General features: G+C 39.7%; 2 protein-coding genes across 7 annotated transcripts; both read left to right on the forward strand.

Annotated features, from left to right (window-relative positions):
* Positions 1-19,763: 19,763 nt before the first annotated feature.
* Positions 19,764-167,017, forward strand: PTPRR (protein tyrosine phosphatase receptor type R). 2 transcript variants are annotated; one of them, XM_064655665.1, is made up of 14 exons: positions 19,764-19,945; positions 34,242-34,546; positions 90,789-90,902; positions 94,127-94,282; positions 102,446-102,556; positions 106,822-107,084; positions 131,359-131,545; positions 140,245-140,329; positions 147,010-147,089; positions 149,147-149,284; positions 155,835-155,945; positions 157,094-157,251; positions 159,231-159,344; positions 165,802-167,017. In XM_064655665.1, the coding sequence occupies exons 1-14, from the start codon at positions 19,882-19,884 to the stop codon at positions 165,893-165,895; spliced, it is 1,980 nt and encodes a 659-aa protein (XP_064511735.1). In that variant the 5' UTR covers positions 19,764-19,881; the 3' UTR covers positions 165,896-167,017. The 2 variants fall into 2 exon arrangements, with proteins under 2 accessions (XP_064511735.1, XP_064511736.1); XM_064655666.1 differs by lacking the exon at positions 159,231-159,344 and having other exon boundaries at positions 19,798-19,945.
* A 662-nt stretch (positions 167,018-167,679) lies between these two features.
* On the forward strand, positions 167,680-230,907 carry PTPRB (protein tyrosine phosphatase receptor type B). 5 transcript variants are annotated; one of them, XM_064655662.1, is made up of 33 exons: positions 167,680-167,830; positions 169,110-169,499; positions 176,986-177,224; positions 182,501-182,774; positions 189,718-189,996; positions 192,127-192,390; positions 194,811-195,080; positions 196,859-197,119; positions 199,250-199,516; positions 200,834-201,097; positions 202,079-202,342; positions 203,297-203,560; positions 204,285-204,548; positions 205,358-205,627; positions 206,256-206,519; positions 207,362-207,625; positions 208,004-208,285; positions 209,459-209,737; positions 211,636-211,785; positions 213,009-213,252; positions 214,436-214,542; positions 215,051-215,150; positions 216,578-216,658; positions 216,761-216,778; positions 216,884-216,965; positions 217,414-217,504; positions 218,682-218,758; positions 219,567-219,701; positions 220,765-220,887; positions 221,095-221,258; positions 222,497-222,632; positions 225,394-225,514; positions 226,497-230,907. In XM_064655662.1, exons 1-33 carry the CDS (start codon positions 167,776-167,778, stop codon positions 226,517-226,519), a joined length of 6,366 nt encoding a protein of 2,121 aa, XP_064511732.1. In that variant the 5' UTR covers positions 167,680-167,775; the 3' UTR covers positions 226,520-230,907. The 5 variants fall into 5 exon arrangements, with proteins under 5 accessions (XP_064511732.1, XP_064511730.1, XP_064511731.1 ...); XM_064655661.1 differs by having other exon boundaries at positions 167,681-167,830; positions 216,575-216,658; XM_064655660.1 differs by lacking the exon at positions 226,497-230,907 and having other exon boundaries at positions 216,575-216,658; positions 225,394-226,486.
* Positions 230,908-245,421: the final 14,514 nt, after the last annotated feature.

The following is a 245,421-nucleotide window of genomic DNA, read 5'->3' on the forward strand; positions in this document are numbered from 1 at the left end:
TAAATATTTTTCAGCTCAGTTGTTCTCTCAGGCATTTGTGCATATGAACAATTTGCTTATGAACAAGGCATCTGTGCAGAGATGAGCCCATTTTTTCTTAACCATAGTTATTCACTATTGATTATTTATTATTTAGTCACATTTGAATAGCAACATATTCTGGAAATGGTATTTTTTCAGAAATGCTATATAAACAGGTCTTAACCAGTCCCCAAACCAAATCTCAAATATTTGTTGTGATAAACACTATAACTGAGGTCTTGCAGACTATCACAGTGAAAAGGCATGATGGTTACAGAAATGGAGAACTGAGGCATAAAACAGTGAAGTGACTCTTCTGAGGTACTGAATAGGTTAGTGACAGACTCCTGTATCCCTTCAGTTGGACACCTCAGCCTTGACTTTGAGGGATACTCTGTTCTTGTGGTAGTGTTAAAGTACTGAAATGCTTTAATGGCCATTTCCCTGGACAAATTATAGTGTGTGTACTTGTCCAAAACGGACTATTGACTTATACTGCTGGACTCACATGGGATAGATTCATTTCTAAGCTGAAATTTTTCACAACCAAAATGTTTTTTGAGTGGTAGAGTAGTAAAACTAGTTGCTAATACAGTGCATATCCTAAGGGGAAAACTTTAATTTACCCAAGACCTTCCTGCAACATACATAGAACTCTTCTTATTCTGCCCTATATGCTGAAATTTATTATAATTTTCCCATTTTGATTCCTGTATTTTCTGATTCTTGTTCTTCTATACCGCCCTGGTTGACACCAGAAGATTCATGTTATACCAAGTTTTCATTTAATTCAAAATTTGAGATTATCTCTCAATGGACTGATGACAACCAAAATAGGTGCTACTTATAGTCTAGAATTATGCATATGTGGGATTCAGGCTAAAAAGGATATGTCCCATCTGTGATTTTTTAATGCTTTCTCTATATAAACTGTTAACTTCTAAGACATCACAGTCAAGACTTATTAAATGACGTGAAAGAAACTGTTATTGTAACAGGTTTTTTAAAATATTTGTTTTAAAAGTTCTTATGTAAATATCTAGGCAAGTATTGGAATAAAACAACGTAAAATGAAGGCTAACTTTTGCTGACCTTAAACTGGATAAGAAGTTAAATTACCCCTTTGCATCAGACCCGCTGCATCAATGCAGTTTTCATGAGACAACAGCTGAAAGATATTTCAGAAGGGTTCTGCATGCTGTCACTTAGACATTAGGGCTAATCTTTTCAGACTATTGGCAAAATGAGTTGGCCGCAATCAGGTTGAGGTCTGAAATTTACATAATTCATTATACAGTTGTCTTATGGTTTGGATTTGGTTTTGAAGAGCAAGTAGGCACCACCAAAAAAAAAATTGATCTCTTTCATTTTGGGCTGCCAGGGGACCCTTAAAATCAAAATCTGGCTTTTCAAGTGATATGATTTGTATGGAATCTGGGGAGGGTTTACAATTTTCACATCAGTAATAGTTTGTTTCCATCAGAGAGGTTAGAAGCTGGCATTGTGAGGTTTTTTCTGTCTGCTGGTATGTTACAGTATTCACACCTGCCAGAAAATGTCAGAATGTTTATTCCAAGAATAAAAATGTGGGCACACGTCCGCCTCCCAAAATAAATAGTACAGCAGATATATTCCGTAGCGCCTCCAATACTCACAGGTTGGAGTTAGTCATTCTTCCTCTGAGAGGGTGGCCATCAATCATTGTCAAATGGAGCCTTGAATTTGGAGTCAAGAAGGGGGGTACTTAGATCAATGAATGAGGAGTACAAGGGAAAGAATATGCTTTTCCATATTTGTAAGAGGCAGCACTGTAAAGTCCCAAAATCATCTGGACTTGAAGAAGGAAAAATTGCAGTGTGGAGAGTCTGCTCGTATGCCAAGCAAATCATCTTTCAGTCTCAACCTTCTCCTCCCACAAGACTAAAGGGTGAATATTTTCATAATAAAAAGAAATAATTAAATTTTTTTTCCTGCCAATGGAACATACTCAGTAATCATCTGCATTGATTTACTGGAAAAAAGGAAATCTTTGTTCTATTGTGAAGTGGTACCACAATTTTTACATGGTAAATGCATAAGAAACACCAAAAGTGGTATTTAGAAACTAATTTAGTTTGTCAAACTTACTCTTTTCAAATAAGTTCAAATAAGTTCTAATAAACCACTTGACTTTTGAAATCTTCACTTTAAGATAAAAAAACTAAAATAGAACAAATCATGAAAGCTTTACAGGAAAAGGTAAGATTGTCTTATATTTAAAGTGCCAAAATAGGCACTGCTTAAATTTCTGTCTCAGTCACAGACTCCTTGGGTGACCCTGGATGAGTTGTTTAATCTCACTTTGTTTCCATACTTACAGAGAAAAATGCTGCCTTTGAACTTGTTGTTTTACAAGGCAAGTACTGAGGGATAGATAATGTGGTGTAGGATTCTCATCTGACATGGAGAATCCAACAGAGCTTCATTACTGAGGAACATGCTGGTTTCAGGCTCTCTCTATAGAGCAGTGGGATAAGAACCTGCTTTGACAGTTATTGTAGTCCAGCTATGGCCAGAAGGGTCATTTAGCAGAACCTCTTTTGATGCATTCATAGTAGAGGAAACTTTTGGTCACTTAGGGTGACCAAACTCCTTATTTGGCATTTGGTTTAGCTTGTTGGCCAAAAAATTATTTTTTTTTTCTCCCCATGCTAATATGACCTCCTCCAAAAGACTTGGTAACTTCCTTCTTCTTTGTGTTTCATGGGTCAAGCTCCACAGTTAGACTGTTTCCCAAGAACCACTCTAAGAAAAAACACCTGTTATGCATGATCTTTCTAAATACAGGAAGACAATAAAGCCTTAATGGCACTGCATCTGCAGTTCTCAAAAATTCAGTGCTCTCGGTTTTTAAGAAATGTATTTTATGAGATGTCTGAAGCAATGTTTTGGTCAAAGTTCTGCCAGTAACAACCTCTTGTCTTTCTGAACTGCACCTTAGATTACAAGTTGTAAACAAGCAGGAACCATTTGGCTGCTAAACAGCTACTTATTCACACAGCAACTAAGTCCTCAACTTTTCTAAAAAAAAAATAAATTTTTTTGAAACAGCAAGGTGTACAAGGGACTGAAATATTGTGACTACAGCATAATGGCAGAACAGATGGGAAGCTGTGGCAAGGAACAAAATTGCAATACTCACGCTATTTATGTATTTTATTAAGGACTGAAGAGAAGAAAAAAACCCATAAAATATTCTGTTTGCAAATGAGGGCCTGAGGAGGTGCACCCATGAAACGTCTATTATTTTACAGAAAGAACATATTTCAGCAAAAGACATGAAAGATAGCTAGTACCCTTCATCAGAGTATTGGAAAAATGGGTGAATTTGGATCAAATTCCTGATAGGGATGAAAACCAAAGGGATTTAGATCAAGACCCTCACAGATACACTGACATTCCAAGACCATCCTGTTTTCTATCTTACTTCCTTTTCTTCTGGTTTTCTGCTCCAGTCCTATGAACCTTGGTGAATCTTGACCCAAATCAATTTCCTGCACCCTCCAGCCCCCTGATTATGAGAAACCATGAAGGTCTCTAAGAACAAATAAGAGGAACATAACAAAGCAGAACTGCCCATTTCCTCTGAATGTGAGCCACAATCAGAAAATATATTGCCCCCTCACTCCTCCTTATGCCTATTTATTGAATGCCTTCCATTTCATTATAGTTTTATATAGACACAGTGATATCAGAGTGGGAAACCAGAAGTGGCTTCCTTGGAAAAAAAATCCCAGCACTTATTTGATTTTTAGCTTTCCTAAACGCAGGCGAGAATATATACCTGCATCACAGACCACAGAGTTTTGCGAGTCTCTGGCAAATGCTTGATGGCCTTCAAAATCTCTGAATTTAGTATTTATTTCTCAGCAATGAAGTGTGACCAAGGAGACACACAGTCTCAGACAGAATATCTTTAACTAGCTTAGGCTCTCAGACATGGATAAGAACAGCAGAGAATTGCTTGCTTGTAGCCTATCAATTAATGTCACTGTGAATATGTGATCTTAGAGACAAGCAACCTGCAGACAAAAACTAGAGGTGGTTGGCGAAGGCACCCATCAGTTCAAATCTGACAACTGTCTGCTTGTATATTTAAAGACAGTTGTATTAGTTTCATCCTAAGGAAGTTCAATGAAATCTTTGAATTTCTTTGAGAAATTTCACATGACAGGAATTTCAATTCACATAAGACTCCTGATGATACAGACTAGTTAAAAGGCTTTGATTTCTTTCTTTCTCCTAGTTGCTCCTAGCAAAAGAAAGAATCAATCTCCCTTAGTACTTGGCACTTTGTAGTGCAAAAGACCATCCATGAAATTTTCTGATATGGTGTCAAGAATTACGTGAAGTTTCTAGATAAAATGAGAGCAGATGACAAGCCGATGTACATAGTAATGACTCCTGAGTTTAACTGATATATACACTTGGCAGTCACATATGAGTTTGAAGTTTTTGTGGTTTTTTTTTTTTTTATTTTTAGTTTCAGTCATCTAACAGGGAAACAGCTTGATCTTTTAAAATTAATTTAGAATAGCTGTTAATGAAGACTAATTGCTTTGCATAATTTAAAATATGTAGAGAGAGCTCCCTTGATCTATGCGAGCTGTACTTGGTTCAGCTGTGGAGCAGAAGAAAAAAGATATCTCCAAGCCATTTCACCATCTTCCTAATTTGTAACTGGACTGGGAGCCAAGATGCCCCTGAAAAAGCTATAGCAATGCAGAAATATGCATCACTGCTCTTTTAGTTTGCCCTGTCATATAGTGTATTGGGTTTGTGTGGCTAGGTTTTTGGAGACGGTGGGGCTAAAGGGATGGCTTCTGTGAGAAGCTACTAGAAGCTTCCTCTGTGTCTAGCAGAACTGGCTTCAGAGATCCCCCTGCAGTCCGTGGAGAGAGGAGACCCACGCCAGAGCTGGCGGATGCACGAGAAGAGGGTTGCAAATCCATGGGAAACCCATGCTGGAGCAGGCTCCTGGCAGGGACCTGTGGACCCCCTGGAGAGAGAAGCCCACACTGGAGCAGGTTTCCTGTTAGGACTTGTGACCCTGTGGGGGACCCATGTTGCAGCAGCCTGTGCCTGAAGGACTACATCCCGTGCAGTCCTGCTGCAGTCCCCGCTGCAGCAGTTCATGGAGAACTGTTGCCCATGGGAAAGACTCATGTTGGAGAAGTTCCTGGAAAACTGTCTCCTGTGGGAGGGACCCCATGCTGGAGCAGGGGAAGGACTCCTCTCCCTGAGCAGAGGTAGAAACAACCTGTGATCAACTGACCAGAATTTCCATTCCCCATCTCCTTGCACTGCTGCAAGGGAGAAGGTAGAGCTTGGGAAGGAGCAAAGGGTAGGGGAAGTTGTTTCCAAGATTTATGTTACTTCTCATTATCCTGCTCTGATTTTGTTAGTAATAAATTCAATTAATATCCCCAATTCAATTCTGTTTTGCCTGTGACGGTATTTGGTGAATGATCTCTCCCAGACCTTAATGCAACCCATGAACCCTTTGTTATATTTTCTCTCCCCTGTCCAGCTGCAGAGGGGAGTGACAGAGTGGCTTTGGTGGGTGCTTGGTGTCCAGCCAGGGTCAACCCACTACATATAGCTTAGCTGTGCTTTAATGTTTTACTCATGAGGGAATGTGAGTATTCCCTCCACTCATTGCAGGATTCTCTGATCATTTACAGAAACCCTTTCAATGCTGAAGAAAGACTCATTACCTCATGAGAGCCAGAAGCCAGAATCTGCCCTGGAAGCTTTACTCTTCAGGAGGTGTGTTTGAGGGATGGGACAATGACTCTGGCAGAGGAGTCTGCAAGGCCAGATTATATGGGGCTTTGAGCAGCCTGCTCTAGTGAAAGGTGTCCCTGCCCTTGGCAGGGGGCTGGAACCAGATGATCTTTATGGTCTCTTCCAACCCAAACCATTCTATGATTCTATGAGTCTATGAGTGAGGGTGAAGCTCACATTGCTTGACACAGGCTATATCAGGCACCTCCTTAAAGGAGTGGGTCCCCAGCAGCATGAGCAAACCCAAGTCATGGTGACTGAGGTCTTGCCTTCTGTCATCCTGGTGGCACATTACCTGGTTACCCCTTCACTAAAACTGTGGTCAAGCATCACATTTCTTCAGGGAGCTTATCCAAGATAGAAAACTAATCTGATTTTTTTCCTCTGGATTAATTTTTTGACTGAGCCAGCTCACCACCTACCAGACACAAGGGAGAAAGAGCAGGAATGTACAGCTGGAGGTGGAGGTGGGACTTCCCACACCACTGATTTATATCAGCTTAAAATGCTGTTGAACTGCACTCTTGAGGATGATTCACAGCCTAGTTTCTCTACATAAAAAAATAAAGGAGTCACTGGAGAGCAGTAGGCTCTGCATGAGGGGATTTGAGCACCTAAGCTATCTGCTTCAAGTCAGCAGCCTGACCCCCCATGTTGAAACAGGCTGTTATGTAGTAATGATGTTCTGGACACACTTGGGTGACTGTTGTGTTGGATTTTTTTTCTGCAATGTTTATTGATTTAGCAAATGCAAAGAAAGGAGCGCCAAGTCTGGCAATTATTACTGACTCCATGTTACAGCCTGCTTGTGAATATACAATGTTCTGAAATAATTTTCTAAAGACCCTAGTTTAACACAGCCTGATTTAACGTAGTTATCCTTTTCACAGATGATTACTTCACTAGTAACTCCTCTGCCTTCCAGTCTGTTTTCTTGCTAATAGCATCATTTCTTATTGAAGTTAAAATACATTGATATAACCCAGTCCAGTACGTCTGGGAGCACTCATACTGGCAAATTTTAACCATGTAACTTTATGTGCTCAAGTAAAGAAAACCATCTCTTGCTGAGCTGCCGATGTACTCACTGGAAAAAGAGAAGCTCTTTCCAGAAGCATGTGATTTGTCCTTCCTTTCAGAACCACTGTGGGAGACCCAGTTGGTCTCTAGCAGTCATACAGGGAGCCTAAGAAAACTAACTTACAATTTAGACATAGGAAGTTAAGTGCCCAGTATTAAGCACTTGGAGAAAAGTGTCATCAGAAATATTTTCCTTATCTGCAGAGTGAAAAAATGTTAAGTACACGTGCAGCCAGGCAGTGTAAAGTGCTGCATTGATCATTTTGAGATCACTCCATTTTTAAAGCACATATCTTATAAGGTATGGTTAGGTAAAAGACTGAAAAACGGCAGGATTCTTCTATGGCCAGGAACTAGGACTAGTATTCAAATTTAAAAGAAGTTATTCTTGGTTTACGCTGAGGTTAGTGAATGGAAAATCAGACAGTACAAGTGAAGTAAGGCACTTGGAGAAACCTTCTGCTGAACTATGGATGTTTTTTAAATGAGATCAGTTTCTGAAAATACAAGTTGTTGCACCGTTTGGTTCAAGACCCATTATATTTGCAGCCAGAAAAAAGTGTTCACACATTTATTTTTGGAGAAGAGTGACATCTAGTGAGCGTCCTGACTGAAACTGAGCAATCTCTGGGATCTTAAAGACTGAGCCTTCTGCTTGGACTTACCTTGTTTTTCTGCTATTTGGACTTCACAATTCCTTGACTCTGAACTGCATGTGCTGCTCATCTCTGGCAAGGTCTAATGAATATAAATGGCAAAGTAGCTGTGAGAGAGAATGGAGAGGGAGGGGGATGACTTTGAAGAAGGGACTTAAGGATGATGAAAAAAATGTAGGTATGCACCCCGGTACAGATGTGTTGCAGCAAAGGAATTACGGTAGTAGCAGAGTTGCCTGGGTGACAAGCATCAAGTTGTCAAACAATGGCCAGGAGCTGCATCAGCCAGGAAACCACAAAGTCTAAGTGGTTCATTAGTTCAGCACTTTTCTGGTAGCTTTTCTGTGTCTGGACTCCTGGGAAGCTCCCAGCAGAATTCATGGCTGCCTTCTCCTACCAGAGGTCCCAGGGCAGGTAGCCATACTCACTTCCACTTGAAGCCGGAGGGACTTCCCCAGATACTAGTCTGAATTCATCCACGAGGTAAAGTCTGCACTCTTCTTCCCTTCTAGGATTCAGCCCAGGCCTGTGATAGTGCGTGGACACATCTGTGTAGGAGTAAAGATGTCAGAGCTTTGAAGTCAAATACTTTTGGAACTAAAACTTCCATGCGTTTTACATTGCAGCACTGTGAATAAGTGACAACAGGGATGATGCTCCAAGGACCCTTGGACAAGGGAAAGGGAGTCAAAGAGAACTAGAAATGTCACTGTGAAGGAACAAATCTCAAAGACTGCAGTGAATCACACTATGATCTTGGGGATTACAAATGGTTTTGATGTATGCACAAGCCAAACTTGAAATTTTCAGCACTTCATCAGCATCCACAGCTGGATATTTCATTAGCGTCGATCTTTTAAAAAAATGGAGAGGAGATCTTTCAGCTGGGTCATAAATGACCATTATATCCCATCCCATTTGATTATATAAATTACATACATTTTATCAGTACTATGAAGTATACTGGGCCAGATTCAGCAGTGTTTCTTAAAAGCAATTTATGTCTAACGAAACAGGTTTTATGTGACTATGCTACTTTAAAAAGGCATAATCCTTTTACATCCAGATTATCGTATCCCACTTTCATCAGCCAGCATTTGAAGAAACTCAAAAATGACAATGAGAAGGCCTAGACCGGTGCAAAACTAAAGGTAATTAAATCTTTACATTATGCTCTATGTAGTTCCTAAAGCTGGAGGATGAGAAGTTTGTTTTACATAAATGTTTTATTATAAGTTACTTGAATGGATGAAATTCCCACTGTAATGCAAATTTTTGATAATTTCCTGTATCATGGCATTTACATTGTTGTTTTTTTCTTTTCTTTCTTTTTTCTTTTCCTCACTGCAAATGCTGGAAGTGTGCACATATTTGAGGAAAATGTGTAAATATCTCAAATGTCAGGAATGGAATCAGAAGACTATCCTGTTGTGTTACAGCTCTTCTTGTTTTATCTCAGGGAAAAACATGTCCTTGTATGTGGACATCTCAAGGAATCTGCATCTTATTGGATAGGCACAACAGGACCAAAGCAAACTTGTCGAGGCAAACCTAATCTTGATGGTTCCCATCTTCCCAGTATTTGACTTTGCTATCATAACATTTCTGTAACACTGTGACGGAATCAAACATGCCTCCAGAATATTTTCTGACCTTTACAAAGCAGACACATTGAATTTTACAGAATATGGATGTCGAGTCCAGAAAAGGAGCTTGACTACTTAGAAGAGTACTACTGACGGTCATAACCACACTGTCCCCAGCACAGACACTGTCTCTCAAGCCTTGTTTGATCCCACTTGGAACAAGGGCTTTTCTGCAGAGATCTGAGCAAGAGATTGCTAATGAGAATGAGCTGTTAAACGTCAGTGGAAATATGACACAGCAGCCAGACTGTGTGGCAGCCAGGTTATGGGGGGCCAGCCACAGCCATGTGATACTGTTTGGATGACAGAGGGAGCAAAATTGATTTTCCCTGTTATACCACCACAATCTGACAAAAGCACTGCAGAAGGACTGAGATCAGCTATGGAGAAAATTTCTCTTACAGTGAGGGCTATGAAAACCTGACTGCTTTAAGAGTAAAGCTTCAGCCATGAAGAAATGTCATCAGTAGGCCTGTGCTTTGCTATTTCTTTCCTTGCTCCTAGGACATGTAGGCTTAATTCTTCAGAAACCATATTCTAGGTGAAGCAATGGATGGGAAACATTTAATGTTAAATGTTCAAGAGAGAGCTCTTTGACACTAATTTGGAATCCAATGCAGTTTCCTGTCAGTTTAGAAAGTCAGATGAGAGGTCTGACCTAGGACTACATCAAAAAAAAAAGAGCTAGAACAGTGAGACTGTATTTAGCCATTCTCAGCTGCTTTAAAAGAATGAAAGATTTAGCAATAGTCTAAACAATGAGGTAGTTGGCTTGGCTGTGTAAGTGTAAACATAATGTTTCAATTGAAACCTTTTATATCATATTATTTTTCCCTTTAATTTGCATTTTATAAATAACTGAAATTGTACAGATTCGCAATAGTCAACAACCAGCTGAAATCATTACATAGACCATGTTCTCTATGACCTGAGCCACTTGGAGCATTATAGGCTATTTTTGTTCTGAGGGTAGCAGCTGCTGAAGAGTGAGTGATGAACTTTGGCTGTGAGTTAGTAGATATTTTCTGGTAATAAAGTGTAGGAAAAATAACAACATTGACCCAAATATGGTCATTAGATGTTAAATCTTTCTGACCTTGTCAGAGTCTTTTTCTCAAATCGAAAAAGTACCTGTGATTATACAAGTGGTGACTGCAGAACACAAAATACGCATTTATGGGTTAAGGTTTGGGGGAAATACTTTCCACTAGGAAACGCTCTGGATAAATAAATTAATTCCTCACCCTTTGTTAGTTAAGGATGAGTTTCAGGGGTTAAAAGATAAAATCCACTATCTGTAAACTGCTAAACATATTTTTTGAAGACTCAAGACAAAAATTTACAATTCTTCAATTTTTAACACTATTTCCTTTTATGCTGCCAGTAGGAAAGTGTATAAAAAGCTTTGTGCTTTGTAGGAATCTAATTATATTTTGGAAGTGGTTTACATACCGATAAGATGTAAAAGTGAGTGTAAGTGAAAAAAACAACTGAAAAAGAGTTAGGTCACCATTGCATGCCACTGGAAAGAGCAAGGCCTATCTCAGAAGGCTGAAAAAACTTTATTTTCAGGAAAATAAACCTTATGACAGAGTTAAATATCAGAAAGTTTCTAGGCTTTAAAACAAACAAACAAAAGATTATTTTCTTCAGAAACAAAAGAAAAAGTAGTGATAGCATATGATGAGTGTAATAGTAGTAGATGTAGATAATCAGCCTGTAGCGAGTAAGAAGCCCGCACTTCTGTTCTGATGTGCTCCTTTTTTGAAGTTATAAAAAAACGAGATTATAAAACAAGTAGCCAAAGAAAGTATTTGTTCCCATTCTCAAGCCTACCACGATTTTCACTGTGTGTCTGTTGGCTAATATAAATGAAGAAATTGCCTAAATGCTGAAACAAAAAATGTTGCAAATAGACCAATTGGGAACACTGATTTTCTTATAAGGAATATTTCTTTAATATTATGACAAGACTGCATTGTCCCTTGAAAGACAAAGCATTGTAAAGCATTGCCAAGAAATTAGATTGATATCATAGAATGGTTTGGGTTGGAAGCAATCATAAAGATCAGCTAGTTACAACCCCGCTGCCATAGGCAGGGACACCTTTCACTAGACCAGGTTGCTCAAAGCCCCATCCAACCTGGTTTGAAACATTCCAGGGATGGAACAGCCACAACTTCTCTAGGCAACCTGTTTCAGTGCCTCACTTCACACACAGTGAAGAATTTCTTCGTAATATCTAATATAAATCTACTCTCATTCAGTTTGAAGCCATTCCACTTTTCCTATCGCTGCTTGCCCTTGTAAAAATTCTCTCTCCAGCTCTCTTGTAGCCCTCTTTAGATACTAAAAGGCTGCTCTAAGGTCTCCCTGGATCCTTCTCTTCTTAAGATTAAACTCAGCTCTCTCAGCCTGTCCTTATAGAAGAGCCATTCCAGTCCTCTGATCATCTTCACGGCCCTCCTCTGGACTTGCTCCAACAGGTCCATATTCTCCTGAGCTGGATGCAGTACTCCAGGTGGGGTCTCACAACGTGGAGTCTCACCAGAGCGTAGTTAAGGGGAAGAAACACCTCCCTCAACCTGCTGGCCATTCTTCTTTTGATGCAGCCCATGATACGGTTGGCTTTCTGGGCCTCATTGAGCTTCTTGTCAACCAGTACACTTAAGTCCTTCTCGTCAGGGTTGCTCTCAATCCATTCTCCACCTAGCCTGTATTTGTGCTTGGAATTGCCCCGGTCCAGGTGCAGTGCCATGCACTCCATCTTATTGAACTTCATGAGGCTCTCACAAGACCACCTCTCAAGCCTGCCAAGGTCCCTCTGGATGTCATCTCTTCTCTCCAGCATGTTGACCACATCACACAGCTTGGTGTTGTCGGTAAACTTGCTGAAGTTGCACTCAGTCTCACCGTCCATGTCACCAATTATGATGTTAAACAGCACTAGTTCTGATACCAAACCATTAGGAACGCCACTTGTCACTGGTCTCCATTTGCATACTGAGCCATTGACTACGACTCTTTGAGTGTGACCATCCAGCCAATTCCTTATCTACTGATATACCTAGTTTGAAGGTCCTACCAGGATATTGATTTAATATTTAAATTGAAATATTAAGGGGAACTGAGAACATTAGAAAGACTATATATATACCATCATGGCTGGGCTTCGCGAACGAAGATTTGGGAAGGGCTCTACCCACATTTGTCACAAGTGCACTGGTGGCTAAAAAGACCAATACGAGACAGGCATGTCCAATTGCAAAAGGCACAGCAGAAAGACTCCTTAGGAGATATATTGTGCAAGGCACGATTCTTTCTGCGTTGCCTTTTCTCCTCGAGGGTGATCCCGCGTGCTTTCTCAAAGGCATCAGCAGCGTTATAGATGGTGTGTCTCCAGACCTCCTGGTTGGAGGCCAGAGTAGACCAGTGTATATATATATATATATATAAAAGACTATTGAGATATATTTATATGGTTATTATTTTTGACAATGTTGTGATTTAGGAACGACACTCTCCAATTTAGAACTTACACTAAAAAGAAAACCACAAAAGCAGAGATTATGGGTGGAGATAAGAACAATGTACTGGAAACAGCAATGAGATAAAACTACTAGTAACAGCAACAATACTAATAATAAAAGCATACAAAGAGAGGGTGATTTATATGCAAAAATGCTCACCCAGCCAGGGACAATGAAAAACAACAGGGGACAGACCCTCCATTGCCATGCTTTCTGCTGACCACAAGCCATGCCCACCTTCTTCCCAAAAGAGAGAGTCCCTTAGTTCCAGCTCCCAGTGATGATGTGGGTGCTATAGAATAACAACCTAGACATGCCCACAAGGCTCCAGGCTTCACCTCCTCACAGCTACTGTGAAAAATTAACCCTGTCCTTGGCCAAAACAAGGACAACCAACCACCCAAATCACTTGCTTGTACAGAAACACACTTCAGAATTTGTGAGACTTAAAGTTTCTATCCATCGATCATCTATAACCCTACAGTTAGGTTGTCTGTGATACAATACATAGCTCTGATCAATCCTTAGCTGGAATTGCTGATCCACCTATAGGCTGTCTTTGTTACTTACGTTAAGAGAAGACTTGTTCCTACTTGGAAGAAGTAGATGTTCTGGACTCCATATGGTTAGACCACATGCAGAGATGTATCTTTGTTAAGCCTTTCCACGAAATGATAAATAAAAAGAATCAAAATGAAATAGCCATTTATTTTGTTTGTGTTTTTGTTTTAATTTTTCTTTTCCTTTTTTATCAATTAAAAAGTAATGGTTAATAAGTACAATCATTTTCCTTGTCTTTAATCATTGTGTTCCCTAGGTGTGGGCAAGGGAGCTCAAGTGACTGGGGGAGCAAGACTGGAGTCCCTCAAGTAGCATTAAGAGAAACAATTACTAAATGTTGGCCTCTCACTTTTATTTCTCCAGATTATAAGTTGTAGAAGGGAGCTTTGTTTATTTCTTTGTTTGGATAAAATTACTTTCTGCTCAGCAAATTGGAACATGTTTTTTTCAACCCACAAAGAATCTGGCATTCTTTTCCAAACTATGTTTACTTTACTGTCTACAGACCCTCATTCTTCTGTTGCCATCTCCTTCCATTTCCCTGACCACTTTCACCTAATAACGTGTTTTCCCCCATCCAATACTGTACTTCAGATTTTGTTTTTGCAGTCAGACTGAAGCAGAGTATTAATGCCTGTGCTGTCTCATGTAACTAATATTTTCCTTTTCACTCATACCTGTTTCAATATTTCTCTTTAAGCTTCTCTTTAAAACAGGAATAGGTAGAAGATGATGTTCCCTGTATTCCATCCTGCCACCTTATGACTCCCTGCTGCTAAGAACAGCATTTACAAGGCAGCCCTTCTACCTTTGCAATAAATCATACACTTCTGCTCTGATGGAATGGTCCACCAGCATTCCAGCCAGCAAGCAGAACAGAATAATATTCAGGGCAGACGAAATTTTGAGGGAATTTTGCTTCCAGGTGAAAACAAACAGCAGTCACCCCCTCCAGAAACTCTCAAGTACACACAGTGAAAATGTTAGTGCTTACAACTTTCTCAAATTTGGGACAACATTTTACAGTAATAACAACAGATGGATATATGGTGACATCAGAATGGTTCTTACATTTGATCAAAAACTTGGATATATTAGAGATAGTATCACTTTAATGGGTACCACTTGGCATTTACAGGTAGAGTCAAATTTATTGCAATAAAATTAGACAAAGTCTTTAAAGAAGACATGGAAAATTTAGTATCAATTTTTAAAAAATTAGAGGCCTTAGAAGAAGCCAGAGAAGAAAAGCACTCTCTAGTGGAGGATGGCAGGAAACCTTAGAGACTTAAAAATTCCAGATGTTCCAAAATTTTTTTTTGTGTTCTCTGACTTCTACCAAAAGAATAAATTCTGTTTTATTTCTGAGTCATAACACTTTCAGCTCTCAACAAAACTATGTACCCATTTCATGACCTTGACTAGTCACTGAAAAAGACTTTTTTTAGGGCACCAATGAACTTCAATAAGGTGGTCTGTGTGCGTAACTAACAGTGTGAGTAGAAGGGTGAAGATCTGATACTTTAAAACAACCATCAACCTTCAAAAAAAGTAGTTAGGGATAGATAGAATTTACCTGGAGATTTAATTGGGCCCAACCTGAGATGTCTACCTTCATCAGGTACCTTCCCCCTTAGCAAAGGCATGTATAACTTGACCTGACATGAAGAGATAACAGAGTCCTATCAATTATCTAAAGTTTCCAGATAGTGCAATTACATTAAGATCTTTACAATTATAGTATGTCATGTGTCTAATAAAAAATTAAACAAGTGATAACCTGAAGAAAAATAATTAGTGAAAAAATTCTTCTACCCACTGAATCTCAGAACAGTGTCAGGCTGAATATTAATTATACAAGATGTTTACTTGTCATTTGCTGAGGACAACTGCTATGACTCCCATCCCCTAATGTTCCATGAATGTCAATTACATATTGACAGATGACAGTTTCCTGTTCATGTTCTTGTCATCCAGTTGAAGGTGCTGATGTTTCTGATGCATTGAAACCTCATCTCTTAGTTGTAAATATATTTTAGAAATATTGTCTGAAAAGCCAATGGGCAGCCAAATCAGGGAAATAAAAAATCAGCAAAATTTTTTTGATTTAACTGAATGTTAAATCAATCTGAGAGAGATGACTGGCAGTTAGGTCTTGTTTACTTGGGCTAGGAGAAGAAAGACAACTTTCCACAAGATTGCATATTCAATTAACAAGATTTTGACTGATTTCGCTTTTATTCCCTACTTCAAGGAATGCTCCACTTCTTGAAATACAGCATCAAAGTAACCATCTGACACCAATACTGCAAACAGACAAATGCCCAAATTCCCTCATCTTATCTGAATCTGATTTTAACCTACAGCTGGCATCTATGGATGAGATTAGAGTTGTTTGAAGTTTGATTACTTATCTTTAAACAAATTTAGTTACTTTTGTGTTGAGAGGTTTGAATTTAGCTAGTTGCTGCATCATGTAGAAATGTGCTGTAGTAACCCTGGGTAACTTGCCTTCCATATTTAAATGCATATTAGTGTACACACAGGCATATTTCAGGGTTTTTTACTAGTATTTCCTGAGAAAGGCATATCATATCAAATAACTGACTATATAAATAAGTATAGTTGAAAGAGATATATTCCTAGCCTCGACTAAAGGCCTTTTAAGGATAATCTGAAATTTCTTTCTACACCTTTTTCTGACTATGTTGTAATTTGAAGTACCTGACTTTATAAATCTTGATGTCCCTCACAGAATATTGGAGGATGACATCTTTTCTGATCTCTGGTATGAATAGCATAAAAGAGAGAAGAACTTGAAATCAGAGAAAGTGGTTATATGGTACCGGGGCTGTATTAAATCGGAGCTGTCACTTGCTGTTCCACACACTTGCTTTGAATGGATCTGGACAGAGAGTCAAAACAGCACAGCTAAATCCATTTGCAAGTATTCATGTACTGGTTGGGTACTCAGTACTGGTTAGGACTACCCCAGCCCTTTACAGGTCTCATTCAGTACTTCAGCTGCTCACACTACAGATTAACAGGTGTCTGCCTTGGGTCTTTAACAGGCAGCTTTTGGTTGGATACCCCTGAATCCATTTGATTCTTTCCAAACACCCTCATGAAACAGGAGTGAATTGTTTTGATGTGAGCTACAGTCAACTTCTTCAGTAAAAAAAATTGAATTATATAAAACTTATAATGTGGTCTTTCCAAATTCTGAATAATGGTCTTGAAGTTTCAGATCTACACAAATAGCCAAAAATTAGTAGCTCAGAGATACAATAGCCTTGCATCCTCTCTTTCTCCCTCTTGCTATCAAGGGTTTTATTCTCTCAGCTGAGTCAGTGTCAGTTTTTCATGTCTATATTACAGATTATGCCAAAAATACACTGGAGAGTCTCAGACCACTTTAGAAGGCTGTAATCCTATATTGACAATACTCATTAAAGAATATGATGCATTTGCAATGGTGCAATAATGATTTTGCCCACTGGCAATCTCTAAGGGCAGATGCTACTCCCTGACACTTTTCCTGCAGCAGTTACCTTTCTGCACCGTGTAGAAAGAAGCCCTTTTCCCATTCTAGCAACATCATTTAGTGTGAGACCTAATCGTACATGCCATAAGCTTTCCTCTGCTGAGATTGCTGTATATTCACACATGCACTCACCAAAAAGTAGTTATTTTTCTGATTTGCATTCATCTCTCCAAAGAATGCTTTGATCTATGCATATAACCTCCTCTTTATTCCTCCTCCTCCTCCAACGTGTTTTCATTTATTACAAAACAGTGCTTCAGCTTCTTTGCTGAAGCTTGTTAAGGGAAACACATATGAGAATTCTTATTATTCACAGCAGACAAAAGTGTGATTCTTTCTCCTTCAGATTTATTTTCTGCTTACTACTCTATGTATCTCTGCTTCTTAAACTAAAGATCAGTTTTGAATTTGGCTTTAATTGTTTTAGGTTTCACTTAAAGCTACATTGACTTTCACTTTGTCAATGAAAGTCTAGTGCAAAATGATTCCCAGACAAGGAAGATGGTCTACTCAGTGCGACACGGCAGGGAAATAGTAAGGACTCTAACACTTAGACCAGTCTCTTTTAATTGGAACCAATATCAAGTGTGACTTCTCAGCAGCATGTTCAATCTGTCACATCAGAAGAGACTAAGATACTATGGAAAAAACATTGAAAAGAATTAGCAGTATTCCACACCATTTCCCTCACTTATAATTATTGATAATATTCAGTATTAGGCTGAAAACTAATTCAGCTCTAGACTTAATACACTCTCTTATAAGCCTCACAGTAATGATCTCCACTGTTAATATCATGTTACGTATGTGGAACATAAATAAATAAAAATCAGTAAAACTAGAGAATTCAAACTGATGCAACATGTGTTAGCTCACTTTCTGTGTAACAGCTTCCCAGTCCACAGTAATGCTTCCATTTTACATTGACAAGACTGCCTTTTAAAAAGGATGCATTGATATAAAATTCAGTAAATCATTTAGTCTTAGCTTCCCACTGAATTTAGCTTATGCATGAGTTGGAAGCCTAAATGTTTTCTTGGATGTGGGCTCAAAACAGTATCTCAAGACATTTACTCAGTGGAAAATAATTTCCTTAACAGGGTAGTGGTGAGTCATCCGGTTTTTGTGCCTTAGAGCTCTGCAAGTGAGGTGAGTAGATAATGCTACAGCACTCAATCATGTGAAACCACAGCTGCCTCATCTGTAACCACACGGGGAAAAATCAATACCATTAGCTTCAGTGAAGTTATCCTGTTGACATATTTGACCCTAAATCCTTACAAAGAACGCACAAGGGTGAGGACTTGTGGACAAAAACCAACAAAACTTTCAGAGGACTGAAAGTAAATTTTTCTTTAATCTTTTCCTAGAAGTTGGCTAACTTGTAATTTGTACTGCACAACTCACTGAGGGAAGCAAATATAGTCCCCTACTCGTTTTGCCTATACGTGTACCTCTGAGGCATGGGCACATAGGAACGGCAGTTGTAGGGGCACAAGTGGGGTGCACCACACAGATAAGACTTCTTTCTTTCACTCCTTTTAGCTTTTATTTCTACTAGTCAGAACTAACAGGATAAAACTGGAACAGGATGTGCTGTAATTTGTACATACCCGCAGCAAATTCTCACCACAGTAGAGGAAGCAGCAGAAATCTCACAACTTAGCAGGGCATCTGAGGCACAATACTTACAAAAGATATGACTGAGATGACAGGGCTCAAATACTATTCTTTCTTCAAAAAACCCCTTGATCATTTTAATTCCCCATTTCCGGCAGAGCTCAAGATCAAGTGCTGTCTTCCAACCCAAGCCTTTTTGCACTTACATTGCTGTCAACTGAATGATCTGACTGTCTATAAGTGTGTGAACAGTCGTGTGGGGGCTGGCAAAGGAAGCTCGTTTGCATATGTACAGTCACACATGCAGTTGCATCTAGATATCAGGGCGTGAGCAGCCCTTCCCATCTTTGTAAGAAGAAAATTTCTGCACGAAGGCTCATTTAAAGCCAGTTGGAGGCAAGCAAGCTCTGTTGATCACCGTTGTTATTTTCTACTTAGGACGCATCACTTCAGCTGCAGACCTGACTGTCCCCATACACTGCTTGCCACATCCAGCAATAGGCTCCCGAAGATGGATCACTTGCCGTGTGACACATCTGCAGCTGTCTCTCAAGGTTACCCTCCAGAAAATGACCTTGTTACAGAGCTGCTTCATGTTTGGCCTCTTTGCGTGGGTCTCTGATACTCATGTAATCAAATTCCAAAAGTGTCTCCTGAGCAGGTGTTGCATCAGCCTGGTCTGAATCACTGCCTGGAGTTCAGTGGTTTTTTCTTTATTTCTGTATCAGCTGTGATTTCCATCATGCAGTTTTAGCAAACTACTTATTTTACAACATGTGTTTCACAACACATTGAAGAGAACTGCCTGCACCCTAAACATAAACCCACACACCGTCAAAGTCCTCCCAGACATGCCCAAACTCCTGAGATCAGCCTCATCGGCGCTGTAATATCGGGGACACGCAATCCCCAGCGGTCCAGTGCAGCAGGAGCCCCGACTGCTACTTCAGCAGGAGCCCCGACTGCTACTTGAGCAGGAAGCTGGGGGAGAAATCATCCCACATCACCCATTCTCGCGTCCTGCCCGAACATGTGGCTGGAACTGGAGATCTCTTTTTGCCTCTCATAGTGGACCCTGCGGCTCCTCGCGGCCATTGCACTGCCCCATCTCCCTATCCCAGCCCCATCCTCATCCCGCTCTATCCCGCCCTATTCCACCGCCCGAGCTCGCCCGTCGCCTCACCCTGCGCCAGGCAGGAGGCAGGTGAAGGCAGCCGCCCGCGCGGCGCTGCGCATGCGCAGCGCTCTCCCAGGCATGCTCACTGCCGGGGGCGGGGGGAGTGGGACGCGGTGTCGCGGCGCTGCCCAGCTTGGCTCGGCTCAGCTCGGCTCGGCTCGGCTCGGCTCGGCTCGGCTCGGCTCGGCTCGGCTCGGCTCGGCTCGGCTCGGCTCGCACCATGCGGCGGCGGGCGGCCGCGTGCCTCCGGGCGCTCTGCCTCCTGCTCCACCTCTGCACCGCAGGTGAGCGGGGGCGGCCCCGGCCGGAGAGTGGGGCGGGCAAGACGGCGGCGGGCACCCGCTTGCTCTCGGCGGCGCACCTGTTGTGGCGGGAGGCGGGAGGTAGCGGCTGTCCCGGTCCGGCGGCGGCTGCCCCGGTCCGGACTCCTCCAGCGCCGGCGGCGGCGGGAGCGCCCGGCAGCACCGCGGACAGCGGCGGCCCCGGGCGAGCCCCGCGCTGAGCGCCCCGCGGAGCGGCCGCGCTTCGGCCCCGGATCGCGAGAACCTGGCCGGGGGCTGGGGCAGCGACAGAAAATCGGGACTCTCTACATCCCCTCTTCTTCTTCTGTTATTTATTCATTCATTTATTTATTAATTTTTAAATACTGGGGGGAAGGCGTTGCTCCTTGTATGTGCTCGTGGCAGCAGGGTTTTTAGAAAGGGAAATTTCAGCTGCGACAGCAGCAGGCATTTCGGCTGTAGCGGTGCTAATAAATCCTCTCTGTGCTTTGCTGGCAAAACGTGTGCCTCATTCAGAAATGCGGAGAACGATGAGAGCCCTCGTACGTACATGAAGTCCCACTGCCAGTTTCGTTCCAGTAGTCAGAGCTTACATTTCTGGCATAAATCTCATGCTTCTGCTAAGCCATGAGAAACTGCTCGTCGTTCAGAGCCTCCCTCTCTCCTGGACAGACTTCAGCATATATATTCTTAGGAGGGAAATAAAATCTGGGGTAACTGTATAATTGAATTAAGTTCTCAATTAAGTAAAGTTGAAAAATTTCTTCGTTTTATCATTTATGACAGGCTTAGCTACTTCTGAAGTAGAAAATTGCTTGTAAGTTCAATTAAGTTTAATTAGGAACCACAATTAAATGTGCAGGTACTGATTCTTTTGCTCCTTGTAATGTTGCTTTTAGGAGGGATTTTTAAGGTGCAACTTATTTGCATTATCTTACTGCAGAATCATTAAAAGAAATAATTGAACTTCATGTCTCTAATGTAGAAGAACTGCATAAACACATGAACATCTATGTTGTTCTCTTCCACCCTCTCCTTCCCCTCCTGAATTAAGCTTTATTATGAAAATAGTTGTTTATATGGATACATCAGCAAGCAGGCACTCCTTTTTGCTTTTTTTTCCCCCCTGTTGTCAGGAGAAGTGGTTTGTTTCAGTTATTGGTATTTTATTGCCTTGGAATATTAGGCTACACTTCATAAAATCTCAGGAGTCTCTTTCCTGTATATCTATAGTTAGGATGCTCATTCTGTTATACCTTATATTCATATATGCAAGAGATTATTGACTGAAAGATAGGGAGCATTTTGTGATCCGTTTTAATAAAAGCCTTAAGCTGCTATCGAATTGTTCTTTTACAACATGTATTAAATTGACCATATGTACCAAATTAGCATACAGCCTCTATTTGACATAATATGTCTTCTATTATCAGTGTATTCTCTATTAATAGTGAAATTTGCATTAGTTGTGTTGTTCTTCATTTTTCTATGCTGCTAATGGAAACTGCCATATTCTGCCAGTAAGCTGTTTACTTTCCTTACTAAGTTTTACTTGTTTCGTTGTTACTGGGAATGCTTGCAAAGAGACCTTGGTCTTTATTATGCAAATGTCTCTAATCATGAGAAGAAGAGATGAAAATAGATGTTTATATGGTGTTACTTTGTTCCCTGGGCAATCTTGGAAAATAATTATTTCACAGAAGACAAGGGAGAGGATGGACAGGAGTTGAATTCAACCTTTGCATATTGGGCACAGTTCCCACTGCACACAAGAGCTGTGCTTCCTCTAAGGCAGGCCTCCATACAACTTGCTCTTGTTGGAAGTCATTGAAGATGTCACAATAATGAAATGGCAAAGGAAGCTTAACATGCTAAGATTTCTCTGTTTCATCTGCTGCAAATAGAAAACTTAATCTTACACAGGCTACCACTATGGATGTCTTTTATGTATAGCCTAGACTTATGAATTATTGATGGTGATTTTGAAGCTTTGGTTCATGTGAAATCACCAAATGCATTCCACTCACTAGGTCACAAATGATATCCCAAATGTCAATTTTTGTGTAATGTGTTGGAAACTGCTTGGCTTTTTGTTCTGAGGCTGAAATTATATGAGGCATGTTTCTAGAGAATGGTAAAGACACTGTCAGCAGATATTAAGAAAATCTCCCTTGATATCAGTTGGTGATAGATTTTAGAGAAAACATAAGTCTACATTTACTTGAGCTAATGCTACAGGAAAAAGAATTAATGTATTTAAGTAGTGCTTTGTAGTGGAAAGGTAATCCAGGTCATACAGCAAATCTGGTTTCCTGTGGAAAGAGAATTCTACTACAGCTGTGTTTCGGTAGCCACATATATATTCTCACAAAAACTAGAAAATGTTCTTGTCAAAAACATGATCAGGAATTTTCATGTGCTTAAAAAGGTACTGTTTTACTAGGTTGACTTAGATTCTGATTCCAATATAGCATGACAGTCATGTAAACAGAAAATTATATCTGATTGTGCTGTTAGTATACGCATATATTGCCAGCTGAAATCAGACACTTGTGTGCGCATCTCTGAAAACAGAATTAGGCCCTTCCACTGAGTGCAGTAGGTGAAGTAATCAACCCATATAGAGATTGCTGTTGCAGGAAGACCTAAATTTGTAGTGACTGATTACAGGTCAGCATGAACCTTCAACTAACATTATGCATTGCATGACAGAGTGTACGACAGCAAAGGTTATTCTGTCTTTTAGTATGTATGATTTATTTCATGTTCTTGCAGTAAAAACCTAATATCTCCCAAAGTGACGAGGAAGCATTGTTTCCTTGTAAAAGAATGGCAGGTGGTAGCAAAAACACCAAGTGATGCATTAGATTAACTTGTAATTAGAAAGCCATTTGAGTCATCCAGATTACTCAATTAATTACCTGTTTCACCCCATTTTCCTTTTTAACAAGTTTCATTAATGGAATTAAAATATATGATGAATTAAATATCCAGTTGCAGGAAATTTGGGAGAAAAAGTAAATCTGTGATTCTGTGAAATAGGCTAGGAAAACTAACTAGACTAGAAAAAAACTTACGCAGTTAACAATCACCATATCAACCCACCACCTGCCTTACATTAAAAATCTCTCTTTAAGAAAGCATTTTTGCAGAATTTGCTTTTAAGATGAACAAATCCTGGTCCTGGAAAAGCAAAGAGTTAACAACTGAATATTGGGTCAGGTCATCTAAGCCATGGTTTCTTGTGCAAAGACCTTAAATTAGCTTGCTAAGAGCTTCTGTTACCTGATTATATTATTCTCTTCATCAGTGAAGAGATGCATTGCCAACCTTAAGTCAGCATAGACCAATACTTTCCCACTAGCCTTTTCAGAGAGGAAGCATGTAGATTCTTTTCTCAGCCTCTTGATTGATACATTCTTCTAGCCCCTCAGCAGAATCACATAAAATTCAGGGTAGGAAATAGTGGAATTTTATCTTCCTGGGGCAATGCTGTAATAACAGGAGGAATCCTTATATCAGAACTGAAATTTCTTTGACTACAAACTAACACTCCTTTGGGTGCAATTCGCTAGATGTAGAAATGTATGTTATGAATATGCTAGACTAATTCTCAGTTAATTGTTACCACAGTCCACAGAGTGTTCTGACTAAGTTCTGCTGAGTTCAGCTTTCCTGGTCAAACATGCACTGTGTGGTATTCTCATGGTTGGAAATTAAGTGCACTGCAGTTTATACTTAAGTGTTGGGGAGCCTATTTTCTATAAAAGCACAAGCTCTATCACAAAAATAAGAAACGCTGGAGACTGTACTTTAGTGGTGAGGTGAGATCTGCACAAAATGCATTTGCCATCAGATCCATTTCAGTAAGCTTGTACTAGTGAGTGAATAATTCTAGGTTCTAAATACATTTTGAGTGAAAGTGAAGGAGCTATTGATTTAAAAAATGTGTAAGGATTCTGCTTCATTACACTAACATACTGTAAATGAAGCTGGTACTTATAATTGCCTTCTTTAGAAAACACATTGCTGCCCATGAGTGGGTGTTTTTACTAGAATGGAATTTTCTGTCTTTTATTAGTGGACTCCTGGGTAATCAGAGGGTAGTCATCTGTCTCTTTAAATGTTCTGTTTTGGAGAAATAGTTTTATAATTCAGCATCCAACTTCATGTTTTTGAGGAAGTGTTTAGTTGGAAAAGAGATTCTTTTAATATTTTTATGTGTGGAAATTCTTACGATTCATAATTTGGAAAGGCATCATCTTCAATGAGAGGTTTATGTTCAGTACATCCATTAGGAAATGATCAAGATTTGTAGTCTTGGAATCTCTGACTAATTTCATTTGTTGTTTTATCAGAAGACTGAACCATCTTAGGCAGCAAAGGCTGGTTCCAGCTTCTCTGGGGAGTGAAGTAGGATTGTTGCTGAAAATCCATGAATTGGACTCTTGGGGGAGTATGTCTCTCTAGAAGGAGGCTAATGAGATAACAGTGTGTGGCCGTGTTTAGTGGTGGCCCCCCTCCACAAGGATGTTATGAGGCTTGATGTGGGAGATAGAAGGAGGGGTAGGACTCCTACTCCATAAAGCACAGTCATTGTCCCGTAGGATTTTCAGCATGGCTTTGGAATAAATACTTGAAGAAGTTAATCAGAAGCGCAGAAATCCTCAGTGGGATTTTCTACAGCAATATTACTGCTGAGAAAAGAGCCAAAACTGTAAGAAGTCAACTGAAGTTGACTCCCCTTCATACCAGCTATGGATTTCTGTGGAGATACTATGTAATTCATGGACATGCTATGCATGTAAATGCTATGCATTTACATCCATTTTATGCAGAGCAGAATTTATCCACAACCTTCATTTGAAAAATGACAGTAAACACAATATTAGCAAACTGATTCATTACTTTCTCACACTTTCTGGAAAGAAAGTCTGTACAGTACATTAGTGCCAGGGCATAAGTATGGCAGAATACTTCAGTGCCTTTGGGACTACTAGCTCATCTCTTAATTCATGTGAGTAGACCTAGTGAAATCAATGGTCTGTGGTATCTAGTTTCAGTATTGATATATCAGGCAACAGGCCTATGAAACGAGATGCAAAGTGTCTTTTTGAAAGAGATACAACTCATATGCTTAATCCAAATTCACTGTAGCTGTGGATATTTTTGGTTAGGGCATTATTTTTTTCCTACTGAAAAGGACAAATTCAGCAAAAATCAATTTACAGTTGTTTCTATTTTCAGCAGATTGCTTATTAGAAAGGGAAATAATCCTTGCAATCATCTCTCTCCCTCCCTCTCTCCCTCCCTCTCTCCCTCCTTTCTTCCATCTCTCCTTCTCTTGGGCATGTTCTCCCACTCTCATCATGTGTGCATGTGTGTGTGCACTTGCTTGCTCTCACAGATAACACACACACACACACACACACACGAGTTTTTTATACACCTGCACCTGCACATGCACATACAAAACATGCATTTTGTATGAATTGATTTTGTCTGATTTTTTTGGTCAAAAGTTCTGAACATGGTGTTTAGGGGCAAATAAAAATATTTTTCCAGATTTTTCATTTGTTCTGTCCTGTGCTTGCTTAGCTCTAGTGTCGTTTACTTGCTGTGAATTTTGACATGTCATGGGTACCTCTGCTGCAAAAGGCCTGTCCTTTTAATCAAAAAGGACCTAGCTAGGAAAGCACAGAACCCTTCCTATGAAGGACTGTGACTTCGTGGCCCTGTAATGAGGTGTTGCCATTGCTAGTAACAAAGCCCTGAGTTTGCAAGGCCTCATGATTGGGACTTGTCAGGCCTGCTCTGCCCAAACTTTCTTGCCTTTTTTACTTGTGTTAGCCCTGGCAGTGGTTTTTCTAATTAATCAAGCATTCATATCTGTTTTAATCTTGTTTATGTTTGTGTGGTAAAACTCTAGTCTAGTCTGCACAGGAGCAATAAGACAGGCTTGGTAAAACAGAGGCACTGAGAGTGGAGGCACAGGATGTGATGTAGAGGAGTGCAGGCACAGGATAAGAGATGGGGCACAGTCTTGGCACTGAAGACCCCATGCTGTAAAAAGCTCAGTAAAAGGTAAAAATGCAGTCCTGGAGTTTGAGAAAACTGGTTTTAGGTGTTAATGAAGATAACAAGAAGAGCAAAGACATAGTATCCAATATCCATATGTGGCACCACATTTTGTAAATTCGGATGTAACGTGAATCTGCAGAACATGTGAAGAAAGAGTAGATTTAAATGCATGTTAGAAAACAAATATATATTTATATAAGGCCCTAAGAGAAAGAAAGAAGAGAGGAGGAAGAAGAATCCATCAGCACGAACATCATACTCCTCCTGATGAAGGACTCCAGATGCTGACACCACCTCATAACATCCCCTGATTGACAACACCAGTGTGAAAAAATTGACCTGAGGACCCAGAGAAGCATGAAGTTATAGTAACACCAGGGAAAGGGATTTAAATTGTATCATTCCTATAATTGTGACTTTTTCTGTATTCCTTGTTTTTCTATAAAAATTAGATCTAGACTAACAATTCTTCTTGAATTAGATTGTTAAGATTTTCATTATGCTAACAATAAACTTTTGGCTTCACTTACCTGTATAAGGTGTGCTCATCTTTGTTCATGAACAAGGCTTTGAAAGCAACAGGGATGAGAAATTTGTCTGCTTGAAGGAGGCTGTGAGAAGCTATGCAGGAGTATGCCTGATTGTTAGGTCTAGCAGCCTGCTTTGGGTAGGGAATAGCTTAATTTGTGTTGCTCCAACAGGTTTTGTCTAAAGAGGAAGCTGTGGTGTGAAGGAAGGATCTGATCAGGCTTTGTGTTCTGGCACAAATCTCTGAATGATGGAAACAATCAAAGCCTGCAAATCCCTCTGTAATATGTGGGAAAGTAGTTTCCCAGGTGAATTTTTTTGTCAGTTCCAAAATTTTCAATGTGTTTCTTCATGCATGTGTTACCAAAGCAGCAAGTGGATTCATATTTTTTCCTTTTCAGGTTTCTCTGGTTTACCTCACAAAAACACTTTTGAAAGTATATTCTGTTGTCCAGCTAATGTTCAAGTCATATTTTAGCCACCGTTTAACTGCATTTTATTGTCAAGAATTTGTGGTGCACCATGCTAAAGTTGAACAGTGTTTGTGTTTAGCTAGAACTGCATAGCTTTATGCTAATGAGATTTAGGTTTGATTGATCTACTCCTTTCCTGATAGTAAGACATATTGCTAACTAGATGATACAGATGCAAGGCATACTATCTCCAGACAGCTTTTGTTTTAATTTTTGCTTTCAACATAATTTAAAACTTTTTTATTTCCCACCAGATATGTTGACTCCTTTTGATATGTTTACTGGTTTGTTTGGGATTTTTTTTTCTATTTTTTTTTTTCTTTTGACTTGGTAAGGTAGATGAAATAGGGATAAAAAATAGATTTTGTGTATTTTAAAGGCAAAGCCAAAGAGAGATCCTGTTGCCTGCACCAGAAGGGACAATCTTCATAGCCCCAAAGAGACAGAAGTCTTTTAAACCTACAGCAGTGTTCGTCCTATGTCTGGAGTTACCAGTAGTTAACATTTCTCTTAGTTTCATTGTCACTGTGACTCCTAAAGAGTTAGAGCCATGCTCTTAAAAGGCTAGCATGATATTAAGCATTTTAGCATTTAACCATTTGTTTTCTCCTTCCTGTGGGCCAGCACCTTCTTGGCCCTTATATAGATAAGAGAGAACTGCAAATTGCTCTGCAGGTTATGAGTCCATTTCTATCTCAATGGTCTAAGAAGAGGCAGACAATGAATATCCCAGCTGTAGGAACTTTGGCATTATTGGCGAGGTTTGATCAATGGTCATTAAGTACATAAGTACATTGACCTGCCTCTCACAGTGACTAGGGTGGCTGTCCAAGAAGTAATGAACCATGGTGCAACAGGTGATAAAGCTGAACTTGTCCAAAATCTGGGGCTGCCTTATAGGTTTGGAGAAAGTTTGTATGGGATCTTTCAAAGAGGATCTTTCAGAGCGGTGAGCAAACAGAAAGAAAAAGAGCATGGGGAGCTCAGGGTACAAAATTTAAAAGTTTACCAAAGTTTAGTGCAGCATCTGTTATTAAAGAGAGTTGAAATGGTTATTACGTGAGATGATTTACATGAAGAAAAGTTAGATTGTTTTCTAGAAACAAAGCTAGACACAAACCTGCTTCTCAGAGAAATTCTGATGTGAATTTGAAAGTAACCACTGATTATTGTTAATTTTGGAGCAAATAATGAAATAATATTTTCCACTGTATCACAGAATCACAGAATATGTAACACTTCTTGAACTCTGCCAGGCTTGGTGCTGTGACCGCTTCCCTGGGGAGCCTGTTCCAGTACTGTCATGGTTTGAAATAGTCCCAAAATCCAATTCCCTAGCTCCATCCCCCCTCCCACATCTCAACCTAATGTGCGATGGGCTTTTCCAGACAAAACACACCAGATTTAAAGTGGGGGAAAGGGAATATATTACAATGACTGTACAAATAAATACCATATCACATTATACACACGATTGCAACTATCTCTACCATGACATATAGTATTTACAATGGATCAGATCTCTTCTCCCCTCCAAATAAAAGTCCAGGAGGGAAAGAAGGACAGATCCCTTCCAGTCCTTAAGCAGCAGCTCCTCTTCTGTCCTCCATGCAGCAGTAACTGGGTTGTTGTAGCTGGATCTCTGTTCAACATACACAAGGGGGTCTCCAAGCCCCTCGGCTCTCCTTCGGTCCAAGCGAAGGCCTCACCTGTGGACTGCCAGCAGGGACAAGACTCGCATCACCACAGGCATATCACGAAATGCAGGGGCATCTTCGTGAAAGTCCCTTCCTCAGGGGATTCAAATTCTCGTTTGCAGAGCTCCGTGATCTGTCTCCAGGCAGCGGGGGGGGGGGGGGGGGCGAAGCCCTCCTCCACATTCCTTTGGCTGTCCTGGTCCAGCTTCAGGACACCTTTGAGCTTCTCAGCTCCTCTCTGTAAGTGCTGTAGCACTCCAAGGCTCTTTCAAGTAAGAGTCCATCATCTTCCTCCTTCCAGGAGGTCTCAAAGGAGTTTTGGGGGGTCTGGTACAGTCTTACCCAAAACTCTGTCTCTCAGCTGCTGGTTCTCTTTCTCCCGGCTCTGTCTTCCAGGAGTCTTTTCTCTGGTGCTGCATGTTGTTTCTGCTGCTCCTTCAGTTCAGGTCTTATCTTCTGGCTCTCTGCCACCTTCTCCGGTCAGTCCCGTGCTGCTGTACTGTGCCCATGGAGAAAACATCTCCCAGCATAACTACAGGCACCTAGCCCAGCTTTATGCTGTTCCAGGTCCCTGCAGCCCCCCAGCCGGGGCTGGGAGGGGGCCAGAGGCCCCAAGGGGCACAGAGCCCCTTCCTCGTGGCTCACAACATGGCCACCTCTCCTACAACAACCCAAACTACAACTCATCTCTTCCGGTCTGGTTGTGATATGTTTACATTTCTGCAGGAGCGCTCATTGGATAGAACTTCAAAACTTCCAAGGGTTTCCACCCCTTGGGGTCTACTACTTCTCTTAGCCTCTGGGGAAAACAAGGTCCAAACCACGACACAGTACCCAACCACCCTCTGGGTGAAGAACCTCTTGCTAATATCCAACCTAAACCTCACACAACTTCAGACCATTTCCTTGGTCCTATCACTGGTCACCACAGAGATCAGTGGCTGTCCATCCTCTTCCCCTCACAAGGAAGTTGTAGACTGCAATGAGATCTCCCTCAGTCTTCTCCAGGCTGAACAGACCAAGTGACCTCAGCCGCTCCTCATACGGCTTCCCCTCAAGGCCGTCACCATCCTCGTTGCCCTCCTTTGGACACTCTCCAATAGCTTAATATCTTTCTTATCTTGTGGTGCCCAAAACCGCACACAGTATTCAAGGTGAGGCCTCACCAGTGCAGAGCAAAGCAGGACAATCACCTCCCTTGACCGTCTTCAAGACAGCTATGCTTAACTGACAAAGAGGTGAGGTTTTTTGGTTAGAAGTAGTAGGATGGAATCACAGTCTGAACATATAATCTGTTCTCCTCAATGCTAAGGCAGAATAAACTACAATTCTTTGTAAATACACTTGAGGAGAGCAGATTTTTGGAGAAGGAATACAATTATTTTAGTTAAAAGGTAATAGCAGCACTGAATGAATATTTTAAGTGAATCATAAATAACTGCATCTTGAAGTAGAGTTCAAATAGGGTAGTGTGAGCAGAATGTTAGACATACTTTAGGATAAAGTTTGCTAAGCTTCGGAGGAGAAACCTCTAGGAATTTTTTTTTTTGAGCCTTGTCCTAGGCCAAATTTACTGAATTTTTGTGTATGTTGGGATATCTGAAGCTTCAAAGGCACCCAAATCACTTTTTTATTATCATACTCCAGTTCTTCGTAGCTTCTACCAGTTTCCCTATGAGCCACAGAGAAGCATTTTCTTTTTCTGTAGAAGTACAGAACTTGATACAGTAATCCCAGTCTTCTCTTACTTAATAGTTGGAGAGCGGCAATATTTAAAGGTGGTATGTAGCAGAAGTGCTGGTGTTTCTAACTACTTAATTCTCCAAGTGTCTGTTTGATGCCTACTGCTTGTTTTCAGAGCTAAAGCCACTAGAGTCAATCAAGAATGTATTACTCCTTCATCAGATTAAGAGGAAGTTTATATTCCCCTGTAGTATCAATGGTGGCCTGCTACGGTCCGAAGGGGGGATGGGGCTGTGGCACAGCATGGGTTCAGGAGACAAGGTAGGGTGCAAGTAGAATGCTTTATTGAGGCGTGCACCAGATTTTTTTATCAGTTCAGGTGGGGAAAGGGCCAGAACATGGGGTGGAGCATGAGACAGACAAACAGGGGAACAAATCGGGATAGGGGCACAGGCAAAAGGGGGAGGAACGTAGAAGGGGCGAATAGTAGCTGTCTCCTCTCTGCAGCTTCTTCAGCCAATCAGAGAAAGGAGCGGGGAAGCAGGGAGCAGGCAAACTCGTGGCAAGACCAGGCAAGTCCAGACTGTGCACTGTGTAATGTGAATACAATGAAACCACATAATAACAGTAAAGTCCATATAATAAAGTCCTGTCAATTGCTGTATGTCTTTCTCCACACCTGGAACCTCTCCCATCCTGAATCTTGCTCCTTCACAGTGGCCTACTTGTTAAGGTCACCTGAGGCTTCCATGGCAGTCCGAGAGCTGAAGTCTGGTTGTGGTTAGGACCTTATACACAGTCTACTAGGGTTAATGAAGTTTTACATATGGGGCACTGTAAATCATGTAACCTACTTATGATACTGGGGCTATGTGGACTTCCCAGACAACCAAATTCAGCATAATAATTTTCTTGAACATATTTGAACTTCCCTGCTGTCAGCCAATGAAAAAAATTTTCTGTGAGTATAAAGTGTTATGTTGTGTAGTTAGACTTGTTAATTTCTTATTTCTACAGGTTGAGCCATTACCAAAATACATTTTGTTGTCCATCTTGAAAATCTACTGCAATGGACCATGTGTGGCTGCAGGGACTCCTGTTACTGATGTGACATTTATCAATCTAATGGAAGGAAGTCTGCTGGGATTTAGTAGCAAATGGTGATTCTGTACTGAGAGTTCATAGGCAAGTGAGCTTTTCAGGGAGTTCCTTTAATTATTGTTTTATCAGAAATATTATTCAGTGAAGAATTTCGGTTGCTAGTCAATTATAATATTTTTCTGCTTTCAGTAAAAATAAGTGAAATAAGAGGGAAACTTGGAATATTAAAGTGAGTTGGATATAAAGAATTTCAGGAGAATCACAGGGGATTTGACTCCCTCAGAAGCAAAGGAACAGGAATGAAGGAAGCAAAGAGGACACACCAAATGTGTCTGTGGTTACATTCCTGTGTATAATCTATTATCAGTTTTGGAATACTGGTTTTCTGGGAAGGAGACGTAAAAATAAATCCAGAAAAGAGGAGACTGTGAGAAGTAGTTGACAATGAGAAGTGCTGACGCTTCCTTGTTTTCATTTCGCCACTGATGCAACTCTCTGAATTGCTAGTTAAGGCCAGCCCTTAGGATTTTATCAATGAAGCCAACACCTACAAAGCTTAATGAGATCTCATCAAGCTTAACAAGTTTTGAAATTCAGCCATCTTTAAGACTATACCCTGAAGTTTCTCTTTTTTTTTCTCCTGCTCTCAGACATCTTCCCAATCAAAACCTGACAACAGCTGTACACGTGACTTCAGTGGTCATCCAGGAAATTGTGTTTGTTTTAACCATTTAAAAGAGGAGTATTACTAATTTTCTGTTCATGTATGTTCTTAATTGCTTCACCGCCTACAGACATAGACCCACTTTTGCCAGAGAATGCATTTTCCAATGATGCATAGCAATCTCATAGCAAGATAAGGTATTGTCCTTGATTTCCCTAACTGAAATTTCATGAGGAAATTAGGTCAACAGAATGTAATTACCTGCACTGAAACCTCCTAAGGGCACTGAGTAGTGCAAATGAATGATTATTTTGATTTGCTTACAGAAGCAAAAAAATCAGAGAAAAAATTCAGTCCGAATAGCACAAAATGATTTCTTGTTCACCCTGAATTGAAATATGTTGTTGGTGCTAAGCTGTTCTTCATAGCTCATTATAAGAATTAAAATAACATAGATTTTATATTTTTTAACTAAAAATCAGCTCCCAAATTTAACATTGCCATTTACTCCAACAGCATCTGTAGAGGAAATTCCAGGCTGATCAGAGTGAGCTCTCTGGGTTCACTTCCCTCAGAACATAAAGTCCCTTTTGTACCACAGGGGTTTCTTAGGGTGCTCTTCCAGGAGGTGACTAATGAAGCTTTGGTTACTTTTTACCTGTGAGGGAGTGGATCCTTGCCTATTTTTCTGGTCAGATCCACTGTCTTTCAGAATGGGAACTGAACTGGGCTGTTGTAGCTATTCTGTTCAGCTTAAAGGCTCTGAAGATTCAATGTGTTTCATCCATGAAAAAAAATCCCAAACCACTAAAACCCAAAAACAAATAAAAATTTAGTCCTAGTTCTTTTTATAAAGGCATCATCAGGAAGTATTTGTCTATCAAAAGAAAATTTATTTTTTACTAATACATAGTTTGTTAAAATCATATAATCACAGAGTCATCAAATGGGTAAGGCTGGAAGGGTCCACGATGGGTCATCTGGGCCAACCTCCCTGTTCAAGCAGGGTCATCCCAGAGCACATGGCACAGGATTGTGTCCAGACGGTTCTTGAATATCTCCAGGGAGGGAGACTCCTCAACCTCTTTAGGCAATCTGTTCCAGTGCGTGGTCACCCACACTGTAAAGAAGTTCTTTCTATATTCAGGTGGAACTTCCTGTGCATCAGTTTCTGCCCATTGCCTCTTGTCCTATTGCCTTGCACCACCAAGAAGAGCCTGGGTCCATCCTCCTGACACACTCCCTTCAGATACTTACAGACATTGATGAGGGCCCCTCTCAGTGTTTCCTAGATGCTGAACAAGCCTAACTCTCTCAGCCTGTTCTTGTTAGAGAAATGCTTGAGTCCCCTGTCTCCAGTCCCGTAATCTAAGAGAGTTCTTTGTGCCCAACACCGAGTTATGCAAGGTATGGCTAAATCCACACACCTCTGTCTCGTCTTCAGAGAGCCAGATATTCCACTGGCTGGCCAGGTGATGCTTGAGTGAAGGTTGGGTCATAACAAGATTTGGCATAAGGGAGTAGAAGGCCTCCTGATATAAGCAGCCGAACAAGGAATGCAGAGTTATGATTATGGACTTCTCTGAACTTTCTCTTTCTTACATGTTTAAGTCAGATTTTTTAATCTGGTTCTTGGCCTTTTCTCTTTAAGTGCCCATATATAAAAGATGATCACTGCAATTCTCATCTTTGGTGTTATTGGGTGATTAGATACATCATAAAGTCAGCTGCATATATTTTCCTATTGGAGTTGATACCAATAAGGAGTTGAACTTGGCTCAGCATGTGCTCTGCTCTTTCACATAATTTTTGAAATGTAACCATGGCTAAAAGTATAAATAACATTTTAAAAAGCCCTGTGAAATTCAGCTTAAGAGTGGGATACAGTTCACATAGTACACTCTGTAGTGCTGTTAACCTGTTGTTATAGAAAATGCATTGTGGGAGTTTAATGGAATTCTTGTATTCTTTTCAAATTTCGCAGAACCCAAAGATCTCATTGAATTTCCAGTGCCATCCATCTACAGAATTGCTTAGTGAGACATTCTAAACTTATTCTTCTTCTTCTACAGGCTGCCTTTCTGAAGACAATGACCACTTTTTGGCAATTCATCAGCGAAAGAGTGGAAAACCTGTGTTTATTTATCACCATGTGCAGAGTGTGGAGAAAAGTCTGGATACAAACAGTTACAAAGATTCCAAGAAAAATTTCCATTCTTCTTCCCACACCAAAATAAGCAAGTTGCACCCTGCAATAATTGTTAAATCAGCCTTCCCCAGATCTGTTTATGACCCATCCCTCAATCTGTTAGCAATGACTGGTCAAGATTTGGAAGTGGAGAATCTCCCGATTCCTACAACGAATGTGATTATTGTGGTAAGTGACTTTTTCTGGGTTCTGGAGGAGGATTTTTTTGTGAATAAATATGCCTGTAGATAAATATAGACAGATTATAATTTTGGGTATCCAGATTTTGTATTCCACTGCCTGACTGATAATCTAAATCTAAATAATGACCACATGTCTTGAATTTCTTCCATACTAGTGGAATTTGCGTTCATAGAAGCTCACTCTGATCAACAAGCAATCTGAAGAATCAGTGCAGAATATAGCTTCTCTGTAGCTGAAGAACTTACCTTTGCCTCCAATGCTGTTAATCCTCTTGTCTTGCCTGATGTTTGCATCACTTTTACTGGACGGGCTTTATACTCATTCTGCATAGGGCACAAGTAAATGTACTTCAGGGAACAATACTACAATGGCAGGGAGACTTTAAAAGAGTCACAAAGAGACACAAAGTTTTTATTCACTTCTGTTTCTCTGGTAAATCCACCATTATGCTTACATAGTGGTTTGAAAAAAAGCTTATTTCTTGCTAAGAATAAGAACTGTGTTTTTGTTGGTTTAAGCCATATATCCTTCTTCTGGGACATATGGACTGGGGACCTTCCTCTGTCAGTTAACTCTGTATGTGATCTTTCATATTCTCAAAAATGTGATGGCAGTGCTCCCTCCTGGAAAGAAGGGCATGTCAGTTTAATGGTATACTGGTGCCACCCTGCTGCATCCTCACCCTTGAGGCCAGTGGAGCAGCCTACTGTCAGTAGAGCTGTCCTTTGTGGGGTGCACAGCACAGTCTGTATGTGTTCTGCATGGACACTGCTCTGCCTCATGCTGGTGCATAGTCAGCCATACTTGATTATGCAGATGAGATTGGGCTCATCTTTCTCATTCCTGGAGGGAAGAAGAGCCACTCATGGTGGCTCATGCACTCATTAGGATGAACTAATAAACATTGAACTGAACCTTGTAGATTGCTCTGTACAGAGGCAAATGCTAGATTAAAAGAGAATGGCCTTTACAAACAAAGGAAAAAGAGAGAGCATAGAAAACTAGGGCATTAAGTGTTTCAGAATCCCGTATGAGTTCCCCGTACTGTACTCTAGAGATTTGCCCTCATGAATGCACTAAATACAAGAAAGACTAGTGACAATGAAAAGAATAATGAGGGGAAAAAGAAAGTAGTAATTTTATTATTCTAATGATAAAGTTAGTATAAATATGTTAGTATATTTAAATGCTATAATATAAAGTATAAATATAAAGTATAATTATAAAGTACTATCGGGGAACTAGGCTCAAAAAGCTATGCTCTGGACTTGTTGCATCCCATATGAATGAGACCTCCTTATTTGAGTTTAAATAAGTTAGTCCATCCTTAGTGGACTAGATTCAGTTGTGTGAAAGTGTCCATATCAGAGCAAAATAAGGTACTGACGACTTTGCAAACTGCAAACAGATTCCCAGTACTGAATGGTACTGATCAGGATGAGAAGATGCCAAAGAAGCTGGATACATCTATGCCCTGAAGCTAGGCTAAGCCAGCAGGGCCAACTCCATAGTGAAGGTACCTGCTCTCTTCTTTCCATAGCAAGCATTATTTCAGCTCCTGTGAAGGTGAAACCTTTCTATTAGTGCAAGGAACTCAGAATATGCATGGCCATTCATTTTTTTCATTAAATGACATTCCTACCTATGACCTGTTATTTGAGTAGAGTTTTGCACACTTTTGGAGGCCTGCAGTTCTCAACTTACAGTGGAAGAATCATGCAAAATATTCTTGGGCTACACTGATTTTAGCTGACTGGCTCTGTGCCTGCATTAAAAGCTAAATGAGGCAGATTTCCAATTGGCACATAAAGTCACATAAAAAAAGGTCTATTAAATCTATATTAAATTCTCATTAAGTGACTTCAGTATGAAGCTTTGCTACTCCATTTCTAGGATGGAGCTGCTGCTCTAAAGCCTTCTGTTCTGGTTGAGAACCATATGTGCTTTAAGGGGAGTATAGCAGCATGAGCTAATCATGACATGAAAGCTGTTTATTGCTTAGGATCTTCAGCTATCTCTGGATGTACTAAAGGACAGTGGGTTTAGTTTGTTTTTAATGTCATCCTTTCAGAAAAAGTCTTTGGGGAAGCCTATGTTTAAAGCCAAAATGCTGAGACTCAGACAGTGATTGGACTATCTTACCATCAGAAATTCTGAAGGTGCCTTCCTTAAAAGGGCAGCTGTCCCACAGCATGATGGTTGCCATCATCCAAGCGCAGACATGCTCCTTCCACATTTCTGTATTTCAAAATTTTGTTTCTTCTTCTTGAATGTCACCTGAAGAAGATTGTGATGTTAATGTCATTGCCAAGAGAATCTGTTTTGTTTTGAATTGCTCATATATCGCTCCCTCTTTTTTTTTTAATTAGCACTTACTGCTTGTTGCTTTTTGGTTTTTATCATGTAGGGCAAGAGTCAACATTTGTTGTTTTGCCCTGGCTGACCCTATTTGTTCCAGCCTTTAGCAGTGTTGTTGGTTGCTCAACTTGAAAGGGCAATTACTAGTGTTATTGCTTCTTATAATCCAGTTACATGACAGGTGCACACTAGGATTTCGTATGAAAGCCAGCAACTTCTTTTTTTTTTTTTTTTTTAAATAAATCAATGCTCTGTTGGTTCTGCAAAGGGGAGGAAACTAAATTCAATCTAATTTCAGTGACTCAAGATCCATTTCTTCATGATAAAGGTGGAAAGGTAAGGTGAATGGATGCCTCATGTAGAACTATTACAAGATCACATTTTGTGCTAAGGACTAAACTATCTGACAAAAAAATGTTGCCAATGCACAGCAGAGTGCGTGAAGCCAAGAACTCTCCAGGTATTCTGTCAAAAAGGGGTGTTTTGTGACTAACAATAAAGAATGCATGTTAAGAAGTAATTTTACTGAAACTGGGGAAATTGTAGTGCTTGTTTGCCTAAGGGAGGAGGAAGAAGGATTTATTTTCTGGGAGTGAGTTTTATTTTAATAGAGGCTTTCCATCTCATTACCTAGTATTAAGTTCCTGTTGTTTGTTTCTGTGCGTGTGTTCAGTTCAACTAGTTTGTTGAGGGAAGTGAGCACAATTCAGAGCTCTTAGAAGCATTTTGACTGTTCTATAAATACCTTAGCGCTTACCCATATGTTCTGTTTAGCTGTCTCTCTACATGATGTAAGACCAACTCATCTGAAAATTGCTTGCTTAACATACAGAATTACATAATCGTTTTGTAATACTTGAGAGTTGTCTATTTGTAAGCTTTTATTTTGGATCTCAGAAACTATGTACTCACTGAACATATTAGAGAGTTATTAGTGCAATGAATAAGTTCTCCAAATGTTTATTTGCGTTTATGCCAAGTCTTTCCAATATCGAATGTGAGTACACCAAGGTGAAGACAGTTCATGGAAACTGGAAATACAGTGTGGATAACCATTTATGATAGAAAATGCTGTCTAACATTAAAAAACTGAAAGACATACGTACATATATGTAGTTAGGGCTGAACTTGGGAGAAAAGCAGAAGGACTTGTAGTAAAGGTTACAGCTCAGATTGGGTCTAAAGTCTCATGGAGATGTTAAAGCATCATCCCTTGTAACCTGTCTAAAATCTCTGTCAGGCACACAGGTGTATTGTACCAAGATTGGACCAAGCTACTCACATGCTTTTTTCACTTGTATCCTGTGAAATATTTCAGAAATGTGACGGTAATAAACTTGCTCAATATATCTAGATTTTCCCTTTCACACCTTACTCTTACTGTACGCCTTCTTGTATAAACGTGAAAATCTGTCTCATTTTCTGTTGCTCAGAAAGGTCACAGCACTGTACTGTAGCCTAAAATTCAGCGCATCTCTTCAGTTTTTTTTGATTTACATGAGTGTTACTGAACTGAATTGATTTAATTAGTTTCTTTCAGTAAATGTCAATAGGACATAAGATTCACGGAGAGCCACACAGAGCTTCTCTTTGCCTTTTCCATGTCATTTTATGTAAGGCTGAATGTCTGAGAGCTATAGCTTTCCCATACCATTGCATCTATTTTGTCACCAATGTTTGAACTATTTACCTTCTGAAGAGCACAAAGAAGAACTTCAGGTGCTAGTGCTTTGAGAGAGGATTCAGTGAAAGAGTAAAGCATGCAAACGTATGTATCTATAAGTAGATATTCATGTGTGAACTAGGTATTCAAGTTTCAGTATAGGTGGTGGAAATCTACTCTGTTGGTCATCTATTTAGCTATCTAGCATGTTTCTAAACACTTTCTGGATAACTAGGGAGTTAATATAGGTCAGACACCATATCCAGTAGGCAGACTAGACGTGATCATCCTATTCTGGAGATTAGTACTGACATGGGCCATTTCCACCTCAGTTTTCTGACAACCAGATAACAGTACCAGATGCATTTAATCTTCTTGTACAATCTACTAGTACAATGCCTGCTTCAGGATGAGTTCCCTAATTTCAAGAGACTGTAGTGGCAAGATTTCTATTGATGATAATAGGTGATTAAGCACCAACTGCACACTGACTACCTATTTATATATATTAAACATGCATGCAGACATGTATGTTTAGTGACATCTTAATCTGGAGCTGATCCCAGCTTAAACAACACATTTTATGTTGAAATAATGTGAAAATCCTTTCCAAATCTAGGCACAGTTCAAGTAGGTGGGCTGCTTCAAGGTGGCTTCGGGTGCGTGAAAACCACGTGGCTGTGAAACCACAGCAGAACAGCTTTTACACTTATGTCAGACTGATCCTGAAAGTACTGCTATATCCTCTTATATAACTTTCCTCATACTACAAACTCAGAAAAGATACATCTTTTGCTTGCTTGCTGACATGGCCTTCCATTCCCTGTATGCTGATGCATCAGGTTTAATTACCAGTGTCAAAGCCCAGAATTCATCTATATTATTTGTTCCTAAATTTTATTTCTTTATTCCCACAGTTCTTTTCTGCTGGAAATGTCTGTTTTTCTAATTCTTTGTTCTTTCTGTGAAACCATGGCTTCCATGTGGAATGTTGTCTCTAAGTTCATCTAGGTACACACAGAACATCCACTTGCTTCTTTCTTTAGAAGATCAGCAAAACAATAGGAACTACACTACAACATACACTTTCTTCTGAACATTGAAATTCCCTCTAGTGAATGGTTTTGTTGGACTGCCATAAGGAGAACTCTATGAATAGGGCTTGGTAGAAAGGTGGAGGCAACCAATCCTTCCAATCATTTTCAGTCCAAAAAATGTTTTACCTATAGCTATATCTTTTGTGGAGACATTCAATACAGTTTTCTTTTCACAAAAATGGAACAATGTCTGTGGAATTTCTTAAAATGAAAAATGCATATTTCTTCTCACTGGCAGTTTGACAATACAAGATACCCTCTTTTTCAAGGCTAAGTAACAGAGTTTTACTGAATGAGAGGAGTAGGAAGTGAGAGAGCTCTTGAGTCACAGCACCAAGCTGCATGTGATCTTTCTGTGTGCCAGAAGGTAAATGACCTTCTGAGAATCCCGAGAAGAGAAGATGCTCTGATAATGTTTTTTCACTTAACAACATGCTCCAGTTTTCCCCAGCTGTCCACTCCACTGACTGACTGTTTTTCCAGAATCTCTCACTATTCTTTTCTCTGATGCTGAATACCATGCCTTGATATAAGATGAAATCTCTTCCTTTCTTCAGTTTTCTTTGGTAGGAACTCTTCCATCTTTCAAATACTGTCAGCCTCTGCTGGCTCAGCATCCAGCCAGTTAAGTGTCCCAGTAAGGCCATGGTGAACATTCTGTAAAAGTGTGTTTAAATGTTACAGTTTCAGTCTGATAGATGTGCATAGAAGCCTGTGAGAAACACTGATAGCTGAGAGCGATTCATTAGACCAGAAATTTAAGACTGCTTTTAGGAGACCACAGACCAAAAGTCATTCTTCATTTGGAAGGGAAGAGGAATGGATAAGACTGGGGATTGTCTTACAAAAGAAGACGCACGTTTTCTGAAGCAAGTGATTTGTTGTTGCTCATGTACATTTTGCCTTGCCTCATGTGTTGCATGATATGTTATACTATGCTTAATTTGGAACTTATTCAAAATGGCAGTTTTATCAGCCCTGTACAGTAATGTCCTAATTTTAACTGGGATAGATGTAGACATATGCCTATGTAGTTCTATTTCTAGATGTAATTATACTATACTGCAATAATAAAAGTGACTAAGGACCTGCTATTTGAATACTGTGCCTGAACCTGGGGTCTCAGCCTCGAGTCTGTCAAATTCTGACTCCAAAAGCTATTTACCTTCTGGTGCATGGTAAGATCACACACAGCTTGGTGCTGGAACTCAGAAGGCTCTTTGCATCCCACTCCTCCCAGCCAGTAGAAGTACCCTAAGCTCACTCCCTCTGTAGGTCTTGTGAAGAGGTGGTCAAAGTACTTTTGAAAGTATATTAAGCTAAAACAATGGGTTGAGAATAAGGCAAAAAGTATGAGTGAACAAGTATTTATGAACAAGTAGTCCATAAATGACAGGTCAAACAGAGCTGGGGCAAACAGCCAAACTATCTATGAAACATAACAAAAAGTCAGATGTCCCATTTTGTCACTGAACATCTGTTATTGCCAGCCTAAGAGAGGGATTGGCACTGGGCCAGGCCACGGACATAAATAGAAGATCATGTCTCTGCAGTGACTTCTCAAGGGAACGTTCTGAGAAGTAAGATCTCAGAAACCGGTAAGGTGTCAAGCGTGTCTCTCTCCATTTCCAGGTCACATGTTTGACGGATGCTTGGAACAACAGAGGACAAGTGCCATGGTGATAGGGTTTAGTAAAGACAGTGAAGTTTTAAGATCTTATTGTAATTACAGTGCTGAATTGTTAACAAGCTCTAAATGTTAATCACATGTTTTAATAGTGGGCAGTATCAGTCAATACCGTGTGATTGTTATAATCACTGTTGTACCCCTTTACACTTTACATTGTGACCCCTCGTATCGGGTCTTCACAGTATTTGGCTTCTAGTCTCAAGTGCACCTTCTAGTAAGAGATTGATGCTCACCATTATATTACTCCATAAATAATTATACTTGACATAACATATCTGCAGCAAGCCTTGCAAATAGACGTAAGTAGCCTGCAGCTCTGTCATTCTGGATTTTGTTTGCACAAAGAAATCTAGAGTCTGCATTAGTTGGCCTCATTTGCTTTCTGCTTCCTTCTGTGCACTTCAGCAGGGATAATTGCATGCTGAACCATTATCATGGTATTGTGTTTGCTGTCAGTCTTTGTGGAAAGCAGGAATGGTTGCATTAGGTTGTAACATGCACTAAAACCTCCTTAAGGCACTTTTTTATCATCTGACTTGCGAAATGGTAAAAGAATGTTAGTGGGATATTCAGCAGTCCAGTGCTTTGATTGATTTTCTTACTTCTGGCAACTTCGGGGTTACTTTTGTAACATTCAGTGGGATGCCAGGCTTGCACAAAAGCTAGTCATACCTTTCACAAATTGCCCCGATCCTCCTCAGTTACAAAGTATTCGTTTTCCTGCATTTTTCATTGAAGGGGAGAGGTTTCTTGAAGCAATTTAGTTTTCTTCATAAGCTTGACTGTTTAAATGAAAACTGGATTTCAGGAACAGGCATGTTATATGTTTTTAAGCTAAGGCCTAAAGTTTCATTGACAGTTAACATTGTGGAGTTCATCTTTAAAGAAGGTGTCAGTTGTTCCATATTTCTTTAAGCTGTGTATTCATATAACTAGCCAGTCCCAGCAATAAATTAAATAATTTTGTGTAGCAGAACAGAATCTGCTCACATTTTTCCATTCTTCAAATATTTGAGTTTTGTCCTCCAGGAAAATCTTCATTAATTGATAGTTTATTTTTATTTTTTTTAAACAGAGATTTTCCATAAAATTAGATTTAATTTAGATACAGTTGCAGCCAAATCAAAGATCTTCACTGTTGCTTAAGCATTTTCAAGATTTCTTAGAGCTTTGGGGGAACTGAAATGAGAAAGAAAGGCTGTGTACCCAAATGTGGGAGACCTGGCTCAAAGCCTTTCTCTAAAGGAGGTACAGAAAACTGAATTTGAGGTTTTTCTCATTTCATATGATCTAGTCACTGAGCTCCACTTATCTCATACTCGCAGATGAAATGATTTGTTTGACCCAAACCACATTGTTTCAGCTAACTGAAAATTTTGAGAAGTATTGATCTGAAAATTTTGAGAAGTATTGATCTTGGGCTGATTCAGTACAAATTTCTTGTATGTGTTTTGAATGGGTCTCCAAAAGAGGGAGAAAACCCCCACAAACAAACAACATGAGGCCCCCCTGCTGTCTCCTTGTTTCTTATGTGGCCCCATTTATTTCTCTGATTGAAATAGACTTCTGTACTATTTCTGTGCCATGCTCTACTGAATTGCAGAAGAAAAGACACAGAAGCTCTTTGGCAGTGTCCAAACTGCCTTTTCGGTGTTTCAGCATTTGGTTTCAGAGGTAGCCTTGGATTCCTCACTGTTTGAAATTGCACCAACTCCGTTACTCTAAACAGTACAGACAGGCTTGTATTTCAGCAGAAGTTCAGGATATTGCTATACTTTCGTCAGTATTCTCTTTTCCTTTTACAAGTGAGCGGAAACCTATTACTGCTTAAATTTGACTAAGGAAGGGGAAAGTTTCCTGGCATGCAGAGTTACAGGCACCATCACTAGAATCACACATGCTTGATGTTCAAAATTATAAATGAACTAAATGGCCATACTGGGATCATGAGATCCACCAATAAAAATCAGTGACTACTTCCCACAATAAATCTATGCGTTGTGTTAATAATGTTTAGGAGTAAAGAATGAAGAAGCACTTTTTCGTCTTCTTAAAAATTCTTTTAGCACCCTCAGAGAGCTATCTCTGTGAAAACCCAAGTCCCCTGCAGTAGCATTTAAAAGGCAGATAAAGGGAACTCAGATAAAAAGACAGCAAGACAGCATGTGTTTCCTTATCAGTCAATGTTTTGTTGGATCTGGCAGTTCAGCCTCTGGAATAATCCTTTTGGTTCTTCACTTCTGACATTGTTGTTAGGAAAAGTGACAGCTTCTATAAAGTTCCTTAATAGATGGTTTGTAATGTGTTCCTGTATGTAACCCATTAAATAATAAGACTTATGAAAATTGCTTTTGAAAAAGAAAAATGTTTTTTATATCATCATGACATTCATATGCAATATATTTAAAACACAGTGAGATTTTTGAATCAGCCAAACAATATTAGGGAACAGAAGATGATCTTCTGAACACTCTTTAAAATACTTCATAGATCTAGTATTACTGCATTTTGGCATCCCTTTTGCAAAAAATAAATATTGAATTCTGAAATTAAATGCACAGGTTCAGAGGATATTGAAGTTTGAATGTGATAGCATAGCTCTCAAGTGAATGATGTTTTTTCAGTCATCTCAGTATCAAAATGGTTCATGGAAAGAGGAATGAGCCAGGGAGGTAAGCAGAGAGGTACAAATTCTTTGTTCTTGTTGCTAAAAGCATTTAAGTGATTTTTTACTGTCCTTCCTTTGAAGGTCAGACATGACTGACAATTTGTAATGGAGCTAATTCTTACTTGGCTCTATACCACAATAAACTGGTGGAAAATACTTTTAGTGGATACACTGCTTTAAATTGAGTGTATGGTAGAACCATCGTGAAAGAGTTGGGGATATATATCAAGACTGCTAATGTAATACTGTTTAATAGAGTAGGAAAGTGGTTGACTGCATATGTTATATCAATGTTTATTTAAACATGAACTGAAACAAATTTACATTTCAGCCTTTATTAGCTGTTGGAGAATAACAGTGGAATGTCTACTTTGTACAAATTTGGCTGAGATTACACATTCTCCTTGGGAATGGTCATTGTGTAATAAACTGTAGTATAGAAATCAATGATATAAATCAAGATTTTTATCATATGCTAAAGCAAGTTTTGCTTCATTTACAAAATGTTATTGATTAGATTGAATTTAATTTTTTTACTCATTTTTCCATTGGTGTTTTCAGAATAAGAAGTTATCTTTTTGCTGGTACAAGATTACTAGTAATCTTGGGGGTTTTTTTGAAAACACACTTAAATAAATAAGGATCACTTCTTTTACAGGCCTATGGTGTTCTGGCAACACTTACAGCTTTCTGCACTGTTTAGCCAAATTGCTGATGTGCTTTCTTTGTGCAACACATGATATCTTGTCTAATTAAGAACACAACTCCAGAGGCTAATCTTTACAAATGGATATGATATTTCAAATTCATGAAAAAATAATTTCATATTATAACAGTTTATTTTCAGGTACTGTAACATGTAATTTTGTAGTGGTACAGTCTTCAGAGCTGACAGGTCATTACAACAAAAATGTTTGGGGTTAGTTGAAGAATGACCTTAAGTACTCTTAGAGCCTTTTTATTCTTTAGGCAAAGTAAAGCTGAAACAATATAGAAATTATATTCCTTGTCTTGAGGTGATGACGAAAAATAGAGATGAAGCAGACCTTGTCCCTGTACCAGTTTGGCCTGGCTCTCTTGCCAAGTCCAAGCTGTCCCCTTCCCTCTCCTGCTCTTTCAAGTGAGGGAAAAAAAACAAACCACAGAAAAGCCGAAAGAAGCCCAAAGGAAAATGGGATTATATAAAAAATATATATTTACATATATTTACAATTATATATATAATTTGAATATATTGTACACACAATAGGGAGCTCCCGAGGGGAAAAAAGGGAAAAGGGAGGGGGAAACAGAGATAAAAAAACTAAAAAAACCCAAATATCCTCCAAATATACCCTGTTAATCGAGAGCTAACAAATAAACACAAAAACCCGAATTAAATACTTCCCTGAACGAGACAGCAGAACCGTGCGAAGCACCAACCAACTCCCCCCACGCCTCCTGAATGGAACGGAGATAACGGCAGGTCCAAGCAGGCAGGCCCTGGCCTATACAAGCAAAGACCATCTGCGGAGAGACCTGTCGCCTTCAGCCACCGTAAGAGAGAAGAGAGCGAACTCTCTTATCTCCGCCTTATTTATATGTTGTGTTGCGCTGAAGGATGATATGGAATACTTCCCTGGGTTTCTGACCCCTGTTGCTAAGGAAGGCCTAAAATATCCAAAAGCCAACCCACTACAATCCCCAAAAGCTTTCTCATAGGTTTTCTCTGAAATGTTGTTACAGGATATGTGGCTCTGCCTAAATAACCACAGTAAAAGTGTATACAGGCAATAGAGATTAACTTGAAAATTAATAGTACTTACTCCTTTTCTTCCACTATTTTCTGTTTAAACTGTAGCTATATTAGTTAAAGACCTCTCCCCTTTGTCCATTGCCTACTAACACAGAATCACAGAATATGCTGAGTTGGAAGGGATCCACAAGGATCATTGAGTCCAACTTCTGGCTCTGCACAGGACTCTCCCCAAAAGTCACACCATGTGCCTGAGAGTATCATTCGAACACTTCTTGAACTCTGTCAGGCTTGGTGGTGTGACCACTTCCCTGGGGAACCTGTTCTAGTGCCCTACCACCCTCTTGGTGAAGAACGTCTTGCTAATATCCGACCCAAACCTCTTCTGACACAACTTCAGGCCATTCCCTTGAGTTCTGTCGCTGGTCACCCTAGAGAAGAGATCAGTGGCTGCCCCTCCTCTTCCCCTCACAAGGAAGTTGTAGACTGCAGTGAGGTCCTCCCTCAGTCTCCTCTTCTCCAGGCTGAACAGACCAAGTGACCTCAGCCTCTTCTCATACGGCTTCCCCGTGAGGCCCTTCACCATCTTTGTTGCCCTCCTTTGGATGCTCTCTAATAGCTTAATGTCTTTCTTATATTGTGGCTCCCAAAACTGCACACAATATTACAGGTGAGGCTGCATCAGTGCAGAGCAGAGCGGGACAATCCCCTCCCTCAACTGGCTGACGATGCTTTACCTGATGCCCCCAGGACACGGTTGGCCCTCCTGGTTGCCAGGGCACTGCTGACTCATCTTCAACTTGCCCTCGACCAGGACCCCCAGGTCCCTTTCCATGGCACTGCTTTCCAGCATCTCATTCACCAGTCTGTACATAGATTCAGGTTTGCCCCATCCCAGGTGCAGAATCCAGCATTTCCCGTTGTTGAACTTCATATGGTTGGTAATTGCCCAGTCCTCTAACTTGTCGAGGTCTTTCTGCAGGGCCTCCCTGCCTTTGAGGGAGTCAACAGCTTCTCCCAATTTTGTGTCATCTGCAGACTTGCTTAATATCCCTTCCAGTCTTGTGTCCATGTGCTTGGGAAGTTGTTGAAGAGCACAGAGTCCAAGATGCAGCCTTGTGGAATGCCACTAGTGACAGGTCACCAGTCTCATGTCACCCCATTCACTACTACCCTCAGTGCTTGACCCGTGAGCCAATTGCTCACTCACCACATGATGTGTTTATCCAGCTGTGTGCTGGACATTTTGTCCAGAAAGATCCTGTGAGAGACAGTATTGAAAGCTTTACTGAAATGCACAAGATTACATCAACTGGCTTCTCTTAATCAGCTAGGTGGGTTACCTTGTCATAAAAGGAAATCGGGTTGGATAAGCAGGACTTTCCTCTCAGGAAGACATGTTGGCTGTGACCGATGGCTGCATTGTCTTTCAGATGTTTTTCAATACCTCCCAGAATAATTTTCTCCATGACTTTATCAGGCACTGAAGTGAGACTGACAGGCCAGTAGTTTCGGGGGTCTTCCTTCTTGCCCCTCTTGAAAATCAGGACAATGTTCGCCAGCTTCCAGTCAGCTAGGAGCTCTCTGGATTCCCAAGACCACTCAAAAATCATTGAGAGATTTAGACTTAATTTTAAGGGTTTCTGGATTGACCCTGGTAGAAATCCTCTGTTAAAGGATGGCTGCAGTGGGAGGGGGGAAGGTGGTTAATAGCTCTAGGAACACCTCTCTGACATGCTGTACACATTTGTGGTTGGAACAAGTGACTACTGACTGGAGTTGAGCAAACAAGGAAACATAAACTGCAAATTAAGAGGCCACCCAGATAGTGAAATAGCAAGAAGCCTATTGAATGCTGATCAAGATATTGATAAAAAATTACCAAACAAAACAATAGCAACTGATCCCTCTAGAAATAGCTAATAGGAAAATAATTAAATAAATACATGATTTGAAATTCTCAGACTAAATAAAAAATTTAATTGTATCTTTAATTTTTAAATATGCTTCCTAAGAATCTGCCTGAAAGTGGATATCATGACTAGGCTTCGTGAACAAAGATTTGGGAAGGGCTCTACCCACCGTTAATAAAATAACTGTAACGTGAGTCTTTTGGTAATGAATGAATTAAAAAACCATATGGATGCATTAAGTAGAATAATAAATGTACCATACACAAAAGTAGGACATCCATAAATCATTTATGATGTCCTTTCTCAACAACTCTTTCTTTGAGTCTTAATTGAAAACCAGGGTAGCTGGATATTAGAAAAACTAGATTTGTTAGTCAGATAACAGACAACTTTCATTAAAGCATTAATTAATTTCAGAAGGCTGAGGGCCTGATACATTAAAAATACTTGCAGAACAGTGCTACTTTACTTATGGGGTTTGGGTTTTTTTCTGTTTTAATTACTCTCTTCCTCTGGTCAATGAAAGTTATTTGTGTTCTACTTTAACTATCTCAGCAAGCATGATGGAATATTATTGTCTTTATAGAATTAAGTATTGAATTGCCCAAACAATTCCAAATGCTTCAAATGGCTGTATGGTACAATAACAAAAGTAAGATGGTCTATTCTTACAGTGACTGTGAGTGAGCCTGTTTCCTCTTTCAAAGGCAGAGATTTTGAGGACCTTTGTTAGGCAGTCCATTCTATGCACGGTCCTTCATGCCAGTAGAAACAGGGGAACACTACAGGAAAATACCTTTTTTTAGTGTGTTTTTTTTTCTTTCACTTCACTTGTATTTAAGCATATTAATTTAAAGTCTCTTTTTATCACCTTTAATAGTGGTCTAATCTTATTAAGAAGATGGCCAAAATAAATGTTTTGCATCACTCTTATAAAATGAGAGCACAGCATAAATGCTGAAATTAATGTGAGACCTGAGCTTACTCTGCCAGAGATGTACATGTCTATGCCAAAATGACCAGAGCTGTTTTAATAAAATACTTAAGGAAAAATTTTAACAAAAAACAGGATTTACAGTATTGGTTCTAAAAATATACAAGATTCAGTCTGACAATAATGTGATTCAGTATGAATAGCACATCTGTTTTGTGGTGATAAATATGCTAAGGAAAAGTAGAGACAGGCAGGTTATTGTTAAGGATCATGTTTATTTCTGTCCATATGTTAAGAGTAGAATGTTTCTATAATCAGTTTTTCATTCAAAGTGAGGGACTAAGGAATGTTGTAGATAATGAAAAAAACCCCTGATAATGTAATGTAACAATATAACATAGTAAGATCGTGATGTAGATGTACTGGGCACAGAGTTAGCTCACATCTTTCAGGGCTTGCTAGCCTAGGCCTAGTATAAATGCACAGACCTGTCTGACTAACAAAAAAATCCCTTGGAGTCCCAATGCCGGGAAATGCGTTGCAGAGCATGAGGAGCATCAATATCAGTGTTGAGTTACGGTATCCTGCTGACTGTGAGCTACTGCTGCCTAAGAGCAGCTTTGGTGTCTCCACATTCATGTGCCATTAAACTGAAATCCAGGGACTACTGAGCACTGACTGTATTTCTAGGCCAGGGGGTGTATTTCTAGGCCAGACTTGGATGTTCGTACCCACAGTCAAACCCTTTCTCTTGTTCTCATGTAATCATCTTTGTCAAGCAGAGTTTGGCAAGTTTGGCAAAGGCTGCTAGCTTTTCTTTGTCATAATGTTATTACAATCCTCTCCATCCAAAGCTCTACTGCAATTGATCTTTGCTCTCTTGGGCATGTTACTACTGTTGTAGTTTCTTTGGTTGTAATAGAAAGGCATTGACTGTAATCTTTGGCTCTGGTACATAGTAATTTCTTGGCTTGTCTACTTTAGCATAGAAGCTACATCTTTGCTTTTTAAAATCCCTTTTCTTTAATTGTGGACTTCTTTCAAAATTATTTTGAGGCTGATGCAATACAAAAATACCTTCACTTTGATATTACATCAGCTGCCAACCAACTCTCTAACAACTCATTAGTTATGGAGTGGATCACACATTCCTTGTAGCAACTGAGCAGTATGGGAGGCTGATCAAGAACTGCTGAAATGAATGAAGTCTTCTGAGGCAAAAAACTCAAGGCAGAAGTATATTGAAAATAAATTCAATTTTTAAATAATTTTGAGGTAAATTTTTAAGGTAAAAAAAATTTCACTGCGAGAAAATGGAACTATTTAAACTGGGAGGAAAGGAGGAAATGAGAGTCACGTATCACAGAAATCCCAAAGCTCAAGGCATAGAGCTACAATGAGCACTCAGGTTCCAGTGCCTCTTATCATGTCCTGGTAGAAGCCAACAGTCACGAGGGGAAAATTGGTTAAATCATCCAAGTCAAGTTATTTGGTGTCTTTTGTTTACATTGTAGGATAGACCTGAGAAAGGCTCATGCAGGGGGTGTTTTCAGTGCACTTGAGATTGGTCTTGTCTTCAATATGTGGGAGTTCCAAGGCCAAGTCTTTTTTAGACACAGAAATGTTTTGCTCTTCTTTCCAGATTAATTTTTATTTAATTATTTCAACTGAGTGGAATCTGCAGTGTCAGTGGAGACAGATTCGTCTGGAAGTCTAGTAATTCAATTTATCATGCGGCATATGGAAGACAAAGCAATAACTCTCCATTCTGAAGCATATACAGATCAGGGACCTGAGCTGGGGTCTCCCATAGCCAGTATAAAGCTCTAGCACAGATCTGTTGCTTATTCTGAAGTAAATCAATCTTCTACAGATTTTCAGCAGGTTGTCCCTTAGTGAGATTATCAGCAATATAATATTTCTCAGCTGTTTAAAACTCAAAATTTGACAAGAAGTTCTGAAGCAGGAGTGGGGAGCTATTAGCTGTTCATTTGCTAACAGTCTGTACAAAATCAGGAGGCAGTGTAATGGCACAAGTCTCAACACAGAGTTGTTTATACTGAGTTTATATTGAGTTCTTTGTACATCATAGATAGTAGGGAGATTCTGCACTCTTGCTAGAGAAGAAAAATTGAAGGAAATTCAGACGTGTTTTTGTACAGAGAGACAAGATCAAATGCAGTCCATGTGCTTTCTCTGGTAAAGTGGAAAGGCAGAAACTGGTTTTCAGAGGCAATACCAGACAAGTTACATAAACAGAAAGGAATGAATAAAACTTTAGTGTTGTGAATCTTGCACACTCTGTTACATTCTCTGTTTGGAAGGATCCCTTATTATCCATGGAAGCCTTTTAAAAATTCTCCATGTATATTCAGGAGTCATTTAGTTAAAATCATTGCCAACTAGACAATCATTTCAGCCAAACTTGCACTCCATTACTTCTGCATTGTTCATTCTTTCCTGAATGATATTTTCTACTGGGACTTAGAGCCTAATACTACTGATGTGAATTGATGTGAAGCTTACAAGAATAAGAGTCCTAACTGCTTTATGTTGCCCAGCATAAAACTTGTATTTTTCTCCAGTTAATCAGGCATGTAATGCATTCAAAAGCATTTCAGAACATTGCTGCATTTTTCATACATGCCTTTTTTTTTTTTCATCCTTTTCTGTTTTGGCTCAACATTTGGTGCGTCCCATGCAGTGTTCTTTACCCTTTTTTATCCTTCTCTTTTTTGATGGAGTTCTTGCCCCCAAAATACCTAGTCTGTAGTGCCTACTTAAGACGTTTGCCTCACTGTCCATTCAACCAGTCCCCAATGATTCTTTCTTTCATCTACTCCCTCTCTGACTCTGCTGTGTGGAAGTTATATCCTTTCCTCACCTAACCCTTGGGTTTTTTTTAAGATGCATTTGAGTTTCAGGCTGTGATTGATAGGGCAAATATCTAATCTTCTCCAAAATCCTTCATAGTAAATTCAAACTTGGAAAAATACTTTAAATAGCACATTCCTCTTTCTTGGTCATGTCCCTGTTGAGCTACTGGAAGTGCTCTTCTTTCCTCATTGGAGTGTTGCATTGGTCTTCTGCACACTTCTGCCTGTGAACTTGTCCCTCTACTGTTCTATCTTCCTTTTTGCATCTCTTCAGTGTGACCCTTTACCCCAAGCTATTACCAGGGTCTTGGCTTGCCTAATCACTTTGTACTTCTGGTTTTTTGTTTCACCTTTGTCTTCTGCTCCTTCCTTTATTCTTTTAGTCTCAAAGCACTTTGCTGGTCTCTTTTTCCTCTCCATTTTTACATGTTTTGTAGCCCACACTTCTCTTTGGTTCCATTGATAGTCTTCCCCTCTGCTGTGAATGCTCCTTTTTGCCCAGGGCTGCTCTGTTACCAGATCTCTGACAGCATCGTGGCTATGCAAAATCTTCTTGAACTGTAATGTGCACCTTCTCACCCATTGTGACAGTATGACAGGTGTTCTCAGCTCTGGTTTTAGTTGTTTGGTCTGATGGTGTTTTGTTTAAGGGTTTTTTTTGTTGATTGGTTTGTTTGTTTGTGGGTTCTGTTGTTGTTTTTTGGGGATATTTTTAAATTTATTGTTTTCATGGCAAGTAACTGCTGGTCTTCACTGTGAGTGAGCCTATTTGCTTATTTGCTTGTGTTAAGCTAAGAGAAAGCAACTTGAGAGTATTCTTGTTTTTGGTATAGGTTTGCCTTGCTTTTGTGTGCTCCGTGGGCTTCTGGATTGTAGGTGCTATGGGGATTATTGTGAAGCACTTACACCCAGGTACTTATAGACCTGAAATTAAATTATGATATAACTGATTTCTGAAAAATCCTATTCAAACTCATGACCAAAGTATACTTTGAAGTCCAAGGTTAAGTTTTGCTGGTTTTGATAAAGTATTACAGAAAAAAATATATTTTCTCTTTGAAAAGGCTAATGTTTACCACATGAATTTTGACTTAACAAAGCTAAATTAATGTCTGCTTAAAGACAATAAAAAATTTTCTCAGCTAAAGTAAATATTAATTTAAGATTAAGTTGTTGTAATGTGTGCATGTCAAAGGTCACTTAGCAATATAAAAGTATGCAGCAGTTCTTAAGTGTAGGCCTTTGAATATATTGAATTTCTACTCTGGAGTTTTGGAGGAAAATGTCTAGTGAAAATACATAGAAAATTATCAAATAACAATATTGTCCACCAGATGTCCCTGTACTCATAGGTGGTAATGAACAATAATCAGTCAACTGTCTAATTGCTTTTATTAAAGGCAATTTACACACACTGTATGCATTTCCCAAGTCTCCATTAACCACTGTGTAATAAGATCATGAATAAATGGCAATTATATTAACAGTATTTGAGCGCTATAGTTATGAAAATAAATTACAGGAATTACTTGCCATCTCAGTTTTGTGTGTTTTTTCTTCCCTTGGGAAACAGTCAATCTTTATCATGCATTGCATGGTAGAAGTGATAATAATTGGTCTCTTATATTTGTAATTTATATAAATTTATATGTGTAAATACATTAGTCATATAAATCTTACAAAGCAATATGTTCTCATCTACCTACCTATCTAGAAAAGACTCTAAGTAACTAGAACTGACAGAACTAGTGAGTTGAAGGATTGTGGCTTTTGTGGAGATTTCTTTTAACTTTGGTAACTATTGGAGCAGACTTTGGTCATGGCCCCTGTATTCATCAGGGTGTTTCGTTTCTGTCAGCTGCTCCCTTAGCTTGCTGTGCAGCGTCTTCCAGCCAAATGCTTGGCTATCAGCTCACCATGCATGTTTGGGGGCTACGGCAGGACTGTGAGGTATCTCTTCTCTAGTAGGGACTTAGGCTGCTGCCCTCCAGTTTGAAGATAACCATGTCCCTGACTATACCCACAGTGGGACCTGGGCAAATCTGCCAACATGTGTGCCCTTAAGCATCGTGGCTAATTCAAAGACATAACTTGAGGTTTAGTGATGCCACAACACAGTCAGGATACCTTTTCCTCCTTTTCCCTGGGATGACTAAGCTGCTAGAAGGGCATCTGAATCCCTGCTGGGAGCAATTCCCTGGCATGACTGAAAGATCTCACCCCTTTCATTCACACTGTCAGGTCTACATGGGGGCATATCCTTGGATAGAGAGACAGCAAACAGTGGTGGCAGGACCCATGTCCAAGTGTTCCTTTCATTTTCTGTGTTTCAAGTTAACTTAATTTTGTAACCGCAGTTGTGACCCTCCAGATGTTTCTATGTTTGGCAATGTATTACTTGATTACAGTGTTTAATTTTAATAATGGCTTTATAACCATCCTTCTGCTTTTCAGTTGTAGTTACAAAATTTTGCAAGATGCCTTGAAGATTTCTGTTGAATGTGTATAAATTTATTTATGGGTATTTCTGTTATCTTCTGCTTTTAAAAAAAAATAAATGGTACCTAAAAAATCCTTATTAAAACCAGATAAATTTTTATTGCCCATTAATAGTGCCTTCTGATAATGATGATACAGCAAATGATACTGTTTCTTTGCTTTTTGATGTGTTTGTGATTCTGTCTTTTAGTATATGCAAGTGACTTTCCTAATCAGTGAGCAGTTATGTAAGTTTTCATACTAAATACATAGATTGATTAATCAGTAGGAATTCTGTCTTAATAAGAGGACTGCCTTCTGGTGTCTGAGCAGTGTAAGCTTGATTAAGTAAAGGGAAATCAGTGGGAGCCAAAGGAGGCAGGAAGGGATTTGGATAGAATAAAATTTTTAAATAATTTGGAGAAAACAGGGTGCTTCTGAAAGCAGCAGACATCCTTATCTTGGTGGATATGCTGAATTTGCCTTTCCTAAATTAAGACATCCACTAACACTTCATATTTATTACTTGAAAATGTCTTATATTTATGTAGGTTTGTGTGTTTGTATTTCAAGATGGCATATTGCATGGAAATGTAAGTGTTTTATTTTGACTTTTTGGTTGCAAAGTTTTCTGTTTCCACCAGGCATTATTGTCTCTCACAAACAGCTATCAACCAAAATACTACTAATAAATGTTTACTGCTATAGCCCAGTAAACAAGGCATGAAAGGTTATTCCAAGCCTGAGTATTAGAAAATAATACTCAGATTTTCAAATCCTTAGACCAATGGGAGAATAATTTAATTTTAAAATCTTTTTTTTCCATCCCAAATATATCTGTTTTTTAAAGTATTTTCAGTTTGTGATATACTATGATATTAATGTAAAGAAGCTTTCAGGAATAAGGTTGGTGAAAGTGAAAGCTTTTACATGCATTTTAGCCCAGGAGGGCGAACTAAAGTTACTTCAGTCCACTAGGCTAGATATATAACTTAATCTTGTTATTTTATTTATAGTTTCCTGGATTACCTCTTACTCTTTAATCTCATGAAGTACTGTATTTATTAAACTGCTTGCATGTGTTCAGGAAAGACATTGGCTGAAAAAGAAATGGAGACAAGATTTCTTGCACAGCTTTTTTAACTTGAATGTAGGAATATATACCACCTACTGTAAAGGCAGTAATGAAGTCTGATTATGTAAGTACTTGTAATTTCTAGATAGGTTTTGTGCTTGAAATCAGAAGGAATGGTATAAAATAAGCAAGGATATAAGAGCCAAGTTGTGACTTAACTCTATTTTAGCAATATATTGTTAATGCTTCATTAAAAGGACTCTTGACTGTAGTTACTTGAAAATGCTCACTATGTCTTCTGCTTTTAATGACCTGAATTTCAGTTTACAGACCAATCTAGCACTGATTAATTCTACAGTGATGGTAGTCATGAAATATTACAATCTTGCGCTAAACTTCTATAAAATATATATCCTATGAACATGGATAGGTTTTGGTCAGCAATGGCCTTTTTTTAAATAAAATTGCTTCCTTAACGCTCCTTTTAGAGGAGTTAAAATCCTCTTACTGTGACTTCTATAAATTGTGTTTATTGACAGTAGCACCTGTCTTTATATGTATATACATTCACTTAACAGTATTTTATGTGCTATTTTTAAGTCAAAACATGGCTAGATGAAATGTGGAACAATTCAGCAGCTCTGAAGTATTATGTGTAAGATACCTGTAAAATGGAAAAAACTCTTAGATAATATTTATACTATTATTTCTTTAATACTTTTCTTTCATGCTTAGTGTACCTCCGTGACTGTATGCTTTTGTATTTCCTTGGTGTGGATTACAACGTGTAGGTGTATGAAAAATACCTGTTTGTAGGTGATTCTGTCCTAGGTTCTAGCCACATCTAGTTCATGTCTGTGGTGATCTGTTCAAATGCTTGGGCATCTATTTGCTTGTCTCTTACTGAAGGAAGGGAGCCAAAGGTCCCATCCTATGGGCACAAGCTCAGACTGAACATGCCTTAGATAAACAGCTACAGAGGACATGCTACTGTGTTCATTTCTGCTTTGATGATAAAAGAGAATACTCAAGTTCAGTGGTAGTTTCTGCCTGGACAGGACTGATATCTCAGTACATAGGAAAATGAAAGCTACAGCACAGCAGATGAATGAGGAATGTAGAAGGGACTGAACGAGCTCTGTCAGCTTATATGATGTCATTTTGAGTCTTATTAAAATTACCATGAGTATGTCACTGTGAAGTTCTCAGATTTCAGTAAGCATGGACAGCTACATTTTTGTTTTGAATAGCTGTCAGGGTTACATCTGTGATTCCAGAACACCTTTCTGATAGCTACAGTACTTGCTGTTAGTCAGTGTGATGCTGAGCTCTGCCTGAGACCTCCCTGACTGAAACTTCAGACCACTAGGGCTACCCAGAATGCAACTATACTTTGTACTTGTCTTGTCCTTCCTTTCTTCTCAGGAGGGCTTATAGCACTTATGACATGCTTTTTTTGAGGACAGACCTAACTCCTGATTTTCAGAGAACTAATCTGTTTACATTTGGCTTGGCTCCATCAATGGCAAACAATATTAAGTCTATTAAATGGCACCCTTGTATTTTAGTGCATTTGTACATAAGTTCTGCAAAACAGTGCTTGAAGGTTGTTTACACAATGAAAAAGGCATTTCTCCTAACTTAGCGCATTAGTTCTTTCTCTAAGCATTTGGATCAGAGTCCGGGATAGATGGAATACATTCACAAAGGCAAAGATCCAGGAAAAAAATTTTCTTCAGCAGAGTAGCATAAATGAACAAAATGTTCCTGGTTCTTTAATTACTTTTCTTTCTATAACTTGCCATATCACATAATAACGTTAAATAAAACAAAAGTGCATCTGTCTAATCTTGTAACACTCATTCAAGCTGAACTCCCCCATATTTCAGTTTTAGCCTTTTTCTTTTTGGTTGTGCTCCTCTTGCTGCAATAATAGAGTTGAAATACCTGTGATAGAAGTGGTAGCAGAGAAGGGGGCACGTGGGAGAACAGTAATTTACTTGGGTAACCATGGCTTTGTCAAGCAGCTTGTTTGATTCAGTTTAGGGAGGAGGCTAGGAGAAGATTGATCTCCAGAAAGGGTAGGAACTCTGCCCCAGAGCCTTCTGCCCTTGGAGCAGGGCAGCTTCCCAACACACCTTTTTCTGACCACAACTACAAATCTGTCAAGGTGCACTCATCTTTAAGAAACTACCACACTCTTAGATATTTAACCCAAACACCTCCATATTTTAAACCTCTATAAAGAGCATTCTCATGAATAGCAAATAAGAACACATTAGTGGTGCATATCACAAAGAACTAGCTCTTAATGAGCTAGACTGGGTATTGGAGGCAGTATGCTGTCATCACATGGTAGCCATAACCATGGTTAACTTGTAAGGTTCGGGAAGCTGTTTGGGTTTCTCCACACTGGACCTCAAAATGCTGTGACTCAGGAGGGGGCATGTGTGGACATTTGATGCACAGGAAGGGATCATGTGGTCATGAAACTTTTTTCTAATGGTTCTTCAGCCCAAGTGTGAATGGTGCCACCAAATGTCCTCTGAGACGCAAGATCATAAAACAGCTGGCAAAATAAGGTCTCTGTCATAAACAGTATCTCAAGTTTGGTGCATTATATATATGCTAAATGGTATATATTTACTAATAATCATGAACAAGACTAAAATTCATTCTTAATTCTCTGAAATGTATTAAACATTAAAAGATGGAATGAAATTCTGTTCAGGAACTTCAGCATAGAATGAGATGAGGTATTCAGTGGGAGGTGTTGCTTTATTGCTTGTAAATTAAAATGAGTACTTTTTGAATGTGTTTGGTTATTATTTTCTAAGAAAGACTTGCTAATTTTCAGTAGCTAAGTAAAATTACCAAGTACTGGTATGGTTAGATATTTACTGGATAAAAACCAGGGAACGGAAGACAGGACTTGCCTCCTTCTGTGCCTAAAGCAGTCTCTAAATTGCAGAGTCACAGTCACATTTGTTTTTATCTCTTCTCTCAAAAGTCAGGGCTTCTAATTGCTACACTGAAGTGGCTTCAAAAGTAGATGGAGAATTCTGGAAGTCCTAGAATAACCTCAGGCTTGTTAGATAACACTCATTCTTGGGAAATCTGCTTTGAAGCCTCCTTGTAAAAGGAAAATATTTGACCCATGTCTTTTTTTACTTTGAATTATATCCCTAATCCCTAAATTACTAGAAGGAGGGAATAAGGGTACAATAACTCCCATATTGTCTTGGATGTGAAAGTGGGCTAAGCAAAAGCAAGCAAGCGGAGTCCTGCCCCAGACCTCTCGTTATGAATCCTGATGTGGAATAGTAGTTAGCCCATGTCACTGTCCACAGCGATCTTGGTTTGGTCATCAGCTCTAGCACAGATTTTGTGCATGACCAGGCTGTCTATGCCTCGGTTGCCCCTCCATTTAGACAGGGTATTATTTGATTGTGCCACATACCAAGGTAGCTGCAAATATACATTCATTAACAGTTCATGAGTTTCTCGAATAGAATAGTAATGACTTGAGAACAGAAAAGGCCTTAAAAAATTAAAACTGTTATATGAATGTGTATATATGTATATAAAAAAGGGCTTCCCAAGTAAATTTTGTTATGCTCTGTCCACCACAGCTCACAGCAAGGAAGATGCACAATCACTGAGTCTCATGGAGAAAAAATATTGATTTAATTGCCTAGCTTTTTGGATTCTTTTAGTTTAAGTTTACAATGGGTTTATATGACATGATTGAGTTCAATAGCAAGAAACTTGATCCAGAAATATGGTAGGTGTTTCCTAGTTCTGTATTATCTGAAATCAGATAATTCTTTGCTCACAGCAAAAGTCATAGGCTGGCTTTTCACTGCAAACTTTTAGAAATTAATTCAGTTTACATTAGAGCAAAATCACACACAGTTTACATTAAAATCAGAGTTCTAGAAAACTCATTTCTTTTAATGCTAGGTACTGTTTAGCTCCTAAGAATGGAAATTTTATATGCAGGATACCTCCTTAAAGCTGTAACACTGAAAACAAAAATCTCAATACAGGCTTTTTGGTATTATGTCGCAGGTAACATATTCAGTACAGTAGTTTGAATCTGGCTTTACCTAATGAAGATGGATAATTTCTTATTAAAAAAGCCATGGCCTTAGTATAATCATAAAAATCTGACTTGACGAGGTCTAGTAGAAATGTATCTAGTAGAAACAAATTTACATTTGCTTCTATGACAGTGTAAAGAAATAATTTTCGTGAAACTATCAGTAAAACTGTGAATCTGTTTTGGGTTTTTTTGAGTGTAAGTCTTAATTTGCAGACAAGGTGCTGCATACAGATCTTGCAGGCAGGGCAAAAGAAGGGCATGAAATTACAGGCTTCCATCCCTTTTAACAGATTTTTCAGTTCTGCCAATCAAAACTTAAAATTCAGAATTAATGCATGGTGCTCAATGTGAAGCTGTTGAATGACAGACTGTTCAGCAAACAAGGCAGATCAGAGAGGTCAAAGTTTATTTTTTGTAGTCTTACACAGGCAAGGAAATCCTTCTCTTTCTTAGTACCTTGTTTTCAGAAAGCTTGTATCATCTCCAATATGTTTTCTTGGGAAAGAGAAAGCTATGAGAAAGGAATGATTGGTAAGACTCTATTTGTGTTTTTACGTGTCTTTCAGTATTTTGCGGAGGTTGGTGGTTATCACTGCAGGTAATGATCCTAAACTGGAGAAACTCTGTAAACAGTAGTGGTAGTAAATTGTAACAATTCTCTTGCAAAGGATATTAGTTCTAAAGGAAATGGGCCATGTTTTTAAACTCCTGTACATCTTTTCTTTTTTTTTTTTTTTCCTATTTAAAGGAAAAAACTTTCAAAATGTTTTTCTGGCATTTTTCGTGATAGTCTATAGAAAATTGTATAAATGCATTAAATCAAAATTCACTTTATCTTAGTTTTCAACATGCACCCCCCAATTTTACAATTTCTTCTTATTTTCTATTTTGCTGTTATGTATTTCACTACAATTAATTGTACCTATGCTTTTCTTCAGGGTTGTTTTTTATTAATCTTTTTTTTCATTTTGCATTCTGTAAGTCTTAAAAACTTGAAACAATTTGAATAAGTTAAATAAGCAATGGCAAAAAATAGCACACAGAGAAAAATAAGAAAACTGGAAAGGAAATGAAAATAAATAGCAAAGCTGGAAATAATTTCTTCTATTCCAGTAGATGACAAAAAACTTGGATTGAGGATGAAGGCTTAGAGAGGAAAAAAAATGTATCATATTTTTTGTTTTCCAAAACTAAGTCAGTGTAGAATTTCAACTGCAATAAGGTCAAGTTTGCCAATTTGTTTGTTGGGTGGGTTTTACTTATAAATTTCATATTAATAACATTCAAATATTACTTTCTTTGACAAAAAATAAGACCAGATTATTTTTTAGTGGGAACACTTTAAGGCAGAATATGTCAACCAGCCCTTCTGGGGCTGACAGCTTTTTTGCTCCTGTGGATTACAATCATTATTTGGAAAAGTTTAGTTGCTGTTGTCTTTGCAGTGAGAAGCATCTCCAAGCTGCCAAGTACCAAGTTGGAGTTCTGAGAGGTTACAAACACCAGTGTCAACAGTTTATTGATCACCAGCTCCATCCGCTAAATCAGTTGGGCAAAAGGAATTTCTAGGTTTTGTTTACATTGTTGTGCATTGTCCCTTATTTGAAGTGGTGATATTGTATGTGGATGAGTCATAGTTAAGGAATAAAAATTAAATCTGCATTAGGAAGACAATATTGTAATCTGTTTGAAATTTTGGAGTATTAGACTTTATATGCTTTCTTAAGTGGAAGAAAGAAGCAAGCTATGAGAAAAAACTCTTAAAATTCTAGTTCATCTTGCTGAGTCTGTTATGGAGAAACCAGCAAAGTTCTAGGTCTCCTGGAAGCTCCTGAAGGTTTCTACCTTTCACAAGAACTGTTAATTATGTCTGTCATGTTGTCAATTCTATATCCTTGCAGTAGCAATACGATGGTGATGAAGGGCAGTGCAAAGATGAGGTTTTACAGGTGACAGGGCAGCATTCTGGAATTACAATCAAAGACTAGTGTGCGGCTGCTGAGGAATGTGTGCTGGCAGATTGCATACTTGGGGAATTGCTCTTCAGGGTGTCTTCGCGGGAATGATTCAGGTCAATATCTCTTGAGCAAAAACTTTGTAGTGGAAAGACATTTTAACAAACACCATATATTTGTGTTTTTCAGATTAGCAGACCTTCTCATTAATGTTTTTGATTTTTTTTGTTAATGGCCTTGTGTCAATCCTGTCTCAAAATTTCTAATGGCATGGTAAGAACTTAAAAGTGGATTGGTTTAAATTAAAAAATATTTGTATCTTTCAGAGAAAAAAACTTCCTTCAGAAACAGAGGATGTCATCTTGTTATCTTGTTTAACTCCCGGCCTTGCCTTAGTAGCTGGATAAAAGAATTTGAATCAAAGCTAGTCTCCACACAATATGTTCTCTACTCTAGAGTTTCTCTAGCTTACAAATTATACCAAATGTATTTAATACTTTCAAAGCATTCTTTTTCTAATTTTAACTATATATGTGTGTGTCTCTGATTTACAGCATAGACACTTCAAGCTGGAATAGAATAATTAGAAAAGGTCAATATGTTTGAAAAACACATATCTAGCTGCATGGTGGAATAATAAAAGTACAATTTCCAGCATTCCAGGGAAAAGAGGTCATCATTCAAAGCAGTTCAGCCAATATGTAATATGTTCTTTCTCTTGTATGCATGCATATGTGTGCATGGTATTGTTCAGTGGTATCCTCTGTTTTGAAACCATTCTCCACAGCAGTTTCCCATGTATGTGGTTCGGCAGCACGTTTTCCTCAAAGCAGCATGAAGTGTCAAGTGTCCATGCACCAAATAGCACCTAATTGTCCTGTAGTTCCCCAGATACACATATATGTGTGTATAACTATACACTTTATATATATATATATATATATATCTCATATGTATATATTTTTATACAGTCAATGATATATATCACTCTTAGGTAGGGTTGTTATGGTACAAATCTCTAAAATGCTGCTTAATATACTTAATTTTCATAAAACAAGTCTGTCAAATCAGATTTCAAACACCTGTATTAGTTTTGGTAGAGAATTTTACAATCACAGTGGCCAATGAGTAGTGATTGTTTTAAAAACCTGTTGATTTTTATATGTTTCAAATCTACACTGCAGAATTGCACTGAAGTAAAAAACTGAGTTGTTTCTATGTTGCTCTTTGTTTATTATGTTAAAAACCATGGTGTATTCTTCCATGGATGCACACATGTAATTCCCATTACCATTACAGCAAGTATCACACAAGCACCGAGGAGATAGAAGAATTCCCCGAGGCCTTTATGTTATCCTTCATGCATTAAATCATGTGAAGTGGAACAAAGTAATCTGAAAATGTGAATGCTTTTGAACTAGGGCTATTGAACTGTGTTATCCTTGCTGCACTAATTCCACAGAATTGGCAGAAGCAGCAGAGCTGATCTAGAGAGAGCCCCCCACCCAAAAGCACAGAGATGTTTTTCTAGCCTTCTGTAAGGCAGTGAGGGACAAAAGACTTCTGGGATCTTGTAGATATGGTTCATAAATTGCAGAAAAACTTCAAACTATTTGGTGTAAGGAAGAAATTCTATAAAACATGTTTTTTAAAAGTATTTTCTCATTCAACAATGCCTTTTATCTGTGCATAGATAGTATACAGGTATTGATGGCTGAGGTCTCTAAATAGGTCATTAAGGATAACATTATTAGTGTTCTTCAGCCTTAAAACTGGTGGAAGCATGAACTTTTCATTCTGAATAAAGCATTATGTCTTTATAATGTTAAGAGTTTAAGTAATTGGGGGGGACAAAAGGGGGAGTCTGCTAAAGCAGTGTATTTTACAGAAACAGCCTTTTATAATGATAACATTATGTCAGAGAGTTTTGACCAAGTTTTCAGGTTGCTTTTTGAGAAAAACTAGGACAAAAACATAGCAAAAGATTTTGGCCAGTAGCTAAACTAGCTCTAAAGCTACTAGTGTCGGCATGCAGTTTCTATTCTCCAAGATGTTTCAAAATATTCTTTTAAATGTGTTGGCACTCAAAAATACCAGTTCTTAGCTGAAAATGCAGAGAAAACTAAAAATCCTAGTGAAAATGTTTCTTAGAAAACAATTAATTTCTTTGGATTTAAAAAAACCCCACATTTGGTTTATGGAAGACATGCTTAGAACTTTCCCAGCATATTCTGAATGAAATAAACAGCCTGGTCAGTAATTTAGTTCTGTTAATATATAATCTCAATTACTATACCTTTATCTGTTTAAATTTCATCTGTCTTTATGGCTGGATCATAAACTCTTATGCAGTGATCATAGCTTGCAAATATTTGTTCACTTATTCCTGGTTGTTGTCTGTCCTTCTTACCTGTAATAAAGCTAAATAAATAGCTACAGGCAATATATGCTTATCTCATTGGTAGGCTGCAAAATGATGAATCAGAGTGACTAATTATTTGGAAAACAGACTACTTCAGAGCAAAGAAAACCTCCCACCTCCTGTCATCCTAAAATCTTTAAATATATTTGGAGACTATTGGCTAGGAAGGCCAGACTGATCCAAATTAGTAGGATGTTAACATTTATTTGTAATGTAAAGAGACAGAGTAAAAGGTCACAGAAAAATTTCATTACTGTAAAACTACCAAAGATGTAGCTTCTCCCTGATATGGAACAAACTGTTCTGTAAAAGAAGTGCATTCACAAATCTCATTTTTATAGGATTTGTTTCATTATTCTCTGAATTCAGTGGGAAATGTCCTGATGGTATTGGTGGCGTACAGCTACTGTCCTGCAAGGTGTGCTGATCTCTTTCACCTTCAGGATTTTGTTCAGCAATTCATCACTCCATTGATGTTTGAGGAGGTGATATTCTCACTGGGTTGTCTCAGTATTGGGGTATTGAGGTAATACTGGGCTGTCATGAGAGGTTATGTGTAAGGTGTGAACTGGCATTGAGGCGGATACTGCAGGAAAGAAGATATGTGGCAGTGCTGGGTAGGAAGTGACAGAAGGAAGAAACAAAAACAAACAAACCAACCTCAAAAATTATCACTTCAGGAACACATAATTCTTGTTTGGCTTCTTCACTGAAGATGAGGTGATAGGAGTTTAAAATCACTTCTTTCTAGTCCTCTATCATTTCCTTCCCATGTTGCATTTCATCGTATGTTTTTTGCTGCCTCATTTCCTTTGTCTTTTCTACTCATTTCATCCCTAGATAGAGAATGAGGGAGGGGAAAGGGAATTGTGGCTATCACTACTAGTATTTCTTCTTGGCTTCAGATTTATTCATGTGACTCCTCTATACTGCTTTCCTAATGATTAATACTAAATTTCTAGACCTTCCACTTCACCACAGAGATTGACAGCTGACAATAAATGAGTGGAGGTAGTCAGTTCATCTATATCCTTCTTTTCCAAAAGTCATTCATTGGGTCCCTACTTTTTTCCCTCCAGAGTTTATGAGGAAACTTACTGCTTCCTTTGTTGACACCACAGAAGGGCATGTTTGAGAAATCCAGTCTTCAGTCTTCCCCATTTACCTCTGTGAAAAAGCTTCCACTATCATTCCAGATTGTGTCATGATGGGACTGTCTGTCCTTTCCATCAAATATTGTGTATCATTCTATTGAAAAGTGTCGACCTGCACACACCACCGTGTTTTCTGTATACCTTTTTCATAACGGTTCGGTAAGCACTTGTCAGATTAATTACTTCAGTGCTCCCATGTAAGTATGTGTGTATCCTAAAGCTATGTGAAAGCAGACAGTCAAGGAGGTCACATGAAGAATCACCTTGAAACAATTTCTGTGTTTTTCTCTAGTCTTCTTCCCACTCAGTTCTCCAGTGAACTGGGGAAAATATTTCTCAAAAATGGTTTAATTTTATATGAAGTCATAGAAAGGTACAGGAGTTATATTCCCTGCTGAGAAAAGAAAGCCCAAGTGGGAACATAACATTATTATTTGAGGGAACATAACATTATTATTTGAACCTGTCTATTTTAGCAGGAGAAAATATATTGCATACATTTAAAAAGTTCTCTTAGCCTCCCAGCACAAGCTGAGCTGTTCGCACTTGTTACTAAATATAGCATGACCACACAGAAACAGAAATGAAAAGAGCAAATAAACACTGAATCTCAATTCCATTAATTGTTAATTGTTAACTGAATAATGTATTACTTATGAGATTATATTGGACAGATATTCTTCTTCATTACTTGTTCTGTGATATTATTAGAGACGGGAAAAAATAATGGGAAAAAATCTGCCAATAAATGTGGTCTTCAGAGAAATAAAACCTTCTGAGTTGTTTCTTCTCATTATAAAACACGCTGGCCATAAGACTCTTAACAGGGGGTACATCTAGGAAAATAAATAAATGGTAATATTACATAAAAAAGGTTTTGCTCTTTAAAGGTTTTGTGGTTCTGTACTGGTTGTGTTAATGAAGTTCATTCGCTGTGGATGATATAACTGCATATGCAAATGCTTCCTGCATTAGTGAATGAATTCTCTTGAGACAGAGCAAGTTTTTGGTGAGAAACTGAATTCATGATGAGATATAGGTCAATATCTGCTGCCTGGCTATGGCAATCCGCCCACCAGCCTTCAGAGAATGTGGGTGGTAATGAGAAGGGTGCAGATATTAGCAGAGAATAAAGTAAATTAAATGAGCTCTACTTGTCAGCAAGTTATCAGTTATTCTAGTCTTGCAGACCTGATGTTTAAAAGAACAACAGGAACATTTCTGATGATGCTGGATAAAATGAAAAGCAGAGAAGCAAAAAAGTCATCAGCCTTTCTGCTTTGGCACTTTGACACATAATTCATACTATGCCTGAGTGTTTGTTAGACAGAAAGAAACTTACTTTAAGGGAGGATGCCTGTTTCCTGAGTTGCTTGGGGCCCTCTGGCTCCTCCAAAACTGACAGCTTCAAAAATCAGAGGAGAATACAAATGAACTAGTCTGAAATTGTCTGTAAGTTGCCAGTTAGTCTGCTGTCAGTAATGGGAATGCAGAAGGAAACATCAGGCACTCAGCTGTAATTATATCATGTTTGAGATGATGACGAGCAAAAAAAGACATGTTGATGAGAAACAGAGGTTGTGATTACCCTTCACAACATCTTCCAGCTCTGAGAGAGTGGCCTTAAACTGACTCTTCTTCAACGAATGATTTGCTTTATATTGTAAGTTTCTAAGTCTCATTCCTACTGAGAGTATAAAGGACTTAAGCCTTTCCAAGGACTTTCTAAATTTGCATAAGTCAAGAGTTGTAAGAAAACATTTTTAAGGCAAGGAATTTTTAACAGTGATCCCTTCCTAGCAGTGGCAGGATTGTTTCTACGTGAATACTTTGTTTCCTAAGGCTCTTTAGTAAAATAAATAATATGGATAAATGTTCTAACACACATTTCCATTGCTAGCAAAGAATAGTTACTTCACCAAGCTACAAAGAACTATGATGAGATGCTGCATAGAGATACTATTAGAATGATTATTAGAGTGCCTCTCTGCATATTTAATATGGGTGGTCAGTGCCTGCGGGATAACTGATCAGTTACCTCACACCCTCTTTAGTGTTGACTTGACTGGCTGCAACCCAACTGTCACAGTGTTTCAATTAGCCTTGATTCCCTTACCTAAAAGGGTGTGAAAAGCTAATTGGCACTAAGGTGCTTTTGTCTCCCAGTTGCAGGGAAAAATACAATTATGCAGCAGACAGGGGAGAAGGAATGCACAAGGCAAAGATGTTTCCTACTGTCATTAAAATATTAGGTAACTCTGGAAGAGTAGGGATCATCATAGCTAGAGATAAAGAGAAGGAATAGTTAAATTTCTCTCTGACGGGGACAGGGTTTTATGGTTCTATGGTTTTATGGTGTTTTATGGTGCTATGATACACTCAGGTATATTGGAAACTGTTTTTGACAGTAGCTGGAAATAATATAGTTATTTAAATGTCATATTAGAAGAATTGATATATCATTCTTCTTAAATACAAACATGTTGAAAAATTTATGAAGACTTCATGGAAAGCTTTCTTTCCTGATGCTTGTAAATAATTAATTAATAGGAATAATTTACCGCTTTATATTAGAAAGGGGTTAAAAAATCCACCATTCTACTATTGCCAGTAGAAAGTAAATGCTAGATTACTGCCTATGTTCATTTTACAGTCTTAGATCTTCTTATTCAGGATGATAGAACTATTTTTTTTATGAACTGCCACTACCATCTAGTGTCATGAAAAATGCTAAACAGAATTTTTATTGTGTGTACTGAATTAGGATCCCTGGGTAATTCAGGATAATTGCTACAACAGAAGACACGACCGTTCAGTGACAGTATTTGTTGTTACACATTTCTGGTTTTGTGACAGGAAAGAGGGAAATAACAAAAATAGTTTCAGGGCAGATCTTCTGGCTTGCAACTACACCATATGCCCACCACGCACAATATGTCTGATTATTCCAAAAAATGAAGTGTAGGTGGTAAAACATGATGAATGAATTACATGGCTGATATAGCACTACTGACTTCAGAGAAATTATACTAGCAACAAATCTAGCCCAGTGACCTAACAGGTACATCTATTTTCAGGTACCTACTTGTAGCTGTTTATCATTTCAATAAAGTTCAGTGTTATATCAGTGCAAGTGAGAAGTTCTTTTCCAATTCTAGATAACTTCCAAACTGATTCTGAAACTAATTGAAAAATCATTGCTCTGTTTTTTCTTCTCAGTTTATTAAGAAATTGAGCCTGTCTGGTATATATCCCTTTCATAATAGCGTTGTGGGGTTTTAATTGAATCTGCATTCTAGCAAGATGTTCTGAGTTTCTGCTTACTCTCTGAGAAGTAAAAGTGTCCTTTTATTCTCAGGGACACTGTTTTTATTAAGTCACTGTTAAGGGTATTAAATAAAAGTCTCTCACTATCCCTCTAAAATTTATATATAGATATGATTTTTATGTTATATATGACTCCACTGCACACATTCCGCCCCATTAAGCTGTGTGAAAACATGTAGCATAATATCATCTGCCAGTGGGCTGTTACTTATTCTGTGGTTCAAGATTAGAACCAATAGACTTTAGGAAGCTTATGCAAAAGTGATTTAAAACCTAGCATTACAGTTGTCAATAAACAATCCCACACTTCCCCAAGAAGTAGCCCACAGAAGTGTCAGATTGCAACAGGGCTTTGCATCTGAAAAAGAAGGATTGTCTAAATTTATTGGGACCAGACCACAGAGAAGAGCTGCATAGTGAAGAGCTTTGGCAGAAGTAAATAAATCAGTTACTCAAGGAGCTATGTTTGAACTTACCATACTTAACAAATCTTTCACAGCATTCTTTTAAAACACTGCCTGTTTTCTCTTTTATGCTGTTTATTAAATCAGCACTAATAGATTTGATTATGAAGATGTCTAGAACAAAGAAAAACAAGTGCCTTTGCTCACTGACCTAAAACTAGATTTTAGAGTCTAGATGAGGCAGAGAAGCGGTGAGGGGCACTGAGATGCTCTGTGCTTTAGCACAACCAAAGAACAAGAATTTCCCTCAAGTGCAAGTCAGCAAACTGATCAATGTCTCCTTGTCCATTTACACTGGCCAAATTATATGAACAGATTTAACAAATCTTGGAGGAAAGTGTTTTCTTTTTCTTTTTCTTTTTTTATTTTTAATCTCCTCTTTCAATCTCAATATAGCACAGTGGCAGATACTGTGTGGCAAGCCAGTGGCAAGGCCAGATTCTGCATCACATTATGACAGCAAGCAGACAACTCTGGAACTGTACCCTCAGATTTTCTAAGGTTCATTTTTCTTGAATAAGGGTGAAATCATCTCTGTTGTTTTCATTTTACATTTATTTCTGTTTAAGTCTTTCTCATTTTTTATATGGAGAAATTGAAAAATGTTGTATAGAGTTTATGGACCAGCTAGAGAAAAGAACAGGTTTTGGCATCTAAAATACATGCAGGAACATGGGCTTGTTAACTTAAGTAGATTAGGAAGAAAGTAAAAATTTTAGCAGTGCTTAATGATACCGATAATTACATTTTCCATGTCCTAGAAAGATATATGTAGTAGTAATGTTTCCCAAATAAATGGTAGAGTGTTTGGAAATCTCAGGAAGACAACTCTGCATGATTCAAAGTTCATTCACATTTGAGGAGAATTGTTCTTGACCTTGTAAGTCCAGAAAGTACATTTTTTAAAACAAAGTCAAAAATGATGAAATAATTGCAGGAAGTGGTTTTAATGAACAGACAGTCAAGGAAATCTTGGGAGTTTTAGCACAGTCACTGTTTTAAGGGACTTCTTTGGCAACCCCAGAATTTCTCAGGCTAATAATTAAAATGAGCCGGGCAATTAAAGATAATAGATAAAAGTAGTATGCAAATATAAAGGAACATTTCTTGCTGAGATAATGGGAATAATTAACTGTAAAAGACAAATAACAATTGAGAAGTCAATATATTCTAGCTTCAGGTTTTAATTAGAGACATTTTACTTCTATCCTCTGGTTTCACCAGAAGGGAGTGTTCAAGTTAGCAGCGCTATCTTGAAATGAAGTAGAATGTTTGTGGCAAAAATTAGTTTTAATATGCAGATATTTCCCTTTTTTTTTTCTGCGCAAGTTCAGTCCTTTTAATATAAAACTGATTTGTGTTCTAGAATTATTGCCTTTTCTGAGTTTCTGCATTAGATGCTTTCATTGTCTTCCCATGACAATTTTTTACCCAATCTGAGCTAATCAGCAATGTACTAGGATAGGAGCTGTACATGGAAGCATGGTTAATGTCCTAACCACCAGGCTAGACTGTGTTACTCTATCATTTACTGATGAATGTGCTTTTTATAAAATGGAAGAGTTTTGGAAAGAGAAATAAGGATTTCCTTTGCTGAGGGTGCTAACTGACTCTGTGGGTGTCACTTTCTCTTGGGGCAATTATCTCCCCAAGCCACAAGTGTGGCAGAGTAGTGGGCCTTACGTCTTGCACTTAACATGGAGACTTCTGACTGCTTCACTCTTTCTGGATAGGTGGAAACATTGACAAAATCTGGTTTTTCATTGTCTTTATTTTTTTTCTATGTGTGCCCAAATGTGAAATGCCAAACGGAAAATGCCAGCTAGCAGCAAATGATTTTCCTTTGGGTCTTCATTTCAATGGGAAGTCAAAATTTATAATTTTGCTTCATTTACGCAGTTTGTCAAATAGATGGAAACATTGAGTATTTCTGCAGCCCTACAGTCAACAAGGGCTAAAACAGAAATATTGACCTCCAAAAGGTACATCTCTTCCACCTGAGCAGGAAAAATAACTGCTGTCGTGGTATCAGTAACAGCAGGCAGCCATTATTTGGTGGCAGACAAGCAAACTGGGGGGACGTGGCAAGCAGTTTGTCATTTGTTACTTGTTATGTGTCAGAAAAGAGGGCAGCTCACAGGCCTGCTGAGCTCTGTCTTGCAGAACTTAAACACTCTGCCTTTATTGCAGGTCATTATTCACCATGACCATTAGAAAAAGAGGAAGATTCACTGGAAAACATTGAGGGTGGGCTTATGAGGACGGGGGTGATAGAGCATGCACTCAGAATTTCCTGCCTTCATTACTTGTTCTCTTTCTCCCACTGATAGCTGAATTTCTGTAATAAATGGCAGAACTGTGTATAATTAATGCTGTGTATAGTTTGTAAATCAGTTTGTAATGTACTTAGACATGCTTTTAGATGAAAGGTACTCACCGTTATCTCTGTGAATCACAGGCTTCTGTCAGGAAATACAGTAAGGCATATACTTTTTGCTACAAATCACTTTCCTCCCACACCTTGCAGTTTTACAGAAACAAGGCATCTCAGGAGTTTTATTTAATTTTTATATCATTAAATCAAATCTTTGCCTCTCACTCTTTTAATACTTTTCCTTGTCTTTCTTTTCCTCACCCTGCGTTGGTCATGTTAATTTAAATGGTGGAGGGTCTTTACAACTGCTAAAAAAAGAATATCTCAACTCTTCTCTCTGTCTGATTCATATTTTATGATTCAATGTACTGCTCAATGTATTAATTGTTAAAATAAAATAATGGCACCTATGAACATCATATCTGGTTCTTTTAAGAAGTTTGCTAGTAGTTCAGATATTCGTTATATGAGAAAGCCACTCAAAAAGTGATGATACAACAGTAAATCACATGAATATTTTAAAGCCTCCTTTAGTTAGGAGAAACATTGTAGCACATTGATTATATTTGGATTAATGTGGTTAATCACTTTGTGCGATTTACCATGTTTTTCCACATTGGAGTTTTGCACTGCGTTTGTGTATAAGTCTCAGGAATGGTCAGGAAGCACAACAGGCTTCTAGATCTGCCACCTACCTCCCTATTATATAGGGGTTTTGCAACATCCTTTAGATCCCACTGCAGATAGCTTAGGGGCATCCAAGTCCATCAGGTGCAGTCAGATCTTGAACACACTCTCCTGATGAGTTATTTGAACACATTTTGGTTATATGCCTAGGTTTGATTTATGCACTAATAATAACGCTTTTCGAGTCATTAATTTTGTACAGGAGATATTGATCACTGTTGTTTTCCAGGCTTTGCTAGATTTGAATGCTGAAATTAATGTTTTCTTGGCTGCTTTTATTTAGCCTTACTGAGGAAGAGCATAAATAGGACAAGTTCCTGTGTCACAGCTAATGAATTCATTGTCCAGCATTCTAATGCAAATGTGCCTTTGTGTCTTTTCATGAACCAGAGGTCCATCTTTGCAGCATGTGCAAGTTGGCTGTAAGTTCTGTTCCACCAGCCCAGGCAAGAGATCAGTGGTCTCTCTGCAGAACAGGGTCTGAGTAGACTGTGTAGAGCAGGAACATCACAACTGTACCATGCTACCCCAGCCCATAAGTTCTCTGGACTGCCGTTTGCCAGAGCCCTTCAGTGTCATATGCCATATTTTGAAACCTTTTCTCCAGAACTGCAATGTATCTGTTATTGGCCAGAATCTTTCAGTGAAAACATATGTATTGCTCAGTTGGTGCTTGTCCGGGCTAGGAAGATGGTTACATTTTTGGAATTTGAGTTGCTATTTAACATTGATTGCTTGGATGAGGGCTTCTGAATAATGAATATTGCTTACTTATTGCACCAAATTGGAAGCAAGTTATTTTTTTCAGACATGTATCTCTCAAACCTTGTTTTTCTCCCACCAAGATATTGACAGAGAGGAAAACATACTTGTTATGGAGATTAATTTGTTAGTATATGTTCTGTGCACCTTATACAGAGAGACAGCTGAGCAGTAGGAGTTAAGTGATGATAAGTCCGTAAAAAAAATACATGCTAATGGTAGAGTGCTGTTATTGCACACTGTCAAAACCAGGAGATTCTGTCATTACTTCTGTTTATGTGGAGCGAGATAATATATATTTTATCCAGCTCATTTTCTGATTTTTGCAAGGATGTTGATATAGTTATGAATGATTTTCAATGCACTTAAAACACAAGAGTGATCTCCCCCAGTAATCAAAGTAACATTACCCTGATAAATTCCTGTTGCAAAGTCTGCATTTATCATGATAGGCAAAGTACTCTGTAGCCCTCAGCCTGAATGAGGTCATTTAATGGTCTTATATCTTATTTTATGTCATTTAAAGTTTATTTATTCAGTACTGAATGGCTGACAAAATATCAGACTCTGATGCTGCAAAGACATTATGGTGTTGTGGACATAGGGTTGTTGTCATCTTTATGTCTCTGAAATAGTTTGCAGTTATGTGAAAATATGGATAACTAAATTTTACATGAAATTGTATACTTTTCCGAGGACTTTGAACATTCAAAGTCAATGCATGGGTAATTTTCAAATTATTCTAAATATACAGAAATGTACTTCTGAAAGATATCTCATGTCATTAGAGACTGTGAAGGATGTGGAAGGGAAGGATAGACAACATCAGAAGCTACAGCTCTGTTATCATCTCCCAGCCAAGATTTTCCACTCTATTTTGCCATTTGTCAATCTCTGCAATGGCCTGCTAATCAATTCTAACGATGTGGTGTTTGATTTATCAGTTGAATGACTGAAGTGACTGTTTTTTTGGATATCATGTTGTCATATGTTTGAATTAGTCTATTCCTAAGTTGATTTGGGGTTGGGATTTTTGTTGGTTGTTTTTTGGGGTTTTTTTTGCATGTGTGAAATAGTTTGGATACATTTCATAGACAGAAAAATAACAGCTGGTGAGGGGGTGAGGAAGAGTAAGATAAACTTACTAAAATAAGGGGATAGCTTTTATCATATGTAGAGAGTTCTTGTCTTCAAACAACATCCTGTATGACTCTTCATCCTTTGTCTAAAAGATCTATATGCCTAAAGGTATCCTTTCCAGAAGGAAAAAAAATTGATTGTGTCCTGCCTTGCAGTGTTAGTAAATCTGGTACAACAAAGTAGACTTAATCCTAGTGTAATGATTGAATTAGAACAAGCATTAGCATAGGCAATTGTCTTTGGCATCCTGGGTCTAGGTTCAATCTCATATTTCACAAATGATAGAGGGAAAGGACTGTGGTCAGAAATGATCAAGTAGAAAATCTGAAACTATGTACTTGCATGGCACATTTGTGGCCCTGCATCAGAAACACTGGGCAGGTGAGAAGGCACCCAGAAACAGTGGGTAAACTTTAATTCATATTTAGGCTCAGAAGCTTATCCCAGTCTGACAGCTTCTGCAGAGTACTGTGATCTCTAAAAAGTTCTAAAGGGAAAAAAAGGCATTTTTTTAATAACAATGTCTGAGGAGATAACCTTCCTGCAGCTCCCATATGCTGTCCTGCTACATTTCTAACAAATGAAGCAAGGTTTAGGGTTAAAGCCTGTATTACAGAAGCTGTTGGGGGCACTGCTATTGAGTTCAGTATCTGTGAACTCACGCTTACATAATTTGAGTAGTGCCTCCATGTGCTGTCACTGGGCAGCACTGAGAAGAGCCTGGAAGTATCTTCTTTGTTCCCTCCCATCAGATTTTTTTGTTTGCACATTGCCAAGATCCCTTCTGTACATTCTCTTCTCCAGGCTAAGCAATCCCTCCCACATGAAGTTTCAGCAACTGCTTTGGAGTCCTTGTCTTCACAGCGGTAAAGTATGTTTACTTTGGTGCTTGTGTGAGCAGCAGTGGGTCCCAGATCACAGCTCTCTGTCTATTTGAAGTTCATCAGGAATACCAAATGCTTGGATTCAACATCATAGTCCTAGTTCAGCAGAAGCCTAGAGCTTTTGCCTGAATCAAACCTCTGCCACTGCCAAAGGCATCTTCACTTCATCCCCAGGTCCAGCTTACTTCAGCCTCAACAGAAACCTGGAGCACTTGCTGATTTACAGTGTCTAGCCTCTGTAGCTTGTAAGGGCAAGAGCTAACCTAAGAAACTTAGTTTTCCTCATTTTGGTGATGTAGAAGGCAGTTTAGTCCTGTAGGCATAGACCTGGCTCCCAGACTTTCTGTGTTACTCGACCACAGGGTTGAAATGACAGCTTTTTCTGGCATAGATATTCACTGCAGTATTCAGGGTTATGCATTTATGGACTATTCCTAAAAGCTCTGGACCAGGAACTGTGAAGCACCCATTTGTTGCAGACAGGTGAAACAGGATCCAAAGTAAAACAGAGACACTGAAGCCCTGAGTAACCACTGAACACCTTGCCCTCTTCAGTGTATATCTATGTAGAATAGCAAAAAGTACATGGTGCTCCAGGGCCAAACTCACTTCTATGCACACTGCATCTTTACATTGTTCTGTAGGAAAGCATATTCTGAGATTTCTGCAGAGGAGAACAGTTTTTATGAAATAATTATATCCTGGGTCCACTGATCCTAAGCAGAAGTAGGAATTATCATTTAATGTGCGAAACTGTTAGGTTTATCCAGCAGAGACACAGCATAAAAAAATGTTTTGGTTACATTACTTTTGTACTTTAAAATTATTTATCCTTGACATGTAATTTAGAAAATAGGGTTTGATGACTGTTGGTAATTGCCTGTCTGTTTTGGGATAAGTATGTGTAGTGTGCAAAATTGATGTTACTAATTAAATAACAGAAACAGGAACCAACAGTTAATTGTAGTCTGTGCAGGTTGCCCCTCAGGTGTTTTGTATGCCTGGGTAAGTCTCAACTCATTAGTAGAAACAAAGTCAATAAGTGTTTACAGGACTGGAAGCATCTGGAGAGTTACAAAATCATTACATCCCATAGAAGCTGTGTGCATTTGAATGTGTGCGGTCATAATCATGGTCATGTTCCTGGTCACCAGCATGAGAGAGACATTAGTGAATTGAAAAGTGGTAGAAAATGACAGCCTGCATGTAGTCCTCTCTGTCGATTACCATGATAAAAGATATAATAACTGAATTTTACTGCCTCCCTGATGTGGCTATACAGCTTCCAGTCAGTTCAGAGTTTGAGTAGGGATTATATTCATGTTTTCCTGGAGGTATCTGTTCATTTGTTTATCAGATATGAACCCCGACTCTATTAATCACTCCTTTTTTAAAATATATTTCTTTGCAGGTGAACAATATATGCTTTTCCAAAATTTTAATTGTCTTGAGTTTAGTCGTATTAACTACATGATGTTCAGGTGGACTTCACCTGAATCACCAGGTGTGTCTGACCTACTCTAATGTTTATTCTGAGTTATCACTGAGCTTCTGCATTATCTTCACATTTTTGTATGACTTTGTGTGACTCATCAGACCTCTAATAAGCATGTTGACTGGCACAGAGTACAAAGTTGCTAGGAGCAGTTTCCTGAAAGAGGTCATTTGTTCCAGCATATTTGCAGGTTTACCCTCTGATTTGCTCTTTCGACATCCAGTACGATTACTTTTGGAACAGAATATATACATCAAATTACTATCACCAATGATTTCTTATCCCTCCAAAGGTCTCTAGAATCTCCTTTCTTTTCTCTATAATTATGAAAAATTTGCCATCTCAGTGTATATCCCTGTTGATATTTAAATAAAAAAAGCAAGTAAACTTAAGTCTACTGGCCCTAGGTATCCATTGATAGTTTTTCTTTCTTTAGCCGTTGCCAGCAGTTCATGTAGACTTCTTTTTTTTGATGCAGACTTTACAGTACATCGTGTAGACTTTACAATATTTACACAGTTGTCTAAAGCAATAAAAATGATCCTTCTTCACAGAAGCATAATTTATATTACTCTATTTCTAGTCTTTTCATGAGCTTTGCACTTTTCTACATGTGAAAGGCCTTTGGGTTTTCATAAACAGGGAATGTCTAGAAGTCAGCACTCTCTAGATTTGAAAGCAGGGCAACAGGTGTTCCTACAGGGCTGGACTATATTTGTTGCTCAAAAAATATTTCGCTGTCTCTCCTAAAGGGTTTTTTTACTTGTGGCCATAATCAGGGGAAACTTTACAAGGTGGACCTGTCATGGGCAAACTGTCTTTTCAAAATCTGAGGAATATGTCAGACAAGAGGCTAGGCTGGGGTAGCACTGCCACTGCCACAATAACTGTTGTCAGAATTCCAAGCAGCCTGAAACTGGGTTTTCACTGTAGATAGATATGCAGGCCCAGCTTGAGGTCATATTCATTATAAGGCTCTTTAGGAAACCCTGACTTACAACCTTTTTATGGAGAGGAAACTCATATCCAGAAAAACAAATTAAAGGCACTACAGAAGAGCAAATATCAGTAGTGGCATGAAATGATCCCTTTTATCAAGTTTATTTAAGGAAATTTGAATGTTTGAGTGTAGAATTCACACTAGGGAAGCAAACATTGATAATAGTAAGCCTGTATTCCCAATTTTCTTTCTGCTTTTCCAAGTTTCTAAGGCAGTCTGTTGTTGCTTCTTAGTACCTGCTTTGAACCAAGAATGGCACTGTGGCTTCTCTTTGCAACCAGATGTAATACTTCTTCAGTCTAAAGCAAACAATCACATGCTCTACTAATAATTAAAGCTCTACATGTTTTCAATTGTACTTGAAGTTTGAATACACAGGTATGCATAAATATCTTAAGGATATGGCCTTAAAAAGTCTCATATATCCAAAGATTCATCTTCCTTAAGAACATAGACTGTCAACTAGCAGGTTCTTTCTTATGCAAAAGATTTGTGAAAAACAGCTTTAAATAACAAAAATCATCACCTTTCTTATATAGGTATCAATTTTACTTTCTTCTGCTAAATCATCTAAAAAATATTAAAATTAAAAGGTTTGAATCACTGAATGAAGATTTGGATTTTTTACCTACATATATGGCAGAATGGCTGTTCAAGTAAAAGATTGAATCTATTTGGACTCCTACAAAATTGAAAGACATTATTATTTATTCATTGCATTTTGCAAAGTATTTTTTAAAATATATTTTTTCTCATTTGGGAGCTGCTCTATGATCTGTCTAATCTCTGTATTAGCTCTTAGGGCAGAAGACAGAGGAGAAGACACAGGATACCGAATTACAATGAAATTTAAGAACTTCACAGTTAGGTGTGAAATGAACAGCTTAGAATCCCCAATCATAGCCTAATTGTAAAAGACTGATGAATCATAAATATGTTTTCAAATTATATTAGGTAAAAAAAGACACCATTCATCTGACATGACAAAGTTCCCATCTCATTCGGATTATCCTGTGACAAGAGGGAGATGAAGAATTGAGGGCAAAGGGTTCTCAGCTATGACATTCAACTTCACTGATTTTATTTCTCTTGTTTCTTGAAGTATCAATTTGGGGAAAAATTAAAACTGAAAAAAAAATCACCTTTTGAAAACCATCTTACTACAACAACAAAGAATATTTAAGAATATTTACAAAGAATATTTAAGAATTCCTCTTACTGTTTCCTTTGCTTAAAGCACAGAGATTTCTTTATAAAATGTTAATTTTCATTATTTTTTACTATTTTGTTTTCCTCTTTTCCCTCCAGTCATTTAATTTGGCAACTCTGGAAGGTTTTCTGGGAATGTTATTTTTAATGTGAAAAAGATCATAGAAATGAGAAGCTAGAAGAGCCATTTACTTAATCTTTTGTTTCTTTGGTCATCCCAGCATGGGGTTATCCATTTATGGTACGTTATTTTTGTTCAGCATTGTTTCAATGTAGTGAACTGAACATTCCTCCACTAGACACAATCTAATGACGAAGCTGGTAAGGCAGGTTTGTTGGTTTTAGTTCTAACTAAAAGAGAAGAGGCAGTAGAGGAGTTAGTTGAGACTGAGGATGAGCCCTGCCAAACCTAATGACCTTGGCAATCAGGTACCACATTAGTAGTAACCTACCACATTTTTCATTGAGGTAACATGCTACTCTCCGTGCTTTGTAATGTAATGGTTTGTAGTATAATGGTTTCTGGAGTTCCAGAAATCCTGTGAACACATATATAGAGCAATTGTATTGCTCTTGCACAAACGGATCCAGCCTGGTCTGGTGAAGCTGAACTTGCAGCTATATGCAAAGCCATGATAGCAATGTTGTGGTAAGGGATGGGGCTGAACCCTGCGGTACATCTCTGGTGCTCTGTCATGCTATTCTGTTGGGTCATATAGTGGGTGGGATTACACCCTCATATTGAGTTGTATGATAGGGGCTCTGCTGTTCAGGACTGACAGGAGAGAGGGTGAATGTATATAATATATACATTTAGACTGCTGCACAACAATGTGGCATCTCTGTCTTTGGAAGAGTGAGAGATGGGACATCAGAGCAGTCCAAAATACATGATTTGTCAGCACTGTATGAAGAGAAGGGAAAACACAGCAGGGAAGTGGGAAGTGAGGGTAGTGCAGGAAATAAAGCTCTTTGAAGCTCTCCAGTAAATTCACAGAATCACACAGAATCTTAGAATATGCTGAGTTGGAAGGGACCACAAAGATCATTGAGTCCAACTCTTAGCCCTGCACAGCACCCTCCCGAAGAGTCACACCGTGTGCCTGAGAGTATTGTCAAAACACTTCTTGAACTCTTGTCAGCCTTGGTGCTGTACCACTTCCCTGGGGAGCCTGTTCCAGTGCCCAACCACCCTCTGGGTGAAGAACCTCTTATCCAACCTAAACCTCTCTTGACACAACTTCGGCCATTCCCTTGGGTTCTGCCACTGGTCATCACAGAGAAGAGATCAGTGGCTGCCCCTCCTCTTTCTCTCACAAGGAAGTTGTAACTGCAATGAGGTCTCCCCTCAGTCTCCTCTTCTCCAGGCTGAACAGACCAAGTGACCTCAGCTGCTCCTCATACGGCTTCCCCTTAAGGCCAAGAGTATATTATGTGTTTAGTCCGACACTGATGGGATCCACTGAGTTTGGTCCTGTGCACTGACCAGAGATTGTTCAGGCCTGGTGCATTTGTGTTCCACTGAATGCAGCCAGCGTCTCCCAGGTAGTCAGATGAATTTCAGTGGGATAGTGTCAGTGGATTTTCTTCCCAGAAACAGTTGCTGGTTAGGACCGTTTGCAAAATGTATCTCTGTCTTATCATAGCAAACAGGAACAAGATCTTGTAAATGATAGATCTCATTGAGATGTTTTCTCAAAATAAGCTAAAAGTCCATTGCTACAACTAGACATTAGGTATAAAAAATAGACAACAATAGCCAGTCTCAAATGAAATTCCTGTCTTTCTCTGCATGATACTGTGAAAAAAAAAGTATAACATATAAATATACAAATTTAAATCATGCTCCTCCAGTTTTCCTGAGGCTTTGTAGCTTTTGTTTTGTTTTGCTTTTGCACTTAAATTCTGATCTAGTTTAGGTAGACTCACCTCCACTGATAAGTTTAGGCTATAAATTTTATCCGTATACCAACTGAGATAGAAGCCATATGGCCTTTTTTTAAGAAGCATAGATGCTATTGTTGTCTCTTTCCTAGGAAATAAGGTAGATGTCCTGTTTGTTTGGGGTTTTTTTTATGAAGTCTATGAGTCCTTTTCCATTATTTGCAGGACTTTGGTTTTGATCTGACAGGTGTAACACATATTGCTCTGGATCGGAGCCATGCACTAGGTTTCAGCAAAGCTGAGGGTTTCTTCACAGGCATCTTTTCCTGCCCATGCAAAGCAGCAGCCACAGAACCACTGGGAACCTCACAGGTTTCCAGAGTGCAGGAAAGAGCAGGAAGTGTGCATAAAGGTACGCTTGTGGTGTTTGTAGAGAGGAGCAGTTCCTCTCAAACACAAATGGCACTGCTCATGGTCACTTGGGGAAATCTGAGAGATTATTACTTCTATGTTTAAAGAATATTGTTAAAAAAATAACTAAGAAAGAAAGAAAGAACAGAAGAAAAGGACATCTTACCCACCGAATTTGCTATTGCTATTTCTCACTGAAAGAATTATGAATTGTTTTGCTTTTGTGTATATGTGACAATGAGAGAACTGCATGCGAACAGTTTTTATATTCTCTTTTAAGAGTGATCAATTCTGAGACTAAAAGAAGAAAAAAAATTGTTTTTCTCATTCTAAACATCTGAGGTTGGCTTTGGCAGCTGTGTTGCCTGTCTAAAAAAGACAAAATAACACAGAATGGTCTTCTGATCCAAACATAAAAGACAGAAATTGAAGATTCATTAATTAGGCTCTGTCTCCCAGTCATTTTAGAGCAGTAACATCTCATAGTACAGGACAGCACAGCTTCTTCATCTTTGACTTCACAAGTGGAGTACTCTTTTAAAAAAAGTTGCCCAAATTAGCCTGAAAGCCATTTTAGAAAACTTGACAAGAGTTGAGTCAAAAAACTTGTCCTGTATTAGGACATTAAGGATTGTATTGGGACATTTAGGACAAAGTGTATATATTGCATTTTCAAAGCCAGAAACTTGTTGGTCAAAAATACAATATTGTTATTAGCATTTACAGGACTCATTGAGGTAAAACTCTCCTTAAATCTGTGAAGACTTGGTGTTAGTATTTTCCCTTAAGCTGTGACTTCTCTGTTCAGAAGAGGAAAATCCAGTCTGACCAGATGATGATGAGAAAGGGAATTTGTATCTTATAGACTCTAAATACATTCAGTATTAGCAGCTTCAGGAGGTCAAAGATCTGAGACGGTTGCCAAAATCATGAGATTGTCTTTTCACTGCTTTCTTGTTTCTGAACTTCTAGTAATGGTTTTCTAAAACTTTGAGACAAAGTGATGTGTTCAGACACATGAATCAATGATAGGATAAAACCCAAAGTAATGCAAGTTTTGTCTTAGAAAAAATTGAAGGTCCCTGAGGGTTTTGCTTAATTTTGCTTAGCTTTCTTTGAGGTTTGAAATGGTAAAAGAAATGTGAGGCAGAAATTACAAGGTTGCCTTGTATTGTCTGTTCTTGGTTCACGTTGATTTTGAGTGCTAAAGTAGGTAGGGGAAAGTCAGTAATACAAGTTTTATTCCAATAATTTGTGATTATGGTGATGATAATATCTATAAACAGACTTATTTGGGCTAAAAGGCTGAACACAAATAAAGATCCAAAACATACTGACAAATTGCATCACACTAAAGAGCCCTCGTTATTTGACATTTGCTTCCTAACAATGGGATCCTGATCTGTCAAGAGTTGAAGGCTAAGAATCGCTTCTTACTTTGAAAGTCTTGGTTGTGTTAGACAATTAATCCAGACTGCCCTGGGACATGAGCCTTATTCAGGAGTCGCACAAGAACAGCCATTTGTGTAAACGCCTCGATTCTAGTTGAATAGAATGTATTTTAAGACCTTTTTCTTTTTTTTTGCCCCCTCAGATGTATTTCAAATTTTATTCTTCCTGTGCCCAGGAACTGCAAAGAACTATGATTATGAGAAAAAAAGGGAAAGTATTTGCTTCTTTCTATAACATTCCCACTGTGTGTGTGTTCAGGCAGATTTTGTTCATCTGAAAATAAATGCCTGAGAAAGCAAGGATGTCAGCAGTACTGAAATCTTACTTGGATTTTCAAAGGAAAGAGAAAGATTATGAAGGAGAGTAAGTCAGTGGGAGTCTTTTGTCCACATCACTGCCTGGAAGATGTGGAAGTTGCTGTATTGTCTTAGGTTTCTACTTTGTTCTTCATTATTACATATATATATATATATATATATATGTCTCTGCTACAAACTAAATTTAGAATTCTGAAGATAAAAAGAAAAGGATGATTTTGGGATGGTTTTTTATAGCTGGAAGGCATTTTGATGTATTGAGGACCATTTTACAAAGTTTTAACAGGAATTTTAACTTCAGTAACTAAGAATTGTTTGCAACAAAAACAACTAGCTGAAATGAGGGGTTTACAAAGAGAGCAAGAAGAAGCAATACTGGTTTTCTAGCATTTAGAACTCTGATTCTACCTAGAGCTTTAATAATTGGACAGAATTAATGTCTGAAATGAGGGTTTTACAAAAAGAGCAAGAAGAAACAATACTGGTTTTCTGGCATTTAGAGCTTTACACTGGCTCTGCCTAGAGATTTAATAATTGGACAGAAGAAACAAGACATAATCTAAAGTGCTGTGCTGAACAGGCTCAATAGGATCTGTTTGCTCTGAGGATTACATCTGGCTTTGGGATGATGAAATAGGATGTGACTGGTACAATCATGATGTGCATAAAAGTTATGTCAGACATAATAGCACCATGCATTTCTTTTGTAATGGAAGGAATAAATTTTTTGCTAATCTTGAATAAGGACAGATAGGAAAATTTTATGGAGCTTATTATACATGACTCTCAAAGAACAAAAGGTTGAAATAGTATTCAGCTGAGCTTTTCCAGCTCTCCCTGTGTTTTCAACTCTGTATTGTCTTGTGCTTTTCCATCATCTTGTCCTTTTCAACTGTCTACCATAAGGGAGGAGGGCAGGGAGAGGTGGATGAATGAAGGAAAAAGCCTAGAAAACTATCAGAGCTTTGAAATTAACTTCAGCTGTTATTTTAAGAAAACGTATATACTTTGTGATTAAGTAAATCTGAGTCTGTGAAAAAATGCAGCTCCTAATTAAAAAAAAAAAAAAAAGACAGGAAGTAACTTTTGGGGGATGCTCTAGAAAATCTGCCATGAAGCCCAACAGAACCACTGCAGCCTCCTGCCCCTCTCCTTCCCCCTTCCAAAGGGCTCTGACCATACAGAGACCTTTCGGGACTGGTATTATTTAATGATGGCTGTCCCATGGACAATAAATAGCTTTTTCTTTGCCTCTCCTACAACCCTTCATCAATGACAAGCATGCATTCTGTGGGCGTTTAGGATATGAGATTCTGGAACCCTCAGACTCAGTAAAAGTCCTGTTAACTTTACTGGGCTCTGGATAAGGTTACTCCCCTATTGAGGCAGGGCTGTGGGATGATAGTCTCTTGCAATCCATAGTGCATTAGGTGTTTGGAACCTGTACATACTTTCTGACTTCCAAACATATGATAATGCATTAATGATACCATAGGAAAGAGGTAAAGGGAAATGAGTACAATGAGCATTGTGAGGGCTGTCTAACACATGGTCTCAGACTGTCACCCCACTAACTACCTTACACTGTGGTACAGCAATGCCCCACATGACTCAGAAGCCAGGATAATGAAACAGCCTACCTTCTGAGATTTCCTTCAGAAGAAAGAAGACTATTCTGTGTCTTCTCATTAGTTGTGATCAGTAAATCCACGTTACTTTGTGACACCACACTGAAAGAGCTGGCCCTTATTTTTGCTTGGAGATTGGAAGCCCAGAGGTTAATGCAAAACTGATGGAAATCAAAGTGCACCTCTCGAAGACAAGCATTAACAAACCTTATCCTTAATAGACTGAATGCATTCTCATACACTTCAATCATCAATGAAGGTCATAGAGTCTTTCTATAGCTGACTGACTCACTGCCCAAGTGCATGTAAAAGCTCAGTGAGGGAATTGAGGGAATCATGGCCAGGAGCCAGACCTCACAGATGGGACATTTCTCACTCTTGTGTTGATGCTTCCCACAGAATTGGTCAAATCAGCCCCAAATCAGCTGATCTTATCTAAGAAATTAGTTCTTCTCTCTGCAAAAAGAAGTGTAAATCTCTCACATAACTGAGGCAAACCAGTTTAGTCATATCACCCACCCACTTCCAGGGTAGTTTTGCCAGTCTGAGCAATGGATGCCAGTGGAGTGCTCTGGCATCACCTCAGCACCTGGTATGGCATCTTCATCCTCTGCAAGGCAGCACTCTCTAGGATTGTCCTCGGCTGGTACCTACACATGCAAACAGGACTTAAATGAAACCCAGTATCTAGCCCAGGACGATGGCCAGCTCTTAGACCTTGCGATAGCACACTGAGAAACTTCTCCTGTTGTTGTTGCACTAATGTTCATCTTCGTTTCTGATAGTGACAGGTATGGTAGTCAAGTGTATGACAAGGCTTGTAGTATGTCTTCTGAACAGTTTTCAGGGACATTAGTGACTTTCAACATCCATCTAAGCATCCGGTCCCATTCCTGCCTCGTGTTCAGTTTTTGGCCCCAGCAATTTCCTGTGGTGTAAAGGTCTGTGGATTAATCGCATGTGGGAAAGACTGCTTCTTTTTATAAATTTTCATTTTCTCGTGTTTTAATGAATATTCACTTGAAAATCAGTATGAGGGGAGACCACACAGCTGCCTTGACTAATTGGATTAACCCTATACTTCTCATTAGGGCTACTTCTGTCTTTAATTTATTTCAGAGAGTTCATAACGTGCATAAATATTTAAATGTATATGCTTTCATGAAAAATTGATCAAGAGCCAAAATTGTTCTTTAATGCTACATGAGAAATGCATAATTCCAGGAAACATTATGCTTACTTTAAACAAAGATTTTCTGTGTAAGATGTAAGGGTTTTTTTCTCTAGCAAAAATGTGACTAAAGTTGTACAATGTCACATCTTGAAAAGCAACAGACAAATATACCAAACCTCTCTAGACTAATCAGGACTGAAGCAATCAAAGTAACCTATTCCTATTGCTTTTTCCTAATGTTTATACAGAACCAGTTTAGAGCTCTCTTTTCTCATTACCCAAATACTCTTTGGACAAGCACACAGAATTTTGCAGTCCGCATGTGAAATCTGGGGTTCTTTGGCAGATTTGCATATTTTGCAGCTTCAGTGTCTCCTCATCAGAAATCAGGTGACTTAAAACAGAAGCATTTTCCAGGTCCAGAGCATTTCTTAGTGCTTTTCACTGGTTCTTGTAAACTCAAATGTATGCCTGTAATTTTTCTGCTATTTCAGGTGATTTTCACTCCACTTTATTCGGTAATTGCTTCCTGACCTTGGAAGTATTTAAGTGTCTCAAGATTTATATTTCTAGTCATACTGTGTTTTGACACAAATATATTATGTGTGTAAGTTTGAGTAGGTCACTGTAGACAACTGCTGATACATAGAAACATGAATCTTCTTTAATTTATCACTAGAATAATTGATTTTATACTCAGGAGAATTTTATCTTAGTTTACAGACGTAATTTAAAGTTTAATGTGGACCTCATAAAAGGGCAGGTCTTTCCTCTTGAAGAAAATCACATTGTAGAGGGAGAGGTAAACAGGAGAGGAGGCTGTGCACCTCAGATACCAGTTTGGTTTAGGGCAAAGTGCCTTTGGAGTGACACTTGGCAAAATGCATTGTTGTAATTGCATAATGCTGGCTAGGGACATACTGGCTCCTGTGGGATTCATGGACTATGTGAGACAGTAAAGTTGCTGTGACATGACTCACATAGTTTTATAAAAGCCAAAATCTTCTATGGATGTGTATTAGGCACCTGAGCCAGCCAAATGGGCTAACCTGATGCCCTATGTACCTGCAATCTCAAATCATTGAAGAGCAACAAGAAGGAAAATTTAATGTGTTTAGGGGGAAAAATAGAAAGAAAATTCAGGTATTTTCACAGTTTGCTGCCAGATTTATTGTAGTCCTTTTTTTGGTTGTACAGCTGAGACTGTCTGATGAGGGTGACAAGATGAAACACTGTGACACTAATTAACCATAGAGACTGTCACTGTGCAAGCAGCAGAGCAGGGTGCTCAGATAGAGGGACTCAGCTTGGCCGCAGTTCAGTATTTGCTTTAGCACAAAACACTCCCCCCCTCCAGTTTTATAGCATTTTTGTTAACTTTCTTAGAACATATATAAATAACTGGAGCACAGGCAGGTAAGACAACTCTTTTCTGAGCTTTCTCTTTTGCTTGGCTTAAGTAAATAGGGGTGTTTATTTTTGTTTTAGCACAAAATAGAACTGAACACCAATGGCCTTTAAATATGTAAAATTCCTAGCATGTATAATTTGTTGATTTGCTTCTCATCTTTTTTTGCGAAGCTATTGTGAAAGCCTATACTTTCACCTTTAATCTTCTTCATTCTTGATTATTTTTGCTCCTGTATATTCACGTAAGCTAGAGGTTTGAGAAAACATCTGTGGTGATAGGATCAGATGAGTTTAGAGGGGAGCAACAAATGCATAGAAAAGGAATGGTAGATTTGAAGCTCATTGCAGAAAGGATATAATTGATGATAAGTGAAATATAAGAAAGGGAGGCATCTCTGAATTTTTCTTAAGAAGCAAAACTTGACCTGGCAAATTATGATTTATTGTAATATCCTAAAAATATTGTTTCAGAAACTGTATTATACATTCATCCCTTTCATGTTAGCATTTTGGTGGGTTTTTTTTCTTTCCTTTGACATGAAAATCTTCATCAAAAAGCCCCTGTAGGATTTCAGTTGTGAATGATCTTTTGTGGTTCTGCGTGCTGTTTCCCTTTCTGGAACTCTGTCTTCTCAAGTTTTCCACTACAAGCAGAAAACTCCTTTACTTCAAACTACCTGTTTTACTTGGATCAGATAAACCTAGAAACCATCGCTACAGTTTCAATATCCAGGTCGGTAATTGCTCAGGAAAATGAGTCCTCCAGGGTGTCCTCCTGTGGGGTCAACAAGTCGCTACTGCCAACAGCAGCAGCAGATTCAAAACTGTAACCTCCTTGGGGAGGTAGCTGTGATCCATGATAAACACTACAGATGAAAAAAAGGTAAATAATTAGTGCTGTCTTACTGGGATGTTTCAGCCTTTTCTTTTCCAAAGAAAAAGGAGCAGCTAGAGGAACACAGTAAGACACAACCTGTGTATCTGTGTTAGTGCTTTATTTATTTAGATGGATAACTTTACAGGGGTTAGTTTCACATTTTATTACAGGTAGTGTGAGAACTCATAATGATTTCATTTGTGTAATTATACTCTGTAAATGGTTGGACAGGTTTGCATTCTAGGATATCATTCTCTTAGTGACAGTTTATAGTGTTGTCTAATGTATAGGTATTGTTACATTTATACTTCATCCATTAGCAGTTTTGTATCCTAATCTCCTACCTTTGTGGATTATAGTCAACACAGTATCAAGGCATGCCATCAGAATGGTGCAGTAATATTAATTAGAAATTTTCTACTGATCAGAATAGTTAAGACTTTTTTCCTTTCTCTTCTCTATCTTCTTTCTTTTCAGTTTTGTTTGTTTGTTTTTGTTTTCTTTTTTCTCGTTTTTTTCAACAAAAATTTTTATAGTCAAGAATTTGCAGAAAGGCAATTTTACACTGGACCCTCAGGTCCGACTTAAATTTCAGTCACCTTTCGGAGGGGCATGCCAGAGTTCAGAATATAATGTCCCCAAGTGTTGCCTTCATCCCAGATAGTGCCAGTATGATAACATTCTTGTAATTGAGGAGACTCATTGCTTATGCTGAATAGCAATTAATTAGCTGTGATCTTGTCAGAAGGAACTTGGGAAAAGACTAATCTTGCCCTGTTCCTATCATTTTCCATAAGAATCCAGAGCTGACCACAGGATAATGAACTTGATATGTCTCCAATCTGGTCCCCTCCTGCTTTATCCTTTTATAAATACAGTGCAAAAAAAAAAAAAAAGGGTAATAGAGAGCACAGAGCTCTTGTGATGTTCTGCTCACTCTTAAGCAGGTGCTCTCGGGATCTTATCAAGCATTTCTGTACATTCTCTTTCAATGATTCAGTTAGAAATCCCATTCCTAAAGTGACAGATTCTGGATTGCTAATTTTCCTATTGATAGGAAGAGGCATATGTATTCTCTTGTGCTGTCTGATGTAGAAGAAGGCAGCCTATGGTACTTTTACTTAATTTTTGCTATAATTGCCAAGGAACTAAGCTTCACACTGACACCAGCAAATTAGAAGCAGATCCCCTCAGTGGAGAGAAAGGCAAGGTTCTTATAAAAAATATGAGATGCTTCTTCCTCAGCCACTTCTTGGAGTTTTTTTGGATGAATAGTCACAAAAAAAAATCTTTATTGCTGCACAAGAAGCATCCTGAGATAAGGCTTAAGGACAAATTTCTTCCCACCCATTTAGAAGGTTTCCTAAAAGGGTCCTGAAATCTCTGGCTGCAAGGCCACTTGAGATTTCTCAGCAGGCTGGTGCCAGACTGACAGAATATTGGAGTCTTCAGGCTTCCCCCAGAACCATAGCTGTTACAGAGTGACACACACACACTGCAGCCTTTGGTGATTATTTTTTAAAGGGCACAGTGGACCAAATTCAGACCTGGTAGAAGGAAATGGGATTCTCCTAAAGGTATCGGAGTTTCACCATGTTTTATTGTCCCTGGATATGATGAACCATAATCCCAGCATACTAAATCTATAAGAATTTATTACCTCCTTAAAAGTTCTTTAAGATCTTCTATTTCCTCTGAAGCTAGATGTTTTTCTGGCTATTCATTTCTGTGTTTTTATCAGTGAGGTCTTAACACACTGTATAACAATAAATCAATTAATGTGTTCTGATCCCTGGCTCAAGTGTGTTTAAGTGAATATATTTTGATTTTATGCTTGCTGATTTTGCTCAGTAACACCAGAGCCACTGCAACTCAGAGTCACTGACTTAGGCAAGCAGTTTTGCACTCTTTTTGCCATCCTAATGGATCACTAGGGTCCCTCACGACAGCCTTTCTGTTTTAGCAGCTACTCCCTTTCTCATTTACTCAGGATCCTCAGACCAGGCTGTCTCAGTGTAGTGACAGCTTCAAAGCTGCAAACTAATTCTTGTCAGGTGTGCCATGGCTGGAGTGAGCCAGTCTGGGGTACAGAAGAAAAAGTGCTCACATCTCTTATATCTTCATATGTCTCCTCTCAAGACATCTCTCTATTTCAATGGTAAAGTTGAAGCAGTTTTGCAATCACTGAGGATGTCTGTCTAATGCAAGAAGAAGCAAAGAGAAGAAGATTTTGCATTTTGAAAATGCCAGGGTACAAAGGCTAATTTAAATTGAAGAATTCGATACTTTCAGCTTAATTGAAGCTCAGCTTTGTCGTAAGAGCAGATCTCAGCTGATTCATCAAAACCTGACAATGCCATTAGTGTAAAAAAATGAAAAAAAGGGGAGAAAAGTAGAAAAACACTCAGTTTTTCTGATGGAAAAATCAAATTTATAGTGGAAAATAAAAGCAAATATTTTATAGCTTTATATCATAGCTTATAAGTTCTGTTAAAGAACAAGTCATAATGTGTGATGCTGTTTTTCTTTGAGAAAAATGTTGCTTTTCTTTTTGAACCATAGCCATATTTCCAGTGTGATACCTGCCCCATGGATATTTAATTCTCTTTAGGCAGCTCAGTTTAGGAAGAGAGATGCTTGTATCCTCGAGCAGCAAGCTGCCCTATGGCTCTGAATAGGAAGTTTAAAATAATAAAAAAAATCTTTTTTATCTCAAGTTGACTGGTTCAGGCAGAACTTACCAACTTCCTGTCAGAAATTGCCAGAAGCATTGAAAGCCTTCCAGCCTTCTGTGGCCATCTGACATAGTCATCTTTTCTCTCTTCTCCACTGCAAAGAAAGGGACTCCAAAGTACCACATGGAAGTACTGATCACCAGGCATCATGTGAAGACTCTATATCTGGGTCTTCTTGGAAACAGGAGATTTGAACCTAAATTATTTCCTGGGTAAAATTACACTGACTTCACAAGAAGGATCTGAACTTGAGGAAACTTTTAAATTTCACTGTAATTCTAACACAGAAGGAAAATGCTTCAGTGATATAGTTTGCCTCTGCTGGGAATCATAGTGTCCTCTGACTCACAGGAGGAAGTTTTAGGAAATTCAAGCATGGGTAATGTATCCAGAATGTTTCTTTTTTGATCTCAGAAAGCACTAATCAAAATGAAAGTTGTATAATTTCACTATGTCTGACTCATTCTTCACCTTCAGGGAGAAATGCTAATATAGTATTCGAAGTGATTCTTCATTGTGCAAATCCAACATCTCATTCTTTAAAAGTGCATTGTGTTTAATGCTTGACTTTTGTTTTTAAGGTAATACTTGTGATATCTTAAACACTGTGACTTGTCCAAGGAATTTAGCCAAAAACCTCTGGAACCTATTTTGAATGTAGTTGAGGAAAGGTGGTACTTTGCTAATGAGCAGCATTTAAGGTACTTAAATTTATCTTTGGACTTACTGTATATTGTGATGCAAGTAGATTGCACAGATTATTGTTCTGGGAAAAAAAAAAAAAAGACAATTAGTGGAGAGTCCCAGAGATCAGTCTTCTTGAGAACTAAATGTCTTGAGCAAGGTGTTCATTTGAACTGGTTTTGTTTTTCAGACCTTGCAAATGGATGTAAACAAGCTGAATATCACATTGCTTCGGATATTTCGCCAAGGAGTGGCAGCAGCACTAGGACTGTTACCTCAGCAAGTTCATATCAACAGGCTCATTGTAAGTACCAAAGGACTGTGTATGATAAAATGCACCTGTTTATTTAAATTCTCTTATATTTATTTTCCTGTCAATGTGGAAAAGTGCAGTCAAATAGGACAGAAAGATACTATTTTTTTTTCCCATTTTTTTAAACTGCACTACAGAAAAATATCTCCATTACAAAATTATTTAAATTTTCTTTTGAAAAGAAACTATTCTCAGCTATAGTAAAAAAAAGTCAGATAAGTCTCTTTTGTATCCTATTCATAAGCGGATTGCACATCTCTTAGTTTTCATTCTAATGCAGTTCTATGTCATGTTCATTGAGACACTTAACCATGTTTTGCTTCTCAAAGGTTGAATATTGCTTAAAAAATACACGTGATTCTTTCTTTCAAAGGCATCTTCACAATTTGACCTCAGACTTTCCATTAGTAAATTAAATGTCTTCTAACAATATTAATATTCATGCTTTGTTATTCTGCTGTAATAAGCTATGCTCCGAAATGATCTTGTAGACTATGGTATCCTATTTGCAAAAGATAGCAATAAATTTGCTTCTAGCAACAAAGACTGTTTTAAACTGATTGTCATTTTATGGTTTTCTGTGTATGTATTCTTAACACTTGTCTTTTTATGAGTTTTACCATGAGGCAAGAGAACTCAACATCATGTGTGTATTGCTAGCCTTCAATTCACTTTGCAGAGGGAAGAAGAGTTATTTTATTTCGTATGCAGGTTGCATATTAGAGAAGAAAACTGACAAGTTCAGCATAAAAGTATTTCCTGCCCTGAAAACTTGATAGGATTGTATGCATCAAAAAGGATTATAAAACTACTTCAAATAATGTGTCTATGAGAAAGGATCTCGCAAAAAATACAGCAAAAAAGATCAATAGGAATGCAATTCAGCCCTTTTCATGTTCATCGGGATGTCACTCATTCATGACAAGTGATGCTAAATCTCCTTTGTCCCCATTGACCAGAATGCAAGGTCTAAAGACATATTTAAAGAAAAGCACAATTAAATGAAAAATGTTCTGGAGTCTGAGATCTTTCTGGAGTATTTCAACGTACTGAGTCACCTTGTAGCTTTCTTACTATGCTCTTTGGAAATTATGTAACTAAACAGAAGAAATATGTAGTTTATTTTCCTGCTGGCTCCATTGCTTTTTGCTTTCTTCTCTCATTTGTGATCTAAGGGAAGAGGTAATGTCATTTTGCACCTTCATATAGCCTGAAATACAGTAAGTACTATTATTTAAGTAGTCTTCTCCACACCTGTAAAGGTCTACTGTGAGCTAATGTTTCAGTGATATAAGAAAGCAAGCAAACTTTCGCCCTGTTTGCTCTAAAAATCACACAGAATTCAAAATTCACAAGGAAGAAAAATATATATTAGAAGACATTATTCCCACTTTTCATCCTTCTAACATGAAACAGTTCCTCTCATGAAGGGTGCTAGCAATCAAGCAGAGCACATCAAAATTCATCTCACCTCATTTGTGTGTAGTTTAAGCTACTCATCTAGGCTCCCTGTAAAAGCAATATAGAGAAAGGTAATGGGAGGAAGAGAGGCATTGAAATCCATCCAATTATTTTAGGATGGATTAAATAATTCTCTAGAGATGCCAATCTCTCTCCACTGACTTTGAAGGTAATTTAGACAACTGAAGTGAGGTAAGCTAACTCCCAGCCAAGTGAACAGCTCTCAGAAGTGATCAGGAGTTTGGAAGCCAGGATGTGGTTGGGCACAGGGAGAGCAGAGACCCTGCTAACCTCTTACATGTAGCAACACCTAGTGTGCCAGGAAGTATTAACTGGGTATTTCCAGTGTCTCCTTAACCTTTCCAGTAAATCCTTCTCCCATAAAGGCCCTTTAATGGGCAGAGGAACTCCTAAACAGAGGTTGCACAAAATACTGGGAATGCTGCATCCCTACCAAGCCTTGCCTGATGCCTGCCACCTGCACTCAGCACCCAGCACCAGTCACCTACCGCTGTCAGAGACTGAGTAGAACCACAGCTTCAAATCAGTTTCTTCAACCCCCACCAGTAGCCAGTGCCCTTACCAATCTTATTGAGCAGATGGACCAGCAGCACGTGTGAGAGCACAGATATTTAGGGCAAACATGTTTGAAAGAGTCCCTTTCTGTGCAGCTCTACTTCTCAATGCAAAGCTAGATATTTTAAGAATAGCGAAAGATGTCTTTTTCTTCACTTCAGTGGAGATAATGATGCGCATTCAAAGTGATGGGAAGGAGGCAGGGGAAATCAGTATTATCCCGGTTTGAACTGATCTCTCCCATCCCATAAGGATGAATAGAAAATAACCAGACCATGAGGTTCCTGCCTGCACAGGCACCAATGCAGATAGCAGCTCCATGCCTACCTCATGTGTGTGGAATCCCCCAGGACTGGAGTCTACGTAACAGTGTCAGCTATGCTGGCCATAGTCCTGGGGAACCAGGGTTCCCACAGCCTCTTTGGGCATCAATGCTGTCTGGAGCACTGGTCTCAGATGCTGTTCCAGTCTATTACAACAAGAGAAACTCTCTGGTAGTCTTTCCTCTTGCTCCCTTGCAACAGAGTGAAATATCACTGACATTTCTAATACAGAACCTCTTAGGCTGCCAGGACTGCATCAAAGACATCTGGGCAAGAGTTAATAGATGGGAGAGTGGACATTCTCAGCTTACCCATTAAGTGTAAAAAAAGCTTTCCTGGTCCTTTCATTTTGTTGTGCCATTTTTAACAGTTGCAGTGCAGTTGACTAAAAGGACTTTATACTTTGTTGTGGTATGTATCTGCAATGTGTTGAAAAGGGGTTAAAAAGCAATGTCCAAATATCACAGCATATCCTAAGTATTCCTGTTTCAGCTCAGCTCAGATCATCTATCTGTTAAAATCCGTGGTGACACATTGCCCTTGACCCCATCCCACGGCTTCTCCCATCATCATGTTACATAGACCTGTCTTGTTTAATGGTACTAGACCCAAGAAGAGTCTACCTTGTCAATAGTGATCGAGACAAAGCATATGTGCCCACATACAGTATTTGCATTTTCTTGCACAGTTACCTGGGATTTACAGAGACAAAAGGTATGGTCTCCTCACAAAGCAGGTTGCAGCCTTTGTATCTCATAGTTTTGTTTTTGGAATTATACTTGTAATTTACAGTCCAAAGAGATTATCTAATATCAGACCCTTCCTGTGGTTTTGCTTTTGTTTTTTTTTCCCTAGGGGAAGAAGAACTGTGTAGAACTGTTTGTGTCCCCACTGCACAGGAAGCCAGGAATTTCTGAGGCGCTCCCGTCTGAAGAAGTGCTGCGTTCCCTTAATATCAATATTTTGCATCAGAGTTTGTCTCAGTTTGGAATAACAGAGGTCTCCCCTGAGGTTGGTTATCAATTTTCTAACCTGCACTTTGACACAAATTAGGCAGTTATTACATCCCTGGTAGTTTTCAGGCTGAGATTCTCAAGCATGAAGTAGAAAATGGGTAGGCTAAGACAGCATCACTACTATAAGGCAATTATCATAGAATCATAGAATAGTTTGGGTTGGAAATGACTTTAAAGACCATCTAGTTCCAACCACTCTGCCATGGTCTGGGACACCTTTCATTAGACCAGATTGCTCAGAGCTCCATCCAACTAGCCCTGTTAAATTACTTTTGTGGTGCTTCATGAGGCTATTTACTCTTTAATGTCCTCCTCCCACAGCTCAGCTCCCATTGAAATCAGAGTTGAGATCCTAAGCATTCATCAATTGCCTAAAAGGAAGTGGGAATAAGGTTCAGTGGAAACTCCCATTTTGACAGAGGAGATGTCTATGTCCAAAAGAGTGGGGGAAAAAAATTAAATACTCTAATAAGCTGTGTTTCCCTGTATGGATAAAGAGTTCCTGGGCTTTTTGCATCCAGACCTATGTTTGAGCCACTGCTGAATCAGTACTGGCTGCTATGCCCACCTGTATTTCCACTGATTAGAAATTGTTTTGCTGATTTTAAGTATTCTAACTCTAAGAATCTAGAATACAAAACCAAGGCCAGTTCATGTTCTACTACAGCAACCTGCCACTATCAAAATTAGCAGATTCTCAACTGTTCTAATACAAAAAAAGCAAAGTAGTGCTGTCCAAATGTAAATCAAGTCTTTATATCACCCATCAGCAACCTGAGCTAAGCTTCCTTTAGAACAGAATTTCCTTTGTAATTGAAGCATATGAGTCTGACAGTTGGGATAGATGCAAGTATCTGTTCCAAGTGCTTCAGTTACAAATAACACTTCATGTAGACATGGGGCAAGAACATATATGAATAATAGATGAATGGAGAAATGTCATCAAGATATGAAGAGATGCTGGAAAAAAAAAGCAGCACTGAAGTCAAGATCTCACCTTGAGTTAGCTATAGTTCAATAAGATGGAGTGTTCAGATATTTGAATTTTCTCTGGAAAAAAATGTAGACAAGCAGATGGAGTCATTTAGAAAAGGATTATTAGAATCAAAGTTGTGCAGACTCTAGCTCCTTCTAATACTGTTGAAGAAACAAGAGATTCTTTTAATATTTCAATTGATAGCAGATTATACAGCTAAGGCACCAATCCTGAAAAATCATGCAGCTTTGCACTAACAGATATTCCTTTTAGATCTCAATAGTTTACATGTGTAAGACTTCACAGAAAATAACAACTAAAAGGCAGCGACATACAATCTTTACTTGGTCAGCTACTACTTACTTATTTACTCTTCTCACAACTTGCTCTAAGAACAAATTGCACCAATCAAAGTAACAGCAAACCAAAACAGGCAAAACTTTGAAGGAAGATACAGTTGTACAAAGTTTTACATAGCTTTGACGCATTCTTTTTCCCATTGTGTGTGTGTATTTCTGAGGTATCAATCCTAATTAAATCATGAGCTAATAAATTGTACACTCTGCCCCCAAAAGTCTGAGTGCTTCACAGCCAGTGTTGTATGTGCACTATCACTGTATCTGTGCAGAATGGAAGCAGTACCCTCATCTTTCTAAATGGGTGGCTGACACAGAGGTGTTAGGGCTGAAATTTTTCTCCTTTTTCAGCTATATATTCGGTATGAGCTACCTAAAGCTTGAAAGTCTGCTGGCTCTCTCTCTACAGTAAACAAAGAGATATGTTCAACAGGCAGTTCATCCCATTTCTGAGACACCTCTCCTGAGATTGCTTGGTTGACTCTTTTTAACAAGGTTTAACTTAAACTAGATCCCCAGCTGTAGAGGGTTAATGATGGGGGAGATTAGCCTGTCTGAGGAAATATTACCAAGATTGTGTAGGAAAACCCATGTGGGAAACTGACGTTCTCTGCTCCAAGTCTCAGCCCGTGCGATACCATAAACAGCAAAAGTTTCAGTGGATGTAGGTAGCTGGAACTACATTTCCATTCATTACAGAAATAATTTGGTGGTTCACATCTGCTGATACATTGATCACTCATTGATCTATTTTCAATTAAATTGCCTGCCTAAAAATTTATAACCCGGTTGCTTATTCTGCAGTAGCTGAAAGAGCACTTCCCCTATATGTTTTTGCTGTAGGAACCACTAGAGTACTTTGCTGCATGGTGTAGAATGAGATATGTACCTGTGGGAATGTGAAAATTTAAAGGAATCGTTGCCATTCCTTTCATATGTACTTGCTCTTCCAATGGCTTATTGTAGTTGTAGCATTTGCTCTTTTGTTATGGTTTAAAGTTTGTGTCTGAAGTGGGATTTAGGATTGTGTTCTGTTCCATGGTATGTACAGGTTCAGGAGCAGACTTCTCTGGAACAAAGTACCAAATAGGTGCTTGATGGTAGCACTAAATTCAATGACTCAGGCAGTCCATGGTGTGGGAATCCTGACATCCTAATGTCTTTAAATTTGCTCAGAGAAAAAAAGAAAATACTTCTGGATTTCAGAGCTTACTAGAATGGAAGAGAACTTGAAGTGGTTTTAAATTACAAAAGTAACTGAAGTTACAGTAAGTAAAATAAGGGTTACATCTTTTGAGAGTTAAGCTATCTGCCAGCTGGACATGTGTCACTGAAGGAGAAATTCCAGAGTTCATTCCAAAATTATGCAATCCCAAAACGTATCATTACAGCCTCCTTGCACAAAGCTTCTGTTGGTTGCCTTTGAAATGTGTAATATTAACTTATTAGAGAAGAAATCAAAGGAAGCAATCATGCACTTAAAGCATACAGAAACTGTAAGGACAAGTGATCAAAAGCAGTATCTTAGAAATTACAACAGCCTGGACTGACAGAGGCTCTGGGAACAAAACAGGGTCATGCTCCAATGATCAGGCAAGGCAGATGTAGTGTTACACCTGCACAGCTGCACCCAGAACACCCCAACAGGGACAGAAGCCCTGTAGCCTGCCAGCCTGGATATAAAATCACAGTACTTCATTACATATGTGCCTAAGGTAGAGTCTTGGGGAAGGCCTGTCATGGGAGACATGGTTAAGTGGCTATTATCCAGTGTCCTGTGAGCCTGAGCATTCCTGCATGTTTTCGCTGGGGGTGGAAATGATTTCTTGGTAGCCTTTCCTAACATGCCTTCACAGGAAAAAACAAAGTTATTGTGAACTTCCATGAACCCTTTTTGATCTTGCATTCGATCCCCAGCTCCCTGTAAGCTTTCCTCTGAGCTCAGACCTACAGCTTACTGTGGTCTCATTAGTGTTTCAGCCTGAGGAACTAATTGGGGTTAACTGACCCAATTTGCAAACTCACCTATTTTCCAGTGAAGATTTACCTTTCTTGGCAGGTCTTGATACCACAGCAAGAACTTTCAGTCACAGATTTCACAGTAATTACTACAGGTCAATGTCTCTCTTGTTATTATTAAAAGCTGGCTGCTCATTTTATTTGCTTATAGAAATACTCCACTGTTTTTCTATAGTAAACCCAGAAAGGCCAGAGTGGATTTTTAGTGTCTTTAAAAAAAAAAAAAGTTTAAAAACATGGTTTTTTCTAAACACATTTGTTCCAGTTCAGAGCAAAGCAGATACCTTTGTGTGCAGGCACTCTTCATAACTTCAGTAAGGTTACTGATTGAATGGCATTGTTAAGAATACGTTGATTTTTCCGCACCTCGAATTATGCTGAATTTAAACAGTTTAAGTTAACCTGGCTAAGTCTGACTGAAAGACTCACCCAACTGTGAAGATTCCTTAGGGAATGGAATCAAACTCCAGGGAATGATGCCTTCCTCCTGTATACCTGTTTGCTCTAGGACCTGATGCTGCCCGAGCTACTGGAATTGCCCTGCCACTCCACCTTCTCTGATATTCCCCCACCTTTACTAGCTGTAGATTTTTGCAAATTAGTTTGAGTATATCCTCCACCCTGTAGTGGTACATTCCCACTCCTCAAAAACTGTCTGAAAGTCTTGGTGGATTTCTGAGACAGGAAAGGTTTCCAGCTGAGGGAGAGAAATGTGGAGTAACATCAGTTAACTGAGACACAGCACATCTTCCTGCAGGAGGCTTATCGCCTGTGTTGTGGACAAGAATCCTCTCTTTTTTGTCTAGCATTTGGCCATCCTGCAAGCTTTTTTCCTGGGTGTCAGCAATTTGTAATGAGCGTGGCCATTGCTGTCCCTCTTATCAGTTTTTCCAGACAAAGGAACAAAATTCTGAATGACCAGCACTGATGTGTCAGAAGGCAATTCCTTATCATGGGCATGAGTTACTGGAGGTCACAGCTTCTTCAGTCATTAGGAAGAAGCTTAAGCAATGATTCTGCTGTCCACCAGTTAGATCCAGGGGGGAGATTTCCTTGATTAGGTGAAGGTACTACTAAAGTGTTTCAAAATGGAGTGTCAAGTAAGTTTAAATTGGGTTGTACATTTTTTACCTTTTCTACAGAATTTGTTAATATTCTTTGAATGTTATTGTTAGAAAGACAAATGAGGGAAAGACGTATCCTGAACACACATAGCATTAGACAAACATTGTAGAGATTCATTCTCTTAGACTCAATTATGTATACAAAGTCCATTATTAAATATTTTAAACTGTTGTGACACTAATGAATTAAAGTTTTTTTAAGTCTCTCACCCATTGAGACTAAAAATCCTATTAGCTCTTGTCATAGTTTGAGACCTCCAAAATCCAATTCCCGAGTCCAAGCCCCCCTCCCGCAACTCAACCCAGTGTGAGATGGGTTTTCCAGGCACAACACAAGACTCAATATGGGGGGAAAGGGCAGCAGCCTCTCTTCTTCCATGCAGCAGCAGCTGTAACTGGAGTTATCGTAGCTGGAATCTCTGTCCAATACACACAAGGGGGGGTCTCCTTTCCCCCTCTCAGCCCTTCGGTTCCAATTGAAGGTCTCGCCCGTGGACTGCCAGCAGGGACAAAACTCGCTTCACCACGGGCATATCACAAAGTGCAGGGGCATCTTCGTGAAAGTCCCTTCCTCAGGGGATTTACCTCTGAGTCAGAACGTTAGAGCAGCTTTCAGTTGAAAGTCTTTGCCTCAACCGTTCTACCAGAGCTCCTGTGCTCTGTCTCAAAACTGCCAGCTTGGCAGCAGCAGGGGGGGTTGGGGGGGGCAAGGTCACACCCTCTGCATTCCATCCGGCCATCCCGGTCCAGCTCTGGGACATCTCCGAGCTTCTTAGCTCTTCTCTCCGGTACTGCTGCACTCCAAGACTTCTCTCAAGCCAGAGTCCATCTCCCTCCTCCTAGGAAGAGTCTCAAAAGGGGGTTTGGGGGGTTGGTTCAGTTCTTACCCCAAAACTCTGTGTAGAGCTTAGTCCTGCTCTGTCTCTCTCTGCATTAGACATCTGTGTATCTTCTTGCTTGGCTGAAAGCCGCCTCTGCTGCTTTTCTTACCTCTTGGCTTTCAGCCACAGTCTCTCCGTTCACTGCTGTCTCTGCTGCCATTCCTGCTGCTGCTCACAGTGGAGAAACTTCCCCCAGCTCTTAGCTACAGATACCTGGCCCAGTCTAACACTGTTCCAAGTTTCTGCAGCCCCCCAGCCCCGGCTGGGGGGGGACCTAGCCCCCAGTGGGGCTCCGAACCCCTCTCTCTCCTCGTGGTCTCAGAACATAACCACTCTTCTCCAACTACAGCTACAACTCCAACATCCTTCTTTTCCAGTCTGGTTGTAATATGTTTATATTTTGTAGGAGCACTGATTGGCTCAACCCCAAGGGACACCACCCCCTCTGGGGTTACCATTTTTTTAACTCCAGGGGGAAAACTTTTTTTTTACCACCACAGCTTTTCATTTACTTCTTAGTGTATTTGTCCTTTCAGCATTTACTGACTTACAATTGGTCAGCATGGCCAATTCTCCTTCAGCTCCTGCTTTTTATCTGGATTTCCTCCTGAGAGATATGAAACACCGGAAAGCCATCAGGTAACTCACTCAGGGTCAAATACTGAGTTTATAGCTAATGGGCCACAGCTGCAGCTGCTGCTGTTGCCATTGGATTCCCATGGAGCTCAACAGGAGCAGTCCTGAATGCAGAGCAGCTGCAGATCTGGGCTCTGAGCCAGTATTGGGACCCAAGTCCTGTGCCATGAGTGCAGCAGAATAACCTTGTTGTGCTGAGGTAGCAGATTGCGTGGAGAGCTGCACCCTGCTACAGTGGCAGCAGTGTTTAAATATGTCTAGGAACAATTTTTGCAGAAATATTTGGCAAGATTTCCAGCTTCTCTTTGAAAGCCCTGGTTTTTAAGTTGCTCGTTAAACATCAGACTGACACTTATAAATCTTTTCAAACTGTCAATACCTGCAATACTTTAAAGCCCAGACCATGAAACACTGCATGATTATACACACACAAATATACTAATTTCACAAGGTTGGTTTCTGTAGTTGCTCGGAATGAGATGAAGGATTTCCATTCTGGTCCCCAGGGCTATGACTTCCAAAGAAAACTTTCCTTATTGTGCTTTCAGTTCTAAAGCAGTCAACTCCCAGTTACACATATGCATTCCTTTTAGCAGGCAAGTCTCTGTAAATTAGCCATGCTACCAAATTCCTCTCTAAATGTTTGCATTTTGTGGCAGTATGACCTGTGGATTGTCTTGTATCTGGATTGTCTTGAGCCTTTTCAAAGCAAGCAGGGCACAAACTCGTGAGAACCATGAAAACTATTTTGGGATCCACCATCCAGCAGACTTTTGTCAGCTTGTCCTCCCTTCCTCAAGCCATTATCTCCTGCTCCTCAGGAAGCTTTTCCACATTAATTTGTCATCATCACGACTTTCTGTGTTTCGGAGGCTGATGAAGATAAAGAGTTTGCTTGATATATTAACTGCCCAAAAGAGCAGGCTAATCAGTGGCTAAGCAGACATTGGAGCATGAAGAACCCATGTAAGTGCTAGAGGGTCCTTGCAGTTACTGAGCAGCCACTCACCTTTAAACAGAAGAACTCTTCTCTGTGAAAAACTGCCAGTTCTTACACAATGTCCCCAGAGAGGAAAAAAGGCCACCTTGGGATGGGAAGACAACTCACTAGTTAAACAAGAAGTTTGATTAAAGCCATTGGGGAATTTCAGTGAAGAGGAAACACCAAGACCTTGAATTTACAGTGGAAACCAGAATTTAAGAAGTTGTTTTTACTCAGTCTGAGAATTGTACTGAAAATACTTAATTAAGAAAAAAAAGCAAGCAGCTGAAAATTGGGAGCACGATGTCTACTGAACTGTGCTCACAGAAACACAAGGCAGCATATTTTAGTCTAAATAGTCTATTGCAGTTAGACTGAGGGTATATTTGAAAACATAGTGAAATTCTGGTAATTTAATAGTCCAGCCAAATCTCCACACTGGCAAAAATAAATGCTTTTACAATTATAATTATTTCATAATCCCCAGGAGTTCCCCAGGATTTCTGGAAATTTTAGTATGCCCAGCTGTTTCAGAAATGTACTATCAGCAAGAAACCAAAGATAATGAGATTAAGCATAATCAGAATTATAGATAGATAATGATATTATTTTCATAAAAATCAGTATTTTTTACATATGTGTGTGTGTAATCTAGAGGTGACAGTGTCAGGGCTTCCTGGCTCATGAAGGCAAAGCAGCCAGTCATCTGCCCTTTGCTCCTGTGTCAGGTGTAAACAGTGGGAAGGTGGCTTGTGAGTGCTGGGGCCATAGATAAGCATTGGGAAGAAAGAGGCAGGGCGAGTGCTTCCCAAAGCCCAGGTGGGAGCACTGATGTTTCACCTAATGACCAGGTAATTTCCAAGAAAGACAGTGGGTCTTGTGTGCTTACCTTCAACCAGCCTGTGACTCCTGCTGGAGGATTATCTCGGCAAGCAGGTAGAATCTTAGATCCTCTGTGAACTGTTGGGAGCCTTGCGTTGCACCCGCTCTGACAGATGGGGAGCAGGCAGGGTGCATGGCCAGGGTGAGTGTGCACATTGCTGCGTTCAAAGTGAGTGTCATATACGGTGGGATGTGAACTGTGACAAACCTGAGGGGGTGATTAATGCCCAACGAGAGCTATTTAATCTGCACATGCTACAGTGTAACTTATTTCTCTTTCTCTTTCTTTGCTTAAAAAAAAGAAAAATGTTTTGCAAGACCAGCATGAAGCAGACAAAATCTGGAGCAAAGAAGGATTTTATGCAGTTGTCATATTTCTCAGCATCTTTGTCATTCTAGTGACTTGTTTAATGGTAAGCTTCCTTTTTACTGTCTTTTTCCTGGGTTTTGCATCATGGTTTTCTCAGTCTGAAGGACAGGGTCACACATTCTTTACAGCAGAGGTGTTTTCTCAAAGCTATTAAAAACTCAGCTACAAGGTAAGAGTTGGTCTCTCTCGTAGTGCTGGGAAATCAAAGTTTAAAGGACCACATTTTTTGATGTATTTTAAGTCTAATTGAAGAATGTAACTAGAAGGAAGCTGAAGAAATAAATAACAGGCTCTTTAATCTGCAGAGTAACTGTACGAACAGGAGTGATGACTTCTCAAGCTTCTTACTAAAGGTCCCAAGATTCCTGAGGTCTTACCTGCCTATATTTCAGTTTTATAGGATAGTAAAAGCAACATCACATTGATACAAAATTATCAGCGCACAGTTGTTAGAGTATGTGTCAATATTTATGTATCAAATATACAAATTTTACACTGAAATGACTAGTAAGTACATGAAGGAGTAATCATATTTTTTAGCAACTTTGCCATTCACATTGTATGAGTTCAGTGGCCAGGTTTCTGAGCATTAGGCATACTTCTAATATGTTGACTATGGGATGTGCAGTGGTCACACAGAAGATGAACAACACTACACCACCACTGACATTCGTAGGGTAATTTTTGCATTTTTTGTAATGTTGTATCTTACATATTTTCCTTCTCTGAATTGTGTAATTCTTCTGTGGTGGATAAATAAAAGTGTTTACTGAATTCTCTGACAATTATCAGCATTTATAAACACATAGTATCTTGAAGTCTTTTGATATATTCAAACACACTTAATTTTCTTTAACTTCAATGGATTTCCCACTTACAACCTCAAGATGGAAAGAATGCTTAAACTGAAGGTATTAAAAAATGATCACATTTATAACAAAATGTTATGTCGTCTTTTAAAGTCTCGCTAAGATTTGAAAAGCGCTTATTTTACCACAGAAAATTGTTGCTTTATATAATTTTTACTTCCTTGTCATCTCCATCTCTCCATGCCATCTCACTCAAAAATAGAAGGGTAACTCCAAAAGTACTAACTTTTTACTTTGAAGAAGAGATATTTTGGTCATTACTGACTGTTTGACTGGAAGGGTATAGAAAATGCTGCCTGTCCTTGTCCTGGTGCTACACAGTATTTTCATTAATGATCCGGAATGCACAGACAGTATTGGGAATTGTTAGCATTGTGTAGGACAATATCAGAACTTCAAATATTATTAAGGTGCCGGAGGAAAGATGGGAAGGACAAAGAATGATGCTTGGCAGGGACAAGAGCTCTAATCATGTGCATCAATACAACATAGGAGATATGTGGCAAAGGAAATATGGTAGGAAATATGTTCTTTAGGAAAGGTTTCAGCAGTACCAGAGAACATACACTTAGGTAAATGAGTAACATAACAGTGTTGCAAAAATTACACTTCTTGCCCTGGGATGTATGAATGAGGATATGATCTCTTAAGATCTGAATTCAGCTTGGCTCTGGTAATAATTTGGTTGTAGTATTGTGTCTTATTCTCTGTGGTCTCTCTCCACCACACTTGTGAGAAATGTCAGGCAATTATAGGAGGAAAGAGATGCAAGAGTGATTAGAGACACAGAAGACATGAAATTATTTGGTTTATTTATTACAAGGAAAAGAAGAGCAAGCAGGAACATGACAGTTCCCAAACACAGAAAGATTTCAAAGGCTTTGATAAGGAACAATATAATACTTTCTCCATTGGGGACTGGAAAAGGAGCAGATTTTTCACAGGGTGATTTTGCTGACTCATTAAAGAGATTTTTATTATTGCATGTGTCACTAGACTCTGAATTGCGTTGCTTGGGGAAGCTTGGGAGTTTTCAGCCGTTAAGAAATCATCTGTCAGAAATAGTTTGGGTGTAGCTGATTTGAACTTAAGGCAGAGGTAAATACTAGTAGACTCCTTGAACTCCCTTCCAGATGGAATTACTGTGATGCTGTGGTCTTTTCTGCAAGCATTCACCCTTCTGTTGCCTCCCAAGTCCAACCTGTATCTTTTTTATGTGTGCTACTGTTTATATTGTGTAAATGGACAGTGTCTCAGATTTTGCTGGGACCTGCTGATACATGGGGTATGTGCAATCTGTAAAGCTAAGAAACAGCTCACATTGTTTTTCATCCCACTTAGTGTGTGTCAGAGTGGCAGATTATGAAAAGTAGTAATTCAGTATTTCAAATTCAGCCATTGCAATCTATCACACTGTAAGGCATTTGGCTCATCCTGAGTAGCTTTGGCTCTAGCAACCATATGAGACTGCCAAAATGCGGACTCTTTATTGGAGTTACAGGGTAGGCACCTATTTGTCCATTGGTGGTTATTTGTACTTTAAAGGGTCCAAAAGCAGAAAGCTTAGCCTGCATCTGTAGATGACTTGGAAAGGTCCTTTAAAGTGTGGAGTAGGAAGTACTTTAAGTGATGATAGCCCCATCACGCTTTCTGAGGAAAGTGTGTTAGCACTTAGATCAAATGTGGTTCTTTAGATTTTTTTCAACTTCTGTTACTCTCAAGCTGTCTTTTTTACCTAGGGTCTAATAATAGATTATTAAAAAGGATATGAAATAATACTTGTCCATATTTTGGAAGTCAAAACCACAATTCCTTGGGTCTCCAAGGAGTGAAACTATGTCAAAACATATCAGTGACAAGAAGGTATGGTGAGCATTGTCACAGCTGTGAATATCTGAGCTGTTTGTCTGCAGATTACTAGAAACAAATTAAACCAAAGCAATCAGTGGAGTAAAAGAGAGTTAAAATATTTCAAGCCTCCATTTTATCTTTATCAATACCTGTGCCCTTGCTTCACAGTAGGGCTGCTTTTTCTGCAAAATAATGGCAAAGAGATCTTATCCATGCAATTCTAAACTCTTCTGAATGAACAGATGGTTTACTTAGCTAAGTCTTGTTTAATGGGTGTATTGCTAATTACATTAGGTCAGATCCCAGCTAAACCTCTAATGCTAATCCTTGAACAAACAAACCCATCAGATATATCCAGTCTTCACTGGTAAGCTATGGATTGATAGATCTTTATGTGCAGTAGTGGGCCAACAGCTGTCAAAGAGCTTCTGACTTGCAGAGGAAAAAATGCTTTGGTCTAGACTTTGCCATTATTCAAGGATTCAAGTCAAATGCTTTACAGGAACAGAAAAAGCAGAGTAGAAAGTATAAGGATATCTGCAGACATCTTCAAAAAACTGTGTAAGTGCCTTCCACCTTCTTACGCAGTATTTATGATAGTAATTCTTGTAAGTATCATAGGTTGTAAGGCACACATCGAAAATGGCACGACTACAGCTCAGAAATAATTTTTGCAATTGTCCTCCAAAGAAATAAGATGCGTTAAACAGGTGTAACGTGGGTTCCTCTGGAGTGACATTACCAAGCATATGCTACCTGCCAGCCCTCTCCCAGCCAGTGTTCAGCAATGTCAGTGTGGAGTTTGATGGAAGAAGATCAGTACAACTTCTGAAAAGCTTTTAATGCAGATGTCTGACATCCATGGTCATAAGCAATAGGTGGACAGAGAATCCTGATATTACAGTATGTTCTGGGTAATTATAAAGCAGGTTTTTCTGAACAGATGCTTAAATAACTTCATAGGCCACTCATCGCTTCAGCTTTATTCCAGAATAGGAAGCGTTTCTCTGAGGATATTGGGGCATATCCTTATCCTGAGGAGTATTTCAGAGTAGTAGCAGCCTACCATTACAAAAGTGACCTAGTAAAGTTCAAGCATCAGCTCCATGCCAGATGAGTAAGTGCTTTCAAGAACATCTGCTTTAAAACAAATTGAGGCTGCTATAGTTAGTGATTTGCACCTTAATATGTCATGAGCATCTATTTTATTTTGTACCATTGCCTCTCTTGTGTTAAAATGCTCAAAAAATTTTCTACATTTACTCTATCATTACTTCCTTCTTCACAGTGTCTTTTGTGACTGATTTCCATTCTATGTTATTTGCCCCTTTAATAATACAACTGCTAGTATTACAAATAATTACTGACTCACAGTGAGAACTGTTAAAATCCCTGCTGCCTACATGTACACCCTGAAGTTTACATAATGGAAATATTTTTCTGGTTGTGGAAAATGCTGTGTAACACAATTTGTGACTTACCTCTAGGAATGCAAGCCACATATAGAAATCTTATCCAGCATTTGTGATACCTTTCTTGCCTTGTTTACTAGGCAACTGAAATTGGGCTATCCTCTTTATTTCTCTAGGTTCTGTACAGATTAAAGGAGAAGATCCAGTTGTCACTGAGACAAGAGAAGGAAAAGAAGCAGGAGATCCACCTGTCGCCCCTTCCCCTGCAGACGTCTCAATCCGAGTGTAAGACCACCAACAACATGGTCCAGCCTCAACAAGCTCCAAAGGTTGTCAGTGTTGTAGTGGACCCTCAAGGCCAGTGTGTTCCTGAGCTCAAACCTCCCCTGTGTGCCAGTCCTTCTCCTTTCAGAATGAAACCCGTGGGGCTCCAGGAAAGGTAGGATGGTGCCTGGCGCATTCAGGATTTATTCTGCTTTTTTAAACTTCCGCTTTGTGATTCATGTTTCCCTTCTGCCAGTCAATGGGAGACTTTGCCATATAGACATCTGAGAAGAGAGATTTTGGTGTGTTAATATCTATCTCATGGGTATTCTCCCTCTCCTTTCCTTTTCATATGACCAGAGGTTCAGGTCATGCAAAAAGGTGCAGTTTTGGGCTGAGATTAACTACATTAGTGGCTTTTCTTTTTGCTAATTAGTTTATTCCCCTTTCCAATGATTACTTCAATAATTTTTCATTTTACATTGATTTTTGCCTGTTTTGATCCTGGAGATCCTGGCAGATGGCTCAAGGGCTGGTAATGTATTCTCAGCAAAGGATGTTCTCATTGTCAGGGAGTGCCTAGCACATGGAAAACTTAGAAAGAAGAAATATTTACACTTAATGCATTTAGCAATCTCGTACAGCGTTTCCATTATCACCTTTAGGTAATTTTTCTTCTGAAGTCCAGCCTTCCATGATAGTCAAGATACAGTTCAAAGTCTACAGGCTTTACAAAAAAGAGGAAGAAGTGATTAATAATGAAATCAACCCTTGTGTGCAGTTCCTCATAAATACTTGGGCACCCAACCTTGCCACTCATTGTACCTTTCAAAAACTGGGCCAGTGCTCTTTTTATAAAACCAGTTATTCTTCCCACAGGAGGATGCACACTGACATCTGTCCCTCCTCTGTTCGAAACCTATATAATTTCTTGTTTGATGGCTTCAGGCCACTTTCATAAAGTATCAGTGCTCTGAATAACTAATGTAGCATGCAGCCACGCAACTGAACTCTTCTGCCCCGGCACAGACAATAAATGAAAGAACAGACACCATGTGGAGACCAAGAAGAGACTCATCTGTAAAGACTCTCAACTGAGCTGTAACCCTGATTCAGCTTGAACCATAGATGACAGAGATTTTATACATGGATTTATGACAGATAGAGCTCAGGGAGAGGGACTGAGTCTTCTATCAGCAAAAGATGCTGAAAGGCAGAGCTGTCATAAAATATCTAGTGATATCACTGCAGGGAAAAAAAAAGGAATGGAGGAAGCAAGTAAATACATTTTGATAGTTCTTCTCTTTTCACAAGACCCTAAAAATAAAGCTCACAAGAAGGAGGATCACCTAGCTCATTTATAATGCTTAGTACCTAACACAGCATATGTAGTAGTTCAGAGGGATTAGGGGAAAGGAATTTGTAGACGTAGTTTGTACTTAAGCACAAAGAAAGAAAGTAAAAACTATTGATCTAAGATATTAATTTCCACCCCCACAGATAGGAACTCTGCATTTAATACTCCTAAACCTAATTTCATCCTTTGGAAGAACAAAGTTCTGAGTCAGGTATGTCAAAATGGAGAGCTGAGATACAAACCTGATGTTTTGTCAAATAAACCAGGAATTTCAGGTAATTACTAAGGAAAAAGAAGTTGAAGGAATTGAGCACTTTAGTTTCTACTGTAAAAGAACACTAATCAACCACCATGGAAAAGTGAAAGTCATTGTGATAACATCCCATTGTGCAGTTCTTTTTGTCATTTTTAATGCAGTTAGATTTTATCAGCAGAAGTCCACTTCTAAGAAATGGTGATTTAAGTTTATTTCAAGCTCAGTGATACAAAGCTCTGGGGATGTGAGGGAGAGATCTTTAGGGAATAGTTTATCTTCAGCTCCTCTTACATAAGCAGCTATTATTGCATGTATTTCTCATTTATTTACTATAATCTGTATTATGAACAAATTTGTACATATTTTGACACTCAGAAGCACTGGAGGCAAAAATTAATAATGCACCAATGCATTTTGCCTCAGATGTCATCTGATGACCAGGTAAGTGGACAATTTAAAACTCCTCTCCACCTTTCTGCCCCAACAAAAACCTTGCACTAGACAACCTTGGCTATCCTCATTATACACTGCAAGCAGCAAGCCATGCACTAAACAGTCTAGTGACTGCTCTTTTTCTGTCAATATGGAGCGGGATCAACCCAGGAGGTCCCTTCCTGTCCAAAGCCACAGCTTGAGGGTACTCATTCGATAATTTTTGCTACCCTGATTTTGGTTTCTGCGGGGGGAAGAAGCTCTTGGCAGGCTAGAGTGGATATGCAGGCTCCTTGAAAAACTTAGCATGGAGATTCCTTTGGTCCCTGATTTGATTCCTTAAGTGTGATCCATAGTCATGAAATGCCCAGTATGATCCTGACCTGTATCTGTTTGAATAGAAATCAACGGTCCATGGTGCAAACCAGTGAGTGTGCCAACCACTGTACCTAGCCATCTAGGTGGAAGTTTGTGACAAACTTTCTGAAGCAGGAGACAGAAAAGTCAGATGATGCAACCTGATCTCATTGAAGATGTCCCTGCTCATTGCAGGGAGGTGTTGGACTAGACGACCTTAAAAAGTCCCTTTCAGGTCAAACTATTCTAAGATGCTATGATTCTATGCCTGTCTCTCAAGCTCTCCCTGCTCTGCACACTATGTGCTGCTTTGAGAGGCATACCCTTGACAGGATAAGGGATAATGATTTTTAACTGAAGGAGGGTAGATTTAGAGTAGATATAAGGAAGAAGTTTTTTACAATGAGGATGAAACTCTGGAACACTTTGCACAAAGAGATGCTAGATGCCCCATCCCTGGAAGCATTCAAGGTAAGGTTGGACAGGACACTGAGCAACCTGATCTAGTTGAAGCTGTCCCTGCCCACGGCAGAGAAGTGGGACTAGGTGACCTTTAAAGGTCCATTCCAACCCAAACTATTATATGATTCTATGATCTAAATGCAAAAATACAGTGGAACTGAATTTCACAAAGCACCACATTAGCCTCAGGCTCTCGGAACCTTTCCATTTTAATAGGAATAGCATTGGCCAGTACAGAGGCAAACAAATTGTTGATGGACAACTGTGCACGGATAAAAATGTTTCTGGGAGTTTGTCCAGCTTCTTAAAATGTATTGGGCTTCTGAATACTAGAGCCAAGTCCACTAACATATTTTTCTGCACATCTGGAAAGGCTCTTACTCAGCTATTTCTATAAAGCTCAGACGCCCAGCAGATTATGCAGCGTTTGCACTATCAAATGTGTGGAATGCCGCAGATGATTTGTATGCCACACAGACACGCCTTGCGGATGCGGCCGTGCGTGAGCGCGGGCGCGGAGAGGGTGACACCTAGAGCCGGCGGGCAGCGCTGCCCCGCATCCCCCGCTCCGGCAGCGCGCCGGCCAGCGCTTTTATCTTTGGCTGTAGCTCTTGGGGGACGGAAGGTGATCACGTAGTCAGGATAACTGCCCCAGTGGCCTCAGGAGACGATTCTGCTCCCGATTCTGCTCCACTCTCATGAGACTCCACCTGGAGTACTGCATTGAGCTCCAGGGCCCCCAACATAAGAAGGATGTGGACTTTTTGGAGCAAGAAGGGCCACAAAAATGATCAGAGGGCTGGAACAGTTCTTCTGTGAAGACAGACAGAGAGTTAGGGTTGTTCAGCCTGGAAAAGAGAAGGCTCCAGAGAGTCCTTATTGTGGCCTTTCAGTACTTAAATAGGGCTTATAAGAAAGATGGAAACAAAGTTTCTAGGAGGGCCTGTTGCAGTAGGACAAGGGGTAATGGCTTCAAACTGAAGGAAGGTAGATTTAGATTAGATATAAGTTGATTATAAGTTTCCTAGAGAGGTGTGGATGCCCCATCCCTGGAAACATTCTAGGTCAGGTTGAAGGAGGTTCTGAGCAACCTAACCTAACCGAAGCTGTTGCTACCCATGGCAAGGGAGTGGGACTAGATGACCTTTAAAGGTCTCTTCTAACCCAAACTATTCTCTGATTCTATGATTTTCCTAGATGCTGATCAGGGATGTGTGCCCATGTGCAGTTTGCAGTTGGGAAAGGGATGGAACGGTGGTGGCCAAGAGTGAAGGATGAACTGACAGGTGTGGAGGTGAGAGGACTGTCAGAACAAAGAGGCACTGCCCCCTTTCTATTACAATTAATGATTGATGCTGAGGCAGGCAAGTGAAGAGCTGTCTTCACAGCCTCCTGGCGTCCTTTGGATTGTTCAGTACAGAATGCTTTGAAGTTGCTCTCTTCTGGTGTTTTCACAACTGCTGCTCCTTTGCAGCAAAGGCCTTCTCCATTGTCAACCCACACCATTCTGTTACTGACCAAAGGAGCAGGAGAGTGAGTGTTCTCTTGTGGGTGTCTTCAGTGATGAACTGTCACAATATCATAGCGCCGATGCCTGAATTTAGAATGTAAATGATCCTTTTCTCTTCTGTGAGCACATCCATGAATATTGCATCAGTGTTTATTTTTCTACTTAGGCTTTTATAGGTTTATATGAATAATATATACTTTTTCCTTTAGCAGAGTAAGGCTTCCTTTTATTCTGTTTTATTCATCTTGATATGAATGGTTCCAGCCAAAACCAGAATGTGGTGAAATGGAATGTGGTATTTTAAATTTAATTCTGACATATCAAGCATTGAAGATTCTTAGTACAAGCAGTGAGTTGCTAAATGACAAGCATGGTGGATATAAATATAAATGTTACCACACCAACACAGTATTACAGCTGGATTTACATTTCCTCTGGCCCTTGCTGCTGTGAGTTTTAGTTCCAGTTTATTTATTCCAGTTCCAGTCATATTATTTATGACTATGAAAACTGTATTCCAACTAACTAGTGTGCAATATGGTGTTTTGTTCAAATTAGTTATTATGCAAAAATACATGAAAGAAAAGAAAATGTGGAAAATATCTCTTCTACTGTGTGTTGAAAACCACAAACAGTGCTTTGGAAATTTTTCTCAAGCATTGTATTCTATCCTAGCCACAAAGACCTAAAACTCTGGCTATTACATCTAAATAATTAGTGGAAAAAATCACAGCACTGTGTTTTCTTAATCTATTACATATTCATCAGAAAATTTTTCTATCTAAAAGGAGGAGCTCCTCATGGTCACATGTCAGGATGCCATAGGCATACAGGACTCTCCTTCAGAGCAGGTAGCATTTATATGGGCTTTGTGCTCATTTTTTTCTCTGCAAATAAATACAAGAGAGTGGAGACTATGATAGAAAGAAACTTGGCAAATAGAGCAAAAACCTGGCAGATAAGTGAAATAATAAAATATTTTTAAAATGTGAAAGAAAATAATTGTGCAATGGAGACATAGCTGTGACACAGGAAAACAGATGGTACTCTGGGAAGAGCCAGCAAGAGCAAAACTGGAGAGGGGGCTGCTCACTGGCCTCGTTCAACAGACACTGTGCAACCAAGTCTGCAGCCTCTGGAGAAAATCAGTAGACATCAGAATAGTAGGGGGAAAAATCATCTAAATCAGTCAAGTGTAGCTCCCTACAAACATAACAGATGAGTGAATTTTGGCTTGAACTCTGATTGTGAGATGTTACTTTTCCCCACAAAGCAGAGCAATACTGTAAAAACTCTATGCTTCAGTTAATAGACTGTACTCAGTGAGCTTTCTCTTACCGTCCTAAAGATCCTAAATTCTTTCTCAAGTTCTAAGAAGTATTCATTAGACATGCAGTGAGTACAGCTCACTGTAAGTATAATGAAGTAAAAGTGAAAATAATGTGCATTATAATGCTGCTAAATGCTCATCTCTGACCGCTTCCCTATAACATGACAAAAAGAGATATTCTGATGGAAAGGAAAGGCAATATATTTTTTATATCATTTAAAAAGGTAGATTCAGATAACCCATAGGAGTCTGTAGAACTCACTGCCAAAGGAAAAAGTTTGAAACATTAGCACAAGGTATACACACATCTAGTCCCAATAATGAGAGAAATTATTGTTCTCTGTCTGACTTCAGCATTCTTCCTCAGAAACATCTTGTATTTGATACCTTTACAAAGAAAATCTTGAATAGTTTGGGCTTCAAGTTTGTAGGTGGAAGAAAAATCACACTGTTAATATTGGTAACTATTCTCTTTTATTAGTCATTCTACATAGACATACGAATTATTAAACTATAGATCCAACCATTTATGCAATTTCTGTAAACATGCCAGGTTTTGTAGTTTATTGCACAAGCATGGGAACTTAATATATTTACAGGAAGGGGCCTTGAATTTCCTGGCTAAAATATACTAGCTTTGCATAGATTTGGAGGATAAATTTGCCCTATTGTGTGGTGCTGAATATGCTTTCTGCATTCCTAATTTAAATCCTAGGGATTGTTTTCAGGAAAATGTCATTGTAATTATTTGAACACAGCTATTTGCGAACACGAAAGTATGAGCTGGAGAACAGCTTTGTGGTGATTTCCTATCAGAAGGAATTTGCAGAGCACCAGGGACTGGTAAACTGAGTTTGAGGTGGGAGGCAGGAACTTTTGTGCTCTGGTGTGTCTCTGGCATCAACTCATTAGAGCACTTTCGACCTGGCATATAAACCTCCTCCAGCTGTACTCCTGACCACTGGATTGAGGATGACTGAGTGTTGTGTCCATCTGAAGAGGTGCAGTGAAGAGGAGAACCTTAACATGAGGTACAGCAAAAGTCCTACCTGCTACTATTCGTGTACATCATTTAAGAAGAGTGAGAGAATATAATTACAAAGCAAACAAACAAACAAAAAAACCACTTTCTCAAGGACTTAAAAATACATTTCTCTCATTTGGCACACTTCTCAGCTATATTACATCCTGGTCTGTAAGATCACAGAATCATAGAACCATAAAATGGTTTTGTCTGGAAGGGACCTTGAAGAAAATCTAGTTCCAGCCCCCCTGCCATGGGCAGGGACATCTTCCACTGGATCAGGTTGTTCAAAGTCCCATTCAGCCTGGCCTTGAGCACTTCCAGGGATGGGACATCCACTTATAAATTCAATACACCCAGAAACACTTACTGCCCTGAGGCTGCCTAGCAGAAATTAGTTTGTGTCCATACTGCCAAGCTCACTTTACCTTCAAAAGAGTGGGGAATGGATGCAGACTACAAAAATGGTTTGTGCACATGCTTGTTCCCAAATTGTGACAGTAAATTGCTTTCCAGTGCTCATGTTGTCATAGGCTAAAAACAAACTGGGGCTGCAAGTCTTGATACACAAGCACTGTCATTCAGTACTGGGATTGTTTCCTGGCACTGTGATTTTTTTTTTCAAGCTTTAACTTGCACTTGAAGAAGTGCACAGCTGGTGTAGCAGCTGACATGAGGGGAGCAGTCCTGATTGTGGGCAGTTGCTTATGGCCTTTTAGTAATTCTCTTTCCAGTGCAGGGTCTCCCTGCAGCCCTACATTGTGGTTTCCTTCTCCTCAGATCATCTCAACTACCTGGAAAGCCACACTCTGACTGCTGGCACCTGCACTCTGGGTGACAGGGTAAGGGCAAGGGCTGAAAATTTCACCTACTGAGGTGGGAGAAGCTACCTCTAAGTAACAGGGAACATGAGGTGGGATCCTACTTTGAGGGTCTCCTGCTCAGTGCCTGAGAGGTCTGTGTTAGCATGTGGATTCATCACTCAAGAGAGAATAATTCTGTGCCTCCAACTTGCATTTGTGAAACATTTCTGTTAGTGCACTGTCACTCTAAAAACTTTCTCCATGTGCCAGACCTTTGAGTCGCACAAATGTCTATTCTGTCCAACCCATTACAGATTTCTTTGCTTATCTGCAGTGTAGGAAGAGGGCAGGAATGTTCCCCTTTCTCTGGAAGGGAAGTGAACTCAGGCACCAGCCTAACAAAGACTCTATAAAAAACGTACTTTAACTATTTGACTCCTGGCTGGTTGGGAAGCTGTTTTGGTTGTGGTTAGAGGTCTTTGAAGCAAAACTCTGTGGGAGTTACAATCTAATTAAATAAATGCAAATATGTACCGTTGCCCAAACTTACACCCACAGTCCTTTTCCCTGTGTCTCTGGCACATCTTACAAATGACTTCAGATTAGTGTGGGTTAGATGGTATGTTTCCACTCCTGTTTCCATCTCGGCTTTAAATTGTCCCACGTCCCTTTTTTCTTCTCTTGCAAAGAACTAAAAGCTCTTCAAAGAATGTGACTTTCACTTCTGGGAGTGGATAATTCAGGCAAATTAGCCCATCTGTATTTAGAAAAAATTTTCTGCTGCAGCTTCATGGTCCTCTGCTCTCATGTACCAGGGAGTGCTGCATTTAGTGTGCAGTCCATGCCTACCCTTGGTTTTGCCTTTACTGTCCTCTGTTGTTTAGTCAGAAATTTTATAATTATTTTATTGTATTCCCAGGTCGTCTCTTATCTGGCATTTATTCTTGTTACTTCAGTTGCTACTGGTTTTAGCTTGTACACAGGAAACTGCAGTGCCAATCAGTGTTGTTCCCAAGGTGACAGGAAACCCTATTTGGTCGGATGTTGATTGTGCTTGTCTTTACGGCTCCACCCATCACACTTTCTTCCTTTTTGGCTTAAGTTAAGAAAAATTAATCAGTGACTGCCATCTGGTAGACAGCTTTGGTGGTTTTGCAGTGATTAGTCCAGCCAATCTTTTGAAAAGTCACATGTGGCACAAGAACCCAAGGGAAAATATCCATGTTAATATTTAAATGCTTCTTGAGGCTTAGATTTACAGGGACCATTGTTACCCTGAGCATATGAGTAATTTGAGTTGTGTGAATAATCCCCTTCTCTTTTTGAGCAGCAGGTTTGGGATTTTAAGTGTTGTTTGATCAGAGGGTTAAACTCTTATGCAGCTTTCCAGTGACTGATTTCCTCAGCACCTCTCTGCCTCCAATTCTTTTCTATGCTTGACCATCCAGACATGGTTTCTGTGGCTGCCTCACCAGCTGTCCTAATGTGCAGGCAGAGTTGGACATCTGGGAAAGTGAGGAGATGTGTGTTAGCTGGGTTCAAATGCTCTGAGCATCTTGTTTCAGCCTGTAGCAGGATGTGTCCATCTGTGACGTTTGCAACCAAGTATATCGCCTTTTCACAATGGTGGGTTGGAAATTCTGTGGTAAGGGCAAAGGGCAAGAGAGGAGCACCAGTTTCTTTATGACATTGGTTTCTAAGCAGGAAATATCTCATGAGCCCTTGACTAGTACCCACAAGTACTGGTTTCGGGAAAACAGTGTAGAAGGAGGCAACCATATCAGATATAAGGAGTTTTTATATTTAGAAGGAAGGTTGATTTTTTACATTTGGGGGTTTTATAGAAAAGTGTCCTTGAGTCTCCCCATTAATGTCTGAAAAAGTTTAATTCTTCAAGTTAAAACAAAAATACCTTTCTTCTTGTTTCAGAATGCATTTATCTCTCATCATGCCATTTCTTCTACAGGGCAACCTAAAGCTGATCTTAACTCAGTTCCCCTTAATTTAAAATATTATGAACAGACACAGAAAATAGTTAAAGAAAAGAAAAACATCAAAGTGGCTCCAAAACTGCAATGTAAGATATCCAGGTATTTTTTTGAGTTGCAAGAAGCCATATGCTGGAAGCACTTACATCCAGCTTACATTAGAGCCATCAGTTAATATTCCAGACCACAAATCTCTTCTTTGAGTGCAATCATAATTAATTTTATTTCTGTGTAGTGTCAGGAGAACACTTACAAATTATGACAGTTGACTAATTTTACTGCTTCATTTTTGAAGAATGCGGTTCTGGATATTCAGAAGAGATCTCTTACATAGTCAGAGCTAGTATGTACAGAAATCTTAACATTGTTAGATAGCAGAAATGTCCCTTGTTTGCAAATACACCTCTGCTCAAAGAATACTGCATGTAAATGTGTGGGCCAGAGTATTTCTCAGCTCTTGTGGGAAATTCTCTTCAGCATTTTTATTAATAAAGCACCTGAGAGCCTTGGTCACAGATCAGGATCCCTATGTGCGAGACTCCATAAGTTCACAAAAATGAAATGTTCTATCCAAAAGACCTACATTCTAAACATCAGACAAGATAGTAAATGTGTACAGACAATCAAACATGCCTCAGGAAATAGAGAAGCAATAGCATCATGGCAGAGATGAGGATGCCCAAAGTATACTATGAGAATGGTTTGGCCAAAGAATTACTGCCCAGAGGCAGTAGCTGATTCCATACGACATTGACATTTCAGCCAGGCTCTTGCTAGAGTTATTTGTCTGCTTTGATACCATCACATCCAAGCTGATGCTCCAGTTTAGTTTGACTTTGAACCTTAGCTAAGTATGGCCAAGACATTTCAGCAACTCTTTTTATGATTTTCATACTAAGACAAGTGGGACATTGGTTAAGTGACTGATCTAAGATAGTATTTCAAATCAGTGCCTATCTTCATAAAGTACCTGGGCTCTTGAACTCTCCATTCATTTCTCTAACCAGAGGAGTCTATAAGAAGCTACAAAACTGATATTTCTTTCTGCGACAGGGACTTCTCTTATGTTCCCTATCAAAGAATATACTTTGATGCTTAACAAACAGAGTGTATTGTTGTTATTAATTTATGGTACCTATAATTATCCTTGTTATGTTAATACTGTGATTTGATAACAAGAGCGAAACAGAACACAGCAACTTCAAATGACCGCTCAAATATGCGATAGGAATCAGAAGGGGAAGTTTTGTATATAATTCCCACACAGAAAAATGTCGTGAAGTACAATGTTTCTCTAGGGAACTCAGTCCTGATGGTTCAGAATGACCAATAGTAGCTCCCTGGAAAACTGTGCTGCCCGTGAAAGACAGGGTTGGTGCTGGGCAGGAGGCAGCTGAGTTTGCCCCTCTGCCAGGGCTGGCACTTCCACTTCCCACCATCCCCCAACAGCTGCATCTCCTGTTTTTGAAATGTCTCAAATCCTTCCTGAGTTGTAAAAAATTCTACCAGAGGACTGCTGCATATAGTCCAGAGGCTTTCAGTTCCTCTCCCTGGATTTGATAGTGGACCTAAAAGCATAATCTTACAACAAATTAAGGAAAACAATCAGAAGGGCAGAAAAATACACAATGGTTAATAAATACAATTTGCATGGGCTTGTTTCACTTTAAACTCTATTTAGCTTGTTTTTCCTCTGTGGATTTATAGAGATATCTGGGAAGAGAGTTTGACCCACAGACCACAATACTGAATAGGTTTGCAAAAGAAGGAGGCATTGTGAAAAGCAAAAAGCCAGTATTGTAAATAATCCCCAAGTTAACCCTCTGGCTACAGAGAATACATTTGCAATTTACTGATAAGATTAAAACAAAATAAATGTTTTCTGCTTCATCACAAGATTTTTTGCAAATGTAGATGGTTTAAATACTCCTCTAGTCCCCATGTAGAGTGTTCACTGTTGCCTGGCTCCCAGCTACAAAGCTTATCATCCTGGGTCAGTGCAGAGGTCATAAGGCTAAGTAAGATGTCTGTAGAAAAAAACATACAAGAGAGGACACCAGGCACATAGATGGGGAAGCACCCTTTGGTTCAGGACATTCCTAAACAACGGAGTGCCAGAAGATGGAGGATGTACTAAAAATGAGTAACAGTATTAATTAAGTAATAAGTAATTCCTGCTTGCTTTGTTCTTGCATTCTTTGCTAAAACCTCTTCTTACTGACCATTATTGAAAACAGGATACTGCTCCACCTTTGGCCTTACACGGTACAGCAAATTTATGTTCACATTTCTACATTACTGTCTTCAATGTATGTTAACCTGACCCATTAGCTGTATGGAGCCCTGTGTATTGAGAGGGTTTGTACCAAGATAGATGAGGTGGAGGTCAGATTAGGAGTGAGTTTGGTTTATCTTTCAGATATGACTTATCTCCTTTCTCTTTATTTCATAATGCAATGTGCATTTAGAGGAAACTACTTTTGTCAGAATCCTCACATTTCCCTCTCCTGTTCAAATTCATAGAAGTGAATTTAAATCAAGCTGTTTAAGTTTCTTAATGTCATTAATCTTTTGCTAATAGAAGACTATTAATCTGAAGCAATTGTCATTATTTCGCTCTGAAATTTTTTATCTGTACTGACTCATTGATGGTGTGTATGAGAAGGTAGATCCAGAAAGCCTTTGCTCTGGCCTTCATCTCTGGGCACAGGTACAGATGCATTTCCCTTCTCTAGAGCCCTGCCTATGCAGTCCCCTATAGGAATGTCTCTGATGAATACAGGCAGTGGCCGGGGCTGTAGACTTAAAAGGGATCTGTTAAGCTCTGTAGAAAAAATCTCGAGGTCACTTACCTGTCTTCCTCATCAGCCCTTCAGCTCTAGATGGGCCCTTTTAAACGTCTATCTAACCTCTGAAGTGCAAGATAAAGTACATCTTGGTATGCAGACATTTACAGCTGTCTTAAAAGCATTCAAGCATTGCTCTGTTTCAAATTGCAAGCCTAAGTGGATTTCCTAAACTTTATTTTCAAAGGGAATCCAGGCCCTTTTTACATTAATATACTTGTTTGAGCAAGCCTTCCCATAGAAAGCAAGGCTGGAAAGCCAGACTGTGAAAGTGGATCAAGAAAAAAAAGCTGGAAAGAGAGAAAGGTTTATAGACCTAGCTTAGGTGTCAGCTCTGGAGACTTTAGAAGCAGCTAAACAGCAGATCTAAATGCACATAGAGGGGTCCTGTCTTTAAGAACCTAAATCCCATCAACTCATAAAACAACTTAGGCACGTAAGTTACCCTGGAAATGGAACTATGTGTTCTGAAGTGTATGAGCTACAAGGATTTGGGGTCTGTACAGGCAGTCTTAGATGGTGTGACTGAGTGGAGCCATTCTGCCAGATCCCTTTGGAAATGTCCATAGATGGCGCAGCTCTGTTGAGCAACAATGTGAGTCTGGAGGTTTTACATTCTTCAGAAACTGCTGCTGTTTAGTAATTTCTTCAAAGTGCACTAACAATTCATTTGTCTGCTTAGAAATCTTCCGTGTGACACTTGCAGTAGTTTAAAGATAATGAAGACCAAGTCAAATAAACAAGAAATGTGCTTTTTTATCTTAAGGTTGACAGAGTGTAGTAAACGCCTCTTTTCCCAGATGTTCCTTCCTGTCTTTCCCAAATGGCAAACTCACCAGGAAAGAACTCATTGTACTGATTAGTCTTCAAGTCACAATAAAAAATAATTTTCTCTTATTGATACTGTCTGAAGATACTGCCCATTTACATTGCAAATATTCCTGCCCATGTCTTTTTCCAGGTCAGCTGGTTTTGTTTAAAGCCTCAAAAGGGTATTGAAGGATATTAATGTGTGAATAGATTATATATTTACTTGTTTGGATTTAAGGGTAGTAAATGATATTCCTTAAATGAGCAGCAGTTGCAGGAGGGAAGTGGAGTTTGTGCTTAAGAGATTAATTATTATGGAATACATGAAGCTAAATTGACTTACATATAAAAAAAAAAACCAACATTTTTTCTATCTAAAAGATGAAAAATCTAAGATCCATTATTAATTTGTATAACCATATGGCTGACCAGTTAAATAGCAAAGAAGTTCAGTTAAGCAGTCTTTAAAAACCACTTCCTAGAAGCTATTGATGTAAAGTTGCACCCCTCCATCCTCATTGATTAGATCAGTTCTCCTAGATAGGCTGTTCTCTGTATAATGCAGGCAAGCACCCTCTGGGCATGCCGTAGTGCTCACCAAAGAAGTGAGCCTTCTATGTGCTGGGAAAAGTAACCTGGCTTTGCACCTGGACAAGAGGTCTAAATTGACAATGATGGTGCATGGCTACAGCTCCTCCAAGGTGTCATGGAGGTACTTACGAACTGAAATCCTAGAGGGGCAACTCATACAAATATGACAAAAGTATTTTGCAGATTGGTTTTTTCTTTGTTTTTGAGGAAAATATACAGCAGACAGAATATGTGGGGTTTTTTAAACAGTTCTTCTTGGCTTACCTTAAATAAATGCTTTATCTGAGCTCCTTGAGTTGTGCATTTTTTTAATATGTGGAGCCCTAGCAGTCAATTCTTATTATTCTCCATTCTCTTTTCCATTTTCCTATTCTTTTAATCCCTTTTGTTTATATTCATTGTAACTTGGTTTGAATTAGCATGTACATTAATCAGAGAGAGAACAGGTCATCCAGGACATGAGGCCTCCAGTATGAAATAGAGCAATGCTGCAGTGCAAGGAGATAATAATAGCAATAAACAAAACTGCATTCAATTAAAGCTCTCCCATCTAAAGAAAATTAACCATAAATTAGTAAACATTTGTTCAGCTCTTTGAATAAACAGCTCAAATAAGCACAACAAATTGGCATCTTCATTTATTTTTACTTCTGAACATTTGCCTCAATTTTCAGTCACACTGGAGACACATATATGTGACTATGAATGAGAAACAGAGCTTTATGTTGCCATTCAAACTTTATTACCATTCAAATTTTATTGAAGAGAGAAGTTTGCGTGACAAAATGCAATTTGATTGTACAAGTAATCTACAGGAAAAGATGGGAGGTTGTATAAGCTTTGCATTTTTGAACAGTCAGTTCCCGTAGTTGAGCGGTGTAGCCTTATCGAGGGCAGAACAGCAGTGAATTGGCAGTACATTAGAAAGCCTGATTAAAAGAGGGAAAGTTGAAACTACACTCATGTCAGCTGTTTTCCTCTACAGGATATTGAGCCATTCCTGTCCTAACCAGATACTGATTGCTTAAAACTTAATCCAGAAGTACTTGTCAAAACTGTTTCCTCAGCTCGTTTTAACCTGCTGAGCTGTGAGGAGATCCTTAGAATTTTTTGCAGTTTAGTGCTAGAGGTATTGTCCTGCTCTCGCTCATGGCTGTGGGAACAAGATCAGACCCTCTGGAGAGAACATGAAGTGCCTCCAGTTTCCAGAAAAGCTATTTAAAACTTTATAGCTGAGGCTCCTGATTAGTTTCTGTGGACTCAGAGTGGGCTGGATTATGCTGCCAGGTGCTGCAAGGAGTTTTCTTGTAGCTGGGAGGCTGCAGAGGATTGGAAGTCTTGCCTCACAGCAGCCATATATCCCTCTTCTCCTTTCAGTAGGCACACAGCTTGCTGTCATCCCTTCTAAATGCCTTGCTCAGAATCAGAGGCATCCTCAGATTCAGAGTTTTTCATCAGTTTTTCAAGTGATAAATAACTGGAGAAAAATAAAAAATAAATAAATGGCGAAAAATAAAAATGCAGCACTGGAATATTATGAGGAGAGCTGTGTGGCAGAGCAAACATGAGCAGAAGTGGCAGATATTCTTTACAAGATGCACACTTCATCCTATTGCCTCTCTTACAGTCCTGAGCTTAAATATATTCAATCTGTCGCTTTCTGGTGATAGGTATTAGCTTCAGTGTTATGTCCCCGTTACCCCCTGTAAATGAAGTCCTTTATTTGGTGAGATGGGGCTGCCCATACCAGTGGCTACAGGATTTGTGTCAGGTGCAGATGACTGTGAGACAGAGTAGAAATAATACAAATATCAGTAATACTAACCATTTAATTGTTAAGCATGTTTGTGGAAAATTGGGCTAATATCTACCTATCTGTCCAGGATCTCCTCTTTGGAGACGAAAAATCAGAGCCAGAGAAAGGTTAATCTGTGAAAGGAATAAGGCTTTGGAAACTAGGCCAGGAGCCTATAAAGAGAGGTCTACTGTTCCCACACATGATAGGAGGTCAGTAGGTAATTTCTGGTGTTTTAACTAGCACTGGTATGTCAGGAGATAGCAGGAAAGGGGGGAAGATGAAGTTTTGACTACCTGCACATCCAAGTGCTGAAGGTAGAACTCAGGTCTTGAATTTTTTGTTTCATGCATCGTAAAGTTTTTGCAAAATGGCCAAACATGAGCTGAGCGGAATAGATCCTTCAAGGTAACAGTATAAATTTAGACTGGCCATAATGCAAAGTAAATCAGTCACTTTATATTCATAGTTACAGATTTTCTATCAAAATCAGTTTGTATTCCTCTGCAATTGTTTTTTTTAAGTAAATTATAGACATAAATAGTACTGAATCTTCAAGTCATTTAGAGATCAGTTTCCTTCATAGAAGACTACCTATGGCATTTGATTGCAAAATTACTTAAGAAATAATACAGATTTAGGGAACTTTGGGTTTTAGTCCTGCTTCTAACTCTAATTCTCCTTTGGTCTTGTTAATTGGTTTATTGCAACTTCTGATTTTTGAGTACTTCAGTCTGGGTGTGATATAGATTTGGTTTGTTGAAAAGTATTGATAACCTGAGGTCTCAGTGGCTTCCTAAAAACTGCAGCCCTTGTTCAAGTGAAAACCAGCAGCAACCCAGAATTGTCAGCAGGTGAAGCAGAGTATTTGAGAAGCTGAGTTTTCATCGTGGGTCTGCCCACAGCATCTGTATGACAGTGTATAAGGCACCTAGGAGTGTAAAAATGAAAAGTACAATATATGTAATAAGTACTGTTTGAAAATATTAGGATGACATTCACACAGTTACCTAATGATTTTTAATTATTTTCTCAAACTAATACTGATGATATAGAATGTCCTTTGTTGAAATCGAGTAAATAAGAGGATAATTATATTAATTGGTATTGTATATTATCAGAACTCGTGGAGTTTTCTATCAGAATATTGTTTAATATGTGCTACAGCACAACAGAAAACTGAAACTAATGAGCTCTAAATTTCTAAGAAAAGAATGTATACCTAAGAAGAAATGAATCTTTGCCACGGTCCGAAGGGGGGATGGGACTGTGGCACAACACGGGTTCAGGAGACAAGGTAGGGTGCAGGTAGAATGGTTTATTGAGGCGTGCGCAGGATTCTTTATCAGTTCAGGGGGGGAAAGGGCCAGAACATAGGGTGGGGCATGAGACAGACAAACAAGAGAGCAAATCAGGATAGGGGCACAGGTGAAAGAGGGAGGAACGGGGAGGAACCAGGGAAAGAAAGGGCAAATGGAGACTGTCTCCTCTCTGCAGCTTCTCCAGCCAATCCACAGGAAAGCAGGGAAGTGGACAAGCCTTAACATGCCCGGGAGATACAAATTCTGGGGAAGCATACAATGTGTATATACATAATAACTGTAAAGTCTGTATCATAAAGTCCTTTCAATCACTGTACATCTTTTTCCACTTCTGAAATTGTTCCCATTCTGATTCCTGGTCCTTCACAAATGTTTGTTTTTCAGATTGAGGTGATCAATAATGGGTCTTTATTGCATGCTTAGAAGGCTTGTTTGAGATAGTATGCTAATGGTCAGAAACAAATCAAGAGATCATGACACTCACTGATATAACCATACTCTCATTCATCTCCACTTTCCCAAGATGTCCAGTCATATCAGTAGCGCATAGTGGATATGTATTTCAGGATAGCAAGTACAGAGCAAGAATCATATATATACATTTTTGAAAAATACCTAAAGTGTTCTTAGAAGCAACTATTTAACAATACTGTGAACGTTACTTTAAAATTTATCATATTATATTTCACTTCAAATGAGAGCCATCTCTTAACCTTCTGAGGACTGTCTGTAATGGATATTATAGATCTTCATTTGTGAAGAAATGTCTCAGTTGTTTATTAGAAGATCCACATTAGTGTTTGCTTGAGGCTGGAAGGAAACAGCAGTATCTTCAGTCCTTTGCAAAGATTATTTTAACCTCTCTGTACTTCTGCTTTTCTACTTTTTCTTTTTTCAACACTGATTTTTTTGATGAAGTCAGAGTTTGCTATTTTTATTTATTTTATATCAACATTAATTCCTTTTCTCAGTTACTCTACTTTTCACACATCACCACAGCTTTACATGTCACATTATTTCATCTATGTGACCATGTTTTCTCTTAGCTATTTTGCTAAAAGCAGCAAGAAGGCCAAGACCAGTATTTTTTCTATTGTTTACAAATTTGCTTTCTTTTTCCTTTGAATCGCTCTACTGAAACATAAAACTAGATATGCAGCTAAAGTCTGGCACCAGTAAGGTAGTAAGTGCTGGAAAGCATGTGCCTAGTTGTGCTCTCCCAGTGCAATCACAGCAGTGCAAAACCCACCTGCATCCCGAGCGTTTGCGGCTGAGAAAGAGCAGCAAGGCGAGAGACTCAGGGCCCATGTCTAGGCCTAGTCTGTGAGCACCACAGAAACAAAATGCACAGGGGAATTGGGGGCTTTTTCTCTTTAGTAAAACCCAGGGAGAGTATCCCTGCAGAGTGTTCCTTGGTACAAGTGGGATCTGAGGACCCAAAGCAAACTCCCTCCCCAGCAGCCACAGCCAGCACCACTCTTCGTGTTAATTAATGGCTTTCTTCCCCCCACACGCCCGACATGGCTCCTCCCTCAGCTACGCAGCGGCTCGCCCGAGAGATGGAGGGCCAATGGTGCAGGAGGAAGCACCTCCCGTGTCCACAGTGCTGGGGTCAGAGGGCAATGGCTTTTGGAGGGCAGCAGCCACCACCGCTGCTTCCAAAACCACTAGAGAGAAGGAGAAACCAAGGTTCAGGAATCTGGGTGTAGTGTTTTTCAGGAGTGCTGAATAAACACGGGAATGTGTATTTAAAGAAACTACCTAGCTTAAACAAACAACTGGGAAAACAGGTCGGGCAACTGGATTTTCATAATCACCATCTATGGCTTAATTTTAGGGTCAGGGAAGACCCGGAAATGACCTCACTAATGATTAATAGGCTTTAGTAACCTGTTGGCCCTCTGAGGTGGACAGGTGGAGTTTCCTTTTGAGTGTGTTCAAACAAATACTGCATTTTTAATTTTTTTTTTATCATGGTCTGTAATAAAATCTGGTTCTATAAATGTATTATTTAAAATACTCCAGGGACTTCTCATCAGTAGACTTCTCTGTGTTATCCAATTGAAAAGAAGGCTGTGAGTATGTAGTAAAACCCCTCTCTGGGATTCTAGACAATACACAGACAAAAGTGGTTTCCTGACAGCACTTACGTACCCAATAAGGTGGCTGTCCCAGCTGCTGAAACTTCAGAAGGGTTACTCTCGTGATGATTTTAACATAATGTTGTTGCAAATGTTTACAATTCCTCAGACTCCTCACATGGTGCTCTTCCCCATCAAGACACAACGAGAGGATGCTGGGAGAGGTGTACTGTAACAAAGTCTTCTCTAATTTGGCCCGGACTATTAACATGGGGAACATAAAGAATATAAAGTTATTTAAATGTCAAAAAAGGTAGAAAATATTAATAAATAAGGGAAACCCCATGTGTATGGCTCTCTTACTCTAATTTGAAGTGGAAAAATACCTGTATGTAGTAGGAGATACACATGTACACATACACACACACACACATATATCTATATCTATCTCTCTCTATATATATATATGTCCAAGAAAAATGAATTGTCTGACTTGAAGTGTCACTGGTATGATTGTGAGTTCTTTATTCAAAACCTATTGTAGACAAGAGATACTTACTAAAAATGGGCTCCTTGTTGCTCTGTGTCCTGCCTTGTGCAATCCCTTCCAATAAGGTGGGAAAAGGTGACCTCACTACGTAAACTCTTTCCATCGAGGTAGTAAAAGAGAAGAGAATTTTTGCTTTCTATTCTTCAACAGAAAGTGAAGACTTTAACTGTTGGAGGAACACAGAGAATCCAAGGAGTCCAGAGGAGGATCTGAGACTATAAGCATCTTCTATTAGAACATACAAGCATATAGTGGGTTCAGGCCCTCCCTCATCTTTCAAGATAATGCAGTATGTCTTGTTTTCAGCCCTATTCCATAACATAAAGAATGCAATAAAGAAGTTTGCATAATTAATGCTAATATTGGTAATAGTATTGCTAATGTATGTAAACATTATTAAAAAAATTATTAACTGAAGCATATTTCAAAAGGGTTCTTTGAGATGCCCATATTTATGGAAGAATTACCTTTAGAACTATTTTCTATTATATATCCTCTTATGGACTTTCTAAAAGGATTGCTGTCTTTCAGGTAACTATTTCCTGCCCTATATTCAGATTTTATTCAATAAAAAATGTAGCTTTTAATGTATTAAATATGTACCTAAAAATTAGTTCTTCTTTCCAGAGTAAGTTATTTGATCCTCAACACCAGTATTCACCAATAATTCCCATAAATGGTAAAAGGTATAAACTCACAGTTATAATTAGATCAGGTATATTTTTTGTTGTTGTTAAAAAGGAAATAGCCTTTTTGCCAAGACTGTCAGTTATAACAATGTAAAAGCCAAAGAAAATATTAACATTTTCACTGTACTTTGTTACTGGACAATGAGAATATTTTTCCTCTATATTAGGAAATCCCAGTAGGCTCTCCCAGAAGTATGTCTGGGTCTAAATTGCTACCCATTTGTCAACCAAAGGTAGCCTAAACAGTTTCACAGGGATTCATTGCACAGCTCTTCTTTGGATTTCTGGATGGTTTTCAAAAGACTGGATTTGGGATATATACCCTCAGAGCCACCTGTTTGAGAGACTGCCTTTTTCCATGGAATAAATTGCTAGTCACAGTCAGAAGAGGTGCTTGTGCAGGAGAGTTTTTATGACAGAGAGGTCTAACAGGATGTTTTCCTTGAGAAATGGCCTGGAGCTGGGGACTGACTTCTCCCATAGGCAGGGGTAGTCCCCGGGGAAATGGGATGGGTATGTGAGCCAGCACCCTGCTGCAGGGTCCAGCTGAGAGCGGCCACCATAGCTGGCTCATGGTGTGCCCACCTCCCAGGCTGTCATGGCTCTGGATTTGGGCATCAGTGCTGGTACTGCCAGCCAGGGCTTCAATGCCATGCAGGGTGTGTAGCAAGTCACAGAGCAATACTGGTAGTTTGTGCATATATCAGTTACTCGCTATTTCTGCTAAGAATGCTACTTCACTTCTGCCTACCTTTTAGCAAAATAGCAGAATCATACCCCACACACTTCCTTGTGACAACAGAAATTGTCCCCATCTACCCCTGGAGGCAGCCAGCCACTTGCAGACACCTCAGCTACCTCTCGCCCCTTCCACCTCCACTTCCATCACTGACTCACTGTTACCATCTGTGGGCCTGGGCAGCAAAGCCTTTGCTGCCACCCACCCATTGCCTAAGCTGAAGTAAAGCTGAAGTAGGCTTGTGAACGCAATGGCACAATGTGAGATTCACTGATTCCACCAGGTGGCCTTGTCTCTTGGCCATTGTTGCTTTTTGCTGTGCTAAGTGACAGGTGAGTGACAGGTGACTGGAGTAATTTCTATTCATGCAGACTGACATGATATAAATCTTTTCATTTAAAAAAAATTAGTGCTGAAATGTATAAGAGGAAGAAAAGTGCATCAGAGTTGTGCCTGAACAAAAAAAATGTGTTATGCTCATACAGTTACATTGCTCAAATGTGCATGCAAACAAATACCTGTGGGCTAACAATGAATAATGAAAGACCAGTAAAATACAAGTATTAACACAAGCAACTTTTGATGTAGACCAGAGGTGGTGAATGGTGCTACATCCAGTTGGCAGCTGGTCACTAGTGGGGTTCCCCAGGGCTCAGTATTGAAGCCAGTCCTGTTTAATCATAGAATCATAGAATCATAGAATCATAGAATCATAGAATCAGCTGGGTTGGAAAGGACCTCTTAGATCATTAAGTCCAACCCTTGATCCACTACCACCGTGGTTACTAGACCATGGCACTAAGTGCCACATCCAGTCTCATCTTAAAAACCTCCAGGGATGGTGAATCCACCACTTCCCTGGGCAGCCCATTCCAATGCCTGATTACCCTCTCTGTAAAGAATTTCTTCCTAATATCCAACCTAAACCTCCCCTGGCGGAGCTTAAGACCATGTCCTCTTGTCTTACTGATAGCTGCCTGGGAGAAGAGACCAACCCCCACCTGGCTCCAACCTCCTTTCAGGTAGCTGTAGAGAGTGATGAGATCTCCCCTGAGCCTCCTCCAGGCTAAACAACCCCAGCTCCCAGTTATCTTTATTGATGATCTGGACGAGGGGATTGAGTGCAACTTCAGTGAGTTCACAGATGACACTAAGTTGGGCAGGAGTGTTGATCTGCTGGAGGGTAGGAGAGCTCTGCAGAGGGATCTGGACAGGCTAGATCGATGGACTGAGGCCAATGGTATGAGATTCAATAAGGCAAAGTGCTTGGTCCTGCACTTTTGTCACAACAATCCCAGGCAGTGCTACAGGCTGGGGCAGAGTGGCTGGAAAGGGGTCCAGCAGAAAAGTTCCTGGGGGTGCTGGTCAACAGCCAGCTGAACATGAGCCAACACTGTGCCCTGGTGGACAAGAAAGCCAATGGCATCCTGGCTTCTATGAAAAATAATGTGGCCAGCACAACCAGGGCAGCACTGGTGTACTTGGCACTGGTGAGGCTGCACCTCACCAGTCAACTGTTGTGTTGAGTTCTAGGCCTCTCACTTCAAGAAAGACATTGAGGTACTGAAGCCTGTCCAGAGGAGGGAAATGAAGCTGGTGAAGAGTCTGGAGCACACGTCCTGTGAGAGATGGCTGAGGGAACTGTGGGTCTTCAGCTTGCAGAAAAGGAGGCTCAGGGGAAACCTTATCACTCTCCACAACCACCTGAAAGGAGGTTGTAGCAAGGTGAGGGTCAGCCTCTTCTCCCAGGCAGTCAGCAACAGGCAAGAGGAAGTGGCCTCAAGTTGCACCAGAGGAGGCTCAGGTTGGACATAAGACAGAATTTCTTCACTGAAAGGGTTGTCAAGCACTGGAACAGGCTGCCCAGGGAAGTGGTGGAGTCATAGTCCCTGGAAGTATTCTAGAAACAGGTGAATGTGGCACTTAGTGCTATGGTTTAGTTGACATGGCAGTGTTTGATCAAAGGTTGGATCAATGACCTTGAAGGTCTTTTCCAACCTTAATGATTCCGTGATTCTATAGAGGAAAACATTCCCCCAGTATTAATAGCACTTGTCTCACAGGTACTATCTGATGATGTCTGTATCATATTTATAATAATATGTGGTATTACTGTAAAAGGGACAGTTATATCTTAACAATACTCCAGTATCCAGAGAGGTGTGCAGTCACACTCAGCCAGCAGAGTTCTGCAGATAAGAAATGCACCCAACCAAGCAAAGTTCTAACATAAAAACTGGAATTACTGGATAATAGATTATTCAGTGGTCAAAGTGTAGAGTTGTATTCTGATCTGGCAGGATGACTATTAGGAGAGACTTGAGACAATCTTATGTTTTGTTTGTATATATCTGAGCATGGTAGAGCAGCTAGAATCCAAAGAACTTTCCCATAGTATACATGAATGGAGAGGTATACATATGCAGAGGTAGGAATCAAAGTGGCATTGTCCTATCTCTATATGGGCATAGCTGCTTGGTAAATGTTACAGACTTTTACACTGAGCTGAGCGACTTTAGTCCAGTTCAGACAGCTGAGTCTGTCAGTCTTATAGTACTGATTTCTGCTTAGTAAACACAAAAATGTTGATTAATGCCTAGAGATTTGTGTCATCACAATTCACAGAGCATGGATCTATTGCAATCAGTATGCCTAAAGTTAAGAGTTGAGTAGATAACATTTGATTGATGGGTTGAAACTATGAAAAAAGACAGTTTTCTTAAACATTGTTTGGAGAAAGCCACAAAAAGAATAGGGCTCATGCCAAGTACACTGGAATGTGCTCTATTTGTATTTTCACAGCTCAGAGTTGTTGTTGAATCCAACTTTATTTTCCTGTAGAAATTGAAATGTTATGAATGTGATTGTCCTGCAGGAGACTTTTGGCATTTCCAAATAACCCCTCTAAGTCTGTGACCGTTCCTCCTCCTGGGACACAGCTTGTTTATTGCCTTGCCCTTCCCTCCTACCTAACATGACACATTTTCTGCTGTTTTGCTACTCACAATGTTTGCGCTGGCTTTCCACTTATTTCTGCTGATTTTATCAATTTTTCTCCCTCCATTCTATATATTTCAGTAGATTCTTAAACATACACCTGACATAACTGTGAATTTTGTTTCAGGTTGTTATATGTATCAGTTAGAAATACATTCCCTGTTTTTTTTCTGTGAAATGTTTCTTCCTTACTATCACTTTCACATTTGATGTTTGTAATGATAAGGTAGCATATAGGGAACAGCTCTGCTTCCAAGAATAATCCAAAGAGTTGCTCCCTAGTGCACTGTTCTTGCAGGTTGTTAGATTGAATAGGTAGAATGTATAGTCTTGGTTTTCTGGCCACTCAGTGCTACCAGTGAAGCCACTCTTGCAGTCTTTGCATACCCAAATCTGTCAGGGACCATACAGAAAGTCAGGGTGCATAAATAATTCAGGATCAGCTGCATGAAAATGGGACTTATGGTAACACAGATCTCGCATAACTGTGTTAATTATTTTCTAATGCAGACGAGGGTCCAATGTCTCACTGACTTTGGATATGAGCAGCTTGGGAAGTGTTGAACCTTTCATCACTGTGCCAACCCCACGAGAAAAAGTAGCGATGGAATACCTACAGTCAGCTGGCCGCGTCCTGACACGGCAGCAGCTTCGAGACGCAGTTGCATGTTCTCATTTACTTCAAACAGAATTCATGGTGAGTTTAACAACAAGCTTTAAATGAGAATTTTTGACATAACTGGAACAACAGAAACTGTGGGGAAAAAATAGTCGGGCAACACTTTAATGTCAAGGTACAACTAATTTCCACAGGGCAGATTAGACAGTTTCAAGGTGGTATTTATGTTTTATGTCAGTCATATCCACGGATAAAACAGATTCCTCTGGGTTTGAAATTCCATTCATAGATGGGACAAATGTATTAAAGCTACAGTACAAATGGCCAGCACTGTAACACTGTGACAGTTTCAAAGAGATCATGAAGGCTATGGTGACAGAAAACACAGTAATAATTGGAAATTTTGTTTATTCCCATGTAAACGTCATGTATGTTTGCAATTTGAGCACTAAATTTTTAGTCGCTATAAATTACTTTTTGGAGCAGACGAAGACACCCATAGTCCCTGTCCAAAAGGTACTTTTGTCTCAAGGTCCAAATATCTTTAACAAGCATGCCATACATCAACCTAATATACTCAAGACCAAAAAAACTGAAGTGCTTTACAAGTGTACTTCTCATTAAAAAGGGTAAGAATCTAAAATGAAGAATGTGGCTAGGTAGAAACAAGTCAGAGCAGAAAAACTCAGTCAGAGAAAGCACATTACAACATATTAGTTGGAGTTGAAGCTGGCCAGAAATGTGGGGGACAATAAAAAGAGTTTTTTCAAATACATTAATGGAGACAGTACAGAAATATCATCAGCCTGTTACAACATGAGGATGGTCACCTCACAAACAAGGATAGAGACAAGGCAGAGGCGTTTAACACTTTCTTTGCATCTGTCTTCAACATGAATGCTGGAGGACCATGACTGCGAGAATGATCAACTCCCAGTCGATCCTGAAATTATGCGGGATCTGCTGCCTCAGCTGGATCCCTACAGATCTATGGGGCCTGATGGAATTTATCCCAGAATTCTCAAAGAGCTGGCTAATGTCATGGCAAAACCTCTCTCGATGATTTTTGAGCAGTCTTGAGAATCCGGAGAGGTCCCAGATGGCAAACATTGTCCCAGTTTCAAACAGGGCAAGAAGGAGAACCCCAGAAACTACAGGCCTATCAGTTTCACTTCAGTGCCTGGTAAAGTTATAGAGAATAATATTATTCTGGAAGATATTGAAAGACAATGCAGTCATTGGTCACAGTCAGCACTGCTTCCTGAGAGGAAAGTCCTGCTTATCCAACCTGATTTCCTTCTATGACAAGGTAACCCACCTAGTTGATCAGGGGAAGCCAGGTGATGAAATCCTTTTGGATTTCACTAAAACTTTCAATACTGTCTCTCACAGGATCCTTCTGGACAAAATGTCCAGCACACAGCTGGATAAACACATCATGTGGTGGGTTAGCAATTGGCTCATGGGTCAAGCACAGAGGGTAGTAGTGAATGGGGTGACATGAGACTGGTGACCTGTCACTAGTGGGGTTCCACAGGGCTCCATCTTAGGCCCTGTGCTCTTCTACATCTTCATAAATTACTTGGACCCAGGAATGGAAGGGATGCAAATTTGCAGATGACACAAAACTAGGAAGAGCTGTTGACTCCCTCAAAGGCAGGGAGGCCCTGCAGAGAGACCTCAACAAGTTAGAGGACTGGGCAATCACCAACCATATAAGGTTCAACAAGGGAAAGTGCTGGATTCTGCACTTGGGATAGGGCAGCCCTTGCTCTTTGTACAGGCTGGGGAATGAGATGCTGGAAAGCAGTGCTGTGGAAAGGGCCCTGGGGGTCCTGGTGGACGGCAAGTTGAATATGAGTCAGCAGTGCCCTGGCAGCCAGGAGGGCCAACCATGCCCTGGGGGGCATCAGGCAAAGCATCACCAGGTGGTCAAGGGAGGGGATTGTCCCGCTCTGCTCTGCACTGGTGCAGCCTCACCTTGAACAATTGTGCAGTTTGGGGTACTGCAATATAAGAAAGATATTAAGCTGTTAGAGAGTGTCCAAAGGAGTGCAACGAAGATGGTGAAGGGCCTTGAGGGGAAGCCATATGAGGAGCAGCTGAGGCCACTTGGTCTGTTCAGCCTGGAGGAGGCTGAGGGGAGACCTCATTGCAGTCTACAACTTCCTTGTGAGGGGAAGAGGAGGGGCAGGTACTGATATCTTCTCTATAGTGACCAGTGACAGAACCCAAGGGAATGGGCTGAAGTTGTGTCAGGGGAAGTTTAGGTTGTGTCAGGGAAGTTAGAGGTTCTTCACCCACAGGGTGATTGGGCACTGGAACAGACTCCTCAGGGAAGTGATCACAGCACCAAGCCTGGCAGAGTTCAAGAAGCCTTTGTACGATACTCTCAGGGACATACAGGGGTAAGAGTTGGACTTGTGGGTCCCTTCCAACTGGGCCTGTTCTGTGATTCTGTGATTCTGAAAAAGACTGGTAATGCAAACCACTCAAATAAAAGAAGCTATCAGAAAAAAGGACACATCTTTTACAAGGGAATTAGAAAAGAGCATAAACTGATGCCAGTTGAATGTGAAAGCTGAGTAAGGCAGGCCAAAACAGATTTTGAATTAAAAGCATCATAACTTCATTTTTAAACAGATCAAAAGCACAAAACTTACCAAAGGGTACATGGATCAACTGATGACCAAAATGGCAGAAAAGTGATCTGGAGAAGTTGAAGCAGTAGGTGAGAAGTGACTGCATTATTTACATCTGTGTTGACTATAGAAGAACTTAGGGAACTTCCTATATCTGTGGCAAGAATAGGTTTAAGCAGATCACTGGGGGATCTGTTTGAGAATGAAGCATTAATGGAAGAGATTCTAGAACAAATCAATAAAATTAATGAAAATTACTCACTGGAGTAAACTAGTGGTCACTCAGGAACCCTAAAGGAGTTCGTATGTGCGTTTACTGATGTATTAACTGGCCAAGTGTAACCAATACTTATACTTCAGCAGATGAGGAATCAGAGGGCTAGAGGCAGCACTTTTTCAGAAGGGCTCCAAAAGAGATTCAGAGAACTGCGTGCCTAGAAATCCAATGTCTAAATCAGAGACACTGGAATGAATCAAAATAAAGAAAGAAGCCAAGAGATATACAAATAAATGCAAACGAGTGATGAATAATCAATACAGTGCAGCACCAGAAGGATTGGTTGCTTCTCAGTGCAAAAGGAGGTCACAAATGGAGTCCCAGAGGCATTTGTTCTGGAGCTGATACTGAGAAAGATGCTCGTAAGTCATCTGGCACATGGAATAAATAGTTAGATGGTGAAGTTTGATGATGACACTGGAAAATTAAAAATAGACTTCAAAAAAATTACAGAAAGATTTTATGATGGTGATGAGGCAGAGGAGATCCGAGGTTGATAAATAAAATGTTATGCATTTGGGAGAAAATAATTTTGTATATTTTGATGGGTTCTGAAATAGAAAACTAAGAATCTTGGGAAAATAACTACAGGATAATACAGAATCTTTATGAGACTGGAAAAAATCTATAATGCATTCACAACTGCAGGCTGCTCCAATCTCCCCATCTCAAAGCACATACCGAATATGGTGAACATAACTATAGAGTAGAGCAGCTTCTGTATCAGGAGATACTAAATTGACCAGGACCCAGGACTCTTCTGCCTAGGGAAGAGACTATGAGAGGCTCTAACAGAAGTCTGTAAAATCCTAATTGCAAGGAGAAGGTGAATGTTCATGGTTTTTCATGCCAAAAGAGCAGTATCAGATGACCAGTGCTATACAAAGAAAAGCTTGTCTTGTTCTAGTTCCCTTAGATGCCTTGCTACCCGTTGCTATCAGAGGATACCAGAGAGGAGGAACCTAACATGATCAGCTACCCAACCTAAGCCTAACTTTTTTTGATTTTTCAAGTATTACCTAGCAAGGTATGTAAGAGCTGGAAGACATATACAACCCCTTGAGCAGACTACAGGTCTAACAAAGACATACAAACAATGCACTTCTTATTAAACATACTAGAGCACATGATCCCTTGGCTTTCATTTTTTTTCCAATTTTTGCATGTAAGTCAATAGATGATGAATGCCATCTTACTCTAAAAATCACTTTTTGTTGTGAATAATATCATCTTACAAAGCACCCCTTTTATTAATCTTTTAAAAACCAGGGTTTATAATAGCAGTCATTTGCTTAAGAAAAATAAATCCCTCAATTCTTTTACCAAAAAGTGGTCAGACAGTGTACACAGAAAAAATTACAAGCATCCAAAATACTTTTATCACCAGTTATACCATAGGTTCTCTGCCATTCTGCTGCTTAGGCAGGAAAGTCAGAAGAAATAACTTCGTCATGCTTAAACCCCCCATGTTAGGAGACAGTTCGTACAGACAACTTGGCACCTTATAGAATCCTGTTTACCCGAATCCTCTCACACAGCATTTGTGCACAGCTTTGGGTAGATAGAGAGTCACATTTTATTTGTCTCTCAGTGGGGCACAACATGACTTTGGCTGTTCAGTGTTTCCACAGAATTTTATTGAAAAGATCATGACTTGCCTATTCCATTTTTAATCCATTTCTTGCAACATATTTCAAGATGAAGCTGTTGAACTGTATCTGTTTACTATTTTCCTTGCTATGTATAATAGCTTTAGTAGGAACTTGAGGCATGCAAAGAACGCCATATATAAGCCTCACCCATTCTGCTCACTCAGCTTGTTTTAACTAGCTAAAGAAATACAGTAAGACAGTCTTTTGGACATTAAAATTATTAGCTCCCATGAAAAACTTCCAAGTGTGAAAAAAGATGAAAAATGTTCAGAGTATCTCTGGAAAACTAAACATGAGCAGTTTCAGGTTATTTTGAGTTCTTTAATTAAAACCTAATTTTTTATTAACAATTAAGGGGACATTACTTATTTTTATTGTAAAATATTTAAATTACCTGCAAAATATTTTTCCGTAATATTAATTAAGCTATATTCTTGTTTTGTTTTTTTTTTAATAATGCTGACAAAAAATTGGGGTATTTTTAGCTGGGAGAATATACCTGATTTGCAAAGAGGAAGAAATATAAATTGCCCAGCATATACTTATGTAGTAGCCTGAGCTGCTACTATTCAAAAGACAGAATATCTGAAGTTGGTGACAAAAGATAAAATTTATTATTCCCAAAATACTGGAATGGCAGGAAATACAGTCCTGAATGGAAAAGTGCCAGACTGTTAAATATATAAAAATTAGTCCTCATAAAAATAGAGGTATCAGTATAATGACTACATGCCTCAATTTTCCTAAATTTTGCCAAATTTTCTTTCAGAGGCCCAAATAATATCTCTTCAAGTGTATGAACAGTTGTAGCATTGAAAGGCTAATGTGAGCCAGGATAGTTGTTATTAGAAGAGTATTGCTCAGAGAGGGAAAGTAACCCATGAACAGGATGCACACGCCTTTATAATTGCATGTGAGTGACTGAGTTCATGAATGTGTGCAGCTTATAAATTATTTGCAATTATTTAATTAAATATATGCGTTTAGTAAAACAATTCTATATATATAGCCTATACAGCTACAGATTTTGTATGCTAATTTTCACATGTTCATGTTATTTGCGGTCTGCTGGGCTTATTTGCTCCCCTGTTGATAAATAAAAATCCTGATTTATTTTTTTTTCTAGAATAATCTCTTGTTTCTCACAGCCAGTTTCTGAATAAGTGACTTGTCTGTGGCTGTGATCCACGAGGTATTGTCAGGTTTCTGTCTGTGCCCTTGGCCTAACAAGTGCTTACAACTGGGAGGAGCCCACTGATTAGAAATTGTTTACAGGACGTAAGTGATGAATATTATTAATGGACCTTCTTGGCCCAGAGAAATGTATTTCTGTTTTCAACTTGATGGCATCTGTCAGTAACTGGACAAATGATGAACTATTTAAAAATTTCAGCAGGCGTAGCAAGGGAGACAACCGGGCAGCTGGGAGAGCCTCGCTGACCACCATCGCTGGCTGGGCAGGCAGAGGACTCTCTCTTCCTCACACATCTTTTTCCAGTCTCTGTAGATGACAGACATAAATCACATTAAACACAGGCTTAGCATCTTGCTCTCTCTTGGTATATAGTTCAGCAGGGAAACCTTTCAGAATCACTGGTGGTCTTTATACTAACCCAGAACTGAGGCAGAGAAGCTCTAGGTCAGCCACTTGGAACAGTTTGAACCCCAAGGGCCAAGGCTAAGAGTCTCATGGAGATCACTGTTGGGAAGTGGTAAAAGTCAGAGATAAATATGAGGAGGGTGTGGGAGCTCATTTTGTAGTTCTGCAGAGGAGAAAGTGACATCAGAAGCAGGACAGAGGTGACATGGTGAATCTGAAAAATCCAGTATGAAGAACTGCTCAGAGACTTTTGTATCTTTAAGCAGCAAGGTATTTGTTTATTCAACGTTGGGAGCAGCAAGCCAGCTCACACTGGACAAACTTGCTCGACTTGGAAGTGCAAAACCAAGCCATTTTATACACTTTAGATACATGGTTACATCATTTAACATACATATTAATAAGTAGGTTAGTCTCTGGGCGGAGTCTTTCTAGACATGCCAGTCTTCTGCTCTGGGGGTCTTCTCCTCAAGCCTTCATCCCTCTGGTGGTCGCCATGGACGTCTTCCTCAATTTGACCAATTAGGTGACCTGAATTCTTCAAGCTTGCAAAATCCTGGCTCTGGGCCTTCTAGATCTTGTTCAAACGTCTAGTTTACCTAATTTATTACCGTGTGTGTACTACTCCTATTCTTTCTATGATAAGGCCTTTGGTCCAGTGAGCAGAACAGAACATGATATTAACCAGTGCTCCTAAAATGTTCTTCTAGCAAAACTGGTATTGGGGTTTCTTAGCAGGCCAAAATATCTCAGTTAACTCTTTTAGGCCTGGCTCCTGTTTCAATGGTTTGACTTAAGGTAATAGGGATGAAATTTATGCAGGCATGAAGTCTTACAAGTGAGAATATCCCACACATAGCAAAAGCATCATATAGATGGCAGTACAGGGAGCTGAAAAAGGACTGGGTGAAGTACCTGCTAGGAAGGAGTATCTTAGCAGCACCACTTTGGCTGGCCTGACACAGTAAGTCTTTCTTCTGAGGAGTCAGCTGAAGAGCAAAGAGGAGATTGAGGAAGAAGAGAGAGAATAAAGAAGATCCACAAAGCACATCCATATAAGGTGGAGAAGGTAGAAAAATAAGAATCAATACAGACTCACATAGTATCATGTTGGGAAGCCAAGTTGGGAAGCAGAAACAAATCACAGCATTTCATTATAAACCCTCTAAATTTTACTTAACTTTGCCATCTCTTTAAGCAGAAAAGTGAGAGGAGAGCTTTCCCTGTTTGGTGAACCTGTGTAAAGGTCTGCTGTTGGTGCATCCTTGGTTAGAGGCCTCATCCCAGTTCCTCTAAAAAAAACCCCTGCAGAAGTCAGTCATGCTAAGCAGGACCAGAGTTCGTGTCTGAAGGACAGTGGCCATGCATCTCATCTGTGCCAAAGTCCTGGGCAGGCCTGCACCTGTAGAATTAGAAACCACATGATTTTGAAGGAAAATATTTGAGTAAATTTTCCAGTGATTGAAGCTGAAAGATCCTCCTCATGTTCCTATGTGACTGTAAGAGGCAATTATTTAATATGCTGTTGTCTCTTAGGATAAATGTCCCAGGCTAGCATGAAATTTCCAAATCTCTAGTAATTGCTGTTCTTTTAAGTAGAAGTATTAATTTACTGAAGATCAAATTCCAGCTTACCCTAAGATAATTTAAATAATGGTGGTCAAAAAAAAACCTCAGTAAAAAGATGAAGATTTGAGTCAACTGAATAATTTTTAATGTGATTTTGCCAGATTGTTTTGGTTGGTAAAACATCCCCCACAATCAGGAAAAAAAACCCCTATATATTTCATCTTGCCATTTTAAAAGGGTTGTTTTTATTCAACTGTAAAAACACTGTTTTGGGACCTCAAAATCAAAATTATTCTTACCCTCCCTTAAAAGAAGTTAAACATTGTGTTCATATAAAATTGGGGGATTTCTACTTTTCATGCTGACAAACAACTTGAAAAACATTGATTTTAAGTTCACTGGGAGTTTATCATTTGTATATTTTTGGCACTTCAAGGAAACTGTCACATTAGTTACTTGCACATCTGCATATTTAAAGAAGACAGTGCAAATCAGTCACTAAAAGATCAAAATGAGAAGAAAAATAGATTTAGATTTTTATTAATTTTGAGTCATTGAATGCAAAAGACTAAGGCACTTCATTCTAGTTCTTGAAATAAAAGGCAAGTGAAGTCTTTGAATGATAATGTTAAGGACTTAGCACAACATTTAAAAAAACCGTTTGCCATATATTAATATTTAATTATTTTCAAAGTTCCTCCCCCGATTATGTAAAAAATTGCTCTTTTCTGACACAGTACTGCACTTTTGAACTCCACTTTTCTAGAACTACTGTGCATTTTAACCTTGCTCCTAATCCCGTAAAAACTTTTTTTTTAATAATTCATCAGAAGCGTTCCTTGGAAGTCACCCCTTCAATATGCAACTCCCTGTGTTTATTAAAGGAAGGGTGTTGACAGGCTTGAGGTGGGAACCACTTTTTTTCTTAATAACTTTGATGTCAAAAGACAGTTGTGTAAGAGCAGATGGCCTTCTGGTGATAATTTCCTGCATGGCTCCTTTGGAAACATCAATCTGATTTAATTTATTTTTTATAGGAAATACCAATGAATTTTGTGGATCCCAAAGAAATTGACATCCCGAGTCATGGAACTAAAAATCGCTATAAAACAATTTTGCCAAGTAAGTGAGTTAGCCCATGGTTTCCTATATGACGTTTAGTCCTGCTTTGGGAACATATTGCTGTGAAAATCCAGCTGTCTTTATATTTGCTTGTTGTGTACCCATTCATACTTGTATTTGTAATCTATGTAGAAAGAAAACAGAAGCCCAGTGCTGTAGGACTGGCAAATGCAGAACTCTCATTGGATGCCTTAGTAGGTACACATGTTGGCAGCATCCCAGCCACGTTCTGAAGTGCTTGATGATTTTCTCTGAAAGGCAACTCAGGCAGATGAGTAGAGAGAGATGTGCCATGCCTCGCAGTAGCTCATCCATCACAGCACAAATTGTCTTGCAGTCGCTGAATTCCCTCTGGTTGGAGGAAGCTACTTGGGACTAAAAAAACTCAGACTACAAAAAGCAAGTGCTACTTATCCTTTGTTCTAGTGGGCTTCCATCTTTTTAAATCCTCTGGTGGTTGGGGTTGTCTTCTTTGTGTGCTAATTGTCTTTGGGGAAATCTGTTTGCAGGAGTAAGAAAGCCACCCTCACACAATGCTGTCTCTTCGTTGCTGTAAACTTGTTACTGCCTTCTATACTTCTGTATTTTCATTGGCCCAAATTCATATAACAATTGCTTTGTTATACTTAGAGGTGATTGAAAGCTTTTCAGTGGAATAGTTTTCCTTCAAAATACATCTCTCTGAAATGCAGCTATTTTCATAGCATTTGTTGGCAGATAATAAGATATTCCATTTCTCTTTTATTAAGCATTTTGGTTTTGTGTTCTGTTTCAAAATAGGCTGCAGAAGTTTTAACATTGCACTAAATATAGACATGAATAGTTGAGTTTTTATAAATTTTGACATCACCAAAGTGAAAAAGTTCAGCGATTCAAATTTTGCAGAACACTCCCACAGAAAAATGTAAACACATCTCTTTGCTTATGTTTGGAATGAAGAATACTTTTAAAATGACAGCATATCCTATCAACTAGAAATTTGTTTTCTAATTGTCTCTAGATTGTCCTTGTGGGCCTATGTTACATGTTAGTAATTCAAATTCAAATGATGAAGTTTCTCTCACCAAGCCTGAACACACTGTAATTTGTTCACAGCATACAATGGCCTTGCAGTTAAATTAATGAAAACTGGTGGCCTTCAGCCTCTAGATTTGTCTCAGAAATGTGATATGTAGCTGGGAAAGAAACTTGTATAGAGTCCTTGCTTCTCTTCAGCCTCCAGTAAAATTTCCATTGTGTTCAAGGATAGTTCATCTGTTTAACCAACAGCTGTGTGCCTTTGAGTGCAGTCAAGAAATGTTAAAGGGAATAAAAAAAGAGAGTAACTTAATGCAAGTTATATACCTAACAGTCAGAAAATTCAGCATCCCTTAGAGTCTGGCCCAGTGTCAACAGGATGTACATGGAGGGTGAAATCCTGACCCCTTTGACGACAGCAGGACTTTTGCCATCAGCTGCAGTGGAGACAAGATATCACCAGGCCTCCCTCCACCTGACGGGCAGATTTTTGAAAGGAGTTCTCCCTTCCCTTAGCATCTCGTGTCCCAGCTGTCCCAACCACCATCAGGTTCACCTTCAGCAACACCTGGCAAATGCGATGAGTCCTATTTCACTGCAGTATGTATTTTGGACTGGGACACAACAGCTGGGCTGTGGTTAATGCTGATGAGCTTTGAGAACCAGCGTGCCTGTATGTCTTCACCTCCAGTTAACTGAGATGTGCTGCCAGCTTCATGGCACATTTTGAATGCAAGCATGCTGCTGGTGTGCACCACAGCTACTCACTGACAGGCCCTTTGTAACTGTCTTTGACAGAAGTCAAAAGGTCTGTTGTGCATTAGCACCAGACTTTTTCAAAGAAGATATTTTGAGAATTGTGGCACATGCTCATAATAAATATTAGCACGTCCCACACCCAGTCTGAGAGGGTTTGGAAATTATTTGAGTGATTAAATAGAACAGCTTTTCTGGTTTCCTGCTCAGATGATATCAACCTGCTGCTTCATACACCCGCATCAGCTTTTCCATTCCCAGCACTGGGTGCGTCTCTTGAATCAAGGCACCTGTGATGACAAGTGACGTTTGAGCTGATGGATTATCTCCTAAAAATGCCCAGTCCTGCCAGCTCCACCCTCTATGCTTTGGAGGATGTTCTCGTTTTCCAAGAGATAATTCTGTGACAGGGTGCAGATACTGCCCAGCCAGACACACTCATGTGAAATAAAACTAATGCCTATTGGAAAGTGTTCTATATAGAAAACTATAAACTGCAGGAAACATTACATTGCTGTGAAAGATGTTTCAGTTGCAGTATAAAATAGCCAACACTCTTATGCAAACACTAGGGTGCCGCTTTAAGTTTTCTAAATGTTATTTGCATTATAATAATATTCTAATTCAACTAATGGCAGGCCAGTGTGGGATCAGAGGCAAGTGGCTAAGCAGTTCCTTAAAATTCACTCTTTCTCCAACCTTCCTCCTGACTGTGACCCCCTCCATTGCTCCTGTTAAACTGTGCTCCATACCTTCTGCTGCATTCCCTCTACCACCAGTCTGTAGTATGTCTCTCTCCTTCTGACCAGGTTCCCAATCCTGCACACAGATTTCCCACTCTCTCACCTCTGGCAGAATACCAGCCCTGCTGCTCCTTCCTCATCCTCTTAGTCAACATCTTCACCTTTGCCTGCTTGTCTCCTGCAGCCCCCACTACATATTCCTGAAGCAGGACCTCAGCTTCAAAGACCTCTATGTTTTCTACTTCCTGTCTCACTTTTCTACATCAAACCAGAAGCAGAATTCCTGTGGTACTTTAGACTATATGTGGACTTTTGCTTACAAAGGAGCCAGTGGCTTAACACTATTCTGTGGGTATCTATGTGTGTATAATACCTGGTTACCATTCCCTATCCCTTTCTGAAGAATAACCTCATGTCAAAAGTCTTCATGAAAATGCCTTGGACAGAACAGCAGATTCACAGTAACACGAAGATAGAAAGGACTTAGGGGGTCAGACCACAAATTCCACAAGCTCTTGCTTGAAGTACTTATGCTAAAACTGGCTCTGGTACTCCAACTGAAGGCAAGGGGAAAGTTAAATTTAAATCATATGAACAAAGTAATTTATTATGAAAGCATATAGACAGACGCTAGAAAACTGTTTTTCTGATGCTGAGAATTTTCAAAATCCCTTGCACTCCCCAGTCCTGACTACAAACAGTCAGATTTGCTCCAGTTTTGCTCCATAATGAAGGCAATAGGGCCAACAGCAGACTTTCAGAGACTAAAGAAAAAAAATCATATATACAAATCAGAAGAGAAAAATAGTTGAATCTTAGTGGAATTCAACAAGGGTTCATCAATGGACTTTTACATATCCATGTGAGTCAACAAAATGTGTCCTAGTTGTGGTCACCAGTATCATAGCATGTATAATATTTGTAAATAGCTAGTATTATAATAATTGATCTATATTAGACTGGATATTAGGCAGACCATATTTTTAGTAGATAAAAAGATTCCCTTTGCATGGATGAAACTTTATTTTGTAATGCTGAAGCATGTTTTAAATGCAGAAGCACTCACCATGATAAATCCATTAAGTTTTCAGTTGAGAAATCCTGGATTATATTGGAATTACCAGGAAATAATTCAGACGGGATTAAAAAATGGCATAGTTTACAGGTGTTTTATACATGAGTTGTTTTGAACCAGTTGCATTATTTGCAAGTCTAATAGCCTGTTCCCTACCTGGCAGAGATTGGGAATGCAGTCTAGTATGATTCTTCAGTGTTCTGTATTACAATATTTGCCAGGTAATACCAGTACCCATTATTTATTTATACACTGCAAGCAAAACTAGGCAAAATAGAGAAGAATGAATTTCAGAATGGTTTAGTAGCTGAAAAATTTATGACCTTTTGGGCTGCAAGTGTGAGAGCAGTCTACCTCACAAAATTTTTGTCTTCCTTTCCTGCTAAAAAATCCAAAAACATCTTAAGGACAGCCTTTCTTACAGTATTTCTGTCTTGCTGTTGTTTAGGCAACTAGGATAGGACTAGGAGTAACAAAGGACTTACCTTGGAAATGCTACAAATGCAAACATACCCATGCCCTAATGAATTCAGTTCATAGTAGTTGAAATGGAAGAAGGAAAAATGACCACAGCACATTATACCCACCATGCAGTGAACACAGCCTTTGCAATGGGACAAAACCCCATGCCTTCATGACAAAGTGACATCATGGAGTGGATGATCCTCCAGTATCTGTGGCATTGCAGGAGGTTGTCCAGCCCTGATTGTTCCCTGCACTGGGCAGACTCATGGGAGCAAGCTACAGCCCCTTTAAGACCATCCTCTTGCTCCAATGTGGTAAGTTCAGGACAATATTGATTTGTTAAAGATGGAGTTAGAAAAAGCTTCTTCTACTCTTATGGGAGAACTACTCCAAACTTCCTAGATACATGGAAGAATACAGGAGTAATTTTACCTCTGTTAAAATTGTAGAAGATGTATTTTATTAGTAATATTAAGTGCTTAACACCTCTGCTGCATTTCAAGATGCTTTAAAAACATTGATGAATGCCATCTGTCTTTCTCCTGTAGCTTCAGACTCTCAGACTTTGCCATCCTTGGGGAAAAGATTATTACCTCTAAGGTGTTTGTCATTCAGGAGGAAGCTAATGACTTCCATTTATGTCTGATGATTGCTTAGTGGCTCTGGATCTTTAGCACTGCTCAGGTTTTCCTCATCTCAGAGCTCAGTTTACAGCACTTGCCTATTTCGTAACTGATCGTGACTGTTAATTTATAAAAGATTCCTGTTCGGAAGCAGTGTTTGTTTCGTTGATTGGAGTTGGAAGGAGGTCTCAGAAACTGTGAAACTGATTTAGCTGCTCCCTAGTAACAGAGGGATTTATCTCAAGACGTGGTAATTAAACTGGATGTTGAGGCTGCTTGGAAGAGGTTTTTTAAGGTAGAGGTCAAGTGACACCAGAATCAGAGGCATTGTGTGAGCTAGAGGAAGCGGGTGTTTTTTCAAGGCCACGTAGCCTGAGGCATTTGTGGAAATGGCTAATAACCACTCTGCTGAAAAGGAATGAGAAGTTTCCTGTCCTCATATTGTTAAGAGAAAAAAAAGCTCTAAGTGAAACAAGTTGGAAAAGCTAGTATGAAGAGATTTTAACACAAGCTAATTAGGGTTCACGTAGTGCTACTAACTGCAGAAGACAAGACTTCCATATACAGACTTTGAATTAGAAGTCATGCAGTCATTTGCATATTTTAAGAAACATGCTCCAAAACATCAGCCTGGGTTCTACAAAGGCTCCATTCCTGTCCAAGATGCTCCTGTGACCTCCAGTGGGAAATTTATGTTTGGGATCATCCCTCCTCTTCCTTTAATTTGCAAAGGTTTTATCTAGTTCTTAGGAACAGGATGAAAAGTCACAAAATAAATCCAAAAGCAACTCTGAAAATACCAATTTTTGCTACAGCATATGTACATCAATTATCTATTTCTTATGTAAACAGCAGGACCGCACAATAAATAGTGTTTTCTTACCACTTTCCAGCTCAGCGCCCGCATATGTATCTGTAAACACATAGCCTAGATTGCACTTAGTGAAGCAGCTATCCAGAGACTATTTCCAAACCAACAGGTATACTGTCAAAAACCCACTGATTCTAGTTAATTATTTAAGCAAATTGCCAGAAGAAAATATATTTTTTCAGCACAGACATATCTCCATATCATTTTGTTAATAGTAGAATATTTGTTCAGAAAAGGTGTGAAGAAAGTGAAATTGTGTCTCTAGACAGCCACAAAATAGGCTCACCTTCTCACTCCCCTTCTGCTTACCCCTTTCTTTTATATTGTGCACTTGAGAATTTACTGGCTTTAATTCCAAAATGGTATTACATGGGGGATCACATCATCAAAATGAGTAAGCAAAATCTTCCTTTGCAGGAGAGATTAAGTAACCTCCAGCTCTCTACTCAACAGAACTGGCCCCTACTCCATTCTAGATCATCCAAGACTGAAGGAAAGAATAGTGTGAAGAAAAATGTTCCTGTATTTTGGCATTGTGTCTCCAGTCCAGTGCACATGAATGATCACAAATTGTGTCAGATCCTCGAGGACACAAAACTGAAGGGAATGATGTGGATTACCTAGTCCAGGCCCTTACAGTGAACTTGAATTGGTATAAAAAACACATATCTGATTTCATCCCAGGCAGAGGGAACTTTTCTTAAGTCCAACTGTCCAATGTAGTCATTGAACACTACAGCTTCAGGCAAAGATACCAAAGTCAAGTCCAAAGGACTTGGTGTAATTGAACAATGACATGACAAAGGTTTCAGAGTCACAGTCTAGGCAGGTCAGCTTGATACTAGCATGGGCAGACTAGACCTTGCTGAGCATTGCCTGGACCTTATAGTGCTGCTTCAATGTGCAAAGCTTGCTGAGATGGTTCTCCACAGCGCAGCATCGTGCAGTATTGGGGTACCTTAGCTACATGTGATGATCCTTTGCAGAGGGAAGAGTTTGGTGCATAATGCTTTACTGCTTGGCAACCTCAAGTAATAGCAGATTCTTTTCTTCAGCAAGACTTTGATTCTCTGTAGAAGCCTTCTAACTATGGGTTTTCTTTTCACTTTCTATCTTCCTTGTGCTCTTAGATCCTCTAAGCAGAGTGTATTTGAAACCAAAAAATCCATCTGACTCCTTGAGTACCTACATAAATGCTAACTACATTAGGGTAAGTAAATGTACACTCTTCATGAACTTTTGAGACAATATTTTATTGCCATGTGAGTAGCTGACTTTTCCAGGTGCCACTCACTTTATTCCTACCCATCATCATTCATAATTCCAGGTCTGTCTACATAAGTGTGATAGAAATAGTTTCATGAGCCATTTGTAACAAAGATCACATAGCCATGAATGTACTAAAATGGTTGCAATAAAAAAAATTATCAAATAGTTTATAAAAAACATTAAGAAATACATGCATTACTATTTGTTTACTTTGCTATTTACTGTTTAATATTGTCTTACTGCCTTATAATAAAGAAAAGAGGGTTACCTTTTAACAGTAACAGATACCAATATTTTCAATATATCAATTGATATATTGAACTGAAATCAACAGTTAAGTAATTAAATAAATACTGTAATAAGTTTGTGAAAAGGAGCATAAACAGATATGTTAAATACACATGTGCCCACAACGCACAGTTGTTCACATTTTACTCTCTGTATTGGTCACATGACACAAAGCCTTCCCCAGCAGGAACCCTGTTGGAAAGCATTATTTCTAAGTGTCAGCTATGTTATAGTCCTTGATCTCACACACAGAGCTTTCTTGAATTCATGACACCATGTATGCTAAATAGACTACTAAGAAACTACTTCAGTCATGTTTTAGGAGTGTAGTCCTCTTACCTGCAAAATTAAATGTTTTGATTAGAGTTATTATCCAGATCCTCAGCTGGAATAAATGTAATACTGCAGCAGAAATTTGGCCCCAGAGCTCTACAGTGGTGTTGCTTATTTAAATAACAGTACATTAATATATACATACATCCTCCATACATCCCCCATGCCCCTTACCCTGCCTCACTTTCCATCCTGTACTTTCAGCATTCTGTAAGAAGGCATCATCATCTAAGCAGAGCAGTTCTCTTTGGAGAGCAGCTCTTCCATGAGCTGGTCATGTTTTGAGTCCTCTGAGGTCTCCCTTTTCCCCATATCACCACTCTTCAGGCCCACTTATGGTGATTTCTCCTGCTGCAAACACCAGTTGAACTGCCAGCAACTGTAGAAAAAATACAACCCAGCAATGAAATGAAATTTCCCACCCATGTATGAAAAATCATTAGGCTTGCTGGATCCTGACAGACCTGTCTTGGACAAAGTATGTTCGGGCAGGTTGGTGAGTAGAAGGACAGCTGAGGATCTATCCCATTGGTTTGTGCAATGAGTAACAGCTGTCAGGGAGAAAGGCACCCAAAAGGAAGACCCAAGGCTAGAGGCTCCCACACCATCTCCAGCTGTTCTCCATTCACTCGTTCCCTTCAGACTTTGCCAGGCTCTCCAGCATTACTGTTGGGATCCCTGTTATTGCAAACTCATAACTTCTCCTTTTCACCCTGAAAATAAGAATTCATTGTCTTGTTTTCCCCATTTCTTCTTGGCTTTCCCTCTCTTCTGCTTTCCCACTATTTGCCTGACCTTTCTTTGACCTCCTACACAGTTGTATGTGTCTTGGGACTCCCTATACTGATATGTTGTCCCTCCTATAAAGTCTCATATAAAGGCACTTCTCCCTTAGCAAAGATGCATAGCAGAGCCTGTGACTCCACAAGCATTCATGTATTTTAAATCTTTTTTTTCGGTCGTGAATCTTTGTAGAAACCAGTTTTATAGTTCTTGTTTTCTTTCCTGTATCTTGTTGACTATAAGTTATCTTGTGAACACTGCTGCAATATAAATCATAGGTTAAAGGGATGGATGATGGAAAGCCCCAACAACTTGGAGAATGGAGTAAGCCAAAAGAAACCAAGTAAGCAGGGAAATTTTAGAGGATTAATGTGTTCTCAAGACCATTGAAGTTCATCAAATCAGTAGTTTCCAGAGGAAAAATTGTTCTACTGAAAAATTTCTGATCTGCTCTACTGTTAGTCATAACTGCTTTCAGTTCAAATAACTTTTTTATTTCAGATTAATTTTTCTGCACTTTTAGAACATTCACCTGTAATATTGATTGACCACATGAATTTAAAGTAAATGCTTTTTTGTTTGTTTCTAAACCAGGGATATGGAGGTAAAGAGAAAGCTTTCATTGCAACTCAGGGACCCATGATTAATACTGTGAATGATTTCTGGCAGATGGTTTGGCAAGAAGACAGCCCTGTCATTGTTATGATCACAAAGCTGAAAGAAAAAAATGAGGTATGACAACTATCCAAACTGAGAAATTAATCCTACGGCTGCATACTGTATAAAGGACCTTAGCAGATATGGAAGGAAGCTAGCAGATAACCAGCTCTTAAAGGATCTGTTTATAGTCTATGGTGGGGTAACCAAATACACCAAGTGCAATCATGTAGGCACCATAAGAGATGTATTAAAAAAAAAAACACAAAAAGGAATTCTGTTTTCTATATCTGTGCTATTGGGTTTGTAAATTTATAAGAAACAACTCATTTACCTGTTGGTCACTTCTGTACTTCTTTTTACTTTCTTGTATATAAAGACTAGATGGTTAATATTATGATTAGAATTTTCCTGACGTGGTGGAAGTTTGCACTTTGCTATAATGGCAAGTTTTTAATCCATTCCAAATGTTACAAATCTTCTGGACCATCCCAGAAATACAGTTTGGGCTCCCAGAAGTCAACACTGTGGAGGAGCTTAGCCAGAATGGAAATACATGGCTCTTTACTTTAGTACCAATTAGAGGTGACAATTGCATTTTAATGGGTAATGGCCAACTAACTGCCTGGTATACATTCTGTGGCTTTTGCATCCATTCTGAACTACATCTTCTATAGCCTTAATGAATATTCAGGTAAATTTTTGTCAGGCTTTCCTTGTTTGTGACAGAGTCCGTATTTCTGACTACCAAGCATTAGGAACAAAAATCACTCTCCCATGCAGAGGGCCAACACAAAACTGTTTTGGAAGACTGAATGTTAAAGGAGTGGTTTACAGGGCTTGAGGACAAGAGCGAAATAGAAATAAAGGAGTTGGACTTTTTTCTTGAGTCTAAAATGCTAGACTTGGTAACAATTCCCAGCTCTAGGTAGGTGCCTCAATCAAGTCTCAGCACTTTACCAGGTAAGCACCAGGGCTGTGTTGACCCTGCTACACTCACACCCCTGCTCTTCAAACTCATGTGCATGTGAGGATAGAGCAACAGTGTTTATTCAAGCAAAGTTTCCAGTCTGAGTGATCAAGAGACCAAGAGTATAAGTGTGTTCCCAGAGCTGAAACTCACTGCCCCATTTAAATGTGGACTCAGTAGACATACTCTTCTCATACTCTTCAACCCTGTTCGTCACTGTGAGTTTGGACTTCTAACACAAGCTTAAAATCCAGGGGATTTCAAGAAACTGTATGTAAAAAGTAGGTTGGTCCTGTAAAATGTCCCAGGATGTATTTCCAAACCAGGTGCCATTTTGCACTAGACTGTTCAAACAACTGTCCAGAAGTCTACATTTAAGGTTAAACATGAAAGCATAGCAAACTTAGCCCAGCCTAATCAACCAAAAGAGTAAGTATTTCAGTGAGGAAATGCTGACTGTTTAAACACTCACATCTGACACTGTGTAAGAAGAATGACTTGAAAGAAGTGCCCAGTGGTTTTCATCATGTCAGGAAGCCCTGTGTTTACCTGAGTTACGCAGGCTCTAGGCACTGGTGTTTATCGACATTGTTGTGCCTGGCAGTGGTAATTTCCTCCTAATAGAAAGGGTGAGGAATCTCAAGGCGTTCCCAGGCTATATAGAGAGGCTGTGTTTGTGCAAGCTGTCCTGCCTTGTCTAGAAACCTAAGGACTCTCCCACTGTTAGCAGGTTCCTCCTGAAATTTTTCTTGCTATTGAAAAGAGAACAGCTTAGTTATTGGGCATGCTCAGCATATTATCTTCACTGTTAAAATATTGCTCTCTGTAAAGAAGGTAGGAACAGATGTTATTTAGCATGATAGCACTTGATATTTTTATTTCTTCTCCATGGTCTGCTTTATTTCCATTATTTTCAGGAAGGTAAATCTGCAGTATACACACATACAAATACCTTCATATCTGAAAGCATATTCATCCACATCCCCCTGAACAAATAAACCTCTATACCTGACTCTCATGTATAAACCATATTCCTCAGTTGGTAGAACACCAGTCAGCCTCCATTTGAGCTATAATGTACTGTAATATATGAATTAATGTATAATGAAGAAGCTCTCAAATGAGAGACACATGAGAAACCTTAATCTCAACAATAAATTTATTTATTTTATTTTACATAAGTAAAATTTTTAGACATTAGTGTCCTAGTTCAATATATCGATGTAACAAATTTGCATTAGCAATGGGAAGTGTGTGAAATGATGATGAATAAAGGTTTCTGTAGATTTACTTCCATATATCGGATGAAAAAATGGTTAAGATTTGCTGTGGTAACAGTTTTTGCAAGATGGATGAAGATAGAATATGAATGCTGAGCAAAATATTAATTTCAGCTGTACAAATTAAAAATGCAGCATTAAATGATTGGATTTTCTTTCTTTTTCATTCTGAAGTCTGATTGAAAAAAGAGGATTGATTTGTAAGGAAGGATAATGCTGAAAGAACTATGGGTGCTCTGATATTTTGATCAGAATTTGTAAAACCTATCCTCAAAACTACACAATGTCTGAACAAAACGAAGATCTACCTATGCAAGGAGAGTCCATAGAAAAGGAGCTGTAATTTTAGGGTTAATACTGGGAAAAACACATCTCATCTAGCAATCTAGGTATCCCCCCTGCTCACTGAAGAGCAGTAGTCACCTCCAGAGTGTGATCCATCCCACTCTTAAGAGGATGAGGTAAATCACTAACTGAAGGTGACCATCTCTAATTCCGTAGTAATATTTTAAGACACAATCTTACAAAGCTTTACTCACAAGGCAAATATAATCTTCATATATTACTGAGTTTATTCAAGACAACTCAGCTGGTTTTTGTAGTTATGCTATGTACTTCATAAATAATATGCATTTAGTCTGCCTTCAAAACTTACCAGCAACTTTACCTGTTAACCAGGAAACGTATTTTGGGAAGCATAAATAAAGAATACTGTGCAATTCTGCATTCTGCAAGTAGAAGGGACTAAGACTGACAGATGCATGTTTATTCAACTCAGATAATGTAATTTTTTTTTAGCAGTCAGTAATTATCTAGGACGATCTTGTTAACTCACTGTTTAAAGCTCATATATTTCATGTAACACTTTGTCCCTCAGTTTGTCTACAGGCATGCATACCTGAGTAGATTTGGAAATCTGGAAATCCTACCTTCTACCTTTAACACATAAGCCTCTTTGAAAATTACTTATTAGTTAAGTTGAGTATTGATACCATAGCTATATCTTAAGATTTAGAAGAACTTAAAAAGATTTGGTCCTAACTTTGAGGATTTTAGTATATGAAGGCAAATCCTGCAATCCCTCTTGAAGTATACCTCTCCTGCTTGAGTTAGTATGACAGTAAATAGAGGGCAGGAGTGAAAAAGGATTCCGGCATTGAAGCTTTGTTGTTATTATTTGTTACTCTTGTGTGTTGTCCTGGTTATTGGGACATTTAATGTGTAAACTTGTAGGCATAGCTATATGGAAAAATACACAAGAAGCAGAGTTGAAGTAAAGCAACTGCACGTTTAAGAATTGTTAAACTAATTTTGTTCAGGGTCCACATCCAGGGAATGTAAAGCAGGTAAATGTTGTGTCACATGAGAGAGCCTTCCTCCATCCAACAGAATTAGGGACCAGGATGCAATAGGAGCACTTCTGGCAGGTTAAAAATAGATTGTGGCAAATTGCAAGTGCCAGGCCCAAATCAAAGCAGGGCCAGATCCCACTCAGTTATGGAGATCCACTTCAGGAGTGGTCCCATGAAGCTTGGCACCCAGCAAGCATGGGATAGAGCATGCCAGGAAACAGGACAGGGAATGCAGGGAGCCTAAACCTGCAGCCCTGTTACAGAGGGAAGGACAAAGGCTGAAATCAATTAAAAGTTATGTGAGATAATGTTTCTTGTATAAACTTTATGGTTGTCAGGGAATTTTGGTTTATTTAAAAAAAAAAAGGTCAGGTACTAGATCGGAAATAAGTAATCATTTATTACAACAAAGTTAACAACTTTGAAAGATGGCAGGAAGATGAAAACTTCCACATGAAAGTAAGAAGATTCCCAAGGGTGCCTTGCTGGGTGGTTAGGATTTTTCCTTTTTTTTTAAACTAAAGTATCTTTCAAAAAATCCTACTCATAACTGTTATTTGTTTGCTGACTACAGAGGGGATTGTACACCCAACCCCAACTCACAAAATACGTGACCTATTTACCTAGTTAGAAAGTGCTGTATAAATCAATATGCTGAAAGGGAAACTGCAGTCTGAAAGTAGAGCAAGGAACAGAATCAGGACCAGTAGAAAGAGCAAAGAAAGACTGTGTGAGTATAAGAACAGGTGAATTCTTCCTTTTTTCTGATATATACGATATGCAATGAGTTTTTACTGATTGTGGACATGAGGCTGAACACCAGACTTCTCATCCACTGTGTCTAACTTTTGAACAGGTTTAAAATATACCTACTGGAGACCTTACAATTTTCTTTTATGTTCAACTATCAACGTGAGGCAGTTTACTTTTTTTGGACAATGGTCTTGAGATTTTGTAAATTATTTTCCTTATGTCTGATAACTTTATCCCTCCCATCTCCATCTTTATCCCATTTTTGCAATGAACTTTCAAAAACATGTTAATTCCCCCAAATACCTATCTTAGAAATGCCTGAACCAGTTTATCGAACCTCTGTTTTCAAAGCTATTTTGGAAAGCAGTAACAAACAGTATTTTTAAAAGATGCACAGCAACAGTGTTAAAAATAATCCATTGTATCTCACTAAATGTAGATGAACTGTTAAATGAAAGTTATTTTAATGAACAGCCACATTTCATTGTCCACCCAGCACAAGTTGCCAATTCCATTTCTGGGAAAGAGTCAAGAAAAACACTCTTCTGGAGTGCCTGAAGGCTTTGTAGTGAGCAGTCACTGCTCACATTTATCAAGAAGTCTCAGGAGTTTACTCAACTATTGTTGATTGTCAGGGTACAATTGTGTATTTAGACTTTTCTTTTTCCCATATTAGCACTGAAAACTACACTCCCAGGGAAGGGCACGAACTGCAGATCTGGCAGATGATAGTAGCTATACATGTCACATGGGTAGGCTGTGGAACTTGTGAACATTCTTTTTCATTCCAATTTCTGAGTATTTTATTGCCATTCTTGATCTCTTCGGGGAGACAGCAAATTTAGGATGTTCGAGTAATTCTGCAAAAGACAGGATTTGAACGAAACCAGTCAGAATGGTCAGCATTATTTCAGAAAATGTGGCTTTCACACACCTTACACTATTAAGGTAATGAGCATCTATTTTTAGAAAAATATTTATACAACAGAGGTGATTCAGTTCAATTCGCTATTGGGTTATCCAGTAGAGTAGTAGCTTAAATATTACACCTGGTGGTAAAGCCTTGCATTTCACTGATTGTTTTTCTGGATCATTTTTAGCAGGACTTACTGGGAGTTATGCTTTATGGAAATTAATTATATTAAAGGGATTGTTTAATTTTTATGCATAATGTAAACTGCTGTCTACATGTACGCTAATTGCTTCAGCAACAGTTTGTGAGGAAGTACAGACAAGTTCTTTCTGGGATTCTTAGTGTTCTCTTAGTGTTTTGTTTGGTTTGTTTGTTTTTGTGGGGTTTTTTACCTGTGCATTGGATATTAAAACAGAATGTTTTCTTTAATTGTTGGAGTGTTTTTCTTATTTAATGAACAAGTCAGACTGGCCAGCATTATTTCAGAAAATGTTACTTTCAAATATCTTACACTCTTAAGGAAATAAGCATCTATTTTTTAGAGAAGCATTTATACAACAGGGATATATGTTTTCACATAGCCTATAGAGATACTCTGATTGAAATGAAGTTGCAGTTGACTTGAAGATAAGCAAACTATTTCAGGGGAAAAATAAAGTGGTTCATATTCTAAATACTATTTCTTCATCTTCTTTTTAGTAGAGGCTTGTCAGATACATTGCTGAAACAGTATAACACTACTGATTCATTAAGAATTCTGTATACAGTTTTGTGTAGCTCTAGCAAGATTGATGGATTTTCTTAACATTCATTTCCAGAAAGTTCTATGGTAAACAACTCAGATTCTTCAAAATACTTGAACATGCATATTGAATCCCATTGAATTCAGTAAGATCTAAGGGCACATTTACATGCTTTCTTGTATCAGGGCCCAAGAGAGTAAAGAGGATAAGAAGTCCTATGAGGAGAGGAAAAATCCTGAATCTCTTACTGAGAAGGAAATCCCATTTGGAAAGAGAAAACTTTATAAATATAATTTTATGAACTAAAGTATATTCTAGGAAGTTTGAATGTGGAAAATAATTCCTTTAACTGAACTTCATTGAGGTTTTAAGAATAAAAACAGCTGTTCAAAGTGTTCAGTGATAGAGATCTATATTTGAAAAACTCAAATCCTGAAAACCAGGCCCACATCATTAAGAACCCTGCAATATCTTATTTAGGAATACTTCAGACACGAATCATACCTCAGTTGAATTCATCAGAACTTTCCAGAAAAATACATTCTGTGTAAAAATTAGATATGAATATGGCTCCAGGATCCAGTTTGTTGATGACATTGATGCTTGCTTTACAGAAATGTGTGCTTTATTGGCCAGAAAAAAGAGGAATCTATGGGAAGGTTGAAGTCCTTGTTAACAGTGTACAAGAATGCAAGAACTACACTGTCCGTCAGCTTACAATAAAGGTAACAATCTGCATCTGAGAGACATCATTCATAACACTTTATTTTTTTTAATGTTAAATGATGTTAAAATGTTGGTTTGTTTAAAGGGCATACATTTTTGCAGGAGGAGTAACTGAGCTAGGAAGCTCACAGCTGCAGGGTATTGTTGGGACCAAAGTACTGGAATACTTAGGTATTTCCACTTTGTATCGCTCTGGCAATAAAAAAGGCTTCAAAAAGAGTGCAAGTTTCATTCTCATAAATTACATTTGTTTTGGGGCCCTTTTAGCATTGCTAAGGCAATGTAAAGGGATTTTAGTTAATGAAAGAACTAGTATCTAGAAAAGATACACTGCTCATGTTGTGTCCTGAGTGCATCTATAACCCATTTGAGAAGCTAAAAATACAAATAGTATATAAGGAAATCTTCATGCTTTCATGATTCTGACTAAACATTAATTGTGCAAAATAAGGTAGATGCTCCTATTCTGGGTTACTCTCCATATTACACTTACCTGCTATCAGACTGATCTGCTGCTCCTGACATAGCATTACAATAAGTAATGGATTGGGAAAATTTATTTGGTGTTGCAGCCCCAGCACTGAGAAGTGAGCCGAAGTCATATCAACCAATACAAATTACCCAAGCCCCTTTGCTTGTTGAAGGAAGTGGTAGCAGCCTCTGTTGGAGAGAATAACTGGACACACGGATGTCTGATTAATCTAGAAGGGCAGTTCTTCTGCATCTTTATCTTAAGTACTCTTAATTTTAATATCAGACCCTTAAGATATGACCTTAAAAGGTAGAAATATATAATAATTTAGAAATTCAGAAGCTTAGATCAAGCTATTCTGTCCAGGTATTATTGCTGATATAACACAGTCCTCCAAATATTCCCAGTTGAAAATACAGTCGTGAAGTCAGTAGTTAGATGGACAAAGCAGAACTTACACAACTGTTAAAAAACAAGTTTTGAGGTGCACAAACCCTTCCCACAATTGGGTGCCTGGAAGCATATCTGTTCCCTGCAATTGCATCCTCCAAGTCTAACAAAAAAAAATTGTTAAATCCATCTTAACATTTTTACTGTCTTTTTACCATAACGTGAAAGAAACAGAAGGAATTATTCACTACCAATGTTCCTATACAATCTTCATGTTATTTTCAGCAAGGGAGTCAGTCCCAGAGTGTGAAACACTACTGGTACACATCCTGGCCGGACCACAAAACCCCTGACAGCGCTCAGCCTCTGCTGCAGCTCATGCTGGATGTAGAAGAGGACAGGGTGGAATCACCAGGCCGAGGGCCTGTCATTGTTCACTGCAGGTAATTAACTGCCCAAAGCAAGGCCACAGCAAATCACATCAAACAGTCCTCCTAAGCAAAGAATGTATTTGGGGAAGAGCAAAATTCCGCAGTTCCTCCTCATGCTAATTGACTTTTTCAGTTCATATCTGAGGACTTGAGTCTTGGAGAGAATTCCCCTGTTGCTAGCAAATCGCTTCTGAACTGTTCCCTGTTTCTGCTAGTGAACTCTGCTTTTGAAAGACCAGCTGGAAAAATTATTTTCCTTTTGTTTCTTATTTAGGATTTGCTTACTTTTTTGTGTTGTTGCATGATTACATACCTAATTCAGATGCAGTGCCCTGTGACAGGTTGGCTAAAATATTGCAAAGCAAGTCAATTTTAAAGAGCAAACATCACGTACAAATTTAGAGACCAAAACACATCAGTACTACAATTTGAGAACATTTTCACAAAGGTAATTGGTTGGATATTCAAAGGCAAAATGTTATTCAGTGCTCAAGAGCAGAGTGTAACTCACACAAATTGTAATGCACCAGAGAATGTCCTTCTCATAATTCTAATTTAATTCTATTTTATTGCTTTATATTGATTCATTGCCCTATGTTGCAATTTAAGTAGTAGGAAGTAGCACTGGATTTGTTATACTGGTGGAAAGAAGTAGAGGAAGCAAAATAGAAAGTAAAAATAAAATCAGTGTTTCCTTACTTGCTTTGTCTCCTAACTGTGATGATACATCTCTTACAGTTGGGATAGTACCTTTTTTTTCCTAAAAGTACATTAGAGCAGAACTAGTTAGCAGAACTAATCTTGAACAATTTCTTTTCAACTCCATATTTAGGAGATTTAGAGAAATGAAAGCCAGATTTGAACCACCCATCATTTTGAAATTTTCAAAGCTAGAATATGATGAATAAGCAGCTTTTCCAAATTTTATGTAGCTGTTTTTATCAGGAATTGTAGTTTCCCTGAACAATGCACATGTCCATGGATGGCTACTGAAAGTCCCATTTTTCTAGTAAGGATCTTCAGTAATGAAGGTCTTCAGGAGAATGGCATGTGTGATGTGACAGTAACGTCTGTAATCATGACCAGGAATTTATTAATGATTAAATACAGATATCATCTCAGTTGTGATTAAAATTCATAGTTCTTCAGTGACATCTCACCAATATATATATTCACTACACTATGGTCTACAAAACTGTCACACTCCATTTTCTAGTCAGTGTGACTCTAGTCACACTCCATTTTCTATCTGAGTGAGAGGGCTATGAAGATCTGGACGCCAACTCTGTGTTTTAACTATTTTCCTCACATTTTCATGCCATTCAGCATGACAGCGATGAGCTGCACTAAGTTCCACATTACTTAAGCAAGAAACAGAGTGGGGCAGAGATTCTCAAAAGTGTTGAAGGCTCAGGGATAAAAATAATTCCAAAATGCCTGTTTCCCAGGCATCAAAAAAACCTGGAGAGCTACAGCACCAAATCCTTCTGCCTCCTGCAGAATCACATGAGAGAGGGTTAACTTCATCAGCATGGGTCTAGGTCCTTTTTGCCTTCATGGTTAGAGATATGGTTAGTGGAACTCCTGTATACTTTGAGGGCTTTAAACATAAAGCCACACTGACTTTTGCCTTTAGCTGGGCTTTTCCACCATAATGATGTGCATATCTCCATCATTTGCTTGGACTGGGCCAGAGAATACTTGGACTTTTTGGTACTAATGAAGATTGTTTTTCTTACCATACACTTGTATGCAAACTGGAAAAATGTCTCACAATTACCCACAACTGGATTGCTGGAACAGTGCACACTTTCATTTCACTCAAAGAAAGTGAGCTGAGAAGCCAGCCTTGCTGGTCATGCACCCAGGAACTGTGGGTTCTAGAAATTCCATGTTTCATATTTTTAGTGTTTTCATATCTATTTAGTGTTTTGCACTTAACTCCTTGATCTGTGAATTCCATTCCCCTATCAAATATGCCTTCTTTTCAGTGCTGGTATAGGCAGAACTGGATGTTTTATTGCCACGGCCATTGGTTGTCAGCAGTTGAAGGAAGAGGGAGTTGTAGATGCATTGAGCATTGTCTGCCAGCTACGAGTGGATCGGTGAGTTCCAGAAGAACCATAAATCAGTGATCATTCTGAAATGATTCTGAAATCATCACTGAAATGATTTAGTAATGATCAATAATGATTCAGTAACGATTCTGAAAACCTTTTCACAGTTGGATGTTGCTTTGCATTCTGCTGTATGCATGATCTCACTAGGACACAAGAGATGTGGGGCAGTCTGGAGATAAAGGATTGTCTTCAAGCCTGGATTGACAGGGACATCCAGGCTCACTCAGTGTGTAGTTTCTTTGAGCACTGGAGAAAGGCAAATCTGGTGCTGTTGCTATTCCCTCAGCTGTGCTGGGAGTCCTCTTGAATTGAGCTGGCAGATTTCCTCAGCCTAAGAAAATAGCAAGGCATTTGTTGCACAGTTTTAAGTCAGTTCAATTCCCTGACTGAATTCACAACTTGGGAGAAGGAATAGTGTAAGGCACCATTGTTGCAGAGTGCTTTGTTTTGTGAAACCATGGCTGAAGAGAGATTTGTGTTGGAAAGGAGGATGTGGGTATTGTGCACAATGGAAACTGTTGGTTTGGTTGTATGTTTCTTTCTTATTCTGCCTAGGGAAACAGGTTTTTTTATAAAGTAAATAAACAGGATTGAACTAAGAACAGAGAATTCTCCTCTCCTACTCACCTTGCAAGTATCTTAACTGCTCCTGACATGCATTTCTTCTTTAAATGGAAAAAATCCATATGAGTGCAAATGCTGAAAAAGAGCTTAGGTCAAAGGGGCAATACAGAATTTTTGTGTTCTGAAGAGCCTTGAAAGGTACTGGAACCATGAATTGCAGAAGGACTGGAATCCATATAGTTGAATGTGTTTATGGATCACCTCCTCTGCCTTCCCCTCTCATGCGACTTCATCGTACTAGAGATCGTAATGCGATCTTTACAGGGCAACATGAGCCACTTGGAGTGTACAATTCTCCAAGGGAAGTTACTGACCTAAAAATCTCAGCAACAAAATGAGATGGAAATGGTGAGGGAAAAATGCTTAGTCTGTTTTAAATTATCAACTCCAAATTTCCAACATTCTTTTCTGATTATCTGTTCACCTTATTGAAAAAGGTTTGTAGTGTTCTCCTCTTTTTTAGTATTTCTATTATGAGATAACCTTTTTCTTATTGCTTTTACACTCCATTGTAGAGAAGTGGAAGCAAACTCTGGTTTCAGCTGCATCATTTTAATGTCATTATTTCAGACATAAAAAAATAAGCCAAATTTTCAGCATTATAACTGACAACACAATTTCACTGAGTGGATCTGACTAAAGAACTTTCTTATACATATTAGTATCCTAGATAAACTTAGAAAGAGAATGGAAATCTGACCCAAATATAACATTCATAACAGCAATCTCCGTGACACAAAGCTTGTTATAAAGCATTGGTTTTTTGCAGATTTCTGTATTTTTTCAAGTTTCAGATTATATAAATAGACTCCAGAGATCTTGCTTAAAATGCTTCATATTCTCAAGCATTGCCTGAGACGAAGAGTATGTCCCTATTGTAATTTTTAAAGACATTTTTCTGGGTAAAACTCAGTAACCAAAACCTCTTTTTTCTTTTTTTTTTTCCAATTGGCCGTATTGCAGAATGAATCTCACTCATGTGGCAGTCAGTTTACAGCAAGGATTACTAAGGCAAAGCTTAGTGGCCCCTAAACACTACAGTAGCCACTGCCAGCCCTAGCAGACTGCAGGTCCATAAAGTGACCAGGTATCACTGTTGCATGGACAAAGCTCAATGGGACCAGCCTCCCCTGATGTTCCAGTCCTGACATGGTGGTTATTGGCAGGCAGTGTATGAGACAGAGTCTTTACATCTGTCATGAAGCTGGCAAATGAACTAAAGCCCTCTAGACTTGGCTGCAAGAGCTGGCTGTGGCCATCCATAGCTGTGTTGCACTTTACGTACCAGCATGACCAACATTAGCAATAGAGTAGAGCAGGAGCAGTGCTGAGGTTGTCTTCCTCATTATGCTGGTGAGCAGCTAAGCTCCAATTTATTCTTTGTGCATCAGATTGCCCTCATAAAAAAGAAAAAAAGAAAGTTCAGCAGAAAAGGGTGGTTTTATCGGACCGCCTGGGATCCAGAAACCTGGCTAAGAGGTACACTGACTATTTCATCCATGATATCTGACCCCGATTAGGTTCCTGAACAGGCTGGCTCTTGCTCGGAGCTTCACCATCCAAATTCAGGTTACTGATGTAATGAGCATACTCAGGCATATCCACTTGTGTGATCTTTTTATCATGTAGTTCTATGCCCACGTTTCTACCAAAGAGAACCAAGCAATAGGAGAAAAGAGCTGTGCTTGCGGGACTCACAGTGATGCTGTAGTGACTTATCAAAACATTTCTATTGCCAGGATATTCAGTAAAAACCAAACAAGCATCCAGACAAATCGCATATAGTGGCAAAAAGTTATGTTGCAAAATAGTTTAATTAATTACCCTCCCTGGAAACAAAGTTTTAAATAAGGCTCCAATAGGGAATGAGACAGGACAGAACTGTTCCTAGGTAAGTATGTCCAGGTACCACTTTCTTCTTAGCTGTTCAGTGTAAGTTAAGGGATGAACAAATCTGACAGTAATGGTCAGTGCTGAGCTAACATGAGGAAATGGAACACCCACTCAAAATCTTGACCCAGGATGGAAATACAGCCATGCTCTATGTGAATTGTAGAAAGACAGACCCACAGGTCTGCTCGGCTTGCTTTTTTTCCCAGTTCATTTTTTATGTTTTGCAACAGAAACAGGAAATGTTTGATGTGAGGCATCTTTAAGACTTACTGTGACATCGAGAAACTTTGCACATTCTTAACCTTAAAGGCACATTCTTGGAATGACATCCGATAACTTTGTTCTTGGCTCCTCAGACAGGATGAAAAGAGTTTCCAGTGTGCGTCAATTCATTGTTGAAGTGCTTTGACCAATCGCTTCAGGTTAAAAAAAAATAATCCCAAACTCTATATCACATTCATTCTGGAGCAGACTGCATCCAGCTGCACTAGCAGCAAACCAGAGGGCAGGGTAAAGGACCCTTTAGGCACCCATTGCTACCCAAGCAAAGCTGGTCCTGGTCCCCGAGCCCTCAGGATACCAGGGGCTGTTTCTTTTGAGCACCAGTTCCCAAGAAACTGAAAGCCCAACAGCTCACAGAGGAGCTGGCAGTGCAGGTTGGCAAAAGGATGAAGGCTGCACACCCGGAGGTGCTGTAGCTGTTGGTATATCCCTTCTGGACACTAGGGACATGGGAGAGGAAACCTCCCTCCTTGAGCAGATTTCCTCCTGAAGTTCTCTTCCACACAGCTATTTGCACAAACTGATGTCTGGGGCTCACAGATAATTCCCTGCTATTAGATGTGAGCCTTGCACAAGAACAAAGGAGAGAAGAACTTGGGGATAGTGGTAGATGAAATGATGACATGAGCTGGCAATGTGCACTTCCAGCCCAGAAATTCAGCTCTGGGGTCCCCAGGACAAAAAAGGCATGGAACTTCTAGAGTGGATCCAGAGAAGGGCCATGAAAATGGTCAGAGGGATAGAACACCTCTCCTATGAAGGAAATCTGAGAGAGATGGGGCTGTTCAGCCTGGAGAAGAACAGGATCCAGGGACATATTTTTGCGGCCTTTCGGTATGAAAGGGGGCTTATAAGAAAGACAAAGAAAGCCTTTTTACCATGGTCTGTAGTGATAGGACGACTGGTAATGGTTTTAAATTAAAAGAGAGTAAATTTACATTGGGTATTAGGAAGAAATTCTTTACTGTGAGGGTGCCCAGAGAAGTTGTGGTTAGCATTCAAAGCTGGGTTGGATGGGCCTCTGAGCAACCTTCTGACTTAGTGGAAGGTGTCCCTGCCCATGGCTGGGGGTTTGGAACTAGGTGGTGTTTAAGGTCCCTTCCAACCCAAACAGTTCTGTGATGCTATGGTTCTATGAATCCCATGTATAACAGCACTGACAAGGCTAAGTTGTCTGAACCTCTGTATAAGACTCAAGTGTCCTTAAGCTGACAGAGGTGTGCTTTGGTTCAGAAGCATGATAACATTTCGGTTATGCTTGCTAACACAGAGCAAATGGGGTAGTGCTGGGCTCAGCCCAAGCCAGTCTTATACATGCCTTCTTGTCATGTACTTCAACAGAAGTAAGGAAGATGAAGGAGCAAGGATCACTACCTCAAACAGCCTAGTACAGTCAAACTTGTTTTAGCCTGCCCTTCCTGCTGAGTCCTTCTGCCTGGATATGTTTCCTTCCTCCACCCATTCCACACAGCTGATCTAACCTGGGAAGTGCACTCCCTTAGAGAACATCTTGCGGGAACATCGATGGGGGAGACAGAGAGGGAAGCTGACTGGAAAGGGGTTGTGTGGGCAGAGCAGGATGCAGCAGTGATGAGAAAGAAAGGAGACTAGGCAGCACAGAGGACCAGCAGAGACTTGCAGCACAGAGCAAAGCCCTCCCATCACCTTCCGTCTCTGGCTGGATCTCTGGGTAGGGGACAAGCAAAGAGGCAAGCAGCTGAAGGCAACAGGCAGCCAAGAGTTATGAATCTGTGTCTTTGTTGGCAAAGCTAAGAGTCTGCTGCATTTTTACAGAATCACAGAATATGCCAAGTTGGAAGGAACCCACAAGGATCATTGAGTCCAATCCCTAGCCCTGCACAGGACCATCCTGAAGAGTCACACCATGTGCCTGAGAGTATCATCCAAAGGCTTCTTGAACTCTGTCAGGCTTCATGCTGTGACTAGTTCGCTGGGGAGCCTGTTCCAGTGCCCAACCTGAGTGAAGAACCTCTTTCTAACATCCAACCTAAACTTCCCTTGACACCACTTCAGGCCATTGCCCAAGATCCTGTCACTGGTCACCACAGAGAAGAGATCAGTGGCTGCCTCTCCTCTTCCCCTCACAAGGAAGTGGTAGAGTGCAGTGAGGTCTCCCCTCAGTCTCCTCTTCTCCAGGCTGAACAGACCAAGTGACCTCAGCTGCTCCTCATGCGGCTTCCCATATTTGGTGCCAGATGAAACCATTTAAGGGCCTGTGATTTTGTTCCTAGGAATAGCATATCATAATAGACATGCAGTTCACTAAAAGATGTTTGACATTTGCCTGAGCTCATTGGGGGAACACAGACAGCTGGTCATTTGCTTAAAAAAGTAGATATTATTTTAATTATGATTTGCCTGCCACAGCCATTTACCCAGTAGCACTGAGGAAAATAAAAGGACGCTTTGTTGTAGATAAAGTTCTCTAATACTAAAGGATGATACTTTTTGAGGCAGTTTTACCATTTTTCAAGTAGCTTGGTATATCAGTACTGTATTTGTTGCTAGAGAGCTCATGGGAGTCTGTCCTTGTAAGATATCTGGCTTCAACAGTGCTCTGGATCCAAATATCTCACAAATTTGAATATTTCAATGAAGATATAACTAAAGCCAAACGCGATACATATCTTAATGTCTTCCTTCCCGCTAAGGCCATTTAATCTTTCATCATCACAAAGGTAGCTCATTGCTCCAGGGTACACTGAGGATGAACCGGGGGCTTGTTCTAGAAGCCGAGTAGGTAGCTTTGAATATCCTGGCAGGTGAGATAACACAAGTGGAATTAAGTAAACTTGAGGCTATGCTCCGTGAGAAGGGAGACCTGGAATATCTCAGTACTGACAGAATGAGGCTCAGTTTAATTTCAGAGTTAAATGGTACCACTTGTAGTAAATATCACACCTACCTCCAGTATGACATCCCCTTCCTACCACACTGCAACTGGCACTGACATATGGGACTTGATCCTCATACTTAGACCTGAAAAAGGATTGTTATCAGGTTAATGTATAAAATGTAGGCATTTAATCCAAGCTGGCTGTAACTAGACCTTTTTATGGTCAAGTTAAACTCTTTTGTATTGTTGGTGGTGAAATGATTCACTGCTGCAAAGTGTCTTAGGCTGCTGTTCGGACAGGATGCATCGTAGGCATTAGAAAGAGGACAGGAAGAGCTGTTCTCTGCACAGACTATCTGCAGGTCACCAAAGGTTACATTTTTAGTAAAGGACAAAAATGAAAGGCCAGATTCTGACTATTTCCTTGCTCCATCAGTAGTAATGCTGCATCCATGTATCTGGCCTTCCTTGCCCAACTGATTGAGAAAAATTCTCTTTGAATGTATTGAATTTGAAATGTATGTTTTATAATGTAGGTGCCAGATGTTTTCTTCTCTAGTTCTTACTCTGATGGAACTAGGAACTCTTCTTGCTGGGCATGTGTTGGATGGCGTAAGTTATGATGAAAGTACTTCTGCTTAGCCAAATCTCCCACTTACTTGAGCAAACTCTAAGCCAAAAATTGACAAAAGGGCTTGTATTATCTGGTGGTCATGGGGCTGTCAGAGGCTGGAAGTTGTTGCATGCTTAACAATAAGATTTCAGCCCAATGTGTTTCCTTTCCAGGGGTGGAATGGTTCAGACCAGTGAGCAGTATGAATTTGTGCACCATGCACTGAGTCTGTATGAAAGCAGACTTTCTGCAGAAGCTGTCCAGTGAAGCCAAGGAGTGTAAAACTGAATGTCAGTCTCTTGAGGTAATTTGTTTCATTACCTAGCAGCAGCTTCTTCAAGGAGTTTACTGAAGTGGGAAAGACAGCTTTGAGGCCAACTTCTGAAAGGATTGTGGACGGTTTGGCAAAAGTATGGAGATTGCTGGACCCTTACTATATATGAATGTATTGTGAGCTTCCCAAAAATGATTTATAAAGAAGGTTCTGTCCTGAAACTACACACGGATTTTGTGTATGTATCTAAAGGTGGGTTTAATTCTGTAATGCTGATATCTGCCATATGGAATGTATGTATGTGCTACTGCTGCAGTCAGATGGACATTGGGACTTCTACAGAAGATACGTTTAACAAGTGTATAAATGCTTTGACGTTTGCAAACTGTCTTGTGAATGGACTGTCAACTGTAATGTAAAGTGCTATTACTGATTATGTGGTGAGCTTGTTTCTTGGCCACATAATATTCTTGCTGCTAAAATCGCAAGTGTTCAATTATGGATTTAAAAAAAGATGAGATAATAAAAAAAGAATTAAACATCTTGTTTTTGAAAATATTCAAAAGCAGTTAATAATTTGTATGGAAATATATGTTCTTCATACTGTTAACTATTAAATGTGTATTTACTGTGGGTCTTACAGAGCACAATGTTTGTTCTTCAGTGTGTTTGTATTTACCCTATACTGTTGATTGTCTTAGAACATGCTTCTGCTACAGACCTGAATCCAGTGTATTTGTAAATTGTGTAAGTCATTCTGCTTTTAAAACAAACTTTGTAGGATATATTAAATGGTAAGGATTTTAAATATTTGTATGTCTTTTATTAATATGGAAATTTTAGCATATGTTGTTTATCTGCTCTATCTCTTTCAGTAAGAGATAGATGCCTTTAGTGATATGGACTGTTCCATGACAGGTTATACAAGAAAGAAAATGCTGCTATGACTGTTTCCTTTACTGTTCAGTATGAGTTTGTTTTTAAGAGATATGCAAAGTTGGCATTATGACTTACAGCACTGGGAGGTCTGTTTACAGGGTATATTGAGTTTTTAATGCAGTGATGTTGACTTTGCTTCATACTGCTAATAAATTAAACTTGATATAAAATATTAACTGAAGTCTCTATTCTTGCCTAGAGTAGTTAATGCCCCACACACTCTTGTACCCCCATAAACAAGTTCAACCCAGTACAATTTGGTTAGCCTCCACCATGGCTTCATACCACTTGGGAACCAATCCAGAGGACACATGCAATAGCAATATCCCACTGACATGGAGCAAGGTGCACCACCTGATGGGAAGGCAAACCCACCATCATTTGATTCCTCATGGGGAGTTTCTGTAAGACCTGATACAGATACCAGAAGTTTGCCTCCTCCTCTTCCCTTTCTCCCCCACCCTCCACTTGGCTTTTAGAACTTGTGGAGTTAGAAGTATCAATATTGAGATTTTGCTTGATTGTGTATAGTTACAAAAAATATGTGTTTGTTCCCAGGATATTACAGCAGATATTTACCCTGCAACATCCAGATGACCTGCAAACTTGTAATATTTCACAGGCAACAAATTACATGAAAGTATAATCCCCTTTCTTTTAGTCTAAGGAGATTCAATATAATCTCTAAGTTTCCCAGGTGTTTGAAAACGTCTCTCTCTGTTGCTTGTATTTTTCCAAAATAAACCAATTAGTACACTCTGAAGAATCGTATAAAAGGACAAAGTGCTGTAAAACTCCCAAAAACAATTGAATAGAAGGAAGTGCTCGTCACTGACTTTTTCCCCCTGTGAAGGCACATTTCCTTCCTAGCCTTCGCTTCACTTATCTGAGGTGGGTTTTTTTAAGAGAAGCATGGGGAGTTGCTAGAGGGAAAATGGATTCTTTATTTCACGTCCTGGTTTCTACCTGTCTTGCCTTGACATTCTCAGGTAAGTGTCTCTCCCTCCTTCCCCTCCTCTGTGTTGCTCCTTCTGCCACTGAGTAGAGCCCTCCAGCATAGCCGGTGACTTAAAAAAAATGAGTCACCTCTTCGCTGTGGTTCATACAAGAGGAATGGGGGGCAGGGCCAACATAGCCCGTTCTGTTTAGATTTCTTTCCAAAGGAAAACAAACTGTCTCCTTCTATGCTGGAGATATGTCTTCTTTTTTTAAGAAGATCTCCTGATAGACAATCCAGGAGATGAGTTTTGGGACAAACTCTTTAAAGGGGACATTCCTATTTATTTAGACTTCGTGCGACTTCAGAGACAGGAGCTTTCTGTGATGCTTAGTCAGAAAATACTGAGGTCTGTGAAAATAGGGGGTTGACAAATATCAACTGGGGGAAATAAATACATGTTTGGTTTAGCACTTTGTGACTAATGAGGCTGGAAATGTTTGAGTAACTGAGATTATAAACAGAGAAAAACCCAAACATGATATGGTAGGGAGGCTGCATTTGAAATAATCAGTTCCGTATTCTGTAACTTTGTGGAGTTTTTATGAATGCATTGTAGCTCTCTTCATTTGAGTATCTAGTGTTGATCTTTTAAGCATGGTGACACAGAGAGCTAATCTTGCATGGGTTGGAATGGTCACAAAACTAACAGCTAGAGACATTGGAGTAAATCCAGTAACATAGATGTACTTCCTATCAGTAAAGAAACTCCGTTCCTGTAATGACACAGGCACTGAGAAGCACACAGATTTGTTAATATGTTTTCTTATATGTTTCTTATATGTTTTCTTCAGAAACACTATGAATTTTACTAAAACAACTCCCAGGCAGTAAATTATATTTTAAAATGTCTGTGTTGTAAAACTGAAAAAGAGACTGAGAGCTTGTGTAGATCTCTGTATGCTTTCAAGCAAAGGAAATGAGATATTTAGAATTGGTGTTTGAAGTTAATAGTTCTTGGATATCTTTTATATCTGGTTTAATTTTTTCTTCATTTTTATATATAATGAAGGCCATAATGACCTTACCACAAGTTTCCTTTTTGCATTCTCATAATTTACATTACTAGCACTTGCATCATGTGGCTAGTGTGTTTGGTTTGTTTTTTTTTTAAATAGGTTCAACTTATAGAATGTTGCATGAAAAGTTCAACACATAGAAAATGGGAAGAGAGATTAAGTTGCTGATGTATTTTAAATCATCAAGAATTTGCTTTTTGTTAAATACCCATGTGTAATCTATTGTATTTTTCTGGAATTTTGCTTTTCCAGAAGGGTTTCTGATTATCCATGTCCAGAAACAGCAGTGTCTTTCAGAAAAGAGAGGAGTCATTATGGAAAAGTGCAATATGACAAACCTCAACCAGAAGTGGCGGTGGACAGCAGATGACAGGCTCCTCCATGTGAAATCTGCTCAGTGCCTGAGCATCTCTACTCGCTCTGCTCTGTCCTCTCGCAGCATCACTGTTGATTGTCCCCAGGCAGTCAGGTGGACTTGCCACGAGGACGGGCTCCTGAAGGTGGCAAACAGCTCTCTTTTTCTCACAAAGCAAGGTCAGAAGGTAATGGCCAAGCAGAGTAAAAAATACCTTCATACATGGATGCAGCTAGAAGCCAGTGAGACGGGAAAACCTGTTTATGTAAATCTGTGCTCAAAGCAAGGTGAGTTACTCCTTCAAGGAAGTATCCTGGAAGTTTTGGCAACAAAAATGTCTCTGTTATGCTAACTCAAATGTAAAAAATTCTGATGTTTTATTCATACAGAAAAATGCTTTTGATAGTTGAAAATCATTTAGAGAACTACGAAAGAACAACTGAAATGAGTGCTGTCTTTGTCACAACTGGTGGAGTTTTTAAGCCACTTTATATTTTCAGGATGTCTCTCCTTTTCTCTACTCACACTCTTTGGATCAAAGTGCTTATGTGTAAGCTCAGCTCACTATTATTGTGTCATTTCCTTTTTTCATTTCTAAACAGAATTGTGGGTACTAATTCCTAGTCCTTTTAAAAAATGTGGATGTATGAAAGTTCTTCTCCTCCCCATTCATTTTATCATACAAATCCAGATTCAATCTGTCAAGAGCAAGAAGACATCCAAAAATCAAACACATGCACAATTATTTGTCTGAGTAACCCAAATGCATGATTAGAACAGCCATGGCTTACACATTTGTATGTTTACTCAGTGTCATTTTGCCCTTAGATGGCATATATATGAGAACACTCAAAATACTGAAAATAATGAACTGAATCAAAAATCTCAGAAATTCTTGTAATAGCACCTTGAGATGCATGGGTCTGTGCACATTACAGACTCATATCTATATACCTGTGTAGTTACGAGTTTCCACGGCAAAATGGAAGGTAAAATGGTTCGAATACTGCTTAATAACACTTTCTTCAATGTTCTGTTGTCAGTCCTTCCTGGCAATCCTGTTGACATTCTTCTTGCACACTATTAAGCAGTTCTTCATAGTAAATAAGAACAACCTACAGACTTGAGCTTTTTATTGGGGAACACACAGTTTATTCTTGCCTTTACAAGATTAAAAAAAAAGTTTTATGACCCAATACTTTTCCATGTAGCCAAGTTTTCAGAATGTCTAAATCAAATCTTCGTTCTTTCTAACCTCCTAGTTGTTGTAAGGCAGGGTGTCACTATTTTCAGCAAATTTGCACTTGCAGAACTCTACTCAAAGGATCAGGACTATTCACCTGAGTGGAGGTCTGAAAGGACAACTTAGAGAATCAGGGAATGGAAAAGCGGCCAAGATGCCCTTCCAGTCCTCCCATACATGTTAGAGATTAAAAAGGCAAAATCATTTGAAGTCCCATGTGGCAAGTATGGCTTGCTTAGTCAGAGACACTGAACGGTTCAGATGAGGTATGCAGGCAGTGTTACTTCCTTTAGATAGCTGGATGAAGTGTGGCCTAACAAAGCTAAAGTAACCTTGCATCCTTTTCTTAATCATGCATCAGAGGAGAGGCAATTTAAGACCAATAAGCACTAAGACAATTGTCATGAGATATGAAAGCACCCTCTCATCTATTTACTGTGCTCCGTCATTAAATGAATTTACCTTAATTTTCCTAAAATTCTCTCCATAGACAGGCCTGTAAATCCTCTTTAAGTGTGTCACTTATCTCATTTTTGACAGCTCTGAGAAGCTCTACTGAGAAATCAACAGAACTTTATAATCCTCAATACCTACTAAGAATTTCATGAACGTAAGAAACTCATAAAGAGTGAAAACAGTGCACAGATATTAGTTTTTGAAATAATGATAAGTACTACAAGAACAAAATCTAATGCCCCCAGTTCTGGTCTTGGTATCCATGTGCATGTCAAAATTTTCAATGCTGAATGTGCAAAATTAGTCTTCCAAGAACATCTATCTGTTTTCAGTAAAAGCAGCAGTGGATTAGCCTAAAATAATATATTTGGTCTATATTTATCTAAGGTAGTAAAAACTGAACAAAATCTTTGGAGCTGAGATGGCTGTTTTTCTACTCATGACTAACACCATATTTTGATATAATTTACCCTCTGTTTTCATAGTACTCATAAAATTAATTATATTTTGGCATAGGAGTAACTCAGTGAATTGCATCCTAAACATCTTATCAGCCCAGATAGAGTACAAGCTCCAAACTCAACAACTGCAACTACCTTTTATTCTGGACCTTACTCAATGTCAAATATGATTTTTCTGAGCTTGGGGAAAGGCTGAGCTCAGATTTGGATTTCAAATCAACCATCTTAGATGTATCTGGATGTACACGTTTTGCAAGAGTCCTGACCTCAATGACCATTTGTGAAAATCAGGTTCAGTTTGGGGATGTATCCCATCTCTGTTCACTCAGAGATGATTTTAAATCTAACAGCAAACAGTCCTTCTCACACAACCCCATGTTTGAATCTGACCTCCAGCTGAAACAGCTAACATTAAGAAGGGCCATGAGATATCAAACTCCCTTGAGAAAGTAAGGCTTCATTTCCCATCAAATTCATGAGGAGATTCTGGGCAGAGAGAGAAGTAGTCTCAGGAGTGCTAAGGCCCACTTTTGGGTTCAGAGCTTCTTTAAGCCCAGAAACCAGGAGAAGGGACAGGAATGGAAACAGGGAGGAGGAAAAGATGGGGGAGGTGAAGAGGTAGAAGGCAGGATGATGAAGACTATTGCAGGTAAATAACCCTTGCAGAACAAATGCCTTCTCTTATCTGGAAAGCACCCAGAGCACCACTAATGCTGACACACACTGATGTCACTCCTGACTTGTGTAAGCAATTCTTACAAGCTTCTTTTGTTCCAGGTAGGTTAATTTCAATAAAATATCCAATTAAAGAACAGATGCAATGCTACGTGGCACCTCAAATATTGCCAACACACCTCAAAACCACTGCTGACCAAAAATTATTCACTAAGTGGAGAATGACTTCAAATAGGGAGACACAATGCCAAGCTGTATACTGCAGTTATGCAGAGATCTAGAGACTGTCACATGGGCTGTAGAACAGTCTGGATGCAAAAGGTGACATAAATTGTTTTGTAATATGATGCTCTTAATTGCATTTCTCTTCTATCATATCGTACATGGTAGGGACAGCCCTAGAGCTGTGGATATCAAGACATTCAAAACAGTAGTTGATTTTGTGGAGGAGAAAGGTTTTATTACTAACTGTTATGTGCCAAGGACTTAAGAACCAAAGTGGGATCTACAAAGATATAAAACATGTAGGACAAGGAATTAAAATAACAACTAGAGCATCTTTCTCTCCCTTGTTTTGTTTTCACTCTAAAATAGACAAAAATCAGATATTACATATGAGCCAAAGTCTGATGTGCGATCTGACGTTCACACTGTTCCTTCCTCCTTTTCCACCCTTGTTTCTTGCCCAGTATCTTCTCTTTCATGTGGACTTTTCTCTTTCCCTTACTCCTATTAAGTTTACCTACTTCATAATCAGAACTGCTGATGCTTCAGTGGCTGAGATGGAGCACAGAAGATACCAGAGCAATGTACACTCCAAGCACACTCCCAACCACTGGAGCAGCAGTAGCAACTGCAGAATGTGGAAAGGGAAGACACATCCATTTTCTTGGGACTCTTGGGAAGGTGGAAGAACACCAAAGAAGGGTGGCAGAATCACAGAAAAGGCAGCAACTCTTACCCGTTTTTAAGATCATGTAAATATCTTTAGACTTTAATTTTTCCACACCTTTAGTGTTTGTAGTGACTGCAATAATCCATCCATAGGTTCACTAGAGGTTGGATCTTTGTGTGTGTATCTTTTACAAATTTCTCCAGGATAAATTAGAACAATGATAATCAATATTTTCATTCCACCTTTGAGCTGACCCAAAACATTTTTCCTAAAAAAATTCATTCAAATCCATTTTGTCATTTGAGACGCTCCAGGATATTCCACCTGATCTCTGACTGCCAGCCCAGAAAGACATAGGTCTCCCATAGGTGTTATGAGAGCCCTGAGCAGAGGGCCTGAGGGCAGTTCATATTCCACTAGATTTAGGCAACTGAACCAAGCCCTAGGTATCTGCATAGAGGTAACTTTCTGAACTCTCTTCAGTAGACGTGTATGTAATCCATGGAGTTAATGCAGTCTAGATGCTCTTCAGTGACCAAAAATCCACTTCAGCGTGAGCTGGGACTATCCAGAGTGCCAGAAATAGGGTTGGTACAGCAGTGGTGTTATCATCAGAGATGTATCTGAGATGTTCTGCTACCACTGGTGCTGAAAGAGCCTCTAAGTGGCTACTTCAGCATTTCAAAAACAAGCAAGTAAAAGAGCAGCTCAGGATTAGACTGGAGTTTGGAGACATTTAACCTCTGACATGAGATACAAATATTGCTAACTTCTACAACATTCAAATAAAGAAGGTAAAAAATTTTCAAGCAGCACAGATTTTGCAGTTTTTGAAAGATCTGCACTGAATGGCAAAGAAAGGACATTAAGTAGATTTTGTTCTTCTGTCATATTCTTACATACAACAGAAATCTGAACTATTTTTAAATAGTCTTTATTTTTGCAGTCTATTTACAAGTAGTTAGCTAAAAAGATAAAGGGATCTTAAAGCAACCCCTTCTAGTTTCAAGTCTTGCTGTGAGTTATATGCAGTCTTATGAAGTATTTTGTTTCTTATGCACTAGATATATGATTAATTTATGTTTCACTTGCAGTTCAGCCTTAGTTTTCTGAAACTGTGGTTTAATAAGGTAAGTACATTGGTGAAAAAATCAAGCTATTTCAGAAAGGTACACTGTGCCAGCTTGGCTAAGTCTGAAGGCACCACTGTAGGGTTCTCAGTACTTGACAACTAATCAGTGCTCTTGCTAATCATACATGAAAAACATACGGACTTCCTTTTCTTGTAAGCAGCCTGCTGCTGTGCGGACGGATGCAGTTTGCAGCACACCCCATGGATGAAATATGCATTTATTCAGAATGTCATAATTTCTCCTGGGTGTGCTACTGATGATTACAATGTTATGTTCACACACTGTATATCATTCAGCCACTAGTGATCAACGTCAGTATCACTGCTGCTGTTCTGTTCCCATAGACAGTTTTATGACTGATTTCCAAAGAGACTTCTAGAACAATGCTAAACACTTCTGAAAAATCCCACCGTTGAGATTTCTGTGTACTTTACTAGTGTCCAGACAAGAGTGGAGTTTTTTCTGGTTAAAAAATTTGGAACTCAAATTGTGTAGAAATTTTCTTACATGGGCCTTATAATATGTAGGGGTTTTTTAAAGTGCCTGCTATTGAAGAAGGGCTATGAGGGTCCTTCTGCTAGGACCACACTAGTGTTTTACTTAGAAAGAGAATATAAATGTGGATTCTGACTTTCTTGAAGTGAGGGCAGATATGAACCCTGTTAGTCAATCCTGTAGGAGCTATGGGAAATGCTGTTACATACATCTGAAGTTCCAGCATGGCATAGTGCCATACACATCCATATGTTACAGGTAACAGATTGTAGTCAGTCTTTGCTGGGAAAGATTCTTTATCTGGAAACCCAGAAGAGCTCCAAGCTCTAACAAGAGGAGTTAGGTTGTACAGTGACCAGATGCTTGTTCCTGGTACCTCCTTGGGCTGGTGGAACTTTCCTGAGGACCAAGTGTTTCACTTCCAGGACAGTTGAGCTCTCCCCTTGTCTCCTGCACCAAGAATGCCAGTTATTCCTGGCTGCTGAGTCTCATTAATATTGCTGGCAGCACCAGCTTCCCTTTTATGGAGGAGCAGCTCTCCTAAAGCACAATTGCCCTGGAATGCAAAAGCCTTCCTGTTGGAATCAGAGCTATTTGCCTGTAAATTAAGCCAAGATTTTTTTCTTTAATGTTTTTTTAAGTTGGGTGTGTCAATCTATATTTAGGAACCCAATTGTGGCCCTTTTTCCTGAGCCATTGCTTACTGCTCAGGTACTTCTTCTTCGGCTGTCTTTCTATCAGTAGGTTCTACTCCCTGCTGAACTGAGAGATATCTGGGAGGCACAGAGGCACAGGCCTAATTCTTTCCAAGTCCTCGGGGCTAGGACTTCTAGTTGCCTACTGCAGACTTTCAGAGATCCACGACTAATAGGAGATTCCCAGAAACAGCAACTGACATGGAATTTAGACTGAGTCTGGGCTTTTGTCAGCTAATGGGTTTGTTGCAGCATCTGATGAGAGCTTGAGCACAATTAGACAAAAGGAGGGTAAACATTTAATCTGGGTATCAACCCATTCCAGCGAACCAACACTTTTCAAAAAGATCCAGAACCATGGTAAATGCACTGGTACACGTCAAGCACAGGAAACACTTGCATGAAAAGTGTCTCATACTATGGTTTACAATCTCAGTTTTCTTTCTCAGTGCAAATGAGAGTGCTGCAAATTTCTCTATATAAATGTGTTAGCATATATATTTACACATATACAAGAAAACTCATCATGTTGATTTCATGGACGCTCATCTACTGATCCTTTGGGTAAGAATTAAACACACACTGGCCTGCTAAGACATCATAATTTCACACCAAGTAATTGCATTTGGAAGCTTCTGCTGCAATTTAACCCAATTGTTTCTTTGTTTTTAGAGGATTTGTGAGCTAAAATTGTTATAAATGGCAGCCAGCCCAGTGGATCAGCAGCAAACAAGGTTCTGTCAGGCTGGAGACCCCAGTTCAAGGACTGACAAAGTGTCTTGGGCGTTGAGCCAATGCACACTCGCTGTGCTACAGCAATGGCAGGGCAGCTTTTTGTGAGATGAGGCCAGTGTGTAATTCCAATTGCTTAGTTGAAATGTGATGCTACCAGATGTAGAGGCCACCACAGCTTGAACCCTGCCCTCACAGCCACAAAGAAAGGATATTAAGTACATACCAATGGGGAGGAAGAGCCATGAAAATGTGGAGGAAAAATGTGTAGTAAAATCTTTCCTGAGCTTTAATTGCAGCTTTGGCTTTCTCTGAAGGGTACGTGACTAAAAAAGCAAATCCACCATCATATTTACAGATACTTCAGTTAAGTGATAGATTGTTATCTGAGCCTTGGAAAGGCAGCAATCAGGGAGTAGCATGGTCTCTGCATAGGCCTGATTTTCAAAAGCAAAAGGAATGTGGGCACAAGGAACTTATCTTGGGCAAATATCTCAAACAAAAAAAATAATTATCTCAAACAAATCATCTTGAAAGATTATCCTGACCAAAGCCATGTTTTAAACTTACACCAACAAAAGGCAGATGAGAATCTGGCCTGTGCACTTAGAAAGCAGGGGAGGGGGTTGACAACATAAAGCTGATCCTGTGTGCCATTTAATAGGTCCAAGCAAGTGAAAAAGCTGTGAGTGAAAAAATTGTGCTGTTAATGAAAAAGCACAACCTTTCTTCACTTCAGAATCACTGATGGACTACCCTTAAAATGAATGGTATGAATGTTCAGGGAAATTATTTTCTTTCTGTTTGGCACAGACTTTGGTATTGATGCAAAAATACATGTTTGCACTGAAAACAAACAAAACACCCTATAGAACTGACAGGTGCACTTAAACTACTTAGAAGTTGTATCAGCCACATTTATTGAATCTACTGAATTGTTTATAAAAATGTCGAGCTGATTTTAATTACTTTTCCTTGTTTGTCTTAGATCTCCAGGATGCAGACACTTCTGTATGGAGTAGTAGAACCACATCCCCCTCTTCAAATGCTGTTACTTCTAGGCCTGAAAATATGCTGAAGAGTAGCACAGAGATGTTCATCAGAAATGTGACTGAACAATTCAGTAAAAATCCCATTGAAAAGCTCTACTTTGACTTGAAATCTGCAGTAACAGAGAATACCTGGATTCCAACAACCACTCTTCAATACTACAGCACTACAGAAGAGGTAAGACAGAAGAATTACTGACTTTTATTAAGCCTCCTCCACTCTGTGCACCCTGATAGCTATTACAGGTGGATGTTTTGTGGACTTAAAAAACAAACAAACAACAACAACAACCACAAAAAACCCCAACAACAACAAAAAACACCCAAACAAACACAAACAAACAAACAAAACCGAAAAAAAAACCAGCTACAGGACTAAGCTTTGTTCATTTTTTTAGCGGGATGCTTTGTTTTGATGCTCATGCTGACAGTGCCCTTTGCTAGAAGCATAGCTACAGAAAAAATCTGTCTCTTCTGTTACAGCCCAATCCTGGTATGCGCAATGTATTGGGAAAATCTCTAAGCTCAAGGGATTTTATCAGGATATGTGTGGAGCATTGGAAAACTCATAGATGTGGCAGAAGCCATAGGAGCCTGGGTATCTGCTCTCAGTGACCCAGGCTCTGTCACTGGTTTGTTGCGTGACTTGAGGGTCTAGCTCTAATAACACACTAAGAATTACAGTATGCAATGACTTTATTTATGGATAATTGAGTCCTAAAATTACAGACATTGTTTACAGATCAAAGCAAGAGAAATCTGTATACTTTAACTTGCCTTAAAAGGAATCCTGGCCTTGGCCATGGCCAGCTTATCTACTGACCGACAGGCAGAGTGGAGACACACAGGTGCTTCTTGATCTCTGCTCTGCTGAACCACAAACCGCCCTGGCAGAGCAGGGGAATGGGGCTGCCAGCCCCAGCTATAGGAGGAGAAATGACAGGCATTCAATACCTCCAAATCAATTTCCAGTCTTCTTTTTCTGCAAGGATTAGTTCGGTAATCTGAGAGCAAACCTGGAATCACCATTGGCAAAATGTGCATGGGCAGTTAGAGCTAAAGCATGCAGGACATTATTGGTCACTGTATCACTATCATCACATAGTGGTTTAGAACTGAAAATCCCTAAATTCCCTGGGGCTTCTCTTCCAGGAGACCACACTACTCTCAATGTATTGGGTCAGGCAAACATGTTTCAGTTACTACTATGTGTTGCTGTGGGTAAGACTAAGAAATGTGTTTTGTATTTGGGAAGGCTGTGGGAGTGTCAGGGTCTGTAAACTCAATGGTTTATGGACCCTGACACTGCTGTTCTAGTGCTGATGGTGGGAAGGGGTTGAGCTGATGATGGAAGCACTGCACCCCATTTCACAGCTGATGTAAGCAGTCCTTGTAAAATATGATTATTCCAGAGGCAGGCTGAGCTTATTTCCTCATGCCTTCTGTCCACATAGCATACCTCCTGCACCAAATATTGGTTACTTCCAAATGGAAATGTCCTATAAAATCTGGTATTAGCCAGACTGCCTCCAGCATTCCTACTAAATAATACAACCAGAGCTAGAGGAATGGCACCATTTGAACTGCAGAAACTACTGCCTCCTGTGTTCCTACCCCACTTCACCTCCTGATGACATCATTTGCACTGAGCAATTGCTTAGGTCAAAACTTTCAAACTATAATTCTGATGATACGCATATCAATGAAAAAAAGAATAATAGCTTTCCCTTGGAGCCTCTAGCTGGCTCTGGACATTTGAATCTAGATATACCAATCAGATATACCGATCTAGATATACCAACACACAAAATCTATGGCCTCCATCTCTGTTTCCCAGTCTTTAGAATGGAATCAAAAATATTTTTTGTCAAACTAGCAGGAACGTTTAGAGGATTAACTGGATTTAACACGATACTTCAAAAACACGTAGACTGAGTGCTGAGTATTGTGGTGAGGAAGACAATACCTTCTATGAACTGCATTTGCCCAAGCTGGGTCCTCTTGTTTGTAAAAGTAAAGCCTTGATATTATTTGGCTGTGCACATACCCATTTGGGGGGGACAATAGTGACATTTCAATTGAACAAAATGTTTGATTTAGAGCTGCCTTGGATTTCAAGTAAAACTGCAGCTTGCACTTTGAATCCATGACAAAAGCTATGCAAAGCCCATTTCCTCTTGATTAGAGAGACAGAGAGGCTAGTGTTAAAAAAAAAACCAACTCAGGAAACCTTGGGAAAGTGTCTGAAAGGGACTTTGGAGCCTGCTATTAGAGACACGTCCGGCAACTCCCAAAACTCACTTACAGTTCTTTTTTCTTTTTTAATTAATTTCTTGGCTTGCCACACAGATCAGTAAGTGTTAAAGGCTGTGTGACTGCTGATCTACTAAAAGCCCATTTATGCAATACCAGTCTGGAAATAATTACTTGCGTTATGTTGGCTATTCTATATAAATATATTGCCACCAGTGAATGATGGACCCCTCCTGTTTTACTTCAGTGCTGGCATAGGCATCTGTGTCAGACCTTACCCTTGCAGCAACTTTTGCTGGATAACATACAGAAGGAAGTCTCAAAACCAGTAATAAACCAGTTCTTCCCTATTAATACAAAAAGATAAAGATTCTATGATAGCAAGAATAAGACTAATAAAGTAGGAACTTCTAAATTACGAGCACTTGTGAGAAGCAATAGCATCGTTTTTCTCCACATATTATCTTACATTATCTGGAAGAGACAAATATTTTTTCCAAAACTCTTTAAATTTTATTTGTGGTAGGTTCCACTTTTTTCCCTGAATTTTATGTTTGCAGTGTTGATTATGTTTTTTCCCTTTCACGTATTACATCGGCTTAAATAACTTACACCTAAATATCTGAATTATATCTTCCCTGCAAATTCAGATTATGGATGTTTTCAAAACTCCTTATAATGATGTGAGCTCTGCTTTTGAAGAAAATGCAAATTACTCGCAATGTTATAATTTACAGAGGGGAGTTTGAAGTAATCCAAACATCCCAATAAGCCTTCAGATCTCTGCTTCTCTAGTGCTGGAAAAATACTAGTGTGGTTTATGCCATTAGGTCCAAAAACCATGATCATCTAAAGATGGAATCACACTGTAAAACTCACCTTGAATGATTACCAGACATCTATATCATTTGAATCCCAGTTTAGGTCTAAGAAACACACCTTGTGTTTCCCATCAATGGTATGTTTATCCCTGTGCTAGCTCTTTGGGGCTTGGTCCCTCCTCCTGTCTGAAGTATGTGAAACATCTCTTCTGAGGGAGATCATGTTCTGCGATGGACTTGAGAATGGCATAATAATCAATACATATTTATATTGTCACTTCAGGTGATGTTCATAAAGTTATTAATCATCCTAAGCTTTGCAGAATAGAGCCCAGCACTTTCAGTACAGTGTACTTAGGACCAGGCATAGAGTTCCACTGGGACAAATGAAGTTTTCTGTAAGTGTGGGTAACACCCTTGAGCGCTCAGACCTTAGGTTTCAGAACAGAAAAATGAGAGCTAAGGTTTTTCAGACATTTGTATCTTGTTTGACAGGCTGATTGCCCAGAAAAATCCTAGAGCAGCAGCTCCCCTAAAAGGCAGACTAGCATCTGTAAACCTAGAACCTTTTTCTCCCTAAAATGGGGCAAAAGTGATACAGTGTTCAATTTGCTTGAGGTACTGCTTTTAAAAGTTAAAATCCCACATGCATCATGCAGTACAGAAAGACGCAGAATTGTGCCATTCCCACTGAAGAAAGTAAATGTCAAATTCTTTCCCCTTTATGCAATCCTAACTTCACTCCATGGCTGCTATTTGAATATCTGAAGGTGCAAAACACTTCTGGCTACATTTCTTTTCCCTCACCCCACATACACATATACATGATTTTTAAGAGGCTGAAACCTAAACAAGGAGGAAATGGGCATGCATGGCAGAAATGGCAAGTTTCCATTTTTACAGCAGCCAACTCGGAGTTGTGCACAGCTTTTTTTGGTGCAATGTGAAAACAGAGAAACTTTCTTGCTTTCCATGGTGTGTATAATTTTAGCTTGGGAGTTATTTGGGGGATGTGGGAAGGAATTGTTTCAAGGACACAGGTTGATGCAGAACAAAACAAGCTGAGATGACTGCTCACAGACAGACTACTCTTCTGCTGCAGACATCAGCTCAGTGTCAGGCTCTGCTGGGACTCTCCTGGACACAAGACCTCTGGTCGCAATGCCATAGGGCCAGGGAGAGGATGGAGGCCTTGGTGGTCTACGGCTAACCCCTAAAAACATCAGTGTTTGGGATACAGGAGCTGGATTGATGGGTTAGTGATGGCTGAGGCCAAGAGGAGGGTGGGCTAGGAAGTGGGGTGGCTGTGAAGAGTGGCAGGCATGAGGAGAGCAGGCATGCCACGTGATGTGGCCATGGAGTGAGGCAGGTGTGAGGTGAGGTGACCATGAGGAGTGGCAGGTGTGATGAGGAGGCACATGAGGCAAGGCAGCTGTAAGGCAAGACGGGCATGAGACAAGGCAGATGCAAGGTGAGGAGGTTGTGAGGCAACGCAACCATGAGACAAGGCAAGGCAGCGTCAAGTGAGGTGCAGCCAGCGTGAGGTGACAGTGCCGCTCCCCAGCAACAACGGCACCGCCTGAGGGGCCCCCATGCACCAGCAGGAACGCTTGGGAAGACAAGACCCAGGGGAGAGCCGGCATGCAGAGGAAGCGTTGAGGAAGGAAGAGAGGTGGGGTGGGAGAGGAGCCGGGAGGAAGGTGGGATCCATAAGGAGCGAGGGGCGGCACCCCGAGGCCGGTCGCCTGCCCGGTGGGCGGCAGGTCCCGGATCGCCGCGCTTCACCCCCCGCAGCGAGACGCGAGGAAATCGCCTCTTGATTGCGGAAGTCGGCGGGAAGGGCTCCGGCAGAGTCAGCCCGGGTCAGAATGGCAGCGTGGGAAGTGGCGGCCGCCTCCCCCGCCTCCCCGCTCCTCCTCAGCCACGGGCGGGCAGCCCCCCCACCCACGCCGGTGTCAGGGAGGCGGCTCGGCGGCCGGGGCAGCCCCGAGCGCATGCAGCAGGCGGGCGGCCCGGCACAGGGCTCGGAGCCCGGCGGGGAGCGGGGGCCCCCGGGGCCCGCCGCCGCCACTTCACTTCTTCAGACCCCCCCACCCCACCCCTCCGTCCCTTCTCCTCTTCCCCTCCCCGCGAGGGTTTTCGGGGTTAAAAACTGTCGGCGATGCTGAGCTATGGAGCGGGATTCGCCCTGTGGACGGCGCTGGCCCTGACCAAGGTGAGCGGCCGGGAGGAGGGGGGCGGTGCAGGGTCTCCCGTCGCAGGTCGCAGCTCGGGGCATACGGGTGCGTTCGCGCCGGACCGGCACAGCTCGGGGACGGGGCTGGGGGCTGAGCCCGGGAGGCGCCGGCGGGTCTCTCAGAGCTCTCCCCGCTCTCCGCAGGCCGCGCTGGGGCAGGCGGGATGCAGCGCCAACCTGACGGAGCGGCGCGTCTTCGGGCAGAGCGTCCGGCTGCGCTGGGGCGCCGCGGGCCGCGCCTGCAACTTCAGCCTGAGTGGGCGCTCCGAGGACGGGGAGGCGACCGGCTGCCAGCCCGCCCACGCGGGCAACGGGACCTACGACTGCACCCTGCGGGGCCTGGAGGCCGGGACCTGGTACCACCTCCACATCGAGCCGCTCTCCGGCGGGGAGGCTCTCAACATCTCCGTGCAGACAGGTACGGGCGCGGGCGCGGCAGGTGCACGGGAAGGGACGCCGGGCTTTTCCTTCCCGTCCCCTTGTTTCGCCCCGCTCCCAGAGGAGGAGGAGGATGCATTTACAGCTACGGCAAACGGACAGTGTTTGCTGAACATAGCAGCCCTGCACTTGAGTTCTCCTTAGCCCACTGCCAGAAGAAAACACTGCCAACAGTTAGCCGAGCAGGTTTGAAAGGAGAAGGTGCTGTGAGGAGACTTGGTCAGAAGAATGCTTTAAGAAGTAGTAGCCCATAACATTCTTTGTGCTCATGCAACCCCATTGTCTTCATAGTTACTCAAGTGACAGGTTGTTTAATGTGTTTAAAATACAGTCTATTTCATAGCAGGTAAATCCTCTTCAAGGATAGCTTACCGTTTCATCCCATTTCCATACTTATATTTTGTCCAACCACAGTTTAAAAGTCAGAAAGGCTGAAACTTCTTGCTTCTATTTTTTCCTTGGATATCACTAGTGAGGTGTTATGATGTACAGTTGTGTGCAGAGCACTTATAGTGTCACATCCATGACTGGCTGTAAAAAATAAGCCAATAGTCTGACAGAGTGCTGCCAGGGAAGGCTCCCTTTCTGCATTTGTGTTTGTGTGTGCATGTGAACGATTCAGCTGTGAAGCAATGGACAGCATAGGGCCAACAGCTGCAGTGTCAGAACTGAACTCTTTCTACCTATATCAGTGGGGGTTTTTTTTACGATGATGAAATATAATATTGTCCAACCTCTTAATGGTGGTAGTTCAAGACCTAAAACAGTAAAGAAGGTCCATCATTAAATGCCTCCCTGATTTGCACCCGAAGTGTTAGTTTCAGAGAGATACTTTGCAGTATTAGTATTGAAGATTACAGTAGCCAAATACTTAATAATTACCTGTTCACAGATATCACTTTCTGTCAGAGCTTTTTCCCTGCATTAACTGTACAAATGCACTAAATACCCTCCATTAATTTGCTTTGATAAGGTAAAAAAAGTCTAGTGACGAGTCTGCTGGTGTGATAGCTATACATTAAGCACAAGTCACGTCACTTGGTAAAAATGAAAAATGGTTTCTCTGCAGACAGTGATTTAAATCAGTGTTGTGCATCATGCCAACTGTTTTTAATATTGATGACTTGTAATGTGAAAATTGAAAGAATAGATCAACTGTTATCAGAGTGATGGGTACAAATCACCGTCATTTCTGTATAGTAAAGTTCTGTTATTGAACACTTGCACAGAAGTAGAGAAAAACATACTGCTTTAGAATGTATTTTGATTAATGCATAATCGTTTAGACAGAAGCTTGTACATGCCATTTATTAATTTTTTATCGCTAAATAGATTTTGCAAGGCTGTAAGATGAAAGTGATTGATAGCAACTGATGATTAGAGTCATATTTCATAGCTGACATCAAAGTGAAAAGTCTGATTTAAGTTGAAATACTGCAGATTAGTGGACCATAGTTGAAGTGAGATTGGTGTTTGGATTTTGGATAGCAGAGATCAGTCAAAAGCAAGAAATAAGAATAGAGGAACCGTGAAGGTTTCCTGCAAAAAGTGGTACTCATATTGCTCTGTGGTTCCTTGCTTCCCTTGATTCAATCACGAGTTGCATTGCTTGATGCTGTAAAATGCACAAAATCCAAAATTTGTCATTTTTTTCTAAAGAATGGTTTTGTTATGCCTGTCAACAACCCGTATTGTACTGTACAGACTAAGCTTTTGGATGAAGAATGACAGAGGATTATTCCTCCGTAAGTTTCCACTAGGGGCAGCATTATAAACCAGTTTTCTTCAAACTCTGATGTCAGTAGTTTTAGTTTATGATCTACTGAGCCTGAGTGTCCATAGGCAGGTGTTTCTGGAAATCGTCCTGTGAATATGGAAGTATAAGCCATATGTTCAGCCATATTGTAAACAAAATTTCCACTGATTTCAATGGTAGCAGAACTGAGCTGTCATGGGCCATCTAAAAATATGATGTCTGACCTTGGTACTCACTGAGATTCTGCTTCTGAGCTCTTTTACTAAGGAAGATGGGCTAAGCTGTACTTTGAAGGTGCCCAGCTTTTTCCACTGACTATCAAAGGAAGCTGGGTTGAACCAGGAACCTGAAGTTTAGTTGATTGAAGGGAGGGGAATCCCATCTCATATGTTTATCTTTTGCAAAATGAGATTTGAACATCTGTATCATCTTGATACAATAAATGCAGACAGAAGAAGTTTCAGATTCGTTTATATACCTACTTCAAAAACTAGCTTTTTGCTCAGATTCAATCCTGTTAAAATTTTCATGTGCCAGTTCTGAGTTCAATTTTCATCAAGTTTCTTATACAAAGTGCTTGAGTAGTTAAGTGCATAACATTCAAAATATTTTGTTAAATTTTGCATGTAAACTTTTCCGATTAAGAACTCAAGGTGAAAGCAATGAATACTGCATACTGTAGTTGCAGTGGTAATGTGAAGGCTTGGAGAGGATCAAATTCCTAATTTCATTTGGCCTTTTGAGTATGTAATGTCACATTAAAATCACAATCTGTGTTGTTTGGAAGTTTGATATTCCAGTAGAATAATGGTGCAGCTCACCAAGATTGCTTAAACTCTCAAGTAACGCCAGATTCACCTTTGTGAATCGTTGAGTAGAAAAGCAGCTTCTATTTCTCTTATGGATGCAGAGACATGAAATCTAATAATGTTTGGAATACTGGTACAACAATCCATGTTAGACCACTAAAGTGGACTCTCTTTACTCAAGAAATTTTGATTTATGGGTTGTCAAAACAACAAGTATTTAATCCTGTAGAGCAGAAGTAAAATAGATCAAAACGATGCACAATACAGTCACATATGCACTTTATAAGCCAGGTATACACAGACATGCAAACACACACAGTGGGGACAGTTGATATTTTAGTAGAATAGGCAAGAAAGAAAAAGCTGATAACGCCATTTATCAACTCTGAGCTACAGACTAATTTTCCACTGCAAACCTGAGATTACAGATGTTAGTAGGAGCAAGTTTGCGTATTTGTTTCACGTTAATATTTACAATTACAATTTGTTACGGTTTTTTTTATATGCATATATACATGAAGCATCACATGGTGTTAACCATACAACTTGTCAGCATGCTTGACATTGTAAAATTGGGATAACACACACAACTGTTGGTCCTTTCATGCTATATCCTTTATTGTTCTCAGTAAAACTATTTCTGTCACTGAGAGCTGCCCAATGACAAAAGATGGTAGAGTTCTGTCTTTCCCGATTTCAGATAAAATACGTTTTAAGTTCTTAACTCTCCGAATGTCCGTGCACCACTGTAACTGTGTATTTCGGTGAATGACTAGGTCTTTAATTAAAATTCTAGTTAAAAACAGTAGTATATGAACAAATCCTAAATTACAATTAAATTTCTGAATTGAAATTCAGATTTGAAATATCATCTTGAGAGCCGTGAAAAACAACTTGGCAATTACCCTGCTTTCAAATATGTCTTCCAATGTAGGCTTATAAATGCTATTTCAAAATTGTTTTCTACAAAAATATTGCCATGATATATTATGTCACTGCCTAATCCGAGCCTTCTGTACTGAGAGAACTAACAGGTAAATAACTTTTTGTTAGAAAAACCATTAAATATTTGAATGAAAAGAACTTAAAAATTCTACCTTCTAGGGTGCAGACTAGTAGAGTGTTTCTTCATTGTAATATGTAACTCTGTAAATGCCAGAGACATGCCTTGGCCATGTGTTCACTCCTGTAAATTTCAAATTATTTGGGACAAATCTGATTTATTAGCCATCTGTAGGAGCCATATGTGACATAGCTCTAACTATGGACTGTATAATTCTATCATCCATAATCATGTAATGGTTACGATCATAATTTCAAAAGACAGAGTACAAGAAGTAAATAAATAACCATGTTTTAAAGATTTTCGAGGTTGCATATCATCCCAAAGAAATGGATATTTGTACTTAAGATGATGCAATCAACCCTCTTTACTTAATCTTCAGAGAAGTCCTTATGAAATAGGTTACTGTTTTATGAAGAGGGAAAACTAGGAAAGAAATTGATAATTTGGTAGGAAGAAGGCTGAGACTGGCAGGAATTCCTCACTGCTCAGTCCTGGGCTCATATCTCCCAGTAATTTTTTCTCCTGCATTATGCGGGTGTGTTTCTGTGCTTACAGGCTGTACTTGGGAATCATGTCATTGGGGTTGGACATAACCATATCTATCATGTCTGTGAATTGGATCTGCAGCAGCTGTGCACACAAAGCATATCCTCTTCCCAAAAAGTGAAAATGGAGTTGCAATATAATTCAAACACCATTAAGTCTTCTGAAAGATGCCTTTGTAGACTAGGGGACATTAATTCATATATTATCAAATGGTATAAAAATATCTTTGTGAAAGTATTTCATTTCTGTGATGTATCAGTGTTGTATCATTGCCAGCAGAGACTTGTATAACAATGTAAATGGTTTTTTAAGTGTTTGTTTCCATCCAGGGCTCTTTCAGTGCAGGCACTTCCCAGTCTCATTGTTCCTTTGTTCTAGCGGATGTACAAAGCACTGAGTGTTTTGTTTTCTGGACCAGATAGATTAGATAAAGTCTGAATTTCTGAACTTCACCTTCTAGGCACGCAACTTTCTTCTTTGCTCATGCACCTTAGAAGACAGATTACCCAGGACAGTATAAGTGCTTCTAAAAATGTAGATATCTTCTTTTGTCAAATTTGGCAAATAATACAGATTACAATGTTGATTACTTATGCAGGACTGAAGAACAGTCAACCTTATTCTAACTTTGTCAGAAAGAGGGTAAACTTCTTGACAGTTATCATGACTTTTTCTCAACGTCAGCCAAATAAAACCCTTTTCAGCTGGCTGTGGATCTGATCATATTTAGTGCTGGAATTTATTTCTGACTCCCAAAGTTTGACCTTTTTGATTACAACAATTGCCTTCAAGGAATGAGATTATAACCCCCCTTTTGACTTTTGCCAACATAATAGTCGTTAGTGGCTTAGTATATATTATAGGTGGAGCTGGTAGTCAAGCCTATTGTTAAGATTTCCTGGCACTTTTCATTAAAACCTCCTGTTTCAATTGCTGTAGTTGGGTGAAGTTTTATCTATTTGGCCTGAAGTTTTATGTGCTTAGTCTTTGACTTGAGTTTTAATTTTATTTTTTTTTATTTTTCAGATTTAAGCAGATTTAATTTGGCCTTTAAGAATGCAGTCAAGAAAAGACAGTTCATTTTATCGATTGATTTTTTTAATTTAATTTTTATCTGTTTTTCTGAAGAGCACTAACATCTCTGTTGTCCAAAGAAAGAATTTGAATTTAAGCAGAGACCTGGGTTCAAAGGGACACAGTATTTTTTGGAGTCACAGAAAGGTTGAGGTTGGAGAGGACCTCTAGAGGTCATCTGGTCCAAGCCTCCTGCTCAAGCAGGGCCACCTGGATCCAGTTGCCCAGGACTATATCCAGTCAGTTTTTTAATGTCTCCAAAGAACAAGGTGCTTCTTTGACATTCCTAATATACTTGATTGATAAAGCATACCACCACCAATACCTGACACCACCATGTTCTCAGTTTTGTATGAAGCAATTACACCCTCTACACCATCCAGGCTTTGAAGAAAAAGCAGCTTAAAGAATCCTAGGCTCTCCTACCACTGTATTTGTAGGGTGGGTGTAGGTTTGACTTTGTCATTTTAGCCCTTACAGTGTATTTTTTAGTTATGTGATCTCACACCCTTTTGTCTGCTTTGTTCAGGGAACCAAGCAGCAATGACTGCATTGGAAAAATGGTCTTGTTCTTCTGTGTTTAAGGTTCTGTGTTTAAGGTGCTGGTCATATAGAGACTGCAGTTCTCAGCCTGGATGCACCATACGTTACCTGTCTGATGCTAGGGAAGAGTATCACAGAGTATACTCTTGTGGAAGGCAAATTTAGTTCCTAAATTGATGGGGAACCCTTATCCTTTAACTTCCCAACTTGTGAAGACTTGATTTTGCTGCTTTGGGTTGTTTTATGATACCTTTTTAATAGGCAATTGCTTAACCTTATTGGGAGACATAAATGTCAATACCTTAGTACACCAACATGTAATACATTTCTTTTTAGTTTGCATGAAGTCTTGTGAGTGATGTAATACACCTGAAGAATAAAAGCAACCAGACTCTTTTTGTTTGGTCAGTTTGCCATCTCTTTAGAGTGTATTGTATTTCACAGGTGATTTTACTTGAGAGCTCCTTAATAAACAACATAATGAATGTTGAGAGTTTCTCGGAGAAGCAGTCCCAATATTAGTTCATGAATGTTTATCCAATGTACTGTTTGAGTTCTTTTTTAATTTAGATGAACAATACTAAATCAGAGCAGAAACATATTCTATCAGAATCTGTTTGAAGTAGTTGAAGCTAATACTAAAAACAAAGGATTGTTGCCCTTAAAATTGTATAAATGTTCATGCCCATTACTGATAAAGTGTTTAGTGACGATGTTTAGTGTGAGTGCTAGGAAATTAAAGCTGCTGCTGCCATTGTATCTATAAAGTTACATTATACTGAGGCACTGAGTGCAATTTGCTGGTTTTTATTAAAGCTGTTAGAGTTTTACTATCAGCAGATTTCCAAGCTTGTAATATACATCCACAGTGGAAGTGTTTTGCTATGTGTCAGTGAGTGTGTACCAATACAGAAAAGTAACATTTCTGAATTCTGCAGGACTCTCTTGTAGACAGGTTTCAGTGACACAGTGTTTATAAATCGAAAGAAAAAGACATGTTGAAAAGTATTGGCAGCACGATGATGATAAAGGGAGAGTTTTGGAAGAATTTTTGTGCTGTTGTGTAAAATTTCAGACAATCGTAATGCAAGAAATGGTTTAAGTTTTCTCTTTTTTTTTCTAACTACAGATCCCTTGCCGCCATCTCGTTTGGAAATTAATAAGGAAAAGACTACACTCACAAGCTTGGAAGTTCAATGGGATCCTTCCTCAGGAAAGGTGGACTTGTATAACCTAATATTATTTGATGATGATAATAAAAAGATACAAGAAGTCTCCGTACCAGGAAGCATTTCAAAAACAGAAAATACTTTTTTTAATCTCATCCCTGGGAATAAATACAACATTGTCCTCAGTGCAGTCGCTGGAAATAAGACTACCCCAGAACTTCACATAAGTGGATATACTGGTAGGACTTTTATTACTGTAATTCATCTAATTAAAATCACATACAGTAGTCTGCAGTTCTGCATGTTGAAATTAGCAAATGTATATAGTTCTTCTACATGGCAAGATCTTTATATATATTTTTGGAAGTACCTATTGATGATAAATAGAAATAAAACAGGAATATCTGACTAACATAAAGAATTGTTTGCTAAGAATGGAGTGGAGTCATGTTGGTATTGTGTATTTGGGACTGGGTTTTCACTAACCCTAAAGAAACCAAACATCTTGCAAAAGTAAATCTATTCAAAATTGCTGAGATCATGGAGATAATGGTTAGAACTTAGGCATGTGTTTTTTCTATACCAACAGTGCCATCCCCTGTGAAAAATATCCAAGTCAGTGTCAAGACAGACACTATCCATGCTTCATGGTCTCCTGGCTCTGGGCATATGGATTGTTACAGGCTGGTGTTACTAGATAATCATGTCCCAAGTTCATGAGATTCATCAGGAAGATTCTCTGACCTCCTACACTTTTTCAGGACTTACAGCAGGCCACCTTTATAACCTCTCTCTCATAACCCAGGCTGCGGGATGGGAGAGCAGCAGTTTTCAAACAGTCAGGACAGGCATGATTTCAGAATTTGTCACAACAAAACAAGAAGCTAAGGCCATAATCTAATAATGTTATAGGACATATTTCAGAATAAAAAGTGATTCGTGTTCCAAGTTAGAAACACCATAAGCTTATTTAACTCCTTAAGTTACCACTCAACAAAGTTAGCAGGTAAATTAGCTCATAGTGTGTCTGCAGCTAATTTAGCTGCACTGCTTAATGTGGGCAGCTCCATTAAACATGTAAAGTTAGGTGTTAACAATCTGAGCCCCAGTGCCCTGACTCCTGTAGCAACTTCTTCAGTGAATTGGGGCAGTGTGTAGTCTGGTTATTTCACTGAAGTGAAAGTACTAAAGACAGTTTAACTCCATGATTCATACTGACCTGAATGGGAGATAAAAAGCTTGTGAGTTTTTTAAAAAAATATTTTCTGTGGCTTTTTTTCTCTGAATTTCAAAATAGCTGCATTTCTGAAAAGGAAGTGGAAAAAAATGTGGAGCAGCTTAAGAACTTTAAAATTGAGTGTTGGTGGTTTTGGGTTGTTTGGTTGTTTGGAGTTTTTGTTTGCTTGGTGGCTTGGTTTGATTTGGGGTTTTGTGGGTTGTTTCTTTTCTTTTCACAAAGAAATACTGATCCACAGAACTAGAGTTTTAGATTTTTTTTAGGAAGGTTTTTTAGGACAGTGTTCTGTGGTCATTAAGATAAAGATAAGATGACATCCTACTAGAGTCCGATAGTTAAAACACTTACATAGGCAAAAACAGCCTTTGCTTTCCTTAATTTCTGGGAAGAGCAAGGTACAGCTTCTCCTACAGAAATGTCATCATGTAGACATAATTTACATAAACAATATTGTCGTGTCTAAGACACACAAATGAGTGCTGTTGTCAACTGGGCTCTTTTGGGGATTACTCTTGTTTCATTTTATTTCTTCAGACTTTTTTATTTCTTCCTGTTGTGGGGTGCAATAATTTTAAATCTCACAGGTATTGTTAGAATGTAAACGCACACCATCTAGCTTGCAGCACAGTCCTCCATTTCAGTACCTACTGTGCCTCAGGCCTGAGTAATTAAGATACTGGAGGTGGCTATGCTTTTCTTTTGGTGGAGCATTTGAATAAAGGAGTTTCATTCAAATCCCGTTTAGGCTGGTGTAAATCAGACATGGGTGTGGTAATGCCATAATGTTTACCGAAATGTATGCAGGCATCTGTAAGGAGCGTGTGCACAATCTGTTTTATGGTCAAAGTGACTAGTGTGAGTGCAGACATGGCTAAAAGATTTTCTGTTCCATGAAGTAAGAGCGGTCATCATAAGACATGTCTCTCTCAGAAGTACAGTGGTCTTACACAGGGCTGGGTTCAGTTTCCCTGTGACCAGACTTTGACCTTTTACTGTTCAGGCAAAATTGTTCATACTCCATCTCATGTAACTGTTCAACAGCAAAACTCAGCTATGGAAGTTTGGAGACAGCAGGTCTTATATGTTTTGTGGTGGATGTATTTTATTCTCTTTCTTACTTTCTCTTTTTTAGCCCCTGCTGAAGTCTTAGATTTGACAGTGACTAATGATGACAGCTTAGATGCTTTAAAAGTTAAGTGGAGAAAACCTTTGGGAAACTTCGATTTCTATAATATCACTCTGTCTCATCTTGGATCAGTTAAAGGAGTCAAAATTGTGCAGCCACCAATCACCGAGACTCACTTTGATAAGCTAACTCCAGGACGTCTTTATCAGGTTACTGCCCGCACAATCAGTGGTGAACTGTTTACTGATGGGATGGCAACTGGCAGGACATGTAAGTCTTCTGCTTCAGTAAGAATATTGTAAATAATGCTATTTTTGCCTACACTGGCCTTGTAGAAAATCATTGTAAGAGAAAATGGTTTGGATTCCGGGCAAAATAAGATAAAGAGCACAATATTGTTGCAGGAATACCCCTTTCTGACTCTCTGGCAATAGTTAATCTGTCAGTCAAAAGCAACTCCAGCATATCTTATAAGCAGGCAACAGCAGTGCATTTTGGACCTTATAGTTGAGTTTGTTAAAAAACTGTTGCACACAACTGCACTTCTGACCAACTTTGTTATCTTGAAATCAACTTAGCATAGTATATAGAAGGAGTTACATTATGGGGAAGTGTGCATGTAGTCAAATTATTAACAGCTTTTAAAGTAATTTTGCAAGGTCCAGTCTTATTGCTCTTTCCAGACACAAATCTGCAAACCAGAAGAGATTAGGTCTCAGCTTTTTTTACTATATACGGCTTGGATTAACAAAGGCATGTGGTAGCCTGGATAGAGCTGGGTTACGAGTTTCTTATTTTCTTTCAGAAATAATAATTTTCTTTCAAGTATCTCTTGTATGAGTTCTGAACCTGAAAAATCCTGGCATAATTCTCCCACAGCATTACTGGACACAGAGATCCGTCATATTCTCCACACCAGCCTAGCTCAACTCGAACTTAGATGATAAAAATGTAAAAGTGGGTGAAGAACACATACATACATTGTTAGTAGACTCAGAGCCAAAAAATAGAAAATGTGTATTTGTGAGAGCCAAATATTTATTTTAGAAAATATTTCTCGTCTACAACTAAACATCTCGTGAAAGGCACATCCTTGACATATCTAGTTGCTATCCCATTCTCAGTGCAGGCTGGAAGAGCCCTGAAAAGTCTTTCATGTCCAGTAAGTACAAAGCTGGACTGGTAACATGCACATCTGTTTTGTTGGTCTAGCCTACCATTTAAGTCCTTTAACATTACCATTTCCATCTAAAAGGAGAGCTTCAGGCCTCACTCAATGCCACTGATCTCCAGATCTGTGACCTAGACCCAGTGCTTTGAAAGCTGGAGATTAGAAGTCCCATTTCCAAGGATGCTGATCGTGTGCAATTCCTTCCTTTGACTCTGCCATAGACACCAAGAGCTTTGAAAACAGAGTCACTTCAGCAGAACCTTAGTGGCCTAAGGATAAGTTTCTGAATCCAGGCAGTCAGGTCTATAGATCCCTCTGTAACTCAGAGAGCCAGGTGCCCAAGAACATAATACACATTGCTGTGTATTGAGAGGGTGCCTACAACAGCAGAACCTGCCAAGGAATGTTGTGGTGAGACATATGGATATCTCAGAGACTGAAACTTTGTACCATACAGGTATAAAGATGTCCAGCCAGCCTGACAAGGCTGAACTTTATCGGTTATGATGTAAGTACATCTGTGCTTCCTAACAAAACAGTGCGCTTTTATTCACTCTGAGATTGAAACACATCTCACATATCACTGGCATATGGGAGTTCTAGATTTGATACCTAGATACCCATAGGAAGTGAAACTGGTGAGTATTTTGTGGTGCCGGTAGAAATCTTGCAATCTTGTGCTAGGTACTAAGCAATTAAGTATTAACTAAGCCAGATAAAACATGAGAACATGATTCTAGCCTTAGTAGTTTACAGTTAATACTTGCTAATGATCTCAGGGCTCCAGTGGTGATCTCTGAATATAGTAATACTAAGCTAGAGGTATCCTGACCTACGGGTCTGCATCTGTCTTCCAATCTCTGCTTGGTATGGTTAGTATTTAATTATTTCATGAAAATCAGAAAAACTTCAGTGGTCCAGTGTGACCTGCAGCAGTAGGGCGAGAAGGTTGAGCATGTAAATTCAGGACCCTTGAAGTGCAGGACAGGATGGAATAGAGGCTTTAATTGACCTCAGTTTTAACTGGTACCTTACAGCTGGGAAGAATTAGGGCATACAAAGGTGGAAGAAGCTATCTTTGTGGAATAAGCCATCAGACTTTGCATTTCTGCTGCTGAGGCTAGAATTTGACCCATAGCGGTTGAGGTTTTGACTTTAGGTGTGAAAAATTGATTGACAGTTTCTGCATGAACTTAAGTGCAGGAAGCAACAGGGAAGCTAACTGAAAACCAAGAGATGCATCCAAGAAATGCACTGGGGAGATTTTGCCTGCCCTGAGAAGGGTTTCCCATTTCTGATGTCAGAAACCAGCAGGAAAAAAGTGAGTGGTTTGTGTGGGGAAGAGTAAAAGTTTTCTTTAAAATGAAAGCCAACCTTTCCAACAAGATACCTCACATTGCTCTAGCTGGTCCAAGTACTTGTACAATAGCTATGCTGCAAGACAGGTTTTTCCAGCGTGCAGTTATGTCTCACCAGAAATACTCCACTTCGGTATTACTTTTTTGCTCTGTTCTTCCAGTTCCCCAGAACGTTTCAGAGCTGCAGGCCGGTTCTGGTGGCTGGCTGAGGTCTCTGCGAGTGACCTGGCTGCCCCCTGCGGGAGACTGGGAGAGGTACCACCTGCTCCTTTGGAACCGCACGGCCCTGCTGCTCAACACCACCCTCGAGAAGAACACTACCGAGTACCTCATCTGCGACGTGGGCCTCATCCCTGGGAGGGAGTACGGCGTGGATGTTGTTGTGGAGAGCGGTGATTTGCAGAGCAAGACTAGTTGCACGGGGAGAACGGGTCAGTGTGCTCATCCAGGCAGTGTGAGAGTGCAAAATGTTCAGCTGGGCTGTGAACACTCAAAGACTACTTGGGAATCCACAGACGAATTTCACATTAATACAGTAAAAAGGAGCTCCCTTGTAAACTACAGAAACAATTGGTATTAGCAGTTCTGTGAAAACTTTCAGGGTTATTTTTGTGGTAATTGTTTTGTTAGTGAAAGTTTTAGGAACTATATTGCCATTCTGTCATGAGTGGGGCATTACATTACATCTGCACTTCACCTGTTATATTTTGTAGCTGATTGGAGGCACCCTATAAAGTTCTTAAAGAGAGCAGCACAGGTCTTCCTGTATTGTTCATCAGTATGTTTCTTTACCAGTCTGTATAAAGAATATCAGCAGTGTTAACCAAAGCTTCCTGAGGTGTATATTAGTGTGGCTGTTCCATAGCATACCAGTTCTTGTTCCTTTGCTCCATAAAGAAAATGAGATTAGTCGGTTCAAGTCAGTCTTTCCAAAGGAAATCCATGTATACTTCAAGGACAGAGTGGAATTCTTTCGCAGTTTGTTAGTGAAAGCCACATCTGATTGCTTCAAATTTAAAAAATAATTGTAATATAATTGCTAGAATTTCTGCTCTATGGATACAGAATAAGTGCAATTCAGAGGAAAGAAGACCTGAAGGGGGAATAAGAGGTAAGGCTCAAGCCTAAGCCTTACGTCACTGCAGAATGGGAGATTAGATAGGGCCACTCTATCCTGCTATACCCTTACCTGTCATTCCCTGAGACCGTAATTTGTTAATTTCACACAACAGCAAGACTAGTAGAAACTACAGAACTGAAGCTTTCTCTAACTTCTAGCAAATTTGGTCAGAGCAAGGCACATTCTCACCTTCCTTACCTTGACATATGTTGCAAATAATTTAAGTTTATGGTGTTACTTTTAATTGAGTCAGCTAAGCCATTAATAGTTGGACTCAATGATCTTAGAGGTCTTTTCCAACCTAAGTGATTCTGTGATTCTGTAATTAGGACATAGTCCATTAGATAATACCCAGCAGTGGGTGTATCACAACTGTCTTTGACCCACAGTCAGGTCCACAGTGTATCTTTTATGAAGCATAGCAATTAGGTCCTGTTGTAATTTAATTTTCTCTTACATAAACCCACAGCCTTGGAAAGTGAGTTGTATTTCAACGTGAGAGGGACAGAATCAGATTGGAGACTACATTAGGTAACATGCCTGCTGTGTATGCATGCACACACACACACACATGAACACACAGAAGTTCACTGATGGAATTCTTTCTTTTATACCACCGTAAGTTTGAAATGTCTCTCAACTTGACTGAGCTATAAACCACTGCAAAATCAATGTCACTCTGACCCTATAATTTGCATCCTTGTTTGTTAGAGCTAAATTAGTGAAGATTTGTTTTATGGTACAAATGTCTTATATCCCTGTCTAGCACCCAGAGTTCAAGAGGAAGTTCACTGACTTCCCTGTGTTTCCATTTATACTAAAATATATATCCTTACGTAAGTTTAAACCTAAGCCATAAGCCATTGCTGAAGTCTGTTGCTACAGCCCTTTGCTGGAAGAGTAGCACAAATACTAGATTTATAAGAATGGCTTCCTAGAGAAAGGTAAAGAATCTCCTCTTGACTGCAAATACTCTCTTGCTGTCACATATCTGTCTTCCAGAACAGATTTCTCACAGCAGCTCGAGGCATGGCAAGTGCGTTCACTACAAAGTCCTGTTCTCCTTGTGATATTTGTGTACCTTTACAGCTCCAGAGCCTGTTCTCCAGCTCCGTGTGAAGCATGCTAATGAATCTTCACTTAGTGTCATGTGGATGACCCCTGTTGCAGAATGGGACAGCTATGTGGTTTCCCTGGGAGACAGTGATCTTACTATCATAAAAAAAGAGCTTGAAAAAGAAGCTAAGGAATTCACTTTCACTGGCTTGGTACCAGGAAGAAAATATACTGCTACCATCACTACCATTAGCGGGACTTTAAGCAACTGGACTTCAGTGGAAGGAAGAACAGGTATTGTCAAACTGTTTTAATCTTTTCTTCTGTTAACTATTAATGATTTTCTTTGCTTTTTATGAATTAACTCGGTGTCTAAATCTCAAACGTCTTGATCTTATGTTCGTTTCAAAAGTTGTGTTTCTGAGCCTCTGATTTCTGACTGTCAGTTATCTTGCAGTACTTATTTAATATTTTGGGGAAATGGATGTGTAATTCCTGGCAAAACAGTTTTCTGAGGTATTATGTCATGTCTAATCAATCTACATTAGCACAATATTCCATATAAGAAGAAAAATTTTCACTGTGTACTTTCAGGAAGGTCACTTCCTTGATTCAAAGCATTCATCATCTGGGAAAAAAACAAACATCACCATACAGAAAATGTTACTTTAGGGGGAACATTCTGAGGGTGACAGACACAAAACATATGTGACCTTGAAGATGTATTTTGAATCTTTCTGCTCTTTGGATTCCAGCATATGTATCTGTTATGGGCATGATTGCTGTGTCACAAGAAAGGTCCCATTCCCACCCCCTGCAGGGTGCTAATTTTGTGCAGGTGTGCAAGTTTTAAACCATATGTGATGCTTTACTCTGCTTGACTTAAGGGTTCTCCAGTGCAAACAAAGTTTTAAAATGTAGCTCTGGTCTGGCACAGCACAGTGAAAAACAATCTGCTAGTGTCTGAATCTAATCATACCAATGGCTTGATAGTGGTCCTTGCTTAAATTTTGTTACTCCTTCCAAGGCCTGAGAAGTTTAACTTACACATTTATTTCTCTGCTATGTGATTAGATAGCTGGAATTTCACTTCCGTCTGACTTATGCCCCTTTAGGAGGCCTATTCAGGCATAAAGGTTATGGTGTCCCACTTCACTAGTATGAATCAATGCTTCAAAACCCATCAGACAGGGATAGTGTGTCAACATTACACTGAAAATGAGTTAAAAGGAATGAACGTCAGTTAATTTGAGCATAGGTTCGAATAAGAATTCCAAACCTCTGAATCTTCCTAGCAGCAGGACAGGCTTGAAAAATATTGCTGGGAATATGACAGAAATAGGTCTTACATGCATCCCAGATTGGTCAGCTTCCAGTGAAACTTGAGGTACCACTAAAAGTGCGTTTAGCACAGAAATGTGGCACTTCAGTGTCTTGTTGGAGCTTACTAGGTCATGATAGCTGAAAAAAAATGTAAAATTGATAAAAAACTGAATCAAAAATCCTTTCTGTTTTATAATGCTATGTGCCTAATTTTATAGCTTTCGTTAATGAGTGCTAATCCAGTACTATGTATGCAAAAAGGTTGACATAAAAGGAGATGAAGAGTGCAATCATATTTTATAAAGTTGGAATCTTCTGTATTTCAGTTGTGCTTGGTCCTGTAATCAGAAATACTTAGCAAGAAGTAACTGTATTTCCTTGCTTTGGCCAGATATTGTCAACTTAAATAAAAAAAGAGGATTTGCAATAAAGTTTGGGCAACATATTACATTCCTTTGTTATTCTTTATCCTTTTTGGTCTGACTAGATTAACGAGGTTATACTTGGATAAATGTTATGTTTGTTTAACAGTTCATCTTTTGATGCTATAAAAGTTGATATCCTGCAGATCTTCTGATGTAAAAAGTAAAACCAAAACCATCCCACTCAGTTATGCCCAAAATTCAGGGGTCTAACACAGCATAGATGACTGTGCCCGAGGTATTCCTTAAACAAGCTTGCCATTTATTAGGAATGAAAGATGGGAAATAGGAGAGAAAAGGGAGAATGAAAGACACATACTGTATTTGAAATAGTCATCAAAAGAACTCATGTGATTTCCTAAATTGATGGGTTTTGTTTAATGATATTTATAAAATACCATCTCTTCCAGTTCCTTGATCTTGAATAATTTTGGTCTGGCTGAGAAAAGCTGTGCTAAAGCCTGAAAGACCTTTCTGTGACTTACTTAGTTTCCCATAGACCACATCCCAACAGACAGGAAGCAGTCCACAGTTAGATTATTTTTAGTCCTGTTGAGTCTGGCTGCAAATTGGAATGTTCTTTTGATGCACTTCCTCAGTGTGACTAAACTTGGGTTCTTTGGGGGATTCTGTTTTGTTTTGTTTCTCCTCAGTAATATTAAGACAATTTTATTTTCAGTGCCAGCCCAAGTGACTGATCTGATTGTGGCAAGTCAGGGATCAACCAACAGCTTATTCACCAACTGGACAAGAGCTCCGGGAGATGTAGACTCATACCAAGTGCTATTGATTCACGAGAATGTTGTCATTAAAAATGACACTGTTCCCAGTGAAACCAACAGATATCACTTCTATGCTCTGAAACCTGGAGGACTCTATTCAGTTGTTGTCACCACTGTCAGCGGAGGGATATCTTCAAGGCAAAAGATTGCAGAGGGAAGTACAGGTAAAAAGGAAAATACTCCAGCATGTCTTTTCTTAGTTCTTAAAAGATGAATTTATTAAAGAGAATGGGCTTGTGATTAAGCCACTGCACTGAGAATCCAGAATTATGGGACTTTCATCTATATAATTCCTGTATGTGACCTCAGGCACACTGTGGGTCCAGATTCATGTAAACATAGCTTTAGGGAGCTAACTGCTCTGCCTACAACAGGAATTCCATACAGCAGGATCGCTCTGTAATAAAGACAAAAATATACCCTGAGAGTAATGTACAGCTGTGGTGGTGAATCACTCCTTGGAAGAGACTTTCTTGTTCCATTGATTACATGGTGGTGTAGAGTGATTGCTCCTTGCTTAGGTGTGCCAACTGTCTGCCTAAAGGTAGTGGGATGAATCTGTGTTTCAGTTTCTCATGACCCGTTCTTTTTCTCTAATGCACCATCAAAGAATGTCCGCCAGGGTTAATTACTCATTATGACGCTCTTCTGTACTGCATAGCACAGGATTTACTATTGCATCAAATTCTCTAAGTTTAAAGACTCATGAAATATAGTACCAGTTGTTTGGATATTTAGATAGAGGAAAACTTTGACAACACAGTGCAGTTTCACCCTTTATATGAATTTGGCAAAGGCCAAGCATTCTGCAGTTTGCTCCAATGTTCTCCTTGAAAACAACTGTTTTCAGGGGAAAAAACAAAAACAAACCTGAAAAAACAACTGGAGAAGAATAATACTAAAAGGCTTAAAGTACATGAACATTTTGTAAAATCTGAGGTTTTTGTCTCTGACAGCTGATGGCCAGCCCCTCTACAGAGGTAAGTCAGTTCAGTGCATCAGAGTCCAGTGAAAATGTGGCAGTTCGTTATTTTTAAGCTCTGCCAATGTAATACCTCTGAGAGTTTTGTACATGAGTGATGGCAGTTCTGGCAATGTGGAACCTTTGAGCTCACCTTGAAAAACAAGTGGCATTCATGTTTTGGCCACTAGGCGTCAGAGAACTCACTGGAAATGAAACACATTCAGCTATGGGCCTCAAGGTCCTACCAGCCTCAGTAGTTATTGCTGTTACTGAGGAATGGCAATTTGAGAGGATAACTCAACTTCTGGGATTTTAGAAGTGCTGGGATCACGCCACCAAAGACAATTTCCTTCACTATATTCAAAAAAGCAGTTGAACGTTGCTAAGTGGGAATCAGTGCAGTACTTTTCAGGAGTCTCAGACTGCTTATTTTGCAGGGAATAGTATTCCAGGCCTTCCTACAACAATAAGAATTGACTAGTTAAAGCTTTTTTTGTTTTTCCTCTTTGTTGCACAGTTCCTTCCAGCGTGACTGGAGTAACAGTAAATAACTCAGGTCGCAGTGACTACCTCAGTGTGTCTTGGCTGCCAGCTTCTGGAGATGTAGACAGTTACTTGGTAACACTCTCTCACCATGACCAGATTGTTCAGACTCTCACCATTCCCAAATCCTTCAGTGAATGCTCCTTCAGCAACCTTACTCCTGGAACACTTTACAAAGTGATGATAACCACAAAGAGTGGGAAGTATGAAAATTATACCTTCAGCCAGGAACGAACAGGTAAAGAGAGGCTCTGAACAAATCCAATCACTGTAACCACTTTGTATAGCCATTCAATGATTTATCAATATCTGATCAATCTGGGATAGACGTGTAGGGGTTGGAGGCTCAAACCATAAAATTACAGCTTTATAGACTTAGTTTTATTCTTATGCCCTTGTTACTGCTTTACGTCCTACAGAAATTCTTTAGTGTGAATAAAAATCGTGTTGGTCCTTAGGAGTGAGCAGAAATCATGTATCAGTTTTGGTTCAAATGCGTTGTTCTGCCCTTAACCCCTTTACTTGGCTCTTCAAGTATATCCAGCAGAGCGTCTCCCCAGAAAGTTACTCAAGCAGTGAAAGAACAGGTTAGGATAGGGTAACTAGTGCAATGTTAGCAAGGTATCACAATAATGACTAACACCCATGTCAATTGGTTTTAGTGTTGTAACACACGTGTCTATGGTTTTGGTCATGCCGAGTTCCAGAATATTATAACAGGAATAGAGAAATCTCAGAAAAGGATGGCAATAATGATGGGAAGCTTTTAAAAATTTTCTCAAGGATTGAAAAGACTGAGACTTTATACTTGGTAAACCAGTAGAATAAAAGAAAGATGGTAAGGGATGTTAAAATGACAAAGAGTATCAAGTTAAAGGAATTTTAGTCTTCTCATGATGTAAGTGAAAATTCAGGGAACAGCCCTGTAAATATGGAGGACTAAACTCAGGATTAGTGTGAACCTGTGGAACTCAGTACTATAAGCAAAACTGACCAAGTTCCTTAAGACCAAAAATTGGAAAGGCAAACCATTGTCATATGATGTAAAGCAGCCTGGAAACCGCAGTTACTCTTTTATTGCTTAAATCCACATTGTGGTCTTTTTGCAACTTCCTTACAAAAGCCTGGTAATTACCACAAATATAGTCCACTACCACAACTCCAGTTAGTTCAGAAAGTTATTGCTTTATGAATCTTTAACTGTGTTTTTTTCTTTCAGTCCCTTCAAGTGTTCAGGGACTTACTGTCAGCAATTCAGCCAGAAGTGACTACTTGAAGGTGTCCTGGTTACATGCATCTGGGTATTTTGATAATTATGAAGTGATCATCAGGAACAACAACGATTTCATCCAAACAAAAAGTGTCCCAAAGGACGAAAATGAATGTGTGTTCACTAATCTGGTCCCAGGGAGGCAGTACAGTGTCACGGTCAGCACAAAGAGTGGGAAATACGAAACTAGTGAAAGGGTCTATGGCAGAACAAGTAAGTAAACACCCTGGAAACATTCTGAGACACCTCTGGGTTTTTTTTTTTTATTTTCCATACCCAGGCACAAAAATCTGATATGATTTTAACACAGAATGTTGCTGTGTCTCTTCGAATGTGTATTATTCCAAATATAGAAAGCACTATTTAGTTTATGACCAGCTTTTAAGTTACAAACATATAAAAAGTGAATGAAGAGACCTGTGCTGTGATTTTGGAAAGCAAATCTTGAACCATTGAAAACTGGAAAACAGTGGTACAGTTTTCCACGTAAGCTTACTATTTATAATTTAATTATGCCAGAATGTACAAGACAGTTTTTTTTCTGGTCATGGAAATGTATAAAGAAGAAGATAGACTAGACCTTAGTCTACTCAAACTACCCCAAGAACTGGAATTGGAGAGCATGGAGCAGGGGTAGTAAGGTGGCTAGTCGTGAGACAGCAGGGATCTGGAGGCAATCTACCTGTCTTCACCTAGCACTGCATGTGAGTTAAGGAGCCATGCTGAGACAACTGAGGTTATTAACACAGATGTAGCACTGGGCAAAAACAACTGACTTGTGTCTGGCAGGAGTTGGAAACTGCACATTGTGGTGCTGCATCCCACAGATGGATTGCCTTGGCTCTGCGCTAGCTCAGGCCTCTTTGCACCATATTTGTTGTACATGAGATCTTACTCAGTTTCTGTTGGCTAGGCAAACTCCCTGCAGGCTCCATTATTATTCATTTATTATTTATATACTGATAGATTGGGGGCTCCTGTTCTGAAATGGGACCTTCCAGTGTTAGATGGGGTGCAAACCACCCAAATAACTGCAATATACTGCTTTTCCTAGGGAACTGAATGAAAAGTTTTAGTTCAGAAGCGTGGCTTCAGAGCTGTTAGCTTTTTGCTGTGATCTGTTAGTAAGTACTGAGACGTGTCCTATCTTTCTTCTTACCTCTTCAGTGCCAGAGTCAGTGAAGGAACTGACTCTTAGTAACAGGACCACAGAAGATCTGCAGGTAACTTGGTCAAAGGCTGAGGGGGATGTTGATAAATACGAGATTCAACTCCTCTTCAATGATATGAAGATCTTCCCACCCATTTTCCTTGGGAACACCATTGAGGAATATTGGTTCACAGCTCTGACTCCAGGACGTCTATACAAAATTCTTGTCTTGACCATCAGTGGAGATGCACAACGTGCTACTTTCATAGAAGGCCTGACAAGTAAGAAATAATGTGGTATTTAAAATGTGTTGAGGCTTCTCTAGAATGAAGCACTGAAAATCAAAGGTGAACCATGATCTTATTTGAGCTCCTGTAACACTGGCTCAAAGACATCAGATCTCATTGAAAATCACACTAGTACTACAAACAAATTGATCTGTTGCTTAATAAACAAATGTCACAGTTACCAATATTTGATTATTGGCAGATCGTCTGATTTGTTGCATGGGAATGGTATTGAAATGTCAGCGTTTGGGTTTCTGTTATTCCCATGCACACCAGTTGTTTCCTCAGTATCTGTATTAAATCACTATTTTACACCTCTGTTACCCACCTGAAATGAATGGGTGAGATAATAACTGCAGAATGGCTAATTAACTAAGGGTACATGAAGAGCTTTGATTTTTTTGAGATGTTTTCAAAATATCATTTGGACAAGAGGGAGGTTATGCAAATAAAAGGAGGCAGAAACTTTTTTGTTTATGTTGTGTTTTCTTTGCTTTTGCTCCTATGAAAACAGAGAATTGCTTTTCTAAAATGGCGTAATCCTACACAAATGTCTTCAACTTTACTTGTGTTTACCAGTGTCTGAAATTACTCGTTCCTGTAAATGATCTTTGTCCTTTGAATCATTTACTGTGGCCATTAAAAGGTAGAAAGTAGAAAGTCTGGATCAAACAGGAAATTTGTGAGCAGGTACCTTTTTGTTCCCTCTTTTTTTCAGTTCCAAGCGTGGTCAGAAACATTCACGTGTCACCTAATGGCATGACAAACAGCCTGAAAGTGAGCTGGACTCCTGGAGGTGGAGATGTTGATTCCTACACGGTGACCATATTTCAGCAAAACCATCAGCTTGATTCCCAGAGTGTCTCCAAACATGTTTCTGAGCACACATTTCACAAGCTGGAAGCTGGGGAGCAGTACCGGGTGGTGGTGCAGTCTAACAGTGGCACCTTGCACAACAGCTTAGCAGCTTTTGGGAGAACAAGTACGTTTCTTTTGAGATAAGGAGCAAGTTGCATTATGTCTTCCCAGAAACTGACCCTTATTCAATAATGTTTATGAAGGTACTATTGGGTATGGGGACACCCAGACTCATGAGTGACATATTGGACTTTGTATCAAAGAGTCATGACTCTTGCAAACACTTACCAGTGAGATGTGTCACGTGAGTAGCTTTACCTGGGTGAATGTGCGTGGAATTCAAGTCCCCAGCCCAAAGTCTGCCTTCATGGGATGAGTGCAGTGCCATCCCTCTCGTGTTCTATCAGAGCCCATTGCATGATCAGGGCTTGTTAGACAATGTATTGCTCCAGTATCCTGCACGTCAGAACATATAAAACAATGCAACAGCTTGCTTTTAATCTATTCTCTCTCTTTAGCATCTACATGTATTAATTATCTGTGGCCTTGTGCAACAGCTGCTGGCTAACATTTTCTTTTCTGTACCACTATTTTGCACCACTTTACCACTTTATTTTTCAGTTTTTTCTCATATGCCTTTATTAACTGTTTTGGTCAGTTCATCTCACTCTCCTTCTCCCTCTTTTCATGATAGTTTATAGATATCTCTTGCTTCTCCATGCCCAGTTCAGATGTCCATGATGCTCTTTACATTTGTCTGATTGTATTTATGTCTAGGAATTATTTGTTTTGATCAACATATGCAGACATTGCTTTTCCCACAAGTGAACTTGAAAGCATATGAAGTTATGTTCTATTAATTACTTCACTCATATTTGTGTATTGAATGGTCTGTATTTCACCTGGTAATGTCCTACCTTTAATTGTTTCCAGTTCCAGCCTCTGTCCAGGAATTATTAGCTGATCATGCTTACAGCAGTCATTCCTTGTTAGTAACCTGGCAGAAAGCTCCTGGTGTAGCTGAGAGATATGACATTCTGCTCTTGAATGAACAAGGAGTCCTCCTGAGCAACAAATCGGAGCCAGCTGCTGCCAAACAGCACAAATTTGAAGATTTATTAGCTGGCAAGAAGTATAAAATACAAGTTTTGACAGTCAGTGGTGGGCTCTTCAGTAAGCGTGCAGAAACTGTTGGCCGAACAGGTAATTAGAACATCTTGGTTTATTTATAGTTCCCTCAGTCAGATATCATTAAATACATGAATCATCTGTATATCTTGATTCTGGAAAGATTCTAGTAAGGAACAAACTCCAGATATTTATGCATCATTTTTCTTGATATGTGCTTGGTATGTCAATCTGAAATTTGTTATCATAATAATGCGACCATGGTTCATAATAAGGATGTTAAACCAAAGTGCTGAATGCTTCCCTTGGTTGGTCTGTTGTGGAACTACCTGAATGCTTTATTGTCATCAGGTTTTTAAATCATAATCTCGAGGCTCTTAGTGTAGGATTTGATGTTAATGTACACCTCTAAACTCAGAGTCAAGTGCCACGTCTTGCTTGCAGTCTTTACTCATTTGAAGATTCCTATTGAAACTGATGGACAATTCTGTGTGAGTACAGGCTGGAGAATCAGGCCCACTGGGAAATACAAGTATTGTATTGGAGAAGATTCACTGGCATATCATAAAAACTTTCTTCTTGTTTTTTAGCTACTTGTGGCTTAATTGAGATGTATTCCAGCCATGAGTTGTTACTTTACTAAAGGTTCAGCTTAGTGGCTAGACTCTTTGGTATTTACTCTTACATTTATCCTTCTTTGCAGTTCCAGCAGCTGTTACAAATCTGAAAGTCACAGAGAACACCACTGATCGACTGTCCTTCAGCTGGACCACCTCGCAAGGGGAGCTTGATTCATATGACATCTTCCTGTACAACCCAGACAAATCCCTTCATGACAGGATTTCAGGAGAGCAGCACCTCCAGCAGTGTTCATTCCAGAACCTACGTCAAGGCAGGATGTATCGAATGGTGATTGTTACCCACAGTGGAGACCTTACTAACGAGTCATCTATCTTTGGAAGAACAGGCAAGAGCATCCAAGAAAACCACCTGTGCTCATGGGGGACACCAGTGAGCTGGTCTGAGTCTGATGCTCATACTAGATTAAAGCAACTTTTAGAAATATCAAAATTGTCTCTTATGTTTAAAAAGCATTAGCTAAATAAAAAGGTAAATTCTGAATGACATGGTTACAGCAGGAAAAATTAAGCAAAAAACTTAACAATAGTTCCTAGGAACTCAAGTCAGGAAAAGAGCATATCAATGTATGCTGCTTAAGCCTTAAGGGGAAATGGCTGTCTCCCATCCTGAAAGCAGTATTGGTCTGTGAGTGGAAAAGGCAAAAAGGCAAACCAAGTCAGGTTAATGGGATAAGCAATTTACTAGTGAAATAAAACTTTTTACCCAATGGGAGCTCTGGCTGCAGCTCTGTGTTTGTTCAGCCACATGTGGGAAGCAGAGTTTTCTAAACAGCTCTAGCAACTCTAGCACCCTGTGAAACCTTTCTTTATTCTAGTGAGGCACCATATAGTAACCCCTCCGTAAGACTGTGTCTGTGCAGTGGTGTACTTTCTTCAGCTGTCTCAGAATTGGATGTTTCCAAACACTGACTGGGAAAAAGCTGATTAACACTTGAAAAACTCCATTATAAACATTTCAACCTCTCTTGGGAACAGTGGCCATTCAGACTAAGAATCAGCTCCTGATGCTACCAGGATGCTTCCTGGTGCTTCCTGGCTTTTTGGCCAGCTGTGGTGGCTACTAGTTTTATTACGTGACTGTTGTTACAGGATAAGTGTAAGGTCTGGTTGCTTCTTCTCACCCTAAGGATGTTCTACGTAAAAAAATACTTGTTCCTGTTTTTTTCAGTACCTGCCCCAGTCGTTGGTCTCAAGGCATCCAACCGAAACATGACAGACAGTCTGTGGTTCACCTGGGGTCCAGCAGCAGGAGATGTTGACTTCTATGAGCTGAATCTTTACAACCCAAATGGGACACAGAAAGAAACCTGGCAAAGGAAAGACCTGAAAGAGTGGCATTTCCAGGGGCTCATTCCTGGCAGAAAGTACACTTTGGTTGTGGTGACTCACAGTGGTGACCTGATCAACACAGCAAACGCTGAAGGAAGAACAGGTATGGGATTTCTTCTTTTGTCCCATCTGTCTGAATTCATATTAGTTCACAACTATGCAACAGACCTATTCTGAGAAAGGATTTATTACATAAGTCATTGAAGGTGAAAAGATAAAGAATAACCTTAAGTATGTTAAACTGATGGAGAGTGAAAGAAAAACAGTCATCACTGTTTTTCTTCCAAAGGCTCAGGAATATGTAATGTCCATGAAAGTGACCATCATCAGCACAGGTGTGGTAGCTGGCTGTGTACACAGGATAACAGAATACTTTGTGCTGCATGAAGAAAATAATGCATGTTTCATCTTATTTGTCTTGTGTAAAAATTTGTTAAGAATCTCTTTTTCTTCTTTCCTTTTTCCCTATCTTTCTGTGTAGCACCCAGCCCCCCTAACACTGTATCGTTTACTGATGTTGCAAACACTTCTTTATCAGTCACGTGGCTGGGTCCTCCAGACTGGACAGACTATGATGATTTTGAGTTGCAGTGGCTTCCAAAGGATCCCCTCACAGTATTCAATCCCTACAGCAGCAGCAAATCTAAAGTACGTATCATCTATGGCCTGCGACCAGGAAGACTCTATGAGTTCAGCGTCAGAACCGTCAGTGGTGACAACTGGAAGACATATAGTCAGTCACAGTCTGCAAGTGTGAGAACGAGTAAGTAACAATTCCCATTGCACCCTAACACTCAGCTGGAGAAGATGCAAAACTGTTAAATCTTACCAATTTGTTACATAGTCAGTAATCTCTGTTAATTAATTCATGAATTCAGTGGTGAATTCAGCTACATTCTAAGCCCTTGCTGTGTGCAAGGTCAACTGTTTAAAAGATTGAAAATGTACATACATTTATGATTCTCACATCCAGAGTGGGACTGTTTGGATGCGGAGCCTGAATCAATCAGTTTCAGGGGTAAAATAAGGTTGAATATGCAAACTTCTCTTGAGAGTAGGATATTGAAATAAAATATTTCTGAATGATAAGACAGGAAGGATGAATGAAACTGTGCCGTACTAGATTTGAAACTGGAATCAGTATTTCACTGCTCTGCATTTCTGTCTGTGTCTGTGGATCTATATTATCTCTAGCAACCTCAGTAACAGGCTGATTTGAAAAAGTGACCTGGAATTGTAAAAATAACTGAGCCTTGACAAATCCTCGTGTCATTTGGGATGGGATTCAGCTCTCAACTGATATCTGTGTTTAGTAAGCTGTATAGCTCTGTAGATTTAATTCAGCATATTAATTAAAATATCACCTGTATTTAATCACTTAAATGTAATGTCTGCCATCTGAAAGTGATATCCTGTTTTTGTTATATGTCACATGTTATAAATGGTGCTCCCATATTACATGGATGAAGCATATGTCTGTGGTATGTTTTAGTAATATGGACACACCACGTTCTAGCCAGGAAACCAGATCAGTCATGAGATGACAGTATCGATATTGACTGGTACTGATGACCACATGTAACCTCCAAATAAGTTGTAACAGCGTTCTAGAAATCTGTTGCTTTGCAGTGTTGCTGTTCTTGTTAAGACTTCAGTGAGTAGGTTTTCTTGGCTTGTTTTCACAGTTAATTACTAAAGCTTCACAAACCGATGGGGCTGATGTCACTAAATCTGATTTCAGATGGCTAAAATGAGTTAGAGGGCCTTGCATAATAATCAGACAACACACATTTGCAGGAGAGATGGGAATTCTGAATCCCAGCCTCCTGCTCTTATCTAATGGTTAATGCAGAATCTAGGAGCTGTAATGTGAGCAGAGAATGTACGATGCCTGTCCCTTTTCTCACTGAGCTTAAACTTCTCAACATTTCTCTAGAACCAGACAAGATACAAAGTCTTCACTGTCGGCCCCAAACCTCTACTGCCATCGCGTGTTCCTGGACTCCACCTGATTCTGACTTTGATGGGTATAGCATTGAATGCAAAAAAATGGACACTCGTGAAGTGGAATTCTCTAAAAGGATAGAAAAAGACAAATCTCTACTTAATATCATGACCCTCGTTCCCCATAGACGATACCTGGTGTCCATCAAGGTGCATTCTGCAGACATGACGAGTGAAGTAGTTGAAGACAGCACCATCACGATGATTGATCGTAAGTGGAATTCTGGGTTGCCCTGAAGAGAGGCAGTGAGCAGCAATAAGCAGTTGCTTGTGTTGGTTAGACAGCAAAAGGAGTTCTGAACTCCACAATTGCCAGTGTGTGGCACTTATAATCTTGTGGCTGAAGTAGACTGAACCTGTCCTTTGGTCCCTGCTGTGACAGACAGTGCAGGATTTTGGCTATATTGCCTCTCATTACATTGCCAGACCCAATTATTTGGCTCATTCATGAAATATAGCCTGAGAAACATAAACAGTTATCCCTGTCCTCATCGTCACATGCCTTCAATTGTCTTCATGGTTGTTGCTTGACTTCCTGTGTCTGCCGTTTCCTCTCACGGATTGGAGGATGGAAACCATCCTCAGCACAAATATGCATCAATAAGCACACTGGATTGTGGTACTGTGTTCTCTTTGGGTTTCTGTACACTCTTCTGAGGTGCTACTTGACCAAATCACCTGCAGGAATTTTAGCTGAGGGAGCATCACAGATATCCATAGCATATGTTTTGAACCAGTTTCTTCAGTTTCTCCACCTGTAGACTTCTGAGTGGAGGGTAGCAGTAGCATCTGCTGGTGCCTCTGAACTACCAGGCATCACTGCAGTCAACAGCCTGCCATCACTGACCTAGAGCTGCTCCAGTTTTTGCAGCACCTCAGGATTCAATGGCACATTCAGTGCAAAGCCTTGAACTGTTCCAGGGCTAAACTTCTCAAAAATTACAGGATGGCCAGGAAGCCTATATTCAGGGATGCCTCTATAACTGCTTATTAAAAGCCACATTTTTTTGAAATGCTAGATCATAAAAGTAATGTTTGCTTTGGGAGCTATTGAGCTAAGCTACAGAGTTCAGTCACCAACTCACCTCCATTCCGCCATCAATTGCCTTTTAATTGCAACCTTGTAATCTCCTTCCTCTACCACAAAGAATGCTGCAAATCCAGATGTAGTAAGAACTAGCTATTTGTATCACAAGAAGTGAGACTGAGTCCTATTGGAAGGTTAGCTGTTTCACGTTTGTTATTGTTTTGTGCTTCCCCTGTGTTTGTTGTCACTTACTTGTTTTGAACACTCCTGCTCTCCCAGACCCTGGTTAACACTGGAGACCCTACCTCAAGGGAATACAAAAAATTGCAGCTAGGCTTTGTAGAGGTTTAGCTAAACTAAGAGGTTTAGCTGAAGTACATATAAATACGTGAATTTTGAAATTTAGCCACCTTTTTACGTATTTGATGTTTCCCATGTGTGCAATATAGTTTCAGTAATACAGATTATTAAAAGATTCAGCAATGTAGATCCTTAAATTCTCCACTTTTGCTGCACTTTCTTCCCTGCGTACTTCGCTTTTCAGCGAAGTACTTCTGCTGTGTCACTGTTCAAGATATACCTTTGTGTCATACAAAGAACATTTCCTATGGAAATTCTGCAGTCGGTCTGGAAAACAGTACTCTGTAGTTGAATGCTGTGTCTGGCTGACTCTGTTCCTCTGGAAAAGGAAGCAGGAGTATAGATGCTTAAAATAGGTAAATTCCTGTAGTGAGTGTGCTAAGTGGCCTCCAAATGCCTGTCTTAAACCTGTGTCATTTTCAGTAGCTACAATTTCTGATTTCATAGACTTAACAAGATTTTAATGCATTTCCATGTGTGCTTCTGCAGGAATTCCCACTGAGGATCTGTCACTGTTGGCTTGTTTCATCTTTTGGCAGTTTCTCTGTGGGAGGTGAAGACACTTCCTAGTTTGCAAAGAGAATAGAATCAGAGACTTGGGTCCAGGCGGCTGAGATTTATTACAAATTGCATTTCCCTTACTAGATCTAGCTCACAGCAAATACATAGATAATGCTTTCTCTCTATTTTTTATTTATTTATTATTTATTTAAATTACTCAGGTCCCCCTCAGCCACCTCCAGACATACGAGTGAACAAAAGAGAAGTGCTGATTACCAAATCCTCCATCAACTTTACTTTTAACTGCAGCTGGTTTAGCGATACTAATGGAGCTGTGAAGTACTTTACTGTGGTTGTGAGAGAGGCTGATGGTAAGTGTCATGGTTTAATACTATTCTCTCTACAGCCTATAGGAGTTGCATGGGGAGGTACATCCCTGTCACCGCACAGCAAAGGGGTTTCTCCTTGCCTAGTGCTGAGTATCATACAGGTTTTGGATCTATACTTCTTCCCTAGCCTGGGGATGTAGGAACTCAGTCTTGTCCTCAGAGAGTGAGTATCAACTGCAGAGCTCAGACAGAAGGAGTAGTTAGCTTCTATACTCTAGGTTGCATTCTCATGTATGCTCAGACAGTTTCCATAGTAGGAGACTTATGTTGGATGCCACTGGCAGTGGACACAGAAGAAACTGCCTTGCTGTGAACAGATCTCAAAAGGTAGTTTAAATGTTAAGCAGAAACACTAAGGCAACTCTTCTGGAGAGTCTTAGTAAGCCATGCTGAGAAGTCAAAGGTCTGCCAAGTTTGCTTACTGAAGAAAATTACTTTGCATGCAGCACTGTAAAACAGAACAGAAATTGTCCTTGTGGCATGCATGTAAACCTCCCTTTCTACAATTGACCTATATGAGAGAAATGAGATGGATGTTTCAACAATTAATACCTTGTTTTTAGAAGTGGCTTCATTTACTGGCATGCCAGGACATATTTTGTGACCCTTATGAAAGTTTCTTAATCTCTCTGTCCATCAGCCCTTAGGAAAAAAAGCAGAGATAATATTTCCACTCTGCTCTGCCATGCTTGTGCCATAAAGGTCTTTGGGAAAGGGACTGCTCATTGCCATGGCTTTGCCTACCTGAGTGTTTAACCATTATTGTGAATTTACGTTCAGGGAACCCCTGTCATTTCCTGTTGTTGTTTTTCACTATATAGAATAGACTTGACCGTGTGTGGATTTTTTTTACTTGCTTTTTGAAATAGCTAGTAGTAGGATCCAGGAATCTGAATCACAGAAAATCCCATCAGCAGCACAGGAAAAAATGTCATAGCATTGAATTTGACCTATGCATGCCTATATCAGCATTGTATCTGGGAAAGTTACACTGAGGTCTTGCAAGGAAATCTGCCTAAAGAAATAATAGAAAGGTTGGTACTAGAAACAAGGTACCCTAACCACTGTAGCTTTGTATTCATGAGGTAGCCTCCAGGAAATAGAAAATTGGATAAGAATGTCTGTCAAGAGATTGAGCCTACAAACTGCATCACATTAATGGCTGTGGCATCTGAACCTTCTGTCTTTCTCTGCACATGACGCAGGTAGTGAAGGACCAAAGCCTGATGAGCAGCACCCATTACCTTCCTACCTGGAGTACAAACACAACGACTCTATACGCATCTACCAGACAAATTATTTTGCCAGTAGATGTGCTGAAAATCCGGACAGCGACTATAAAAGCTTTGACATTAAGCTTGGAGGAGAAATGGAAAATCTGGGAGGAAAGTGTGATCCAGATCACCACAAATTCTGTGATGGACCTCTAAAGCCTCAAACTGCTTATAGGTTAGATTTGTGTTGGTAGCTGTGCTCTTGTCACATTATTAGTCATGGTACTGTCTGTTTGCCTGATCCATTTGAGCTTCTGTAGGTTAGTAATGTTCTTTGTGTTTCAATGTAAATTTATAAAAGCGTTCTCCATGCCCCCATTCCATAGGTAACAACCAGTCCTTCGCTAGTTTGGATATTATATGATTAATTATGCACAAAACTCTGTGCAGTGAATAGGTTTATTTATGTACCTCAACTTGATGGGAAGCTCTCCTATAGCTGCTAAATATTTCTTTGGAAAGACTTAATACCATCTGCTAAGTCAGAATAGTACTTAACAGGAGAAGGCAAACACGCTTCACTCAGTCTGTATGGCAGCACTGCCCCACACCAGTCGTTTGGAAGAAGCTAGAAAAACCTGGAGGTTATTCTATCCTGTGGCACCATCCCTAGCCTCCAGAGCTAGGCCCGGGTTAGTGTAGGGTGTAGAAGACGGTGACTGCCAAGACCAGGCTCAGCAGTTACGCAGGCTGCAAGACCAAACATGAGCTCCAATGGGGCTCAGCCATGCCCCTACCGCTTGGGAGAGGCAAATACTCTCCCAAGAGATCTGCAATATTCTCACTGAAAAGACACATGGACAGAAGGCACATGCCGAGGAGTGTACATCATGCCTCTTAGCTGCTTCATCATCAAGACAGTGCTACCCTACTATAGTCTGCTCTCATTAGGGCACGTTTCCCAAAAACTGTCTGGGAAATACCCACATTACACGGAGAACCAAGAGGACTATAGCAAATCTCCATTAGCACAGCCATACCCAACCAAGTGAAGGGAAAATGTGTCCCCACCAAGAAGCATTTCTGAGTCCTCTCCCCTCTGCAGCTTCTGCTAGGCCTGCCTTCAGGCATAGGCAGGCTATGTGCCAACTGCCAGAGCCCATGTGTTACCTCTGCCAGGGTACCTCAGAGCCCTCCACCTGTAGTAGCTGGGTTCCCCAGTATTTAACTCAAGGATCAGTATGATTAATTAAGTAGAATACTGATTAATTAGTATTTAACTCAGGTGCCTGTTTTAAGAATTGTCTGTGGGGGTGGAAAGGTTTTAATTATCTCTAAGGGGCAAATAAGTTCTTACTTGTCTCCTGTTGGTTCTGAACGTCTGATGGGTCAAAAGTGTAACAATACTGCTTTTTTAGGATCAGCATACGAGCTTTTACCCAGCTTTTCAGTGAAGACCCGAAGGAACTTCCTAAACCGCTCTTTGCAGATACCTTCTTCTCTTTGCCCATCACTACAGAGGCAGGTTAGTTTCAGGCTTGTTATCAGTGACTGTACCATGCAATTATATATTGCGCCTAAGAACGCTCTGGTATCTAGAACTATTTGTAAGGAGTGGAACAAAAATGGATTGCTGTGCATGTCTTGAAGGCTGCTCTGAGATGAGGCTGGAGCCATGGTTTATCTGGCTTCTGTTGAAAATTCAGAGGACTGCTTGCAGAGCTGCTGACAGTAGAGAAGAGGATGAATGCTCAGTGAACTATCACCAAGAAAGCTTCAAAGTGCAAAAGAACCATATAATGGGGTTGTGCTTTCTTTTGCTGTGTTTGGGAGTGAAAAATTTTGCGAAATGTTTGGAAAAAATAAGGACAGAAAATCAAGGCCAGGTTTTAGCTAGGTGTTTAACTGCCTTACACTTCCTTCTATTTAGCCATTTTCTTTAGCTGATAATAACAGATCCCTTGAGAGTTATTGATTCTCCAAGTCTTCTGATCTTTTCCTCAAGATATATAAGTACACTGTTTTGTTTCCAGAGCCTCTGTTTGGAGTTATTGAAGGTGTGAGTGCTGGCTTGTTTCTGATTGTGATGTTGGTGGCTCTTACTGCTTTATTTGTCTGCAGACAGAAAGTTGGGTAAGTTGACTCCCTTTATCAGTCTCTGTTACTGAAGTAATAATTTATATTTATTTAAGTAATACAATATATAAAGTGTAACTGTAAAATTGGAGGAATGCACAGAACTATTCAACAGACAAAATCTGTGTCCCCCAACATCTTCTGCACACTAAGTGTAGAACTTATATATTAAGAAATCTATATATTTTTGATTCAAATGATGCCATAATTATGTCATAGAGGATTCTTGTAACTTAGTTTTCATTAGGAGTCTGAATATATCTGAAAAACTGGTTTATCATTCAGACTGAATGTTTTGTCAAAAAAATGAAATGTTTCCAATTACTTGCATCTGCATTGTAGATGGAAAGCTGTTGAAACTGTTCATTTAGATATTATCATTTCAATTCAAAAATATTGAGTATGGCATTTCCTCAGTGTCCAAAAGATTAGTTTAAACTTTACTTCTCATTTTTTTTCAATTATAGTTGTGTATTTTACATTATAGATGAATCTTAGATAGTGAACTTTAAATAGTTCATATTTTAAAATATGTTTTTAAAAAGAAAAATACTCTATCTCAACTTTGAAAAAGGCTTTATCCATTTAAATCATTTTGCATGACTGAGAGATGTGAAATTCCATATGGTTTCGGAAATTTAAAAAAACCCTCAACATTTCCATTACAAGGGAAACACTGAAAATCTAAAATTCAGTTCTTTTACTGATACTAAATTAAGTCTGTATTTTTTGAATTTACTTTTCATGTGCCAGAATTTCAGATTGAAAGAAAACTGTTTTCTGACTAGTCATAGCTTTTAGCCAAAATGGATAAACTTCATATAGAATGTGGTTTCTTGTTGTAAGTTATATAGCCAGCAGCATGGCAATTACACCAGTATGGTTTTCCCACATCATACAAAAGGAGAAAGTGTTCTCTAAGGGAGGAGTCTTGAGGAGATGGCAGCAAAAGGATGAAAGGCATCACTAACTGTATGGAGTAAGTACCACTGCAGTGGCTTTTCCAAAGCCTGCTGTGGTTCTGCCACTTACTCCTGCTATGAACCTGGGCATCTGCTGGCCTGGTCTGTGGAGTACATGTGGTGGAAGCTGTAGAGCTTTTACAGCTCTGAAAATCTCCCTATATGTTCCTCTCTGCCTGTAGATGATCAACTGATTTAGAGCCCATCTTAGCAAAGGCCACCCTCCTTAATGATAGACTGTGCCATACATACACTCCACATCACTATTGCCAAGCTAAAATACAAGAAAACTCTGTGCCCCAGTTAAGAGCAGTGCCACATGATCAGAGACACGAATCAAAACATACTTTCTTAAATTCCTTTTTTTCCAATTTACTGTTTTCCAGTGTAAGTTATGTTATTACCAACTCTTATCAGTATCAGAACAGATACAACAGAATACCTTCCTTTTTATTCCAGCAGTGGCCATGAGAGATCTACAGCAAGGCTGAGCATTCGCAGGGACAGGTCACTGCCAGTCCATCTGAACTTGGGGCAAAAAGGGTAAAGTCAGATTTATTTTTTTTAACATGGCATCATGGTTGAACAGATCCATCTGGTCACTCACTGATGAAGTGTTTCTTTTTCTTTTGAAATCATTTCTAGGAACCGAAAAACTTCCAGGTAAAAAGAAAAAAATAATACCTAAAAAAGCTTCTTGGTAACCAACTGGATAAATTATGACTGTGATTCATCCTGTGATTTTCTTCCTCCTGTTGAATATTTTAGTCCGATCAAAGTCAGTCACTTTGAAGCACACTTCACCAAACTTCAAGCAGACTCCAACTACCTTCTATCCAAGGAGTATGAGGTGCGATCCTAACCTAGGCAAAGGACTTGCTTTATGAAGGGGTGGGCTGTCTGAATCAACAGGTTAATGCATTAGGAAGGTCTGCATTTGTCTTATTCGCACAAGTCCAGATAAGTTGGAGTGTTTCAGCTGAACTCCACCTGTCCAAGTGCAGAAACCAGCTCTTCATTTGGCGTAGCATCTTCTTGTTGACAGCCTCTGCCTGATACCTATCTGGCTGAGATCAGATTTGCATGGCAACATATGTGTGATAAAGCATGGAAATTACCTGCCAGCCATGTACTTGGTTTAAAACAATATGATTACCTATGTAATTTCAGTTTGTTTTTTAAAAAAACAACCACTCTCTGTCATGGCCTTTGAGAGCTGATAAGCAGTGTTTCCCCCTGTGTTGTCACGTCCTTGAATTATTTTCACCTTGCATTTTATTCTTTTTCTTTTTTTTCAGGACTTGAAAGATGTGGGTCGAAACCAGACGTGTGACATAGCACTTTTGCCAGAGAACAGAGGGAAAAATCGATACAATAATATATTACCCTGTGAGTTTTAGGTTTGGTTGTGTAATATTGCATCACACCAGCTATTTTTCACTTTGTTTCAGCAAGTCTAGTGGAAAAGAGAGTGCAGCCAATCCCTTCTCTCCTTTCTGTCAGAGATGAAATATCTCTGCCAGCTCAGGTTCTGGTGCTTTGAGGGGTCTAGCTTCACACAGACCAGTAATTTAGTTTCACACTGGAGGTGTAATGACTAGCATTCAGCCCAGGGAGAAAAAGCTCCAGCTATTAGGGACATTCAGTCACTGCTGGTAACAAGGATAATAGAAATAACAGTAGGGTTGTTTACATATGGAGTATCATCCATTCAGTGCTCTTTGACAGCCTTGCCAAATCTTTGTTCTTCAGAGTACGTAGCAAACCTCCTGTACAGTGTAGAGCTAGTGTGATTCTGCGTGGTAAGACACATGTGTGAGGTTAACCCTCTTCTCCCAAGGCAAGGCCTAGACCTGTCTGTCATTGAGAGTTTCCCCCTTTAATCTCCTACATGGCACTTTTGGAGGTAAAACATTGAGGAGGAACACCACATGACTCACTGCTCCACATCCCCACTAATGGACGTGGTATGTGCTTGCAGCACAGCCTCGTAGCATCCCCTGTTCTGCCTACCTTGCCAGGCTGGGCAGCATGCCTGCATTGTACAAGAAATGACACCTGACTGAGATCCAAGGTGGCATTATCTCATGAATCAGTGACCCGGTGGCTTAGACACTTTCTATTTCTGTACAGAAGGCGGTTTACCTAGGGAATATGTTTGGCCTGCTCCACATGTTAGCTCGGAAGACCACTAAAGCCCAGCTGTTCTTTCAAGGACGGAGCTGGGCACTACTTTTCAGTACAGCACACTGGTGTTAGGATCAAAGGGGGATGCTACTGTGGCCCTTTTGTTGTCATAACAAATCCTGTGCAGCTCAACAGAGGAAATTTGGGATATTTACTGCTTCCTTCTTACCAGCCATCTCCTAGTCTTTAGAACACTCCACAGCATTGGAATGAATGAAAGAGGCAGTAAAAACATAAACAGTTATTCCCTTTAAATTAGCTCTTCATATAAAATCTTGTAAGAGTGCTGCCAGACCTTTCAGAAATGCATTTTTTAAGTGAGAGAAGGACTGAAAATCAAGACCTAGCCCTAAGCCACTTGTTATGGATTTCTTCCTAGATGATACATCAAGAGTGAAGCTTTCCAATGTGGATGATGACCCTTGCTCAGACTACATTAATGCAAGCTACATACCAGTAAGTGACTCAAGGGTGGTGTTTTACAGTCCTCCCTCCAGTGGTAATTTGTCCTTCATCTAAAACTGAATATAAAGCTTGATAGTTAGGGCTGCTCTCCCCCTTCATTGACTCACTTTGGCTAAAAATCTTAAAACTTATTTTGTGGGTGTGCTGAAAGACTGTGTCTGACTGCCATTAAATTAAGTGTGAGTGATTTACCCAGCACTTAAGGGCACTTTCTTGGATTGCTATAGTTACGTAAGATAGCAAGTCTAATTGGCCAAGGACACATTTTTAAAGGTTGCTGCTTTTATACGGTGTCAACTGTGGCTATCACTGCAGGTGGTGTCCTCACTGTGGAGCTGTAGCTCATCCTGACAGCATTGGCACCTTGCAGGGTGGCGAAACTGGCTGAAATTAAAATAATGCCCTTTGACGAAGAGTTATGATTGATAATAGCAGTGGCTTTAGCAATCCAGATATCAAGCCAGAACTCAGCTAATTTATTAAAAACAGTAAATAAAGCAAAAGCTCCTTGCACTTTCAAAATTGCTTGAGACTGTGCTGTGCACAGTAGAAAAATAAAAAGCTTTGTCTGCCGCAAAAGGAACAGTATTTAGATATACTGCTACAGTCTCCTTCTTCTCTCTGTTCCAACCAATCATTTGCTTCCAGGTTCAAGGCAAAAATTTAGTTCTCAAAACTATTGTCCCAGCAAGAGCATTGTTCCTGCAGAGCTCTAGCTGCAACCCCATGTCTTGTTCAGTTGCTAGAAGATATTTTTTTCTACCTTTTTGGAAACTAACAGAGTTCTCTTTATTTGCAGGGCAATAATTTCCGCAGGGAATACATAGCAACTCAGGGCCCTTTGCCTGGCACGAAAGATGAGTTCTGGAAGATGGCATGGGAGCAAAATGTTCACAATATTGTCATGGTAACCCAGTGTGTTGAGAAGGGCCGGGTGAGCAGTGACTCTTCTTTATTATTAATTACTGTTCTAATATCTATTAAAAGTTTTTACTTAATATTTGCATCACACTAATGCCAAAAAGGGCCCAGTTAAGGAGATACACAGTAAGAGATAAGAGGTATAGTATAAAGACTGGAGAGAGATTAAGGCTGTGAAATGAGGATGCAGAGACTATCCCAAGATCATGCAGCATGTCAAAGTTAAGAGTTAGGAACAGAGCTCATTGCTACTGGTCTCTAATCCAGGACTTAGTCCTCTAACACTAATACAATTCCCTTAAGCATGCAGAACAACCAACAACTAAAAATGCTTGTTGATCACATCAGCTCTGATCAACTTTAAATATAAGCTCTGGAGAGCAAATGTTGATCAATAAATAGATCAAATTATCTCTATATATAAGCCCTGATGTAGCTAACAAAGAGACCATTCATGTACTTCACACTCTTACTGAGTGCAAGTGGAGCATACCTCCCTAGGTATGACCACGTTCTGCCTGGGGAGGGAAGGGAAATCCCTATTCCCTAGGCAGGGAATAGGTCTATAAGAAGATTAAACAAAAAAGTAACAATCACCTGGTGGCACATAGTGGTCAGTTTCTTTCAGTTTACCATTTTTTCCTGAGGAGAGGGTGAAAGCCAATGCAGACTAAGACCTGTGTCCTTCTGCACCTCACTGGCTCCAAGTGGCACCCTACAGTCATATCTCAGCAAGAGTTGAGGAAGCAGGCACTGGAATTGACCTCTCATCCAAGCAGAGGTCTGAGAAGACTTGATGTGGAAAATGTGCCCCAGAAGAGGGCATCAGTGAAGTGCTTCCCATTCCCCTCATCACAAACATCAATTATGAGAACTTCCCATGCTAGTCCATTCCCATCCTAGGCACTGTTTGTTGACATGGCAGGGAGTGGCATCTCTCTCTGAATTCAGCTGCTGCCTTTGTTCCTTCCTCCTCAGACATGGGAGGTCTGAAGTCTGCTTCTGCCAGTGCTGAACAGAGGCATTGTTTACAGCTGTTTCTAACACTAAGTCTGTCTTTGTCTGTGTCCCTGCAGGTAAAGTGTGATCACTACTGGCCCCTCGATCAGGATTCCTTGTACTATGGAGACCTGATTGTTGAGATGTTGTCTGAATCAGTGCTCCCAGAATGGACAATAAGAGAGTTTAAAATCTGCAGTGTATGTTTGCATTCTTTTTTTTCCTAATGAATTGGCTTAAAACACCTGCACGGCTAAATTAGGGAGGATAAATTTCTCCTGCTGTAACACAGTTGCATCATGCCCAGCTCACCTCTGGTGGCAGCTATAGCATTCGTTCTGAAGGTGCATGTTGTATATGTCCCTTCCTCTCTGGTCCTGATGACCCACACTTTTGAATCCCAACAGGAAGAGCAGCTTGACTCAACAAGGCTCATTCGTCACTTCCACTACACTGTATGGCCAGATCATGGTGTGCCAGAGACCACCCAGTCCCTGATTCAGTTTGTCAGAACTGTAAGAGATTATATCAACAGGACCCCAGACACAGGACCAACTATTGTACACTGCAGGTATGTGCAGCAGCAAAAGGTCAGTGGCACAGAGCTCTTGTGCATATCCTTGGGAAGTTCCCAAATGTTCATCCCTGTTAGATCTTGGGCAGCCAGAGAACCTGAGAAATAGCTGGTGAGCTTAAGTGTCCAGATACATCGAGCAGTCATCCCAAGGCACATGCACTAATCCACAGCCTTACTTTGGAGAAGCCTTGAAAATGATTCTTAGGGAACCACCATGTCTCTGTGGGACCACTGGAGAGAACTACAGGTGCCAGTAGCTACCACTGCTCATAAGCTTTTGCATTCTTAAATTGCCCATGTGCTGCTCTTTTGGTCCAACATTTGAATCACTAAGGGGTGTTCTAAAAAGGTAAGATATGCCTGGGGTGAATCTGACTACATATGGATGTTGAGATCAGCTGACAGGTCTGTCCTTTCCCCCATTCTGACTGAGACTCCCTCTCTTTACTGCCTTTTCATGCTGTTCTGCTCTTTTGTCATCTCTGGCAGTCATAGGGCTGCAGTTTTTCCTCTGATCTGTAGTCCACCCCTACACATGTATACGAAAAAGACAAAACTGGACTGCCTGATCCGTAATCCACTGGCCAGTTGCAGCAGACTATAGGGTTACACAGAGAGAGAGAGTGAGTGCAGTGCGGTGCTATATCTTCTGATAAAGCCATATGGTACCACCTGATTGTAGTATCTGACCCCTCCACACATTATATGGGCTGAGGGATGTATCTTACATGACCCCACCTGTACAGCATGTGCTGCAGCATGTCAGATTTCTACTATTATCAGCAAGTCAGCTTTTCTTTTTCCAACCTCCTGCCTCCAGAGCCCACCTCCCGGCAGTTCAGCTACTGGGAACTGATACTTTTCCTTACTTTGCCCTTCCACAAGGCAACGGCCTACGGATCTTTTAGAAAACAAGACCACAGCTGTATTCCTGGAGAGAAGAGGTTTAAAAACTCTGACAAGAGTCCGATGCAGTCTTTCAGTGTATCTCAATGACTGAGTTAATCCAAAGCAGAAAGCAGTGCAGGCAGTAGGAGAGGTACCTCTACCATCACTATCCCTTCCTCCTTCCTAAGTAAATTCCACTATAAAGTGTTATAAAGTCTCAGAGGTGCCATTTGAACAATTTGCTTCTCACCCTGGAGATCTGAACTTTACAAAAATATCATATGAATATGTTGAATGCTTTTATCCATCTGCTTTTCAGTCTTTTGGGTTGTTTTCTTTTCCAGTGCTGGTGTTGGCAGAACTGGCACATTCATTGCACTAGACCGAATTCTGCAACAGCTGGATTCAAAGGACACTGTCGACATTTATGCAGCAGTACATGATCTAAGGCTTCACCGTGTTCACATGGTTCAGACAGAGGTAAGTTTTGGATAGCCTTCTATGCAGCAACACCAGCTACGGTATCTAACAATCTGTCTCTCATCTTAAAGGCTCTCAAAGCACTTTGCACTTACTCCACTGTGAAATACTACTTAGATATATTTTAGCTCTGTGAGAATTTCTAGTTCAGGGGTTTTTCCATTGGCTCTCATATGGTGGGTCCAAATCTAACATACTATGTAAAAGCAAGTACATTTATTCTCGAAGTGCAAAAAACGTAAATGATTTGTATTTCATTCTGTGTTTTTAAAACTGCAAGAAAATCATATTACACTAATACCAGCTAAACACTTAGGAACTGATTTAATAAAGGCAAGTTGTGGAGGCAGTCTTTACATTTTCCCTGAAACATTAATAGAAGAATCAGAACAAGTTTGATGGGTCTGCCTGTAGCTTGATAATAATAGAGCTCTTTGCTGCGATTTGGAAACAAAAATGTCAGTGACAGTGTTTTCTGATAATGTAAATGTCTCTCGTATGTGTATAAAGAAAACAACTGAAAACACACACAAAAAGGGATTCCTGGAAGTATCCTAATCACAGATTAATCTGTCTCCCCTTCGTTGGAGGGGAGACAGATTCTCTGCCTGGTCTGAGCATCCTCAGAAACAGATCCATCTCACCTTCTACATTTCCAGTATCCATAGTCTGCAAAGGTGGACAGGCATCTCAGGAGTATGGCTCTTTTTCCCTAGCTGGAAAAAGGAAGCAACTACCTCAAGAGCCTAAATTTGACACCAGACTTAGAGACAACTAAAGTTGTGTGATACAAAGCCTACCTTTGGCATGAACTTGAAATGACGTCTAAGACAAAAGGCTGCCAGACCCACACAAAATATCTACAGCAACAGTGAGTAGCTGAGCCTTCACACTACCAGCACTGTATGCCCTTCTGCCCCAAACCATCTGTGACTCAAGTTGAACCCAGATCCCTCTTGTAACCAGTCCTGCCCCTGGAAGAATTAGCAATCAGCATCCCAGAGACAGACTAATTGAAAGCTTTTACAGCTCACACATGAGCTGTAACATGCTTGTAAACTGACTATGTAGCTGTGTCAGTGCACAGTCACTGAGCTGCTGTATTCTCAGCAAGTCTTATTAATATGAACTCTCAGTTGCATCCTGTTTATGGTTTCTGACTTGGAACTGTGTTTTATCGAGGTGGCTTGGAGCACAAGCAATACAGTCTCTCATCCTCCTGCAAAAAATGAAGTAAATTTATCCTTGAGTTTTATGATGATTCAGAGTTTGCAATGAGCAGTGAATTATCTTTTAAGAAACAGTAAAGGAGGTGGGGAGATGGGGAAGAACAAATCTGCTCCACAAACTCCATTTGATGTGTGTGAAGACACTAGTTCCTGGTGTCCATGTCTTGGCTTCCACAATGTGTTTAGGGGTTAGAATAAAAGATAGTTCCCCTTCTGTCGATACAGTAAAAGCCAAATCCCACTGTGGAGCACAGGCCAGCAGACAGTACTGTTTGCAATGAGATGCTCCAGCCCAAGGTCACAGCACCATCATACTTGGCATTATTCAGCCATAGAAAAACAGCAACAACAAAACAATGCCCCTGCTTCAGACTTGACTGAAAGCTGTTTAAGACAAGAGACTGCAGCTGGAGAAATGCAAGGAGTAACAGAACACTGTGTGCATCAGCTTAAAAGGCAGTGTGCTCAGCACAGTAGCTGTAACACAGACCATTTCAGTCGCAAATGGTCTCTGTCAGAGAAAGTCTCCATGCCTTGGCCAACTTTCTGTCATGTTGGTGAGTGGGATGCAGGGCTCTGCTCCACAGAGACAGCAGCTGTATGTGCAAAAAACCAGACATTCTCACTTTCCCAAAGCCAGAGCACTGAGAAAAAGGCACAGAGCAGTGGCTGAATTTCTTGTGGAAAATAAGTAAAGAAGATGTGAGGAGAGAAAATGCATATACTTACTGGAAAAATTATGTTTTTGAGAGAAAAGTAATATTAAAAACATATACCTTGATATATAAAGATGCTCGGCCTACTTATGGGTACCATGTTACACTAATCATAAACCACAAAAAGTAGCAGAGCATGGGAGTTTAACAATCTATTCTATTAAGGTAGTTTGATGAATAGTCAGTAGTCAATAATATTGTTCATCCTCCTTACTTTGGTTGTGAATGTCATCTTAGTTCCCTTCTGTGAAAGGCACTCTTCAGAAAACTTATTTGCTGCATAGTCAGAAGCAATCTTATAACTTATATTGGATCAAAAAAATACTGATTTTGCCAGAAAATTTGGGTTTGTTAAAGTTCTATGAAATATTTATATATTATAATAAAATTCTGTGGAAAATATTTCTTTTCAGAAAAAAAAAACAAACAGGAAATTGTTTATCTCTTCTGCCTGCTTCCCTGTACATATTAATTCTTTTACACATATGTTATACCAAAGCATTCAGAAGTAGTAGCTATCCAACACAGCACCATGTTAAATTATGCTTTGCAGTTGCTAGAGCTTTCACTTATGGCATGATCCGTCAAAAGATATTATGTTCCTTTATATTTGACTGGTATTATTTCTAAGAACAGGTGATGACAAAAGTTTACTATATTACTAGTGTGAAAAGGAGATTAATTTTAGAAGTATATTTTCATTTTTAACACCACCCTTGATTATGTGTGAGGTAGTTCGCTTGTAATGATTTTTCACTATACAGAAAATTAAATTACAAAATTTCTCAGAGTGTCCTAAATACAAATCTTTTGCAGTGTCAATATGTGTATCTACATCAATGTGTGAGGGACGTGTTAAGAGCCAGAAAACTTCGCAGTGAACAAGAAAATCCCTTATTTCCAATATATGAAAATGTGAATCCAGAGTATCACAGAGGTAACTGCAAGTTTATCAAATTGTAAAATGTTTCAAATGTAATTGAGGGGGAATTGTGTTATCCCTTACCATTGATACTTGTTCTCTTCCTGGACCTTCATTTCTTCACTCCTCTGCTCTTGTCACTCTTGCAGTTGTGTCTTTATTTCCTTCATTATTAGTCATTATAATATCACTTCCTGCTCCTACCTTACCCTGTCTCACACTTCATGGTTCCTATGCTGTTGGGGGAACTGAACCACTTTCCTATCAGAGTATTGGCTTTTACCTCACCAGTCTTTACACCATCCACCCTTAAGTATGCTGAGGCCATTGGCTGTGCTCACTGAGCTCTTCTGTCCTTCATGGAGTTCCATTTCTGTCCTGCATCACCCTCATTTGCTGTTGACTGTATAGGCAGCCTTAGGAAACTTCCCATCTGCCTTGACTGGAAAATGTAGGGGTTGTAGGCCGTGCTCTTTTTCCTAGCCTGTATCCAGTCCCTCGCTGATCAGATTTGCAGGAGTAGCAAACCTGGCACTATCACTGCCCTTTACCTCCTGTTCCCATGGCCAGACGGCCAGTTTGAAGAAGCTGTAAGCGGAGGTGGTTTGTGTGCATTGGTAGAGCTGATTCTTAAGGTCTGTAGAAGTTTTTAGGGTCAAACAGCAGGATCTCAGTAGCTCCAGAAATTTGGACATTAGGAACTGAGATTATATAATGAGAGATCAAAACATTTTTCTTGATCTAGCTTGTAGAAATCAGAGTTGTCATCAATAGGTGGAACAGGCTTGGAGGAAGCCAAGGACTCAGCCAGGTTTCTACAAGTTGAGAGTCCTAGCAAAAGCAGAGGTGGGATTTGCTTTTTGCTGTCACATCAGTCACCAGCCAGCGCTGCTGCCACGTAACCTCCTCTCAGAGCACTGTAGTCAGCTGGCAGAGTTGAACATGAAGCCACCTGTGTTGTTTTCCTTTTTCTAATGTCAGTTTTCCTTGCTTTCAGATGCTGTTTATTCAAGGCACTAAGAATGTTAGAGATATCTACTTTTGTGACCACACTTGTTAACTCGGGGGTTTGTTTGGGGTTTTTTGTATGTGTATTTCATGCACCAGAAAGGTGCCAGACCTTTCTGCTGAGACTGTATAATTTATTGGTCTGGTGATTTTTAAAAAAGATATATAATTTAAATATAATAGGTATTAATGTATATAATTGTATTTTGGCATTATGTAAATATGTATTTTTTTCTATATTGTTTATATTAATATTATGCTTCAGATAATACTATTTTTTTCTTATCACAGTTTTTATAAACTGTTCTACATAAACTATTTTAAATTCAATGGCTAACAGGACTGCTGCATCTAGGGCGGTATTGGCATGACACAGGAAAAATCCTTTAAGGAGAACCTCATTTTTTTTAACTAGTTCAGTGTTTGTGAGATGAAATAAGCTACTATTAAGCAAGGGAACAGTAGTCCTGTATAAGAGTTACAATGCTACTCTACACTTTAAACTTACTGCTTTTCATCTGAGAAAAATGGGTATAACCTGTAACACAATGGCATACCTTTTACAGAACTCAGTAACAACTGAGCAAAACAGGGTTCACCTCACCAGAAGCAACCGTTTCAGTCTAATGTGACATAGTAGAAAAATATTGAACAACATATGCTGCAGTGAAGTCTAGCAGACCTATCTCCCACCACATACTTTGAGGGGAGACAGGTCACATTCTGATTTCTTTACACTGGTTTAAGAGAGCAGAATCAGACCACAACCTGTCTGTGCGTTTTCATGTGTGAATAATTGTAATTAAGAAAAATGTTCAAAAAATGCCTCAGACATTTGTGTTAACAGACCTGTGAGGATGTGAAGTCTGACAACTTCCTTAGGTCATTAGAAACAATGTTGTACTATGAGAGCCAAAAAAGTAGATAGATTGCAAACATGTATATCTCCAACAATTACACAACTGGCTTTATGCTGCTTGCTCTCACAAAGTTTGGCCCCAGCATGTCTGCATAGAAAGAATCCTCCACATAAATGTTGCCTGATGCCCACCAACCAGGGCAATTGGAATGGAAAAAGGCTCATTGGTAAGCCAGGGAATGTAGGCTGGTAGGGCTGTGCTAATCGTAGAATCATCAAATGGTTTGGTTTGGAGGAGACCTTAAAGACTATCTAGTTCCAACTCCCCATGCCCCAGGCAGGGACTCATTACTCAAAACATTTACCGACTAGGAAGAAGTAGAATCAAAGAGCACTCAGCAGGTATCTTGTCCAGCCAAGTGGATTATGCACAGCCTCTCTCTTCTGCAGAGGCTTCTCACTCAAGGGTCTAAATGCTGTTCAGCTATTCTTTGTCTTTTCAGTGTTCTTCAAACAAATAGAGAAGAGGCAGTACATAGTTATTCTCCATCACAAAAAGAAGGAAAGGCTTGATAATTCTTCTTTCATATATCTACCTATACTTTCCCTAGAGAAAACTTAGCTTGTTACTGAAGACAATTGCCTAAATTCAACTTCTGTTTTGGAGATAAATAAATACTTTTGAAGGCCTTCTGAGAACCAGTCAATAAGTGGCTAAGTGCCTAACTGAGGAATTGCTGTGGCCCTGTGCCACATGCCTTACTGGAGCTGCATGCTCCTTGCTGTAGGAATATCTGCCTGACAGTGGCTGAAGAAATCTACCAGGCAGCTCTGACATAGTTTTCTTAAGAAATCATTCCAAAGCAGAACCAGCAGGACTATTCACATCCATATCACTCTGGTCTTCTTAGAGAGAAGGAAACAGCCCGATAGTCACTCTTCCTTCCTACTCATCTGGAGTCCCATCCTTTCTTGATCAAATATCCTCATATGCCTCAGAAGCCACCCTTCATATCAGCTTTCACAGCTGCTCAAAACGTGGAAGCTTGGTTAATCTTTTAGGTGTTTCTGTATGAAAATACTGCTCATTCCTCCTGTACATCCTCTTTGGCATCACACAAACCCCAAAATCCACCACCCTTAATTGGAACTGAAAAAGAAAGGAACTAGCATTAGAGTGGAAGACATTTTCACAGGGGAGATCTAAGCAAAACCACAAAGAAATGTGCAGAGTCCTTTTTTTCTCTGTTTCTCTGTTTCCTTCCTTGCTAACCTAGATTAACTAGGTTAGCAAGCAAGGACAAACAAGCATGGCAGCTTTACATGAACTGTTGACTCTGCTAATAACCGCTGGACTTAAGGCATCATAAAAACTGCTGTTGTGTTACATGTGCTGCATTTAGTCCTTTCCTTTTTCAGGGATAGCTGAGGAGCAAAGGTCACCATGTTAGTTACCAGCACATGTTAATTACACTGTGAAGACATACCAAATGTACCCTATAAATTACTTCACACTATATATCACTGTGTGATTTTTTTAGTGCTGAGGGAAATGGAACTCACTCAGTAACATATGATCTGAGAGCAAAAGTCTGATTGCACACTATGTATGCATGTTGTGCATCATTTTCAGAAAGACGCACATCATTCTACTCTTTATTTTATCGTTCTCAGCTCCCTTGTCCGCCTCTACAGAGTTCACACATGTGTACCCAAAACAATAATGTCATAGCAGACAACTAGTTTCATCTTTTCTCTCAGCTAATAATGGACACAGTTCGTAAGCATCTTCCTCTTCATCACTTATTAATGTGACAGATGACCTTAAGTGCTCTGGCAGAGTGCTCACAAGCAGCTTTACATCTCTGCCCAGCTAGGTCACACATAAGACAGTACACACACATTATTGCTCTGGTTCTGCTCTCTAGCCAATTCTGCTCATATGAAACCAGTGTAAATCCAGTGAGAAAAAGTTAAAAGTATCTATGTAGCATTTTATTAATATAAAACACCTACATAGCAGTATAATTAATTATATTTACTGTGCCTCTAAGCTGAATAACAGGACTGATGGGAAATTGTTAATGTAACAAGAATGGATTTGAAGGAGACTGTACTGAACAGAGACAGGTCTTAAGGAAAAAGATATCTTTTGAATGTCCATGGATAATGCTCAGAATTCCCTTCTTGATGTTTCCCAATAATAATGTTATAAAGCAAGGCTAGTGTTGTAGCAGATCCGTAAGCTACGATTTGCACACTTGGAGCCCAGTCCTGCGAATCTCTGGATTGTCCACAAAGCTACCTGAGTACTTTCACGAAAGTCAACCGGAATGCTTGCCTGAAGAAAATACCATTCCACTTCTGAAGCACTTGCAGAGTTGGGCTTTTAGGTTAATTCAAATTTTTGTATTGAAAGGTATTTAATAATTAAAAAATTGTAATAAATGAGTTTTTTAATCTGTGCAATACAATTACAAGATCTACTACCGAATGTAGGGAAAAAAATTATTTTACATAGCTGGAGTTGATAAATGATATTTTTTGTTACTAATGGAACACAAAAGTGGGTGAGAGAAGTAGGCATACTGTGAAGATGTCATAAAAGTGCAACTTTATACATTTTTCTCTGCTGCTATAGTTATTTAGCAATAAATAATGCCTAAAATTGCCAGAAATATTATTTTGTGCCATGATATACTATGAATTTCCTTTCAGTTGTAGAACAGAGAAAAGAAAATGTGTGAGCTTTAAGTTTATATTATGTATTTTATATGGTTATTTACGCTTTAACTTTGAAACCAGAAGTTAAATACAAGACAGAGAGGAGTACATGAGCACTTAGCCAAGCTCCTCAGCCTGGGATTTAATATATGGGATAGTAACCATCTAATCACTATATTAGCATCTCCTCCCAGGGCTGCAGATTAGAGAAATGCATCTGACATTCAGAGATACTGTATACTGCAGCCACAGCTTCATGACCAAGGGGTGGCTTAGCAAGTGTTTAACATTTATTCAGATTTCTTTCCATACTTCAGACATACAATTTGTGTGAATAAAATGCATTATAGAATGACCACCACTCCCATGTTGGCCCTGTCACAGATGTGTGGGCTCTGGAGCTGCAAGCTTTGGGACCTATAGTTCCGGTGGCAACTCACTGTAGACCCTGTGCCCCCAACTATCCCTCTCAGGCTGATAGAGTCAGACTCCTCAGCTGTTGGTAGCACCACTATGGCCAAAGAAAAAACCCACAATTTTGAAATGTGTCTAGCCATAAATTCTTTCCTGGAGTAAAGTGTCTGAAAAAACGTCTTCAGCCCATATTCCGTTCTCATATGCGATATAATTACTTATAATGACTTTTCCTAACAAACACTGGATGAACACAGAACTGTGCTACTATTGTCAATTTAATTTATGCATTTAAGTATATTTTTATATTTTTAACTACAGTCAACAAAACAAATATATTTGAGTATATTTTACACAATTTTATAAATAGTTCATGAATAAAACATTCATTTTTAAAAAATCACATTCTCATCTTCTGTTTGACTGCCTTTGCATTATGGATGTTGCTGTCCTGCTGCTAAGAGAAAAGGTCATAAGTCAGTTTGATTTCAGTTGAGATAGTCTTCAGAGAACATTAAATTCATCAGAAGCCTCAGCCTGTTGGGGGGAAGGGGGCTCTGCTGTTGCCCACTGGCCATATTAGTGCCCATGTGGAAAGATACCATTGTTCCTTTCTCCTCTCTGGTTCTCCACCCTCCTCCTTTATTAAACCAGATACTGTCTGGGTTACGCGATGGATATTTGAAACCACAGTGGATCTTGAACTTGAGTGCCTGTTATTTTAGAGACATTTCACCAGGCAATTGTACCAATTAGCACTGCACTGGAGGTCCATCTCTGCCTACCAGTCGAGGATCCGAACCATGCTTTTTAACAAATGTATTTCTTCTCCTCCTGCCCTCCACAGTTCTTAAAAACTATTAACATTCTTGTGGGGTCAGGGTGCTTGGCAGTATGTTCAGTGTCTCAGTTATTCTTAATTGGTCATCAGAAGTGTTTAAGAGAAGTAATTCTGTTTATTTAAAAGAAAGAATGATTTATTGGCTTCTGTTTTGTACTGTGAACCATTTGCTGAGGGGATATGTAGTGAAGGCTGAGGGAATTGTTAGATTTTTAGTTTGTGATATAAAAGTTTATCTCTGAGCTCTATTCTGTCCTGAAGCCAATATAGACACAAAAGAGCAGTGATAATGATAAAATAACGTACAGTTAATATCTCCACACAGGAGAAACGAGGCCACCATTACAGACAAAGATAGATATGAATGTTTTTACATGGTCCAGCAAAGAAACTGAAACACAAAGAGTATCTTCTAGTTCAGAAAGAACACGGTAGGTGATTCCTGTTAAAATATCACCAAAATCTAGATTTTAACCTTGTTATTTTTATAAAATGGACTTTATAAAATGGACTTTATATACTTATTATATTTTTATAAAATGGATTTGTATCTGGGCTTCATACCTACCAGCTGGCAGTTTTGTCTGGTAAGTTATTTGCCGTACCATAATTTCAATTTCCTGCCACTGCCTGTCTTCACTGTGATTTGCTTTATTGGGCGTTCATTAGAAATAATTGTGTGTGTCAGACATCTTACGGCAGGCAGGACATGTGTCAGGCAATACCAGTGTGTCAGAAAATATCACAGGTGAAAATTTCAAATGTTACTAGCCAAGGTTTTGCGCATTGCTCTGGTACAATACCAGTCCCAACCTGTGTAAAAAAAAAAAACAGCAGAAAAAGAGGAAAAATACTGCGTTCCAGTTAATTCATGGAGACATTGCAAAAGCAAGGACCCCTTCTGCTGTTGGCAGGGTGAATGCTCTGTGGGGCTGGGGGTGTGCTCTGCAGCGGGTGCCCCAGGCCGTGTGCTGGGAGGGCGCCAGGAGGGCAGCGGTGCCGTGGGCTGTACTGATCACTGAGCCACCGGTGGCCAGCTCTCTGCAATGAGCTGCTGGTGGTGCTCATCATGCAGCAGCTGCTGGCTCCTGCAGGGGCCTGACGTCCTTTCTATACCCCAGGTGGGTGGTTACTGTCAGTTGCATCATGCGAAACCTCACTGCAATAGGCAGCCTTGTGTGGGATAAGAGATGGTCCCAGCTCCCTGAGATCTGCAGTAGTAGTCAGCAGTACCAAGCAGGCACAGAGGCACCATGATCCAAGAGGGCAAAGCTTTTTGCAGACCTCAGAGCCTTTAAGTTTCCAGGGAAAACATCATTTTAACACCCACAGGTTTGCTTTTGCAGAGGTCCTAGGGCCCCCAAAAGAGGCTAAAGTCCCCCTAACAGCTCTCACTGACCAGGCAGGGTGCCCACCATCAGCACAGGGAGAGTCCACTCCAAGCCTAGTTGCAGGGGCCCTCCCCACTCCTCCTTAACCAAATTACCAACTGGAAAGGGTGGCAGAAGCATGCCCTAGCCCCCAGAGATGCTCCAGGTGGGTGCACACACCTTCAGGATTCAAGGAGAGAGGAAACTGAGGCAGCCTAGCTGCGACTCGGCACTGGTGTGGTTCCTCCCTCCATGCTGAGGCCTTCCATCCCTGAGCTGGGGGGCTCTGACACATGGCAGGGGCTGCAGAGGCACATGATGGGGACACAGTGTCTCTACCAGTGCCCCCATCCCGAGGCTTGCGGTGATGTGCACGTTCCAAAGGGCCCAGAGCATGAGACCACTGTCAAGATCCGGGCTGAGAGGGCAACAACCACAGCCTTGTGCAGCTGCCAAATGCCAGGCACGAAGCATTGCTGGCAAGTGCTATGGTGGCTGGGCCAGACACTTTTTTACACAGCCTTCTGCACACGCATGCCAAAATCTCTCCCAAACTACATGCCCTGTCCTTGTTTGTCTTTGGTGGTGAAGTTCCCAGGTGTGCCGATGTGCCAAACAAATAGCAGAGAACAGCTGGAGCAGCTGCTTCTTACCAAGCATAAATGCAGAGGTTTCCCATCATCCCCACAGCCTGGTGGTGATGCCACACAACCTGGTTAGCAGGTGCCACCTGAGACCTGCAATTTGAGTCACCTCAGGACAAGAAGGGGCCTCGAAGCAGGTATTTCTGCCCTTATAAATCTTAATCCATTACTCAAGAAGAGGAACTCTTCTTTCTAAAGGACAGGGCAGGCATAAAGGGCTGAGCTGAGTGAGCCCCTCCTGGGGGTATGTGTCTCCCAGCAGCCTTGTTTCATAGGATGAACCTCTTTTTTTTTTTTTTGTATGTATCCTTGTTCTGTGTATCCATCTGGGCTGTGCTGGTTTGCACCAAGCCTTAAAACTATACATGCTTTGCTGAGCAATGCCTACATGCATTCTCATGCATAGGTCCAAAACCTGGGCAGAAGAAAGCTGATGATTGGGCCAATAAAAAATAAAATATGCATAAAAACCCTTTAGCGGGTTATCAGGAGCGTAAATTTGGCTTTGATCTGGTACTTCCTTCTTATCTCTAAGTCCTTGTCTCCACTTTTAGTGGAGCTGTAGCATTTCCATTAGCTCAGAAATGATTGGTTTGTCCCTGGGATGCGGGAGCCAGGCACCAAAGTAGTATTGAGTTATACACACACAGTATACAGGCTGCACTCAAGAGACACTGACCAAGCCACTGCCTAACCCTGGCTCCCTCCAGTTCCTCAAACGTGTGGTGATTGCCTCTCTCAGCTCAGGTCTGAACTATCTTCTGGAGAAGCTCACTGACTGAGGAGAAAGAGCAAACATCAAGAGTGTTTCTATCTGATTACTCAGAAACATTTCCAGCCCAGATGTCTATCCAGGTTAATCATCTCAGCCTGCCCTTATGACTGCTTATCCCCAAGCAGCCAAAGGGGTTTGGAAGTACCATACCCCAGAGGTATCAAAGACAGAGAAGGTGGACATATTGACAAAGCAATCATCTTAGTAGAGTTCTACAGTGCCTAATGTAGACATCCATGGGTTAAATGAACTGATTATTATTCCTGTACCCTGTTGCATTGGGGGAGGGACTCGGAGTTGGGCATCTTCGCCCTGCTCAGTGGAGGTGGTGCGCACCTCAGAGGTTTCAGAGCCTTGCATCTCTGTGGAAACTGCTCTGTATTTTCAGAATAAAACTCTGAATTTAAGCGATGCCTTTTGGAGTCACACTCAGAGATCTGTTGCTGAACAAAAACCCAAGCCCAGTTCTTACACTACTTCGGCTTCTTCCCCAGGACTACAGCTGGTAAGCACAAGAGATTTTCAGCTGAAGTATCTCCATTAATCATCAATGTAGCAAAGTGTTGGGGGAAAATAGTGCAAGACATCTTCAGAGAGGGAAGCATCCACGCTGGGGGGCTCCACAGGACACTAGCACTAGATCCCTGCATCAGTCTGCAAGCATGAAGGAATTAGCACTGGTATCATACTCCTTTGCAAATTCTCCCTGTCCTTGGCAGTGATACACATATATGTCAATAGGAATAGGAACATATTTCAAATCCATTTGTTTACATTAGCATATGATGCAAAGTTATGTAAATAATTTTCACTTTGGAAGCTTAATAATAGAAATTTTAAAAATTATGTGTTCCCACTATAATCACCTGATCTCTCCCACTCTTGTTGGATACATGGGATAAATGCATCTGGTTTATGCCCAGACCAGGTTTGAGGCTGTAGCACAGGAAGAAGACCCTCCAATTCTGTTTTACATACCACAAAGACTAAAGAATCTTGAAATTTAAAAAGAGACTAAGGGCATTATGGATAAGAACACCCAAACTTCCTGGAAAATCAAATACAGACCATATGGCATGTAGTAAAGCTACCCAAATAGATTTTGTATGAATGGAGCTACACTGTAAAAACACAGAGTAAAAATAATTGGATGCAGAAAGCAAAGTGAAGGTGTTCAGAATGCTCCATGCAGCTTAGCTAGGGAAGAAAATGTTATGCAAACAAATGACAGCTACAGAAAGGTCCATGTGTTAATTGGGGGCATTTCTTCTGCCTATCAATGACTAGCAGTAATGAAACCACTAGGAGAAAAAAACAGATACTTGCAAAGGCAATAAAGAGATAAAGAAGTATATAATGTCCAAAATATCAAGACACTACACATGATAAATGCCAGCATCCTGTTGTCTTACCATTGGATCTAAAAGACACTGGAGCCAAATTATTTATGAGAATCCAACTTCAAAAAAATTAACTGGCAAACAGCTGGAATTAATTAATGCCTAACAATTCTGTGCTAGAAAGGTTAGAGAGCACTAAAAATATCCAATGACCCTGTTTCTTTACACAGTGCACCAATTAGATCTGGTTAGGCTGTGACAAATTTGCTGTAAACTTTCTGGTGAATGAACAAGTCCCCTCAGCACCCTCCAGTAGTTCCCAGGGTAGCTAAAATCTTGCCTCTACAATGCCAGAACTTTCAATGACAAAAATGGAGGAGGAAAAAAGCAAAAGGAAGTGCTGGTGTCAAGTATGTCGTGGTTGTTGAACCAGGGTAGGTAAGAACATTTCAGATTCTTGACTTGGCAGTGTTGTCCAGCATGAATTTCTGTTTGTTTTGGTGGGATTAGACCTAAATATCTTGTACTGAGACCATTAGAGGAAAACAAGAAAAGATAGAAAATATTGTGGGTGAATTTCTACTGCTCTTGTCTAGGGAAGATGCATCCATTTCAGTGGGGGGAAATGCACATACATCCATGCTGGGATGGGAAGGCAGCTAGGAAGAAGGATAAAGCCACCAGAGACCTCCACCAGCATTATGGTGACTTCTTTTACTTAATTTCTCTTCTCTATCCAACACACTGTCAGAGACCAGATGAAAAAAAGCCTGTGAAGGACCATGTGGTGCGATCATGGGGAGAGAACTCTGTCATGCCCTGAGCAGGAGGCTGAGCTGCTGAGATGGTGCAGTGAAAGTAGGAGCACACACACCTCGCCTAGAAGGTCCTTGCACCAAGGGGAAGCCCATTTCTCCTTCCTCACTCAGCCTTGCGAAGGGAAGCCACGCTTGAATTTTCTGTACTAGATACTGCTGTTCCCAAGGAGGTGACTCTCTTCCACCTCCTGCTTTCTGGCCCCTGTGCCACCCACTTATTCCCACATCTCTCTGCTTGTTGCCACTCAGCGCAGCAGATCGGGGAGTGATCTGTGTTAAAATTATCTTGTCATCAACAAAAACAAAGAGCTATTTTTAATCTTCCCAGTCAGTTCCATGAGAGAGTCTGACTTTTTATGCAGCCATGAGCTAACAGGGCATGAGTTATTTAACATCACCCTTTTTGCTTCTCAGACCTTTTTTCCACTCCCTTAGTCTAGCTGCTCTGACCAAACATGACCTGCCCCTCTCAAGTCCCTCCAGGCTGCCCCAAGAAAATGAGACTCCATCAGAGCTCAGCCCCCAGTCTACCACCTAAGTCTGTGAGGAACAGGAATAATGGGTTTGAAAAAAGTTAAGTCTAACACTGACTTTCCCATGGGTGCAAGTATGACCAATGGCTGAGTGCCGGCCTCAAAGAAAAAGGGAATAGAGAAAGGGAAAGAAGAACTTTGGATAGCAGGAGGAGGATGGATGTTGGTTCATGCCCTGTGTTATGTCAAGCACAGGAAAGCCCAGCATGGTGAGACTGTTCCCTGCATCGACCCCCTCCAGGGAGATGGGGAAGCTGAGCATCTTGTTAGTGTGACCAGGTCCCCTTCGCTCCTGAAATGCCACCCCACATCTTCTCACAATGAAAGGGAGAATTGAGTGCAGACGCTTCACAAACAAATTTCTCTTACCTCCAACTCCATATCCTCCCCCTCTAGCTCTTATCTCAGTAATTAAATATGCAGCTGAGGAAACTGATTTGGCAAACAGATGGCATGCAAGATGCTATAGAAAATAGTGGTGCATTTTAAATCTTAAAGCAGAGACACAGATTTGGGTGGTATATGGGCCTTGAAGTAATTGAACTTCAAGGGCTGCTTGTGCAATGACCTTTAACAAGAAGGGATGAATGGTCCTCTAGCCTACAACTTGATACTTACAATCAAAAATGCTGTGGCTGGTCTGATTTGCCACAGAAATTGGTGTGACCTAACCAAGTTCTTGGTAACTGTCAATGATATGAAATATGGGCTCTGGGCAAGATGGAACCCTGAAGCAAGCCGTTTAGCCTAGCACTGGTCTGAAATGTAAGGGGAAAAGACACCAAAAATAACAGATCATTAATCTGTGTGAGGCTCTAAGCCCATTCTCCCACTGTCTTCCTTACACTTAAGACCACATCATGAGCTTGATGGGGCAGGACTGGTAAGGACAAGGTGCCACAGCTGCTGGCAGCAGAAATGCCATGTCCCCAGACCTGCTGGAGGAGCATTGAGTGGTAGGAGCCCACTGCTGCCTCTCAGCTGCTGCACATCCAGCAGGAAAGGAGAAGGGAAGCTTTTTCATCAACCTAACCGAGGAAAGGTGTTTGCCAATGACATTTGCCTCTGGATCAGCATTAAAAATGTCCTTATTCAAAACCCAGGCAGTAAAAGAAATCACACTGGCTTGTGTTGGATGGGGCTGCCTCTTTCCAGCAAAATGGCATGGTCATCAAATCCCACACTCTGAAATGGCAGAGGTTGCCTTGCAATGGAAACCATCACAAGAGGAGCTAGGGGAGCCCCACAGCTGACAGCTGTTTCCACCGCTGAGCATATTTCCACACAAGGCTGGAGGTAATTCTCAGAAAAACTAATAAATTGAACATAAAGAGTTTAAACCATCCAGATAAACAATGGTAGATGTTTAGGGATGGAATAATAGGCAAAACTATGAGTTATGCAGTGCCTGCATTTCAAAGAAAATTAGTTCAAACTGTGAGGACATTGTTCAGAGGAACAGTAAGGGATAAAGCAACAGCAGGAGGGAGAAAAGGAGAGGGAAAGCTGTCTCACTTTCCTCAGATGCATGAGAACCATCCCCAGCTAGCATGGAGAAACACATCTTAATCATCAAATAGCAATCTGAAGTTTACAGTGGAAGGAGAAGCAAGTACCGCCACTCAGCCTCACACCCTAGCCTGCAGAGCCAGTTTCCCCAGAGCACTGATAGCATTTAATGGGGCTGCTGATGTGCAGAAATGCTGAATGTCAACACAAACCCTGCGTCTTCCTGCAGATGTTTCCAGTAAAGGACAAGAACTGGGCTAGTTTTTGGCATAGGGACTGAGGAACCAGGACCCCTGCATTTCATATCTGATGCTATTTCGCTGTCCAACCTTTCACATAACATCTAACCTCTGCAGGCAGCAGTTCAGCTTTCTGTAAAAGAACTTCTTCCTTCCCATGGATGTGAGGAGACCTAACTCCAGTTAATAACTGCTGCCAACCCTCTTCTTCCTCATCCAAGGATGGAGCAGATTTTAATATGATACTTGTGCCAGAAATTTACTCTTTTGAAAGACAAAGAAAATCCTTCTTTTTCAACAAGACTGCAGCACTTCTTATGCCTTTTTTTCTCAGATTTCATAAGGTATAATAGGTAGTGTTTAAATGAAGAGGGCCAAATTATCAGAATGCTTTTGAGCTACATAATGACTATTGCTAATAGCAATGCTTGACTTGGCAGCACAGTCTTCAAGGTTATTTGGCGAAGCACAGAATGTACAACAAATAAAATAAAAAGGCAATTTTAGTATGTCTTTGCAAAATAAATTTAAAATTAATCAATTTGCTTTTCACTTTTATTTTGCCTTTTTGTTTTGGCTATCAATAAAAGCAACCTTGAAAATGCAACACAAGAAGAGCTAGAGAGGAGTGATAGAAGAACAATAAAATGAGGAGGACTGCAAGTCAGTACAGAATGTCTTTGATCACTACAAAGCTAATTATCAAGAAAGACAACTCAGTATGCATGAATACAGAATAAAGAAGAGTTTGGTAAACCTTTACCACACAATACATATGTATTTGTGTGCCTGAAGAGACGGTGCTTAGGAAGGAAGCAACAGAGGGAAATCTAAGCATATGTGCATCACTCCAATAGCAGGATGGAAAAGAGGAAGAACTTCCAATCCATTTTACTTTGAGGCACAGTTAATGCCACAACAAGCTTCCATTATGCAGCCACACATTAGTTGTCCTATTGCTACAAAAAAAGCTGTAAATCAGTAGAGGTATTATAAACAAAAAAGAAATAATTCCCAAAAAGTTTCAAGATAGGTCAAGATATAATTTAAACAGAAGGTCATTAAAAACTGATTTGAAATATGGAGTTTTGCCAAAACCTTCTTTTATTTTGCTCATTTGGCACAGCAAGAACTCTATGGGCACACATGCATGGCCTGTCAGTGAGGAAGACCAGTTACTGTCAAGTAATTTGCATGCATGAATATATGTTTTATGCCCAAAATAACCCTGGAGGAAAACCCCACCTCATCCCAAATCTATTGACATGGACACCAGTGAATAGTGAGATGTTCAGCCCCAGCAATGTCCTGTTTGCTGCATCCAGTTGTGCAAACTTCTTTCCCCTGGGAAGAGTTTAGGCAGTGGTTCTGCATGGGTTTGTAGAAGAAATGTGTTGCTTTTTGGAAAGAAAAAATCAGTGTGATGGTTCAGCTGCTGCAATGGCAGAGCCTGAAGCTGGCAGAAAAACTTGCTATGCTGCTTCCCCTGGACCCGGACAGGATGGGGCTATTGCTACTGGGCTCTGCCTGCTCCAGCTCCTTCCTCAGGCACCAGAAACAGCCCAAATTGCTCTAAAAAAATCCCATGCAACACTTGCCAGAAATTTCAACAAAAAAGAATGGGAAATACATTGCTCTGAGCAAAAGAGGTGAAAAAATACGCTGAAAACAGTTTAATAAAACATGGTACCCCCACATTCTCCCAAGAAGTCACAGTTTCAGCCCAAGACATCAGCTAAATGCCATCAAAACCCAGGGTTAGTAGCAGCAATTGCACCAGTGTGCTTTTTTGGCAGCTATCTGAAGGCTTTCCAGTGACATTTTTGCTTGCTTAGGTTTTTCCTCCCATCAAAAATTATATTTGATCTGTCCCTCTTATTTTTACCTTATATTTTCCAGGAATAGATAAGACATTTTATTTTTCCACTGGTATTCTTACCTCTTTATATTTGTTGTTGAATCACCTGCCCATCAGACTGGAGCTCATAAATCTCTTGATCTGGCATATTTAAAATAATTCAATTAATTTGCACTTTACCTTGCCATATCATATCATGAATAAAGCTATCGAGACAACTCGTCCCACACGTGTGCTTGGTATCTCACTGTTCATTATTGCTTTGTGTTGGCAATTCTTCAGCCCATTTTCAATCTCTTCTCACTTGTTGCCAGCCTGATCTAAATTAATTTTTTCAGTAAGATCTTGAGACATTACTTAAAATGTTCCCTATGTTGTATTGCTTCCCATATGTGTCTCCACTCATCTTCAGTTTGGCTGTACAAAAGCAGCAAAGTTCACAGGACATTATTTGCTTTTACACCAGAATCATTTACTGCCTATGATTCATTTGTCCAGATACTTGTCGATTCATAGCATATGCTCTATATTTTTGATAAGAATTGAAAATTGATCCATCAAAAGCAAGAGACACTAGCTAACTCCACATTTTCCGTATTTTTTTTTCCTTTGGTATCAGACCTGTTCTTGATGATTTTTCAGAAAACAATAGTAGGGATCTATGCTGTTTAGATGTACCGACTGTTGTATATTCAGTCCTTCCAAACTAATCTGCCCCTGCCTAAGAACAAGTTTCCTGAAAATTTCACAGGTAATTTTTTAATAATCTCAAACATTTTCTTCAGAGGAACAGTGCAGGGAAAGATAGCTCAGTCCTTTGAATTCCACAAAAGATTTCACTCTTTGCCAAACCCATCCCCCTTCCAATGTTTTGCATTTGCCGTTAGGTGGGAGCTCTCTCCCTGATGACCCTCCGTCACGCTCCTTCCCCATAGCCCCACATCCAGGCAGCGTTCCTGATATCCAGGCCCCTGGCAAATGCCAAATATTACACTCTAGAGATGCTGCTTCCTCCGACCTCAATGGGCACGGCAACAGAGAGCAGGTGGCCACTTTGTCCCCTCTCCTGTGGGTACCACAAGACAAACTGACTTACTGCCAGAGGGGAAAGGGCTGGGGGAGAGCTGCTGTCCTGCCAAGTGGAGAAGGGCTGATGCTCTGCTGAAAGCAGCTGACCTGAACAAGTCAAGTAGCAGCTCTGCAAGCCTTCAGTATAGGGGTCTGTGTTTCTTGGACTGAAACGCATTGAAAATGCAATCTTGCATGGAAATATATTGAACTGAAATGCGGCCTTGCAAACAATGCAAAGACAGACTTCAATATTGGCACATGTTCTGATAGGCATGATCAGAAATTGCTCTTTGTTTTAAGTCTGAATTTGCCCTAATCCTATATTGAGGGAATGAAAATGGCCTAAAAGTTGGTTCTTTGGGGCTTTTGAAACAAAACGTTAGCTGCTCACATCTCTTTTTTAATTGATCCTGCTGTATGGGATCCAAATAGCTGAAGTATTTTGTCCAGAAACTCTCAGTTGTAGAACAAGCAGTTATATGAAAGAGCTTACTGGTTGATTTTTTCCAACAGCTTTTGGTGAATGACAATTGGCATGCAAATAAAAATAGAGATAAACCTTATGCTAGCTGAAAAGTTACAAAGTAGTTATGTTATGAAAAGTAATGTTTGACACTCCGTTAGCTCATTAAATTAAATCACAGAGAAATGGCTTTTTTTTTTTTTAATGCAATATCAAAACTACTGCATTTCTGGGAGACATTTCCAGTGGATTTCTGTATGTGCTGTTTGGAGATTGTGTATTGTAGGTGTGTATGAAATTTTACAGCTATGCCAAAAGTATTTTATAATAAAATTTTACATACAAATTACAGCTATATACTGTAATTGGCTATTCTCTTTTTTTTTTAAAATATGTATAGCATCTCCAGCCATGCATCCAAGGCATGCAAAGTGATTTTTCAGCTTATGATGCTTCAAACCATTAAACCACCAAAGAGCTGTGAATTAAACATAGTGCAAGCAATGGCAGCATTCGCACCAGCATATCAAACCAGAATAAGAATTGCACAGACTCTCAAATATCAAACTTTGGGGTTGATTCATTCAGTGGTTCTGTGACCTGACAAGACAGTATGATTAATTGCACGCATATTCTCTTGGAGGTTTTCCTGCTCATGCTCTCTGCAGCAAAGACTGTTAACTTGACAGATCAGCACAGCAGCCTCTTAAGATGCCAGAAAGGGAAGAGGTTGGTTTCTGATTGAAAGATAATGGAGGAATATCAGCTGTCCTATGCCGAGGGAAAAAAACCCAAAACAAATAGCCTTTGATTCTCAGAGAACCCCCACACAGAAATCAGTTGATTTTTCAATAGCTCTGGCTATAAGATTTCTGCCCAGGATTGAAAGACCATATTTGCATGATACTATAGGTATCATAATTAGAAATTCAGCTGTAGTTCCTTTCATTTGATTATCTAAACATAAGCCATGGCCTGAGTGTTTTTCTTTTCTTAATAGACACTCTTGTGGATGACTCCTCTTCCACAAGTTTGTTCTTGGCTTTAAAATATTTTGGCCATTTAGGCTTAAGTTTGTAGAAACCCAATTCAGCAGGTAGCTCCCATATTTGCAGTGCTGAGCAAAGAGGCTTGCACAGCACATTCCTTCTGTTCACAGGCAATCCACATGGTCCTGCCATTGGACCAGACCCACTGCGAGTCTTAAATAGGTTTAATTTTTTGAGTAAGGCCCAGACCCCTAGCAAACTGCATTAGACATTTCCTCAAGGACACTTAAGCCCTACAACCTTATTTATTAAAGGGTTTTAAACATTGACCAATGTTTCCTCTTTCACATTTCCCGGATGGACTCTGACTGGATAACACATGCTTGACAGATTCTTTCATGTAGTGTGTGAAATGAGCTCAGATGCATGATAGCCCTCTGTAGACACACCTGCTCCTGTGGGCATGACACTGCAGCCCTGGCTCAGGAATGAGAGCTCCCAGAAGCAAATTGTAGGCAGGGAAACCCCACAGACACCATCACCAGGGCTAGGGTGGTCAGGGGCAGGCTGAGCCAAGGCAGCCGATCCATGGAGAACCCTGCACTCTCATGCCTCACAGACATCTTTGTTCTGTTCTAGGACAAATCCCTTAAAACCCACCTGGAAGCACAAGTCTGGAAACTGGGACCTGGGCTACCTTTTCACTGCACTTTCTAACTTTCGTTCTCCGGCACCTACTGAAGAGCTCAGTTTATAAATGTCCTTAAAATCCATCACTCTGTGCTGGACCTCTATCATAGGGTTACATTTATAGCAGAAATTGTGGGTAATGGTCTTTTAAAATGTCCCTGGATACTTCCATGACATCCCTCATCTACTCCGAGCATTGAATTAAGCTCTTCATTCAGTAGCTAAATTTTCTAACATATTGTGAAATCTTGTCTATTACTGGCAACACCAAAACACAAAAAGCAGGAGAAGTGCAACAAAAAAATTCTCTTATTACTTTGACTTTTAAAATGAGCCTAAGAAGCTAACAGGAAAAGATACCACATAAGAAAATTTATGTAATTGCACTGCATGAAAGAGAAGGCAGGTCTTACTAAAGCAGAGCAGTAGACAGCATGACAGAAGAAAATTCCTCAATGAAGTGGCATATAAATATTGAATAAAATGCAAAAATTGGCTCTGCAGATGGCTCTGGGAAAAGCAGCCGTTCTGGCTGCAAATATGTTTCAGAGAATACACCACCAAAACTGGAAATCTGCAAAGCCAAGGAGGAAATCAATGAATAATCCACTAAAAGGAAAACCCCAGCTTCCACAACCAAGTACAGGGATTACAAATATGTTTCTAAATCAATGAGGGGCGGGCTGGGACAGAAAAGTGAATTTTAGGATTTTTTTTTCCCCTTAGTATCACACACTGCCATGCCAGTCTTTGCATACTGCCTGTCTTTGCATACTAATTTAGATGTTTAACTTGGGATGTTAATCTTTCAGCAAAATAATTTAATATCATCTCTGCAACCATTACTTTCTTGCAGAGGCCTTTGCAAATGAATTTCCAACAGATTTAGATATATGATTGCCAATCAAGTGAGTTGCATCAGCTCGATTTGCTTCTTGCTTTTTGCTCAGAGAACCAGCTGTACAATTCAGTCACAAAAGCTTCTGGAGCAAAGCTAGAGCGGATTTTGTTAATCTGGATTTGCGAGCCCCAAGGTACTGGCTTAAAATTTCATGATGAATCTGTGTCACTCTGTATTTCCTTCTGCCTTGGGAAAACAAAGGATGGATACATGCAGAAAATCAGAGTTATTCTCCTTAACTGTAAGAAGCTACCGTGCGGAAATAGACAAAGAGAACTTGCCATCGCCTTAGCCAGGTAACCAAACCACCCCACAATGGCAGCTTTCTGTGGTTTGCATAGTGTGGAAAAGTAATATATATGTATAAAAAATAGTAACTAACCCCCTGAATCAGACACATGATGCAATGTTTCTGTGGGTTGCTGAGGCAAGAGAATAGCAGAGGATGCAAGCAGTGGCCTTGCTTGCAAGTGAACTTGAAGATACAAGTGAAATGAAAGAGTGCCCTCTGCAGAACAGCCCTTCCAGAAGTTGGCAGGCTTTCCTCTAACAGGCTGAGCTCATAGCCTCTCTTCACCCTGTATATCCAGCACTATATTTCTCAGCAGGCTCAGACAGAGGTTATCTGTTTGAGCCTGGCAACAGGCATCTCCAAAGGGGTGATGTTTAACACAGAGAACTGGAAATTCTTCTCACAAGAACTGTTTTTCATCCATGGGACTGGAGGTGCTTGAACATGTGCAACCAACACGAACTGGATCTTTCACGTGGAGTAACATGCCAAGAAGCATCAAGTTCCTACCTCCACAAACATATTTCCTTAAATTCCTTTGAAGGAACAGCTATCCCAGTGTGGACCCAGACCACAGGACTCTC

Source organism: Pseudopipra pipra, chromosome 5 (genome assembly GCF_036250125.1).
Source record: "Pseudopipra pipra isolate bDixPip1 chromosome 5, bDixPip1.hap1, whole genome shotgun sequence".
In the NCBI taxonomy this organism is placed as follows: Eukaryota; Metazoa; Chordata; class Aves; order Passeriformes; family Pipridae; genus Pseudopipra; species Pseudopipra pipra.

Excerpts from the sequence above, each read along its gene's own strand:
- PTPRR (XM_064655665.1), top strand. The coding sequence starts at position 19,882 with ATGCGGCGGCGGGCGGCCGCGTGCCTCCGGGCGCTCTGCCTCCTGCTC. Across the intron at positions 140,330-147,009 it reads CTATAAAACAATTTTGCCAA|ATCCTCTAAGCAGAGTGTAT; the intron begins GTAAGTGAGTTA and ends TTGTGCTCTTAG. Across the intron at positions 149,285-155,834 it reads AGCTGAAAGAAAAAAATGAG|AAATGTGTGCTTTATTGGCC; the intron begins GTATGACAACTA and ends CTTGCTTTACAG.
- PTPRB (XM_064655660.1), top strand. The coding sequence starts at position 167,776 with ATGGATTCTTTATTTCACGTCCTGGTTTCTACCTGTCTTGCCTTGACA. Across the intron at positions 192,391-194,810 it reads GATGGCAACTGGCAGGACAT|TTCCCCAGAACGTTTCAGAG; the intron begins GTAAGTCTTCTG and ends CTGTTCTTCCAG. Across the intron at positions 217,505-218,681 it reads ATACAATAATATATTACCCT|ATGATACATCAAGAGTGAAG; the intron begins GTGAGTTTTAGG and ends ATTTCTTCCTAG.